Here is a 268,949-nt window from a genome sequence, read left to right as displayed (position 1 = left end):
AGTCAGAGATTCCAACGTGTTCGGTGGGGGTTTCTTAAAGAAAAAAATGAACTACTATCCGAGAAAAAAATCTCCCCCACCTACCAATATACTGGCTTTCGTCACACCTTCCAATATTTGACTGGAAAATAGACCCATGTGTTCTACATGAAAAGCGAACAAAAGTTACCTACACTAAAGAAGCTTCTAAATAACTATGCTCAAGATTGTAGCCTATGGGGCCTGGAGTAATATCCTATTGAACTCAGTGGAACTTACGTACAAGCTAGGCTTCAGCAGTATGTGAACCGAGAACTACTGGAAGTACAAGCTGGGTTTCGAAGAGGCAGAGGAACTAGAGATCAAATCGCCAACATTCGCTGGATCATGGAGAAAGCAAGAGAATTCCAGAAAAATGTCTATTTCTGCTTCATTGACTACACTAAAGCCTTTGATTGTGTGGATCACAACAAACTCTGGCAAATTCTTAAAGAGATGGGAGTACCAGACCACCTTACCTGTCCCCTGAGAAACCTGTATGAGGGTCAGGAAGCAACAGTAAGAACTGCCCATGAAACAACCAATTGGTTCAAAATTGGGAAAGGAGTACGACAAGGCTGTATATTGTCACCCTGCTTATCTAACTTATATGCAGAGTACATCATGAGAAACGCCAGGTTGGATGAATCACAGGTCGGAATTAAGATTGCCAGGAGAATTATCAACAACCTCCGATATGCAGACAATACCACCCTAATGGCAGAAAGTGAAGAGGATCTAAAGAGCCTCTTGTTGAGGGTGAAAGTGGAGAGTGCAAAAGCTGGTTTGAAATTCAACATTAAAAAACTAAGATCATGGCATCTGGCCCCATCACTTCCTGGCATATTGAAGGGGAAGAAATGGAAGCAGTGATAAATTTTATTTTCTTGGGCTCCAAGATCACCGCAGACGGTGACTGTAGCCATGAAATTAAAAGACACTTGCTCCTTGGGAGAAAAGCTATGGCAAACCTAGACAGCATAGTAAGAAGCAGAGACATCACCTTGCCGACAAAGGTTCGTATAATCAAAGCTATGGTTTTCCCAGTAGTAACGTATGGCTGTGAGAGCTGGACAATGAGGAAGGCTGAGCGCCGAGGAATTGGTGCTTTCGAACTGTGGTGCTGGAGAAGACTCTTACGAGTCCCCTGGACTGCAAGGATGTCAAATCAGTCAGTCCTAAAGGAAATCAACCCTGAGTGCTCATTGGAAGGACAGATACTGAAGCTCAAAGCTCAAATGAAGTGAAGAGAAAACTCCCTGGAAAAGACCCTGATGCTGGGAAAGATTGAAGGTAAAAGGAGAAGGGGGCAGCAGAGGATGAGATGGCTAGATAGCATCACCGATGCAATGAATATGAACTTGAGCACGCTCTGGGAGAGAGCGGAGGACGGGAAGGCCTGGCATGCTATGGTCCATGGGGTCACGAAGAGTCGGACACGACTGAACAACAAGCATGATGAGGGTTCAGCTGCGAAATACATTCTCTGAAATATTTCTCTGTTCCAATAGACCGGCATGAAATAGTTCCTTGATACCATGTTCTTCCACTTTCCGTTTGACCTTAATGACATTAACAATATTCGCAACTGACACACCCCAGTAAAAAGGAAGTGTTTTTAGGGGGTCATAGGATATGCTTCCTCATAGCAAGTTAGCCTATTTGTCCATCTAACCCAGTATTGTCTACTACCTGCCACCTGGTTCTTTTAACTGGAGATGCTAAGGATTGAACCTGCATACAAAAGCATGGGTTTTACCACTGAGTTGTGGTCCCTTTCCAAACTGTTGGTCTGCTTTATATAATACATTGGTTCAGTTTTCACATCACAACAACTCAGGGGGTTTTAAAGCCCTGGGTTGCGAAGTGAGCAACAGACAGCTGCTGCTGCCAGATCGCTCCCACTGCAAACAGGAGAGGCCACTGCATCCTTGGGTTATTAAATACTGTGTTTGAACGCTGGGTTGTTGGGAAAGACTCGGTTGTTTAGCCTCTACTGCTTGCATTGGGAGTGATTGGGTGGCAGGAGCTGCTCACCCTGGGTTAAAAAACCTTGGGCTGTGACATGCAAACAAAGCTATTTTCTACATAGGAATAACCTCTCTATAGGAAAAAGCAGGTCCTGCTTTGCACATTGTGGAGGGTGAGAGTTTGTTTTGCCTTCAGTACATGGATCCCAAATTTCACCCACCATGGCCTAGGAAAAAACAGACACAACTCGCTACAGCAGTCATTCTCACATCAACACATGGAACCAATCACCTCTCACAGTACCCCTGCACATGTTCAAGGATGCACGCTGAATACGTGTGGGGTACTGGCCAGTCCTGTTGAGCCTCATTGTTGTCCTGTGGGGACTGAGAGTTTGACCTAAACACACTAAAGTTTAGTCACTAGCTAAACATTCCCTCTGCATCAGCACATTACAGAGAAGAATGGTGGTTGTGAGCAAGTTTGTCCACAGTTACTGATCTTATAATTGAAGAAATCTTGATAAGGTGCTAAAGAAACCTGCTGTTCCCTGGAAAAGAACTTCAAAACATGTCTGCACTTGAGAGACGCTTCCCTTTTCAGACAGCCAGATAGCAACAAGCTCTCCACCCCTCCAAAAAAACTTGCCGAGTGTTGGGAAAAAAAGACAGCCACCATCTCATAAATCGTGACACCACAGCCTTCCTTTCCTCCCCCTGATGTTTGCTAGGTGCTTCTGTAACCAGAAGCCCATAAACACACTCTCCAACCCTCAAATATCCATCCTCTCTGAACATATACTGCTCCTTTCCACAGACTTAATGGAGATCAGTGGCACATCTCAACCGTCCAAAATATTTTTAGAGCAAGGTGGGGAATGATCCCAAAGGGAACTTAGCTTTTGGGAAGAGAAAGGAAACGCCATGATGAGGGTTTGTTGCATTTTCTCAGATGGAAAGAGAAAAAATGCCTCAGCAACACTGTAAACAGAGCCTTGGAGGCCTCTGCCATCTAAGCTAGTGTGAACACAGCTGCTCAGGGGCAACCAAAATCTAATCCTTAGCTATTCATGTGCAGATGAACTTGCTTGCCACAGAGTGCTGGAAAGCCCAAGCAGGACACAAAAGAGGGTATAGAGAGACAAACCCAATGTAAGCAGGTCCTAGAAATACCCCTCCCTTAGCGCCTTAGCCTGGCACACCCACCCATCCTCAGTTTCACAGCTCAAATTTGCAGCTTCCATGGAGGACAAATGTTTCTATTCTTTGTTTAGTTAAGATCTTAATCTTTCATCATTTGCTACAACACAGAATGTTCTTCCTGTACTGTTAAAATGGGATTCCTTACATCACTGCTTGGTCCCCAAGGCACAGGTTTTTCTTCCTGGATTAAAACTAGAGGCACACTTCACTCTTGGGGCGCATCCAGACAAGGCTTTCATTGCACCATCACCCTGCCACACTCACAGAATTTTACAGGGGGTCCAGACAATGTCATCTTCCGCTTGTAAGCCCCTCCCGTGTTTTCCCATCACTTCTTCCATATTTTTCTATCTTTCCACGAAGAGTACTTCCATTACCAAGGGCTCCTAGTGCTACCACTCGGAAGGCATTGTGCTGTGATTATGGCTATCCCTCCTTAACAGTTTTTCTGCAGTAAGGAAAATGATGGAAAAAGCAGTGGGACAACACAGGAAGGATATGATTAGAGGATGACAACCTCTGAATCCCTTGTAAAACTCTGAGAATGAGGCCAGGCAATGGCATGGTAAAAGCCTTGTCTGCTTCCACCCCCACCCTCCAGCTAACTGACATCAACTGCCCTGTGGGAAAGAAAGATGGATGGAGACAGGAGTGGGCAAAGGGAACATCAGATCCGGCTCCAGTTGGACTGCCCCCACCCCCTAAGATGAGAGGGGAAGTAGGACCATTCCACCAGCCCTGCTGACAGTCTACTTAATTTTTTCCTCTTCTTTCCTCATCCCTTTTTCCTTGTGTGTTGCATCTTTTTAGATTGTCTGCCTGCGAGCAGGAACTGATTGACTGTAAGCCACTCTGCAAGCCTTATCTGGGAGCAGGATAAAAATACTTAAATAATAGTCATGAGCACCCAAAAAATCCATTAAGGAAGAAAGGATGGAATATTATTTATTATGCACATTTGTATACCACTTTCCAAATTATCAAAGTGATTAAATAATAGTAATAGTAATAATACAATAAATGACACTAAAGTAATCCATACTCAACAATAAAACTCATAACTATGCTGCCTGGGTCACATCTCAAGAAAAGCCTGCATAAAGAGGTAGGTCCTGAGCAGACGACTAAAGGTCAGAACTGAAGATTCCTGTTTATTATCAATGGGGAGCATGTTACAGATGCTCTACTGCAAGTACTGCTGTGGTGAACCTCAGGACATGCGGCACCCTCAGATGTGCACCTTCTGAGGAGCACAAAGACCCAGCTGGGACATAAAGGGTGAGGGTGGTGCCCTGGTCTCAATTTGTTTAGGGCCTTATATGTTAACAACACCTTAAATGTGACCCAGTAGTTTATTGGCAGCCAGTACAGTTCTTTCAGCAGATGTGTTTTGCTGCTCAAAAGAGGACCCTGTTAGTAGCCCTGCACCTGCGGCTTCCGAACCAGGCCTAAAGGTAACCCCACATAGAGCACATTGCAGTAATCCAGTCCAGGCTACCAGTGTCTGAACCACTGTGGCCAAGCTATTGTGGTCCAGAAAAACCCGGAGCTGGCATGCCAGCCAAAGCCGGTAAAAGGCACTCCTAGTCACCAAGACCACCTGAGTCTCCAAGGACAAGGATGGATCTAGGAGCACCCCCAAACGATGCACCTGTTGCTTTAGACAGAGTGCAACCCCATCCAGAACAGGCAACTGACATATTTCCTGGGCCTGTGACCCACCTACCCACAGTGCTTCCATCTTGCCAGGATTCAGACTCAGCTTATTGGCCCTCATCCAGCCCACCACTGCATCCAAGCATTGGTCCATAGTCTGCACGGCCACACCTGATTCAGATTTTATAGAGAAACAAAGCTGGGTGTCATCCCCATACCAAAGATACCTCATTCCAAATCTTCAGATGATTGCTTCCAATGACCTGGTTCACACTACAGTTTCTATACTATAGAAACTATAGTATCAAACCAAAGCAAAAACCAGCAGCTGTGTAAAGATTTAAAAATACAACGAAAGGTTTAACAACAACAACAACAAAAGAACTAAAACGCTCGGGAGTATAAGAAAGTCTTCTGCTGGCGCTGAAAAGACCACAATGTCGGCACCAGGCAAGCCTCTCTGGGAAGCTCATTACACAACCGGGGTGCCACCAATAAAAAGGCCCTTTCCTTAGCAGCCATCCACATCACCTCATTCAGCAGGGGAACCCATATTGCAGATGGGTAGTTGAAGTGGAGAGACTGCGGCTTGCCTAAATTCACCTAGCACTTCCACAGCAGTGGTGAAATTCAAATGGGGAACTTGCTAGTTGCAGCTTCAGTCACTGGATAACTGTTAACTCTATGAATCAGCCTTCCCTAACCTGCTGGGGCGTGTTTCCACGCTATCAGCTTCACTTTGTTTGTAACTTTGTTGCGATATTTCCCCAATCGCATCTTCTCCTTTTCCTATTTCCACAGCCCTTAAAGACCTGGCTTATCATCGCTGTAGCCTGGGGCTCTGTGCTGTTTCCAGTGAGCTCTAATCAAATTATTTTCTTGATGGCTGGGTGGAGTCTGGGTGGAGTCTGATTACCTCACCAGTGTTCCTGCCTCCTTGGCCATGTTTCCAGGACAATGGAAGGAGAAGCTAATGGAGGAGTACTGGATTTTTAAAAAGGAATCAGCTTTGCTGTTAAGAGAGGCTTCCCCCCTCTCCCTCCCTTTCTCTTTTCCCCTGAAAGTCCAGATGCACCTGAATTTCAGGAGCAAGGCTCACTGAGCACAAGAAGAGTTACTTCTGGATAGACACACATATGTTTGTGCTGGGAAAGGGGGTGGGAGAACACAAAGAGGGAAACCAGCCCCCATTGTAACCCAGAGGACCTCATTGACCACAATGGGAATTACTTCTGAGGAGACACTAATGGGTTTGTTGGGGGGAAGAGAGCAGTAAACACAAAGACAGAAACCAGCCCCCATTAGAACCCACAGGATATATATAACGAAGCCGTGAAGTACTTTCTTCCTAAGGCAATTCATCGGAGCCTCATAATCCTGCTTGGTTGCTTAATTGCACTTAAGGAACTGGGCTTTAAAGTGTGCTATTTCAATTGAGGGGGAATCTCTGTAAATTCTGATGTGGGTATTCAAAGGCAAGCCTCATTCAGTACAATGGGAGTTACTTCTGAGGAGACACTAATGGGTTTGTTGTGGGAAAGAGAGTGGTAAACACAAAGATGAAAACGAACCCCCATTGTAACCTGCAGGATCTCTATAAGGAAGCTGTGAAGTACTTTCTTCCTAAGGCAATTCATCGGAGACACATAATCCCTCTTGGTCGCTTAATCTCACTTAAGGAATTGGGCTTTAAAGTGTGCTATTTCAATTGAGGGGGAATCTCTGTAAGTTCTGATGTGGGCATTCAAAGGCAAGCCTCATCGACCGCAATGGGAGTTACTTCTGATGACACACTAATGGGTTTCTTGTGGGAAAGAGACGGAAACCAGCCCCCATCTTAATGCACAGGATCTCTATATGGAAGGTGTGAAGGAGTTATGTCCTAAGGCAATGGACTGGAGCCTCGAGATCGCGCTTAATCATATTTAAGGAATTGGGCTTTGATATGTGCCTTGTCAACTGAGGGGCTTCTCTGTTATTTCTGTGGTCATTGAGAGGGCAAGCCTCATTCAGCACAAGGGGAGAAAATACTGGGGTCATGGGCTGTGTTCTGGTGCTTATTTTCAATGATGTTTTAAAAGTTGGTCCCTCGGCATCCTGCTCCAAAATGGAGATGAAACTTCTGGAAAACAGGGAGGGAAAGGGTTGGGCCATTGAGGTCAGAGCGACACACCCACAAAGGCTGGACTACATGCCCCATGGGCAGGACTATGATACCGAACCCAGTGCGGTTGTAGAAACAGGTCAGTAATGGAGCCGAAGTAAGCTGGAAAAGTCGGACTATAAGCAGTCTCAGAAGAAGTAGTTTTTCAGCGTTAAAATGCAGGGCTGGTGCTGAATGTCCACGACGTCATGGAAACACAGAGACCTCACCACGCAGCCAGGCTAGAGTAAATCGCTGGTGGAAATAGTGTCCTGGTGCCCTCCAGATATGTTGGACTACAACTCCCATCATTCCCAACCAGGTTGGGGAACACTGCTATTAATTACTGATCTATCCTCCAGGAGGTGTTTGTAGCCTCTTGTATGAATCAACGACTGCATTCTAAAGGCGTGTGGGTGATGAAGCTGCCTCCTGTCTTATTTAAAACACATTGTGGGACTTCAGATCCGCTTTCCAACTACTGGCCAAGTCAATTTTTCTTTGAATTCATATGATGTGGCAGAATCACAGCTCATGGCGCTATGTCTTTGGAAGAGATTTAGATTCATCAGCTGTTGCAGCCCTAACAAAAGCTCATAGACATCATAAACTTTGCACCACAGTTATTTTATTCAGCTCACTGAAGCCCCAAGGAGACGTGACTACAGCAAGCATCAAACCTACATCACCAATATTATCACTGACATTAAATAACATCTTCTAATAACATCTCTGAAAATGCAGTCAGTTTAAACCACAGCCCACTTAGACCTCTATAACAGTGACATATAAATGTACATGGCCCTTGAGGTAGAATTTATTTATAGGAAATGTTTATACCCTACCCTTCTTTGTAAAATCAGTGTGGCTTCCAGTGATGTACATGAAACAGTGAAAACAGATACAGACAGACAGATTGACCACGGTATCCTCCTGGACCGCCTGGAGGGGTTGGGCATTGGAGACACCGTATTGCGGTGGTTCCGGTCCTTCCTCTCCAGCAGGTACCAGAGGGTAGCTCTGGGAGAGGAGGTTTCGGACCCGTGGCCACTTACTTGTGGGGTGCCACAGGGTTCCATCCTCTCCCCGATGCTATTTAACATCTATGTGAAGCCACTGGGGGCTATCGTCAGGAGGTTTGGGGTGCAGTGTCATCAATATGCGGATGATACGCAGCTCTACCTCTCATTCAAATCTTCACCAAGGTTGGCTGTAGAATCCCTGTCCAAATGTCTGGAGACGGTGAGTGGCTGGATGGGGAGGAATAAGCTGAAGCTGAACCCTGACAAGACCGAGGTACTTTTGGTGGGAGACAAGAGGAGGTTGGGGGATGTTGATCTAGTGTTGAATGGGGTACGGCTACCCTTGAAAAACCAGGTCCGCAGCCTGGGAGTCATTTTGGACTCCCAGTTGTCCATGGAGGCTCAGGTGTCAGCTGTGAGCCGGACAGCGCTGTATCAACTCCATCTGATACGGCGGCTGCGCCCCTTCCTTCCTGACCATCTGCTCCCATCAGTAGTACATGCCCTGGTCTCCTCTCATTTAGACTACTGTAATGCGCTCTACGTGGGGTTACCCTTGAAGACGGTTCGGAAACTGCAGCTGGTACAGAACGCGGCGGCTCACCTGATTAAAGGCAGCCGCCGGCGAGATCACATCACTCCAGTGCTGAAGGAGTTGCACTGGTTACCAGTTGTTTTCTGGGCCAAATTCAAGGTGTTGGTTTTGACCTTTAAAACCCTATATGGTTCCGGCCCAGCCTATCTTAAGGAGCGCCTCCAGCAGCACCAGACAGGCCGCTTAACAAGATCAGCCTCGGATGGCCTTCTCTCTGTCCCATCAGCCAGGACAGCTAGACTGGTGGGGACGAGGGAGAGGGCCCTTTCTGTGGTGGCCCCCACTCTGTGGAACTCCCTCCCTAGGGAACTCCGTCATGCCCCCTCTTTAATGAGCTTCCGTCGTGCATTAAAAACGTGGTTGTTCAGGCAGGCATTTGGGGTGGGTTAGGGTATTTTAGAAAATGTTTTTATTGTAGAATTTTATTGTTTTAAACTGTTTTATTGTATGTTGTACATCGCCCAGAGTGGCTGGGTGACCAGCCAGATGGGCGATTAATAAATTTAATAATAATAATAATAATAATAATAATAATAACAGATGAGAGAGAGAGAAAGAGGTGTAAATCAACATAAGAGCAAAGGGATAAGGAGACTGTGGATCCACTATGGATGTAGTCAGTCTTAAGTTAAAATATATAAGAAAGATAGACAGAGTAACTGCTGAGTAATTTCAAAATATATTTAGAGCTAAACGTTTCAGCTTCTGCCCTCATCCCTAGCTGTGATGTTAAATAGATACTAAGAGTGGCAGTTTGGAATGGTGGGAGATAAAAATTCCTATGTAGAAAAAACAGAGGTTTGACTGGCATAAAGTTTATGAATTGTCTTCCAGATTAAGGCCATATGGACTAAGAGTTTGGAGTCTGTAGATCCAGAAGTTTTCCTTTCTGTCAGACATGTTAGTGTCCTTTGTTTGTTCCATTGGAAGTGACGGTAAATCTGAGAGACTATATACAGGTGAGTTAAAACGCCTTGTAACAGGCTGCTCTAGTTTTTTTTTGTAAGAATCACAGATTTGTGGTTATGGAATCTTGTTCTTAGGTCCATTGTAGTTTTTTCTAGTGCTGTACTGAAAATTTCTCCCACATTTTTTTTTACAATTCTCATTCAATTTTGTAGAAAAGACATTGCTTTTGAAAAGAAATTCCAAGGAGGAGAAATTTTAGAGAAATTCTCATGGGTTGGGCTTGGGGTTCTTGGGCTTAAGAATTTACTTATGAGGTGGCTGAGGAGTATGCATGAGTGTCTTGTCTGTCATTGTACAATAATTACTCTGGCAGCTTGCAGCCTCCTCAGCTTCCCACACTTCACTTAAAGCTATCATGAGGAAGACATCGTGAGGCGATTTCTCCCATGGGGCTTTTTCAGTTCAGAGAGTACAGGTGGCCTGGGAGGCTGCAGAGCGATGGAAAAATGTGCAATAGAGAGAGAAAACACAGCACCCTTGGCCACCTCGCAGTGATTAGGTAAGCTCAAACATACCACCAAAAGAAATACAAAATTCTGCCTCAAAAAGTGGAAGCCTCAACATGGTTGGTGCTGTTGCCCGCTACAGAAGCAGTGCAATAAACCAAAAACCCTTAGGAAAAAAGAAAGAAGCTGTGCTACAACCCCTGCCAATGGTGAGCTATGAGAAACTGTTGGAGAATTTCTCCTCCCCTAGGAAAATTCGGTGAAATTGTTTCCCCAATTTCTCTTCCCACAAATAGGCTGGAGAATTTTGAGAGGCCATTTGTGCATAGCTCTAGTTTTTCCTACATACTGCACGTGACAACCTAGCTTTTCCTTCATATTGCATATGACAATACATATGGACTCTACAATGGACCTACAGAGAGGAGAAGGGGTGATGGCTCCGTGGTAGGAGGGCACTTGCTTTCCATGCAAAAGGCCCCCACTTCGATCCCAACCCTCTCCAAGGTTGTTGTTCCTCAATAAACAGCTTCTTGTTGTTGGGGCCTACAAGTGAGTACTCTGTTTCATTTACATTACATAAATGAGAACTTGACACTGAGAAAGACCCCCGTCTGACCCTTTGGAGAGTCAGTAGACAACACTGCACTAAATGGGCCAGTGGTCCAACTTGGTAGAGGCAGCTCCCTATGTTCCTTCCTCCGGGGACAGCCACGTTTCCTTGTTCACATGTCTTCTTCCCAGTTCATATTTAAAACAGTGGGGAGGGGAGGGGTTCCCAGAGATGCAAGAGTGGGCAGGCCTCCCGCACACTTAATAGCTGTGTTGCAGAGGACATTTCAACAGATGTGACTTGTCATGGCCTCTTTTTCATTGGGCCAGCCTAGCCACAGGCCATCTTCATCACATCTCGCTTGGGCTTGAGGTATGTGGTACCCAAACAGCTTCTGGAGGGAAAGTGGTTTGTTGGGGTGCTGGGAGAAAAAGGAGAGGGGACATAGGAGGAGGTTAAACCTGTGCTTCCACCCCACCCTCCCTCGCAACTCCCTGCCTGGCATACAGCCTCCAGGATTACACATAACCTCATCATGCTGGAATGGAACTGTCAGAGCAATTTTTTTTTTTAAAAAAAGGGTTGTCTCCAATGTTAGGCCTACTCAGAGTGGAGCCATAGAAATGAATGGGACTTAAGTTAGACTGATACTGGATACAACCCAATGGCTGTAGTCCAGGAACACTTATGCCATCATAAATGTTGTTTTTGCTGCAACAGAGAAAACAGGGGCATCATTTAGGAGAGGGTGGCCACTTATGCATCACCAAAAAAGAAGACAAGAGGACATAGAGATTTGCAGAACCCTTGAATCTGAGACATAATTTTTTTTTATTATTATTATTAAAGTTATTAATCGCCCATCTGGCTGGCCACCCAGCCACTCTGGGCGATGTACAACATACCAGGCGACCTAGGTGGCTGCTCAGCCTGTGTCCAGGTGCTAAATGCTGATGGGCAACTTCAAAGCCCATGCTCCCCCTTCCAATGGCTTTTTAAATCTTTGAATTGGACTTGGACAGGGCAGCTGTTCAAATAGAGGACTGTCCTCTGTAGAATAGGACACATGGCCACCCTAGCTCAGGGGTGGTTGTCTCTAGGGTTGCCAGTTCACAGGCAGGGATGCAGGGGTGGAATTACCAGGTCTGGCCTGCTTCTGTGCCTTTAACTGCAGTTTAATCTGTAGAAATCAGCAAGTGAAGTTCTTCACAGCATGGAGATATAAGTAGGATCACCATCTGCTAATGGCTGCAAATCAAGCTGCTGTTAAAGGCACAAGGCCTGGAGTGGGGAAAGGGCTGCATCTGAGCATGGAAGCTCTGGCCCTTGAAGGCTGATGCCACAATCAGAGTGCAATCCTACGCATGTTTCCTCAGAAGCGAGTCCCACTGTATTCGGAAGCACATGTTTTGCATGCGGAAAGTTCCACATTCAGTCCCCGGTACCTCCATGTAGCAATACTGTGCTAGACCAATGGTCTATAGGGTGGCCACTTATGGATCACCAAAAAAGAGGAAATATATCACCAAAAAGGAGGACAAGAGAGGACAATGATTTGCATAAAATGTGTGTGCGCTAATTTATATGCACAGGTACAAAATTTAAAATAATTACTAGTATTTCAATTGAAATACATTTCATCTCCCTGTGACTAGCTGACCGGCGTGCCTCCTAGGTCTGCTGTACAGAGGCTAACTTGATGGGTCTCTTCAAGGCCCGTCATCTTCTTTCTGATGGTTCTTTATCTTTAAACTAGACTTAAACTGAACAGTCCTTCAAGCAGAGGAGTGTCCCCTGTACAGTAGGCCACCCGGCCACCCTATGCTCGGGATTGAACCTGGGACTTTCTGCATGCAGAGCAGGTGCTCTACCACTGAGGTACGGCCCTTCCCTTCTAAAACCAAGCTATGGTTTTGCTTCCCTTTATCTTCGACCCTTAAGAGCCAGTCGAAGTAGGGCTAGGGAGACCCAAGTTCAAATGTCAACTGAGCTATAACGGTCACTGATCCACTTTGGGCCACTCTCTCTCAGCTTAACCTACCTCCCAGGGTTGTTGTGAGGACAACGCAGTGTATGCGTGTACACACGTGTGTGTGTAGAACCACATATACCACCATAATCTCCTTGGATGTAGCATGGGACAAACAGTGAATAAATAAAAAGAATCATCTCCACTTCGTCTTTCTGGTTCCGCTCTCTGGCCATTCTTTCTACACAGACTCTCCTACCGTGTATCTTTAAAAAAAATCCAAATCATGTGCTGCTTGCTTGGCCCGCCCTTTTTGAGGGGGTAACAACATGCAAGCAGCAGCAGTGACTCACTGGCTTTTCCTGGCCTCTGCTGAAGAAGTACAAAGTTTGCTCTCTTAAACTTATAGCCAAACTTCCTGACTAAAGTTATTGCTTACACAAGATCCTGACTCACCTAGAGAGAGCACTGGGTCAGGGGGACCTCAGACAGGAAATGTGAGAGGGGAAAAGTCAGGGGAAAGCCTGCAGCCTTCTCCCTGGAAGATTGCTGATGCACGTTACGATTAGTAGGGCAAATATTATGCCAGAGATCTGAGACTGTGTTCTCGCACCCATCCAAATCGGCATCAAATAACAGACAGCTGGGCTTTTGATCTTATGGCATAACATGGCTCCCCACCTATGCCAGTGGAGCCAGGACATTTTGATTAGCAGGGATGATGACATCATTCCCCCCCACACACACACACTTCCTTATTCCCTCTGAGCTCAGCGGCAATCGTCAAGTAGCTGGAGGTAAAATGATTTTTTTCCCAGCGACAATATATTATTGTGAGCTATCCCTGTTTTAAGGCAAAGTGTTTTGGGGTGGCCTGCCTTTGAATGGATAATTAAGACCCTTTTGTTGTTGTTTATTCGCTCAATCGCTTCCGACTCTTCTTGACTTCCTGGACCAGCCCATGCCAGAGCTTCCTGTCGGCCGTTGCCACCCCCGGCTCCCCCAAGGTCCAGTCCATCACCGCCAGAATATCATCCATCCATCTTGCCCTTGGCCGGCCCCTCTTCCTTTTGCCTCCCGCTTTCCCTAGCACCAGCATCTTCTCCAGCGTATCCTGTCTTCTCATTATGTGGCCAAACTACTTCAGTTTTGCCTTTAGCTTTACAGAAACCCTGCTCCTAGCCTGGATGAAAATTGCTAGCACTGTTTGCTTAAATTTGGATCAATACAGCTGCCTGCATTCTTAGACTCTCCTTGCGGGTGTAGGTATGGGGACCGACCATCATGATGAATCAAAAGTGATCGCTACAACATGCTGTGGCTTCAGGCTGTCAATCACTTCCATTGTCTGTAGTCCCTTGGAACAGCTCTTTTAACTACAACCCCCAACGCTTGGTGTCACCTTCACACTTCTATCAAAATTTTGTGCTAGTTCTGTAATGCCATCCTTGAGTTTTGTGCCACCACCCACAATCATGTAACTCATGTACTCAGAGCTGAGTCCTGCTGAACACCCCAAAACCAACATTGTCATATTCACTCGAAAGCAAAGTAGCACAAAACTGTGGCATAGGTTTTGAGTGAATATGAAAAAGTTGGTTTTGGGGGTGCTAACTGGTAACCCCATTTGCATATGTCATTGTGTGGTAGCAGCAGGCAACACCAAAGTCAGGCTTGTTCATACAAAACAGCCCAAAACTAATCACAACATTTTGTTATAGATTTTGAGAGTAATACCACATTTCTGGGTTTGTAGTTAACAGAGTTCCTTGGAAGGATAAGAACATGAGAAGAGCCACGCTGGATCAGACCAAGAGTCTATCTAGTCCAGCACTCTGTTACAGAGTGGCCAATCAGCTGCCTGTTGGATGCTCACAAGTAGGACATGAGTGCAATAGCATCCTCCCGCCCATGTTCCCCCAGCAACTGGTGTACATAGGCATACCACCTCTGATACTTCATCATAATTAGTAGCCATCAATAGCCTTATCCTCCGTGAATGTATGTATGTATGTATGTATGTATTTATTGCATTTATATCCCAACTTGTTTCCTCTTGCAAGGAACCAAAGGTGGCGTACATAATCCTCCTCCTCTCCATTTTATCCTCACAACAACAACCCTATTTATTTATTTATTTATTTTAAATAAAAATAAATAAAAAAAACCCTGTGAGATAGGTTGGGCTGAGAGTCTGTGACTGGCCCAAAGTCACCCAGTGAGCTTCCATGGCTGAGTGAGGACTAGAACCCAGATCTCCCAGCTCCCAGTCCAACACTCTCACCACTACACCACACTGGCTCTAATTGATATCTAATTGCCTTTTAAAACCATCCAAATTGGTGGCCATCGCTACAACTTGTGGTAGCGAATTCCATCGTTTAACTATGCACTGTGTGGAGAACTCCTTCCTTTTCTCTGTCCCGAATCTCCCACCATCAATTTCATGGGATGACCCCAGGTTCCTGTATCATGCAAGAGGGAGAAAAATGTCTCCCTTTCCGCTTTCTCCACACCATGCACACCTCTAACATGTCTCCTCGTGCTTGCCTTTTTTCTCATAAGGGACTCGCTCCATCAGGATGTTGCTTTCTCCCAACCTCTATGGATTCATCTGAAGGTCTGATGTATCAGGTATCTATAAGCAGTATCTCATAGGCTCTCTCTGCGCGATTGGGAACCTGCAAAAGGCAGCGCCAACATGTGTGCAGCTTCACGTGTGTAAGCTCCATTCAGACCTTCAGATAAACACACTGCGGGGTTGCCACAGAGAGGAAGGCCAGGATCTCTTCTCGATCATCCCAGAATGCAGGACACGGAATAATGGGCTCAAGTGACAGGAAGCCAGATTCCGGCTGAACATCAGGAGAAACTTCCTGACTGTTAAAGCAATACGACAATGGAACCAATGACCTAGGGAGGTGATGATGGGCTCTCCCCCACTGGAGCCATTCAAGGAAGCCGGACTCCAGCTGAACATCAGGACAAAATTCCTGACTGTTAGAGCAATACGAGAATGGAACCAATGACCTAGGGAGGTAGTGGGCTCTCCCTCACTGAAGGCATTCAAGAGGAGGCTGGACAGCCATCTGTTGGGGATGCTCTGACTTGGATTCCTGCATTGAGCAGGGTGTTGGACTCGATGGTCTTGTAGGCCCCTTCCAACCCCACTATTCTATGATTCTATAAGGGGTCAGGAGCAAGGACAGGCAGCACAGTCTCAATTCCCTTCTCCATGCATTCAGTTAATGTGTGAAAAGGACTTGTACGATGATGCCTACATTGTGATTTTTCTTCTTCCTGCCCTTAGAATCATAGAATAGTAGGAGTGGTTCCCTTCTCCACTTATGCTGCTTTTCCCATTCTACTCCAGCAGATCCGCTAGTGGAAGATTTCTCTCTGAATGGTGGCTGGTTCACACATGCAAGGTGAGCATTAGTTGACTGCAGCATCGAGTGACATCTTGCATGTGTGAATGAAGCATCTCAGATGCATCAGCACAGATAGCACCAACTCAATCCCATATCTTTTATATTACCACCTGATGCCATCTCAACTTCATTGCTTTTCAAAGGTTCAGTCCACATATCTGGCTGTGAGTCATCAAGTGTGATGCTGATAAATCATCAAGTGACATATATAAATGTCTATTACACCAGTCTATTATGCTGCTTTATTATGCTGGATTAATGTACAATAATTTCAGATACAGGATTTGATGCTGCCAAATTTAGGGTGATTGATATGTTTAGGGTAGCCACTGTTTTTTCTGACAGGGCTCCTATGTCTTAAATGACTGCTAGGATTGCCAATTGTTTTAACTGGCCCCAGTGCTTAAGTCTTGAACAGCAGCATGATTTGCAGGCATTAGCAGATGATAATGCTTGTATCCAGGCCATGAAAATCCACTTGTTGATTTCTGCAAAGCACAACCGGTAAACAGACAATTGTAATGGCTGTACGATGTGTGGCAATACAGCTTTTCCAGGTTTCTAGTCCATCTAGCTGCAGAAATATGCTTGCACATCTATGCGAAGTGCCTGGTGAAATCTCAGAGGTTGGAGTGTGTATGTGTGTGAGAGAACCACGTCCTGTAGACAGGTGGTAGGTTTAAAATGCGCTGCCCCCCCCACTCCCCAAAGCTAGCAGAGGCAAAATAAAATTATCCAAGACCAGCTAATACATACTATTTGCTTGATCTGCATAGCTTGGTCTGGACGACTGATGTCTTTTCATGGCACAAAACTGGGCTTACAATTGGGGGAGCTTGTTTGGGTTCTCCTCCTGCCAAGTGTACACAGCCCTAGCAGCAAAGCAGGGGCCTGGACTTCTGCCCGAAATCGTGACAGCACCACTGAAGAATAGCCCTGCTAGATCAGAACAATCATAGGAAGCTGCCTTATACTGAGTCAGACCTTTGGTCCATTGAGCCCGGTATTGTTGACACTGATTGGCAGTGGCTCTCCAGAGTTTCAGGCAGAGATTTTTCCTACCCTACCTGGAGATTGAACCTGTGACCTTCTGCAACCAAAGCAGGTGCTCTACCACCGAGCCAAGGCCACTCCCCAAAGGTCCATCCACTCCAGCATCCTGTTTCCCACAGTGGCCAGTCAGACAATTCCAAGGAAATTAACTCTGTCCTTAGGTTATCAACAATAGTGGCACCTGTGTTTTTACATTACGACAGGACCAGGCTATTACCAAAGATCATGATCTATCAGCTCTTCCTCTGATACAGCCCAGGGGAATGTCTGCTGATGGAGGCAGTTCTGGGAGGGGAGGAGCCATAATAATAACAAATCATCATTATATTAGTGGTCGCAGCAGTTGTATAATCAGGTCCAAAAATGTAACCACAAAAATACCCTTAAAAGCACTTCCTTCCCTCCTCCAATTTACATCGCAGTCTTGTGCATTTACGTCACAGTCTTGTGCACTCAGAAGCAAGTCCCATTGTGCCTAATGGGGCTTACTGTCCAGTAAGTGCGCACAGGAATGCAGCAGTGGAGGCTGGTGGCTCCAATATCAGTGGGGTGGTAATTCCACTCCGGGTTTCAGTCAGAACCAGTCAGAACTGGTTAAAAGTTAGAGCTGTTGCTCCTTTAGAGTTCTGACTGGTTCTGACTGAAACCCGGAGTGGATTCACCGCCCAACTGACATCAGAGCCTCCAGCCTCTGCTGGATTGCAGCCATAAGCATATCCAAGAACAGGTTCATTTGCATCTGGCTAAGACTCCTGCCCCTCCAAGCCCCGCCCTGCACCATGCTGAAAGGGCACCTCTACATAGACAGCATTGTTCTCCATGGATCACACATGGTGCAGTTGTAGCTTAAGGCAACTGCACTCACACCACTAACCCATTCCTCTGTTTCAGAAAGACCAATTTGCTCATTTTATGAAAAGACGCAGTTTCGCATCGACACCTGTCCCTAGCCAGATTCTTTAAAATGTGAAATGCTTTCTGCTGAAAACCAGCAGGCAAAAGAAGAGGAAGAAGAAAGGGGCCTCTGAAGAGTTCTGCTTGCTGCAAAGGAAGATGGTTTTCACACACTGCTCAAATTCCCCTTGAAGCAGGAAACGACTAGTTTAAAGCAGTCTGATTTATGCAATCTGCCCACATGATGCTAGAGACGCACCGCTTTCTGCATATGTAGTCATTCATGCCACTTAACAGGGACATGGTACACAAGTCACTGCATGCAGCCTAACCTTTGCCTTAGTGCAGTTAATGTTTAAATGAAAGGCACTGTGTGTCAGCAATGCAGCAACAAGGCCTTCTGTGGCCGATTCCATGCTCGCTGCTAGTATACCTGGATCCATAGAAACTTCCTGGAAGCTATAAATACACTGCCTGGCCTCTGTAGAAGAGTTCTGCTGAACTCGAAAGTTTGCATATTGCTAAACCAGCAGCAATTTGTGCAAACAAATATAGGAGAAGAGAGAGAGCCTGCAGGATTGGACCAAGAGATCCAGTCTGGCAAACTGTGCCAAATACTGGCCAGCTGGCTATGAAAGGAAGAGCTCTCTCCAGCTGTTTTCTGCACCACCATCCCGCACCACTACCACAACTGGTATTTGGGGGAGCACTCTTCCTGTAGCCCTGGCTGTTTCATTTCGCAGGGATGCATCTGCCTCTCAGTCCTCTACAAATTTGTTGAATCCCATTTTAAGGCCACCTGGGCTTGTGGCCCATCACTGCATGTGGTGGCAGAAAAGTCCATACATTAAATCTGCATTGCGTGATATAGAAAAACAGGCAGCTGCCTTATACTGAGTCCAACTAGCCCAGTATTGTCGATACTGACTGGTAGCAGCTCTCCAGGGTTTCAGGCAGGACATTTTCCAGCCCTACGTGGAGATGCTGGAGATCAAAGCTGGGGGACCTCCTTCATGCAAAGCAGGTGCTCTCTCCCTGAGTCATGCCGCTCCCTAATGAAATACACACCAATATTGCTGGCCCAGTTTTGTGTTTCCAAGCATTTCCCTTTTATTACTGCTCTAGCTGTGAATAGCTGTCTCCTTTTGCTAGCTTTTGGGGGACCACTCTAGCCCCACAAAATGAAAAACAAATAATGATGTAAGCCAGTCTTCCCCAACCTGGTGCCCTTCAGACGTGTTCGACTGTAACATCCATCATTCCCAACAAGCTGGCTTAAGTTGCACCTTTTCTTAGACACGATCTTCTTTAAGCTGCATCTGAATGAATTGGTAGAGGTGTTCAGCACCGTCCGGTCCAGTTTTATTGGATGAGTTTCAGTTATTGAGGCCTGAGGATGCGGACGAGGTGCTTGGCCAAGTCCGATTGACCACTTGTTTGTTCGACCCTTGCCCTTCATGGCTTATTAAATCAAACAAGGAGAGATTGTTTGGCTGGGTCCAGGAGGTTGTAAATTCCTCCTTAAGAGAGGGAGTGGTGCCGGTCGCTTTAAAAGAGGCGGTAATCAGACCACTCCTGAAAAAGCCTAACCTGGACCCTGAGGATGTTAACAATTATAGGCCAGTGGCCAACATCCCCTTCCTGGGCAAGGTGCTTGAGCGGATGGTTGCAGGACAGCTCCAGGCACTGTTGAATGAAATGGATTATCTAGATCCATTTCAATCGAGCTTCAGGCCTGGTTTTGGAATGGACACTGCCTTGGTCGCCCTGTGGGATGACCTCTGCTGGGAGATGGACAGGGGGAGTGAGACCCCGTTGATTCTCCTGGACCTCTCAGAGGCTTTCGATACCATTGACCATGGTATCCTTCTGGATAGGTTGTCTGGGTTGGGAGTGGGAGGCACTGCGCTGCAGTGGTTCCGCTCCTACTTGGATGGCCAATTCCAGAAGGTGGTGCTGGGGGATTATTGCTCTGTGCCATGGCAATTATGCCATAGGGCTCCACAGGGCTCTATTCTATCCCCTATGCTGTTTAACATCTCCATGAAACCGCTGGGGGAGGTTATCTGGAGGTGTGGGCTGAGGTGCCATCAATATGCAGAAGACACCCAGCTCTACCTCTCTTTCTCATCAAACCCAGGTGAGGCAGTGGCTGTTCTGAATGAGTGCCTGGGCATGGCAATGGACTGGATGAGGGCCAATAAACTGAAACTCAATCCAGACAAGACGGAGGTACTGTTAGTGGTTGGTTCGTCTGCCCGGCTAAGTGATATTCAACCTGTTCTGGAGGGGGTTGCACTCCCCCTGAAGGATCAGGTTCATAGTCTGGGAGTGCTCTTGGATCCAGAACTGTCACTTGAGGCACAGGTGAACTCAGTGGCACGGAGCACTTTTTATCAGCTTAGGCTGGTATACCAACTACGCCCTTATCTGGACAGAGATAGCCTAGCTACAGTTCTCCATGCTCTGATAACTTCTCGTCTAGATTACTGCAATGCGTTATACATGGCGCTGCCTTTGTAAACGGTCGAGAAACTTCAGCTGGTCCAAAATAGGGCAGCAAGATTGTTAACAGGGACTGGCCTGCGAGCTCATATTACGCCAGTACTTTTCCAGCTGCACTGGCTGCCAGTCCATTTCCGGGCCCGATTCAAAGTGCTGGTGTTAACATTCAAAGCCCTTAACGGCTTGGGGCCAGGTTACCTGAAGGATCGCCTCCTCCTACATGTGCCTGCCCGGACCTTAAGGTCATCGTCAGCGGCCCTTCTCCGTGAGCCCCTGCCAAAGGAAGTGAGGCGGGTGGCTACTAGGAGGAGGTCTTTTTCTGCTGTGGCACCCCAGCTGAAAATATATGGGATGAACTCCCTAGTGAGGTTTGCCTAGCACCTACATTGTATTCCTTTCAACGCCAGATGAAGACCTTTTTATTTCCCCATGCATTTTAGCATTTTAGCTTTCTAGACTTTTAGCTTTACTGCTTTAAATCTGCATTTCAAATTCCTGCACTGCTGCCAGGTTTTATTGTGGTTGCATTGTTATATTGTGGTTTTGATGTTCTATATATTTTATATTGTTTTATTGTGTGCTGTTTGGTTTTAATTTTTGTGAACCACCCAGAGAGCTTCGGCTATTGGGTGGTATAGAAATAAATAAATAAATAAATAAATAAATAAATAAATGAGCTCCGAAGCCTGAAGAAGTGTCCTGTGTAACTTGAAAGCTTATGGATTTGGATTTTCAAAGACTAGAGGATCCAAGGACGTGCATCATCTTGCCTGGTCTGCATTTCTAATCATGTTAGAAATTATTAGAAATGACCGGCCACCCAATCAAGGAGAAGACGAGGATGAAACTTTTGAAAAGCAAATAGCCAATGTTTTAAGGAAGCATGATGTAGTAGTAATGGGGGACTTCAATTTCCCCGATATTTGTTGGGAGACAAATTCTGCAAAACATGGCCCCTCCAGGAAATTCCTGACTTGTGTGGCGGATAACTTCCTCCTACAGAAAGTAGAGGAAGGAACTAGAGGATCGGCTATCCTTGACTTGATCCTAACCAACAGAGATGACTTAGTGGATAAAGTAGCAGTTACAGGAACTCTGGGGGAAAGCGACCATGTTGTACTTGAGTTCTTGGTTCTAAGGGAAGCAAAAGCCAAGTGTAGTCAAATGTGTACCCTGGATTTTAGGAAAGCTGATTTTAATAACTCAGAACAATGATCAGTAAGGTCCCATGGCAAGCAACGCTAACGAGAAAAGGAGTCCAAGATGGGTGGGAGCTTTTAAAAAAGGAAATTCTCAAGGCACAATTACAAACCATTCCAACAAGAGGAAAAGGTGGAAGACAACAGAAGAAGCCAATGTGGCTTCACAAAAAGCTTAGAGATGACCTGAAAACAAAAAAGGACACATATAGGAAGTGGAAAGAAGTCCAAGTAACAAAGGAAGAGTACAGGCAGATAGCACAGAATTGCAGGGATGGCGTCAGGAAGGCTAAAGCTGAGAACGAGCTGAGGTTAGCGAGGGATGCTAAAAACAACAAAAAGGCTTTCTTCAGCTACGTGCATAGTAAAAGGCAGAGGAAAGAAATGGTTGTTCAGCTATTAAATAAGGATGGCAAAACGATAACAGATGACAAAGAAAAGGCAGAGGTGCTCAATTTGGCTCAGTCTTCTCCCAAAAGAGGGTCTATGACCCCCCAGGCAAAGGCGAAGTACAGGCTGAAGGGGCAGGATTGCAGCTTGAGATCGATAGGCATATGGTCAAGGAACACCTAATTACTTTGAATGAATTCAAATCTCCACGGCCAGATGAACTGCACCCTAGAGTAATAAAGGAACAAGCAGAAGCTCTCAGAAATGTCTTTGAGCAATCATGGAGGACGGGTGAAGTGTCAGATGACTGGAGGAGGGCTAATGTGGTCCCTATCTTCAAAAAGGGTAAAAAGGAGGAACTACAGACCAGTCAGTCTGGCATGAATCCCTGGGAAAATTCTCGAGCAGATGATAAAGCAATCCCTCTGGAAGCACCTTGAAAATAATGCCGTGATTACTCAAAGCCAACATGGATTTGTCAAGAACAAATCCTGCCAGACGAATCTGATCTCATTTTTTGATCAAGTCACCTCCCTTGTGGACCGTGGGAATGCTGTAGACATCATATACCTCGACTTCAGCAAAGCTTTTGACAAAGTGCCCCATGATATCCTGATGAGCAAACTAGCTCAAAGTGGGCTAGATGAAACAACAATCCAGTGGATCCACAGTTGACTACAGAATCGGACTCAAAGAGTGCTTATCAATGGGATCTTCTCAAACTGGGGAGGGGTAACGAGTGGGGTACCGCAGGGCTCAGTCCTGGGCCCAGTGGTCTTCAACATTTGTATTAATGACTTGGAGGAGGAGGTGCAGGGAATGCATATCAAATTTGCAGATGACACAAAATTGGGAGGGATAGCTAACACTTTGGAAGACAGAAACAAAATTCAAAGTTATCTTGATAGACTGGAGCGCTGGGCAGAAAACAACAGAATGACATTGAATAGGGATAAATGCCAAGTTCTGCATCTAGGAAAAAGAAACCAAATGCACAGTTAGAAGATGGGGGATACATGGCTCAACCACACTACAAGCGAGAAGTATCTTGGAATTGTTGTCGATCACAAGCTGAATATGAGCCAACCATGTGATGTGGCTGCAAAAAAGGCCAATGCTCTTTTGGGCGGCATTAATAGAAGCATAGCTTCCAAATCCTGGCAAGTACTGGTTCCCCTCTACTCAGCACTGGTTAGGCCTCATCTGGAGTACTGTGTCCAGTTCTGGGCACCACACTTTAAGAAGGATGCAGAAAAACTGTAGAGGGTTCAGAGGAGGGCAACAAAGATGATCAGGGGACTGGAAACAAAGCCCTATGAAGAGAGACTGAAAGAACTGGGCATGTTTAGCTTTGAGAAGAGAAGACTGAGGGGAGATAGGATAGCACTCTTCAAGTACTTGAAAGGTTGTCAAAGAGAGGAAGGCCAGGATGTCTTCTCGATCATCCCAGAGTGCAGGACACGGAATAATGGGCTGAAGTTACAGGAAGCCAGGTTCCGGCTGAACATCAGTAAAAACGTCCTGACTGTTAGAGCAATACGACAATGGAACCAGTGACCTAGGGAGGTGGTGGGCTCTCCCACACTGGAGGCGTTCAAGATGAGGCTGAACAGCCATCTGTCAGGGATGCTCTGACTTGGATTCCTGCACTGAGCAGGGGGTTGGACTCGATGGCCTTGTAGGCCCCTTCCAACCCTACTATTCTATTGTTCTATGATTCTATGTTTTGTGGCACTGATGATAGCATAGTCTCCACCCGTGCTTCTGTGTGAATGCAGGAAATTTTAGGAAGACTTCAGAAGCGGGTGATCATCCTTCTTTCAAACTGCGTGGGGCAAAAGACATAGTTCTTCCATGTATATTGCTCTGAGTACTTTGGAGAAGAGATGGATTTTTTAAAAATGCAATCAATTAACATTTTAAACTGCTGGTTTTGACCTTTAAACCCCTTCCTGACTTGGGACCAGGGGGACCTGAAGGATGACCTGTCTCCATACACACCAACCCGAACCTTAAACCTTCTTCTGGGACCTTCTCTGGGCGCCTCTGCTGGGCAAAGTGGGACAGGGGGCTCCTTCACACTGAGCGATTGAGCGATTCCTGCTGTTGAGATTGCTCCTTCACGGAAGTTTGCGGGCCCTTTTCCTGAGGCTGTGACCTTGCAGGTCACAAAAAAATTGTATTTTTTCCCCTCGAATGTGGCACCCTAGGCGACTGCCCAGTTTGCCTGCACAGACAGACCGCCCCTGCTGGGCTGTGGTGGCCAGAGCAGTCCAAGGGAGGTTGGCCGGGGGGGGGGGGGATCCATGGCAGAGGAACCACCAGGGTGCAAAGTGGGAGGGCAGCTATGTACTTTCCCTCCCCTTTTTCTCACCGTTCCTCACCCATTGGTTCGATTTCAGGGGTATCTCTGTGGAACACGGGGCTCTGGGGGATCCAAGCATCTTCCGATCTGCCCCCAGAATGCCTCCTTGCCATCTGTGGAGCACTCCTGGGTGGGACAGCCAGGGCAGTTTGTGCTTTTGGTGCCGGAGGACCTCTGCAGTGGCCCTGCGTCTCTGCCCTTGTGGGGGAGGTCCTGCTGGGCCCGTAAGAGATGTATCTGCACCCTTAAGATATGCATCTTTTTCTTTTTGTTGTAAGCTGCCCTAAGAATATGGTTGTACTGCAGCATATAAATATTTTAAGTAAGAAAATCAATAAATAAAAATGCAAAATTGCTTGCCAGCAGTTGGAAGAAAGCAAGTGACTGAAGACAGTACTGCAGGATTCAAGAACATGTTTATTTATTTATTTATTTATTCATTAATTCATTTCATTTCTATACCGCCCAATAGCCGAAGCTCTCTGGGCGGTTCACAAAAATTAAATCCAAGCAACACACAACAAAACAATTTAAAATATACAGAAGATTAAAACCACAATATAACAATACAACCACAATAAAACATAGACACATTTACATTAATTAAAGTTAATTAATGAGCTTTAAAAACAACAACAAAAAAACCCCGAGATGCACAAGCCTAGGGTTCCTTTAGTATGCATGGCAAATTTCAGGTATCTAGGTTTCATGGTCTTGGCCCTGTTATAGAAGTAGGCTCCTTTCCCACTGCTTTATATGCGAACTGGGAAAGGGACATGTGAACGAAGGATGTCAGTGACTGAGCCTGGAATCTTCTGCCTGCAAAGCACACGCTCTCCGGCTATGCTGGGGCCCTTCACTAAGCTGTTGCCACACAGATTTTACGTAAGAGCAGTTTTAGTTATGCAAATACAGGTTGGAAAGTGCAAAGTGCCCCATCCCTCCAACCAGTAAAACTCTTTGCATCAAGAGATAAATAATTCATATTGCTTCCAGCTATTTGTAAATGGATCTGTTATCTATGATGCACAGGGTAACCGAATAAGTGCATCCTACAGAAAATACTCTCATTTCTCTTGGCAAAAACAATATGTTGTCAGGTCAGCTAATGCAAAGGCAGATGATCATTTCTCCTTTAAAGCCTTGTCTACATTGTAGTTTACAAGCCCTACAAACCTACAGGCATCTCCTTTTTATCTGATTGCTCAAATCACTGCAATATTAAAAGCAATCCTGGTATAGCATGGCTCTACCTTCTAGGGCTAGTCATTCTTTCAGTGGTTATCTCTAGCGTATCCATTGGATTTGTGGGAATCCCAAGCTATCGTTTGAAAAAACAAAAAGGTTCTAGCCCTCAAGGTTATGATAAAATAAAAGTTAGGTCCGTGTCTAAAAAAGCAATCCTATCGTCACTACAAAGCATCCCAGGGGGTGCAGGAAAACGCCTCCAAGGCCTTAGTCCGTGACCTCGGACAGGTTTTGCCAATGTTACAGGCCCCATCCTGGCTCCACCCAGTCACCCTGGAGCTTCTCACAGTGGCTCCCTGTAGAATTTTAGTAGTGGGGGCGGGATATTTATTTATCAATATGGTTCACGGTCATAATATAACCATTAAAATATAACAATAAAAATGCAATGAAATAATTGCTGGTGAGCAATAACAAAGTATAACTCTGCTGGCTGGATCACACTTCAGGGAAAGCATGCATGAAGAGGTGAGTGTTAAGCAGACATCTCAAAATCTAGACTGAAGACGGCTACCTGGTTTCCATGGGTAGCGCCTTCCAGAGGGCAGGTGCTGCAACACAAAAGGCTCTATGGCAGGTACTATACTGAGGCAAACCTCAGGAGCATATGGCACCCTCAGATATGCTCCTCCTGAAGACTGCAAGGACCAAGCAGGGACTAAGGGGTGAGGCGATTCCTAAAGTAACCTGGTCCCAAGTTGTTTAGGGCTTTAGGTCCCAGGGCATAGCCTGAAGGCACATGTAAAGCAGGTGCTCTGCCCTTGAGCCACGACCCCTGCATTAGCACACCCCCAAACCACTCTACATAAGACATCACATGGCAGTGGCGAGGTTGGGAGGAATGCCCGCAACACAGTCCCACATTCCACCACGAACTGTACCTGGAGATGAGACCCAGGGCCTAATCTGAAGGCAGACGACGCAACCACCTTGCTGAAGCTAAGCAGCTGTGGGTCTAGTCAGTGCTTGGAGGGGAGACTACCTGGGAACCACAGGTAGCCACCATGATGGAAGAAAGGTGGGATATAAATGTAATAAATAAATACATTCTGTGTTAATAACGCAATAAAAGACAGAGGAAAGAAATGGTGGTTCAGCTATTAAATTGGAATGGCAAAGTGATAACAGATGACAGTGCAAAGGCAGAAATGCTCAATTCCTACTTTGGCTCAGTCTTCTCCCAAAAGAGGGTCTATGACCCCTCTAGCAAAGGTGAAGTACAGGCTGGAGGGGCAGGATGGAAGCTTGAGATCGATAGGCATATGGTCAAGGAACGCCTCATTACTTTGAATGAGTTTAGATCTCCAGGGCCAGATGAACTGCACCCTAGAGTAACAAAGGAACTGGCAGAAGAACTCTCGGAACCGCTGTCTATTGTCTTTGAGAAATCATGGAGGACGGGTGAACTGCCAGATGACTGGAGGAGGGCTAATGTTGTCCCTATCTTCAAAAAGGGCACAAAGGAGGAACCTGGGAACTACAGACCAGTCAGTCTGCCAGTCAGTGCCCCATGATACCCTGATTAGCAAACTAGCTCAAAGTGGGCAAGATGAAACAACAATCAGGTGGATCCGCAGTTGGCTACAGAATCGGACTCAAAGAGTGCTTATCAATGGGATCTTCTCAAACAAGCGGGGTCCTGCAAGGCTCGGTCCTGGGCCCAGTGTTCTTCAACATTTTTATTAATGACTTGGAGGTGGAGGTGCAGGGAATGTGTATCAAATTTGCAGATGACACAAAATTGGGAGGGATAGCTAATACTCTGGAAGACAGAAACAGAATTCAAAGTGATCTTGATAGACTGGAGCTCTGGGCAGAAAACAACAGAATGACATTTAATAGGGATAAATGCCAAGTTCTGCACCTAGGAAAAAGAAACAAAATGCACAGTTACAAGATGGGGGATACTTGGCCCAACAACACTACAAGTGAGAAGGATCTTGGAATTGTTGTCGATCACAAGCTGAATATGAGCCAACCATGTGATGTGGCTGCAAAAAAGGCCAATGCTCTTTTGGGCGGCATTAATAGAAGCATAGCTTCCAAATCCCGGGAAGTACTAGTTCCCCTCTACTCAGCACTGGTTAGGCCTCATCTTGACTACTGTGTCCAGTTCTGGGCACCACACTTTAAGTAGGATGCAGACAAGCTGGAGAGGGTTCAGAGGAGGACAACAAAGATGATCAGGGGACTGGAAACAAAGCCCTATGAAGAGAGACTGAAAGAACTGGGCATGTTTAGCCTTGAGAAGAGAAGACTGAGATAGGATAGCACTCTTCAAGTACTCGAAAGGTTGTCACAGAGAGGAAGGCCAGGATCTCTTCTCGATCATCCCAGAGTGCAGGACACGGAATAATGGGCTCAAGTGACAGGAAGCCAGATTCTGGCTGAAAATCAGTAAAAACGTCCTGACTGTTAGAGCAATACGACAATGGAATCAATTGCCTAGGGAGGTGGTGGGCTCTCCTACGCTGGAAGCATTCAAGAGGAGGCTGGACAGCCATCTGTCAGGGATGCTCTGACTTGGATTCCTGCATTGAGCAGGGGTTGGACTTGATGGTCTTATAGGCCCCTTCCAACCCTACTATTTTATGATTCTATGCACAGAACATTAAATGTGGCCCAGTAGCTTACTGGCACCCAGTACAGTTCTTTGAGCAGAGGTATAACATACTGCCTAAAAGAGACCCCTGTTAGTAGGCTCACAACTGCATTCTACTAGTTGCAGCTTGCGGACCAGGCCCAAGGGCAGCCCCACACAGAACACATTGCAGTAATCCAGTCTTGAGGTTAACAGTGCCTGAACTACTGTGGGCAAGCTATCACAGGACAGGACCAGAGAGAGCTGGTAAAAGGTACTCCTTGCCACCAAGGTCAGGTGTATCAGGGGCGTGCCTGTAGGACAGCAGGGAGTGGCTGAGGATCTGAGGACCCTCTTAGGGATCCTAAGCCCTCTAAGCTCCTGACCACACCCCCAACACTGAGGGTTGGTTAGATGATCTCTGTGCCTCATCTAGCTGAAATTGGTCTTTTGGGTGGAAAAAATCCTTGCGGAGGGGAAAGGAATCCCTCCAGTGGAGGCTGGTGGCTCTGACGTCAGTGGGATGGTGAATCTGCTCTGGGTTTCAATCAGAACCAGTCAGAACTCTAAAGGAGCTACCCACAGTGTTTCGCAGCTTGGATAGCTCCTTTAGAGTTCTGACTGAAACCCGGAGTGGATTTACCGCCCCACTGACATCGGAGCCGCCAGCCTCCAATGAATCCCACTAATGACTCTGCCCTTCCTTCTGCTCTGTGGCAAGAGTTCAGCTGGGCTTTGAACAGGATGGAGTCTCTGAGATGACAGCACTTTGTTATTAGGGCTTCTCGCCCTTGGGATTGTATTAGAAATACTGCACAGAGCTCAATTCCCCCTCAAATTTCTATTTCTTCCTGAAAAAACCTGGGGGGGATTTCTTTTTCCATGGCTTCAACATTTCCAGGAATGTTGCATTTCTACATCTCACTGGTGTCCTCTTGCTTCTGGGCTGACAGACATCTGGAACGAAGCCTGGTTGAGGAGGCTATGACAGTTCTTTCTTGCCCGTGGTGTACATGCTCATTTCTGTTCGCAGGTTTGGGTAATGGTTCTAAAGCTTGCCAGACCTGTTTGACCAAGAAAGCAAGGCCAGGAGATCAAGCACACAGGCAGCGGTAGCTTTGTCAAGCTTCCTTCAACCCCACTCCCAATTTCCCCAAATATTGTGCATTGCCAGCTGTAACAAGCGTGTGAGGAACGCCAGATCGCTGCAAAATTTTGCTTTCATGAGATGCAGTAAATTAAGGTCACTGCATATAAGCAAACAAAATCCAGCACCAAAATCCAAAATAAAAACCGTGAGCTACACTATATAATTGTAATGCAGACTGCAACTGACAGGAATATACTCTGACATAATGTGGGGTTCACCAGGATTCGAGACTGCAGTAAAATAAGTAAACAATGTCTGGGGCTGTGTGTACAGTTGGCGGATAAGGTGTTTTATAAAGGCTACTTTGACAACATCAGAGTCTGGACCAGGAGTTGCTTTACCCCGGGAGTGCCCAGCCTTTGGATCTGTGTTCATATTTGAGATACTGCTGTGGGCCCACCACAGTCGCATCTATGAATTTTAGCCTGCGTCTTATTCAGCAAAACCGTTTGTTTCGTGTCTATTGGACACCGCAACTTCTTTTCAATAAGGGATTGTCTAACTTGCTAATTGCTGTCAGCGCAATATAGCTAATGCTCATTATAAATATATGTTTTGGCAACGTGCAGTAGTTGCTTCTTTGGGGGAGGAAGTTATTACGCAGATACATTTTGTAGTGGAACAGTCTTTAATACTCACTGACGTACATGCTCTTTTAAATTATTTACCTGCTTCATGGAAATTAAAAAATGGTCAGCATAAATGGATCATCCCTGCCCTTTTGACAGCTAAAAGGCTGATATTATAATATTGGAAGGATAAATACTCACCTCTTATAAGGCAATAGATTGAGGCCCTTACAACGCTGTCAGTATTTGAAAGGGTGGCATACTTCAGTGGATACTTATTTGGATATTTTGTCTGCTTTTGTTAAAGCCTATGTATGATTGCTTGAAAGTTGTATGCATTTCTTACATATTCATTACTATGGATATATACAAAACCATGTACGTATATTTAAAAAAAAACCAGAAACAAATTTAAAAATTGAAATGTTTGTGGATGCCTGTGGGTGCCACGTTGGAGACCCCTCTGTGGGCACCATTAAAGGTGCCCATGACCACCATGCCACCCGGGGGTGCTGCATTGGGGACCCTTGGTTTATCTTACATACTCCAAGTTTGGATCCTTATGGAGGCAAAACAGCACCATCCACACACAAGAGAGAAATACTGTCCCTGGTGTGGCTACAGAGGTGGAAAATGTGGTATGTTTTAAACACCTTCTGAAAACGCACATGTTTAAGCGGGCTTTATCTGGCTTGTAATTAAACGTAATTAATATTGCTGCTGCTGCATTTTATTGTTTTTGTATTGCTTTTATTGTTATTGTAGCTGAAATGGTTTTTCATTGTGTATTTTAAGATGCGATTGTAAGATTGCTATGTGTAAAACTGCTTAGGGAATGTATTATATTAAGAGGTACATAGTATATAAATAAATAAATGGATGGATGGATGGATGGATGGATGTTTGGGGAAACTCCAAGGTTTGTGCAAGTACAAAAAATCTTTAGGAGAAAGAACCGCAGGGTGGGGGACCCCTGTACAACAGCTCAGTTGAGGACTGAGCATGCTCAGTAGGCACAGAATGCTGACAGAATGTTGGAGGGGAAAAACAGGTAGGAGGGGAGGGGATGGAGTCTCCTGGGAAGGGGCATGGCTGGCTCACTGGAATCCTGATCAGGAAGCCTTCCACACTGCAACATTTTGTTGCAGGTCCCACTTAACGACAATCACTGCCTAATTTTGATATTGCTCGGTGCATGACCTTGAGTTGACAGGCGGTCTAACATACACTTTGCACGGATGCATAGAGTCAAGTGTGCTGTAATTGTTAGAGAGTTAAAAATAAGGATTTCACAGATCTGCTGTTTTAATGTAAGAAGCTGCAAAGTGTGAAATCAGCCAGGAAGGTGACCATTACACCAGTGGAGGCTGGTGGCTCCGATGTCAGTGGGGTGGTGAATCCACTCCGGGTTTCAGTCAGAACTCTAAAGGTGCTCTCCAAGGTACGAAGCACCTTGGAGAGCTCCTTTAGAGTTCCGACTGGTTTTGACTGAAACCCAGAGCAGATTCATCATGCCACTGACATCGGAGCCGCCAGCCTCCGCTGCACTACACTACACCATCTTTTTCTATACTGCACTACATAGCACACACGGGCAAATATCAGGCCTGCATGATCGACTTTGGGATTTTGTTTTCTAGTGCCCTGAGGTCCACCAGTCGGAACCAGGCACAAAATAGTGACTTTGAGGTGGTTTGTAGGGTAGCGTGGACGCTTATGAATCACCAAAAAAGAGGCCAGCGATTTGTATAACGTTTCCATATGCTAATGCGTAGGTCTAGATGCGAATTTAGAAATAAGTATTATAATTTAAATAGAAGCACAGTAGATCCCACCATACCGTGGAAGACTGTGGCCAGGTAACCGGCATGTGTGCCTGCCTGTTCGGTCTGCAGCCAAGGTGCTAACAGTTCTGGGGGTTCCTTATCTTTAAACTGGAATTGGCCAGGACTGCTCTTCAAACAGAGGACCGCCTTCTATAAAGAGACACAGGGCCACCCTACGCAGGTTGCAGAACAATGGTTCGGGGAGGGAGCTAACTGCCCACTGCACCATATACGACCATGTACCTGAGATGTGCCTGCATGTACAAGCAGCACATCTCAGTTTCATGGATTCCAACAGTCTAAATTAAGGGGGGGGGGGGTGTCTGGTATTTCTGTTGTTGTTGTTGTTGTTGTTGTTCAGTCGTTCAGTCGTGTCTGACTCTTCGTGACCCCATGAACCATAGCACGCCAGGCCTTCCTGTCCTGTGGTCTCTCCCGGAGCGTGCTCAAGTTCATATTCATTGCATCGGTGATGCTATCTAGCCATCTCATCCTCTGCCGTCCCCTTCTCCTTTTGCCTTCAGTCTTTCCCAGCATCAGGGTCTTTTCCAGAGGGTTTTCTCTTCACATTAGGTGGCCAAAGATTTGAGCTTCAGCTTCACTATCTGTCCTTCCAATGAGCACTCAGGGTTGATTTCCTTTAGGATTGACTGATCTGACCTCCTTGCAGTCCAGGGGACTCGTAAGAGTCTTCTCCAGCACCACCGTTCGAAGGCATCAGTTCTTCGGCGCTCAGCCTTCCTTATAATCCAGCTCTCACAGCCATATGTTACTACTGGGAAAACCATAGCTTTGATTAGACGGACCTTTGTCGGCAAGGTGATGTCTCTGCTTCTTACTGTGCCATAGCTTTCCTCCCAAGGAGCAAGCGTCTTTCTGTTGTACTTATTATTAAACAATAGGGCATCAGAAACAGTGGTGCAGTTCGGTAATTTTGGACCCTGGACTTAATGGTGTTATGCCCTCCCCGCTTTTCATGGTAACGCACATTACTCCCTTACTACAAAATGCAGTAAGCCGGCCGTGCTGCGTTTGGGTGCTGATCTACGAGTGGATCCCATTCGACCATCTGTCACCCTTGCTGCACAGTACAAAGCATGATTGCTTAGGGGGCAGGGGAAGAGATCCACACAGGAAAGAAAGTGGGGAGAACCAGTGGAGGCTGGTGGTTCCAATGTCAGTGGGGCGGTAGATCCACTCTGGGTTTCACCCAGAACCACTCAGAAGTCTAAAGTCTGACTGGTTCTGATTGAAACCCAGAGTGGATTCTCTCTCTCTCTCTCTCTCACACACACACACACTGACATTGGAGCCCCCAGCATCCACTGGGGAGAACGTGAACTGGCTGCTGTTCCCTGCCTTGTTTATGCTTGGAGACAACCCCAGCTTTGTGCCTTATGGACTGTAATATGGAAATGACTTCAGACAGGTGAAAAACAACCCCGAAGTGTAGTGTAGTGGTTCAGAAGCCTTTCTCAATCTGGGCTCCCCAGATGTTGTTGGACAGCAAAGCCCATCATCCCTGTTGACCATGTTGGGTGGGGATGATGGGAACTCTAGCCCCACAACATCTGGGGAGCCCAGGTTGGGAAAGACTGGGTTAAAGTGCTGAACCAGGAATGGAGAGACCCAGGTTCAGCCCACCACTCACTGGATGACCTAGGGCCAGTCACTGTTCCTCTGCCTAGCCCACCTCACAGGGTTGTGGTGAGGATAAAATGAGAGGGGCCATGCAGGCCACCTTGAGCGCTTTGGAGGAAAGGTGGGATGGCAGCATCTTCCTCTTGTTTCAGAGTCGTGAAAGTGGGAAGTGGTGAAAACAAGCTCCTCTCTGTTGCATGGGGAAATAAATAACAAGAGATGGTGTTAACTTAAGCAAAGCCACAGGGTACGCCTCTCTATACGTTGCTACTTGCCTGATGGGCAGAACGTCTGAGGGGCTGTCACACAGAAGATGGAGCAGGCTTGTTCTCTGTCGCTCCAGAGGGCAGGACTAGAACCAAGGGCTGGCAGATTTTAGGCAAACGTTAGGAGAAGCTTCCTACTGGTGAGAGCTGTTTGACCGGGGGGGGGGGGAAGGGGCTGGTTGTTCAGTGGAGCAGTGAATTCAGTCCAGGTTTCAGCCAGAACCAGTCAGCACTCTAAAGAAGCTTCACACCTTGGATAGCTTGTTTAGAGTTCTGACTGGTTCAGACTGAAACCCAGAATGGATACCCTGCCCCACCGACATTGGAGCCACCAGCCTCCACTGGGTTGACCATGGAACGCCTCCTGAAAAGACGACCACGGGAGGTTGTGGGCTCTCCTTTGCTGGAGGTAATCAAGCAGAGGCTGGTTGGCCATCTGTCAGGGACACTGTAGTGGCAAAATTCCTGCACTGAGCAAGGGGATGGACTGGAAGACCTTCAAGATCCCTTCAAACTCTGTCATTCTAGAGTTAAGAGGATACCCTCAGCTGACTTTGGAGACAGGCCTCTGGGGTATATTGGGCGGAAACCTGTAGGTTAAACCTAGACTTTTAAACCAGGGGTGTTGAACCTCTTTCAGCCCAAGGGCCAATTACAGTTTCAGAGAAGCTCTTGGGGGAATCTTCATGGCAACAGGTTTCGTTCACTCTCCACTTCATTGTGGTTTTTACTGAAGTCATATCTGCTCCACCTGGGGACACATGGAGCCTGAAAATCTGGATTATCCCAAAGTTAACCTGGGGCTCTGGGCAGGTCACGTGGCAGTTTGCCACAAATTGTTTGGGTGGCTACGGGGTGGAGTCTCATCCACGTCATCATTTAGAGAGCCTGCGCCCACCCTCCCACTCTTGCCTTGTTGCGCTCTTTCGGCTTTCTCTGGCCAGTGTGTGTGTTAGCGCCCCCTGCCTCCCCAAGCTATGCTTGACTCCCCCCGATTTTTGTTTTTAAATGTCCCTCTAAACCACAATAGCACAATAGTGACAGGACTAAATGCGCAGAACCTTGTTTTCATTTAACTTGGGGTGGTGAAACCATCAAATGGAGTAGTTCCTTCCTGTGGGGCTTTGCCCTGCCTCTGTAGTTCTGTTTGTGCCTTTCAAAGTAATTTAGAAGTGCGCCTAAATCATGATTTTGCTTAGCCGCGACCATGATCAATGGTATTCAGGGTTCCTCTGGCAGTGTGGTGTAATTTCATGATAGCGCTATAGTGAGTATATGTATTCTTGTACAAACATGCTATTTTGAATTATTGCAATGCCATAGATGCACTATAGTGTGTCTCTGCTAAACAATGAAAGGGTTGGCAGTAGATCACTGCAGTAGATCACTTTTGTTGACTATGAGTAGCACTCATAGTCAACAAAAGGGTGGGAAAAGCAGTACTGGGGTACAATCTTAAAAATGATAGAATGATCTCAGTATGAATCCAAGGCAAACCATTCAACATCACAGTAATTCAAGTCTATGCCCCAACCACTGAGGCCGAAGAAGCTGAGGTTGATCGGTTCTATGAAGACCTACAACACCTTCTAGAACTAACACCAAAAAAAGATGTCCTCTTCATCATAGGGGATTGGAATGCTAAAGTAGGAAGTCAAGAAATCACCGGGATAACAGGCAGGCATGGCCTTGGTGTACAAAATGAAGCAGGACAAAAGCTAATAGAGTTTTGCCAAGAGAACATGCTGATCATAGCAACACTCTTTTCCAACAGCACAAGAGGCGACTCTACACATGGACGTCACCAGATGGTCAATATCGAAATCAGATTGATTATGTCCTTTGCAGCCAAAGATGGAGAAGCTCCATACAGTCAGTAAAAACAAGACCTGGAGCTGACTGTGGCTCAGATCATGAGCTGCTTCTTGCAAAATTTCGGCTTAAATTGAAGAACGTCGGGAAAACCACTAAACCGTTCAGGTATGACCTAAATCATATCCCTGATGAATATACAGTGGAGGTGAGGAATAGATTTCAGGGATTAGACCTGATAGACAGAGTGCCTGAGGAACTATGGATGGAGGTCCGTAACATTGTTCAGGAGGCAGCAACGAAATCCATCCCAAAGAAAAAGAAATGCAAGAAAGCCAAGTGGCTGTCTGATGAGGCTTTACAAGTAGCTCACGAAAGAAGGGAAGCGAAAAGCAAGGGAGAAAGGGGAAGATATACCCAACTGAATGCAGAGTTCCAGAGAATAGCAAGGAGAGACAAGAAGGCCTTCTTAAATGAACAATGCAAAGAAATCGAGGAAAACAACAGAATGGGAAAGACTAGAGATCTCTTCAAGAATATTGGAGATCTCAAGGGAACGTTTTGTGCAAAGACGGGCATGATCAAGGACAAAGAAGGCAGGGACCTAACAGAAGCAGATGAGATTAAGAAGAGGTGGCAAGAATACACAGAAGAACTATACAGGAAAGATCTGAATGTCCCTGATAGCCATGATAGTGCGGTCACTGAACTTGAGCCGGACATCCTCGAGAGTGAAGTCAAGTGGGCCTTAGGAAGCATTAGTAACAACAAAGCTAGCGGAGATGACAGTATTCCAGCCGAACTATTTAAAATCCTAAAAGATGATGCTGTTAAAGTGCTGCATTCAATGTGCCAACAAATCTGGAACACTCAACAGTGGCCACAAGACTGGAAAAGGTCAGTTTACATTCCAATTCCAAAGAAGGGCAACGCCAAAGAGTGTTCAAACTACCGCACCATTGCGCTCATTTCACATGCCAGCAAGGTGATGCTCAAAATCCTACAAGCTAGGCTTCAGCAGTATGCGAACCGAGAACTACCGGAAGTACAAGCTGGGTTTCGAAGAGGCAGAGGAACTAGAGATCAAATCGCCAACATTCGCTGCATCATGGAGAAAGCAAGAGAATTCCAGAAAAACGTCTATTTCTGCTTCATTGACTACGCTAAAGCCTTTGATTGTGTGGATCACAACAAACTGTGGCAAATTCTGAAAGAGATGGGAGTACCAGACCACCTTACCTGTCTCCTGAGAAACCTGTACGAGGGTCAAGAAGCAACAGTAAGAACCAGACATGGAACAACCGATTGGTTCAAAATTGGGAAAGGAGTACGACAAGGCTGCATATTGTCACCCTGCTTATTTAACTTATATGCAGAGTACATCATGAGAAATGCCGGGTTGGATGAATCAGAGGTCGGAATTAAGATTGCTGGGAGAATTATCAACAACCTCCGATATGCAGACGATACCACCCTAATGGCAGAAAGCGACGAGGATCTCAAGAGCCTCTTGTTGAGGGTGAAAGAGGAGAGTGCAAAAGCTGGTTTGAAACTCAACATTAAAAAAAACTAAGATCATGGCATCTGGCCCCATCACTTCCTGGCATATAGAAGGGGAAGAAATGGAAGCAGTGACAGATTTTACTTTCTTGGGCTCCAAGATCACCGCAGACGGTGACTGTAGCCATGAAATTAAAAGACGCTTGCTCCTTGGGAGGAAAGCTATGGCAAACCTAGACAGCATAGTAAGAAGCAGAGACATCACCTTGCCGACAAAGGTCCGTCTAAGCAAAGCTATGGTTTTCCCAGAGGATGAGATGGCTAGATAGCATCATGGATGCAATGAATATGAACTTGAGCACGCTCCGGGAGAGAGCGCAGGACAGGAAGGCCTGGCGTGCTATGGTCCATGGGGTCATGAAGAGTCGGACACGACTGAACGACTGAACAAAAAAACAAAAAAAGAAGATGCTCCTGCAAGCCTCACTTACGAACTCTGGGAACTGTATTCAATAAAAGATTTAATTGCAACCAGCCCTGTCTGATGTGCATTTCCCTGGGGGGTCTAGGGAGTGGAGCGGGTGAGATGGCTTCCCCCCTACTACATCAGTAGTAGCTCACATTGCAAATGGGGCTGTTCAGCCATCTAACAGCACCTTTACAATGCGGGAAAGGATTACAATTCCTCCAAAACGATGTCCTTAAAGCGATAAATCACAACCATGATTTCAGGGAAGTTCGTAATCGCAGGAACACAGGCTTGTGTTTGGGAAACAGGTCCTTTTGCTGGGAATGCCCGCCTGACCTCACCAATGTACACAGGAGTATATTACACTAAACTGTTCCCTGCTCCCCCTCCTTGGTCCCCATCTCCAATTTCTCTATGAAGCGGGAAATCGGCGCCATGAGATTACAAAAATGCACAATAGTGAAATAGCATCTTTACGGTCATGAAGCTTGGAGCTTCCAGTAATAAAAAACCTGCTTTCCTCTGTCCAGGATCATGGGAGGGAGGGAGGGAGGGAGGGAGGGAGCATAGGGCTCCCTATCTACCCCAAAAGATCAGGCTGCCCGGGAAGCCAATTTTTCTTCTCAGACCCAGGAAAACCACTAAGCTGCTCCCTCGCGCTCCCGCTCTTCTATGTGGGCCCAAGTACAAATTGCAGCCTCTGCACTACCTTTGGAAGAGGTTTTTGTGCTATGCAGAAGTTCCCTCATCCCAACATAGGGGATACTTCCAGAGCCAGGTATAAAGCACCCATGGGGCGGGCGGAAACGGTTCCCCTTTAATTCACCCAACCATAGAAGTGACGTTGTGATCCTATGTCCCTGTGTAACCAGGAAGTCGAGGTCTTCTGCCTTAGCTCCAGGGTAAGAGGGCTCCCAGGCACGGGGGGGGGGGGGGGGCATACTGGCTGGTGCCAGAAGTACACAAGCTCCTGAGACTGATCTGGGAGAGTGGATGGGTCCACAGTTTGGTGCCCAGCTCCTGTCTGCAGACCATCCACTTATACCAAAGGATCGCTCGGGAGATGCGTACTGCCGGCTACCAGTGGAATGCCCTCCAGTGCCGATCTAAATTTAAGGTGCTGAGGGGAGTCTTCTACCAGACCCTGGAGCTCCATGGTGCGCATCCACCCTGTGCCTTCTTCAGGGGGCTGAGGGAGCTATGACTGCCGGCTGGATGCCTAGGTGGTAAGGAGACACTTGCTGTCCTCAGCAGGCCAGCCCATCCCTCCCATAGCTGTTTGAGGATGTAGCGCATGTAGCATAGCCCTACTCCTCTGTGTGGGAATGGGTCTAGGAAATGGAACTCCTCTCGAGGCCACCCCAAAACTTCGCCACTTGCAGGCACGCAGTCCCACAGAGTTAGCCTGGGTGTCGGTGTGGTGTGCAGTGGGACATTGCTGGCAGCTGTTCTGGCAATGGAGCCAGTGCAAGAGAAGTGAGGACTGATGACTGCCCCCTTTCCTTCCCCAGCTCGCCGTGACCCTGAGTGGGAGGCAGGCAACGAGGGCGGGCCGGAGCCTGCGCTGCTGGCGAGTGCCTTGGTATACCAGCCAGGGGTTCTTTGCGCTGTGACATGTCTCTGGATCACCCGCTTGGGGATGCAGGCAGTGCTGGTTCTCTCCCTTGGGCAACGCCCAACATGTGGTGGACATGGCACTATGTCCCGCCTCCCCACAGCCCAGCCAGAACCTCGCGAGGAGGGCCAAGCGCCACAACAGCCCGTGTTCCAGGCACTGCCGCTGCTGCCTGGCCCGCTGCTGCCACCACCACCACCCGCCCAGGAAGGTCAGGCAGACCGGGGTGATGCAGGAGAGTGCCCTGCGTCGGCCCTCCGGTGACAAGCCTATCCCACCATGGTTGCCAGCACCGGGCTGCTGCAGCAGATCCTGCGGATGGTGCTCCAAATCCGGGTTGGTCGTGAATACCATAGCTGAAGTCGCACTATCCTAGGAAAGCACAGGGCAGCCAAGCACTACCCAGCCTTTCCCCCAGATCCCCTTTTCCCTCGTGACCGCTGTTGCAGACCGGGTAATAGTCCTTGAGGAAGAGCGGGTGCTGGCAAGGCAGCCCCAGGACCCACCGGCGCCTGGAGCAGCATGCCCTGCGGGACCCCCACCCTGAGCTGTATTCCATCCCGCCTCCTACCTATGTAAATGCCCCCACCTTCCTCTCCTCCCCCATCCTTCTACCCATATGTAGCTAGCCCTTCCAGTCTCCCCTACCATACTTGGAAATTACTCCACTTCCCCTTTTAAATAACTGAAGTAAAAATATGTTTTTTTAAGGGGCCGTGGTGGCTTAGTGGTGAAGACGCTGAACTGCAGACCGGAAGGTTGGCAGGACAGCAGTTCGAGACCCGAGTGCCGCGTGACAGAGTGAGCTCCCATCTTCAGTCCCAGCTCCTGCCAACCTAGCAGTTCGAAAGCAAGAAATGGCAAGTAGATAAATAGGTGCCGCTTTGCTGGGAAAGGTAACAGCGTTCCGTGCACCTCGGTGTTCAGTCATGCTGGCCACATGACCACAGAAGCGTCTTCGGACAGCGCTGGCTCTTCGGCTTAGAAACGGGGATGAGCACCGCGCCCTAGAGTCGGACACGACTGGTTGGGGACACCTTTTTTAAAAATATGTTTATTAGACAAGAGATGAGTATTTCCTGATGTGCACGCAGGGACAGGCTGAGTTCTAGAACTGCTGAGAGGGCTGCATCGGTGTGGGTTTATGGGCAGAACTTTGGGGGTTTCTTCACTCAATGCTGTTCCCTCTGGCAGGAAGGAGGGGACTTCTTGCGGGTAGAAGCACGCTGTGATAGCACAGCAGCAGTAGCAGCTGACAGCTGTATGCAGGGCTGGAGATCACCCGCTGCTCAGATGAGAGGAAATGCTTCTTCATCCTCCTCCTCAATGCACAGGTCAGGGGCCACATCCTCTGTGTCAGTGGGAGGCTCACCCTGACCACACTTGCCCCCTCCCTCCCCAGGCTCCCCGACTAGTTTCCCCACCAGTTTCTCAAGCAGGTCCGATTGCCTGCTGATTGCAGCCAGGAGCGCATGTCTGTCCCTCCTGCACTCGGCCTCATCTGCTGCTGCACGCTCAACACTTTGTTCATACACCTGGGTGTCCCGCTCAAATGCATGGAGCAACCTGTTGTTCTCAGAAGTGGCGTGTCACAGCAGCCGATCCAGGTCGTCAGATGCAGGGCGACCTATCCTCCAGTTACAGGCTATTGCCGGGCGTGTGGCAGGGAACAGCGTGGCTTTGTGGTTTGGGATGCCGGGGTCTACAAGAGGCAGAGAAACAGTGCAAACGGTCTACGCAGAAGGGCAGCCTTGGGTTCATGGGCACGCACAGGCCCCTCCCTTGGGGTAGGCACCCTCCCCTGGGCCTCTGGTCTATGCATAAGGGCAGCCTTGGGTTCATGGGCACGCACAGGCCCCTCCCTTGGGGTAGGCACCCTCCCCTGGGCCTCTGGTCTACGCGGAAGGGCAGCCTTGGGTTCATGGGCACGCACAGGCCCCTCCCTTGGGGTAGGCACCCTCCCCTGGGCCTCTGGTCTATGCAGAAGGGCAGCCTTGGGTTCATGGGCACGCACAGGCCCCTCCCTTGGGGTAGGCACCCTCCCCTGGGCCTCTGGTCTACGCGGAAGGGCAGCCTTGGGTTCATGGGCTGCCCTTCAGGCACACACACACATTCACCGGGCCTCAGGTCCATGGGAGCCTACCTGGGCAGCGCTCTCTGTCCGCACTAGACCTCTCCGAAATCCATGGTCTGGCATCACCTGTGGTCTCACCCACATCCGTGGAGGCAAAAGAGGGCATACCATAAAGGCAGGTACCGTTAGGGTGTGTTATTGCCACAGAGGGACATGTGGCTCAGGAAAAGCAGCGCCTTCCAGTACAGCAGATTGTGCAAGCGCAGGTATTGGACGGCATGGGGCTATGGAGGGAATCCACTCACCCTGTGACTGATCTGGCTGGAACTTCCCCTCTACAGAGTCTGCAATTTCTGCACCTATGTGAAGAAATTAGCTGCTGCAGGCTGGGGCAGAGCAGAGTGCGTGCGCACGTGTGTGTGTGTGTGTGGGGGGGACACGGAGAAAAGGTGGGGAGGAGGATTCACCCATCTTTTCATCCACTGGTGACATGTATTCCATCACAGCAATAGTGTGAGTGCCGCGGCTGGAGAGCTCCTCTGATCCTGCCTGGGCAGGCAGAGGTGCTGGAGGAGGAGCAGGCGTCCTGGGAACGGTGATGCTCCTGCTGACCTGCTTCAGTTGGATGGTGGCATCCCCACTGAGGATGCTACAGAGCTCCCTGTATAAGGGGCACATTGCTGCACGATTCCTAGAGCGGGAGGTGTGAATGTCCACCCTTCGATATTCCAGCTGCACTGCTTTGGTCTTTGTCCTGCGCTCCACGGCACTTCAGCTCTGCCCCCTGAGGGCCATTTGGCAGGAAATCTGCGCCTAGGAATCTATGTTCCTGTGGCTGGAGTGAAGCTGCTCCTGGATCTTCTGCTCCCCACATATGTGGAGGAGATCCATGACTTCCTTGTCTTCCAGGATACCCCAAAGCCCTCACTAGCAGACTCGGCTGAAGCCATTGCAAACAGTTCAGGAATAGTACCTCACCGGAAGCCCTGGGGAGAGAAAGGAAGGGCAATAGTCTGAAAGGGAGGGAATAGCCCCAAAGGACCTTGGTGGGAATTTTGCTAGTGTGCAATTGCGATTTAACACCCTAAAGCTTACGTACCAGCACGACCCGACTGCTTATACCTGTGAATGCGCTTTCTTGGTGACCCGCAGTAACTGCTTTCTGAAATCAGCCATCCAGCCACAGCCCTCCCAAGCTCCCCAAAGCACTCTGATGAATTTGTAAAGCCGAAAGCCCACTACAGGTTTTAAATGCGCAGTTGCGGAGTCCTGCAGTAACTACTTCAGGAACTGTGATCTGGCTGTAGGTCCCTTGCCTAGAGTAACACGTGGGACACCGTGAGTCTTCACTCCCTCAAGCCTTAGCCCCTGAAACCCTTTGTATTAGCTTTCTCACTAAATACGCTTCAGCGTTCTCCCACAGTAACGACTTTAGAGCCACCCATTAGTTACCTTTGATAAACTGGAGGCACAGTTTTGATAAACGTTGCGCTTTCACTCCTTATCGATTTAAGGGGATTTTTTTAAAGTTAGAGGCTGCTGGATGGAGCACACCTTTACTTTGTAGGGATGGGCACGAGAGTTTAATGGTAGGCAAGGTGAAGTAAATACCATGAGGTAGCTCAGAACTCCTGAATGGCCAGCTGTGAAGTGGCAGAAACATCAGGGAAGCACAGGGAGGGGAAACATTGGGGAAAGATCCCTTGGCTGGGGTCAGTGGGGTCACAGCCAGGTGAAAGTCACATCCCTGGGCAAAAGGTTATCATGCCGAAGTAAATATGGAGGGTTGGTGCACACCACAACAGAAGTGCAGAGACGCCAAATCAAGGAAAACAATCAGACTTAAAGCAGTCTCAGAAAAACTGGTTTTTCCAGCACAAATCTCCAGGATGGCTGCAGGATTGCCAAGACATCATGTGCCCTGACTAACCTCAAAATGCAGCAAACTCACAGGAAAACCCCCATGGGGACAATGTCTTGGGAACCACATTGCAGTGGGTGGGGCTGAAGGTAAAAGGTGTAAGGCCAAAGGCAAAAGGTGTTAGGCCACAATTCCCCCAAATGGCAGCATATTGTAGCTTAAAGGTCATACTGTTAGTAACTCGGCCTTGGGGGAGGCATATCAGCCATTTGGGATGAGGCAAATATTAGGCAAAAAGGAGACCGCCAAACAATAGGTGGTCAGGGAAATGGGGTGAGGCCAAGGGAAGCGGGCATGGCCATCTGGGAATCCCCATTGTTTATTTATTTATTTGTTTGTTTATTACATTTCTGTAATAAATACAGCTGAAGCTCTCTGGGCAGTTAATTAAAACCATAAAATTCAACACGAGTTACAATATAAAAGTTGAAAACCACAGTACAAAATAAAAATAAAACCCAAACTAAACCCTAGCAGCACTGCAAAGATTTAAAATACAGTAAGGGCACAATCCTATGGCCGCTAGTCAGAGGCTAGATGGCCATAGGATAGGTCGGTTCCCTTCACTGCCTCTCACGCTGCCTTGTAGGCCGTGCGGAACGGCCCCATGCTCTGCACTCGGAAGAGGAGCATGGAGCAGTGAAAATGGGGTGTTCCTGGGGGCATGCCGGGGTGGGGAACTTGGAAATGCCAGTATGACACATCCAACATGTCATCCAGCCGCCACTTCCCCCGCTCTGACTTCCCATGGCTAGACAGCCAAAATCGACTGTCTAGCAGCGAATGCAGGGCAGCTGAAGCACGGTGGGGACGATCCCCTCCATGCTTCTCCTGCCCTGCATTGGATGGGCAGTCGCCTCCGAGTTCAGAGGCAGTCGCCTATCTCAGTCGGATTGCTCCCTAAGAGATTTAACTCAACAGAAATGGAAAGACTAAAATGCCTGGGGAAATAAGAAGGTCTTCACCTGGCGCTGGAAAAAGCACAACATAGGCATCCGGTGAGCCACAGACTTGCTTTAAACCCACATAGGGTGTTGTGCTTCCCACTTCCCTCACCAGTAGGAAAATTCAAGGGCAGAGTTTGCAGGATCAGGTCTCTCATAGGGAGAGGACATTAGACAGTTTCTGGGTTTTCCTAATGCCTTTTCATTTACAAATATACAAGCTGAGCAGGAGGGAGCTGGCGAATACCCTGATTAGGCTGTTCTTTAAAGTGGTATAATTCCCCCCAAAGCACTGTGTAACCTTGCAGCACTGCCGTCTGCCCCATCACCTGCTTTCTGCCGGCTCCCTCCAAAGATAGCGATTTCTCTCTCATGTCTAGCCAGACTCAAAAGTGGAGGGTCGGGGAGGGGGGAGGGTAATAAAACCCTGTTTCCTTCACCCCACATCCAAGGAGGTGAAGGTGCGATAGGAAAAACTGCCTGCTCGGACAAGCCACTGGCCATCAAAGTCCATGATGCCAGCATCTCCATGGCTATCAGACCATGCCAAAGCCTGCAGAGAAGGTCATTTTGCCTATCCAGAAACCATGCTTGCCAATACTATGTAGCCAGTGCGGACGCTAGGCCATTAGTTTAAGGGACTGTAAGCCATATCAGGAGTCAACATGTTGCCAGTAACTGTGCCACATCTCGGGTGCACATCTGGGCCTTATCTATAGCATACTTAGCATAATGGTTAATCCAGGCAGGGTTCAACTCCTGATACACAATGGAGAAACAAGTTTGTTCAGGACTTTTGGCTACTATTTTAATGCATTATTTTAAGACTGATACAAGTAACCTTTTACAGGTGTTTCCCCACATCAGGTTATGATTCATTTTTCCTTCAGTAGTGCCCTATTGTTTTTCCTTGGCAGCAAACAGTTTAATCTAAACTCACTGACTTCCTCTTTTTTTTTGCATCGCTAGGGGAAACAGCCTCCAGCGTACGCTGCTGCAATGGCGTTCGTAGCCTTGTGGAGTAGGTGAGAGAGACCAGCAGGACCTTTTCAAAACAGTTCTTCGTAAAACGGGGGACGTTTCAAATCTTGCCTAGGTGGCCTCTTAGGCCAGCAGTCACCAACTCTTAACCTCAGCCCCACATCTGTTGTATGGGGCTAGTAATACTGACCTACTTTACTGGGTTGTTGTAAGGATGAAGAGCCTCGTGTGGCGCAGAGTGGTAGGCAGCAGTATTGCAACCAAAACTCTCCCCACGACCTGAGTTCGATCCCAGCGGAAGCTGGGCCCCTGGTAGCCGGCTCAGGTCGATTCAGCCCTCCATCCTTCCGAGGTCGGTAAAATGAGCACCCAGCTTGCTGGGGGAGAGGTAGCCACGACTGGGGAAGGCAATGGCAAACCACCCCGCTACAGTCTGCCATGAAAACGCCAGCGCAAGCAGCATCCCTCTAGGGATCAGCAATGACTCGGTGCTCGCACAGGAGGAACCTTTCCTTTTTTCCTGTAAGGATGAATGAAATAAGGTATGTACAGCTCTGCTCTAAAGTGCTATGTGAAGGACACTGTAAGCCAGAGTGGGTGCCTGCGCAGCCCGCCGCAGCAGACCTAGCCCCACCTCCAGTTACCCCCATCAGCAATTCTGCAGAGAAACAGGGCATGTGCGGGGAACCATTCCCTCACCCTCTTTTCCCAGTAGGATTGCTGAGGGGCTGGGGAAGAGGCATTGCATTCCCTGCCCAAGCTATCAGGATTGCTGGGGGCAGTGACTTTAAAGCCTCAGTCTTCCCCACCCCCCTCAGTGATTATATGACTGTGTGTGTGAGTGAGTGAGTGAGTGAGAGTGAATGCATGTCTATGTGAAAGACACTGTGTGTGTATGTGTGTGTGTGTGTGTGCGTGTGAGAGAGAGAGACAGAGAGGCAGAGAATGCCACCTTGATTCCCAGTATTGGGAAAAAGGCAGGATATAAATAAATATAATACTAATACTGTGTGCAACAACTCCAGGGGCTCTTGTCAGTGGGCCCCCACTGGGGTTGGGCTCTCAGCAGGTGCCCAACCATGCCTACCCTTGGTGCGGGCCCTGCCAATTCATCCAGAGAGCACCAGGTTGAGGAAGGCTACTCTACCACTTAGCTGTAGCACCTGGGTAGGAGCTATGGCCCCTGTGTAGGGGTTGTTCCTTTGCCCCATGAAGAGAAGCAAAATAGAGAAGTAAAGTGGAGAGAATCTCATATATACCCTTGTGCAGAATAATAATTAAAGAAAGACAAGCTGTTTTTGCAAAGGCTACTCCTCCCAGGTGTTTCTGCCCAAGAAGTCCAAGAGCATGATGCTCATGGGTGGTGTTGGGAGGGCTCACCTGAGCATGGGCCATGGAACCTTTCTTGAGCGATGCCCTGGATCTTTAGAGCTGCCCCAATTGCCATCATCTGGCTTAATACAAGCTTGTTTCTTCCCTCTGAACTCAATAGCCTTGCAGTCTTATTTCCTTAGCTGACTAATAGGGAGCTTAGCATGAAGGCACCAGCCTTTTAAACTAGAGAGGAGACTGCCACCTTTCCTTCCACTATTGGCTCATTATTTTCATTAAGTTCAGAGTCCAAAATTGCTTAACAGCACCACTGTCATCCTCCTTTCTTGGAGTGTGTCTGACTCTGCAAAGGCCTGCCCAGCCAATTGCTACTGGGGCAATTGCACTTATGCCCTTGGCCATTGTAGGCAGTGAGGCCCTGACAAGAGGAAGAGCAGGCACACGATCACATACCAAATGGAGTGCCGGAGGCCTTCTTCATCTGTTACTTCCTCCAAGCTGGCTCAGGCCCCTTACCCTGGGGGGAAACAGATGTGGGGTTTTCTTGCAAAAAGGGTTTGAATGAGCGGCAGTGTCTGAATTTGGGACAAGGTAATGTATGAGCGCATGGCTTTCCAGCTTGCTTGCCTGAGTATGTCTGGAGCACCTTGGCTCTGCAGTCATCTTTCTGGAGTGCTCCTGCTTTTTGCATGATCCGTGTGGCCAGATTCTGGTGGATGAATGGTCCTTCTCGGCACCAGGAGTTTGCACTAGGTTAGAGAAAGGCAAATAGATATGGGAGGAGGATAAGGGCTCTTTTGTGTTCAGAAGCCGCAATGCCTTGTGGCACCTTGAAGACTCACAAATTTACTGTGGCATAAGATGATTTCATGGACAGCAGCCCACTGTACAGAAAGTTATTTGAAAGATGTTGCTTTTTATTTGACCGGAGAAAACTGGCACTTGCTGAAATGAAGGTGCAGGAGCCCTGATTATCTCTGTTGCATCTGATCCCCATGGACTAGCTGGCTTTTTGCCCACATGTGCTTCTCCTCTTGCTGCCTCCTTTGAATCTTTCTGCCTGAGGCTTTTTTCTGAAATCAAATGCCCTCCTCTCCCCTGTCCATTCATCCCTTATTACAAATAGCGGTGTCCTTAGGAGACAGGTTCCTTCAAACACATGTGTGCGAGCATGTGCATGCATGCGCAAACATACACACATTTTAGAGCCTGAGACAGCTGTCTCACACAGCTGATTTGGGATGTCATGAAAAGCCAGCAAATTATTCATTATTTTATTCATTTATTATTACATGTTCGCATGCTATTATTATTGTATGTTCACATGCATATTATTGTATGCTAGGGAAGGGGAGAGGTGCTTGTAGGATTTCCTGACAGGCTTTGAGTACTACTATCCACTATGACAGGTGGGGGGAGCAGGGGAGGGGCCATTTGCTGCTCTGCTTCAGGTAGTAAAAAGTCTTGGGGCCAGCCCTGGACATGGCTACAAAGACCCTGCATGGCTACAAAGTTTCCTGCATTGAGCAGGGGGTTGGACTTGATGGCCTTGTAGGCCCCTTCCAACCCTATGATTCTATGATTCTACCCGTGGAGTGGGAAAAGGTAGCTGATATGATACAGGAAATTATGTGGGGTATGGAAACAACTGGGGGTACGGAGGGATCTGTGGGTGGGGAAACACGTTCAGGATTACATCAAATTTACTGTGTAATCCTAAACGCATTTAGTCAGAAGTCATATTGAGTTCAATGGGATTTACTCCCCGGTAAGTGTATGCAGGATTGGAATCCTTAGTAAATGTGCTCAGAGCTGCAACTTGCCTTATCCACCCTGAAGATAGTTTCAATATCTGGAACTGGAGAGAAACCTGGGGACTGATAACTTTGGCAATTTAAAAAACAAACAACCAAAAACAAAGGTAACCTTGCTGATCTATGACAAATAAAAGCCCAAAATCCACGGGTTTTTGTCCATATGGGCAATACCTTCATTAAGAATTTTGGTTGGTCCAAATAAAGCTATCCAACTATGCATTTTGGTACTTTAAGGGCGCAGTCCTATGCATGTTTAGACACAGAAAAGGCCTACAACTTCCAGCATTCCTGGGAGTGGGTGGGGAATGCTGGGAGCTGTAGGCCTTTTCTCTGTCTAAACATGCATAGGATTGCGCCCTAATAGTTGCATGAGGAGGAGGTTGCTAGAAACTTAATATTGCAACATTTGGTGTAGATTTTAGGATTTCAAGAAGGTAGAACCCAAGAACTGTACAAAAGAAAGACGTGTCTTAGAATCCCAGACACTACCAAAATAAAGCATTTGAAATAAAATGAGGAGCCACCTTTGGGGGCTGCTCTCTCTGCCTTGTCACCTGGTCCAGGCAACGTCCTTCAGTCCTAAGGTCGCTCTCTGGTGCTGTTGTGCTTGTTGGTGATGGGGGCGGAGGGGGGAGCAAGTGAGGATTTACTCGGAAGTAAGTCCCACTATGTTTAATGGGGGTTACTCCCTAGTAATTGTGTAAGTTTGCAGCCTAGGAGCAGGGGTTATTATAGTCTGCAGTACATTCCCACACTCTCCCTTGCTGGTGTGCCATGTTCCATTTGCAATTAATTGATAAATGTTTAAGGTGCCGTACAGCTCTTTGCTGGTCCCAGGCACTCCATCCTTCCTATCTGAATGTGGGCCTGAAAGACCAAGGAAAAGTGTCGGCGCATGGAGGGTAAGTGTTAAGCAAACACAGTTTGGGACATTGCACATTTCTGTCCTGAAAGCAAGCAAGAGGTTAATTAGCCTGCCTTCTATACAATTTAAATTATAGTAATTCTTTCTAATGATGCACATATATTGGCATATGTAAATTAACACATGCAGATTTGTCCAATTTTCTACCCTATGGCTCTGAGCCCCGGATCTTTTAGCACTGCCCCTGATGGTGCTCTACTCCAGATCTGTCTCCACTGGATGCCAAAGAGGACAAGGCTCCTATGCCTTTAATAAGAGCATAAACCAATGGATTTCACCAGGTGCTGCTTTTGCCCGAGTAAAAAAGCCAGATTCGTTCAATGTCCCTCCTTAATACAAGTATTGACAGCACAACAGGACTCCTCTCCCTGTAGTCACCCAAATCCACAGTGCCTCTTCCAAGCGTTCCAGGCAGAAACTACTTGGGGGATCTCCCTGCACTGGCAATGGAAAAGCCCAAGGTTGCCAGCTTTTTCATGCTGCCCCTGCTGCTGTGCCTTTAACAGCAGCCTGGATCAACGTCGAATAATGCAGGTAAAGCTTTTCCAGGCATGGCTGGGAGACGGGATAAAAACTTTTATCTAATTGTTGCCAATGCTCAGGCCTCTGGTAAATCACAGCTGCAGAGGCAAATTGACAAGTTGGCAACCCAGCGATTGCAACATGTATGTGCCACATGTATGAATTCTGTTACCTTGGAGAATAAATGCTGCAATGGGCAAGTTTTCAGGTGCTAGAAAACCAGTCTTCGTAAGCTGACCCTTGCATTCACACTGCCTTTATTAACTATGTTAAAAAAAAAAATGTAATGTAAACAACAAAATAACTCCAAGGTGTGTATAAAGAGCTGCATTAAAAAAAAGCCTCCTACAGGTGTTGTTGTTGTTCAGTCGTTCAGTCGTGTCCGACTCTTCGTGACCCCATGGACCATAGCACGCCAGGCCTTCCTGTCCTGCGCTCTCTCCCGGAGTGTGCTCAAGTTCATATTCATTGCATCCGTGATGCTATCTAGCCATCTCATCCTCTGCCGTCCCCTTCTCCTTTTGCCTTCAGTCTTTCCCAGCATCAGGGTCTTTTCCAGGGAGTTTTCTCTTCGCATTAGGTGGCCAAAATATTGGAGCTTCAGCTTCAGGATCTGTCCTTCCAATGAGCACTCAGGGTTGATTTCCTTTAGGATGGACTGATTTGACCTCCTTGCAGTCCAGGGGATTCGTAAGAGTCTTCTCCAGCACCACAGTTCGAAAGCATCAATTCTTCGGCGCTCAGCCTTCCTTATAGTCCAGCTCTCACAGCCATACATTACTACTGGGAAAACCATAGCTTTGATTAGACGGACCTTTGTGGGCAAGGTGATGTCTCTGCTTCTTACTATGCTGTCTAGGTTGGTCATAGCTTTCCTCCCAAGGAGCAAGCGTCTTTTAATTTCATGGCTACAGTCACCGTCTGCGGTGATCTTGGAGCCCAAGAAAGTAAAATCTGTCACTGCTTCCATTTCTTCCCCTTCTATATGCCAGGAAGTGATGGGGCCAGATGCCATGATCTTAGTTTTTTTTAATGTTGAGTTTCAAACCAGCTTTTGCACTCTCCTCTTTCACCCTCAACAAGAGGCTCTTGAGATCCTCTTCGCTTTCTGCCATTAGGGTGGTATCGTCTGCATATCGGAGGTTGTTGATAATTCTCCCAGCAATCTTAATTCCGACCTCTGATTCATCCAACCCGGCATTTCTCATGATGTACTCTGCATATAAGTTAAATAAGCAGGGTGACAATATGCAGCCTTGTCGTACTCCTTTCCCAATTTTGAACCAATCGGTTGTTCCATGTCTGGTTCTTACTGTTGCTTCTTGACCCTCGTACAGGTTTCTCAGGAGACAGGTAAGGTGGTCTGGTACTCCCATCACTTTCAGAATTTGCCACAGTTTGTTGTGATCCACACAATCAAAGGCTTTAGCGTAGTCAATGAAGCAGAAATAGACGTTTTTCTGGAATTCTCTTGCTTTCTCCATGATGCAGCGAATGTTGGCGATTTGATCTCTAGTTCCTCTGCCTCTTCGAAACCCAGCTTGTACTTCCGGTAGTTCTCGGTTCGCATACTGCTGAAGCCTAGCTTGTAGGATTTTGAGCATCACCTTGCTGGCATATGAAATGAGCGCAATTGTGTGGTAGTTTGAACACTCTTTGGCGTTGCCCTTCTTTGGAATTGGAATGTAAACTGACCTTTTCCAGTGTTGTGGCCACTGTTGAGTGTTCCAGATTTGTTGGCATATTGAATGCAGCACTTTAACAGCATCATCTTTTAGGATTTTAAATAGCTCGGCTGGAATACTGTCATCTCCGCTAGCTTTGTTGTTACTCATGCTTCCTAAGGCCCACTTGACTTCACTCTCGAGGATGTCCGGCTCAAGTTCAGTGACCGCACTATCATGGCTATCAGGGACATTCAGATCTTTCCTGTATAGTTCTTCTGTGTATTCTTGCCACCTCTTCTTAATCTCATCTGCTTCTGTTAGGTCCCTGCCTTCTTTGTCCTTTATCATGCCCGTCTTTGCACAAAACGTTCCCTTGAGATCTCCAATTTTCTTGAAGAGATTCTAGTCTTTCCCATTCTGTTGTTTTCCTCAATTTCTTTGCATTGTTCATTTAAGAAGGCCTTCTTGTCTCTCCTTGCTATTCTCTGGAACTCTGCATTCAGTTGGGTATATCTTCCCCTTTCTCCCTTGCTTTTCGCTTCCCTTCTTTTGTGAGCTACTTGTAAAGCCTCATCAGACAGCCACTTGGCTTTCTTGCATTTCTTTTTCTTTGGGATGGATTTCGTTGCTGCCTCCTGAACAATGTTACGGACCTCCGTCCATAGTTCCTCAGGCACTCTGTCTATCTGGTCTAATCCCTGAAATCTATTCCTCACCTCCACTGTATATTCATCAGGGATATGATTTAGGTCATACCTGAACGGTTTAGTGGTTTTCCCGACGTTCTTCAATTTAAGCCGAAATTTTGCAAGAAGCAGCTCATGATCTGAGCCACAGTCAGCTCCAGGTCTTGTTTTTACTGACTGTATGGAGCTTCTCCATCTTTGGCTGCAAAGGACATAATCAATCTGATTTCGATATTGACCATCTGGTGACGTCCATGTGTAGAGTCGCCTCTTGTGCTGTTGGAAAAGAGTGTTTGCTATGATCAGCATGTTCTCTTGGCAAAACTCTATTAGCTTTTGTCCTGCTTCATTTTGTACACCAAGGCCATGCCTGCCTGTTATCCCGGTGATTTCTTGACTTCCTACTTTAGCATTCCAATCCCCTATGATGAAGAGGACATCTTTTTTTGGTGTTAGTTCTAGAAGGTGTTGTAGGTCTTCATAGAACCGATCAACCTCAGCTTCTTCGGCCTCAGTGGTTGGGGCATAGACTTGAATTACTGTGATGTTGAATGGTTTGCCTTGGATTCGTACTGAGATCATTCTATCATTTTTAAGATTGTACCCCAGTACTGCTTTTTCCACCCTTTTGTTGACTATGAGTGCTACTCCATTTCTTCTAAGGGATTCTTGCCCACAATAGTAGATATGATGGTCACCTGAATTAAATTCGCCCATGCCTGTCCATTTTAGTTCGCTGATTCCCAAGATGTCGATGTTCAATCTTGCCATCTCATGTTTGACCACCTCCAGCTTACCTTGATTCATTGATCTGACATTCCAGGTTCCTAAACAATATTGTTCTTTACAGCATCGGATTTTCTTTTCACCACCAGACACATCCACAGCTGAGTGTCCTTTCGGCTTTGGCCCAGCCGCTTCATTCTTTCTGGCGCTACTTGGAAATACCCTCTGCTCTTCCCCAGTAGTATATTGGACACCTTCTGACCTGAGGGGCTCATCTTCCGGCGTCATCTCTTTTAGCCTTGTGATACGTTCCATGGGGTTTTCTTGGCAAGAATACTGGAGTGGGTTGCCATTTCCTTCTCCAGTGGACCACATTTTGTCACAACTCTCCGCCATGACCTGTCCGTCTTGGGTGGCCCTGCACGGCATAGCTTATGGCTTCACTGAGTTACGCAAGCCCCTTCGCCACAACAAGGCAGTGATCCATGAAGGGGCCTACAGGTGTATTCACTAGTTATTTTGGAGATAGCATTGCTGTGAATTATGGCTCCTTTCTTAGTGGTTTACTACAGGAAGACCTCATGATAGTATAAAAAAAAACCCTAGGAGCAGCTACGCTTTATTTATAATCATTTTAATGAGTGCTGATGGAAGAGGTTATTTTAGGGTACTCGTGGCCTGGATTTTCTGAATGCCAGCAGTTTCATAAGGCCACATGGAAAAGGAAGGGAAGGGAGGGGAGAAATACCTAGTGGGTTTCAATTCAAATTTTACAATATTAATAGCACCTTTTAAACGTTAACAGACATGATATGGAAATCAATAAGCTGTTTTATTTCACAATTTAAAATAAGGTTAGCTACCAAATACTATCATTTATCCAAGAATCCCAGCATATTTGCACAAGAATCCTTTCAAGAGCAAACAGAAACTCATAGGCATATTTGCAGCTCTGCAGCTTTTAGACCGTTATTCACTTGTGAATACAGAAATGACAGCTCTTTGGGTAATTTTGCCTTATTTTTTCTCTCCCTCCCCCTTAATCATCTTACCAGACACTCTTCTATTTGTGCAGCAAATCCTGCTTCTAACACTGCTTGGGATCCCAGAGTTACATAACCTCAGCAGATGGGGCTCTGAGCAATTTCTTAAATGTCGGTTCATATTACAATCTAAACAGGCTGCAATCATTTATCGGCTCTTTTGCAGTGAGGTGCAATCTTCAGGCCTGTACACAGGTGCGTCATATGTGCTGCTGTAATGTAAATAAATAATTATATTATGTGGCTGTGCAGTTTGAATCAGAATGCAAAACAAATTGCCCTCTTTGCCTTTCTGTGCCCCCATGCGAATGGCAGTATACAGTCCCACTTTTCCCCCCCATAACCAAAGTGACCTTCCCTCCTCCCTCACAGCAGCTGTCCTTGTTTCCAGCATTAAGTAACTGATCATTCCCTCTCCACAGTCTGAATGTTGTGAGTGTTCTGTGACCTTTCTGCAGTTCAGCCAGTCAACTCCCTCCTTCCCCCCACAATACAAACAAATGAACTTAATCAACAGCAAACTCAATCCATCCATTCTTCTCCCTCCCTTTTCACTAGACTTTTAGAGCACAATCCTATCGGGATAGTGGGCCGCCTCCGAACTCAGATGCGGCCTACTATCCAGTGCAGCGTGGGCAGAGCACAGAAGAGATCCTCTCCTCCGCACTCCAGCCCCCCTACATTTTTGGCTAGACAGATGATTTGGGCATTCTGGCTGGGGATATCAGAATGGTACGGGGAGGCTGCACGGTGCATATGAAGCGTCCTAATGACACTTTTGCAGTCCCCGCTCCGCCCCTGGGAACGCCCCCTTTTTGCCTGCTCCCTGTTGCGTTTATGAGCGCAGAGATGGGGAAGAACCGCGCTCCTTATGAGGCAGCAGGGGAGGGGAGCACAGTTTCTGGGAACCAAAAAATCCTATGGCCATCTAGACAGTGTCTAGTAGCCATAGGATTGCTCTCTTAGGGTGCAATCCTATGGGGACAGGCGACCGCCTATCCAATGCAGGGCAGGAAATGCATGGAGGGGATCATTCCCTCTGTGCTTCTCCTGCCCTGCGTTTGTGGCTAGACGATTTTGGCTGTCTAGCTGCAGGAAGGCAGAGCAGGGGAGGAGGCTGCCGGAAGACACACAGGATGTGTCGTACCGGCATTTCCGCCTTCCCCACCCCAGCACACCCCCTGGAACGCCCCATTTTGGCCACTCTGTGCTCCTCTCCTGAGCATGGAGCACAAGGCCATCCTGCGCTGCCTGCGAGGCAGCGTGGAAGGGAGGAAGGTTGGTTCTCCGGGAAGTGACTTCAGAGTGCGGGCTCCAAGGTTGGTTCCCGGAAACCCTCATATCCTATGGCCGTCTAGCGGCCATAGGATTGCTCTCTCCATCAATTAATATTACTCAGGTAGGGTGCAATCCTATGCACTGTTAAATAGGGAAAAGTCCTACAACTCCCAGCATTAATGCTGGGATTTGTAGGACTTTTCTCTTCTAAGCATGCATAGGATTGCACCCAAAATCACTCATTTTTCTCCCCTCCACATTCAATTTTGGCAATATATATATATATATATATATATATTTGTATGGCCCTGTCAGGCCAGGAACAGATCATATCCTCTAGTCATGCTGTCCTGTGTTTTTTTCCCACCAAGCTAGTCATGGGAGAGGGGAAAGGAGAAAGCACGGTACAGCTCTTTAGACCTGCAGGACGCACTTGCAACTTTAGGCATGGGAGAAGTGGCTGTGAAGCCCAGTGCCCCGGCTGCCTGAGGCAAGGCGGGAGAGAGGACCTGCTCGATAGCAGTGCTACATGGTCAGATCTGTGGGTGCACAATGTCACGGCTTTGCTACGCTGGTTTGGGTCTGGTTAGTTTCTGGACGGAAGACCAGCTTAGGAGTCACATATATTTGTTTTGAATTCCATGGGGAAAGATAGGTACGATATAAATACTCCAGTTAAAGATACCAGACAAAGACATCTTTTATTTTCTCAGTGGGCGGGGTGGGGTGGGGGTTGCATTCCAAGTTTTAACTTGTTTTAATGCCAAGTGTTTACTATGATATTGTCTGATCTGTTGTATCACACTATTTATTTGTTTGTTTGTTTGTTTGTTTATTTTAAGTTCGTTTGTGAACCAGGAGCTCTCCAAGGCACAGAGCAGTTAGAGTTCTGACTGGTTCTGAATGAAACCCGGAGCGGATTCACCGCCCCACTGACACTGGAGCCTCCACTGCTGCACTGGCTGCCCGTATGCTGCCAGGCCAGGTTTAAGGTTTTGGGACTTGCTTACAAAGTCCTAAAACTCAGGACCAAGATATCAGATCCCTGCAGGCCTGCTCTGTTGCTGCACTCATCTGGAGATACCTTCCTGGTGGTACCCAAGGTTTGGAGTTTCAGCCAATCAGACTCAGGCCTTTAGTATCACAGCGCCACCCTCTGGAACTCCCTCGAACTACAAATTAGGCAGGCGCCAACCCTCCTGGGTCTCTGGCGCCTGCTGAAAACATAACTTTTAGGACGCAATCCTTTCGGGAGAGGCGGCCGCCTCCAAACTTGGAGGCGACTGCCTATCCAATGTCGGGCAGGAGCAGCACAGAGGGGATCATCCCCTCCTCGCTTCAGCCACTCTGCATTTGCGGCCAGACAGCCCATTTCGGCTGTCTACCTGCTGGAAGTCGGAGTGGGGGACCAGCCACCAGATGACACATAGGAAGCATTGGAAAGGCACGTTTGCCCTCCCCGCCCTGCCCCACCCCCAGGAACACCCCATTTTTGCTGCTCTGCCACGCTCTTGTGAGCTCAGAGCACAGGGCTGATCCACGCTGCCTACGAGGCAGCGCAGGAGGGGGTGGGGGTCGGTTCTCAGGGAGCTGACACCAGCGCGCGGGCTCCGAGGTCAGCTCCTGGGAACCAACCTATCCTATGGCCATCTAGCTGCTGACTAGCAGCCATAGGATTGCACCCTTAATTGTTGTTTGTTTGTTTGTTTGTTTCTATATCTCCCAATAGCCAAAGCTCTCTGGGCGGTTCACAAAAATTATTTATAAAAATATTTATTTGCAACATTTATATTCCATTCCACATCTAAACAGATTCCAGAGTGGTGAACAATATAAGATAAAAAGAATAAAACACCATATTAAAACATATAGAGGATAAAACAGCATATTAAATGTTTTAAAAAACAGAATACCAATAAAAACCATGGCTGGTCAGTCAAGGAAGGCTTGTTGAAATGAAGATATCTTCAGCAGGTGCCAAAAACAACACAACGTTGGTGCCTGCCTGACCTCCAGAGGCAGGGAGTTCCACAGAAAAGGAGCCACCACACTGAAGGCTGTATTCTGGGTGGGCTCCAATCAGGCCATAGGGCCATGGGGAACCACCAGGAGCATCCCATCTTATTACCTTAGTGACCGGGCAGGTTGATGAGTGTTGACCCAACAGGAAGGTAATCTTGTCTTTTGTACATCGTTTAGAAGTTCTATTAATATAAGTGATTCGTAAATATTGTTAAATAAATAAATATTGATTTGAAATAAGCAGCCAAATCTTGGCCCTCTAATGTCACTTAAACAACAACAAAGGTCGGTCTGGACTTTATGTCTTCTCGTTTTTTTGATGGGCTATGGAAGAGAATTAATGTAAAGCACTGTTTTGTTTATGTAATGTGATTCCCACCTTTGATGCTTGCAAATATATCCAAGTTAACATCTTGGCTGGGATCCAAAAGTCCTGCTTGATTTGGAGTAGCTTTCTTCTTTGTGGATGATGTAATTGACTTGACTGTATTCCAAAGTCTTGCACAACTGTGTTAGTTGATGAAAGGAGGCGAACCCTCTGAAACACCGATTTGGCAAGGACCCAATTTTTTAGCTTGGCAGTTGATGGACTACAATTCAAGGAGGCTGTTTACTTTTCGGATGCAAGAAGGAGCAGTTCGACTGGGCGAAGATGACACTTCAGAGGAGGCACTGAGACTGTAAATAGGTCCAACTGACCTGAAGCCAGATACTGTATTCGGCTGTTATGCAAGAGAAATAAAGGGAGCTAACGGGATCTTTCGCTGCCCCTTCCTGCCCTATTGTGACTTGGCTACTCTGAACTTAGTGTTATTTCTAAGGAGGAGGGCATGTCCAAGGCCAGAAAATGACCATGTTAGGTAGAACCCATCTTAGCATTAGGCAACTCACTAGTATTTGAAAAAGAGGGTGGCCACCTCTGAATTGCCAAAAATGAGGAAATGCATCATCGAGAAAGCAGACACCGATTGGCATAAAATTTGCATACGCTTGCTTATTTATTTATTTGTTTATTTATTTATTAAATTTCTTAATCACCCATCTGGCTGGTCACCTGGCCACTCTGGGTGATGTACAACAATACAAAAGTTTTAAAACAATAAAATTCTACATTAAAACATCATATTTCTAAAAATACCCTAACCCACCCCAAATGCCTGCCTGAACAACCACGTTTTTAATGCAAGGTGGAAGCTCATCAAAGAGGGGGCACGGCAGAGTTTCCTAGGGAGGGAGTTCCACAGAGTGGGGGCTGCCACAGAGAAGGCCCTCTCCCTCATCCTCACCAGCCTAGCTGTCTTGGCTGATGGGACAGAGAGAAGGCCATCCAAGGCCGATTGGTGAGCGGCCTGTCTGGTGTTGCTGGAGGTGCTCCTTGAGACCGCATAGGGTTTTAAAGGTCAAAACCAACACCTTGAATTTGGCCTGGAAAACAACTGGTAACCAGTGCAACTCACTGGATGTGATGTGATCATGCCAGCGGCTGCCTTTAATCAGGTGAGCTTCCACCATCTGTACCAGCTGCAGCTTCTGAACCGTCTTCAAGGGTAACCCCACATAGAGCACATTACAGTAGTCTAGACGAGAGGAGACCAGGGCATGTACTACCGATGGGAGCAGATGGTACAGAAGGTAGGGGCACAGCCGCTGATTCAGATGGAGTTGGTATAGCACTGTCTGACTCACAGCTGACACCTGAGCCTCCATGGACAGCTGGGAGTCTAAAATGTCCCCCAGGTTGCGGACCTGGTCTTTCAAGGGTAGCCGTACCCCATTCAACACCAGGTCAACATCCCCCAACCTCCTCTTGTCTCCCACCAAAAGTACCTCAGTCTTGTCAGGGTTCAGCTTCAGCTTATTCCTCCCCATCCAGCCACTCACCGTCTCTAGACATTTGGACAGGGATTCCACGGCCAACCTTGGTGAAGATTTAAACGAGAGGTAGAGCTGTGTGTCATCCACATATTGATGACACCGCACCCCAAACCTCCTGATGATAGCCCCCAGCAGCTTCACATAGATGTTAAATAGCATCAGGGAGAGGATGGAACCCTGTGGCACCCCACAAGTGAGTGGCCACAGGTCCGAGACCTCTTCTCCCAGTGCTACCCTCTGGTACCTGCCGGAGAGGAAGGACCAGAACCACCGTAATACGGTGTCTCCAATGCCCATCCCCTCCAGGTGGTCCAGGAGGATACCGTGGTCAACGGAATCAAAAGCTGCTGAAAGGTCGAGGAGAACAAGGAAGGAGCATTTGCCCCTATCCAAAGCCCTCCTCATATCATCCACCAAGGCAGCCAAGGCCATTTCTGTCCCATGCCCAGGCCTGAAGCCCGATTGAGATGGATCTAGATAATCGGCTTCTTCCAAGTGTGCCTTCAACTGCATTGCCACCACCCGCTCAATCACCTTGCTTAAAAATGGCAGATTCGAAACTGGGAGAAAGTTGTTCAGAACTTGGGGATCCAAGGAGGGCTTTTTAAAGAGCGGTCTTATCACTGCTTCCTTTAGAGCTGATGGCATCACACCATCCTCAAGGGAGGCGTTCACCACTGCCCTGATCCCCTCACGCAGCCTCTCTCTGCAGCTCATAATGAGCCAAGATGGGCAGGGATCAAGTAAGCAGGTGGTCGGCCTTACAGATGAAAGCACCTTGTCCATTTCATCAGAAAGAAGAAGCAGGAACCGATCCCACAAAACTGGTTTGCCACAGACCACCTCTTGCTCACTAACTGTATCCATGGCGCACGGAATAACACTCCTAATCTGATCAATTTTATCCGCAAAGTGCCTTGCCAAAGCCTCACAGGAGGCCTTAGAATGCTCCAGCGGTTCTGGAGCAACTGGACCAACCAGGCTCCGGACTCTTGGAACAGCCTCCTGGGGCAGCACTCTGCAGATGTGATAGAGGCAGCGTAATATTCCTTTTTTGCTGCCTTCACCGCCACATGATAGGCTGAAGATACAGCTCTAGCCTGTGTCTGGTCGTCTTTGGAGCGAGACTTCCACCACCAGCGCTCTAGCTGTCTCACCTCCTGTTTCAGAGCTGGTAATCGCGGATTGAACCATGCTGCAGTCCGAGCCCTGTTCAGGGGGAGAGGGCGTTTCGGAGCCACCCGATCTAATGTCCCAGTGATTGCGGCATTCCAGCCACCCACCAGGGTCTTGACCGAGTGGCCGTTGGCGTGCTCCAGAAAATCGCCAAGCGCATTCAGGAATCCATTTGGATCCATAAGACGCCTGGGGAGGACCATTTTAATGGGTCCCCCACCCATGCGGAGGGGTTGTGGAACTGAGAAGTCCAACGTCACCAGATAGTGTTCTGACTATGATGGGAGTGGTGGTGGATATACCCCCGACTTCCAGATCACGCCCTGCTTCTCCAGAAACAAACACAAGGTCTAGTGCATGAACAGCTACATGGATGGGCCCAGTTGGAATAGGGTGCAGCTCCCAGGAAGCCATGGTCTCCATGAAGTCCCGAGGTGCCCCCGTGAGGAGGGCCTCTGAAGTCCGCCAACACCAATAAGTTAGAGGACTGCACATGCCCATCAGAGACCACCTCAAGCACCTCGGCCAGGGAGTCAGTTGTGCAGCGGGGTGGACGGTACACGAGCAGAATCCCCAGACTGCCCTTCAGGCCCAACCTGCATTCAGCAACCTTGGTCTCCCGGATAGGGGGTCTGGTGAAGACCAGGGACTCCCGGTAGATAACAGCCACTTCCCCTCCCCAATCCCCAGCCCTCAGCTGCTGTGCTTATGAAAATCCAGCTGGACACATGGCCACCAGAGTTGGAGCAGCGGCCTCAGCCCTCCAGGTCTCCGTAATACATGCCAGGTCTGCACCCTCATACCAGATCAAGTGTGGATGCAAATGTAAAATTAATTATTATTTACATAGATCTACAGTGCACCTCACCATAGTGTGGAACACTGTGACTGGTGTGCCTTGCTCAGTCTGTTACTCAGGAGCTTTGAGGCCCAGCTCTCCCTAACGGTCAGGGGAGGTTGGTGGCTCAAATGTCAGTGGAGAGATGAATCGGCTCCGGGTTTCAGTCAGAACTGGCCAGAACTCTAAAGGAGTGAAGCACCTTGGATAGGTCCTTTAATGTTCCACTGCACAAGGCCCGTCCAACCCTATGGCTCTATTGTTCCACTTGAGGATAAACCTTAGCAAAGATGGTGCTTGAATTCAGACAGCTAAGGGTCACCTCCACTAAGTCATTCATTCATTTCATTCCATTTCTGTACCGCCAATAGCCGAAATTCACAAACAATTAATCCCTACAATGCAACCCTGTAAACCCTACAAAAGCTTTAACATGCAAACACTTAAAACAATTTGAAAGAGCTAAAAACAACTAACAATAAACAACAGGGACCTGATAAAACAATGAACATTAAAAAGCCCAAGCATAGGGAGTAGAGGAAAGTCTTAAGCTCGTGCCAAAAAGATGGCAGTGTTGGTGCCAGGTAGACCTCACTGGGGAGAACATTCCACAATCCGGGGGCCACCACCAAGAAAGCAGTGATCAAAGATGGGGCCACCAGACCTTTATATCACTTTGGTTCTGAGCCCAAAGGTGGATGTGAGCACCCTGCATACATGCTTAGAACTTCTCTGTAGAAAATGCAGCATGCCTTTTGCCATGCCAGGGAGCACATCTCATAGCAGCACCTTCTCAAAACAAAACCCAGTATATTATGGTTTCTCCATCTACCACAGCGCCTGGCAATGTTCTTCTTGGCCTCTTATCAAGCACAGTGTTTTTTCTCATCCTTCCTGTTGCCAAGGTCTCACGCTGGCTATCACTTTGTCTCAGCAAAAGTTACAAGCAGCCTTAATATATTCCTGCACCTCAGAGGACTATTTCTCCATGGGCATTTGTGACATCCATGTCATTAGCCTAACTTGCTGCTTTTGGGTTTGCCGAATTCAGTGGTTCCTTGGGCCAAGCAGGCCTTGATTAACAGTGTTTTGTTTTTATTGTTGCATTTTAATAGTTGATTATAGTTGTATCTCTTAGCCATCTGCAGGGGCCCTAGAGCAGGAAGGCAATCTAGAATTTTTAAATGAGTAAGGGCACAATCCTATTGGATGATCAGGGGACTGGAAACAAAGCCCTATGAACAGAGACTGAAAGAACTGGGCATGTTTAGCCTTGATAAGAGAAAACTGAAGGGAGATAGGATAGCGCTCTTCAAGTACCTGAAAGGTTGTCACAGAGAGGAAGGCCAGGATCTCTTCTCGATCATCCCAGAGTGCAGGACACAGAATAATGGGCTCAAGTGACAGGAAGCCAGATTCCAGCTGAACATCCGGAAAAACTTCTTGACTGTTAGAGCAATATGACAAGGGAACCAATGACCTAGGGAGGTGGTAGGCTCTCCCACACTGGAGGCATTCAAGACCTGGCTGGACAGCCATCTGTCAGGGATGATCTGACTTGGATTCCTGCCTTGAGCAGGGGGTTGGACTCGATGGCCTTGCAGCCCCCTTCCAACCCTACTATTCTATGATTCTATGATTTTATGCAGGTTTCAACAGAAAAAAGGTCCTCCAACTCCCAGCATTCCCCAGCCAGAATGGCTGGCTGGGGAATGCTGGGAGTTGTAGAACTTTTTTCTGTTGTAACCTGCATAGGATTGTGCTCTAAATTTACTTTTTGGTTTTTTTAAAATCATGAACGAATACTTATTATATGTTTAGTTCTCCCAGTTCTCTGGAAAGTTTACACAATACTAAAAGCATAAAAAGGACAGCATAACAGCCAAAAACCATAAACAATTGCATGATCAGGTACACAGGAAGCAAAGACAAGTCATAACATATTTCAAGGCTGTGTGTACTCTATTCTCCTCCCCACACCCAAAAATTGTTTTTGCACAAGGTTATCTCAGATTCTGTACCAACAGAAGAATTCTTCAGCCTGCATATATTTTCTTCAGTTTCAACACTGAGATAGGGGCTCTTTCCTAAGTTTCCTTCCATTCATCAGTGGGTGATTTCAGACACTGAAGTCCAGTCCCTGGTCAATAAAAATCACACACACACCCCTCAGTCTTTGCCCACTGACACTTAAATATATTCTGTAAAGAAACGTTTCACAAAAATCATTTTCTTTCCTGTCTAATATGCATGAAATGTGTATCCCGATACAAAATTGAAAGTGTCCTGCTAAATTGAATCTCCCCAAAGCAGAAAACGCATCACCCCAAAAGAGGACAGTAGAGGAGAGCAATTCACATAAAATGTGCTTTTGTTGTTTATTCGTTCAGTCACTTCTGACTCTTCGTGACTTCATGGACCAGCCCACACCAGAGCTTCCTGTCGGCCGTCGCCACCCCCAGCTCCCCCAAGGTCGAGTCCATCACCTCCAGAATATCATCCATCCATCTTGCCCTTGGTCGGCCCCTCTTCCTTTTGCCTTCCACTTTCCCTAGCATCAGCATCTTCTCCAGGGTATCCTGTCTTCTCATTATGTGGCCAAAGTACTTCAGTTTTGCCTTTCATATCATTCCCTCAAGTGAGCAGTCTGGCTTCATTTCCTGGAGTATGGACTGGTTTGATCTTCTTGCAGTCCAAGGCACTCTCAAAACTTTCCTCCAGCACCACAGTTCAAAAGCATCTATCTTCCTTCGCTCAGCCTTCCTTATGGTCCAGCTCTCGCAGCCATAGGTTACTACGGGGAATACCATTGCTTTAACTATGTGGACCTTTGTTGTCAGTGTGATGCCTCTGCTCTTCACTATTTTATCAAGATTTGTCATTGCTGTCCTCCCAAGAAGTAAACATCTTCTGATTTCCTGGCTGCAGTCAGCTTCTGCATTAATCTTTGCACCTGGAAAGATAAAGTCTGTCACTGCCTCCACAATAAAATGTGCATGTGCTAATTTATATGTGTAGATGCAAAACTAGAAATACTCATTGTAATACAGCACATCTCACCTGTGTGACCAGGCGACTTGTGTGCCTTGCTTAGTCAGCTGCCCAGGCATTAACTGTTGACGGGCCACTTCCAGGCCCGGTTCTTCCTTCGGATGGTGCTTTTACTTTATACTGGCCATGGACTGGACAGCACTTCAAATAGAGGACACCTTCAAACAGAGGACAGTCCCGTGGCAGCCCTTCAAATAGAGGAGTGACCGCTGTACAAGAGGACACATGGCCACCAAAGCACATTGAAGGCCGCACGCCAGCAGTGAGGTGTCCCCCCAACATGCACGCACACTTTGGGCTGTGGACTTGTTCGCTATTGGCACGTGGCCCCGATGTGCTTGCCTGAAGCCAGGTTGGGCCTTGGGTGAAAACGGTCCTGCCTTTCCCAGGGACGCTCACGCATTCCTAGTTACACGGGCAGCCATCGAGGGCATGCACCGGCCAGACAGGGGCTGGTGCGTGCCCCACACTCCAGCAGGGGCCCGCTGACGCTATCACCACCTGTTTCTTCACCTGCCTCTCCCTCTGGCCCAGACAACGGAGGTGGTGGGGAGGAGGAGGGGCAGGAGCAGGAGATGCCGCGGCTGGCTTGCTCCCTGGCTCTCTGCCTGCCCAGCAAGCGAGTGGGAGCAAGGATGAGAAAGAGGAGCAGAAGCAGTGAGTGACCATGGTGGTGAGAAGGTGGACTCACTGAGGGAGGGGGCCCAGGGAGGGTGTCTTGCCCAAGGGCCCTCAAGACCCTGGGGCTGGCCCTGGCTGGAGAGCAGGAAGGTGACATTGCAGCACAGCCTCCAAATGCCAGGCCCTGAGGGGCAAACATGGAATAGGACAATTGCCATGATAGTCTGCTTGTGGGCTTCCCAGAGACATCTGGTTGGCCATTGTGGGAAGCAAAAATGCGGACTAGATGGACCGCCATTGGGGCTAATCCAGCAGGGCTCCTTTGATATCCTCAGTAGACTTCAGCTTGCTGTGACAGAGAGACAGAAATATGTTTGTATTATATATAGAAATTGGCTTGACTTAAAAAAAAATTGTATTAACCAAACTGTGGCCATCTTTGGCTTCCAAGGGTGTTGGTACTGCCTACTCAGTCTGTTTTAACCTAAACGGTCCTGACAGTTAGCTTGAAATTGTAGTTTCAACCCACTTAACACCCATTAGAGCTCTTTGCTTTGATCAAGCAGTCCCATCGTTTCTGCTTGGCATGCAAATATTTCCTGGAGACAAACACCAACACTGATAATTGGATTCAAACCAAATTCTTTACACAGCACATCTACAAAGAGGTGAAGGCAAATTACAAATAACCATTTGACTGGTTACATGAGGTGCGCGGAAGACAATCCAGATGACTAGGTAGACAAGGATGCTTTTATAAACTCCTTCACAATCAATATGCTCCAAGATGGCTACTACAGGTATGTATGAGCAGGTAATTTAGAAACAAATGTTGCAAGCTGGTAGTTTTTGTAGACAGAAGCACACTTTTTCAAGGGAAACGTTTCAAAAAATTGAAATCTTTCGGCACTTCGACCTGAACTAGACATTAGCGTGGCATGTACATGTTATATCATCCCTACTGGATCTGATCAAAGGTCTGCCTAATTCACCCTTTCCCAACCTGGTACCCTCCATATGTGCTGGACTACAATTCCCAACATACTCTGCCAGAATGGGTACGGTGGAGAGTTGTAGTCCAACACATATGGGGGGGCGGTGCCAGGTTGGCGTGGCAAAGGGCCATGCTGGCTAGGGGTGATGGGAGTTGTCATCCAACACATCTGGAGGCTGGGGAAGGGTGGCATAAGGGTTCTGCTCTGCAAGTGGTCCAACCCCTGTGCTAGCATTATGAAAGGAATGCAGGGCAGTGGGGAATCCAGGGTTTCCATCATAGCTTCTTGCTCTGCCTTTAATCCTAACTCACAACAGGTATTGTAGAATGTGATAGTGGAAGGGGGGGGGGGATATACCAAAGTTCTACTTCAACATGGGGAAATCAGGGTCTTGCTACCTCTGTGGAGGTCTGAAAAAGGAGGAGTCCAATCTTCTTTCCAAGAGCACTATTGACACATAGCGTTTGTTTCTTTGTTTGTTGGAATGTACATCCCTCCCTTGCATACAGCATCGTCTCTCAAGATTTACTTAAAATGTTCCAAGGACAGTGTTACTTCGTGATGCGCTTCACACCTTGGGGAGCTCCTTTAGAGTTCTGACTGGTTCTGACTAAACCCCAGGGGGGATTCACTGCCCCACTGACAATGGAGCCACCGGCTTCCACTGGCGTTTTAGAGGAGGCCATCTATCCCAACGTGCTGCTTGCTCCAGAAATCCAGAATCAGGGCATCCCCAATGGCAAGGACAGCCTCTGCTTGAAGTTGTGGTTGCATATCGGAACTCGGGTTTCATTTCACAAGCTGCCGCTTCTGCAGCTGTGTTTACTCTCTTGCTGGTTTCTAATAAATAAACGAGAAGTCATTCCGAGGGCTCCTTCACACGGATGTTTTTTGGTGTGATTGTCATTCTTCATTCATGGTATTTCCTGTGCGCGATAGATGACATTGTTGTCCTGCAGCAGCTATCCTGCACCTTCCCCCTGTTTTCCCCATGATAGCGCCCAATCTTGTCTGATCTCGGAAGCTAAGCAGGGTCAGCCCTGGTTAGTACTAGGATGGGAGACTGCCTGGGAATCAGGCTTCCTGCATTGAGCAGGGGGTTGGACTCGATGGTCTTGTAGGCCCCTTCCAACCCTATGATTCTATGATACTTTCTATATTTCTGTATGCAGAAAATGTGGTATTATTTGCAGCTGCACAACACATCTGCCATTACCTACCTGTGTACTGCGGACATTGCGCTTCGACATGCTTTGTGTAGGCAGGTGCTGGACGGTGCGATGTTGACGTCATCTAGCGACGACAATCGGGTGGGAGTGTCATGCTCCTATGCCTCCCTTGACCTCCAGGCCCTTCACTATTCCGCTCCTGGGAACAACACCAGGAACTTCAGAAGTGCAGCATAGTGGCGTTTCACTAACACAGCAGGGCAGAGACTGCTGCTGCTCCACACGCCCACAGTATCGCAACCCCTTTCCACTCAATCCCCTCTCCCAGTGTTTACTCATATGAGAAAAGCGTTACTGCTTGCTTTTACATGGACAATACTGACTTGCACACGTGAGGACGAGGGAGCGGGGACAGCAGACTTCTGAAGATGCAAACTTACTGTGGATTGTATATAGAAGTTGCTGAGGTAGGGATTGGAGGCAGCGGAAGTGAAAAGGGGAGGCAAAGAAGCTGAAATGGAAAAGTTCCTGCCGAGGGTGGGGAGGGGCTACCCCAGAGGGGGTGGACAAGGGCCCACAATGCTGCTAACTTCTGATATCATCCCACCAGGCTCCACCCACCTGTGGAAATGGCAAGTATCGTCATAGAATCATAGAATAGTAGGGTTGGAAGGGGCCTACAAGGCCATCGAGTCCAACCCCCTGCTCAATGCAGGAATCCAAGTCAGAGCATCCCTGACAAATGGCTGTCCAGCCTCGTCTTAAAGGCCTCCAGTGTGGGAGAGCCCACCACCTCCCCAGGTAATTGGTTCCATTGCCGTATTGCTCTGACACTCAGGAAGTTTTTCCTGATGTTCAGTCGGAATCTGGCTTGCTGTAACTTGAGCCCATTATTCCGTGTCCTGCACTCTGGGATGATCAAGAAGAGATCCTGGCCTTCTTCTCTGTGACAACCTTTCGAGTACTTGAAGAGTGCTATCATATCTCCCCTCGGTCTTCTCTTCTCAAGGCTAAACATGCCCAGTTCTTTCAGTCTCTCTTCATAGGGCTTTGTTTCCAGTCCCCTGATCATCTTTGTTGCCCTCCTTTGAACCCTCTCCAGCTTGTCTGCATCCTTCTTAAAGTGTGGTGCCCAGAACTGGACACAGTACTCCAGATGAGGCCTAACCAGTGCTGAGTAGAGGGGAACTAGTACTTCCCGGGATTTGGAAGCGATGCTTCTATGAATGCAGCCCAAAATAGCATTTGCCTTTTTTGCAGCCACATCACATTGTTGGCTCATATTCAGCTTGTGATCGACGACAATTCCAAGATCCTTCTCGCTCATAGTGTGGTTGAGCCACGTATCCCCCATCTTGTAACTGTGCATTTGGTTTCTTTTTCCTAGGTGCAGAACTTGGCATTTGTCCCTATTAAATGCCATTCTGTTGTTTTCTGCCCAGCACTCCAGTCTATCCAGATCACTTTGAATTTTGTTTCTGTCTTCCAAAGTATTAGCTATCCCTCCCAATTTTGTGTCATCTGCAAATTTGATCATGCAGTAAAAGAAAAACCAGCTGTGTAAAGAACTGATTTAAATCCCGCAAAGACTTCAGAAGCCGAAGCCCAGTAAGTTGCAGGATAAGAAGCTTGGTGTGAATCCCTGAGTTCATGAAGTGCATGGACAAAACTTCTGAATGGAAGCCAGCTTGTCCATGGCCACAAACATTTGTCTGTTTGTTTGTAGTGTAATCAGTAGGAAATCAGGTCAATGATGTTATGTGAATGCTGAGCTGATGTTAAGCATCTGACCTCAGAGGATGAGGGGGTGAAAAGATCTTTCCCTCTGTTATGCACACTCAAGATTATTTCATACAGTTGGCTTATGCTATAAATGTTTCTCCTTCTTGTGCTGTCTAGAGAGGAATGGTGTATTTCCTTTAATCTTTCAATCCACCTTTACGTGTGGGATGGTATCTCCCCCTGCCCCAATATATCACAGTAACTGCAAGTACAGAAGTAGGAGTGAAATTCCTCCTCGCTGCCCCCCGTCCCCACCCCAAAGGGTGTGAGATCTGGTCTGTGCCACATAGCAGCTTCAAAATATCAGGGCAGTAAACTGTCTTCTTACCTTTGGCTAATCAGGTTGTGTGATATGAACCTGGGGAATCCTATTACCACGTGAAACATCTGATCTTCCTTGGCTGCCATAATTTGGCATTTTTATGGGATTAAGTCCTAAGAAGCCAGTGGAACATGGCCAGTCGATGCCAGCAGGACCTACCTACCTACCTACCTATCTATGAAATGTATAAACCACCCTTCATCTGCAAGGGATCCCATGTTGGTGTACATAACATCAAAAACAAACAAATCCAATTTTTTTTTAAAAAAAACCCCACATACAGTTACACAATAAAAAGCAAATTAAAGCTGCAACTCTTCAACCAGCCAGCCAAACAAAAATACAACAATCAATTTGGCTTAAAAATACATTAAATTGAAAATTCTAAAAGGTTAAAATGCTCAGGCAAAAAGAAACATTTTAATTTGGTGCCAAAAAGAAAACCAAGTCGGCGCCAATTGTATCTCCTTTGAGGGAGGGCATTCCAAAGTCGGGGTGTCACCACAGAGAAGGCCCTGTTTTGTAAATGCATACTGTGTGCCTCCCACTGATGGTACTCGGAGAAGCACCCACCCACCCCGAAGATATTAGTGTACAGGGAGGATAGTATGGGCAGAGAGATCCTTCAGGTATTTTTGCCCCAAACCATTGAGAGCTTTAAAGGCGATAACCAACACCTTGAATAGGGCTCAGTAGCAGATATAGCGCCAATGTAATTCCTTAAGAAGTGGTGTAACATGGGTCCATCGAGATGAACCAATCAAACTATCTCTTTTTGTCTGGTGGTGTGCATTTCCCCCTCTCCTCCTCCCTCTCTGCCGTCTTGCCTTGAACTGAGGACCTGTAATGCCCTACACGGCTCAGGACCACAGAATCTGATAGAGCATCTCTCCGGAGGTTCAGAGGATGGCAACAAAGGAGAGAGCTTTCTCAGTGGTGGCCCCCAGATTGTGAAACACTCTCCCCGGTGAGGTTCTCCTGACACCAACATTATCTTCTTTTCGGTGCCAGGTTCAGATCTTCATCTATTCCCAGGCACTTGACATCATATGGTAGGGTTTTTAACGGGTTCAGGGATGTCTTACTGCTGATTGTTAAGACTGTTGATATCTTTGTACATAAATACTTTTTTATATTACTATATTGTATTTTTAAGGTTTTAGTCCTGGTAAACCACCCAAAGAGCGGTACAGAAATGTAATAAATGAAATGAAAAATCTTCCCATTCTGCCCAGCAGTGCCTACGCAGCTGTAGGGTCTGTACATAAGAACGTAAGAAGAGCCTTGCTGGATCAGACCAAGGGTCCATCTAGTCCAGCATTCTGTTCATACAGTGGCCAACCAGCTGTCAACAGGAAACCCACAAGCAGGACACGAGTGCAACAGCACCCTCCCACCCATGTTCCCCAGCAACTGGTGTGCATAGGCTTACTGCCTCTGATACTGGAGATAGCATATAGCCATCAGGACTAGAAGCCATGGTATTGCAGCCTTCCAGGGACAGATTCCGTGGTCCATGGACCTCAAGCTTTGACCCTGTGGATGGACAGCCTTACAGTGGGACCCTTTGCTTCTTCCTAGGCAAAGCCTCTGCACTCCCAGGGTCCTGTTATTGACATATCCCACAATTCCCTTCCCTGATATGGCTGGGACTCCCTGTGCCCCCTCGAGATCACCCAGGGCTCTGTTGCTGACATTGGTGAGAACACACCAGTTGTGTCTCTTTATGGCAGTTTTGTGCCTTCCAGCATCTGTAATATTCCTCGATCCTCGGCACTTAATTAAATCTTGCCTCGACAGGGGAAACTGAATACATTCCTCAGATTCCTAGATGGGGTTTTGTAGGCGCTCTGATCAGTCTGCAATATCACAGAAATGCAAAGAAGCCACAGCTGCGAAGATGGAAGGACCCAAGCTCCTGGCTTTGTCTCTGCATGTCCATGTTCCTGCTGGCCTCTTAGCAGGACTGAATGCTTGTCACTGGATTAATTAAGGCTGCAATCCTATACACCTTTACCCAGAAGCAGGGGTGTACTAGAATTTTGTTTCAGTTTGCAAATCATACAAACTTGCCCTGTTTGCAACCCCAAATGTCAGTGCATTTTTTCAAAAAATGTTCACACATTCCCGAGCTTGTGATCATGTGTGAAAAATGTGTATATTTTAACAAACATGCACTTCGAAATGTGCATTTTCATGCTTTAGTTAATGTGGTGGGGGGTGCACACTTTTCCTGTTTGAACAAACCCAAAATACAGGTTGCAAATGAGAGTGGGAAAGAGCTGAACTGAGCTTTGAAGCGAAGTTCGGGGAATTTCAGTGTGTTTGAATATCCCTGGTTCTCCTATCCCTATCTGGAAGTAAATCCCATTGAACCCAATGGGGCTTACTCCTGAGTAGACTTGTAAACAAGTTAGGTAGTGAGTGGAAGGCCAAGATCTCAGTCTCAGCTTAAATTCCTTACATTATTTATTTGGACCAATTTCGCCTTGTTTTCTTACTGAGGTTCAAAGCAACTTATAGTTGACAATGCTTTCTCATAATGCAAATACAATGCTTCCTCTGTAGAAAGGGGGTAGGGAACCACCGGCTGCATGGGCCAAATGCAGACTTCTAGGGCTCTCAGTCTAGAGCTCTAGACTCTTGGGAAGGGCATTCCACAAACAGGGGGCCACTGCAGAGAAGGTTCTCCCTGGCAGCTTCTCTTCATACCCAGAAAAGAGCCTCTGAAAATGACCTTAGCATTTTATATTATTGTTTGAATGGATGGCAGACTCAAAAGTCTCATATAGATTTATTTGCTGGAAAGTACAGTACATACTGATATGATTCAATGCATGTGTATACCAGCCTTTTCCAACCTGGTGTGCTCTATATGTTGGACTACAACTCTGAGCATCCCCCAGCCAGCAAGGCCACTGCTCAGGGATGATGGAAGTTGTAGTCCAACAACATCTGGAGGCCCACGGCTTGCCTGCCCCTGTCTAAGATCAGTCACGCCGATCCAGCTAAGGAGAGAGACTCCATTCTGTGTGCAAATCATAGGCCAGTTCGGGAACTGTGGGTCTAAATCAGATGCATACCATGCGCACACTGGAATGCGCATCTGCATGGTGGCACCATCCGTCCGCACTGCATCACTTTCAACGAGATGCAGATGTGCTGTCCTTCCACCGGCAGGCAAAGGCCTTTTTCTTCCAGCAGGCCTTAGGCACGTAAGCGGGTCTGCCTGGTTGGATGCAGATTTTATTCTGTTGCTGTGGTTGTGTTTTAATGTTTTTGAATGCACTTGTTTTTATTATTGTTTCAACCAAGTTTTATTTCTGATCGTAAGCCCACCTTGAGTGCCATTTTTCCTGGTAGAAAGGCGAGATATAAATCAAATCAGTAAATGCATGAATTTTAAAATGTGCAACAACACACCCGTGCTGGTGCAGATAAGCCAGGCCTAATCCTTCTTTGTAAGTGCAACTACATCTGCATTGGGATGTGACTATATTTAAAGGAGCATTAAACAATTGTGATTTGGGTCCAGCAGAATAGCTAAAGCAGATACGTTTGACGGAGCTGCGCTTGAATGCAGAGCCGGTTGTTACAAACTGATATGACAGAATCATTCACAACAGTGAAGGCTGGTGGCTCCGATGTCAGTGGGGTGGTAAATTCACTCTGGGTTTCCATCAGAAACAGTCAGAACTCTAAAGGAGCTATCCAAGATGCGTAGCAACATTCCAGAGGTGGCTGGTGGCTCCGATGTCAGTGGGGCAGCGAATCTGCTCTGGGTGTCAGTCTGAAACAGTTATTTATTTATTTATTGCATTTATATCCTGCTTTTTTTCCTCTTGCAAGGAACCCAAGGCAGCGAAATGAAATAAATACATACATACATAATCCTCCTCTTCTCCATTTTATCCTCACAACAACAAGCCTGTGAGGTGGGTTGCGCTGTGACTGGCCCAAAGTCACCCCGAGAGCTTCCATGGCTGAGTGGGGATTAGAACCCGGATCTCCCGGCTCCCAGTCCAGCACTCTCACCACTACACCGCACTGGCTCTCCCTGTGTGTTAGAACTCTGCTTTGCACAGTAAATAGTTCCCTTAGAGTTCTGACTGGTTCTGACTGAGACCCAGAGCAGATTCACTGCCCCACTGACATTGGAGCCACCAGCCTCCACTGGTTCACAACCAAAGGCTGTTTCCTACGTGGAGAGTCGGCCTTTCCGGCGCTCCTGTTCAACGCTGGCGAAGGGGGAGCTCAGTCTTTCGAACCTTGTCAACAGCAGCTTCACTCGCCTACCGGGAGCATTTCATCAGAGCTCCGTTGCCAGTGAGGGTCATCTGAGGTGACTCCAGCTAGCAAATACATCTGCACCATTCTGTCCAGCCCTCTTAAAATCTCCTACTAATCAGTATTGAACCGGGGCTTCATTTTTTCCACATGCCTGGGAAATGCTCCTCCTGGTCTTCTTGGGGGGATTTGAGGACAAGCTGCCATTGCTCTATACGCCTGGACAGCTGGGGCTTTTAACTCTTCCCATGAATGCACTCGGCCTGCTAATAACGCCTTCTGGGCAATCCTTACGTAAGTACCAGGACAGTGGCAGACTCTGCATTCTTTTTGAAGGGGGATGAGCGAGATAACTTTAAAAGAACAGAAAAATACATGCATCCTACACACATGCAAAAACCAGCCAGTGGACCCTGTCTGTTCTTCCTAGGCCCTGGACAGCTGCAGATACTGCCTTTATTTAATCAATTAATTAATTTATGGTGCAATCCTATGCATGTTTAGACAAAAAAAAAAGTCCTACAAAAGCCACTTTGTCTTCAGCTCTGCCCATCACCGAAATGCGGGCCCCGAGAACTTCTCTGAAATCGAGTTCGGCCCTCGAGCTGAAAGAGGTTCAACACCCCTGGTTTTGCACAAAAATGTTAAAACAATGTAAAATGCAGAGAGTTTGGCCAACCCAAGTCAGAGCTTAAGTGAGGCTCTGGGTAGCAGGAGACCACAGCCCTAGCAGCACCACCTGTACCTTTTGCTTTCTCCCTGCCCTCTATTGCACAGAAAGATGCTCCGCTCAAGGACATACGTGAAAGTCCTGCTACAGTTCTCATAATACCATCTAACCTTTCTGTAGAGCAAGCTGAAAGCCTCCAGAGCACTTACACCACTGAAATGAAACCCAGTGTGATCCACCTCTTTCATGCCCACAAACCTTCTTTAAAAAAGAAAATTGTCTGCTGATTGATTTGTGATTATTTTTTCTCATTTCTCAGGCCAGATGGTTCCGGGAAGCTGGCATCCATTTAAAAACCAGAAGCACAAAAATAAACCTTGCGATACCTTATCTGGATGGAAAATGCTCTAGCGTATGTAACTTTACAGTTCTTCAGAAACTCTCCTCTATTTCAGGACCCTGATGACGTTGCCCCCTTAGATACTGCAGTGGTCATTTGCGAGTGGGACGGCAACCAGAAATCCTTGCTGCTTGTGGTCTTCTTGCCTTGGTCTTGATTATCATGAGGGCATAAGAATTTTTGTTTTTCAGTTTCTGTTTTAAACCTGGTACTATTTTTTTTAAATCTTTTCTCTGTGGCTAGGTTCTATTTGTTTATTACGTTTATTTTGTGCTGTCATTTTAAAGTTTTACATTGTATTTTATCATATTTTATGACTTTAATTGTTGTGAACTGCCCAGAAAGCTTCAGCTATTTAGCGGTAGAGAAAGGTAATAAATAAAGAAGAACATAAGACAAGCCGCGCTAGCTGGATCAGACCAAAGATCCATCTAGTCCAGCATTCTGTTCCCAGAGCAGCCAACCAGGGGTGCATCTATATGGCGCTGATTTGGTGCATCCTTTCGTTGGAGCTGCGCAGTACCAGTGCTGCAGATCCCCAAATAGCTCGATATATGGGGGTGAGTTACTGCGGAGCTCCACTGTGGGTTCTTTTCAATTTGTGCAGCCCAAGGATGTGGACAAGATCCTTGGAGCAGTGAGAGCCTCCACATGTATGCTGGATCCTTGTCCCTCCTGGCTTATTAAAGAGGCCAGAGGAGGACTGGCTGAGTGGACAACGGGGGTGCTTAATGCTTCTCTGGAGCAAGGCATTGTTCCATTATGCTTAAAAGAGGCAGTTGTGAGACCTCTGTTGAAGAAGCCTTCCCTGAATCCCACCATACTAGATAACTATCATCCAGTCTCTAACGTCCCATTTTTGGGCAAGGTGGTGGCCTCCCAGCTCCAGGGGTCCCTGGATGAAACAGATTATTTTGATCCATTTCAATCTGGTTTCAGGCCTGGGTGTGGGACGGAGACAGCTTTGGTAACCTTGGTGGATGACCTACGCCGGGAACTGGACAGGGGGAGTGTGTCCCTGTTAGTTCTGCTGGACCTCTCAGCGGCGTTCAGTACCATCGACCATGGTATTCTTCTGGGATGCCTCACTGGGATGGAACTTGGAGATACTGTTTTACAGTGGCTCCATTCCTTCCTATGGGGGCGAACTCAGAAGGTGGTGTTGAGGGATGCCTGTTTGACTCCATGGCTGTTAGCTTGTGGGGTCCCTCGGGGTTCTGTTCTGTCCCCCATGTTATTTAATATCTACACGAAACCACTGGGAGAGGTTGTCTGGAGTTTTGGAGTTCAGTGCCACCAATATGCTGATGACGCCCAGCTCTACTACTCCTTTCCTCCAGATTCCAAGGAAGCTGTTTCTGTCCTTAACCAGTGTTTGGCATCAGTAATGGACTGGACGAGGGAGAACAAATTGAAACTTAATCCAGACAAGACAGAGGTGCTCCTGGTCAGTCAAAAGGCAGATCAGGGAATAGGGATTCAGCCTGTGTTGGATGGGGTTGCGCTCCCCCTGAAGACTCAGGTTCGCAGTTTGGGGGTGCTCCTGGATTCAACCCTAAGCCTGGATGCTCAGGTTTCAGGGGTGACCAGGAGTGCTTTTGCACAGTTAAAACTAGTGTGCCAACTGCACCCGTTCCTGAAGATGTTTGATCTGGCCTCGGTGACACATGCCTTAGTTATATCCCGTTTGGATTACTGCAGTGCGCTCAATTACTGCAATGTCCTGCAATGTGCCCAATGCAATGCATAGGGCTGCCTATGAAGAGTGTTCGGAAACTGCAGCTGGTCCAAAGAGCTGCTGCCAGACTGTTGACTGGGGCTGGCTACAGGGAGCATACAACTCCCCTGTTAAAACAGCTTCACTGGCTTCCAGTCTGTTTCCAGGCACAATTCAAATTGCTGGCTATGACCTATAAAGCCCTTTATGGCTCCAGTCCAGGTTATCTGAAAGAGTGTATCCTCCCTTATGAACCTGCCCGTGTCCTGAGGTGTTCTGGGGAGGCCCTTCTCTCAGTTCCACCACTGTCACTGGCACGTTTGGTGGGAACTCAGGAGAGGGCCTTCTCAGTGGCTGCCCCACAGCTATGGAACACCCTTCCCAGGGAGGCTAGGATGGCTCCCTCCTTGATGCATTTCTGGAGGCAGACTAAAACATTCTTGTTCCAGCAGGCCTTTGGGACATAGTTGGAACTTGGGGGTAAGCTGCTAAAATGCTGTTTTAAAATGCTGTTTTAATGTTTTAATATAATTTTAATGATATTGTTTAATTATATTTTAACTTTTGTATATTTTCATATGTTTTAATTGTATATGTTTTAATCTTTGTAAGCTGCGTTGTGTCCCAGTACTGGGGAAAAGGTGGGGTATTAACAACAACAACAACAATAATAATAATTACTCTGCACAGCCACCACACATTGAGGGGCTTGGGGTGGGTGGGAGAGAGAGAAGGGAACTTTGCAGGGGTGACCGCGTGAGGGGTTTCCTTGAAAAGCAAAGGCACATCAGGTTAGGGGATCAGGAGAGCCTACCCTGAGGAGTCGCGTGTGGGCACTGGGGGCAGGGGGCTTCCTGAGAGTCTGTGGGAGGAGAGGTGCTCTCACGGCTGCAGCAGTATTTCCACCACCTTGCAGAACTGAGGGAAGAGACAGGGGGTGGGGGCGGGAAGGAGGGAATCCTCTTTTTCTCCCAAGGCGCCGGCTACACTCTGCGTCGAGTCTGTGGGGAAGGAGACCCGAGTATGTAATAAAGTGTGTGGGACTGGCTGGCTCTAGGGAAGGAGAGAGAAAGCTGTGAGTTCAGCGGAGAAAATCAGCCTAAGAGTAGCTGGTGGCAGCAGCAGCAACTCACTTTGCTTTCTGCATCCTAATAAAACCAATTCCTTCCTTAGTTCTGTAGTGAATTCTCTCTCTTTCTGACCCCCCCCCCCTTTGTCTCTGAAGAGAAAAGCAGTCTCGGGTTGGTGCCTTCTCTTCCCCCCCTCCCGCACCCCTTTCAAAAGGCCCTTTCGTTTTTCTTCGTGGCCCTGTAACTGTGCAGCTGCGAGGAAATAGGAAGGAGCGAGGAGGGGAGGAGTGAGAGGGCATCACACAGGATACCTGTAACACCGCCCACCTCACGTACACCGCAAACTGCGGTGTCAATCCGAGGCAGGGATGTACAGCGCGCAAACCCGCCCTGATCCCGCAGCAGCAGAAAACATCGGAGCAAAACACCTCCTCGGAAAGCCGCATGTTCCGGGAGAAAGCCATGGACGGCTACGAAGTCGCGACTGCGTCATCTATCATGAGGGTCCTCGACTCGCACCCGCCCCGGAGCAAACGCCCGGTATAGATGGGGCCCAGATGCGCTTAGGAACCCCACAAGTAGGGCACAAGCACAGTAGCGTCCTTCCACTCGTGATCCCCCAGCAACTGTTATTGAGAGCTATACTTCCTGTGATAATGCAGATAGCCTACAGACGGTGTGCAGAACTATATTTGGGAGGGGGGATGAATCCCCCCCCCCCGCCCCCAGGCCCTCTTCAGGCCAGATGACTTCAGTGGGTCTGGCCACACCCTCTGACATCACGCCCCTCCTCCCAGCCAATCTGCCTCTCTCCATGCTGGGAGAGGTTCAAAGCTCCTTTCCTCTCCCCGCATGGAGAAAGGGACTCAGCCGGCACTGGGAGCAGCAGCTACTTCTCTTGGCACTGGTGGAATTCCTGCCTTTTCGTGGCATGTGTCATCCCTCCGGGGCACACAGCGCACCATGTGAAGCCGCTCGGGTGGCACTGGGAAGAGCAGTTGCTTGTTCAAGCAATGTCTGAGTCCCCCGCCACCTGCCCCCATCCTGACTGATCTCCAATCTGAGATCCAAGCGAACAGTGGGGATTCCTCCAGGGACCGGGGCGCGGAGGCTAAGCCTGGCCCCCTGGAGGAATCCAAAGAGGCTCCGTGCGCTGGATGCAGAACCTCGGGGGTTCCGCATCCCTGATCAGTGGCCACTGTGACTAGGAGCCATTGATAGCCATCTTCTTCATGAATTTGTCCAGTCCCTTTTAGAGCTGTCCAAGTTGGTGGCATCACTACACCTTGGCTGCCCTTATCTGCACTACTCTCTGGAGGCCATCAGAGAGGGAGCTAGATGAACCTCCCTTGGTTGGCGGTTCCAAAGTCTGGGCACAACTGTCAAGAAGGCCCTATGCTGCGCTCCAAGCAACTGCACGGCCGATGTTGTCCTGGAAGGGAACACTACATTTTAAGTGGAGCCCATCCAGGGTAGGGCAACCAGGATGGCAAGGGGTCTGGAAACCAGGTCTTTTGAGAGGAACGTTAGAAAGAGCTGGGTATGTTTTGCCTGGGGAAGAGAAGATTAAGGGGAGACATGATAGCGGTCTTCAAATATTTACAGGCCTGAGGATGGAGCAGATGTGTTCTCTGTTGCTTCAGATGGGCCAGGCTAGAACCAATGGGTGGAAATTGCAAGAAAGCAGGTTTTGACTAAACCTTAGCAGAAACTAGTTAACAACAAGAGCTATTTGATGGTGGAGCAGACTGCCTCTTCTGCCCTGGAGATATTTAAGCAGAGACTGTAGTTACAAGATTCCTTCGCTGAGCAGAGTGTTGGACAAAATGAGCCCCCTTCCAGCTCTAAAAACCTATCATTCTAATCCTAAATAACAAGCTATTCCCTGAAATAAGGAGCTGATGGCAAGCCTACAAGCAGTAATTCAACAGATGCAGCTTCCCCCATCACTGCCTCTCGGTCGATTAGACGGATGCTGCAATTCAGCTCAGTCATTGCATGAGATGGTCGCATCTAGTCTTTCCGTGAGGACTGGCTCGCTACTTTCTCTGCTCTGCCATTACAGCCCCAATTGAGGACCAAGCAAAGGCATGTTTCTGTTGTTCTGAAGCAGTCCCTGTAATCTAAATGAGCCAGCAAATGAGTCACCAACCCATCCAGCTTTAGAATGGAGCAGCTGGGACAGGAACAACCCGAGACAGCAGATTAACAAGGCCTCGGACGCACGTTTTTTTCCACCTGCAGTGACTTTGAAAAGCAAAAATGCTGGCGCATCAGATTGGACGGATGAGTAAGAGCGCTGGGCCTGAATGCACAGGACGAGATTGGCGCTTTCTTTGGACCCCCCCCCCCCCCCGATAACGAACCCTGATAGAGAAGCACAAGGAATCCAGCAAGTGGCTCCAGAAAATGCACTTTCTCACCCAGCCTTTCTCTGGCTTGTAAATAATTGCAGTTAATCATACGCCGTTCCTCCTTGTATTGTTCTGTACTGTTCTTGTAGTTTGACATTGTTTATAAGCGGGTATTTTAAATGTATTTGTATTGTTATTGTCATTGAAATTGTTTTTAATTGTGTTTGTAATAGCGTATTTAAATGTGATTTTTAATAGTTATATGTGAACCGCTTAGGGCACAATCCTATATGATCCGCCCTGAGTACTCATAAGCCTCTGAACTCTTCATTTAAGCTAGACGGGCGATTTTGCCTGTTTAGTGGAAGCTTCAGGGATGGGGAGGGATTCCTCATATGGCTGATGCCCCAGTCGCCTCCCCAGGAACGGCCCCTTTTCCCATCTCCATGCTCTGTTTCTGAGTGTGGAGACCTAGCCGGCGTGGAGAGAACCACGCTGGCGGGGGGGGGGGGGAGTGCAGTTTTTTGGCTCTGAGGCTGGAGCTCTGTTTCCAACCTCAGAGCCCATAAACTGAACAATTCTATGTGTGTTCCCCCCACCCCCCAGATGCTGTCTGGGGGGCATAGGATTGCTCACTTACAGGTGTTTTTTTTTAATATTAAGCAGTATATAAGTGTTATTAATAAATGAAATGAAATTAAATTAAATTAAACAGATCACAGGACATTTTTAAACTAGATGTCAAGATAATACAGGAAAAGCGGTGTATACGTCACAATTCTGCAGAAGCACCAGATCTTAAATATATAATTCAAAGTCAGGAATTAGTTGCTCATCCCTTTTGGGTTGCCTTCCTGTTGACCGATTCTCATGGAACATACTTGGTTGGAACTGTGTTCGTGGGGAACCAACTGCTTGTATATATCTTTATGTAATAAATGACCCTGTCTTTGTATATCTTTATCTTGTATCTTGCATATCTTTAATAATATCTTGCATATCTTTAATAATAAATGAGCCTGTCTGTCTATCTGACTGCCCATCTGACTATCCACCACTGCCATAGCTCCAAGACCCATGAAAATTAGACACCTGAAGCCTGGCTTGCATGCTGAGGGGACCATAAGGATTTGCACCTCGGGGTTATCTTGCTTTTAAAAAGCATTAATTTGTTTTAATGAATTTCCATGTGTCCATGTGGTTGAAGCCTGCAGGAACACCTTCAGCCACAAGGGGCAGACTTCCCTAGCCAGCACATAGCTTTGCTGTCCACACAGCCGGAAGCTGGGGGAGAGCAATAACCCAGGGGCTGAGTTACTGCTCTGCCCCCCCCCCCGCTGTGGGATAGCCCCCTTCAGGGAATGGAGGGGTTAGCCCCCTCCCTCAGGGGGCTATAGGGGTGCACCATGCCGAGGGGTGTCAGCAGGCACGGCTTCACTCTGGCGGGGCAGGCACAATGTGCCCACCTCTGAGCACTGCATGCATCCCTTGAAGGCGCCACGGCATCAAATGAAGGGCTATTCCAACCTGTGCAAAGCTGTGTCGGTTTGCTAATATATGTATATTTAAACGCACCGAACATGGTATTGAGTGTAAAATCCAGCTTCCTGACACTCCTGGCTTTAGTGTGAAAAAGAGAGGGGGGAGGGAGGACAAAGAGCAAGTCTTTAGCACTTACATTTTATCATGCAGCCCAGGCGTAACTTGTAACCTGATGCTCGCAGATGTGGGGTTTTGTTCCATGGAAAATTGCAGCCAGCTGGGATGATCTCTGGTTTTATCAGAATTCTGACTCCTTTTAAACAACCTTAAATTATTTTAACATGGTGTTTTTATTCTTTATCCTGTCTGCTGTTCGCCGCTCCGAGGTCTTTGGATGTGAAGCAGTATACAAATGCAAATAAAATAAATAAAATAAAAAAGACATCACATACAATCCTGAAAGGTAGGCCATTGTTATTCCCTCCATTTTACAGGGGGTGGGGGTAGGGGAAAGGCTGAGAGATAATTCCATATAGTAGCTCTGGGCTTGGGCTAACATTCAAATGGGGGACTTGCCAGTTAACACTCCTGCTCTTAACCACGACACCATGCCAGCTCGGCCCTGGCATGACATGGTGTTAGGTGTTGGCCATGTGAGTGAGCTTGGGGTGTGTCAACCCAAAGACTAGGAAGCTTTAGGAGAGGATTAATAAACCTCACTGTTGTACTTGGACATTTCTCAGTGTCAGCTGAGACCTAGCAAGAACCACCCAATACTCCCCATGAGAAAAATCCAATTAAGCATTCATTACCTCCTGCCTTTTGTCTATAGATAAACTTAAGGCTGAAATCAAAGTAGGTTTGTAAGTGCTTGTTACAGCCCCCCCAGCTCTGAATACACATGTAGCCTGCTGCAGAGCTCTGTGAAACCTGAAAACTTACACACCACCTTTAATTTCCTTGTTTGCCCTCCTCCGCCTGCACTCATCATTCCATCTCTTTCTGATGTTCAGGTGTGAGTGCTGATTCTTTTATGGCCAAAAGGGCAGAACCTACACACAAGAAGCGGTATTAAGAGGGGCTATAATGTTTGCAGAAGTACAGAAATTGCAGTGGGGGGACCCTAAAGGGCCAAAAGAGCCCAGTGAGGACTGGGCATGCTCAGTGGCTACAAAATGCTGACTGTGTTGGAGGAGGGGGACTGGAGTGAGGGGGGAATGTGATGGAGTGTCCTGGAGGAGGAGAGCATGGCTGACTTACTGGAGCACTAAAGAGCAGCACTCCATAGTGCAGCTTTTTGTTGCAGATCCCACCTGTGTCACTTTAATGCTTGCATGATGTTCAGGAATTTGAGAGGTTTCTGTCACATCTCCATGCTGGAAGAGGCTGCCTCTGTTGGATTTCTGCCTGTCAAGAGACTCTGAAAAGCTGAGTGGCATTTCAAACCTAGAGCAAGCAACCCATCATCCCCAGAATTATGGGGGTCGTAGTCCAACACATCTGGTGGGCACCAGGTTGGGGAAGGTTGCTCTACAGTGCCCATTATCTTAGCATGTGGGTGTATTTTGCAGGATGAAACACCACAGAAACACCAGATATTGTCTTTGTTCTCCCCCCTCCCCCCGCCACGCACCAGTTTGTCTTGTAAATACTTGCAGCCTAGTCATTTTCTGCTCCCAGCAAAGGAAAAAATTATAGGCTTGTCCACGGAAAAAATGCTGCTTCTATTGGGTGCAATCCAGTTTCCTTTTGAGCAAGATGACTTTTGCCACTGACTTTTTGAAAGGGGGCATGAATTGAACCCTTGGTTTGTTTCTTTGTTTAAATAAATTCTAACCTGCTTTTAAATCAAAATTCTCAAGGCAGCTTACACAAATATAGGCAAAAATGACGAGGAAACCAGCTAACCGTCATCCAAATAAAGCAGAATAAAAAGAAAACAGCAGAGCAGCACTAAAATACAACAGCAGCTCAGATCAGTCAAATGCCTGGGTGAATAAAAAGGTGTTTTAGAGGCTACTAACATGTATCAGGCGCTGGACAAGCAGCCTAGGGGAGAAGGTTCCATATCCCAGTTGCCACTTGCTTAACCTTTGGTGGCGGTGGGGTGGCACCCAGAAAAAAGCCTGCATACAAGGCATGGCCAGAGTTGCGTGAATTCTGTGATCCCGCGGTTGCACCATGTAAGCATTGAATCTGATACCGAGTCTGGTATTTCTCATCTTGAGCATCTAACTTTCAAAACCCCCAAAGGGCTTCAGCCTTGTGGTGTGCGTGTGAGTTTGTGTGTGCTTGACAGTCATAGCTCAGTGGTAGAGCACCTGCTTTACGTGCAGAGGGTCACAGGTTCAATCCCCGGCGTTTCCAGGTAGGGCCAGAAAAATCCATGCTTGAAACCCGGGAAAGTCAGTGTCGACATTACTTGGACCGGAGGGACTGCCTCACTAAAGGCAGCTCCCTATGCTGTTTATGTATGAGTGTGTGCATGTATGTGTATGTGTGCACATGTGTGCGGAGTTGTGCCTTGATGAGTGTGCCCTCAGGGTGAATAGCTCGCCCTCCCCCTGTCCTAAGTCATCAAGAGTGTGGGCCTTGCATGGCAAAATCTCAGAATCCAGAGCGTTTTATTTATTTATTTAGTATATTTATTTATATCCCGCCTTTTCCCCCAATACTGGGACTCAAGGCGGCGTTTTCATACAGACTGTTGCTACTTTTAACTCCAGGACACTCAATCCCTTGAGTATTGGGGTTTTTGTGGCCAAGAACTACATATCTCAGCAGGCCTCTGTGATGAGATAGAGGTGACTATCTCCTCTCTGACATCTATGGGCTTCTTCACACTGAGCTTTTATCTGGCTGTCGAGATGACGTCTTTAACCTGCAGGGCGTCTCCTGCACTAAATGACAGTTACTCTGTTTTTTAAATAGATCAGAGATAATGAGCTGTCAAATAACCCTGCTTGTGTTCCCCTTGAGTTCCCTCCCTGAAAAGAGGAAAAGCGGCAAGAAGAAGAGCGAGATCAATGAAACATATGGAAGACTCAGATGAGGAGGGGAAGGAGGGGGAAAAGGAAACACATGTAAAGAAAGGGAGTCCGTTGTGATCCTGCATTTAAAACGGAAGCAGAAAGCCCTGTTTTAAATGCAGCATTTTAGGCTGGTGTAGAAATGCTCTATGTTTAGCTTTGCCCCCAGCAAATGCAATATGGGAGGAAATCCCAGCATACATCAGCACACATCCTGATACCAAATATATTGTCCCTTCCCTCTCTGGGCTTCGGCATAGCTTGATAGCTAATAAAGGTGTTTGATTCATGGACACTGATGGCCAGATGATGCTCCAAGAACCTTGAAATGCAGGTCACGAGGAGGGTTGACGGAAACAGCGTTGCCTGTTTAACATCTTGCCAGGGAGAAGTCTGCTTTTAAAGATGGCTGGAAACGATTGTGAAGAGGGCTCTGACTTGCCAAACAGCTCCTAGCAGAGCCATTGCAGGACATTTTGGTGGCTGAAGACCAACATTCAAGTAACATCCCGGATGGCAGTAAAATGTGACCATAAACACCATAATTAACTATTTACTGTCCTTTAGCTGTACCCAGGGTGGCCACTTACCTTGGGTTGACAGAATAAAGGTATTGCCCCAATATGGATTTTGGATTTTTTGACTTGTGGCCAACACAATTACCCTTGCCTTGTTGTTGTTGTTGTTGCTGTTGTTGTTAAATAATTAACTACTCTGCTATTCTCTCTCTCTGTCTGAAGTAAGAATATAAGAAGAGCCATGCTGAATCAGACCAAAGACCTATCTAATCTAGGGCTCTGTTCACACATTGGCTTTCTTCACACAGAGCTTTTATCCTGCGATGGAGCTGGCTCCTTCACGGACATTTGCGGGCTCTTTACAGGATGCTGTGAACTTTCAGGGTGTCTCCTGCACTAAATGCCCTTTGTTCTTTTTTGAAATAGATCACAGATAATGAGCTATTAAATCACCCCACTGTGTTATGCTTGAGTTCCCTCCGTGAAAAGTGGCAAGAAGAGGAGCGAGATCAATGAAAGATTAGGGATGTTAGAGGATTCCGCCACAGATCCCAGGGAGGCTGAATTCCAGTGAATTTGGCCCCCTGGAATCCATGGCGGAACGGAGCAACCCGCCCCACCACCCCGCAAAAGCCCCGCGAAACAGAGCCTACCTGGCTGCAGCTCCACCAGCAGCGGCGGCAGTGGCAGCTCCGGCGGCTCCAGCCGCTGCTGGGCTGCAGCCGCAAATGGCGGCCACTATGCCGGCCGCCATTTGCGTGCCTGGCAAGCTGTGATAGGCTACATAAGTATCTACATAGCCTATCACGGCTCAGAGCAGGGACGCAAATAGCATAGCAGCCGCCGTTTGTGTCCCCGCTTTTGCCGTGATAGGCTACGTAAATATTTACGTAGCCTATCATGGCTCAGCGAAGGGACGCAAATGGCGGCCGCTACGCCAGCGGCCATTTGCATCTGCAGACCTGCCGTGCGGATGCACCTGGCTGGCGGCTCTGCAGAGTCACCGCAGACAGAGCCGGCCAGGGTAGGATTTCAGGGGGAGGTACGGAGCGCCTCCCCCCCACCGTGAATGTCACCCTTCGAAAAGGTAAGTGATTTTCGTACATCCCTATGAAAGATATGGAAGACATAGGGCAGATCTACATTGTGCCTGTCATCACAATGAATTTTCAAATGAAGCTTCAAATGAAGCTTCGAAGATTCGAATCTTCAAAGATCATGCCTGAATTAGGGGTGGGGGGAATCCTGGAGAAGCCGCAATTCCTCAAAGATAACGCCTTAATAAATAAAAAAAAAAGGCCGAAGGGGGTAAAACTTAGTCTCATTTGAAGGGATACAACAACCCCCTGCTCAGTGCAGGAAGCCTGATTCCCAGGTGGTTGCCCATCCAACTACTGACCAGGGCCGACCCTGCTTAGCTTCCAAGATCAGACAAGCGTGTGCAAATCCAGCCCTTTGCTTGTCATTGAGGAAATAGGGGCTGCTGAGGAAGCTATGCAATCAGTAGCTGGAAGAAGACATGGGGCCGTCGAGAGCTGTGATTGGACAGAAGGGAAATTCAAACACCACCGTATATGGACAGGCAGGGGAGGGGACTACAACCAGATATGGTAGCAAAGGCAGAAAATCAGGGCACATTAAGGGGAAATACCGGGATATCAGGGTATTGAAAGCGGGAGCACGGAAGCGGGAAATTCCGGTTCCAATTTGAAGCGGGTACTGCATAGTGTGAAAGCTGGGTGATGAAACTTCTTTGGAAGTGAAAAAACCCATAAGTGTAGATCGGCCCATAGATACGGGAAGAAGGAGGGGGAAATGGGAAGGGGGAAAGGAAGCTCGTGAAAAAGGGAGACATTGTGATCCCACATTTAAAACGGAAGCAGAAAGCCCAATTTTAAATGCAGGATTTTAGTCTGGTGTAGAGATGCCCATTATCTGTCCTGAATCTCCCACCAGTCAGCTTGATGGGATGACCCCAAGTTCTAGTATTATGAGATTATTATCCATCTTCTCCACACCATGCATAGTTTTGTACAACTCTATCACGTCTCCCCTTACTTGCTGTTTTTCTAAGTCCAAGATGTTGCAACCTTTCCTCATAGGGGAGTTGCTCCGGGTCCTTGATCCTTTTAGGGCGCAGTCCTGTCACAGTCCCCATCAGCTTCTGAACTCAGAGGCTGAGAGGAATCCTATGCAGAGCAGGAGCAGCGCAAGAGGTGATCTTCACCTCTGCTCACCGGCCGTCCTGCATTTCTGCTAAACAGGCAATATCACCCGTCTATCAGTGGAGCCTTGGAGGAGGAGAGAAGGTCCCCTCTCCTTCCCGTCCCCTGGAACACCCCCTTTTCCCCATCCCCGAGTGAGGAGAGATAGCCGGCATGGTTTTCTCTTCTCCTGCCACAAGGGGGCAGGGGCAGGAATTCAGCTTCTTGGCTCCCCGCTCAGAGCCAGCCAGGAAACCAACCTATCCTATGCCCCTCCAGATGCTGTCTGGGGAGCAGGGGCATAGGATTGCTCTCCCCGTTGCCCTTTTCTGACCTTTTCCAACTCTGCAGTATCCCTTTTTTCAGGTGCAGAGACCACAGCAGTACACAGTATTCGGCTTGCTAACACAGAACCGCATTTGCCGTTTTTATGCCCGTTCTCCTAGTTTGGGGAGATCCCTCTGGAGCTCTTTGCAATCCCTTTTAGTTTGAAGCATCCTAAATCATTTGGTGGCATCGGCAAACATGGCCGCCTCACTGCTCACTTGTAATTTCAGCTTTACAGATATGGTTACAATAAGACCGATTGTTCTGGCAAGGGCTGTGCTCTGGTCCTGCTAAGTGCTAAATTGCACAGGCTCTAAGCGCTTCTGACATTGCGCCTAAGCAAACACATCAAGAGAGCTGGAGCTATGGGGCCGTGAGAAATGGCAGGGCCTGCCCGAGACCGTGCGAGAGGGCATTTGCTCTTCACGTGAACCGGCCCAGCAGCGGTGGAATGAAGCCAGGGCTTGCTCGCTTTGGGGAAGTGCTTTGGGGGTGGGGAGGGGAAAGCTCTGCTTTGGGAGCACAGACATTTTTCAGTCATCTTTTAAGAATCTCTTAATCAGCCCCTTTCTGGAGCAGAGGTGAGTAAGTGGCTTAAGAGCTGTTGCTTAAGGGCCAGACACCACATTAGGTAGGGATGTACAGTGTTTTGTGAATTGTCAGGGGTCGTTCGTTCTGTCGTCTGCTTGTGGACAGAATTGGATTTTATTTTATTTTTTTAGGGATGTACAAGAATTTTGTTCCTGTTTGCAAATGTGCATTTGCACAACCCCCCCCCCCCCGTGAAAAAGTGATCTGCAGGTCCGCGGAATCTGTGCGACTTGGAAAAAGCCAGTGCGCTCTGAAATCCATAGCTTGGATTCATAGAAATCTAAACTCATTTGAATCTGTTGAGGATTTCTCCAATATCCCTAACGTTAGATTATTCACACTTTTTAGAAAGGAGGCTTAAATGGGCCACATCTGTTTGGAAGAAAAAGCAGCTGGATTGTGCTCCATATTTGGATTGGGGGCCCACTCCAGTTTCCTGCTGAAAATCACCCCTTCCATTGCTATTCCCCACCACCACAAAATTTTCAGCTGCAAACAATAGTTCAGGGAGGAATTCTCCGTAGGAAGTCAATGTGTGGCCCCACTCCAGATCAGAGCCTGCTTTTAATATTTTTTTTAAAGCACACTTTTATAAAAGTACAAATAACCTAATGAGTAGTCTGAGCACAATGTTATCAAAGGACCCTGTGTCTGATCACCTGTGGCTAAAATGAAATATTCTAAGTGTAAGAATGTTTTTGTGTATGCATGTTATGTATATTGTAGAAGGCTAAAAAGAAGGAAGGGAGAGGAGGGACACATGTGGGCACAACGCTAATTGTCAGTCCAGTAAACTAGATCATTGCATCTCAACTGGAACAGCATCAAGGCTAGGCATGGTCAGGCATGTGCCAAGGACCCAGCAGGGGCCCACTGACAAGAGCCCCCTGGACTTGCTCCTCCTCTTCGCCATTGCAATTTCTTGCTCATCTGCCTCTTGGTCTGGCCCAGACAGTGGTGGTGGCAAGAAGGAGGAGCGGGGGGTGCCACGGCCTGCTTGCACACTGTCTCTCCGCCTGTCAGTCAAGCAAGCCAGTGGGAACCATGATGAGGAAGAGGAGGAGGAATTGCAGCTGGTGACAATGGCGGTGAGAAGGTAGACTCACTGAGGGCAGGGGCACATTGAGGGGGCCTTGCCCAAGGGCCCTCCAAAACCTGGAGCTGGTGCTCTGTCTGCCTGGCCCTTAAATGCACATCACTTGGGCTAGATTGTACCCTTCCTCTGATTTCAGCTGGATTCAACGTGCCAGAGGATGGCTTGTATTTTACTTTCTTTTTAAATGTTACATTTTAGAACCCAAAGGCCTTTTTATTCAAGCATGCCTTTGGCACGTAAGCAGGTCTGTTGGGTTGGATGCTGTCTTTCTTCTGTCTTTGTTGTGTTTTTAATTGTGTTCAAATGTATTTGTTTTATGATTGTTTTAATCAATTTTTATTTATGATCATAAGCCGCCTCGAGTGCCATTTTTCTTGGTAGGAAGGCAGGCTACAAATGAAATTAAATGAAATCAATCCATCAATCATTTTGCTTTGTTTTTCATTTGCATTTTTTAAAACGTTAATTTGCATTGTACGCCATCAACTTTGAGGCTCATTTGTGAGCCAAAAGGCAGGTTATAAATTTGACCTTTGGCATCTGCAGTAATAAAACCAACAAATTAACATTGCCGTGGCCAAAGTATTTCCTTCACGATGCCCACCTGCTACATCGTCAGTTCCGCTGATCTATCTGAGTAAGGAGATGCTGCTACTATCTTTCGCCTCTCGTTCAGCTTTTCATTGTGCTCACCAAGAGCTCAGCGCTTGCAAACAACCAGCAAAACTCTGCTCCAAATAAAGAGCTTATGATATGATACACACACACACACACACACCATGCCGCTGATACGCAGGTCGAAATGCCTGCCAATGGAAAAGCTGGCTTTGATTGCCCTTGGGCCGCCTAAGTCCTTGCCTACCCTCTGGCAGAGATTAATTAAATTCATTCACTGATGTCACAAAGGAAGAGTTCTCTTAAATGCAGGCCAACCAACAGAAAAGGTGTTGGTTTATATATAAAGACACTTGGCCCTGATTCACTCACAGGGTGACTGAGGGGAGATATGATAGCACTCCTCAAGTACTTCAAAGGTTGTCACAGAGGGCATCTCTACACCAGCCTAAAATCCGGCATTTAAAACGGGGCTTTTTAATGCAGGATCACGACTCCCTTTTTCACGTGCTTCCTTTTCCCTCACCCCCTTCCCCCTACTTCTCCCGGTAGCTGAGTCTTCCATTATCTTTCACTGATCTCGCTCCTCTTCTTGCCGCTTTTCCTATTTTCACAGAGGAAACTGAAGCGGAACACACCGGGGTAATTTGATAGCTCATTAGCTGCGATCTATTTAAAAATGGAACAAAGGGCATTTAGTGCAGGAGATGCCCTGGAGGGTCCTGGCACCGTGTGAAGACCCTGCAAACTTCTGTGAAGGAGCAATCTCAATCGCAGAATAAAAGCTCCATGTGAAGGAGCCCAGAGAGGAAGGCCAGGATCTTTTCTCAATCATCCCAGAATGCAGGACATGGAATAATGGGCTCAAGTGACAGGAAGCCAGATTCTGGCTGAACATCAGGACAAACATCCTGACTGTCAGAGCAATATGACAATGGAACCAATGACCTAGGGAGGTGGTGGGCTCTCCCACGCTGGAGGCATTCAAGACGAGGTTGGAGAGCCATCTGTCAGGGATGTTTTGACTTGGAATCCTGCACTGAGCAGGGGGTTGGACTTGATGGTCTCATAGGCCATTTCCAACCCTACTGTTCTATGATTCTACGAATTGTTAGGATTCTTCCACATAATTACTAGGAAGGGGTGAAAATGGGACCAGCATGGTACCTCCACACCACCTGGAAAGCTGAAATGTAGGGCAAATGTTACTCCAGGATACTCGGATTACTACCGAAAGAGACAGGTGTACCTATCTCTCCCTCAAAATGAGGGGACATGAAATGGGCCTCCCGAATAGTTAAATTACATTAATACTTTAGCATTAGTAGTTTAATCTAAGACATTCTGATTGCTTGAAACATGTAAAAATTGAACTTTTTTTACATGTAACAAAACTCTGAATTTAGGCTTCAGCCCTACAGCCCTGGAGGGCCCTTCAGGGGCCTTGGGAGAGATCGGGCCTCCGCCTCGGAGACAGGGGAGGGAGCTCGGAGGAGGAGATCAGGGCTTGGAGCTCCACTCCCTGCACCAGTGGAGCTTTCCACAGTCTTTTCCTCTATGACGCTAGAGAAGGGGGGAAATGGGCGAATTGGAGGCGTGACATGGACAAAGCAGGAGAGGCTCTGGATGTACAGTATCCAAAGCCCTGGCAGCCCTCTACCGTGTCCCCAGCATGGGCGAAACTTTAGGCCAGCCGGAGAGCTGGTCTGAATGTTTCCTCCTATGAGAGAAATAGGGCTTTTTGAGGAAAAACTGGGTGGAAAGTAGGGATGTCAGAGAATTCCACCACGGATCTCGGTGAGGCTGAATGCCGGTGCATTCAGCCCCCTGAAGTCTGTGGCGGAACGGCCTGCTGCCCCTCCGCGGATCTCCCCCGGGACGAGACTTACCTGGGGCGGATGTTCCGGGTGGCGGCGGCTGCGGCGGCGGCAGCGGCTGCGGCGGCTGGTCTTCCGACCGGCTGCCACCGCCACCATTTGCAGTCTGGAGGGTTTTTTTTTTTTACAGAGACGTGATAGGCTACGTAAAGATTTACGTAGCCTATCATGGCCGGGTTAAAAAAAAAATTGCGTACGCAAATGGCGGCGGCTATGGCCGCCGCCATTTGCGTTCCTTATTTTTGGCCGTCTTAGTCTACGTAAATATTTATGTGGACTATTACAGCGAAAATAAAGGGGAACGCAAATAGCGTAGCGGGCGCTATTTGCGTTCCCCTTTATTTTCGCCGTAATAGTCTACGTAAATATTTATGTAGACTAAGACGGCCAAAAATAAGGAACACAAATGGCAGCGGCGGTAGCCGCTGCCATTTGCGTATGCGTTTTTTTGTTTTTGTTTTTACCCAGAGCCCTCCACGGCCGGAAATCCGGCTGCGGACGGCTCTGGCCTGGGCCTGGCCAGCTGCTCCGCGGAGCCGCCGCGGAGCACAGCTGGCCGTTCGAGGATTCCGGGGGGGGAGGAACGGATCGCCTCCCCCCCCGTCGAGGATTCCGGGGGGAGGGACGGAACGCCTCCCCCCCCATAAACATAATCCGTGGAAAGGTAAGTGACTTTTGTACATCCCTAGTGGAAAGGACCGGTGATTGTTACTCCTTCCTCCCTTCTGCCCTGCCAGCAGGAGCCCAGCACCATTTATGAAATGTTGGAGCACTCTGGCCTAGGAGCTCTCTGAAGAAGAAGCGGGATTGCCCTGGTAATGGCAATATTCCATCACAAGAGCAAGCACATTGACACTTGGGTGGAATTCAGCTTACATGCTGCAAATAGAGACCTATGTTCTGGCCACTCTTTGAAATTCCCCCAAGGCGATGGAACTCCAACTGAGTTCCATTGCCTTTGGGGGAATTTCCAACAGTGGCCAGAATGTATGTCTCTATTTGCAGCATGCCGACTGGATTTACTAGTATTTTACGTTGTTGTTGTTGTTGTTGTTGTTGTTGTTGTTGTTGTTGTTGTTGTTGTTAGAATTTCTTAGCTGCCTTTCTCTTTAAAAAGACCCAGTGTGACATAAAACAAAATTATTAAAATATACAAAATACAAAGTAGCTAAAAACAATTTCCATTGAAATACCAAAACATAATAAAGCAACTAAAATATCAGTACAGACCAGAACCAGAATCACTGATGTATAACAAGCCTTCACATGCCTTCAAATGCCTAGGAGTAGGAGAAAGTCTTGACCTGGTGCCAAAAGATGACAATGTTGGCATCAGGCAGGCCTCATTGGGGAGAATGCTCCACAGTCAAGGGGCCACCACTAAAAAGGCCCTCTCCCCTGTTGCCATCCTCTGAACACTGAGGAGGGCGTCAGAAGATGGTTGCAGTGTACAGGTATGTTCATACCAAGGCAGAATAAGGACAAGGAGCTTAATATTACTATCCAAAGTGCTTAATTGCTACAAACATTGAACTGTTATGGTGCAAGGCAAACGTAGGCTTGGTTAGTAAGGGAGAGCCCACTGTTTCCCTGGTTGGACCCAAATGCACTCAAATCTGGGGCAGGACTAAATCAAATGGGCTTAAGTTACAGGGGGGTAGATTTTGGTTGAACATTAGGAGACACTTCTTGATGGTAAGGAGGGTGGCTATTTGTCCTCTTTTTTTTACAGAGGACAGTCCTCTGTTTAAAGGGCTGTTGGAAGACTGTCCTCTATTTTGAAGGCATCCTCTATTTTAAGGGCTGCCATGTCCGGAACGAAGACAAAGAGCCATCCGAAGGAAGAGCGGGGCCTTGAAGTTGCCCATCCACAGCACCTGGACAGCTGACTGAGCAAGGCACACAGGTCATGTGGTCACAGTCTTCCACACTACGGTGAGGTGTGCTGTATCTCTATTTAAGGGTGCAATCCTATGCATGTTTAGATGGGAAAAAAGACTTACAATTCCCAGCATTCCCCAGCAGGATGTTTTTACTTGTAAACATGCATAGGATTGTGGCTTAAATTATAATAACAAGCCAGTTGGTTTGTACTAAATTATAATAACAAGCCAGCCTGCAAACACACTGTGCAGAGAAAAATCAAATCTAATGGAAGGTTTAAGTTAACAAACTGCGTTTATTGAAACATCCAAAGTGTTAAATCTTTTATCTTTACAAAACTTCCTTAAATACAATGTTCTTGTTGTAAACTCCAGGACGGCCACTGTGACGTCCTTGTTTTGGGCCATCAACGACTTGCATCTTGAAGTTGCCAATGAACACACATGACTCCTGTCAACGTAGAGTTGTCCATGGCAGAAGACAGGGGGAGGCAGATGGACCTAAGAAGAGATCCGAGAGTGCTATCAGGCATGACTGGTGAGACCGAAGTCTCACCCAGTCCGTGTGGCAGCTTGAATAGATTGTGAATTGTACGGCCACCCATTTTGCATACAGGCCAGGCCAGGCCAGGCCACAGGCACACACTTCTTGCCTTGGCTGTGCATCCCGACTTTGACTTATAGTGAAAACTGCTGTTATTCGTGGAACCTGAGTGTCAAGAGCTTTCCAATGAAGTGCGCTTCATGAGAATCGGTCAACGGGAAGGCAATAAAAAAGGGATGACCAACTAACTCCTGATTTTGAATATATATATATATATATATATATATATATATATATATATATAATTTCTAAGCTTGCATCTACACATGTAAATCAGTGTATGCCATTTTTATGCAAGTAGGTGTCCTCTGTTGTCCTCTTTTTTTGGCAGTTCACAAGTGGCCCCCCTAATGATAGGAACAGTTTGGCCATGGAGCCAATTAACTAGAGGGGTGGTGGGCTCTCCCTCACTGGAGGACTTCAAGTGGAAGCTGGACAGCCATTTGCCATGGCTGTTTTCACCCTGGCTTTCCTGCCTGGAGCGGGGGCCTGGTCTATATGCCCTCAGGATCCCCTCCGACTCTATGATTCGCGGGGAGAGGATAGCCTCTCCATTGTTAGATGAGAACCACAGCCTCAACTGCAGCTCAGGATTGCGTTACACCTCATGAATGTGCTGTTGCCAGCCAAAAGACATTTCTCAAATGGTTTCCCAACTTGTTTTCATCTGTAGGTTAACGAAAGGCCAGTTGTCCAGCAACATGACAGCCCAGCAGACTTGGCGAAACAGCAGCCTCTTTCCCCATGAATTAATTAATTAATTCATTCATTTCTATACCGCCCAATAGCAGAAGCTGTCTGGGCGGTTCCCAAAAATTAAAACCAAACAGCACATGATCTGCCCCCAGGCCTTGGAGAGAGGGCTTTTTTATTTTGAAAAAATATCCAGGAACAAGTTAAAAGGTAATATCATGGCTTGAAACCTGAAGATCTTTCTGTCCCCCACCCTGCCACACTGCTGCACCATCCGTCCATCCTCTACACAAGAGGTGGGCAGAAGGTAGATCTCTTGATGTTTTGGACTTCAACTCCCAGAAGCCCCTGCCAGCATGGCCAATGGTCAGGAATGCTGGGAGTCCAAAACATCTGGAGATCTCCTTTCTGCCCACCCCCGCTCTACACGAGGCACAGGCAGACTTTCGGGTTGCGGGATCGACTTTGCATTTGATTAGGTCTGCCTACCAGAGGCCAGGTGCAAAACAGGGTGGCCACTGTGTCCTGCTTTACAGAGGACATTCCTCTATCTGACTACATGGATCTCTACTATCTAGTGAATATTATCCTCACAACAACCCTGTGAAGTAGGTTAGGTGGAGAGATAGTGACTGGCCCAAGATCACCCACTAAGCTCTATGGCGGAGTGGGGAGTTGTACCTGGATAAATCTCCCCAGTCTTAGCTGGACACTCAAGCCCCGGGCTGGGCAACGTGTGGCTCTCCAGATGGTTTGGCCTACAATGCCCATTTGCCCTAGCCAGTACAGCCAATGGCGAGGGATGATGGGGGTTGTTGGAGGCAAAAAAGTGTGGAGGACCACAAGCTGCCGACCCCCGCTCCAGCCACTACGCGGCATGGTCCCTGCCCTTTCTGCCTCCCCTGGCCTACGCTGCACCCAACTGCGGAGCTCTGCTGCTGCTCCTACGCACCCCAGGGCATTCACAGAGTTCTTACGTCAGTGGGTTTCCCCATTCACTTCCGTGGAGCAGGCAGCCTTGGAGGCTCTCCAGTCTGTGCAGGTGGAGTGGATCGTTCCCACTGAAGAGAACGATAACACTTGCGGAGCGTGGACCTCGCCGCCACGTCGAACCAAGATGGCAGCCCCCAACGGCTGGGGACCGCTGTGCGAGCCAAGTCTGTTGCCGCATCCCTTCCTCCTTGGACCTACGCTAATCGCTGTAGGTGCAGGTTCATGGACGCCCTCCTCCAGCGCTCCCATTACTGTCAACGTTTCTTACGTGGCAGAATTTCTGGATGGAAAAAATGATGCAGGCCTGAGTATCCTTTTGGTTTGTGCATGCAAGGTGAAATGGAAGTCAACACCAGTGGGTGGGGGAAGAAAAGGGCATGACACACCCACATGCACCGCTGAGTCAGCAGGCAGCCAAAATTGCTGAGTACACTTTAAAGCCTTCGAAAAGCAACAGGTTCAGAAACGAAATCTGGTAAATCGGATGAACGCCTGGCAAAAGTAGCTCTGTGTGCTGAGGGGGGAGGCGAGGGAGGTGCAGAATGCGGGTTGGTTTCGTTGTTTGGATCTGAGAAATATGGGATCTAGCAAGAAGTCCAGTCTCTTGGGTTATTGCAGCCTTCCACAACCTGGCGCCCTCCAGATGTGTTGGACTACAACTCTCATCGTTCCTAAGCGACGGGGTGATGGGAGTTGTAGTCCAACACACCCAGAGGGCGCCGGATTTGGGGAAGGCTGTCTTATTGGGAAGAGAAAGGATTGCATCATCTGCCACTGCCACCACCCCGCGCCCCCTTAAGCCTTCCCGGTTTCCCTCTGATCTTAACTGCAATCCTCCCAGTAGCTGGAGGAGAAATGGATTTTCCCAGCACCAATGTATTACTGTGAGCAACCCTTGTTGTTGCAGTACAAAGTATTTGGCGGCGGCATGGCCTTGAATTGCCCCTGAAGGACCATTCGCTTTACAAAAGAGCTGCTCCTGGTGGAGATGAAACTGCTAGGACTGGTTTGTTGATATGGATCAGCCCAGCGGCCTGCATCGTGGGGCTTTTCTGGGGATGTGGGCTCTGTGGACTGTCAGGATGAGCACGTGCCCTTCAGAAGTTGCCACTACACTGCTGGCAACCCCACGTTCCCCCTGACGCCCAGCTGGGGCGATAGAGATCCCAGCGTCAAGCCATCGGTCTGTAATCTGTAGTGCAACTGAGGGGATGTAAGGTACAGAAACACCGGATGATACTCGGCCGAGAGGGCATACGAGGCCATCGCCGCAAGCAACTGGGGTGTAATTTCTGTTTATGGCCCTTGAAAAAAAGAGAGCACAGATTAAGCAGACAGACTTGATTTGCTTCCATTACTGAAGGTCCGTCCCTTTTCCTTTTCTTTCAGGATGGCACCATCCTTTTCTTTCAGCTTTCACTGTCAGCTGTTTAGCATTCTTAGTGCCGTAGGTTTGTACGCTGCCTGGATCTTGCACTTTGATCTTCAGCAAGTCATCGGGCTTCAAGATTTAGCACTTCTCCCACTGACAGTGTATGCAGGCGGGATCACGCTGTTGCTTCACTGCACACTCCTGTTATTTGTTTTAGTGCAGCACCTAAATAAGTGATGTGATCCCAGCTGACACAAGTCCTGCTGCTATAGCCACAGACTACAGCGTCTACCGCCACTGCAGAACGAGGTGGCAAAACGGCCTACTTCAGAGGACGGGTAGGGGGATCGTATTTTTCAGTGCTCCCCTACATCAAAAACTCCCTGCAAATAGAAAGCCAGCACAGTAAGCAAAGAGCCAGAAACCTTCTTCTTGATGTGTTAGTTTTCTATTTGTGGGGCATTCATTCATTCATTTCCAACATGGAGAGAATTCCAAAGCAATGTCCCCCAGCTGTGACCTATGTAGCGGAAAAAAATTGCGGCAGAGCTGTGCACAAATGGCCTCTCAAAATTCTCCAGCCTATTTGTATTTGTGGGCAGAGAAACTGGGGGGACAATTTCACCAAATTTCTCCTTGTTGTTGTTGAGTCGTTCAGTCGTGTCCGACTCTTCGTGACCCCATGGACCACAGCACGCCAGGCCTTCCTGTCCTGCGTTCTCTCCCGGAGTGTGCGCAAGTCCATATTCATTGCATCCGTGATGCTATCTAGCCATCTCATCCTCTGCCGTCCCCTTCTCCTTTTGCCTTCAGTCTTTCCCAGCATCAGGGTCTTTTCCAGGGAGTTTTCTCTTCGCGTTAGGTGGCCAAAATATTGGAGCTTCAGCTTCAGTATCTGTCCTTCCAAGGAGCACTCAGGGTTGATTTCCTTTAGGATGGACTGATTTGACCTCCTTGCAGTCCAGGGGACTCGTAAGAGTCTTCTCCAGCACCACAGTTTCTCATACATAGGGCTCACTATTATTATTATTATCATCATCATCATCATCATCATCATCATCATCATCATGATCATGATCATTTCTGTACTGCCCCATACCTGAAGCTCTCTGGGTGGTTTACAAAGGTTACAAAGGTCTCACTATTGGCAGGGGTTGTAGTACAGGTTTTTTTCTTTCTTCCTAATGGTTTTTGGTTTATTGCACTGATTCTGTAGGGGGCAACAGCATCAACTGTGGTGAGGCTTCCACTGTTCTGAGGCAGAATTTTGAATTTCTTTTGGTGGTATGTTTGAGCTTACCTAACCCCTGCGAGGTGGCCGAGGGTGCTGTGTGTGTTTTCTCTCTCTCTCTTGCACATCTTTCCGTTGCTCTGCAGCCTCCCAGGCCACCTGCACTTCCTGAACTGAAAGAGCCCCATGGGAGGAATCGACTCACGATGTCTTCCTCATGATGGCTTTAACTGAAGTGTGGGAAGCCGAGGAGGCTACACGCTGCCACGGAGATGACTGTACAACAACAGACGGGACACTCAGGCACACTCCTCAGCCACCTCACAAGTAAGGTAAGCACAAGAACCCCAAGCCCAACCCATCAGAATTTCTCCGAAATTTCTCCTCCTTTGAATTGCTTTTCAAAAACAGTTTCTTTTCTATCAAATTGAATGAGAACGGTAAAAAAAATGTGGGAAGAATTTTCAGCCCAGCGCTAATTTGCAACAGAAGAACCAACTACTTGTGGAGCCTGGTGGCTCCGATGTCAGTGGGGCAGTGAATCCGCTCCGGGTTTCAGTCAGAGCCGGTCAGAACTCTAAAGGAGCTATCCAAGGTGCAAAGCTCCTTTAGAGTTCTGACTGGTTCTGACTGAAACCCGGAGGGAATTCACCACCCCGCTGACATGGGAGCCACCAGCCTTCGCTGCCATCTACCTATGGCTCAATGCCGAATGCCAAAAACATCTAATTTGCACAGGGCTGTGAAAGAGAAGACCAACAGAGTCTCAAATGTCTAGTCTGGGAGACCCCAAATAATTCCTGCAGTTTGCCGGAGGGGACTGACTCAAGAGCGGTCTGTGCCGCCAAAGTCTCCAGAGCACCAGCAGGAAGAGGGAGCCGCCTAGCTTGGGCTGTTGAAAGATCCCCAACCGCAACGCCGCGTGGCCTCCTCTGTTTGCTCATTACTGGAACTGGCATCAGGCAGGTTCTTTGTGCAATCCCAAAGTTGTTGCCACCATGCGGTTATGAGTCACGTAAGCCCTTGTGGCTTATGTGTTGGATTGATACGTTGGATTTGTGCTAGTTTGTACCAGCACTGACTGGTACTGACCTGCATGCCTGACTGAAGATCACCAAATTGGCAACCTTAAAAGAAAAGGGGTGTCTCATTCACATGAGCAATTCATATTCACACTCAATGTCAGTTTTATTGGCCTGCATTTACCTGCTGACATCCAAATCCCCAAAGGCAGGGCTTTCAAGGATGAAACTTGGAGAAGGAGCGAGGGAGCAGGCAACGGGAACATCAGGGCCTGCTCCAGTTGGACTGCCCCTCCTTTTGGAGATGAGAGGGGGAACGGGGCCATCCCACCAGCTCTGCTGACAGTCTACCTAATTCTTTTTTCTCCCATCCCCATTGCCTTTTCCTTGTGTGTGGTGTCTTCTTTAGATTGTAAGCCTGCGGGCTGGGACTGTCTTCTTTGTTCATTGATTGTAAGATGCTCCAGGAGCCTTTTGGGGCTGAGGAGCGAGATAAAAATACAATAAATAAAGAAATAAACAAACCAACAAATTTAGATGCTGCGAAGATTGATCCGTTCAACTGATTTGTTAGTGTTACCCCGCTCGTCTGCTCGGAGAGCACTCAGGGCAGGTTTACAACATCAGAAATTCAAAAATGTGCATATGTGCACAGAATCACCCTTGTCTTATTCTCACAATGCACAATCAAGCTGCAGGTGGGCCCCCAGGGGGACTTCAGTGGCCCCCACTGAGTCCCCTGCCCCCACTGGGTGACCGCCCTCACAGCTGCACCACCGGATTCCCAGGAGAATCGCGCTCCCCGCAGCCTGGCAAGTGCCGCTCTCTGCACACCTTGCTTCCCAGCATCATCTGCAGAGAACTATCTGTAGCAATTGCACACCCGGTTTCTCGGCTTTCTGTAGCAGAATTGCACCCCCTCCAGCCCACCAAATGGTGCACGCCTTGCTTCTCGGCAGAATCGGCAGGAATGCAGCTGCAAATCCACTTCAGGTGCAGCCTCCAGAGGGTTCTAGGGGTGCAATGTGTCCCACCCCCGACCCTCCAAAGTTATCCACGCCTGCTATATCGGCACTAGGGCACCATGAAGCCTGATTCCCAGGAGCATTTGGCTCACCCCTCTTGGAAAGAGGGGGCTGGACCAGGTGGGTGCCTCATCTAAACCGCAGGGCTCTTTATAACCTTCTGAGGAAGGCTCAGCTAACAGGCCGTGACTTGAAGCCTTGCAGAAAGTCCTCTCACCTGGCCAGCCTTACAGCCGAAGGGCTTTGAACCCATCTCCCTGGTCCATGTTTACTGCTCCAGCAACTTCACCACAATCGGCTCTCAGTTGATAGCTCCCTAGTGTTGAGAATCACAACTGAGGGCCTTTTCAGTCATTTCTTCCTAAGATCCTAAGATGCAAAACCTGCATTGAGCAGGGGGTTGGACTCAATGGCCTAGTAGGCCCCTTCCAACCCTACTATTCTATGATTTGCGGAGTCATTATCTCCTGGGGATCTCAGGAAAATCCGCAACGGTTTCAAATGAGTTCAGGTTTCTCTGAATCCAACCCATGGATTCTGCAGTGGACTGTCTTTTTCTAAGTCATTTGGATTGTGCAGACTTCTGGGCCATTTCTTTTTTAACTTTCTGGGAATTGTACACAAATTTAGCCAGCAAATATGTGCATTTTCCCCCATAGACTAAAGCGTGAAAATGCAGATTTGTGGGGGGTTTCCGCATTTTTCAGTCCACCCACACACTTTTGGAGAAATCTCTGCAAATGCGCATTAGTTAATGTGGATTAGCTCATCTGCGCAAGTGTGCATTAGTGCACATGCAAAGTAGTGTGAGTAGAAATTCTCCTACAAAAATCCGATTCCAGCAATGAGTGGATGATGGAACGAAAGACGCCCGACAATCCACGAAACATGTAAAGATTGGATGTAACAAAACTGTCTCCCATAAAAAAACCGAATATTTATTTATTTATTTATTTATTTATTACATTTATCAATCGCCCATCTGGCTGGTCACCCAGCCACTCTGGGCGATGTACAACAATAGAAACAGTTTAAAACAATACAATTCTACATTAAAAACATCATATTTCTAAAAATACCCTAACCCACCCCAAATGCCTGCCTGAACAACCATGTATTTAATGCACGGCGGAAGCTCATTAAAGAGGGGGAATGGCGGAGTTCCCTAGGGAGGGAGTTCCACAGAGTGGGGGCCACCACAGAAAAGGCCCTCTCCCTCGTCCCCACCAGTCTAGCTGTCCTGGCTGATGGGACCGAGAGAAGGCCATCCGAGGCTGATCTTGTTGAGTGGCCTGTCTGGTGTTGCTGGAGGCGCTCCTTAAGATAGGCTGGGCCAGAAACACATAGGGTTTTAAAGGTCAAAACCAACACCTTGAATTTGGCCCGGAAAACAACTGGTAACCAGTGCAACTCCTTTAGCACTGGAGTGATGTGATCTTGCCGGCGGCTGCCTTTAATCAGGTGAGCCGCCACGCTCTGCACCAGCTGCAGCTTCCGAACTGTCTTCAAGGGTAACCCCACATAGAGCGCATTACAGTAGTCTAAACGAGAGGAGACCAGGGCATGTACTACCGATGGGAGCAGATGGCTGGGAAGGAAGGGGCGCAGCCGCCGTGTCAGATGGAGTTGGTACAACGCTGTCCGGCTCACGGCTGACACTTGAGCCTCCATGGACAGCTGGGAGTCTAAAATGACCCCCAGGCTGCGGACCTGGTCTTTCAAGGGTAGCCGTACCCCATTCAACACCAGGTCAACATCCCCCAACTTCCTCTTGTCTCCCACCAAAAGTACCTCGGTCTTGTCAGGGTTCAGCTTCAGCTTATTCCTCCCCATCCAGCCACTCACTGTCTCCAGACATTTGGACAGGGATTCTACAGCCAATCCTGGTGAAGATTTGAACGAGAGGTAGAGCTGTGTGTCATCCACATATTGATGACACCGCACCCCAAACCTCCTGATGATAGCCCCCAGTGGCTCCACATAGATGTTAAATAGCATCGAGGAGAGGCTGGAAACCTGTGGCACCCCACAAGTGAGCGGCCACGGGTCTGAAACCTCCTCTCCCAGTGCTACCCTCTGGTACCTGCCGGAGAGGAAGGACCGGAACCATCGTAATACAGTGTCTCCAATGCCCAACCCCTCCTGGCGGTCCAGGAGGATACCGTGGTCAACGGTATCAAAAGCTGCTGAGAGGTTGAGGTGAACAACAAAGGAGCATTCACCCCTATCCAGAGCTCTCCTCATATCATCCACCAAGGCAACCAAGGCTGTTTCTGTCCCATGACCAAGCCTGAAGCCCAACTGAAATGGATCTAGTTAATCAGCTCTTTCCAAGTGTGCCCTCAACTGCACATGAAGTTGAGGACCTATGAAGTTGAGGACATATGAAGACCTACAACACCTTCTAGAACTAACACCCAAAAAAGACGTCCTCTTCATCATAGGGGATTGGAATGCTAAAGTAGGAAGTCAAGAAATCACCGGGATAACAGGCAGGCATGGCCTTGGTGTACAAAATGAAGCAGGACAAAAGCTAATAGAGTTTTGCCAAGAGAACATGCTGATCATAGCAAACACTCTTTTCCAACAGCACAAAAGTTTAACTGCTGTTAAAGTGCTGCATTCAATATGCCAACAAATCTGGAACACTCAACAGTGGCCACAAGACTGGAAAAGGTCAGTTTACATTCCAATTCCAAAGAAGGGCAACGCCAAAGAGTGTTCAAACTACCGCACAATTGCGCTCATTTCACATGCCAGCAAGGTGATGCTCAAAATCCTACAAGCTAGGCTTCAGCAGTATGCGAACCGAGAAGTACCGGAAGTACAAGCTGGGTTTCGAAGAGGCAGAGGAACTAGAGATCAAATCGCCAACATTCGCTGCATCATGGAGAAAGCAAGAGAATTCCAGAAAAATGTCTATTTCTGCTTCATTGACTACGCTAAAGCCTTTGATTGTGTGGATCACAACAAACTGTGGCAAATTCTGAAAGTGATGGGAGTACCAGACCACCTTACCTGTCTCCTGAGAAACCTGTATGAGGGTCAAGAAGCAACAGTAAGAACCAGAGATGGAACAACCGATTGGTTCAAAATTGGGAAAGGAGTACGACAAGGCTGCATATTGTCACCCTGCTTATTTAACTTATATGCAGAGTACATCATGAGAAATGCCGGGTTGGATGAATCACAGGTCGGAATTAAGATTGCTGGGAGAATTATCAACAACCTCCGATATGCAGACGATACCACCCTAATGGCAGAAAGCGAAGAGGATCTCAAGAGCCTCTTGTTGAGGGTGAAAGAGGAGAGTGCAAAAGCTGGTTTGAAACTCAACATTAAAAAAACTAAGATCATGGCATGTGGCCCCATCACTTCCTGGCATATTGAAGGGGAAGAAATGGAAGCAGTGACAGATTTTACTTTCTTGGGCTCCAAGATCACCGCAGACGGTGACTGTAGCCCTGAAATTAAAAGACGCTTGCTCCTTGGGAGGAAAGCTATGGCCAACCTAGACAGCATAGTAAGAAGCAGAGACATCACCTTGCCGACAAAGGTCCGTCTAATCAAAGCTATGGTTTTCCCAGTAGTAATGTATGGCTGTGAGAGCTGGACTATAAGGAAGGCTGAGTGCCGAAGAATTGATGCTTTCGAACTGTGGTGCTGGAGAAGACTCTTACGAGTCCCCTGGACTGCAAGGAGGTCCAATCAGTCCATCCTAAAGGAAATCAACCCTGAGTGCTCATTGGAAGGACAGATAATGAAGCTGAAGCTCCAATATTTTGGCCACCTAATGCGAAGAGAAAACTCCCTGGAAAAGACCCTGATGCTGGGAAAGACTGAAGGCAAAAGGAGAAGGGGACGGCAGAGGATGAGATGGCTAGATAGCATCACGGATGCAATGAATATGAACTTGAGCACGCTCCGGGAGAGAGCGCAGGACAGGAAGGCCTGGTGTGCTATGGTCCATGGGGTCACGAAGAGTCGGACACGACTGAACGACTGAACAACAACAACAACCTCAACTGCATCGCCACCACCCGCTCAATCACCTTGCTTAAAAATGGCAGATTCGAGACTGGGCGAAAGTTGTTCAGAACTTGGGGATCCAAGGAGGGCTTTTAAAAAAGTGGTGTTATCACTGCTTCCTTTAGAGCTGATGGCATCACTCCCTCCTCAAGGATTCACCACCACCCTGATCCCCTCACGCAGCCTCTCTCTGCAGCTCATAATGAGCCAAGATGGGCAGGGATCAAGTAAGTAGGTGGTCGGCCTTACAGATGAAAGCACCTTGTCCACTTCATCAGAAGGAAGAAGCTAGAACCAATCCCACAAAACCGGCTTGCCACAGACCGCCTCTTGCTCACTAACTGTATCCATGGCACACGGAATAACACTCCTAATCTGATCAATTTTATCTGCAAAGTGCCTTGCCAAGGCCTCACAGGAGGCCTTAGAATGCTCCAGTGGTTCCGGATCCACTGGACCGACCAGGCTCCGGACCACTTGGAACAGCCTCCTGGGACAGCACTCTGCGGACACGATAGAGGCAGCATAATATTCCTTTATCGCTGTCTTCACTGCCACGTGATAGGCTGAAGATACAGCTCTAGCCCGTGTCTGATCGTCTTTGGAGCGAGACTTCCGCCACCGGTGCTCTAGCCGTCTCACCTCCTGTTTCAGAGCTCGTAACCATGGATTGAACCATGCTGCCGAGCTCTGTTCAGGGGGAGAGGGCGTTTCAGAGCCACCCGATCTAACACCCAATGATTGCGGCATTCCGGCATACCAGGGTCTCGACCGAGTGGCCATTGGCGTGCTCCAGAGAATTGCCAAGCACATTTAGGAATCCATTTGGATCCATAAGATGCCTGGGGTGGACCATTTTAATGGGTCCTCCACACCTGCGGAGGGGTTGTGGAACCGAGAAGTCCAATGTCACCAGATAGTGATCTGACCATAACAGAGTGGTGGTGGATATACCCCCGACTTCCAGATCATGCCCCGCTTCTCCAGAAACAAACCCAGGGTCTAGCGCATGACCGGCTACATGGGTGGGCCCAGTTGGAATAGGGTGCAGCTCCCAGGAAGCCATGGTCTCCATGAAGTCCCAAGGTGCCCCCGTGAGGACGGCCTCTGAATGTACATTGAAGTCCCCCGACACCAATAAGTTAGGGGACTGCACACACACATCAGAGACCACTTCAAGCACCTTGGCCAAGGAGTCAGTCGTGCAGTGGGGTGGGCAGTACACGAGCAGAATCCCCGGACTACCCTTTGGGCCCAACCTCCAGTACATGCACTCAGCAACCTTGGTCTCCCGGAGAGGCGGTCTGGTGAAGACCAAGGACTCCTGGTAGATAACAGCCACTCCCCCTCCCCGATCCCCAGCCCTTACTTATCGTTGTTCTGAGTGTATTAAAATCAGCTTTCCTAAAATCCAGGGTACGTGTTTGACTACACTCGGCTTTTGCTTTCCTTAGAACCAAGAACTCAAGTACAACATGGTCGCTTTCCCCCAGTGAGGAATAACTGCTACTTTATCCATTAAGTCATCTCTGTTGGTTAGGATCAAGTCAAGGATAGCCGATCCTCTAGTTCCTACCTCTACTTTCTATAGGAGGAAGTTATCCGCCACACAAGTCAGGAATTTCCTGGAGGGGCCATGTTTTGCAGAATTTGTCTCCCAACAAATATCAGGGAAATTGAAGTCCCCCATTACTACTACATCATGCTTCCTTGAAACATTGGCTGTTTGCTTTTCAAAAGTTTCATCCTTGTCTTCTCCTTGATTGGGTGGGATTGGCATGCATTCAGATGTTTACAATTGTTCACCTTTCTGACTTTGTCACTGGGTTGGAAGTGACCCTAAAGATGAAACGGATTAATGTGTAAGATGTAATGCTATGGAGTGAGCTGCTTATTTTGGCCCATATATAGGGTGACATGCATAAGCAGCTCTTAGCACAACAGGCACTGAGGACAGAAGTGACACATGGTTGAAATAGCCCTCTAATTCAACCGCTAAATGTATTCTAAAGAGGGAGGATTAACTTTCTATCTTATTATACTTATCTAATAGGGGGTGTAAATGTGCCTGTCAGTGTTTTCTTACTTACTTATTTATTTCATTTATATCTTGCCTTTTTCCTCTTGCAAGGAACCAAGGCAGCTTACATTATCTTCCTCCTCTCCATTTTTATCCTCACAACAACAACCCTGTGAGGTAGGTTGGGCTGAGAGTCTATGACTGGCCCAAAGTCACCCAGTGAGGTTCCAAGGCTGAGTGGGGACTAGAACCCAGATCTCCCAGCACCCAGTCCAACACTCTCAACGCTACACCGCACTGGCTCTCCAGATATATCTCTATCAGTCATATATAGAAATAGCTACTTAACCTGCTTAACAATAGCTTTACCTAGCTATTTACCACAAATAATATATGCATTTTTTAACGTCGTTCTTCCATTGATTTTGTAAAACAGCCTTTTGCATTTTCATTGCTCCATGCCAGCAGTCCTCAGCCTTTTCAGACCTGGAACTCGCCATTTAAGCTGGACCTACAATATGGCTCTCAGTGTTAATTTTTTAACTTCTCTTTTGTCTTCTTTGAGAGCAGAGCATCACACACGTGCACACACTGCAGAAAGCCTGCAGAAGCTTCTGTTCCAAGGATGCAACAGTGTCCTTAGAAGAGGTTGGGGAGGGTGAATAAGGGCGTTCTGGTGGGAGGGGGATGGAGAGATGTGGATCCGCAAGCTCTATGAGGTTGCCCCCAGGTGAGTGAATGAGCGAGCTGCTCTAGCTCTAAATAGCAAAACAGAGGTAGGGAGGCTGCAAAACCTCTGCAAAGTAGAGGCTGGTGGCTCCGATGTCAGTGGGGCAGTGAATCTGTTCCGGGTTTCAGTCAGAACCAGTCAGAACTCTAAAGGAGCTGCTTTAGAGTTCTGACTGAAACCCGGAGCGGATTCACCGCCCCACTAATATTGGAGCCACCAGTCTTCATTGCCTCCCCTGCTTCTCTTGCTCTGGCTGGCAGACCATAGGATAGACACAGCATAGGATCGACACTATAGCGATTGTGCTTTTTGTCTTCCTTGGCACCAGGATGTTACTCGGTCTGTTGCCCAGATCCCCGAGCACCCATGGGTGCCAATGGATTTTTGTTTTGTTTTGCGTAGCTTAGCTTAAATGCCATGCAAGGGAGCTAATTTCAAGAGGGATTGCAGCTGGGTAGGGAAGGGTTAACACCCCCACCTCACATGCTGTACACCCCCCCTTCCCTTCAGGTTGGGAAAAGCCGATCTAGATAGATCTAAACAGGATGATAAAGAAAAATGACCGAGAAGCTCAAACAATTAAAAGTGGTTCCCCTTTGTAGGCTGGATTTCAAGGTGGGTTATAGGTCTGGAAACATTAAAAGCCACCGATGAGGAACTGCACCAACAGACACCCAGGCCTCATGCACTTTGGCCCCACTATAATCTCACTCTGTTCCCTTTAAGCTTAGAAAAAACTTTCCACTGGATTGGGATGAGCTGGGGCAGAGTGCAAATTAACTGAAGAATGTATTTTGAGATAATTTGGATGACAAATTAATTAGCTGGCTTTGCCTCCCATGAAATGTAAAGAAATCCTGGTCATTCTTTCTTCATATGCATATATCGCTATAAAACAACATGTGCACATTTTATGCAGCTTTCTTTCCTATGGGCCTGAATCTTTTAGAGAGCAATGCTATACATGTTTAGACAGGGAAAAACATCCTACAACTCCCAGCATACCCAAGCTAGCCATGGTGGCTAGGGAATGCTGGGAGTTGTAGGACTGTCATCTGCCAAAACATGCATAGGATTGCGGGTTCAGTGCCTAGCAGCACCTCTCCTTGGGGCACATCGACACTGCAGACAGACTGGCTTAACAGTAATTTCTTCTTCCTGTTTTAAGGCACTCTGAGAATGGTAGTTCTGGAATTAAAATACCCTCATTCGTTTCTTCATCCCAGCAGCCCCAGGGATAGTCCTAGGTGCAACCAGAAACCTTCCCTGCACCTAGCAGAGTGCAGTTTGAATGTCTGCAGCCACCAGCTCCCACACTCTCTTAAGAACTTGACGCGGTGCAGACTCTGGGGCTTCCACATCATCAGCCAGCTTCCCCTCCCCTCGCCCCCCTTTTTTTGCTTGATGGAGAGTTCTGGAGAGCTCAAAAGTTTGCATGCTGCCCTGTAACCATTGGGTCAGTCTAACAAAAATAGTGCCCTAATAATACGGGGGTTTTTTTCTCAAGGCCAACCCGGCTACCTTTGCTTTTCAAGGGTTTTTGGTGGAAGTTATCCCAGTCAAACTAGTAAAGAACTGGTATTGATTTGAAGTGCAGACATGTTCCTCAACTTCTCTCCCCCTCCCTGCCAGTCTCCTGACTTCTCTTTTAAAAGTAAGCATCATTGCGGTGAGGCTAGTGTAACCGACCTTAGGCTGTATCCCAGTCCGCCAGTGGAAGAACAATGTTCTCTGTTGGTGAACTTCAGTTGGTGGATCTTGGCCCATAGCCAGGTTACAGAAGGTCACACAATGGCATCATAGCCATTGTTTGGAGAGAAAGCTCAATCTAGGTGCTGAGATGTTTTGCAGTACCGTTCCCAGCATTTCTGGCCACTGGCCATGCTGTCTGGAGTTGATAGGGGTTGAAGTCCAAAAGATCTGGGTGCCAGTAGGTTGGGGAAGCTGTTGTAGATAGATCTAAATAGAACAATAAAAGAAAAATGATCCAGATACTAAAACAATTAAAAGTGGTTCCCCTTTGCAGGTTGGGTTTAAAGGTGGGTTATGGCTCTGGAAACATTAAACGCCACCGTTCTGGACCTGCACCAACAGACACGCAGGTCTCCTGTACTTCAGCAATTTTGCCCACATTGTAATCTCACTCTGTTCCCTTTGAGTACAGTAATGGGCCATTCTTTTGATTGTGCATACAAAGAGGAGATGCGGTACACAGCGTTTGTTGTTTTCTGTCCAAGAACAGAATAGTTGAAGAGGGTGGAGGCAGCAAGGAACAAGTTGTGTCAGCAACGTCCTGAGCTTCTTGGCACATGATTTGGGAGCAATTCTGAATTGCAGCAGGTACATAAGACAAAGATAGCACCACTCATTGGAATACATGCACGAGACTGCACAGTCCTGGCTCAGCTGCGACTCATACAGTATATGTGCCTCTTTGAAGAGAAAGGTCACCTGGATCCAGAATCAGCTATATCATTTTTCTCCAAGCATATACTGGCAGGGAATGGCTTTAAGAACGTGCGTACATACGAAGAGTCATGCTGGATCTGACCAAAGACCTAGTTAGTCTGGCATTCTGTTCTCACAGCTGCCAGCCAGCTGCCTGTGGGAAGCCCATAAGCAGGACATGGGTTGAATCACACCCTTCTGCTCATATTCCCCAACAACTGGTATACAGAGGGCTGGTTCACATGATCACTTGCACCCACTGTGGCTTAAGCCAGGGTGGGTTTCAGTGCATGCCGGCTGCCACTGTGAATGTTCCAGCCATGGTGGGCAGTTGCCATAGCTTATCCTGATGTGTGAACCCAGGCAGGGTGGCTTGTTGCCATGGGTAACAAGCCACCCAGAACTCTTGTGCAGCCTATGGGTTCTGGGTGGCTTGTTACCCATGGCAACAAGCCACCCTGCCTGGGTTCACATGTCACAATAAGCCGTGGCAACCGTCCGCCATGGCTTGAATATACACACTGGCAGCTGGCACATGCTGCAATCCGCAATAGCTTATTTAAGCCACAGTGGGTGCCAGCAATCATGTGAACTGGGTCAGGGAATACTCCCTTTGATACTGGAGGTAGCATATCACCATCAGGACTAGCAGCGTTATCCTCCATGGATTTGTGTAATCCTGTTTTAAAGCCATCCATCTTGAGGTAGCAAATGCCACAGTTTAACTGTGTGCAGTGTGAAGATTTGCATGGTCACCATAAAGGCCTAGCGCAGACACAATGCTGGCTCCCTGTAAACCATGATTAACAGACACTCTTTCCCCTCTCCAGAACGAATGAATTTACCCTTCCTGGCATTACCATGGTATGGTGTAACTCAGAGCTGGCTCTCCCATGAGGCAGGGTGAATCCCCCACCTCAGGTGGCAGAGCGGAAGGAGGGGGAAATTCTGTTCTCCCCCCTCCCCACCAAGAGGGCCCCCAGCCTTGAGGTGGCACTGCCCTAGGTGCTCCAGAGAGCCCCCATCTGCTCTTGCGCTGCAGCGGAGCCAACGGGCTTCTCTGGGGTAGCCACCTGCCCTCTGGCTTGCCTGAGGGCGGCAAGCTCTCTGAAGAGCTGCATTGGCCATTAGAAGCAGATGGTGGGGCTCCTGAGAAAGCTGGCCAGGCACAAATGCCGGGCTCTGTGGGGGCCCTTCCTCAGAGCCAAGCATTATAGGAGAGGTGTCCCAGGAGATTGCCTGTGCAGAGCGACAGGTGACACAGATGGCTGGGTGGGGCGACGGGCGACGCGGTGGCAACGGGGGGTGATGCGGCTGCGCATTTGTGCTCTCCCACTTCAGGCGGCGGGAGGGCTTGCGCCGGCCCTGGTGTATCTTACACATATACTGACACAATCCAAAGTTTTCTGGCAAACCCAAGATTGTAACAAATCGATTGAAGTGTGTTTGCAGAGCAACTGTGGGTACCAGGGAACCATGATTTCATGGCGTGAAACTATGGTTAATGCCACAAAGAGCCAGTGTGGTGTAGTGGTTGGAGTGCTGGACGGAGAGCCGGGAGACCCGGGTTCTAGTCCCCACTCAGCCATGGAAGCTCACTGGGTGACGTTGGGCCAGCCACAGACTCTCAGCCCAACCCACCTCACAGGGTTGTTGTTGTGAGGCTAAAATGGAGAGGAGGATTATGTGCGCCACCTTGGGTTCCTCAAAGAGGAAAAAAGGTGGGATATAAATGTAATAAATAATAATAATAATAATAATAATAATAATAATAATAATAATAATAATAATGGGGGAGAGGGGGAATTGCTCTGGAGAGGGGAGGAGGGAGCCCATGTGTTCCAGAAGGTGGCTCTCAATCCACAAACCATGGTTTATGGTAAGCAGGCATTCAGGCATGGTCAGGCACATGCCACGGGCCCACACCTGTGGGGGCCACTGACCAGAGCCCCCAGGACCTGCTGCTCCTCTTCACTGCTGCAACCTGCTTGTTCACTGCCTCTTGCTCTGGCCCAGTAAAGGGCAGGTCCCGCTCACTCGCTGGTGCTCTGTCTGTCAAGCAAGCGAGTGGGAGCAAGGAGGGGACAGAGGAGGAGGAGCAACCAGCTGGTGAAAACAGTGGTGGGAAGGTAGGCTTACTGAGGGAGGGGGCCCGTTGAGGACGCCCTTCGCATTGGCTGCACGGGCTGGTGAGGATGGGAGTGGCAGTCTCACACATCCAGAGGGCACCTGGCTGGGCAGAGCTGCCCTGGGAAATGCCAGCACTGCCCCTGCGACTGGGAGGGGTAACGTTGGGATGCAGAGGAGCTCACGTGGTCCGAGACATCTGGCATGATCTGGGCAGCTGTGCCGTGGCTTCTGAGCCCCCAATGGAATGGCACAAAGGCCCCAGGTCTCTGGAGGGCTTCTGCCTGCCAGGGCAGATGAGGGGTTGGCAGTTTTTCTGCAGTAGCCCCATACCCCATCGGGGGTTATCAGGCCCCATTACTGCAGGTTTTTAGGAAGACCTGGAAGACATACGTGTTTACCCTGGCCTTCTCCCAATTGTCGTATCAGACTGTTCTGGGTGTAGCTGCAATTGTATTGCAGGTTTGGTCTTATGCTGGTGTCCGTTGTTTTTATGAATGTTTCCTGTTTTTGTACCGTATCCATTCTTATTGTATGCATTTTATTGTTGTAAGCTGTGGGGGGAGGGGGCTTCTGCCCTGAAAGGCGGCCTTATAAATATTTTGACTGAATGAATAAATGAATAACTTGGCACCCTCCAGATATTTTGGACTACAACTCCCACAAGCCTCAGCCAGAATGGCCAATATTCAGGGATTATGGGGTGTGTGGTTCAAAACATCTGGAGGGCACCTGCTGTAAACAGTATGGAACTGGATTTCTTGACAGTAGCTTTTTGGTTCATCTGGGGCCTGGTGACCTTACCTGATAATTTAAGAGACGTGCTCACAATGCGTGCAAACATGCTTGTCGTACGATATATGACAGGGAGCAAGAACTTTTAGATTAGTGAAAGCCAAACTTTTTTAAAAAAATGCCATGGGCATAGATGAAAGATTAAAAGATTTAATTCAGACAGCGATAGATAAGCTCACAGCCTGGAAGTGGGGTAAAAACACTGACTCATTATTAACTGCAACGCTTACTCAACGTTTACAGCCCTCTTCTTCCCTCAAAGCACAGGGCGTGTGCGACAGCAGCCAAGCAATCCCCCTTGGTGAGAAGTGATGTTGCAATATTTATGGCAAGGTCCAGTAAGAGCAGCATTTATTGCTGTTTCCTGGCTTGGCAAAAACTCACAAAGAAACTTCACAGATAATTCTTCTAGGCCCATAACAATGGAGTCAGGGTAGCTCACACCTTACTTGGTAGGTGGTGGTTGTAATGGGCCTTCTATGTGAAAGTACTTAGCAGAGATAGCATGCCTGGAGCATGTGAACATGTCTTTCCAGGTGCTCCTAATTCAGCAGCCAACATGGCACATGCTTAAAGACTGAGAGGAAATTTGCACAATGGAGCCGGGGCAGAAGGGGTGGGCAGGAAGAAGCCAGCTCAAATCTTTTTTCCTTTAATCAACCTTCTACCAACAGATGGCTGCTGACCAAGCAGTAACTTACAATGGGTGTGTGAAACCATATAGGAGTCCATTCATGTGCAGTGTAGTTCATAGAAGCAGCAACTGAGGTGATAAAGCAACCTGGGACAGTCCCACTTAGAAGTTTGCAGGTGGTGAGAGGGGAAATTATGACTGAAAGCTTCCTGCCTCTTGAGACAGAGAGAAATTCTAGCCTATTTTCTTGGAAATTCTAGTTGCTTTTGTCCCATGGGGAAGCGTTCAACCTCACAATCCTCCACTTCAGTTCCAGCTCCAGGTTTTTGAGAGCCCTTTGGCAAGATACCCTCAAATGGGACCCTTCTCTCAGTGGCTGGGTTCACAGAACACACTAATCCACACTCAGTGGTTAAGTGTGGGTTGTTGTTGAACCATGGGTTATTGTGTTGTCTGAATGCAGCGTGTTTTCTTCAGGGTGGCTTGTTAACCATGCAGTGTGGCTTATTTTTCTCGAGTTCTTAAGCCACCTTGAGAACCCAGTTTGTTGTTGGGTTGCTCAGGATGGTTAACAAGCCACACTGCATGGCTTGTTAACCACCTTGAATGTGTACGTGTACGCATATTGAAGAAGCCTGCAGCTGTTAATTTCTCTTTCCTTTCTGGAGGACTGGGTGGGGCCCATTCTCCATTCTCTTTGTGTTGTCTTTGGAGCAAGTCCGGTGTGTCCGGCGTGTGGACACACAGTCCGGCGTGTGGCTCCTCCAGAGTTCGTCTCCTGTTGTGCAGGTATCAGTAGAATGCTGTTGTGGAAGCTTCACAGTCAGAAGTGGATTACTTGGAGAGCAAGGCTTAGGGGTGGAGTGCAAGTTGAGCAGGTGAGCTCACCCCCACATTAACCATGCACCAGGGCGTGTTTCATGATGTCAGAAGTGGACTGCTCTCCTCAGAAAGCCACCTGGTTTTCCGGTGCACCCCTATATTAATAGAAAAGGATGGAGCATTTTAAACCTCCTTCTGAGCGAAGCTTTACTGGGAACCTAGGAGAAAGTGGGAACAGGGACTACAAGTATATCTCACAGTTACGAAAGATGAGGAGGAGTCAGAGGACTACAAAATGCTGTGATGCCGCAATGCATAGGAGAAAAGGCTTCAGAGATGTATAACAGCATCCCTAGTATCTATGCAGACCCTGAAAACAAGACACGAGCAGAAGCTCTTACCCCATTCAAAAACTATTGTGAGCCCAGGAGAAACCCAGTTTTTGAACGGTTCCAGCTCTGGCAACTTCCTTACAATGAAGAAGCAGGCATGGACTGTTTTGTGACAGCACTTGGAGAAAAATCCCAGCACCGTGAATCTGGGGCCTCCACAGATCTAACGCTCAGAGACAAAATTGTCTTCAGCATTTCAGATGGCAAGCTCGATGAGAAACTCTCGGAAAACCCTAATTTGACTCTAGAACAAGCAACAGCAATGACTACAGAAAGCAACATCTTTGCATTCAGGACAAGAGAAGAGGCCCCAGAACCTATCAAGAAAATTCCGCTGTTGGACATGCCCCTTTCAATCCTATCATGACACCCCCCCCCCACACACACCTTTTATTTCTAAATTTGCCTGAATACATATAAATTAATATATGGAAATGTAACGCAGTTCACGGTTCTCTTGTGTCCTCTTTTCTTCTTTTTTTAGCGATTCGTAAGTGGTCGCCCTACTTCTCTGTCTGTCTCGCCTGGGGGGACTCGGCCCTGACTGACTCCAGCTACAATTTTGTTAAACTTTGAATGAAACTGGCTGACACTGATATCTTAGTGATTTGGATTAGTTAGGGAAAAGGTTTGTTAATTAAATGTGGAAATTTTTTTTGCTCCTATTTAGGAAAGGAATACTTTTTCATACGTTTGGGGCAATTTGAATTGTGATGTTTTTGTTAGCTTGCTAACGAGCACTTAAAGACACTATGAAATGCATCTGATGTATTTATGACTGTGTTTTTGTTGTGCGTACGTATTGATTTGTTTCCTGTTGCTGTGAGCTGCTTTGGGCATAATTTGGAAGTGCAGCATATAAATAAAATTATGGTGATGAATGAGAAGCCACGGGCTGGGTTAAAGTAAAGACAAGGAGACTTTTCCCCATAGCTGTCCTGCACTGAAGAGTCAGCTGTGCAAATTAGGGTGCAATCCAATGCATGTTTAGACAGAAAAAAGTTCTACAACTCCCAGCATTCCCCAGCCAGCTGTGCCTAAGTGTGCATAGGATTGTGCCTTGAATCCACAAAAAACTGCTAGCCAAGAAAAAAAACAGCAGCCCACATATTTGTGTGTGTATATTCACTGTTACTCACTGTATACTGAGTGACTCACTGTGACCTTAAAGAAAGAAAAGAACTAATGTATGAAATTTCCCTCTGTGGGCATAAGATGAGGCCCTGAGCTGTAAGCTAGGTGCATGGTGAAGAGGTTTTGTGACCAATTCATGGTGTGCCAAATGCTGCATGGATTCACTCAGGTCACTCTTGGCGTGTAATTGAGAAGTGACTTATGGTTGGCTTCGCTTTTCATCCCTTCATGCCAGTGGCAAAATAATTTAAGAGGTGCTATTTTGAGTTTCCTTTTCTTTTTTTTTAATGAGCGCTTGGAGCCCAAATAATGCACTGGTTTTGTAAAGGGAATCGAAGTAAAATCCACTTTGAGGTAAAAGGTGGATACTGTTTTACACATTCTGTTTTTAAAAGGAGCAGTGAAGATGCAAAAATCAACACACCTAAATGAGCCCCAAATTATCTTGACGTTTCACAAAACACAGGAGAAAATTTTTTCCCCCTCATCGTAACACCCAGAGGTAGCAGGTGGATTGATGCTGTTCACTTTCACCCCAATTCGGCAAGGAAGATCCTTTCTCTCTGTGTGTCGCTCACTCGCACACGCGCACACACACAACAGCCATGTGCCCTTTTTTTTTATAGAGGATAGAACCCTATTTGAAGATCTATCAGAGGACTGTCTTCTATTTTGAAAGCATCCTCTCTTTGAAGGGCTGCCCAGTCCAAGTCTTTTAAGACAAAGCATCATCAGAAGGAACTGCTGGGCGTTGACTCTGACGTCAACAGCACCTGGACAGCAGACGGAACAGGCACACAGATCACCTGGTCAGTCTTCCACACTATGGTGAGGTGTGCTGTATTTCTATTTAAATTATAATAATTCTTTCTAATTTTGCATCTACGCATATAAATTAACACATGCAAATTTTATGCAAATCAGTGTCCTCTTCTGCCCCCCTTTTTGGCGATTCATAAGTGGCTACCCTACGCGCGCGCGCGCGCACACACAGACACACCCCTCTGATAGAAGAGCATATCATGATGCTCAACTTTGTCCCTCTTTTACTTGATTGGATGCATCTGATGGAAACGGCGACAGTGCAAATCCATGATGCAAGATGACTGGGGCTGGATGAGTTATCTGCATGGAAAGTGGGGGGGTTGGTTTTTTTTGCTTCTGTCAGTTTGTACAATGAAACACATTTTTAATGGAAGCCCAAAATGTTTCAAAGAGACCCATTTGCCCAGGTGGAGGAAACAATCTCTGATCATGCTAGTGCCACGTGTGATCTATCTCCCTGATATAGTTTCCCTGTTTCCAGAAGGTGCTTTCAGGAAACATTTGGCACAATGGCACTGTATAAACATCGGTTTGGCTCAGAGTTGATTTCATCCTTCCAAAAACTCCCCAGACTTCACTGCAAAGTTTAACTTCCAGCAGCCATCCTGAGCCGAACAAATCCCTCTTTCCTCACCATTCATTTCACGAAGGAGATTCATTGCCTTGCTATAAATATTTGTCCTTGTTGCTTCAGAAATTCCAAGAGACACTCCCTCTGCTTCGGTATTAAATCAGTTGTGCTCCTCTTGTCTGTGATGCATAATATAAGGCTGCCTGCTAGATGTTCCAGCAGAACACGTTGTACAGGCATTCTGAAATGGCAGTTCTTCCTCATCTGGCAGAGAGGCCAGTCAGCACCCCCAGATGTGGCTAGGACTCTAATTCTGGGTCTGTATAAGAAAAGTTTCTAAATTCCTCTTGGTTGATCATGGAAAGAATTCCATCTTCGATGGGGGTTAAGATAGGCTCTTCCTTTAAAAATTCGGGATCAAAGTTACTTACATCCTCTTTTGATTTCTGCCAAATGCAAACACAAAACAAACGTTAGGTGCCTCTGTGCGTTTTCTTTGCTTCCCAATTATTACCCAGCATGAAAGCCACATTGGCTCACACTCAAAAAGCACCTTCTAGGATAGACATTGAATCTTCCAGAAATCGAGTCAGATCCAGACAGGGCAGACACTTCAGGGGGCCTTTGGGTGTGGTGCTGCCAATGGCCCCCCTGCCTTCTCCTCCTCCACCCCCATCCACTGGCCACCTCCACCACCTCCTTCTCCTCACCTGCAGGCTGCAGTCACCTCCTCCTCCATTTACCTGCCTGCCCACCACCAATGCTTCGCCTCCCCTCCCCTCCCCTCCCCTCCCCAAAAGGTTTTCTGATGGGGCAGCACACTTTTGAACGGGAGTGGAGCCAGTGCTCGGCTCTGCAGCTGCCACTCGCCCCCTTAAGCTTATCCCAAATGCAATGCCCAAGGCTGAGGTGTCGGGTCTGGCATCTGGGACAACCTTAAGGGGGCAGGCAGCAGTGGCACAGCCAAGCCACGGCTCCACTTCCGTTCAAAAGTGCTGCTGCCCTGCCAGGAATCCTTTGGGAAGTAAAGGAGGAGGAAGTTGCAGGAAGCAAGGCGGGTGAGCAAGCAGGTTGTGATGGTGAAGAGGAGGAGCACCTCCAGGCGTTCTTGTCAGTGGGCCCCTGCTCGGGTGTGGGCCCTTGGCAGATGCCCAAACATGCCTACCCTTGATGCCAGCCCTGGGAATAAGGAAGCCTCTTATGTCCCCAGAGGGGTCAGGGAGGCCCACCTGATCTGCCGCAGCCTATTGGTGTACAGAGGCTTCCTGGCTGATGTTGCCTGCAGTTCCCTTGTACGTCCAGAGCATGGTGGGGTGCACAAGCTGACTCCCCACCTGGTATCTCTCAGGTCACAGGTTCAATACCCACTTCAGGCTTAAATCCTTTAGTGCAGGCTTCCCCATGCTGGTGCCCTCCAGAAGTGTTGGACTTCAACTCCCATAGTTCCCAGCAGGAGGGAGTTGCAGTCCAACACATCTGGAGGACACCAGGTTGGGGAAGCCTGGTTCACCGTTCTGAGAGCAGGTATCACATTTGCAAACGCACCCACACAGACGCAATCTGGGCTCCGACAAACGACGGAGGCTGCACACGCGCACGCACAAGAAACCGAGGAGGCCGCCTTTTCCTGAGTCAGCCCATCTAGCTCAGCACTGTCTGCACCTGGGGTGGGGAACCTGCAGCCCACCTCCTCTGAGTTTGATGCAGCCCCCAACCAGCTCTGCAAGACAGAGTGGGTCCACTCTCACTCTCCAGACTGCCCCATTGGGAATTGTTTCCTGTTCTTCATCATGAACGTAAGAACGTAAGAAGAGCCCTGCTGGATCAGACCCAGGGTCCATCTAGTGCAGCATTCTGTTCACGCAGTGGCCAACCGGCTGTCAACCAAGAACTCACAAGCAGGACAGGAGTGCAACAGCACCATCCCTCCCATGCTCCCCAGCAACTGGTCTACGTAGGCTCATTGCCTCTGGGACTGGAGGTAGCACATAGCCATCAAGACTAGTAGCCACTGATAGCCTTTTCCTCCAGGAATTTGTCCAACCCCCTTTTAAAGCCATCCAAATTGGTGGCCATCATTACACCCTGTGGTAGTGAATCATGCGTGGATGTGAGAGTGAGGGAAGGCATGGGGTGACACCGAGAAAGAAAAAGCAATGCAATCCTGCAAACTCTGCCCACTTTTGGCTCTGGCTCCGCCCACCATCGGCTGCAGACCCCAACGGACTTTTCTCATGGGTGCACTGACTGGGAGCCACTCCCCACAGTTTCACGCACGAGTTTTTCCCAGCCCTACCTGGAGTTGCCAGGAATTGGACCTGTGACCTATAGCATGCAAGGCAGACAGAGCAGTCTCCTACACACACACACACACACACACACACACACACACACACATTCAAAACACTTACGATTCGAGGCCGGAATGGTGGCTCAATTTGGCGCTGGTTCAGCAAGTCCCAATCCAAGTCCTTAAAATATGGGTGCAGGAGGATAGCATTCTCCCCACCCAAGGCACAACTGCCTAGGCGCATTTTGGGGTTCTTTGTCATGAACTGCAAAAAAAAGGGGGGTTAGCAAGGAAGAAAGTGATGCTCTCAACTATATGTTGTCAGTTCCTGTTAGCATTCACCCAGTGTTTAGATCAGCTTTCCCCAATGTGGGGTGCTCCAGATGTGTTGGACTACAACTCCCAGCAGCCCCCAGCCAGCTGTGCTGGTCTAAAACATGTATAGGTAGTGGTCCCTGAAACCTCTCTGAAGCCAGACAACACAAATGTGGTATTAAAGAATATATATTTATTGCTCAAACAGTCTAAGAGAATAACAAGCTTTCGCTAAGATGAGGCAGATCACAAACATCCCTAAATGCCCACAAGTTACAATCACTAGAAGTATAACGAAAATAATAGGAAGCATATTTTCAACATAGTCAAACCTAAGTTCCTCTCAATCTAAGAGTCAGCATCAACATTTCATATTTACCTAAACAGAAGGCATGGTGGGTGAAGCCAGCCTGAGCACATATGGTGGGTTTCTCATTCTCCCAGGATCTCTCTCCCAAACAAATCAAACCCTGGTCTTTTACCACCCCCATGAAGTCCATGACCTCATCCTTATGGCTCCTTCACACGGAACTTTTATCCTGTGATTGAGATTGCTCCTTAACGGAAGTCTGCGGGACCTTTACATGACACCGTGACCCTCCAGGGCGTCTCCTGGACTAAATGCCCTTTGTTCTGTTTTTAAATAGATTGCAGATAATGAGCTATGAAATTACCCTGTTGTGTTCTGCTTGAGTTCCCTCCGAGAGAAAAGAGGAAAAGCAGCAAGAGGAGGAGTGAGATCAATGAAAGATAATGGAAGACTCAGATACGGGGAGAAGGAGAGGGAAAGGGGAGGGGGAAAGAAAGCACGTGAAAAAGAGACAGAAGCAGAAAGACCCATTTTAAATGCAGGATTTTAGGCTGGTGTAGAGATGCCCTTAGTTTCGGGCCTGGTCCTACCACCATTCTCATTGTTCTCAGTGTACCCAGCAGGCCTGCCATTGACACCACTAACATCTAGACAAAGGTATCCCTGCTAAACTAAGCAGCTTGCTGCTTCCAGCACCTGACCGACCCTCTTGCAGAAGCCCTCCTTCATTTCCAAGAATACATTTCATTACTCATAATTATCTCATAATATACACACATGGGAATAGTCACGTCTACAAAATACAATAATTTTTTATCAGTTCCACAGAGTACAATGCATATTCTGCTACAATGGTAGCCAGCCAGAAGTCTCTGAAAGGTCACAAGCTGGGCCTGAAGATGGTGCCCATCTCTTGTTTGTCCCAGCATTCAATACACAGAGGTAAATTGCCTCTGGACATGGGGCTAAATTAGGTTCACTGAGAGACCAATCCTGCTGTCAATGGGCGAGCATCCCAGGGACCACAGGACAGCTTGGAAAACTCCTCCAAGGCCAGAGACAGCGCTCCAACCTCGGAAGGAGGAGTTGAAGATCTGACCCCAGACCCCTCCCGCTTGCAGCCGGTGTGGAGAGAACTGCACTGGCTGAAGTTGGAAAAGCAACTCCTCCTCTCCGGCAGGCCGAGAGAGGAGGAGACCAGAGGGGCCAGGATATGAGATATGCTGAGCCTCTTCCAGACTCCTTCCCTCCCACTCTGAAGCGCCCTTGCTAGACGGTCTGAAAAGGCCATCTAGTGAAAATCAGCCAAGGCAGAGGATGGGAGGCAAAGATCGCCTCCACCATTCCTCCCGCTCTGCTGGCTTCGGCCCAGCAAGGCATCGGAAACGCTGAAGCCTTAGAGTTTCGAGGCTTCTGAGCAGTGAGGGCACAGTCGATAGGATTGCATCCTTAATCTCATAAACTGATGGCCATCACCTCACCTTGAGTTAGCAAATTCCATTAAGTTTGTTTCAATGCATGCATGCCCACCCACACAGCTCTCCAGAGGTTTGGGATCACAACTCCCATCAACCCTGACCATTGGCCATGCTGGCTGGGGTTGATGGGAGTTGTAGTCCTAAACCATCTGGAGGGCGCCTACTTGGGGAAGGCCACCACAAGGGATGCCCCATTCATTTCAACAAGGGGGATAGCTTTGAGCGGATCCTTTTATCCACTCACCAGAGGGGAGAGCTCCGTGCACCCTTTCAGGTGGATGGAACTGTCCTCTCCACAGAAGGGAATGGGATGATCTGTCTATTTGTGGGAATGTGATGTCTACATCAAAGCACACATCATCGCTTCCAGCACATCTAATGCCTTGGTTTCTACAATGGCAACAATAACCAAGGTCTATAAACATAGCTGCAGGCATAAAGCCTCTTTTATAAAGGTTTCTGCCAGTCAATGTTGTTCCATCACGACATTCTCCTAAAACCACGGCTGAAAGAAATGGAGCCAGAAACTCACACAGTGTCTTTTGTAGCAAAAAAAGAAGTCACCCCACAACACCCTTCCCCAGCCTCGCACCCTCCAGATTTGTTGGCTGGGGATGATGGAAGTTGTAGTCTGACACGTCTAGAGGATGCCAGGTTGGGGAAGGCTACCACAGAAAATTAAGAGTATGAAAAACGGCCACAGAAATGAGAGAAGGTTGCCAAAGACAGCAGCCACGGCACTCAAGGCATTTTATCTGCCACCACCCTATATTGAACCAAGACAGAGTACATCATCTTTGTTCACAGTTTTGCTCAGAAGGACATTTTATTTGTTTATGACATTTTAAGGTCAGTCACCTTTAAAGTGACCAAGGTTAATCATAAAAAGCAATGTACTGGTCCATGAGTAAGAAAATCCAAACTTCCGGATGGTGGTGGTGGGAATCCAAAACCCACAATTAGGCAATACCTTTCTTAGGAAAGGCATTGCACTGGATTTTGAAGTTTAATCATGCATAGTGAAGGGCTTTCCCAGGCATGGTCACATTCAGTTCAGTCCACATGGTGCATACTCACACGAAGCAAAAAATCACTCGGAAGAGTCTAAATCCATGCCATTGGGGGGATCATGACACTAGCCATGTTGCTGAAAGCGTGTGTAACATGGGTGTTCCAGAAGGGGTCACGCGCCATTCTCAGACACCGAGGACTAGGGATGTCAGAGAATTCCGCCACGGACTCCAATGAGGACGGATCCTTCCCTCTGGACCCGTGCACAGCCAGATCCTCCTCGCCAGCCGGCTCCGTAGCGCCAGCAATACAGCCGCCATTGCTGTACCGCTGGCTGAGGTTGAGTGACTCTGGATGCAAATGGCATCCGCTACACCACTTGCGGCCGTAAAGGTCTTGGATTAAGCTAAATGCAGCTGTAAATGGCTGCATTTAGCTTAAACTAAGGGCTTTATGGCCACAAATGGCGTCTGCTACACCACTGCGTCTGGGGTTTTTCACGTGATAGGCTAGCTTATCACTGGTGCTACAGAGCTGGCCAGTGGCTCTGTGGAATTGCCATGGAGCGGAACTGGCCGGCGAGGATTCCAGGGGGAGAGACGGATCGCCTCCCCCCGTGCGGATCCCCCCGCCAGAACGGCAGGTAAGTAATTCATACATCCCTACTGAGGACTCCAGTCATGAAGAAACCAGCATGCCAAACCCACTCTTAGGTTGTCTCAGCAAAAGGCTGCTAAACAGACCAGGCCCCTTTAAGAGAAAAAGGACTTCTTTAGTATGGAGGCCGGGCTAACCAGGCTAAAGAAAGCCAACCCCCTACTTAAGGCTCAGTCACATCCTACTGCTTGTTGGAGCAACATTTGGAAAAGTTTGTCTGGCTTCCGACCCCAGCATCAGCTGGAGTTCTCTCTGGTGCTGTCCCCTTCTTGCAAAACCTGACTTGCCTCAAACCCTAAAAAGACTTGATCTGTAGTGCAAACCTATAATCCAGGCTTCACCAGTGCTCAACAATGCTCAGCCCTCACCATGACAGAAGTAGAAAAGAACACAGCCCTTTACATGGATGATAATCCCCCTTATCCCCAGCCAGCATGTAGTCCAACACATCTGGAAAGCACCATGTTGGTGATGCCTGGCTATACCCTTGTATTTCATGGGGGGGGGATTGAGCCCCTCATTCTTGGAAGGTGAGGAGAACATTGGGTGGCTCTTTTGGTGTCCTGCTTGCAATCAGGATCTGAGTCTGAGAATCCAATAGTTCATCTGGGGCTTCTGGTCTAGATTTCCAGCGTTCATTATGGGGGGGGGGGGAAGTCTCTTGCGCTTTAACTTTGGGAGTGATAAGGAAAATGCACAATCAATGTTTGGGAAGGGGCTACAGTTGTGTGGCAGAGCACAGGTTTTGCATGCTGAAACCTTGTCTGCTACCCTTTGTCTGCTTATTTTCCAACCGCTAACAAATATATAAGGAACAAGAATGTTCTCCCCCTCCCCCCACTTTACATGAATGATAATCAGACCAAATTGCTTACAGCCTCCAATCGAGGGGTAAGGAAGTCTTAATTAGAATAATTGCTCTGTTTAAATAACCATTCCCTCTTTGTTTAAGAGCAAATGCATGTTTGAAATACCCCCCCCCCCACACACACACACATACTTTTCTTTACAGCTAATTCCATTCCTGTTCTTTCAGGCCATTCACTTAATGAGCATCACTACTGGATACCTTCAGTTCTTTATTTACAATAGCAATTAGATTGTAGATTCTTGCTCATTCTTTTCATTGCACTGTTGCTTTTGTTATGGGAAATTTACTGTCTTTTGCTAACTGCAGGGAGGAAAACTATTTCTCTCCCCACCCCCACATCCTTTTTGTGAAAACTTTGCATGGCACTGTGCAACCAATTAATGTTTTGCCAAGGCACATAATCAGACCAGAGTCAGAGAAAAAAATTGTGGTAGTTATGGCCTAAGGATACAATAGTGATAAAATGGCAAAAGCCTAAGTAAAAGTATAAGTATTTCATTTATTTCTCAAATTTATATCCCTGCCCTACAGTGGCCAATAGGTTGAGCAGAAAGCACTGTTTAAAGAAAAGTAAGTAAATATATATATATATATATATATATATACATACACACACACACACACACACACACATACACACACACTATTAGTGCCTCTCCCAACATGAATCTACCCAGACAATACTATCAACATCTGAGGCCTTCCTCTGAATGCCTCCTCTGAGGGAGGCTCAGAAGCTAGCAACAAGGGAGAGAGCCTTCTCAATGGTGGCCCCCCGATTATGGAACAATCTCCCCACTAAAGCCCACCTGGAACCAACACTGTTATATTTTCCTGTGCCAGGCTGACTGTCCTCTACTCCCAGGCATACGATGGGGCATTTATGTCAGCTGTTTGATCAGGTCTAGTATCTTCTTGAAATTGTTTTGCCTGTTTAAATTTTTTTTAATTTTGTATGTTAAAAATTTTACACTATGTTGTATCTGTGGTTTTTAATTTTTGTGAACTGCCAAGAGAGTGTTGGCTATTGGGTGGTATAGAAATGAAATGAAATCAACAATAACAATGAAAATGATAATGATGGTAAAGATAATCAGTATTGGTAATCTAATATGCTTCAACCAAATTTAGTATATTAAGGGTGCAATCTTTTGCATGTTTAGACAGATAAAAATCCTACAACTACCAGCATTCCTGGGAGTTGTAGGACTTTTTTCTGTCTAAAGATGCATGGGATTGCGCCCTAAAAAAGCAGTCTTATTGCTTCCAGATGGTGTCTCCGGCCATAGGATGCTGCAGCTCTCCTCCTCCACAGATATACACAGAGCTATGACTGCAGAGGAAGAGATCCAGTTGTGGCTCTCACCCTCCCAGCCACTACAGAAGGCACGGTGGCCCCTCTTCCAAGGTTGCTGTTGCGACCTCGGAAGAGGACGGGGTGTGCCGATGGGAAGGGAGGGGACATGAACGTGGGTCTGCTGGATCCACAAGCCCCTCCGCTCCCAGGAAGGTAGACAGCCCTGCTACGCCCATCTAGCTCAGAATGCATTTAGGGAGGAACAGGGGCCTAAAACACCTGTGTGGTTCGTCCTGCTTTGGTGGGCAGAGCTTAGGAGAGACAGAGGGCTCTGATCTCAGAGCCCTCTGTCTATCGGGGGTCAGTCCTGTTGGATGGCACTCTTAAGTAACACTCAGTTGCATTTTCATTATATTCCCATGCACATAACTATTTATTACTGTTTTTGTGAAATGTATACTTTTTTTTACATACAGGGTTGGATCCGGATGTAGTTCTGCTTAGAGTCAACCAAGTTAAATCAATGGGACTTAAGTTAGTCATTATGGACCTGTCCCATTGATTTCAGTGGGCCCACTCTACGCATGACTAAATCTGGATCGAACCCTGCGCCCCTGATAAACAGAGGGCTCTGCATTCGGAGCCCTCCGCTTATCCTGTGCCCTGCCAGCAAGAGCCAGGCAGGGCGGGAGGAGGACAGAGTGACTTCACCTTTGTTCCTCCATTTAAAATACAAAATGCAACTAGATGGGCCTCTGAGCCTGTTCAGCTGACTTAGCTTTTGGTGGGAGGGCAGGAGACTGGAGAGGTCATAGGTTACTGCACAACCAGGTCTCTCCCCTCCCCTCCTACAAGCACGTCACCTTTGCTCCCTCTCTGACTTCTCTTATGAGGTCACAGTTGCAACTTCAGAAGATAAGCTTTCTGCAGCAGGTGGGATGGTTAAAATCCATGACTGGATCTCCTCCTCTGCACTCATAGCTCTGTCTATGGACACGCAGCATCGTATAGAGCCCCAGACACTGTCTAGGAGCCACAGGATTGCTCTCTAAGGGTACAATCCTATGCATGTTTAGACAGGAAAAAGACCTACAACTCCCAACATAGCTGGCTGGGGAATGCTTGGAGTTGTAGTCCTTTTTTTCTGCCTACGCATGCATAGGATTGCATCCTAAATGTATTTTTCATTGTTATCATCTGTGTGTGTGTTTTATTATTTTGTTATAAGGCACCTTTGAAGTTTTAGTGAAGGACAGCATTAAAATACTATAATTAATTAACCATTCAAAGCTCTTTGGTTTTTAAAATTTGCCAGACTTGTGGGCTATAGAACAGCACTGATTACAGGATATAGTTCTCTGGTTGCAGAAATCCACATCTCCAGAAATTATATATATGGGCAGGGGAGTGTGTGTATATGACTGTGAGAGAGACAGTAAGGAAGTAAGAAAAATATAGCAGCAGTAGTAGTTCAGGGTGTAAACATTTATGCGTTATCACAAATGTGATATACGTCACAGACCATTGTATAAGATCAATATTAATCACATGCGTGTATCCAGAAGGGCAGATAATATTGTCAAAGGAAACAAAGACAATGGGGTAATTGGGCCAGGGCGTTTCCCTTGTTACACTTCTTGGCTGACTCAAAGGCTGGGAAAAGAATCCAGAAATCAGATGGATTTTCACTGCAAAGATAGGTTTGAAGTGTGTGGGAAACCCTTGGCAAAATTCTTGATGCCAAAATTATATTCCCAGCGGGAGACGCATTATGGCCTTGATCTTCTTAGAATCACAGAATAGTAGGGTTGGAAGGGGCCTACAAGGCCATTCTTCTTCCCCCTTTGCATATAAATGACATGCCAAATTATTTATCTATAGATTTAGATAAATGTACATATTTTGTACCAGTCACTGAATTTTGTTTTTCTGGCTCCAACTAAAGCTGCAATGTTTAAACTGACTAAAGTGATAGTCATAAATTAATTGGCCGATCAGGTGGAGATAACACACCAGCACACAGTGCAATCTATACATGTCAACTTGAAAGTAAGCCCAACTGAGTTCCATGGAACTTACTCCCAGGTAAGTGTGTATAGGGCTGAAGTCTCTACGATCAGGGGTTCCTGAGCACCTTTCTGTCATACAGCCTGCACAGGTGAGCAGCTCCTTCTGCTTTGCACTAGATTTGGATAAAAAGGGATGGAAAATGTGTCTTTTTTTCCTTCAAGCAACATAAAGGGCAGGGCAGAAACATATTGCTGCTGGAAGCACACCACTGCCCATTCTTGCCACGGTAATACGACTCACCATCTCCAGCAGCCTTGGGGGACTCTCCAGGTGTTTTGGACTGCAAATCCCAGGATGCCTGAGCATTGGGCATGCTGGCCGGGGCTTGTAGTCCCAAACCATCTGGAGGGCACCAGCTTGGGGAAGGCTGATCTAGAGTGCTTTTGGTGGTGGTGAGCCGCCATGCCCTCCCCGTGGTGCCTGGCCATTGCAGCCGTGGGACTTTTCAGGTCGTTATGTGGGACTTGTTGCGTTGCAGCTGTGGGAGATTTGTCACGAACGTGGAAGGCAGAGCTGTGTCTTCCTCCCTGCCGTAGGCCTTTTCTTGCATCAGTCGTGCACCCCTGTTCGGAAGAAGCTACGTGGTATTTTCAAGGACAATGCAGGGCCAGCGTCAAGGGTCAGCCGAGTTGGGCACTTGCCACAGGCCCACATCCGGGCAGCATCCTTTCTTATTTTAAAAGGCATTTTATAGTCGGGGGGTGGCTGGCCAGGCATGTCCGAGAGCTCCTGCGACCTGCTCGTTCACCTGCCCCTTGCTCTGGCCCAGACAAGGGTGGTGATGTGGAGGAGGAGGAACAGAGAGTGGCTCTCTGCCTGGCAAGCATGCAGGTGGCAGCAGAAGTGAGGAAAAGAGGCAGGAGCAGGCAGTGGTGCGGCTGGGGTTGGACTCTGGACCGTTGCCCGTTTACTGTCTTGCTTTTGGAGAGCCCCTTTGTTTAACCCAACACTGAGCCTGGTCCGGAACCGGGGTGAACGCCACCCTAAACTGCACTGTCCACACTGCGTCAGCGGCAGATGTGTGCAGCAAACATATGCCTCGTTTTCCACCACTTTCACCGTCATGCTTTCCTCCCCCAAATCCTGGCAACTGTTGTTCGGTGCTGACCAGTGTCTGTTAGCGATCCCTCACACATATCCTGCCTCCCAGCCCCAGCCACATATGACAACGGTTCCCTGGGAAGAGAGAACGATTATTAGCAGATTATACCTGTGGTGTAATTATGTCCTGCGTTTACGAGAATGTACATGCAAAGGCCTGTGAGGTACAGGCAGCACTAAGCTCTGTTATGCTGTGTAAGGTAGTAGGGATGCATGCAGTTATAGCCTCTTCATAGATAGCAATTGAGAGAGCGAGAGCGAGTGTAATGGCCCCAGGAGTGTAACCAAGCCACCTGTAGCGTTATAGGGGCCTAGAGATCCATAATGCCTTGCTTAAGTTCATTATGGGTGCAATTTCCATGCTAGTTAGTAAGCCTCTGATCATGTGAAGATGAGTCAAAGGGCCGATAGCATGGCCTAGCACATTTCATACTAATGAGTGAATCAAGATGTGCCTGGGAAGTGAAGTTTGTTGGTCTTAAAGCTGCAGGTGGCTGTGCTGAGCACCAGGACCTGCTAGTCTATGCCGGGAATGAACGCTATGAGGAGCTTGCTGCTGTTATGCTGCCTCATTGCTCACATGTATGGTATAAAACCCATTGTACCCCATGGCTCTGGGTTCAGAGAAGCTGTCTGATCCAACCATTGGGTATGCCTGTGTGCTGTAAGTTACTCAATAAAGTACTCCTTGTAAGTAAACCTGGATCTGATTTATCACTATCTTGGCACCTCTAAATTAAGAGTTCGAAGCCTATGGCTGGGGCAACACGGTGAGCAAGAGAGCACCTTCTACATGTCTGTGTGTGATATCTGTATTTGTGTGTGTGTGTGTGTGTGTGTGAGAGAGAGAGAGAGAGAGACAGAGAGAGAGAGAGAGAGAGCCCATTAGGTTGAAGTGGTAGATAGGGTGGCAAGAGGATGTACATATGCACGTGCGAACTTTATGCAAATCACTGTCCTCTTTTCTGGCGATGCATTTCCTCTTTTGGGGTGATTCATACTTTAACGGCACAGGCTGGCAGCCTCTTTTGGCTGGATGGCATTTGTGGCAATTCCTAGATTTATGATCCTGGCATTGCCAGCCCAAGTTCTATCAGACATTCAGGGAATCAAGTCAGCAGCAGCCGCTCGCATCACAAGTAGGGATGTCAGAGAATTCCGCCACGGATCTCGGGGAGGCCGAATGCCAGTGCATTCGGCCCCCCGAAATTGGTGGCGGAATGGTCTGCCCCACCGCCCCCCCCCCCCCGGGACAGGACTTACCTTGGGTGGATCTTCCTGGCCGCGGTGGGTCCGGCAGCGGTTCGGTGGCAGCGGCTGCGACGGCCGGTCTTCTGACCAGCTGCCGCCGCCGCCATTTCCAGTTAAAAAACAAACAAACAAAAACCGTGATAGGCTACGTAAAGACTTACGTAGTCTATCACGGCTAGATTTTTAAAAAACACCGTGATAGGCTACATAAATGTTTACGTAGGCTATCACGGCTGATTTAAAAGAAAAAAAACACGCGCGTACGCAAATGGCGGCGCCCATGGGCGCCGCCATTTGCGTTCCTTATTTTCGCCGTCTTAGTCTACGTAAATCTTGATGTAGACTAAGACGTGCCAAAATAAGGAATGCAAATGGCGGCGCTTTTTTTTTTCTTTTAAATCAGCCGTGATAGGCTACATAAACATTTACGTAGCCTATCACGGCTGACTGCAGGGACGCAAACGGCAGCGGCTACGGCTGCCGCCATTTGTGTCCCTGCTAGCCAGCGGCCGGATGTCCGGCTGCTGGCGGAGCCAGCCGGCGACTCTGCAGAATCCCTGCGGAGCGGAGCCGGCCAGCCAGGATTCCGGGGGGGGAGGAACGGAACGCCTCCCCCCCAACCATTAGCATAATCCCCAAAAGGTAAGTGATTTTCATACATCCCTAATCACAAGTGCCCGTTTTCTAGGAAGCCTACATGTTGCCCCCTGTGAGTCAGTGAAAACGCTGCCCTTTTTGGACTCGTTGGCTCCAGCCTGATTTGATCTCCTTCCTGTGCTGCTTCCTGTTAAGAGGAATGTAGTCTAACTGCCCTTAACGAAGTCTGCTGCATATGCAGAACTGCCTTCTGCTGAGGAAAAACCCCTCACTGGTTTCCAAAGGCTGCACTTTTACACGAATTGCTTAAATAGAGTGAAAACAGATAATGAAAGTAAGTGCTCGACAGTGCAGTCCTATACATGTGTCTATTCAGACATAAGCACCACTGAGTTCAGTGAAATTTATGCCCAGCTAAATGTGCATAGGATTGCTGCACAAGGAGTGTAAACTTCAGCAGGGGAGAGGAGATCATTGAGGGAGGAGATGCTAATAAGTGTGCTATAACTATGTGAAAAAACCAATCACCCTGTGTTTAGTGGCTGGAGCTACAGGGGCTAGGTTTTAATAACATATTTTCATTTGCTTTCATCTAATGGTAATGGATTGTTTTAAATTGTTCTTTCAGGCCTCGAGTCTTTGAGATGGGTGGGGTAGGCTAGAGATTTAAATAAACCATTAATTAAAAAATACCACATCACATATCCACAGACCACACCTGAAGAAAACTGATGCCCATTATTTCAGAAAAAAGCTCTGTAGAATAACCACCGGTTATCTCTGGAATTTCATTTCTTTCCTAAATGCTGCACTGATTTTGAACAGGGCATAGGGCCTTCTTTGCAAGGTCCCCAACCTTTCTGGACTGGTAGGCACATTTGACATTTTGAGGCAGAATCATGGGCACTCTCACAAAATGTCTGCCACGGGGGGGCCATGGCTGGTCACAACACACTCACTGTCCAGAAGCCAAACTGGTGAGACTAAGAGAAAAGTAATTTGCCCAAGAACCCAAGTACAATGTAGAGGCAGGGTCTCAGTTCCAAAATGCAAGACCGCTCTCTTTTGCAGCCAAATAAAGATGGTGCTTTGCAGCATGTCAGCTTCCCAGTTTATATCATGATGAAGACGATGATGAAATATCAAATGAAATCAGGAGGCGCAGGGAACCTAACAGGCACCAAGAGCGGTGTCTGCAGGCACACTGGCGCCCAGGGGAAGTCCCAGTGATTATCCTGATGTAGACCAAGCTGCTGTCAGTTAGACATGGGCCAGTTTCCTCTCGCAGGAGGTTTCCTACATTCACTTCCACAGGGTTGGACCTCACTGACTGACTTGAGATATAGGTATCAGAATTACTGGGGTACTTCCACACAACCTAGGGACCTGAACTTGAGTAAAAGAAAATACTTCTGAAATAAGGTTCTTTGCATATCTCTTCAGCCAAAAGGAGGACACAAAGGACGCCCCCAAATTATTACATTACTTCCACACTAGTTGGAAAGTACACTACATTTGGTAATCTGTGCCGTCCGACGGCACAGCTAGGCGTGTTGGCAACTGGACCTGATTTGGGTTCTGCCAATTCCCTACAAAGTGTAGAGTTGGGGATAATTTAAAGCACAACGTGGGTGTGCAGGAGAGGGGAACCAAACTTTCCCCTCACCTACACTCCCCCCGCCCTTAGGAAACAGATGCCATTTTTCTTCCAGCGAGTGTTATTTGAGATCGCAGAACCTAACTGGGAGCAAAGCTGCACAAAACAGTGGTTGGGAAGAGTTCAGCTTCCTCGTTCCACCTGCCCATGCTGTGCTTTAAATCACACCCACCATATTGCATGGCAGTGGGTGTGTCAGCCCTCTTTCATTCTAAGGGACAAATTCCATTTCGGAGAAGCCCTCAGGGGCCACATTCCAGGGGTGGGCGGGGCTGAAGACAAAAGGGGTGGGGCCAAAAGTACCAACATATTTAGCTCAAAGCTCTGACTGCCGGCAACTACGCTTTAAGTGAGGCATTTCAACCTTTTAGAATGGGGGAAACTGCAAAAGCCGGGAAACCGCCAAACAATCAGCAGTCGGGGAAAGAAGAAAGAGGCAGGGCCTTCTGAGGAACCCCAGAGCACCAGATTTGATCCACAGTTGGCCCAGATTTGGCCTGCAGGCCTGAGGTTCCACATCCCATCACTTCTAATTTGGCCCCCAAACACCTTGATTACTAGAGAGGACAGCAGGACAGTAATGCTTCACAGTTAAAACTCAGGATGTGAAATGGCCCTTTATACATTACAGCAGTGGAGTGGGAGCCATGATCCACCACCACATAAGAACCTAAGAAGAGCCATGATGGATCTGAGCAAGGGTCCATCTAGCCCAGTATTATTCATATTGTTCACACACTGGCCAACCAGTTGTCGACCAAGAAATGCACAAGCAGAACATGAGTGCAACAGCACTCTCCTGCCCATGTTCCCCAACAACTGGTGTACATAGACATACCCCCTCTGGAGGTCACACATAGCCATCAAGACTAGTAGCCATTGATAGCTTTATCCTCCAGGAATTTGTCCAACCCCCTTTTAAAGCCATCCAAATTGATGTCCATCACTACATCCTGTGGTAGCGAATTCCATAGTTTAGCTATGCACTGTGTGAAGAGGTCTTTCCTTTTATCTGTCCTGAATTTCCCAGCAATCAGCTTCATAGGATAACCCCGGGTTCTAGTATTTTGAGCGAGGGAGAAAAATGTCTCCCTATCCACATTCTCCACACTACGCATAATTTTGTAGATGTCTATCATGTCTCCCCAACCACATTAATGGAGCCGATCCCAGCTGGGCAATGATTGTGCAGGAAGAACCCATGTGACTGGCCAGATAGCAACAGGGCTTTGAAATTTTGCAACAGCACCATAGGCTAAAGCCACAAAAGGCAGGACTCTTTCCGCTGCTATAACATACACAGGGCCCTGGAGTGTACATCATTACGAGGTGAAACACAGGAAGTGAAAACCATTTATGAGATGGTATGTCTGGGATGCTCTGGGAAGTCTGTTGACCCCTTGAGTGAAATTTGGAGGAAGCTGCAACAGCATTCACAAGTGTATATCGATGTTCGCAAAATTCAAGCTGAATTTACTAATGTATTAAAGAGGAGGAAAATTACTGAAGGATGAGTTAAAGAAAACCCGAAGCCCAAATGCACTGTGTATTTCCCAAGACAATCATGTTCCCACATTTGGCCAAGAGTACATTCCAAAGTTTCTCTTTGAAAAAATAAATACATATACTAGTGCTATTCTAGTTGTCCGCTCCCCCAAGTAGATTGACCTTTTATTATATGGAAATGTTATTTGTTTTGGAAAATCAACAAAAAATTATTCATGAACAACATATTATTGAAGGGGAGTGTTCCCATCAAGAATCCAAAAGACCTTGTTCTGCTTTCCAAACCAATCCCTTGGGTGTACAGGTCAGTGTTGTTTTCTTGCTGAAGCCGCTTCCAAGAAAGTTCCAGGAAGAGAACTGACCTTCCAAGACCTTCCATCCAAAGGAGAATCTTGGGAAAGCAATATGGCTCCTAAGAGGAAATGGATAAACTGCCCAAACAACAACCTCCTTCTTGAACGGGTTTCTAAGGGGGGGGGGAACTGGGAACAGCAGACACAACCTTTCCTGGGGTGCTTCTTTTTTTAATTTGGTAGCAGCATATGTAAACTCTAAACTTCATGGAAACACTGATGGCCAGTAGTGCTACATGGTTTTAAAGTGGCCTAGCTGGTTATTCGTCTTGCTTGGGGCCAAACTAGACATTACTCTAAAGTCTGATGTAATGGTTAGACCCACCTTCTCTGACCTGGTGCCCACTGGATATGTTGGATGACAGCTCTCATAATCCTCCAGTTGTCGCCCAACACATCTGGGGAGCCCCAGGTTGGGGAAACCTGAGTTAGACTGTTGGACTAGGACTGCAGAAACCCCAGTTCAAATCCCAACTTAGCCATGCAAGCTCACTAGGTAACCTGGAGCCAGTCACTCTCTCTCAGTCAAACTACCTCACAAGGTTGTTGTGAGGATAATATAGGGAAAGGAGCGGTGAAGAGAACTATGCACACACCGTTGAGTTCCTTAGAAGAATGGTGGGATATAAGTGAAATAGTTAAAAATAAAATAAATTATCTTCAATAATAAGAACACAAGAAGAGCCTTGCTGGATCAGACCAAGGGTCCATCTAGTCCAGCATTCTGTTGACACAGTGGCCAACCAGCTGCCCACAGGAACCCACAAGAAGGACATGAGAGCAACAGCACCCTCCCACACATGTTCCCCAGCAACTGGTGTACACAGGTGTACTGCCTCTGATACTGGAGGTAGCATATAGCCATCAGGACTAGAAGCCATTGATAGCCTTCTCCTCCAGGAATATTTTTGCTTCACATGCTGACTAAGCCATTTGCATCAAAAGCCATTAATGGAATAGGAATCCAATACATTTTAAGGTGATATGGAAGTGTGTGTGTGGGTGTGTGGGTGTGCAGGAGCAGGGGAAAAATCATATGAATCCACTTTTGGTTTTAATTTATTCTACTCCAACAAGAACCTAGGAAAAGCAGTGCTGGATCAGACCAAGGGTCCATCTAGTCCAGCATTCCAGCTTAGACAGGGAGACATGGCTTTAAATCTACCCTCAACCACAAAGCTTGCTGGGTGATCCTTGGGTTAATTGCTCCCTTTCAGACTCAATGTCCTTTGCAGGGCATAGTGAGGCTAAAATGCCAGGAGACCACATACTCACCCTGCGGTCCTTGAAGGAATAAGAACATTGAACACAAAGAGAGCGCTGCTGGATCAAGCCAAAGGCCTCTCTTATCCTGCGCTTTGTCCAACAGTGGCCAACCAGATGTCCCAGTGGGAAGCCCACAAGAAGGACACGAGCACACTTACGGCACCCTCCTGCTCATGTTCCCCAGCAACTGATATTGAGATACAGTATACGCCCATCATGACTAGTAGCCATTGGTAACTTTATCCTCCATTAATTTGTCTACCTCCCTTTTTAAAGCTGTCCAAGTTGGTAGCTGTCACCACGTTGAGAGGGTGCAAATTCCCTAGGTTAACTATGTGCTCTGCGGAGAAGACTTTCCTTTGGTCTGTCTTGAATCTCCCACCATTCAGCTTCATTGGATGACCCGGGTTCTAGCATTAAGAGGGAGAGCGAGCAGCGGAGGCTGGTGGCCCTGATATCAGTGGGGCGGTGAACCTACTCCAGGTTTCAGTCAGAACCATTCAGATCTCTAAAAGAGCTATCCAAGGTGCCTCCACTGAGAGAGAGAAACATCCCCCTATTCACTTTTTCCACACCATGCATAATTTGATAACCTCTGTCATGTCCCCCCTTACTTGCCTTTTGTCCTGACCTAAAAAGTCCCAAACGTTGTAATCTTTCCTCATAGGGAAGCTGCTCCAGCCCTTTACAAGGTGAGGAAGACGAGTTCGTCTTTTGGGGTCCCTTCCAGCTTCACCAATTTTTCATATCTCTCTTTAACAACATGCATCCAGCCAGAGAAAACTGGTGCAAGCTAGAAATAAACGTGCCAAACCCAAAGGAATACGTACAGCTTTCAGGATTGTCACTGCATCCTCCTGGAGCCAAGTTGGGTAGACAATTTCATCATTGAGAATGGCCTCAAAGAGGTCATCCTCATTTTCGGCCTCAAAGGGGGCATGGCCACAGAGCATCTCATAGAGTAGCACTCCCATTGCCCACCAGTCAACATCAGGACCGTAGAGCATCTCCTGCAAAATCTGCAATGGAATGAAGAGGTCCAAATCAATAATTCTGCCCTCTGAACCCATGCTGGATCAGGTCAACGGTACATCTAGTCCAGCATTCTGTTCACACAGTGGACAACCACTGTGGCTGTCAACGGGAGACCCACAAGCAGGACAGGAGTGCAACAGCACCCTCCTGCCCATGTTCTCCAGCAACTGGTGTACTGCCTCTGATACTGGAGATAGCATAAAGCCATCAGGACTAGTAGCCACTGATAGACTTCTCCAAAGTAGGCCCTTTCAGTCCCTGTCTGTTCTTCACTTGATGACTGCAACATCAAGGGATGACTTGCATGTGTCAAAGAGCATCAGGGCCAGCCCTAGCGGTTTTGCTGCCTGAGGCAAAGAGCAAGATGGTGCCCCATCCCGCCACTCCATGTACAGAAGGAAATCAAACTGGCAATCAAAGTTTACTTCAATACTTGTTGGCTCTCCTGCAGCTGAGGACAACAGGGTAGCTTAGGGGGTGCAGGGCATGCTACGGGGTTACATGTACAGCTTTGTCCTGTAACAACTTGGCACTGCTCCCCCCCCCCCCCGCGGATCTGACACCTGAGGCAGCCACCTCACTCTTCCGAATGGTAGGGCCGGCCCTGAAGAGCATCGCAGATCAAACACCACACCTGGATGTGAGTTTCATATCAGCTCAAGGGCAGGACTCTCCAGTCCCTACAAATGTAGTGTAATCAAGGTCTGGTTTACATTTGCATGACCAACATTTGATGATTGCAGGATCAAGTGATAACTTGCATGCATGAATAAGTCATCACAACTCTTCACAGGCGGAACTTTCATTAGGCTCCTTTTCCAATGAGTACAGTTGACATGTCATCGAATGCTGGGAAATCAAGAGGTGCAGATGCATGTGTGAACGAGCCCCAAGTGACGGAAGTGCAAGTGAAATGTGTGAACTAGCTGGTAGAAGGGCCAGAAAGTAGATTAGGAAATGTCAAATGATAATGTCCTGCACCGTGCCCTGCACAAAAGGGCAGTGCATACGTTTGATATGAATATACACACGTTAGCGTTGTGGAGCAGGTTGGCTATCTGTGCTGCATTGCCACTGAGCATGCCTGTTTCCACATCAGCACAGATGTGGATGTCTTTGAAAGTTGAGCTCGTGATAAGTAAAGTATGGAAATATTTTGCTTCCCTTGAATAATTTATTCTACCACCAAGATCAAGCAGATTGCACAACCCACCTAGCTAATCTATCCCACAGGCTACACCGATCTGATAGGAAATGTGGGCTTTTAAGAGCCACTGAGAGACAACATGGGTGAAATCTTTCCTGTACCTCTGGGGCGATATAGTCGGGTGTTCCACAGAATGTTGCCGTGGTAATCCCATCACGGATCCCTTCTTTGCACATCCCAAAGTCAGCCAGCTTGCAGTGGCCCTCATGATCCAGTAACACGTTATCCAGCTTCAGATCCCTGCGATAATAATCGACATTCATCAGTTTGTGGGTGGCACATTGAGGCACAAAGAGACAAAAAGGAAGTGAGTTAACAAGTCCAGTGCTGATGATACTCTTTTCATGGGGGGAGGGCGTTCACAAGTGATGCTGAAAACATACTCTGGTCTGTAACGAGTCATATGAGTGTTGTCAATATGGCATAAAAGCTGGAAGAGAGCCACTGCGTTACTTGTGTTACAATCACTGCCACAATGGAAGAACAACCAATTTCCCAGAACACAGTCAGAACTGACTGTAATGGTGAGTATAGCAACCCAATCCGGCATGCCTTCAAATTGCCCATGATCCTCTGCGCAAAAACATAAGAAAGAGCCCTGCTGGATCAGGACAAAGGGCCATCTAGCCCAGTAGCCTGCTTCCAACAATGCCTAGCCAGGCACCTCCAGGAAACCAACAAGCTGGGAATGACAATAATAGCCCACCATTGCTGATCCTATTCCCACCACCCATGAAACAGCATTCAGGGGAATACTGCCTCCGAAGCTGGAAAAGTGAGTGTGATAAAAAAGGAAAGTCAATGAAGAGAAAATCATAAATGGAAAGAGGTGAGGAAAACACTGGAGTGGAAAACACAAAATGAGCAGCAGAGCTCGAAAGAGAAAAGAGATGTTGCAGATGAGGGATGAGTAAACTGGAAGGAACGGCAATCAGGTCTAGAAGGAATGAAGGAGTGAACCAATATTTTAACTGTATCAGTGGGACAAAAATAAACATTTGTGTGTAGTATTAAGACCGCCAGATGGAATCACTTCAGCCCTGGCAGGACATGAGATAACTCCTGCCGTTCCAGGGAAGAGCAGTCCAGTCGCAGCTCCCGCTACAAGGCCTAAGGCCTAGAGAGTTGGGGTGTGTGGGTGAATTCTCTCAGCCAGGGGTGGAAGATGATTATCCCCTGATGTTCCAGGTATATAGTGTTATGCCTAGGATGGGTGTGGGGTGGAGACTAAAGATGACCATGCCCAGTGGAGGCTGGTGGCTCTGATGTCAGTGGGGTGGTGAATCCTCTCTGGGTTTCAGTCAGAACTCTAAAGGAGCTATCCAAGGTGCTCTGCAGAGTTCTGACTGAAACCTGGAATGGATTCACCACCCCACTGACATCAGAGCCACCAGCCTCCACTGACCATAAGGCCTTTATGTCCGCTGTTTTACAAATCCAGACCAAAAGTCAACCAAGTTTATCCCCAGATACTTCGCCATTAGAAACTTTAGCATCAAACAAAGATTTAACAGGGTAACCCAGTCCTTCCTTTCCCAACCTGGCGCTCTTTAGATGTGTGGGACTACAACCCCCATTATTCCCAGCCACTAGCCATGTGGGCTGGGGGTAATGGGAGCTGTAGTCCGGCACAGCTGGAGGGCACTAGGTTGGGGAAGGGTGACCTATGGCAAAATAGGCTTCTTCTCCCGCTCCATAAGGTACCAGCTGTGGTGACAATGCAGGCCTTCTTTGCTTTTGTGCTCCTCGTTACCAACTTGTTTCTCCTCCTCTTCTGAAATCAACCCCACTCATTAATTCTCTCCTTTCCCCATCCTTTCTTCAAATCACACTTTCACCTCTTCTTGCTCTGTTCCGGATCTTTTCATTTCTCCTTCTCTGCGAACACATCACAAACGTCTCCCTTTTACCCTTCTTTACCTTTTGGCTTCCCAACTTCACAATGTGCCTTCACTTGACTTGGATTGTTTCTTTCTACTTCACTCCTCCTCTGCTCCCCCCTGCTCTTCTCGGGATCATCCCCCAACCCCCCCTCCATGCCCCCCACACTTCTGTGTCTTCCTCTGCTCAGCTTTGGCATCCTACTTATCTTCAAGATCTCCCCTCCTGCGCTGGAGCCTCTGGGCAACTCTGATTTGAGACTCGCTTATGATGCATCTGAGTCCTGTTGGCCTGCCTGGCATTACCAGTGTCCATTTGGAAAGCGCAAAACTTTATTTGAACAGTCAGAAACACAGTCAGCTGAAAGCTTATGTGTCATTCTTGTCTGTCACCCTAACGACAAGAAACTGCACATCCCACTCCCTAATACACACATGCACACACTTTTCGATCCCTTGTTCAATCAATCTTCAAATACCCTATACATGCTCCGGAAGGCTCTAGTCTTCTTTTATTTTCTTGAAATACTGTAAAAATAAATGCATTATATATATATATATCATAGAATCATAGAATAGTAGGGTTGGAAGGGGCCTACAAGACCATGGAGTTCAACCCCCTGCAGGAATTCAAGTCAGAGCATCCCTGACGGGTGGCTGTCCAGCCTCATCTTGAATGCCTCTAGTGTGGGACAGCCCACCACCTCCCTAGGTCATTGGTTCCACTGTTGTATTGCTCGCTCGCTCGCTCGCTCGCTCGCTCGCTCGCTCTATCTATCTATCTATCTATCTATCTATCTATCTAATTTCTATACTGCCCAATAGCCCAAGCTCCCTGGGTGGTTCACAAAAATTACTGCCTGCTCTAACAGTCAGGACGTTTTTCCTGATGTTCAGCCAGAGTCTGGCTTCCTGTAACTTGAGCCCTTGATTCCGTCTCCCGCACTTTGGGATGATCGAGAAGAGATCCTGGCCTTCCTCTCTGTGACAACCTTTAAAGTACTTGAAGAGTGCTATCCTATCTCCCCTCGGTCTTCTCTTCTCAAGGCTAAGCATGCCCAGTTCTTTCAGTCTCATAGGATCATAGAATCATAGAATAGTAGGGTGGGAAGGGGCCTATAGGACCATCGAGTCCAACCCCCTGCAGGAATCCAAGTCAGAGTATCCCCGACAGGTGGCTGTCCAGCCTCGTCTTGAACACCTCCAGTGTGGGAGAGCCCACTACCTCCCTAGGTCATTGGTTCCATTGTCGTATTGCTCTAACAGTCAGGACGTTTTTCCTGATGTTCAGCCCGAATCCTATGCCTGTTTAGATAGAAAAAAGTCCATCCACTGCCAGCATTCCCCAGCCAGTCATGTAGGACTTTTTTCCTGTCTAAAAAGAATGCCTATGTTGTGCTCTTTCCGGCACCACATGAAGACCTTTTTGTTTTCCCAGGAGTTTAGCATTTCAGAGTCCTAGTCTTTTAGCTTTGCTGTTTTATATCTGATACTGTATTTTAAATCTCTGCATTGCTGCTAGGTTTTATTCTGGTTGCATATTTATACTGTAGTTTTAAGTTTTTATATTGTTTTTATACTGTACTTTGTGGTTTTAATTATTGTGTAACTGCCCAGAGACTATTGAGACTATTTGACTATTGAGCAGTATAGAAATGTAATAAACAAACATGCACAGGACTGTGGCTCTGGATTTAAGCTCTCTCTGCTTACTGACATTTACGCTGTAATCCTATATATAGTTACTTGGGAGCAAGCCCCACGGAACTCAATAGGGCTTACTTCTGAGAAGACATGCATAGCATTGCACCGTACTATGCATCACTGGTAAATGGATATTTTGGTTTTATAGGAGAATTATTTTTCATTATTTTTATTTACAAAATTTAAGAGGGCCCCCAAGGCGCACCAAAATGCCTAGAAGGCTAAAGGAAAATGTTAAATTACTGAGTATTAAGTACTCATTTGGGCTGTGGCAATGACAACTACCAAGTCTGCCACTTTAAAAAAATATTCATCAGGAAATGTCGGAGAGCCCAAGATTTGGAGGTGGGTAGTACCTCTGGTTGGCCTCTGCGGGAGTCTCCCAAACAGTTCGTCTGCAGATTTTGTTTGTAAGTTTACATTCCATTCTTTTTCTCTCACTTTATATTTTCTTTTCTTGTTAACTCTTACGTTTCTTGTCCCCATCCCCTCTTTTCATTGTTTCATTCTATCTCTCAGTTTTCAACCTTCTTGATCCCTTGGTCCTCTCAGGTCTTCTTCTCTTAAAACTCTGTCTTCTTCATCTTTCCTTTTTTCCCTTCATATGTTCAACCTTTCTTTTTCTTCTGCTGTTCTGTTCCCTTGAAGCCTGCTATTGTTTCTCCTATTTTCTTTCCTCCCCCCGTAGATCCTTTAGTTTTATCAAGTGATCATCTTTCCTCCTTCAATTTTTAGGATTCTCAACACCATGTCCTCCCTCCGTGTCTTCTTCTTCCTGCTCATTGTTCTTTTGATCCTTTCCAATCTGGCCTCGGCTGTAACTACTTTCACTTATGTTATACGTTGTTATGTTTTCAACAAAAGAAAAAAAACCCCTGTGGTAAATGCAGGCTCTGTTGTTTGAAGAGTCTACAGCTAGCAGCAGTGAGAGCTCTAACTTCAGTTGCCTAACCTGAGCGGACCCCAGCCATTGGTTCAGTTGAGAGCTGTTATGGAATATTTATGAATATTCCAACTGCTCACATTTTATTTAATTTTTCAAAAATGTATGCAAACAAGGGGTCTAGAGAAGAAAGTAGCCAGCCTTATTAGTAATAAGTGTTATGGCTGAGCAGTGTAAGCATGTATGTGTGTGTGTAAGAGAGATGGAGAAAGAGTGACTGGGTTAAGTAGAGCAGCCTTCTAAGGTTGCTCTTAGATTAAAGGTGCTGGTTTTAAATAAAGCCTTACACAGCTGAGGATAGCAATACCTGAGAACCTACCCAGACATTACAAACAAAATCTGGGGCCTTCCTCTGAGTGTCTCCTCTGATGGAGGCTTCAAAGGTGGCAACAAGGGAGAAGGCCTTCTAAGTGGTGGTCCCCCAACTGTGGAATGGAACGAGCTCCACACTGAGGCCTGCCTGGCATCAACACTGTCATCTTCTTGGCGCCAGGTTAATACTGCCCTCTTCTCCCAGGCCTTTAATGGCATATGATGGGGCACTTATGTCAGCTGTCTTGAACAGATCTGTTCAAGACAAGAATTTACTGAAATTGTTTTTTAGCTATTTAAATTGTTTATATTTTGTATGTTCAGCAATTTTTAGACTATGTTTTATTATAATGTTGCAATGTTGCATAATGCTTTAATGTTGTAGTTTGTATTTTTTTCGGTGTGTGAATTGTTGTGAATTCACGGAACAGAAATTAAATAATAATAATAATTATTATTATTAATTCTGCAACCTGATGGCCTCTGGATGTTTTGGACTACAACTCCCAGCATTCCTGACCATTGGTCATGCTGCCTGGGGCTGATAGGAGTTGAAGTCCAAAACATCTAGAAGCCACCAAGTTGGGGAAGGCTTAAGTAGAGCAATGCAGGGTGGATAGAGTGACGTTTCTGCTTTTCTTTTTTTATCTGCAAATTTTGCAAGCCTCCACTAAAATAAATGTGATACATCATGTCTGGGCATGTCATCCTTGACACTGCACACTAAGAGAGCATTAACATTTAAGAGCCTCAGCTTTTTGTGGTTTGTGGGTGCAGCAGCTACACCAGGAACCATCTCCAAGAGAGAAGGCAGGGCTCAGCTTCCAGATGTCTGCAATAATGTGGTTTGCAGTTTTTCTTGGCCCCGATTTAAATCCATAGAATCACAGAATCATAGAATAGTAGGGTTGAAAGGGGCCTACAAGGCAATCGAGTCCAACCCTCTGCTCAATGCAGGAATCCAGGTCAGAGCATCCCCGACAGATGGCTGACCAGCCTCGTCTTGAACGCCTCGAGTGTGGGAGAGCCCACCACCTCCCTAGGTAATTGGTTCCATTGTCGTATTGCTCTAACAGTCAGGCAGTTTTTCCTGATGTTCAGCCGGAATCTGGCTTCCTGTAACTTGGGCCCATTATTCCGTGTCCTGCACTCTGGGAGGATCGAGAAGAGATCCTGGCCTACCTCTCTGTGACAACCTTTCAAGGACTTGAAGAGCGCTATCATATCTCCCCTCAGTCTTCTCTTCTCAAGACTAAACATGCCCAGTTCTTTCAGTCTCTCATCATAGGGCTTTGTTTCCAGTCCCCTGATCATCTTTGTTGCCCTCCTCTGAACCCTCTCCAGTTTGTCTGCATCCTTCTTCAAGTGCAGTGCCCAGAACTGGACACAGTACTCCAGATGAGGCCTAACCAGTGGTGAGTAGAGGGGAACTAGTACTTCCTGAGATTTGGAAGCTATGCTTCTATTAATGCAGCCCAAAAGAGCATTGGCCTTTTTTGCAGCCACATCACATGGTTGGCTCATCTTCAGCTTGTGATCGACAACAATTCCAAGATCCTTCTCGCTTGTAGTGTTGTTGAGCCACGTATCCCCCATCTTGTAACTGTGCATTTGGTTTCTTTTTCCTAGGTGCAGAACTTGGCATTTATCCCTATTCAATGTCATTATGCTGTTTTCTGCCCAGCGCTCCAGTCTATCAAGATCACTTTGAATTTTGTTTCTGTCTTCCAAAGTATTAGCTATCCCACCCAATTTGGTGTCATCTGCAAATTTTATCAGCATTCCCTGCACCTCCTCCTCCAAGTCATTAATACAAATGTTGAAGAGCACTGGGCCCAGGACTGAGCCCTGCGGTACCCCACTCGTTACCTCTCCCCAGTTTGAGAAGAACCCATTGATAACCACTCTTGAGTCCCATTCTGTAGCCAGCTGTGGAACCACCGGATCGTTGTTTCATCTAGCCCACTTTGAGCTAGTTTGCTCATCAGGATATCATGGGGCACTTTGTCGAAAGCTTTGCTGAAGTCGAGGTATATGATGTCTACAGCATTCCCACGGTCCACAAGGGAGGTGACTTGATCAAAAAATGAGATCAGATTCATCTGGCAGGACTTGTTTTTGACAAATCCATGTTGGCTTCGAGTAATCACTGCATTGTTTTCAAGGTGCTTCCAGATGGATTGCTTTATCATCTGCTCGAGAATTTTCCCAGGGATTGATGTCAGACTGACTGGTCTGTAGTTCCCAGGTTCCTCCTTTTTACCCTTTTTGAAGATAGGGACCACATTAGCCCTCCTCCAGTCATCTGGCACTTCACCCGTCCTCTATGATTGCTCAAAGAGAATACACAGTGGTTCTGAGAGCTTCTGCTCGTTCCTTTATTACTCTAGGGTGCAGTTCATCTGGCCCTGGAGATTTGAACTCATTCAAAGTAATGAGGTGTTCCTTGACCATATGCCTATCGATCTCAAGCTGCAATCCTGCCCCTTCAGCCTGTACTTCGCCTTTGCCAGGGGGGTCATAGACCCTCTTTTGGGAGAAGACTGAGCCAAAGTAGGAATTGAGCACCTCTGCCTTTTCTTTGTCATCTGTTATGGTTTTGCCATCCTGCTTTGAAGAAGGATTAGACACATTTAATGGCAGACTAGTCTAACAAGAGCTACTAACCATAAGAACATGAGGACTCCCTTGCTAGATCAGACTCCAGTCCGTCGAGGTCAATGTTGTGCTCCAGCGATGGCCAGCCACATACCACCAAGTGCTCACAAGCGTTGTTTATGCGCAGCACCTGGGCTTCCGCGGTAGACTGCATTTGTACAGGGAAGCTCCATTGAGGTTGCAACCGTATGCAAGTTTAGATCGAAAAAAGGCCTACAACGCCCAGCATGCCCCAGCCATTGGGGGCGTTGTAGGCCTTTTTCTGTCTAAACCTGGATAAGATTGCACCTTTAGCTATCACAACTAATAGCCATTGATAGAGCTATCCTACCTGTGTCAAATCCTTCTTTTAAAAGCCGTACATTTGTGACCACAATTTTTATTTATTTATCTATATCTATATCTATATAGATATATAATTTCTTTATTTATTAGATTATTAATCCACCCAATAACCAATGTTCTCTGGGTTGATTACAAACAGTTGAAGGACTAAAATGCCATACAAACAGTTAAAAATATCAACTACAATACTAATATTTAGAAGAATAAAATACAATCCAAAACAAATAGCACATGAATAACCCTAAAACAACCCCCCAAAATCTAGAACTAGGTCTTTACAATGCCTGAGAGAAAAGAAAGGTCTTTGCTTGGTGCTGGAAAGATAACAATGTAGACACCAGGTGAACCTCTTTGAGGAGGGCATTCTAAAAGCAGGGTGCCACAACTAAGAAGGCCCTCTCTCTCATAGCCATCTGCATAACTTCCTTTGGCTACAACACCAGAAGGGAGATAAAACACTTGCCTATACCACAAAAACTTGTACAAACAAACACTTCTTTAATCGGTGCCTGAATAACAATGGTATGAGGGGCAGCTGAATCTCTACTGGAAGGGAGATGCAGAGTCAGGGTGTAACCACCAAAAAGGCTCTGCAATGTGTGGTCGCCCCACGGACCATGTTCCTCAAGGGTTCTGCAAGCAAAGACTCCCTGGCTCATCTTCAATCACAGCTTGATTGGTACTGGGTCAGTGGCCCTCCAAATAACCACATCTTCTGGTAGTGAAATGCAGAAGGTAAATCTCAGTTGATAGCAAAATTGGGGGTCCCATGTTTAGCAATGGCATAATGGGTCAGAGAGGTTTTAATTCAAAGTCAACAGTTGAAACAGATTATTCCAAGCCAAATATTTTGAACCGATGGGTGGCCTCTGTGATATTTAGAAAAGGGATTTGGAGCGGAAGCCATCCACGTTATCTTTGGTGTAATGAGCCACTGCAGTTGTTGTTCTGTGTGTTTTCCCATGTCTAAACATGCTCATTTTATATCAAAGAGCCCCACCCTTGCCATCCAACAAGGGTACAAGAAAAGGCAACCAAAAAGACAAAAGGGCTGGTGCAGGTGCAGAGAATGAATGAATAAGAAGAAGGACTTAAGCACTGGGGGGTTTAGTTTAAGGGGAGGGGTGACTAAGGGTGAACAGGACAGAGGTGTATAACATTATGTATCGTGTGAAGGAAGTGGAGAGAAAGAAGTGTTTCTCCCTTGCATATAAAGCTAGAACTTGGGAACACCCAGTGAAATTGATTGGCAGGGGATTTAGGAAAGAGAAAAGAAAGTACTTCATTAGACAATGCACAACTGACATATGGAACGTGCTGCTAAAACTGGGGTGTTGAACCTCTTTCTGCCATATTTCAAGGACCACATTCCAGTGTGTGTGTGTGCGTGTGTGGGAGCTAAAGGCAAAGGGGGCGGGGCCAAAAACACCAACATATTTTATCATAAAGCTCTTCGTGCCAGTAACCAAGCCTTAGGAGAGGCATTTCAACCTTTTAGAATGGAGGCAACTGAACAAAAACTGAAAAACTACCAATCGATCAGTGGTTGGGGAAAAGGGTGGGATTAGAGGAAGGGGGCTTGGCCTTTTCGGGAACCCCAGAGGGCTGGATTTAGACCCCAGGTGGGCCAGGTTTGGACCCCTGCCTTGAGGTTCCCCACACTTCTGCTAAAACATGTGGCGATGGCCTTTGGCCATTTAGGGGAAGGGCCAGAGCTCAGTGGGTAGAACAGCAGCTTTGCATGCAGAAGGTTCCTCGGTTCAATACCCAGCATCTCCAGATGGGGCCAGGAAAGACCCCTGCATGAAACCTTGGATCGCTGCTGCCCATCAGTGCAGACAATACTGTGCTAGATGGACCGAGGACTCCTATACCTGAGAGAGCACCTTCTCCTTTACCAACCTGCCCAGACACTGAGGTCATCAGAGGGCATGTCCCTGGTGGTTCCTCATGGACTCATGGTCTATTAGGAAAAGGGCCTTCAGTGTGGTGGCCCCCTTCCTGCGGAACATCCTGCCTTTGCAGGTCAGGTGTCAGGAGCGCCCTAGCTGCCCCTTGCAGTCCCCACCAATAGCCAACTCAGGACACAGACGACGAGGAATTCTTTCCGAGACTTTATTCCTTTATGACTCTTTCAGATACTAATCACTAGTGACAAAGCAAGGAACAGCACTGGGGAAAGATAGCAGAGTAGCCTAAGCTCCAGGTAAGGCAGTTGGTCCCCGTTTGAAGGAGAACCATGGGAAGACCCTGAACTTATGGGCTAGGGAGAGATCCTCCCTCTTTCCCTTGGGTCCTCAGGACGTGACCATTGTTTGCACGCCAAATGAGCGCTACGCCTCCTTTCTGCGCCCTCCACCTGTCATCGCTCCCTGCGTCTGCGCCGAGCATCCAGCAAGCCCCCTCCAGCGCTCTCTCACTGCCAGGGTCACTATCTATCCCAGGAATGCTGGCAGGAGGAATCTCCTGGAGTGACCAGCCGCAGTTTATTAACTTCAGAATCTGTTTTTTTTTTTAATGTTTTAATATGGTGTTATATTATTTTATCTTATTGTTCACCACTCTGAAATCTTTGATGTGGAGCGGTATATAAATATTGCAAATAAATAAAATAAGAAGCAGATAATATAGGGGGATAGATGGCTTTAAAAGGGGGTTGGACACTAGCCATAATAGCTCAGTGAAGCCTGCAGGATCAGAGGCTTCTAGTCTCTGGATTCTAGTTGCCAGGGTAGGCCTGCTGCTCTCTTGAGGGCATCTGTTGGCTGGACCACTGGACTAAACTGATCCTTTGGTCTAGTGGAGGCTGGTGGCTCTGATGTCGGTGGGGCGGTGCATCCGCTCCAGGTTTCAGTCAGAACCAGACAGAACTCTAAAGGAGCTCTCCAAGGTGCAGAACATGGGGGACCTTGGAGAGCTCCTTTAGAGTTCTGACTGGTTCTGAGTGAAACCCGGAGCAGTTTCACTGCCCCACTGACATGGGAGCCACCAGCTTCCACTGCTTTGGTCTGCTCTAGCAGGGCTCTTCTCATGTTCTTTCAGTGGGCAGGCTGCCCAGGGTGCTGGGCTGTGCGGTGCAATGGGTAGCCACCATCTGCTTTAGACAGCTGTATTTCATTCAGGTGCCTGGAGCACATGCCTTTTGGACAATTTCTAGCATCAGTGCTAGCCGGGAAGCAGCATCAGCTAGCCGGGAAGCAGGGTGGCAGCATAGCCTCTTTGCAAGCCACAGACAAGTCCCGGGGGTTAAATTTGGCCAGATGGGCCCTGCTACTTCCTGTGTTGTCTTCCCATCAATAGAAAGAGGCTCATTTGCTGGGCAATTTGGTTGCTAACTTTGGACACAGTGAACCCTGTAAATTCCACACCACAGGAGAAAATTGCTAAGCTGTCATGAGAAGGATGGCCAGTCTGAGTCATCTGGAGGGGGGGACGGGGGACAAAAAAAAAATTCCAGAAAGGAATAGCTGTTTGGCATTACTGAGAAGAATGTTCATAGCTTAATTCCCCACATCAATTCTGTTTAACAGGGCAACACAGTAAATGCAGCCACCAAGGACAGATTGCTACAAGTATTCCTACATGTTGAAGCAATTTGCACTGGTTGAACCAGAATTATTGTGAATTGTTCGACGTGCGTCATCCAGAACGTAACACGGTATGCAAAATTACACTCACAGCAGAATTAATTTTATATCTGTTTTTGTTGTTGTTGGACCAGGGGAGCAGAACCTTAAGCCAAGGGGCCAAATCTGGCCCTCTGGGAAAGGCCACATGACTATGCCCCTTTCCCAGGACCCACCCTCTTTCTCCCCAGTCGTAGAATAATAGAATAGTAGGGCTGGAAGGGGCCTATAAGACCATCGAGTCCAACCCCCTGCTCAGTGCAGGGAAGTTTGAAAAGGAAAGCATTGAGCAGTTTGGTGCTCAATGCACCAAGCAATCACCGATCCTTTTGTGTTCACTCAGCTTTTGTAGTCCCCCCTCCTCATTCTAAAAGGTTGAAATACCTCTCCTAAGGCTTAGTTACTGGGAGTAAGAACTTTAAGCTAAAATATGGTTTCCTGGTCTTACCCCCTTTGCATTGGGGATTGTCTCATCCTGCCCCTTTTGCCTTCAGGCCCCATCCACCACTGGAATGTAGCCCCTAACAGCTTCTCTGAAATGGAATTTGGCCCTTGGACAGAAAGAAGTCCAATAATTCTGTGTTAGAGGGTTGTAGAGGGGGCAGAGAGAGAGAGAGAGAGAGAGAAATCTGGATCAGGGAGTTCCATCTATTTGGAAACTTGCAAAACAAAAGCAAGGTTTCCAGTTAAGTATTGTAACATAAATTATTACAGCACATAATCTCTTATAACAAGATGTTACAGGTAAGATGTAACATTAAGCCCTCAGTTTAAACGTTTTGAAATAGCAGCAAGATTAGCTTTTAAGCCTCTGCCAATATGCTTCTCAGGTCCTGCTCAAAGGAGTCCTTTTTAAAAGACATTTAGGGAGGAATCTTATGGCCATAGTCAGTGGCTAGACAGCCATGGGATATGCTGGTTTCTGGGAACTGACCTTGAAGCCCGCTCTCCGAGGTTGGTTCCTTGAGAACCCCCCCCTCCCCCGTGCTGCCTAGCAGGCAGCTCAGAATGGCCCATGCTCCATGCTCGGAAGAATAGTGCAGAGTGGAGAAAACTGGGCGTTCCTGGGGGCATTCCCGGGGTGGGGAAGGCGGAAATGCTGGCCCGACACATCCTATGTGTTGTCTGGCAACTGCCTCCCCCACTCTGCCTTCCCGCAGCTAAACAGCTGAAATTGGCTAAAATAAAAATTTAAATATAAATAAAATAAAATGGCTAAAATAACAAAAAAATATAAAAATCAACAATACAACTATATTAAAACCACCAGAAGCAATTTAAGAGGCTGAAATGAAAAGATGTATCTTACGTAGGGATGTACGAAAGTCACTTACCTGGTCCCGCAGCTTGCTTCGTGGTGGGGGGGAGGCGCTTTGGTTCTCCCCCCGAAGTTCAGGCCGGGGAGGGAGACGCCCCACCTCGCCCGGCCGAAATTCAGGCCGGGGAGAAGCGCCCTGCCTCCCCAGCCGCGAAATAAAAAAGTGAATGTAAAACACACACACACACGTGATAGGCTACGTAACGATTTACATAGCCTATCACGGCTAGATTTCCAAAGTCAGCCGTGATAGGCTACGTAACGATTTACGTAGCCTATCACGGCTGACTTTGGAAATCTAGCCGTGATAGGCTACGTAAATCGTTATGTAGCCTATCACGTGTGTGTGTGTGTGTGTGTTTTTACATTCATTTTGTAATGGCAGTGACAAAGCCTGCCCCCGCCGAACCGCCGCCAAACCGCCGCTGGGACCCACCTCCAAGAGGGACATTCGAGGGAGGTAAGTCCCATCCCGGGGGGGGGGGGAGAATTTCACTGCCAATTTCGGGGGATTGGTTTGGTTCTCCCCCCGAAGTTCAGGCCGGGGAGGGAGACGCCCCACCTCGCCCGGCCGAAATTCAGGCCGGGGAGAAGCGCCCTGCCTCCCCAGCCGCGAAATAAAAAAGTGAATGTAAAACACACACACACACGTGATAGGATTCTCCACGAATCCCGAGATTCGTGGAGAAATTCTCCGCCATCCCTAATCTTACGCAATCCTATGCATGTTTAGAGAGAAAAAAATCCTACAACTCCCAGCATGGCTAGTTGGGGTATGCTGGGAGTTGTAGGACTTTTTTCTGTCTAAATATTTGTAGGATTGCACTCTTAATTCCTTTACAAAAAGGCGAGAGAGTGGAGACCAATCTGAAGGGAGAGCATTCCAGGGTTTGGAAGAGATGCAGGAGAAAATACACATTTGTGTGTGTCCAATAAATGGGCCTCTGCAAGCAATGGTATGCTCAGACAATTTTTTTCTGTCAGTTTTAATAATCAGACAGGTTAATAGCAAGACAGACAGTCCCTTAGACAGCCAGGCCCTAAGCCATTTAGGGCACAATCCTATGCATGTTTAGACAGAAACCTACAACTCCCAGCATCCCTCTAGCTAGTCATGCTGGCTGGGGCACAATGGGAATTCTAGGACTTTTATCTGTCTAAACATGCATAGGCCTTTAGAGGTTAAAACCAACACCTTGAACTGAGCCTGGAAAACCATTAGTAACCAATGCAAATCTTTCGGTATTGGAGTAATATGATCTTGATATCGTGCAACAGTTAGCAGCCAAGCTGCTGCATTTGGCACCAATGAAGCTTTTGGACTCTCTTTAGAGGTAGCCCAAGTAGAGCACATTGTTGTTGTTGTTGTTGTTCAGTCGTTCAGTCGTGTCTGACTCTTCGTGACCCCATGGACCATAGCACGCCAGGCCTTCCTGTCCTGCGCTCTCTCCCGGAGCGTGCTCAAGTTCATATTCATTGCATCCGTGATGCTATCTAGCCAGCTCATCCTCTGCCATCCCCTTCTCCTTTTGCATTCAGTCTTTCCCAGCATCAGGGTCTTTTCCAGAGAGTTTTCTCTTCGCATTAGGTGGCCAAAGATTTGAGCTTCAGCTTCAGGATCTGTCCTTCCAATGAGCACTCAGGGTTGATTTCCTTTAGTATGGACTGATTTGACCTCCTTGCAGTCCAGGGGACTCGTAAGAGTCTTCTCCAGCACCACAGTTCGAAAGCATCAGTTCTTCAGCACTCAGCCTTCCTTATAGTCCAGCTCTCACAGCCATACATTACTACTGGGAAAACCATAGCTTTGATTAGACGGACCTTTGTGGGCAAGGTGATGTCTCTGCTTCTTACTATGCTGTCTAGGTTGGCCATAGCTTTCCTCCCAAGGAGCAAGCGTCTTTTAATTTCATGGCTACAGTCACCATCTGCAGTGATCTTGGAGCCCACATTGCAATAGTCTAAACATGATATGACTGAGGCATGAATAACTGTTCCCAAATCAGACTCACTCAAGAAAATTGCAGCTGGCGCACTAAACATAATTGTGCAAACACTCTCCTATTGGTGCTCATCCATTGCTGTGTGCCAAGCGAGAGGACATCCCGGAACATGGCTGGACATTGCAGGAGGGGCGGGCAGAGATGGTCAAGCCATCTTTACGGAAGTTTGTCCACCATTGCTGACCTTGACATTGAGGAACTGCAGGGTTTCCTAGAATGTAGGTTGAAACCCTTTGCCTCAGACCCTTCCATGATCTTTAAAATACAGGATGAGAAGTGGCAAACCCTCATCCAGTATCTCAGAGGGAGTTACACTGCAAAGAAAGAATCTTTCATACAAACTGGGGCACGGAGACATTTCCCAGAACTGCAAGGAAAATACTACTTCACTGAATGTATGACTGCAAATCCTTCCTGGAAGTCAGCAGCATGGGACTGGGTAAATCCCAGGGTGCTCAAATAACCAGCAGCCAAACCTGTGGCGGATTCTTTCATCCCACTGGACGGAGGCACTGGAATTTTTCTAACCTATCCAGTAACATGGAGCCAATTCTCCTCTTAACAGTGTCGCTATTCTGCTCATGCCAAGGAAGGGGAGCAGAAGGAACTTCTATCCCGGAACTCTCCGTGCAAGGTCACACGAATGAGAGAGCAAAAGGACTAGATCGGTGTTTCTCAGACTTTTGATACTTAGGCAAGTTTTCCCCCCTGTATTAAAACTGGAAGTAGCAACACTTATTCATAGATCACTCAAAAAGAAATAGGTGGATTGTCTGTTAGCTCCCAGAACAACGGGCAGCCATCCTCCTAGGAACTGTGGAACAATCCAGTCAACCTTCCTTCCTGCCTGGGCTGGCTCCAGGTTTTTGAGAACCCTTATTTACTTACTTACTTACTTAATTTCATTTATTTATTTCATTTCTATACTGCCCAATAGCTGAAGCTCTCTGGGTGGTTCACAAAAATGAAAACCACGAAGCGCAGCATAAAACAATGTAAAATATGAAAGCTTAAAACCACAATATAACAATACAACTGGAATAAAACCTAGCAGCAATGCAGAGATTTAAAATACAGATTTAAAACACCAGAGCTAAAAGACTAGGAAGCTAAAATACTGGGAGAATAAAAAGGTCTTCACCTGGCACCGGAGGGAGAAGAACGTAGGCGCCAGGCAAACCTCTCTAAGGAGCTCAATGGGCCCCTTACCTCAGGGAGTCCACCTTCTCACCACCATTGTCACCAGCTGCAGTTCCTCCTCCTCTTCCTCATCATGGTTCCCGCTTGCTTGCATGACTGACAGGCAGGGAGACAGTGTGCAAGCCGGCGATGGCCTCTCCTGCTCCTCCTTCTCGCCACCACCATTGCCTGGGCCAGAGTGAGAGAGAGGTGAGCAAGGAGATGGCGATGGCGAAGAGGAGGCGCAAGTCCAGGGGGCTCTTGTCAGTGGGCCCTTGCCGGGGTGTGGGCCCTCGGCAGGTGCCCAACCATGCCTGCCCTTGACATGGGTACTGCTACCTGGGGTGTCTTTCAAGTTCTTCCTAGACAATGGTGAAGCTTCAAGGATTCTCCCACACCTGTCGACTATCGTGTGAACTGTGGCAAGGAATCCTGGCGCATTGTAACTGACTCCTGCAGTTACACTGGCAGAGTGGGGGCAGAATCAATGCTGCACAGTGCTTCTCCTTTGTGCAGGGCACGGAGCTATGCCTTCAAGAGGGCGGCTTAGGTTTCCCAGGCATGCGTCACCACCTTCCATGGCGCCCTAGCATGTCCTGGTGTGCAGTTGGGGAAATCAGTGGGCTGGATGGATTTTTGTCTGATTCAGCAAGCGCCACAACTCAGGAGTACGAGGCACTTCTTGATTCCTAGCCATTCATCACATCGGGCTGCCTGGAGATGTCAGGAACGACTGGAACTGTGCGGGCAGCTGCCCTGTGCGGTGAACCACTGAACTGCAGGTGGCAGCCTTCTTAGAATCATAGAATAGTAGGGTTGGAAGGGGCTAGGTCATTGGTTCCCTAGGTCTCCCTAGGTCATTGGTTCCATTGTCCTATTGCTCTGATAGTCAGGAAGTTTCTCCTGATGTTCTGCCGGAATCTGGCTTCCTGTAACTTGAGCCCATTATTCTGTGTCCTGCACTCTGGCATGATCGAGAAGAGATCCTGGCCTTCCTCTCTGTGACAACCTTGCAAGGACTTGAAGAGCGCTATTAACGCAGCCCAAAAGAGCATTGGCCTTTTTTGCAGCCACATCACATTGTTGGCTCATCTTCAGCTTGTGATGGACAACTATTCCAAGATCTTCTTGCTTGTAGTGTTTTTGAGCCACGTATCCCCCATCTTGTAACTGTGCAGTTTGTTTCTTTTTCTTAGGTGCAGAACTTGGCATTTATCCCTATTCAATTTCATTCTGTTGTTTTCAGCCCAGTGCTCCAGCTTAGTGAAGAACCTTCCAGCGCTGGACTAACTTCGCCCACCCAGCTGGCCCTTGGATTCTTCTGGGCAGGAAGGAGTATAAAGGGCTTCCTGTTCCATCCACTGGAGGCTGGTAGCTCTGATGTCAGTGGGGAGATGCATCCACTCAGGTTTCAGTCAGAACCAGTCAGAGCTCTAAAGGAGTTCTTTAGAGTTCTGACTGAAACCTGGAGCGGATTCACCACCCACTGATATCAGAGCCACCAGCCTCCTGGTTCCGGCTGAGCCTTGGTGGAGCAACGTGGTCTTCTTGACCTCTGGTTTGTTCCTGCATTCTTGGTTCTTCTTTGGTCCTGGCTTGTCCTTCAGTTTGCCCTTTAGTCCTTGGTCCCATGGCATCTGGTTCCCGCCTGCCCTCAGACTGCTGCCCATGGCTCAGCCCTGATAGGATTGGGGGGCAGCAGGAAGACAGGGGCCTTTCCAAAGCAGAAAAACATGGCACTCTGCATTCTGTAGGGAGAAGAGACATTTTCCAGGCTCAATGCTTCAGGAAAATATGTACAGAGGCACACTTATGGGTTTTACTGTTTTAGCTCAATGGAAGAGAGTCTGTGAATTCTGGAAATTTTTCTCCCCCGTGTTCAGGCCAACCTGTAACCTGTAAAAGAGGACAGCATGGAGATCTGAGCATGGAGCAACATAATGTCGCGTTGTGCTGGCTCTTGGGAGCTCAATAAAGAGAAGCTCTTTCTCTTTGTTGCTTGTTTCTTCTTGCCTCCTGTGCAAGTCCAATTATATCTCCTTGATGTGGAAACAAGCTTAAAGAACAGTGTTGTAAGGTGCCACCCTTCACGTGTGCTAAAAAAAGTGACTCACTGACGTTGTGGGCAGCAACTCGGCACAGAGGAGCCCTGAAGAGAGAATCGTGCAAGCGAAAGACTAAGGGAGAGATGGCATCTGGTGACAGCACCAACTTGTGAACAGAGGTGGTGGCCTTATGCCAAGACCACAGGTCCATCAAGCCCAGGACTGTCTACTCTGATGGGCGGTGGCTCTCCACGGTCCCAAGCTGAGGCCCCTCCCAGTACCTGATAGCTGGGGAGGATCGTTTTTAACCAGTGGAGGCTGGTGGCTCCAATGTCGGTGGAGCGGTGAATCTGCTTCCACACCTTGGATAGCTCCCTCAGAGTTCTGACTGGTTCTGACTGAAACCTGGGGCAGATTCACTGCCTCACTGGCATCAGAGCCACCAGCCTCCACTGGAATAAGCCCTGAACTTTTCCAGGCCTTGCCATTAGCTAGTGCCCTGCAGCTTACAAGTATAAACTTTCCTGGTAGTAAGTCTAGAATCACCTTTCCATAAAGCATGTTCACGCACATGCACTCTGGCATACAGATTAATCAGCCCTTCTTACAGTAATTGTAGAATGTCAATAAATCATGAGTTTCTAGAGAACCCAGAGCAGGAAGCTTTTTTGGTCGGGACACATCAGCTCCTGCCACACCACCCTTACTGTGCCAGTGGAGGCTTCCAACACCCATTTCCGTGTCTCTTCTCTGGTCCTGTCTGCCACAGTCATGGTTTCCAGAGAATTTTTGGGAATGCCCAGCCAACCATTTCAACTAAGATGCATGGCTTTTCCAGAAGAAGTGCTAATCCTGACCCCATCTAGACAGCAGTTTTCCAAACTCGCTGAAAATAAGGACAAAAATGTATCTTCTGTGGGAGATTTGGGATTGGATCTGCTGGCTTTAAACAACAAACAAATCTGTAGCCAGGCATGGTTGGGGGGAAGCTGTGAATGTGCTTGCAGAGGTGATGGGGGAGCGGAGGGGGTGCTTAACCCTTTCCCTGGGTTATTCTGTGTGTGTGTGTGTGTGTGTGTGTGTGTGTGTGTGTCCCGACTGCTGTTAGTCCCATGAGGAAAATAAATACAACTATCTTCAAGAGCTTGACTGCCCTCATATTTCATCCAAGGCACTTTATTGGTCTATGACAGCACCGTGGATTATATAAGGGGTTAGAAGGAACTGCCGTTTGGTCCAGCAAGTCCTGGATTGCCAAGCTGAACAACTAGAGAATGTCTTTTCCAGATCTGCTACCTGAAATCTGCAGCCAAAGGTTTTAACTGGTTATTCCAAAGCATTATGCGAGCCTCTGCTTTCCACAGCACTGGACACACCTGTCTCTTCTCTCTGCCCATTCTCTCTCACAGCTTGTTTGTCCCCTTCAGGCTCCACACTCAAGAGTTGTCTTCTTGCTCTCATTCTCCTGGAGCTGGTTTGGGCAACAATCCAGCCCAGCCTCCGGCCTTTTTGCCCAAAATTCGGTGGCACAGCAGCAAAAAAAGGTCACTTTTTACTTGTCTGAAGGAAAACAAGCAGCACTTTGCCATGGAAATTCAGCTGCATGGCAACAAAAAAGGGCCTGTTTTAGAAGAAAAAAAGCCCTTTTTTTGCTGCTGTGCTGCTAAGCCCCCAAATTTGACTGGCAAATTTGGAGACATGGTGGCAGCACTATGAGCCTGGGTGGCTTCTGGGAGGGGGGGAATAGACCCCCAGAAGTTGCCAACCCCTGCTCTAGAGCAACCTTCCCCAGCCTGGTGCCCTCCCGATGTGTTGTACTACAACTCCCACTATCCCCAGCCAGCATACCATTGGCTGGGGTTGATGGGAGCTGTAGTCCAACCTATCCAGAGGGCGCCCGGTTGGGGACGGCTGCTCCAACCATTAAACCTCACTGGCTCCACAGAAGAAGCTGCTTCACGCCACGTCGGACTACTTGTCCATCCAGCCTAGTATCTCCTTCCCCGACTTGCAGCAGCTCTGCAAAGCCAAGAGGTCTTCCCCAGCCCGGCTATCGCAGATCCTTGAACTCGCATCCTTAAATTCAAGACCACGTGCAGGCAAAGGATGTATTCTGCCATGTGACCATGAGCTCCTAGCCCACCCAACCTGCACAGGATCAAGAGTAAAATGAGAAAACCTAGAGTATACTGCCTTAGCTCCGTGGAGGAAGGAGGGGGTATGAACGTGGCAAATACAGAGGTGCTGCCAGACCGGGGGGGGGGGGGGGCTGGGAAAAGTCCCTTCCTGGGGTACTCCACTATCCTGGACAACCCATTTTTTAACATTAAGTAGCAGGGCCGCTCTTTGAGCAGCAGGGCCCAGGCTTCTCCCTCCCTCCCTGCTGCCCCCCTTTTTCTGTTTACTGAGGGGGGGCTGCTTGGCTCCCGTGAGGGGCTGGCCTGGCCCCTGCTCCCCTCCCCTGGCTGGCAAAGCAGATAAGGAGGCAGCAGTCAAATCTCTCCGCCAGAGCTAGAGTGGCAGCTAGCTCAGCCAATCAGGCATCACCGTTCGGGGCTTGCAGCCAGTGAGAGTGCCATGGCGGGAGAGGGCGTGAGCGGGGCTTTGTGAAGACATGATTTAAAGGAAAATGGTGCACAGCCGCAGTCTTGGCTCTCAGTGCAGCCCTTGGCTTGCACACTGTATTCACTGCCGCCGCCACCCGAGTACCACCATCTCTTTGGGGGATTTCTGGGTTGTCCCCAAGCTGTGGGGCCTCTGACCACCACCCTGTGGTCTGTGGATAGCGGCGCCACTGGGCAAGTAGCACACTGAGGTTGGGGGGAAAGAAGACATGAGCCAGAGGAGCAGCAGACAGCAAACAGGAGTCCAAGCAGAAACTTGTGCAGTAAGTTGGAACCTGCAACTAGAGGTGTAAAGGCCCAGGAAAAAACTGGGAAAACTCAGAAAAACAATGTTTTTATCCTGTTTTGTACGAGGACCTTATTTATTTATTTATTTATTTATTACATTTATATCCCGTCTTTTTTCCTCCTTAAAGAACCCAAGGCATGATACATAGTCCTCCTTCTCCATTTTATCCTCACAACAACAACCCTGTGAGGTGGGTTGGGCTGAGAGTTGGTGACTGGCCCAAAGTCACCCCGTGAGCTTCCATGGCCGAGTGGAGACCAGAACCCAGATCTCCTGACTCCCAGTCCAACACTCTAGCCACTACACCACACTGGCTCTCCGTTTTTGTTTTTTTCCGAAAAATTTGGAAAAATTCAACAGTTTTGGATTATGAAATATTTTCTTTTAGAATTTAAGACAAAATATTTATTTATTGTTACCCAGCCTTTACTCCCCCCTCATATGATTTCTAAAAATGATGTAATAAGAACACGTTTATAGAAGGACCAGATATGTAAAATGTCTAGAAATCATAGAATCATAGAATAGCAGGGCTGGAAGGGGCCTATAAGACCATCGAGTCCAACTTCCAGACTTGACGGATGAAAGGGCTGTGTTAAATAATGAAGCCAACAGGGGTATATATTTTTTAACCCTCTCTGTCAGATTCCCAGCATAGTTAGTTCTTTCATTCGATATTAAAATTATGGATCTAAAGTATATTGTAGTGATGGCCATTTATGCAGAGTTTCCCAACACGTGAGTAGAGTCACCATTGTGCATTCTTGACAGAAAATGTGCATTCTTGACAGTTTGCGTTTTGTTCTATAGAGTCCTGTGTTTCTGATGCTGTAGCAGTCATTTGATGTAATCTCATCTATTCAGGCAATAATTACGAATCTACTAACTGGGTTTACTTTTACCAGTTTTAAAATATTATTTTATGAGCAAACTAAGTCTTACATAAAATAACTTTAGGAACAGAAAGGCTGCTTTATGTTTCTAAAGCAGCCCTCCCCAACCTGGTGCCCTCTGGATGTTTTGGACTACAGTACTCAGCATTCCTGACCATTGGCCGTGCTGCCTGAGGCTGCTGGGAGCTGAAGTCCAAAACATCTGGAGGGCATCAGGTTGGGGAAGACTGTCTTAAAGCAACAAAGTTACTTTAGGCCTGTAAAGAGCACTAAAAAATAAGTATTGCTTATTTTTCTATTTTTCAAAAATTTCCAATTTTTCTGACCGCCCCCCCCCCCACTGTTTTTTTTCCCCATGGCTTCAACATTTCTGGAAATTTTACATCTGTGCCTGTAACCCCAAAAGGGGCTTCCAATTGGGCAAAGCTTCTCCACTAAGCTCACTTCACAGCTCCAAAAGATGGGCTGGAAGCAGCCCTTAAAGCAACAGCAGCTGTCCGGACAACGACTATGCCACAACTGAAGCAGCATCCCTCTAGGTGTGAAGTCTGTTGCCCTGAAGCTGCCTCTTGCACAGTCAATGTTCAGAGCCAAGTCTGCTTTGCAAGCTTTCCTGTACGTCACAGCCAGCCACTTCCAAAGTGCGTACGCCCAGACAGGGCCATTCAAGCACTGAACTTGCCCAAACAAGGGAAGGATGAACATCCATTTAAAAAGGCTAAACTGAACAATGCAAGGCTCAGGGATGCCAAGTCCTTGACAGAAGAGAGCCAAGACGGATGAAAGGGCTGTGTCAAAAAAAGAGAAAGAGAGTGGCAATAAAAGATGACAAATGCAAATTGCACAAAAGGTCCAATGACCTTCTTCTGTGCTGATCTGTAATAACCAAGAAAGAAGGAGGTCATGGGACCAGGAAAGCTCGTGGTGCCAAAGGGCAGACCGTACCTCCTCCTGCTGTTCCCCACCCAAGCCATGGTGCTACGTGCCCTCTTTCACCTCAGTCACCAATTCAGACATGCTCAAGCCTGCGTGCAACAGAATCGGGAAACCCCGGCACCTTGGGCAGCCTTCTCGCTCATCCATGGCTGGAAGTGAGCACTGCAAACTTTACAGGAACCTTTTATACACCTTGGAAAAGACACAGCCGGAATTGCATATGTTCTGTCCTTGGGGTTCTCATGAACGACTCAAATATAGCTCTCTCAGCCGAACTGCGATTAGAATTCTGTCTGATGGTACATTCCCACCACAAGCTCATTTCCCAGGATTGATAACATGGGAGGAAAACTGGTGCTCTAGCGGTGTCACTCACTGATCAGTGGTCTACACCTGAGATGGGTGCAAGGTAAGTTCCTCTCAGAACTTTTGCTGGGACATTCCACACAACGTCCATTCAAATGTTGGGTGAAGAGCATCTGCTCTGCTGTCTGGTAGAGTTCCGGCCTTCAGAACGTAAGAAGAGCCGTGCTGGATCAGACCCAGGGTCCATCTAGTGCAGCATTCTGTTCACACAGTGGCCAACCGGCTGTCAACCAAGAACTCACAAGCAGGACAGGAGTGCAACAGCACCGTCCCGCCCATGTTCCCCAGCAACTGGTCTACGTAGGCTCACTGCCTCTGGTACTGGAGGTAGCACATAGCCATCAAGACTAGTAGCCACTAATATCCTTTTCCTCCAGGAATTTGTCCAACCCCCTTTTAAGAACATAAGAAGAGCCCTGCTGGATCAGACCAAGGGTCCATCTAGTCCAGCATTCTGTTTGCACAGCGGCCACCCTGCAAAAGGGTTTCTAAACTGCTTGAGTTTAACACAGTTCCCACACACATTACAATGGCCACATGGGGAATTATCAGTGATTTCTCCACCTATACTGGAGGATACCAAAGGTGGAGGAGCCTTTAAAGTACTGAGGACCAGTACGTTCTCAGTATGGAACCGATGACCTAGGGAGGTGGTGGGCACTCCCACACTGGAGGTATTCAAGATGAGCAGGGGGTTGGACTTGATGGCCTTGTAGGCCCCTTCCAACCCTACTATTCTATGATTCTATGAAATCATGTGAAGTACTAGTTCCCCTCTGCTCAGCACTGTTAGGCCTCATCTTGAGTACTGTGTCCAGTTCTGGGCACCACACTTGAAGAAGGATGCAGACAAGCTGGAGAGGGTTCAGAGAAGGGCAACTAAGATGATCAGGGGACTGGAAACAAAGCCCTATGAGGAGGGACTGAAAGAACTGGGCATGTTTAGCCTTGAGAAGACTGAGGGGAGATAGGATAGCGCTCTTCAAGTACTTGAAAGGTTGTCACAGAGAGGAAGGCCAGGATCTCTTCTCGATCATCCCAGAATGAAGGACACGGAATAATGGGCTCAAGTTACAGGAAGCCAGATTCCAGCTGAACATCAGGAAAAACTTCCTGTCTGTTAGAGCAATGCGACAATGGAACCAATGACCTAGGGAGATAGTGGGCTCTCCCACACCGGAGGCATTCAAGATGAGGCTGGACAGCCATCTGGTGAGGATGCTCTGACTTGGATTCCTGCATTGAGCAGGGGGCTGGACTTAATGGTCTTGTAGGCCCCTTCCAACCCAATATCCTATGATTCTATGATTCTAAGTCTCTCAGGTTGCGGTCACATTTATATGGTTGCCTCTGCAGTGTGGGATTTCTGCCAGAAGATGCCAATATTTGTAGACCACAGAACGGAACATCTGCCAGCTGGGGATATCTTCGGTTCAAGCAGCACAAGGAAGGTCTGCTGTTTGAAGCAGACCCCCCACACGCACCCTGCTACTCACCACCCACAGATTTATGAGGGCTGCAGCAGATTTAATTGCCAGAAAAGGCAGCATTTTGAAAGGGGATGCTGGCATGTCCCCAAGCAGCAGATCAAGACTCGTCTGGTTTCAGCATGAGGATTCTGCCATTGTTCTTTGTGGATGCAAAGCATGGGAGCAAAATGTTGTTATCAAGGGCTTCAATTGATCCTCTCAGTAGTTCTGCGAGGGTCAGCCACAGAGGGAGCAAAGTGATCCCAAGGCCCGGGGGGCTGGACACATACTCGCAGGCAGGGCCGGCCCAAGACATTTTGCTGCCCGAGACAAAGGATACAATGGTGGCCCTCCATCCCACATAGAGAAGTTGACCAGAGTGATCGCTGAATCTTACTTCAACAGTGGTGATGGCACACTCCACTGCACCTGAGGACAGCAACCTAGCTTAAGGGGTGCAGGACAGACTGAGCTGCACTCACAGCTCTCTCCTCCAACACCTCACTGCTGCCCCACTGCATCTGCCGCCTGAGGCAGCCGCTTCACCCTGCCTAATGGTAGGGCCGGTCCTGCTCACAGGCACAGGATCCTGGGTTCAATTCTTGGCAGTTAGATCTCAGGTAGCTGGGCTGAGAAAGGCTTTTGGACCCGAGACCTGCTCCAAAAGGACGAGAGATACATAAAGGCATCTCGCCCCCCTTCTGCCCCTAGAAACATTCTGACTGGCGTGTACAGGCCATTGCAGCACATGGTTTCCCGGGCCATGCCTTCCGCACTTTTGGTTGAAGAGGGGAGTACTTGCTTTATGTTCTGCAGAAGTAGCAGCAATTCACAGCGGAGGGGCAGAACCGCTGGGGATCAAAGCTGATTTCAAGGGGTCTCCTAAGGCAAGGGTGGGCAGACTTCAGGCTGTGAGATCTACTGAATCTTTTTACTAGCACCCTAAGATTCCCAAACCAGAGCATGGTGCAAAAGAGATATATTTAGAACTAAAACATTCGGAGTCCAGGAATTTGTTCTGAGTATCAGAATGGAACGGGGCTCATTGTCCTTCCAGCCTGCCTGGGGTTCCAATCCAACCCACCGGGACTCTCCAGAAGGCTGTTCCCCCTCCCTCTTCCCCTGGCCCCCAGTTTGCAGGTTTCCCCCCATTCTAAAAGGTGGATTTGCTTCTCTTGAGGCTGAGTTGCTGGCAGGAAGAGCTTCAAGCTACAATATGCAGCTATTTTTGATATTTTGGCCACATCCCTTTGGCCCCACCCCATCTTGCCTTTGGCTGCACCAACAACTGGAATGCAGCCCTCAGAAGCTTCTCTGAAACTGAATTCAGCCCCTGAGCTATGGCCACAAGTGAGGCCACAGAACATGCATAGTGCTTACAGCACTGGCTTATTCCATACAAGTCAATGGAGCAAAATAGTGCCTTTGTGGCCACACCCCAGGAGAACCTGGCGAAGAAATCCTGGCCTGGGCTACCTTGTAGGGTTGTTGTGAAAGATAAGTGAGAATGCCATGCATGCTGTCCCGAACTCTATGTCAGAAGTGCTGGATTAAAAACCAATAAACAAAATAGAGGTCCCTTTGCAACTGAGTAAGATTAAAGCTGCAGTCCTATGCATTCAGTGGGACTTATTTCTTAGTCAGGCTGCAATTTTTAATAAATTCATTGGCTAGATCAGTTGATTAATCAACTAAAAAGGCACCCCCAATTAATTAGGCAACACATTTATTAAAAACATTAATTATGCTTAATATAAACATTTATAAACGCTGGAAATGGTAAGCACCACCTTAGAAGGTGGTGAGAGAGAGAGGGGGCGGGGGGAAGGGAGAGATAACTTTAAAAAAATTGCACCGTCTAAAAGCAAAGTATCAGTATCAGAGGTGGTATGCCTATATACACCAGTTGCTGGGGAACATGGGCAGGAGGGTGCTATTGCACTCATTTCCTACTTGTGGGTTTCCTGTGTGCAGCTAGTTGACTAGTGTATGAACAGAACGCTGGATGGATCCTTGGTCTGAACCAGCAGGGCTCTTCTTATGTTCATATTTAGGAGTTGTGAGCAAGGTATTATCTCTAGGAGTTGGTACAGAGTACTCTTCCAACCAGTTTAATTATGGCTGCCTTCTTCTGTATGTTCCTTCCATACTTTGAACATTTTAGGGCACAATCCTATGTATATTTACATGGGAAAATCCTGGGAGTGTGGGATTATTTTCTGTCTAAACATGCATGCATAGGATTGCACCCTTACTTGATGAGCTTTTGTATTTATTATGTTGTATCTTAACGTTCCCCTTCATGGATCACTGCCTTGTTATGGCGAAGGGGCTTGCGTAACTCAGTGAAGCCATAAACTATGCCGTGCAGGGCCACCCAAGATGGACAGGTCATGGCAGAGAGTTCTGACAAAATGTGGTCCACTGGAGAAGGAAATGGCAACCCACTCCAGTATTCTTGCCAAGAAAACCCCATGGAATGTATCACAAGACTAAAAGATATGACGCCGGAAGATGAGCCCCTCAGGTCGGAAGGTGTCCAATATGCTACTGGGGAAGAGCAGAGGGTATTTCCAAGTAGCGCCAGAAAGAGTGAAGCGGCTGGGCCTAAGCCGAGAGGACACTCAGCTGTGGATGTGTTTGGTGGTGAAAAGAAAATCCGATGCTGTAAAGAACAATATTGTTTAGGAACCTGAAATGTCAGATCAATGAATCAAGGTAAGCTGGAGGTGGTCAAACATGAGATGGCAAGATTGAACATCGACATCTTGGGAATCAGCGAACTAAAATGGACAGGCATGGGCGAATTTAATTCAGGTGACCATCATATCTACTATTGTGGGCAAGAATCCCTTAGAAGAAATGGAGTAGCACTCATCGTCAACAAAAGGGTGGGAAAAGCAGTACTGGGGTACAATCTTAAAAATGATAGAATGATCTCAGTACGAATCCAAGGCAAACCATTCAACATCACAGTAATTCAAGTCTATGCCCCAACCACTGAGGCCGAAGAAGCTGAGGTTGATTGGTTCTATGAAGACCTACAACACCTTCTAAAACTAACACCAAAAAAAGATGTCCTCTTCATCATAGGGGATTGGAATGCTAAAGTAGGAAGTCAAGAAATCACCGGAATAACAGGCAGGCATGGCCTTGGTGTACAAAATGAAGCAGGACAAAAGATAATAGAGTTTTGCCAAGAGAACATGCTGATCATAGCAAACATTCTTTTCCAACAGCACAAGAGGCGACTCTACACATGGACATCACCAGATGGTCAATATCGAAATCAGATTGATTATGTCCTTTGCAGCCAAAGATGGAGACGCTCCATACAGTCAGTAAAAACAAGACCTGGAGCTGACTGTGGCTCAGATCATGAGCTGCTTCTTGCAAAATTTCGGCTTAAATTGAAGAACGTCGGGAAAACCACTAAACCGTTCAGGTATGACCTAAGTCATATCCCTGATGAATATACAGTGGAGGTGAGGAATAGATTTCAGGGATTAGACCTGATAGACAGAGTGCCTGAGGAACTATGGACGGAGGTCCGTAACATTGTTCAGGAGGCAGCAACGAAATCCATCCCAAAGAAAAAGAAATGCAAGAAAGCCAAGTGGCTGTCTGATGAGGCTTTACAAGTAGCTGAGGAAAGAAGGGAAGCGAAAAGCAAGGGAGAAAGGGGAAGATATACCCAACTGAATGCAGAGTTCCAGAGAATAGCAAGGAGAGACAAGAAGGCCTTCTTAAATGAACAATGCAAAGAAATGGAGGAAAACAACAGAATGGGAAAGACTAGAGATCTCTTCAAGAAAATTGGAGATCTCAAGGGAACGTTTTGTGCAAAGACGGGCATGATAAAGGACAAAGAAGGCAGGGACCTAACAGAAGCAGATGAGATTAAGAAGAGGTGGCAAGAATACACAGAAGAACTATACAGGAAAGATCTGAATGTCCCTGATAGCCATGATAGTGCGGTCACTGAACTTGAGCCGGACATCCTAGAGAGTGAAGTCAAGTGGGCCTTAGGAAGCATTCCTAACAACAAAGCTAGCGGAGATGACAGTATTCCAGCCGAGCTATTTAAAATCCTAAAAGATGATGCTGTTAAAGTGCTGCATTCAATATGCCAACAAATCTGGAACACTCAACAGTGGCCACAAGACTGGAAAAGGTCAGTTTACATTCCAATTCCAAAGAAGGGCAATGCCAAAGAGTGTTAAAACTACCGCACAATTGCGCTCATTTCACATGCCAGCAAGGTGATGCTCAAAATCCTACAAGCTAGGCTTCAGCAGTATGCGAACCGAGAACTACCGGAAGTACAAGCTGGGTTTCGAAGAGGCAGAGGAACTAGAGATCAAATCGCCAACATTCGCTGCATCATGGAGAAAGCAAGAGAATTCCAGAAAAACGTCTATTTCTGCTTCATTGACTACGCTAAAGCCTTTGATTGTGTGGATCACAACAAACTGTGGCAAATTCTTAAAGTGATGGGAGTACCAGACCACCTTACCTGTCTCCTGAGAAACCTGTACGAGGGTCAAGAAGCAACAGTAAGAACCAGACATGGAACAACCGATTGGTTCAAAATTGGGAAAGGAGTACGACAAGGCTGCATATTGTCACCCTGCTTATTTAACTTATATGCAGAGTACATCATGAGAAATGCCGGGTTGGATGAATCAGAGGTCGGAATTAAGATTGCTGGGAGAATTATCAACAACCTCCGATATGCAGACGATACCACCCTAATGGCAGAAAGCAAAGAGGATCTCAAGAGCCTCTTGTTGAGGGTGAAAGAGGAGAGTGCAAAAGCTGGTTTGAAACTCAACATTAAAAAAACGAAGATCATGGCATCTGGCCCCATCACTTCCTGGCATATAGAAGGGGAAGAAATGGAAGCAGTGACAGATTTTACTTTCTTGGGCTCCAAGATCACCGCAGACGGTGACTGTAGCCATGAAATTAAAAGACGCTTGCTCCTGGGGAGGAAAGCTATGGCCAACCTAGACAGCATAGTAAGAAGCAGAGACATCACCTTGCCGACAAAGGTCCGTCTAATCAAAGCTATGGTTTTCCCAGTAGTAATGTATGGCTGTGAGAGCTGGACTATAAGGAAGGCTGAGCGCCGAAGAATGGATGCTTTCGAACTGTGGTGCTGGAGAAGACTCTTACGAGTCCCCTGGACTGCAAGGAGGTCAAATCAGTCCATCCTAAAGGAAATCAACCCTGAGTGCTCATTGGAAGGACAGATAATGAAGCTGAAGCTCCAATATTTTGGCCACCTAATGCGAAGAGAAAACTCCCTGGAAAAGACCCTGATGCTGGGAAAGACTGAAGGCAAAAGGAGAAGGGGACGGCAGAGGATGAGATGGCTAGATAGCATCACGGATGCAATGAATATGAACTTGAGCACGCTCCGGGAGAGAGCGCAGGACAGGAAGGCCTGGCGTTCTATAGTCCATGGGGTCACGAAGAGTCGGACACGACTGAACGACTGAACAACAACAAATCTTAACGTTTGATTTTGAAAACTGCTTAGAGATTTATTTATTTATTTATTTATTTTTATATATATACAGAATGCTGGACTAGATGGACCCTTGGTCTTATCCAGCATGACTCTTCTTATGTTCTTAAAGTAAGTTTTGTCCTTTTGTTTTTATCATATGCAAATTTATGCAGATTTGGTTAATTAAAACTTATTTGATGAGTCAATTAAGGCTGCAACCTGATACCCACTATCAGATTTCTTAAACCAAGTGGCAGACTTACTTCTTAGGAAACATGCAAAAGAACAGGCTGTGAGGCTGCAGGACCGACCACATTTACGAGAAACTCAGTCCTCTTGAACTCAGTGATGCTTACTTCCAAGTAAACATGCGTCAGGTCAAGCTGCTTACCAGCTCACTGATGCAGAGCAAAACGACAAAACTAAATAGCAGCAAACAGGATCGGAAGGGGGATTACGGTTGTCTATTACACAGAAAGGGTGATTTCATGAATTCAGAGAAAGGGTTTCGTTTTCACCCTTCCCTTCTTGCTTCTCACTAAATATCTTAGGCCTACATCCTCTTTGTCCTTTTCTTCTGCATTAAAAAAACAAGATTATGATGTAAACCACCTTCTAAATGTCAGCAGCTGCAGCTAAAGCATCATCTTTATGATTCTGTCAATAAAAAAACATATCCCTTATAAAATCCTGAAGCCCTAAGATTAATGAGCAGGATTTTGCCAGGTCAAGGAATAAACCGAGCAAGGCAGCTATCGGACGGGAGGAGATAACCATTCAAGGAAATGGGAGCAGGGAGATGTACACCTTGTCAACCCGCACAATGCAAACATGGCACACATTTCAAGGACAAAATGCAGAAACCCTTTTGGTTATTTTAAAGTGTGCTGGGACTTTAAAACCATTTAATTGGTAGATTAATTGACTAGAGGTTTAGTTGAATAAATCGGTACAAGTCTATTGTAGTTGGTGAGAGCAACTTGAATTAACAGTGTGGTAAATTTAGGGCATACAATGGTTTTTTTAAAAGGCGTTTTTGGTTATCCTGCATGACTGCAATAGAGAATGAAAAAGGAGATACTAAAATCAGCCCTCCTTTTCACCTTGAACTGTAAGCCACCTCAAGAATCTGGAGAGGTGGCATATAAATTAATGACTGTGCAGTGCAATTTATACATGTCTACACAGAAGTAAGTTCCACTGAATTCAGTGGTACTTACTCCCAGGTAAGACTGCAATCCCAGACACACTTATGGGAGTAAGTCCCATTGAACTCAATGGCACTTACAAATCGTGGGTCTCCAGGGAAGCTCATTAGGCATCCCTCAGTAAGAGCTAATGTGGTATATTGGCTAGAGTGTTGGACTGGGAGCTGGGAGATCCGGGTTCTAGTCCCCACTTGACCATGAAACTCACTGGGTGGCTTTGGGCCAGCCACTGACTCTTAGCCTAACCCACCTCACAGGGTTGTTGTGAGGATAAAATGGAGAGGAGGAGAATCACATACGCCATCTTGGGTTCCTTGCAAGAAGAAAAATGGCAGGATATAAATGCAATAATACAAGAAGGTCAGTAATGGTGGAAAAGCTTTCCTGAAAACCTAACTAACGCATACTTATAACGCATAATTGTTGTGAGGATAAAATAGAGAGGAGGAGGATAATGTAAGCCACCTTGGGTTCCTTACAAGAGGAAAAAAGGCGGGATATAAATGCAATAAATAAATAAATAAATAAATACCTTCTCCTGCAATGGAAGAACCAGCAGGTGTAGTGGTTGGAGTGTTCAGCTTAGACACAGGAATTCTATTTTTCACATAGGCAATGCACAAATATGAGTCTGGGGCATGGATCTCTGAGGTTCTGTTGGACACAGGGGCGCTATGCCTTCTCCAAAGGTACAAGTGTGTGTGGGGAAACCAAACCAAATCCCTTTCAGCAGCGGTGGGGAACCCCAGGCTTGGGGGCAAAATCTGGCCGTCTCATGTTCCCCAGATACCCACACCTCCTTTCCCCTGATCACCAGTCATGGGGTGGCATCCCAGCTTTTGCGCATTTCTTCCCCCATTCTAAAAGCTTGAAACGCGTCTCCCAAGGCTGAGTCACTGGCTGTTGGAACTTTAAGCTAAAGTATTCTGGTATTTTGGCCTGTCCTTTTGCCTCCGGCCCCATGCAGCACTGGATTAGAACCTCTTAGAAAGAGGTTCTGCACCCCTGCTGACAGGTACTGTCAATCACGATCTTGAATCTCATCCACCTCCTATCTCTGGCTATGCCTCTTCTTTACAACACACACACACACAGATATGAAGTAACACTGGATAATATAGAGAAGTGCCTCTGATCATGTATAAAGTGTTTTCCTCTTGTCATCGAGCAACTAACTGCAGGCTGGAATAGCCTTTAGTTTGATACTGTGGAGCCTTCAGGCAGATTTACACAGCTGTCAGAGTTCGACACATTGTGCCTGCACCATCCGAGTGAAGCCAGGCCCACTGGCACCCCTAGGCATGGCCCCTGCCTTGGTGCACCTCCTGTAGCCCCCTGAAGGAGGGGTCTGTCTAATCTATTCCACTGAGGGGAGGCTGCCCCACAGCCTGGGGGAAGAAGCAGGCATATAACTCTGTCCCTTGGCCTGCTAATCTCCCCTGGCTTCCAGCAGTATGGACTGCAAAGTTATGTACTGGTTAGGGAAGACTGCACCTAGTGGCTGAAGATTTGACTGCAGGCTCCAACCACATGGATACATTTAAATTAATTAAAATTAATTAATGCATTTAAAAAACAAAATAACCCCAAGGTGCATACCCCTAGGGTCCCCCGTGTATGCGTGCCAAGTTTCAGGCGCCCAGGTTTCACGGTCCTGGCTCTGTGGTGCTGATGGGCAGACAGACAGACACACATCCTCTTTTATTATCATAGGCAGGAACTGTAATGTTAATAATTATATAATTAATATGTTGTGTTTGTTACATGCCATACTTAATATAAAACGCAGTTTACAAAATGAGAACATGTCAAGAAGCCAGTAAGCACAACATATCAACGTCTGAAAGCATTATTTCAGCCCAGCATAAAAATGACCCAAATTCAATATTCTACCATCTACTCTAGCAACCGGCAATAATCTGGGGGAAAAAAATCCTCTTATTATGGCCAGTTCCTCTGCAAGATCAGCCTACTAACGATTCTGTTATCGGTTTTCTTTCAAACATTTATAGTGACACTTGGAGCAAGTGTATGTGTCAGTGCACACACTGGAGGGCTCCTAAAAATAAAGAAATTTATTCTGGGAGAATATATTAGACAGAAAGGAAAAGGCCTTGGGTGTTCAGATCTGTGTAGGCAGAGCTCTTTGGAGGCACGGACTGAATGTCAGCGGCTATTGGTCGTGGCTATTTGGAGAAGAATGTGGGTTATGTAAGCCTTTGGCATCTCCTCTCCTTCGGGGCTTGGTATTTATGCGCAAGAGGGGAAGTGAGAAAGAGGCGCAGCTGCACAATCCACAGGAAGGACTTTTTCCCCCTTGCCAGAGGGTCACAGTGTCCACGATGCACAGCCTTTTGCTTCATATTTGCAGGCAAAAAATGTTGGAAAGGGAAAGATATTCGAACTGTTTCCTCTTGTAAAAATAACCCCAAGGTCCGGTTGTTAATGAGGCCATCGCAGTTCCTGCTTGAGCTGCAGAGGAAAGAACAGCGCACCCTCTGACTCTTGAGTCAGGGAAGAGGCGGGGTTGTGCTCGTGTTCCTGAAAGACCCCCATTTGCATGCCTGAGCCCCCAGCCGCTCACCCGCTATTGTGAAGATGCCTGCTGCTGTTGCACGTTGCATTCCTTGATGCAGCAGTCACCTCTCCTGAACTGCTTTTTCTTTCAGCCAGTTACACGAACTAGAAAAGCATCACTGGCCTATAATGATGGCTCATCAAAAGTTCAAAATGAACCTCACCAGTGCAACTGGGATGGTGAAGGGTCTGGAAACTAAATCCTATGAGGAATGCTGGGAAGAGCTCGGTACGTTTAGCCCAGAGGAGGAGTGCTGCAGCTACAGTTGGACCTCAGTGCCAGGGTCAGGGCCCCACAACACAGACTCCCTCCTCCCAGAGAGTAACAGGTGACGGAGACAGCGTCTGGGTTTGGATGATCACAGAGGGAAAAGTAGCCATCCTGGCTTCTCCCCCTGCTCTCATGCGTCATTTACATAATTACCCCGCTGCAGCGCAGATTTGTGTGTCGTCTGAACGCAACACAGTGGGGTTGGCTTTGTACCTGCCCTACAATCCATGACTTGCAGTAGGGGTTGTGGGCAAGTATGATGCCACCCACACTGTGCACCAGGTCCGGATGACACACCAACCCGTGCTATGGTGCAGGTAATTATGTGAATGGTGGGTCCACATGCAGCACACGCAGGGGTGAGGGGAGAAGCCATTATGGCTTCTTTCCCCCCCACGATCCTCTGAACACCCTCAGTGACTGGCTTCAGACAACACAATAACCTATAGTCAAGGGTTGAGCATGGGGTTTTTTTGAACTGTGGGTTGTTGTTGAAACATGGGTTATCGTGTTGTCTGAACCGAGCCACACTAACAAACCATGGTTTGTTAATTGCGAACAACCCAAGAAGAGAAGACACGGTTTGTTGTTGGGTTGTGAACTGTGGATTATTTGTGGTTGACAGACCATGGTTTGTTACTGCAGCTGGGTTCAGACAACACGACAACCCAGGTTTCAACAACAACCCACTTTTCAACCCATATTCAACCCCTGAGTGTGGGATATCATGCTGTGTTAACCCAGCCACTGTCAAATAGGCATGGCAACAGCACCTGGACCAGTCTGGTGATGCCAGGGCCCACTGGGGCTGAAACTGCATCCTTTCTCACTTATCTTTAGAAGCATTTTACAGTTAGGGGGCAGATGGCCAGGCATGTACATGATACTTGTTTTTATGATTTTTACTTGAAAAATGTATTACCCTTTTCTACAACAAAAGGATGCTTATTTCCAAGTAAATGTATTTAGCATCAGGACAGCAGAAGCAAACTCCTATTTTATTTCTGCAGTCATGATGGTGCTGTGGTTTAAGAGAATTTAAAATGCATGTTGTAAAGCATTGAATGGTGACGGGCAGATGGGTAGAAGAGAAATGCTGGGCCTGTTTGTTCATCATGACAACTCACTGGTTTAAAAACCGATGGCTTGTCATGCACAAGCAGACATACTGCCTTCTTCCACTTTTAGCCCACAAGTCATGATCAGCAACTTCGTAAGTTGCTAAGGATGACATCCAAACCCGGACCAATGGGTTGTTTAGGGGCTAAACAACCCAGCAATTAACCCAGTAACAAACCATAGGTTAATTGCTGGGTGGTTTAGCCTCTAAGAGAGCTTCAGCTATTGGGCAGTATAGAAATGAAATAAATAAATAAATAAATAAATAAAATCGGTCCAGGTTCAGATGTCACATTCTGTAATGCATGAAGAAGATGATCGTGGATTGTGCAATAACAGCAGCTTATTCCTGCCTATGCGTGACAACCCACTGGTTTTTAAACCAATGGGTTGTCATTACATGCAAGCCAGATCACTGTCTGCTTCACAACTGAAATAATACACATGGCTATCTAAAGCCCACCACCCCCATCCCCAGAAGATCATTAAGCCCATTAATTAAAAATCCCTAGCTGCGCCACTGTGGAGAAGAGTAGATTAAGGGGAGAGATGATAGCGGTCTGCAAATATCGTGGAGACGATGGAGAAGACTTGTTCTCTCTTGCTCCAGAGGGCACGACTACAACAAAGGGGTGGAAATTGCAAGGAAGCAGATTTCGGCTAAACATCAAGAGAAACTTCCTAATTTTATCAGCTGTTCAACAATGGAACAGACTCTGCCTTGGGAGGTGGTGGGTTCTCCTTCGCTGGAGGTATTTAAGCAGAGGCTGGATATTCATCTGTCAGCCATGCTGTAATTGCATCCTGCATTGCAGCACCTGCACTGAGCAGGGGCTGGACTAGATGACCGCTAAGGCACCTCCCAACTCTATGATTCTAAGCTGCAGAGTATGTGAAAGGGCAAGCAGTGTGCAACATTTATACTTTTGCTGTGTTTTTTAAGGTTTTACTATGTTTTTATTTGTTTGTGATTTGAATTTTTTGTAAACCACCTTGATTGTTTTTTTTCCAGAAAGGCAGTATAGACATTTAAAAAATAAATAATATAATAATAAATCACAGGTGTGCACACTGCAGGTAAGATGCATCTGCAACCAAGAAATTTAACTTCTAGAACCTCAGAGGGAGGGATCTTGAAGCCTGAACAATGGCAATTCTTGAAGCTGGCGCTGGGACAGTTTGGAAAAACAAAACATCCCCACAGTACCTCCAAATGGCAAAACCGGGAGAATTCTTTTCCTGGAGCCAGCTGCAAAAAAATCCAGGATTCACCTGGGTAAATAGGGACAGTGGGAGAGTTGAAAGCGACAAAAAGGCCCCCAAATCCAAGCCTCTAAATGAGGAGGTGGGGCAGTTTCTTGACCGCAAGGCCCAACCACATAAGGGCTCTTTAAGACACCCTCCTTCTCCCTCGCCCCGCCCACAGGTGCGCTGACTGAACATGTAAAACCGGGGATCACACCTGCTAGCTACAGTCCCAGCACAGATGCGCTTGGTGGCTGCATCACCCAATGATCATGAATACTATGTTAGTGTGAAAGGCGTCCTATGATATACACGTAACGCTGAACCGGCTGCCAACAGGCATAGCAACATCAAGGAGGTGTAGTTAGTGAGAGAGATCATGTTCCCCCTCATGGTTTGTTGTAAGCATGGGCGGTTGTGGGGGGAGGCAGTTTCATTTTATTTATTTGTTACCTTTATGTCCTGCCTTTCCTCCAAGGAGCCCAAGGTGCCATACATGATCTGCATCCTCTCCCTTGTATCCTCATGACAACCCTGTGAGGTAGGTTAGGCTGAGAGGGAGTGACTGGCCCAGTCACCCAGTGAGCTTCCTGGCCAACTGGGAAGTAGTCCCTTTTTGATGTTTTGTGCATACAGCGCCTTCCCTCTGAGTTTTCCAACTGGGGAGTCGAACCCAGGTCTCCCAAGTCCCAGTCCAACACTATAACCACTACACCACAGTGGCTCTGAAGGAATGAGTTTGACAGTTTCAGTCCAAGACCTGAAGCTGACAGCACACAGAACATGGGTTCACAACAACCCTGGAAGGTAGGTTAGGCTGAGAGGCATCGATTGGCTCAAAGTCACCCAGTGACCTTCGTGGCAGAGTAGGGACTCAATGGTCTTATAGGCCCCTTCCAACCCTACTATTCTATGATGATTCTAACCACTACACCACACTGGCTCTTGGGCTCCTCTAGGCTGCAATCCTATGCTCCCTTCCCTGGGAGTAAACCCCACTGATATTAGTTTGACTTGCTTCAGAGTAAAGTTATGATTGAATAGGAGTACAACCTCATGAGTGGAGCCTTTGCCCAATTATTACTGTGAACTGCCCAGAAAGCTTCAACTATTGGGAGGTATAGAAATGTCATACATACATACATACATACATAAAAATGATGGGCAGACCTACAATGCAAAGCTGAACTGCAGTACTCATAAAGAGAATCAATATTAAGGCAGGAATTGCTGGGGCAGCTTCTCCCACTAGCTGCATGTATGATGAATAAATACCTCATTGCATTTATAAACCTAGATAATGCAGCGCCACATTCGTAGAAAGTCCAGCTTCCACCCATGTTCTAACTGTGATTTCCGGCCAGCCATGGGAGGGCAGGCAGGCAGAGGCACCTCCCCCGCTGCTCTTCTGGTTTTCAGAAGCTCACACCCTCCATGGATTGTCATCAACACGACAGGGCTGATAAGCAAAACTGTCAACGGGTATCGGCTGTGGGCCAGCTAAAATAAAAACTCTCCTCCACCGCTCTTTCGCCAGAGTGATGCCATTTTGCATCAGTGGGAGACAAGGCTCTGAACCAGCCTTACCCAACCTGGTGCCCTCCAGATGTGTGTTGGACTGCAGCTCCCATCATCCCCAGCCCGCATGGCCAATGGCATACAAAAATGCACAAATTAGGGGAAACCGCATGGGAAAATTCTAAAATATGTACATTAGGGAAAACAGCATACAAAAAGGCATATATTTGGGGGAAATGCTCACAAGAAATGTGTACTCATTTTTGTGCAGACTTTACAAAATACATTTGCAAACTTGTGCAGAAATGGGGCGGAACAGACTTGTGCTTGATATAATGCCGACGCCATAGAAAGCAAAACTGACAGAATTGTCCATCTCTGCTTCCCATCAGACCTATGAAATTCACACCTAGTGTGCCAGACCAGATACACCGAAAGGGGGGTCTACAGATCAATAGCCCCTGATGTTTTACAAAAGACAGTGAAGTCATCCTTTGCAGGGGATGGGAGAAAATCCTCAGGGGGAATATTGCTTCTCATTCTCCAATGCGCCACTTGTACATGTGAAACTCATCCACAGGGTCATCGCAAGGAAGGTGCAACTCCAGTCCTGGAGTCCCTGATTACCCCCAGAGGAAACTGGGAAAAGGAGCAAGATCCTACGTGGGGGGAAAATGAGCTACAACTAAATTATCCGAAGAGAAATCACAAGAAATGCATGCAGGCTTATGGCTGCCAGACTCCCTACAGAATAGGATATCCGGGTCTTCAACAGCTGTGTAGAAGGGACGATTTGGGAGGATGCAGTGTCTCTCAACACACTGCTATGCCACCGGGAAAGTTGCACCTTCCAAACATGTACTTCCAGCGCAGCTGTTAAAAGTCACAAGTGGACTCTGAAAACCCTGCCTATACCTAATCACCCATAAGGGTTTGTGCCCCCATTTTGCCCAAATGAACACAAGACAGTACTTGGCAGAGCCCTTAGAAGTCATGGAAAAAGAGCAATTATCGCACAGCGCTTTTGCTCACCTGTAAATGATGCCTTTCTCATGGAGGAACATGAGGGCTGAGATTATTTCTGCAGCGTAGAATCGGGCTCGGGCTTCGTCAAAACGACGGGATTTCTGGATGTGGAACATCAAGTCGCCTCCGTTCACAAACTCCATGACGAAGAAGAGGCGATCCTAACAGGAGGCAACAGCAGGAGCCATCGTCAACAGAAGCCTGTTAATTATATTTAAATTTTCCCCCAAAGCAGGTTCTTAAAAACCACCCTCGTTAAAATCAGTGGAGGCCGGTGGCTCTGATGTCACTGGGGTGATGAATCAGCTCTGGGTTTCAGTCAGAACCCTAAAGGAGCTATCCAAGGCACCTTGGATAGCTTCTTTACTTGTTCTTACTGAAACCCAGAGCGGATTCGCTGCCCCACTGACTTCAGAGCCGCCAGCTTCCACTGGTTAAAATGAAACAATCACAAAAATAGCAGCAGAGATCTGACCACCACCGTCACCTGCGCTTGCTGACCTCCAGACTGGACTACTGTGGGCCAAGTTGCATGTTACCTTAGCTGCATGATGCTGGCCCACAAGTGCTCCCACGCCCCACCCACACACAAACACAGAAATTGCCAGCTCCCCCTTTCCACAAATCTGGATCAGAACCCGAGTGTAAGGGGTAGGAGGCTTTTTACCCTTTGCCTCCTACTGCAGTGCTGATCCAGACTGGGGCCTCTGCGCCTGTAATTTCCATTGGCCCCAAAGTAACCATTCAATTCAATAGCAGCATGTTTGGCAATGCTAATTGCAGGCATGACGAGGGGAGAAGGGTTAAGCCTCCTACCACCACCACACACACTAGGGTCCAGATCCAGATCAGGGGGCCCATACCATTAATTTGGGGGGGGGGAATCGTGCACTCAAGATCAGAACCATGCAGCTAAGGTAACGTGGGTTGACCCACGTAAGCACTGAAGACAGGCAGGAAACTGCAGCTACTGCAGAATGCAGAGGTCGACCTGTTGTCAGGTGTGGACTGATAGTCACATATATCACCTGTTCCGAACCATCTACACAGTATGCTAGTTCATTTATGGATCTGGTTCTTACCTGGAAAGCCCTAATCCTCACTATCTCGGGGAATGTCGCCTCCCATATCAGTGCCCCCATCCAACTTAAGACCTTCTGAGGAGGACCCGCTCCAAATTCCATTTATGGAGAGGCTAAATTAGCCTCCACCATAAGCAGGGTCTTTTCTGTAGCAGCCCTGATGCTGTGGGACTGTCTTCCAAGAGAAGTTTGTGCAGCCTCCTCTCTGCTGGTCTTTCAAAGGCAGGTAAGAAATGCTTCTCATCGGTTGGCCTTTAAAACCGTCTTCCTGTCTGCCCCATTATTTATTTATTTATTGCTATTGTTGTTTTCCTGTCATTTTTGGTGGTTTTTGAATTTGCTTTATTGTATGATTTTAAGTGGTGTTTCTTATTGCCTCTAAGGATCAGTCAAAAACCATATTCCTTTTTTGCTTGGGGAGAGGGGAACACAGGATTTTGAGGATGCCTTGTAAAATATTTCTGCGGGCTGCTAGAGCTGCTGTTCTGCAGGTTTCAGTTCTCTTCCCCACAGATTAGCAGTAGTTACATCTCGGAGGAGTGTGGTGTGTGCATTTTGTTTATGCATCTAAATGGCCACATAGAACTTAGGCTGCTTTACCCTTGGTCCACCTAGCCCAGTATTGTTGACACTGACTGGCAGGGGCTCTCCAGAGTTTCAAGCAGAGGTTTTTCCAGCCCTACCTGGAGATGCCAGGAATTTGAACCAGGGACCTTCTGCACGCAAAGCAGGTGCTCTACCACTGCGCTACAGACGCGCAAAGAAGTATTAAGGCACCACATATTACTCAGCCTGCCATTTTGCAGGTAGCTCTGTGTGTCTAGCGCTCAAGAGGTCATCCTTGCCAAGAGTTACAAGTAGACACAGTCCAGAAGGGCAGCTTGTCTGTTGCCGCAAAAGCAACAAAAGGTCTTGTGGCATCGTAAGGACTAGCCAATTTTATGATGGCATAAGCTTTCGTGGACTGGGGCCAAGAGTTTCTCTTCGTTCATAGTGCTGGAGGCTGATGGCCTGGCTTCATTTGACAAACATGTTTAAAAACCTCTTTAAACTCTTGGTTTGGGGAGTTGTTGGGTTTGTCTGGGAAAGAGGGGCTGTTGTGCAACAAATGTTGAGCTGTGACTCAGTCATTGTGGAGAAACCAGGCCGTCTGCTCTCGAGCAAGGACGCTGGAGAAATCCGCAACGGAACCAAATGAGTTCGGATTTTCATGAGTCTGACCCGCGGATTCCACAGCGGACCGGCTTTTCTCCTGCCGGGTGGACTCTGCGGACTTGCAGACCAGTTTTCTAACTTTCCCAAATTTTGTGCAAACTTCGTCATAGGAAAATACACAAAATTTTAAAAAACCTGGCCAAAAATGTGCATTTCCCCCATAGGCTAAAGTGTGAAAATGCTCATGGGGGGGGGGGGAATGTGTACATTTTTGCACGTGTGAATATATACAACTGCGCATTTGCGGATATTTGCATTTGTGCAAAATCAGAAACAAAACAAATCCAAATCTATTGATGGGTGGATGACAGAACGAAAGGTGTGGGACAATCTGTGAAACACAGAATGGATTTTATACCATCTGTACATCTCTACTCTCAAGGAAAGCCTTCTGTCCCAGGATGCACTCCATGTGCCAATCCCGAACATTGACCACAGCAGGAAATTGCAAGATGTCCAACCAAACCAGGAAAATGCCCCCTGAACATCCCTAGGCTAGACTCAAGTCACATGACAAGGCCTGATCTGTATAAATGAATTTCTGGGCTGGATCTGTTCTTTGGTCTGATCAATGAAGAGAAAACTCATTCTGCTGCCTTCTGCCCTGTTTCTCTCTTTAACCTTTATCTCCATTGACCTGGCAGGAACTGGGTGTGACATCTGGCCACTGTCCAAGCTCAGTTGCCAAAGACTGCATTGGAGGAGGCGGACTGGGGGGTTGCCTCCAGCTGTGGTCTTGCCTGGGCACATTTTGGACCAGCTCTGCCATTAGGTAGATTGAGATGGCTGCCTAAGGCAGCTGATTTTTGGTGTCATGGAAGGGCAGCAAGCTATTACTTATTTATTATTGTTACATTTTTATTGGCAGGGACAGGAAAAGATACTTGTGAGATTTTGTGCCCCACATAACTTCACCAGCCTTGGGTACTGTGCACCTTGATTTGGGGAAATGGGTACTTGATGCTCCGTTCCCAGGCGGCAAAATATCTTGGCCCAGCCCTGTGGTTTGGCATGAATTCAGATATGATTGTCCAGTTACATCCATCAATCTGAAGACAAGCCAGTATGTCAGGAGGAACTTGAAGACTTGGCTGGCACATGGGCCTGGGGATCAAACTGGAAGTTGTCAAACCAGTCTGCAGCAAATATCATCCACCTGTCTGGCATTCCTGCCAAGCATGTGCTCTGAAGAGCTAGGAAGTCTTCACATTGGAAGGATCCCCAAACCTGGGATTTTGCAGTACCATCAGGATGACATCAAACATGGAAGCTGACTAAAGAGATGCCCTTATTACTTCCTTTTGCAACAGGAATATTACATAGCATATTGGTACCTGAAGATATCTCCAGGGAAGAAATGTAAATGCCAACATCCACACTCAGGCAATATCTTTATTAGGACTGACCAAAATGTTCCCAAATAGTGAGCAACTTTTCAAGTTCTCTAGAGTTCTTCATCAGGCCGGATGTGGTGTCTCATAGCCCCAAGCAAAGGAGGCCGCTGTGCGTATGCAGGATGGAACTTATACTGCAGCTGTCCATTGGTTTATTTAGCCCAGTATTGTTGACTGGCCGTAACTCTCCAGGATTTCAGGGAGAAGGCTGATTCCCAGCAATGCTACCTGAGGTCATTTTAACCAGAGATGTCAGGGACTGAATTTTGGGGCCTTCTGCATGCAAACTCTGTGCTCTATTACTGGGCTGTCATTCACCAGATACACTCCTCTCCTTCCCCCTTCGTACTTCATTCTGGGCTCTACTGAACCACATACAAAGTTCTGACAAATTCATGGAGGACAAGTCTAATAGCTAAGGACAGAAACCTTACACTCACAGGATGTAGAACCTGATCAGGTTTGTAGGGCAATAAACAGCAGGCGATGACTCTCCAGAATAACCTGAGAATTTGGGATGTGCAAATGGGGAAAACTCAAGCCTGCTGAAGTTCTCTGAATTCCATCTCAAAGCGTGTTCGAACCTGAGCCCGTGTCAGATTGTGAGCTTTGTTTTTCTCCTTCCGCATGAAAATCCGTGCGCATTTCCGTGTATACTTTTCCAAATGTACGCATCAATTGTGCACATCTCTGAAATATACACATTCTTCTCCCGCTGATTCAGGCATATTTGTGCACATTTTTCAAAAGTATGCATTTTTTCATGTGCATTCTTCAAAACGCATGCATGCCATTGATCATAATTTTTTGGTCTGCGAATCATAGACCAGTAGGGCTGGAAGGGGCCTACAAGGCCATCGAGTCCAACCCCCTGCTCAATGCAGGAATCCAAGTATAGAATCAATGCGAATCACATTGCAAACTCAGAAATGTACGGACTTTGACTGCAGACTGTGTTCGAGTCTGTGTTTGTTCTGTAAGGTGTAGACTGGATATATTGGGATCAAAAGTGAACTGAAACAAATTTCTCATACCTCCCTACTGACAAGTCTGCTTGTCCAGGGTATCTGCTTGGCAGCTTTGGAGGCAAGAAACTATTGCTGGCTGAAGGCCCAAGCAACTTCTGTGTAACGTCCGAAGCTGCCAAGAGTACTAGATAGAAGAGACCTTTGCTTTGATCTGGCAGCCATGTTGCTTTGTTAGATGTGACCCTGATATGAGCTTGTCACACTGAACATTTCTAAAGCACTGGCACAGCCCAGAAGTAGGCAGACTCTGGGCTTGTGGGACATACTTTGCTTCTTCCTAGAACCCACGTCCACTAATCAGAGCCAGGTGCAAATTAACATAAGAACGTAAGAGCCATGCTGGATCAGACCAAGGGTCCATCTAGCCCAGCATTCTGTTCACACAGTGGCCGACAGTTTCCCAGCTGCCCACAGGAAACTCACAAGCAGGACATAAGTGCAACAGCACCCTCCCACCCACGTTCCCCAGCAACTGGGGAATTTGCCTTTGATACTGGAGGTAGCACATAGGACAAGTAGCCATGGATAGCCTTCTCCTCCAGGAATTTATCTAACCCACTTTTAAAGCCATCCAGATTGGTGGCCATCACTACATCTTGTGGTAATGAATTCCATAGTTTAACTGTGTGAAGTCCTTTATTTTATCTGTCCTGAATCTCCCACCAATCAGCTTCATGAGATGACCCTGGGTTCTAGTATGAGAGAGGGAGAAAAATGTCTCCCTATCCACATTCTCCACACCATGCATAATTTTATACACCTCTATCATGTCTCTCCTTGCTCGCTTTTTTTCCAAGCTAAACAATCCCAGCTGTTGTAACCTTTCCTCACAGGGGAATTGCTCCAGCCCCTTAATCATTTTAGTTGCCCTTTTCTGCACTTTTTCCCAGCTCTACAATATCCATTTTTAGCTGTGGTGTACACAGTATTCTAATTTTGCTGGCACCACAGATGTATATAAGAGCAGTATGATATCAGCAGTTTTACTCTCAATTTTCTAATTATGCTTAACATGGACTTTGCCTTTTTTACAGCAGCTGCACACTGGGTTGACATTTTCATCGAGCTGTCCACCACAACCCCAAGATCTCTTTCCTGGTCAGTCACTGTTAGCTCAGATCCCATCGGGCTCTACTTGAAGTTGGGATTTTTTGCCCCAACATGCATCACTGTACACTTGCTGACATTGAGCCACATTTGCCATTGAGATGCCCGTTCTCCCAGTTTGGAGAGATCCTTTTGGAGCTCTTCACAATCCCTTTTTGTTTTCACCACCCTAAATAATGTGGTGTCATCGGCAAACTTGGCCACTTCACTGCTCACTCCTAATTCCAGATCGTTTATGAAGAAGTTGAGCTTTAATGAGCTTCTGCCACACACTGAAAACTTGGTTGTTCAGGCAGGCATTTGGGGTGGGTTAGGGTATTTTTAGAAATACGATGTTTTAATGTGTAATTTTACTGTTTTAAACTGTTTGTACTGTTGTACATCGCCCAGAGTGGCTGAGTGACCAGCCAGATGGGCAATTAAGAAATTAAATACATTAATAAATAGCACTGGTGAGAACTGCAGTGCAGCCAGATAACTACTGCAGCCTTCCCCAACCTGATGCTCTCGAGATGTGTTGGAATACAACTCCCAGACTCCCCCAGCTAGGAAGAGCCTGACCTACAGTGTATATACACTGTATATACAAATACAAATCTATATTTGAGATATTATAGATCACAAATTTGAACACAAAATTCTCCAAGGGGCCACAAGAGCTGCTGGCAACCAATATATAGAGAGAGAAATGGCAGCCAATATATATTCATATTTTACAGGAGATGAACACTAAGGCTAAGAGATGAATGGTTAGTGCAAGGCTAGCCAGGGCAGGTATTTTTTAAGGACCTACTTTACTTGCGATTGTTAGAGTAGGGGGAGTCAGAGACCCTTGGAGATCTACTGCAAACCACTCAGAGATACCAGCAGAACTTGATCCACCTCTTGCCTGCCCCTAGCATAGCCCACAGGCAAGGTCTCATTTGAATGTCCCCCATTCTCAGATGGCAGATTATCCTGTTCTCAGACACAAACAAAACCCAGAATGGGGGCGCCCAGTGGAGGCTGGTGGCTCCAATGTCAGTGGGACAGTGAATCCACCCCAGGTTTCAGTGAGAACCAGTCAGAACTCTAAAGGAGTTATCCAAGGCGCGAAGCAGTGTGCAAAGAGCTTGGACAGCTCCTTTAGAGTTCTGACTGAAACCCAGAGTGGATTCACACACACCCCACTGACATCGGAGCCACCAGCCTCCACTGGGGGCACCAAAACCAGACTGGATGCAAAAAGAGAATGTGGCCTCCAAGGTGCCAATGAAGAAAGTTTTTAATAAACCCAACGCAGCTTGGAACAAAAAGCTCCTTCTTCAGGGGCGATCTTGCCTGTCCAAATTTTAGGAACAAGCTCAGCCAGATTCCAAGGGTAGCGGCTGCCTCTCTTACCTCGTCAGAGAAACAGCCATTACCTTTGGAATCTAGCTGAGCTTGTTCCTAAAACTTGGATATGTAAGACTGCCCCTGAAGAAGGAGCTCTTTCTTCTGAAACAGGTTGGGTTTATTCAGAACGGGTGCAGAACCCCAAGTGCTGAATCCCATTTTGGAGAAGCTTCCAGGGCTGCAATCCAGTGGTGGGGGGCCGATGGCAAAGGGCTCAGCACCAAGGCAAAAGGGGTGGGAGCAAAAAGACCTAAACTACCACATCTTACTGCCAGAAACTAAGCTTTAAGAGAGGCATTTCAACCTTGCAGAGCGGGGGCAAACTGTGCAAAGGCCAGGAAACCATCAAACGATCGGTGGTTGGGGGGGCAAGGGGGGGCCAGGAAGGGTGTGTGGCCAGACTGGGACCTCCGATTTATTGTGCGCCTCTGATTTAAAAACTTTCTTCATTGGCGCCTTGGAGAATGGGTTGCCCTTTTGCATTCAGTCTTGTTATTGGACATCCCATCCGTCTAACACTACTGCTGCTGCTGTTATTATTGTCTTGCCAGGCCCTTGGGAAAGCGAAGAAGGGAAGCCAGCCAGGAGCTTCTTATCTCATGGCTGGTGCCTGAACGCGGAGAGGGAGGTCAAGTGGCTTGTGATGAGCATGGGTCTTCGTTTATCTACCACCCCTCAAAAACAAATGGGGTGAAGAGAGTGATATATTCTGCTGGCTGAAACGTGATGTGGCCAAGTTATACCCTTGGGCCCACCAGCCCAAAAATACATCACCAGGAGGAAATCGACAGGAGGAAGTATTCCCGTTGCAGGCTCAAGGTTACATATCATCTCAAGGATTTGCATACAACAGCTGTCTGATTATGGTCCTTTCCACAGAAGTGACTTTTTAAAAGGCTGTATCTGTACCACAACTTTTAAAACAACGTCAAACTTGCAGGTGGAGAGGAACATTTCTCCCAGCTGTGCCCTCCTGGGTACTTGGTGCAGCACCAACACCGACTTGAGGGTCGGGGAGGGGGGGTTGCCGTGGTCTATAGGAATTCAATCTCCCTCTCCAGGCTTCCTGCTCATTCGAGTGCAGATCTTGAGTGTTTGTACCTTGTGTTGGGTACCCGGGACAGATTAGGGATTCTGTTGGTGTACCGCCCAACCCGCTGCCCATCAGACTCCCTGCCTGAGCTGACGGAGGTGGTCTCGGACTTGGTGCTGAGGACCCCTAGGATGATGGTCCTGGGGGATCTCAACTTTCATGCCGAGGCCGCTGTATCCGGGGCGGCTCAGGACTTCATGGCCGCCATGACAACCATGGGGCTGTCCCAACATGTTACTGGCCCAACGCATATAAAAGGACACACGCTTGATCTGGTTTTCTCGACTGGGCAGGAGGATGGTGATCTGAAAGTGGAGGAATTAACATCTGTCCCTTTGTCATGGTCAGATCACTTCCTGCTGAGGTTTAGACTTCTGGCGGCCTTTCCCCTCTGCAAGGGTGGGGGACCTATTAAAATGGTCTGCCCCCGGAGATTAATGGATTCTGATGGATTCTAGAGGGCTCTGGGGGATTTTCCTGCTGGTATGGCTGGTGCTCCTGTTGAAACCCAGGTCACTCTGTGGAATGCAGAGATGACTCGGGCGGTTGACACGATCGCGCCCAAGCGCCCTCTCCCTCTGAGCAGAGCCTGGCCAGCTCCTTGGTATACACCTGAGCTGAGGGCAATGAAGCAAGAGGGGAGGGCTAGAACGCAGGTGGAGGAAAACTCGTGCTGAGTCTGACCGAACACAGGTAAGAGCCCACTATCGAGCCTACTCTGTGGCAGTGAGGGTGGCAAAGAGACAGTTCTTTTCCACCAGCATTGCATCTTCTCAGTGTCGTCCAGCAGAGCTTTTCCGAGTGGTTCGCGGCCTGTTACATTCTGGGCCAGGGAGAGAGACGGTGGAACCCTCGGTAGCATGCTGTGACAAGTTTGCACAGCACTTTGAGGATAAAGTCGCTCAGATTCGTCATGAATTGGAAACCACCATTAATGCAGTTCCATTGGTAGAGGCGTTCAGAGCACCGTCTGGTCCAGTTTTATTGGATGAGTTTCAGTTACTGAGGCCTGAGGATGCGGACAAGGTGCTTGGCCAAGTCCGATCGACCACTTGTGTGCTTGATCCTTGCCCTTCATGGCTTATTAAATCAAACAAGGAGGGGTTGTCCGGCTGGGTCAAGGAGGTTGTAAATTCCTCCTTGAGAGAGGGAGTGGTGCCTGCCGCTTTAAAAGAGGCAGTAATTAGACCACTCCTGAAAAAGCCTAACCTGGATCCAGAGGATGTTAACAATTATAGGCCAGTGGCCAACATCCCCTTCCTGGGCAAGGTGCTTGAGCGGGTGGTTGTAGGACAGCTCCAGGCACTCTTGAATGAAACAGATTATCTAGATCCATTTCAATCGGGCTTCAGGCCTGGTTTTGGAACGGAAACTGCCTTGGTCGCTCTGTGGGATGACCTCTGCCAGGAGAGGGACAGGGGGAGTGCGACCCTGTTGATTCTCCTAGACCTCTCAGCGGCTTTCGATACCATCGACCATGGTATCCTTCTGGATAGGTTGTCTGGGTTAGGAGTTGGAGGCACTGCATTACAGTGGTTCCGCTCCTACTTGGATGGCCGATTCCAGAAGGTGGTGCTGGGGGATTACTGCTCTGTACCATGGCAATTGTGCCATGGGGTTCCACAGGGCTCTATTTTATCCCCCATGCTGTTTAACATCTACATGAAACCGCTGGGGGAGGTTATCCGGAGGTGTGGGCTGAGGTGCCATCAATATGCAGATGACACCCAGCTCTACCTCTCTTTTACATCAAAACCAGGTGAGGCAGTGGCTGTTCTGAATGAGTGCCTGGGCACGGTAATGGACTGGATGAGGGCTAATAAACTGAAACTCAATCCAGACAAGACGGAGGTACTGTTAGTGGGTGGTTCGTCTGCCCGGCTAGGTGATATTCAACCTGTTCTGGAGGGGGTTGCACTCCCCCTAAAGGATCACGTTCGTAGTTTGGGGGTGCTCTTGGATCCAGAACTGTCACTTGAGGCACAGGTGAACTCAGTGGCACGGAGCACTTTTTATCAGCTTACGCTGGTATACCAACTACGCCCTTATCTGGACAGAGATAGCCTAGCTTCAGTGATCCATGCTCTGATAAGGATTACTGCAATGCGTTATACATGGGACTGCCTTTGAAAACGGTCCGGAAACTTCAGCTGGTCCAAAATAGGGCAGCAAGATTGTTAACAGGGACTGGCCTGCGAGCTCATATTACGCCAGTACTTTTCCAGCTGCACTGGCTGCCAGTCCATTTCCGGGCCCGATTCATAGTGCTGGTATTAACATTTAAAGCCCTTAACGGCTTGGGGCCAGGTTACCTGAAGGATCGCCTCCTCCCATATGTGCCTGCCCAGACCTTAAGATCATCATTAGCGGCCCTTCTCCATGAGCCCCTGCCAAAGGAAGTAAGGCAGGTGGCTACTAGGAGGAGGGCTTTTTCTGCTGTGGCACCCCAGCTCTGGAATGAGCTCCCTAGTGAGGTTCGCCTGGCACCTACATTGTATTCCTTTCGGCGCCAGGTGAAAACCTTTTTATTTTCCCAGGCATTTTAGTTTTCTAAATTTTTATCTTTGCTGTTTTAAATCTGTATTTTAAACTCCTGCACTGCTGCTAGATTTTATTGTGGTTGTATTGTTATATTGTGGTTTTAATGTTCTATATATTTTAAATTGTTTTATTGTGTGTTTGGTTTTAATTTTTGTGAACCGCCCAGCGAGCTCCGGCTATTGGGCGGTATAGAAATGAAATAAATAAATAAACAAACAAACAAACAAACATTTTAGAGCAGTAGAAGCCACTGCAGAAGTCTTTTTAGGGTACAGTCCTATGCATGTCAAGACAGAAAAAAGTTCTACAACACCCAGCATTCCCCCAGCCAGCCATGGCTGGCTGGGGGATGCTGGGAGCTGTAGGACTTTTTTTCTGTCTAAGCATGCGTAGGTTTGCGCCCTTAACTACATTCAGAAATTGAGCTTTTGGGGAATGGAGGATGATTCCGCAAGTGTACAGAGGGCAATCGCTGTGCACAGCACTGATTGCCTAACTCCTCTGATATCAAGAAACTTCCTGCCCCCAAATCCCTGAAGCAATTTTGCACTTAAAGAATACAAAACCTTTCGATTTTTAAAAATAATGTAATGGATGAATGGGATAATTCATGCATGTTCATGAGGGACCCTTAAAAAAAATAAACCAGACAGCCCATCTGAAGCATGGAAGAGGGGAAAGACCGATGGCTGTCCCAGCATACCATTCGCTGGTACACACGCCTGTCATTTCAGTTGCAAAATCACAAAGAACCCAGCACTCTTTTTTACATATATTACTTCTGTCTTAATCCTGTGTACATTGCAACAGGTTTTACTTCACCAAGGAACTCTGGGAATCTGCCCTTTGTCTATCTGTCCTTTCCTGTGTATTACAGGCCCAAGTGAGGAAACAAATCCTCACCAAACTTCACTGACGTTTTATTTTCCACTATGCCAGCCTTTCCCAACCTAGTGCCCTATAGATGTGTTAGACTACAACTCCCAGCATCCCCCAGCCAGCACATTCACATCCTGAAAGAACCCCAGCATGTTTTTTTAAAAACATTTCTAGGTGTCATGGCTTCCTGTGATGAGTGAGCAGCGTTTTCTTGGCTTGAATAGCTCTTTTCCTCTACATGTAACAGAAGCAAAAAAGTAAACAAAACAAACCTAATAGGCATAGTGGCATAGTGGTTAGAGAGCTGGACTAGAACTGGGGAGATCAAAATTCAAATCCCCACTCAGCCACAAATCTCACTAGGTGACCTCGGGCCAACTGCTCCCTCTCTCTCAGCCTAACCTACCTTACAGGGCTGTTGGGAGGATACAATGATGGAGGCATATATGCCATCATGAGCACCTTGTAGGATGGACAAGCTGAAAAAGTAATAATGTAAATTTGGCAGCATTCACAAATATATGCAATGTTGTTATACAATGTTGCTGGGAGTTGTAGATGTGTGTGATTTAGGGTACAATCCTATGCATGCTTAGACAGATAAAAAGTCCTGCAACTCCCAGCATTTCCCAGGTAGCCATGCCAGCCAAGGAATGCTGGTAGGACTTTTTTCTGTCTAAACATGCATAGATAGGATTGCACCTTTAGACTACTTCATTTTTTTCCTCTTCCCTTCCCATCCCCTTTTCCTTGTGTGTCATGTCTTTTTAGACTGTAAGCCTGCGGATATGAACTGTCTAGCTTTACTGATTGCATATAGGCTGCTCTGGGAGCCTTTTTGGCTGAGGAGTGGGAGGAAAAATACTTTAAATAAAGAAATAAATGATGCAGGTAACAGAATTCAGCCTTCCTGGGTTACCCATTGTGTGGAATTGTGAGTGTGTTCATGCACAGAACATGCAGAGAGTGTGTGCTCTTGCAGGGGCTGGCCGTACTAAGAACTAACAAATAAAAGCTGTAGCCAACAGGAAGCCATGATGTCAAAAGAACCAGCAAGCATGGTGACCTTGCCGAGAAAATCCCATTGCACAATATTCTGGATTAGAATCAAACCAAACAAAAGCCACAGAGCAAAATAGTTACTGTAAATGAGCAAACGAAGAGGAGAAATTAGAAAAATTTATGTGGCTCACAGGGGGCTGGCTGATGTCAAGACATCCATGCCCTTTTTGCCGGTAGGTTGTCGTGGCTTTCTTTTTCTCCTTCTTATTTCCTATTAAGGTAAAATGCAGGGATGCCCTTTCCTATGTCAATATGAGCCAGTGTGGTGGTGAAGTGGATGGAGTGCTGGACATAAGATGGGGTGGGCGGGCTGTGTTCAAATCCTCACTCAGCCACAAAGCTTAGTGCAACAGGGTGGTAAAGGTGTGGCCACCGAGATATTGTTGAACTACAGCTTCCTTCAGCCTCAGCCAGCATAGCCAGGGGCAAGAGATGATGGGAGCTGCAGTTCAACAACATCTGGAGGGTCACATGTTCCCCACCCTTGGCATACAGGGTGGCCTAACCTACTTGAATACAAGGCAGCCTACCCCACCTTCCAGCTTAACCTACACAACTAGGTTGACCTAAGCAGTCTGTGACAGTGTAAAGGTGGCCATTTAACAAGATGGCGTCCTCCCGGGTTCCATTCAGCAAATGAGGACGTCTACCCAGGTTTTCTGCATTCGCTAAGGTGCAAGTGGTTGACTCAATCAGCGCTGACTTTGCTACCAGTGTGTGTTGGGGGCGGTTCCATTACTGCCAGTCGGAGCAGATAATACTGGGCTGCAGGAACCGATGGCCTTGCTTGGTGCAAAGGCAGCTTCCAACGTCCCAGACTTTAGGGAGGCAGCACAGGCAGAAGGTTCTAGTGGGGGTGCCTGCAGGGCTAGAACGTAGTAGTCAAGAGCAGCCTTCGCCACCCTGGCACCCTCCAGATGGGCTGGACTACAACTCCCATCACCCCCAGCCATAAGAACATAAGAAGAGGCATGTTGGATCACACTGAAGACTAGCCTGGCATTCTGTTCCCACAGCGGCCAACCCGCTGCCTGTGGGAAGCCCACAAGTAGGACACGAGTGCAGTACCAAAAAATAAAAAGTTCATATTTTTGGACTTGGAATGAGTGTTTGAGCTAATTTCCCCATCTGAGTCATAGGGTTCATAGAATCATAGGGTTGGAAGGGGCCTACAAGACCATCGAGTCCAACCCCCTGCTCAGTGCAGGAAGCCTGATTCCCAGGCGGTCTCCCATCCAAGTACTAACCAGGGCTGACCCTGCTTAGCTTCCGAGACCAGTCGAGATCAGGGTCATCCAGCCCTTATAGATAGTTCCCATTTAGTAAGGGCACCGAGCAAAGTTCCACATAAGGTGCACCGTACCTCAGGCTAAAGGTCCTCTTAAGACCTGCTTTGGCATGACACGCATGCACACGTGAGTTCAAGCATGCGTGTGTGAAAGAGGAGGGGCAGTAACAATGGTATCTGAACAGTGCCTGGGGAGTTAGGACAGAGCGGGCTTGGTGGTTTGTCCTGGAGCAGCCCACAGCAGTTCCTGGCAGGTCTGGAGATGGAGCCTACCACAAAAGCCATCTATTTACTGAAGGCATACTGCTAAAATAATAATGGTTAATAAAAATGCCGCACCTGTTGACATAGGAAGGTGCCTTATACCGAGACAGAGCCCCTGCTTTGGATGCAAAAGGTCTCCGATCCTTGGCATCTCCAGGCAGGGCTGAAAAAAATCCCACGCCAAACCCTGGACAGCCGTTGCTAGTCAGCGTTGCCAATACTGGGCCAGCTGGACCAACGGTCTGAATCAGTATAAGGCAGCTTCCTGTGTTCCTCTTCAGGGATTTTCCCGGTCCTTCCTGGAGATGCGAGGGTTTGAGCCTCGGGCCTTCTGTGTTCAAGTGATTTTAAATTTGTTATGCATTGCTAGACTCCTTTTCGGGATGTCTTTGAAATTGTGTTCAGAAACGTTTTTTTTAAAAAAAAATGGTTGCCAAGGGTACGCGAAAGAAGACGGCTGGTGAACAGCAGAATCTTATACTTGTCTACAGAGAAGTCACTTTTGCCCGTATATGGTGGCTCTGCGGTCTAGTTAATTGGAAGGTCTACTGGAAGAAGATAATAAATGGTATTAGAGGCAATTAACAGCAACCACTGTACTCCTGGGTGATATTAAAGACCAGATCTCTAGAGGCTCAGTGGCGCTGGTGAGCTATATGTTAATAGCTGCAAGGATTATCCTAGCAAGTTTGACGAACATCATATTTACCATCCCATGCATGGTGGAAAAAGAAGATTTGGGCCTTTATGGTGATGAATAAAATAACAAGCTATAAGCTGTCAAGGGAGGGAAGAATGAATTCCATTCAGACATTCTGTTATAGCTGGAGGTCATTCATTAATTATTGGAATAGGCTTAGGCCAGAAGATTTAGCAACTTGAGATATTTTATATATGTGTTAAGATGAGGAGCTGTAATTGGTATTGTAGTTGGGGTGAATGATTGTACTTGAAAATCAAAATTTGTAAACTGCCCAGAGAGCTTTGGCTATTGGGAAGCATAGAAATTAATTAAATAAATAATTTTAACAATTATATAATAGAGAAGTAAGTCCCATCTAACTGAATGGGGCATGCTCCCAGGTAAATGGGTATAGTATTGCAGCCTAAATTAACCATCCTCTTGAGAGCTGGATTAAAATGGCAAACAATCTAGTACAGAGACCAGGAATGCTGTATATTATATATTATTAAAGGAAAATATGAGATGGTCAATTAGTTTTTGCAACCATTCCCACTTGTCTTAATATTAATTATCCTGAGCAGTGTGGAACTGCATGATATTTTATAAGAGTTTGTTGGCATGTTGTTTTTTAACCTATTTTACTGTGTGAAGTTTTTGTTATAGGGTTGCATATAAAATAATTAAATAATTATATTTCTTTGATCATCTGGTATCTGTATGTGTATCTAATTTTTTTAACTAAAAAAAGATTTAAAATTACAAGTAGAGATCTGTGTCAATGTGATCTTTGGAAGCGCATTACCTGCCTTCTGGGAAGGGAATGAGGGAGACAGCAGTGGGCAAAGGGAAAATCAGTTGGACTGCCTACTCTCCCAGGAAATGAGAGGAGAAGCAAGGCCTTTCAACTAGCCCTCCTGACAGTCTACTTAATTTTTTCCTCTTTCCTCTCCATCCATTTTTCCTAGTGTGTCGTGTCTTTTTAGACTGTTCGCCTGCGAGCAGGGATTGCTTTGTTTACTGACTGACTGTAAGATGCTCCAGTAGCCCCTTTTCACTGAGGCACAGGATAAAAATACTGCATATAAATAAATTAATAAATAGATAACCGATTAAATAATGATTTCATAATTAAATAAGCAACAACAGGTTGTGGGGGCAAAAACAGACATGCCTCTATCCCTCGCTTATCTGGCGATTGGCTTGAAAGTAAGAACAGCAGCCAGATGGGTTATTTTTCCAGTCTTTTGCTGGTAATGCTACGGTTGGTTACGTCAAGCAGAAAATGATGTGTGTGATGTGAAACAAACAACACCAAACCAAAAATTAAAAGGAGGCTTGGAGGAAATCTCCTCATAAAAGAACAGTCTTCTCCGCTTCCTAGGCTTGGCTGGCAGGCAGAACAGAATGAGAAAAATAAAGGGCACCGTGGACCTGGAGATGGTGTGAAATGAGGGAAATCTAGGATGATGGGACATATTGGCCCCTCCGTTTTCCTGCCAAAAAACTGAATAGCTCCCTGAGAAACTGGTACACGTGCTTCACTGAAGGACTTATGAGGAAATATAAAATAAGCAGGGAGAACGCAGCACCCTGTTCTTTGGCAAGACGTCCAACAGAGGAGAAGCTGCCTGCTGAGTTTTCTCAGTTAACCTTTCTTTTCTGGGATTAAAAAGGACCCATGTGACCCACGGCACTTGCCTGTTTCACTTGTAGCTCCTGCCACCTAGTGGTCACTCTCAGTAAAGCCAGGAAAACACAGCCATCCATGTACATGTACATGTACATGTATGTATATATATGAATGAATGAATGAATGAATGAATGAATTAATGAATGAATGAATGTTAGAATGAATGTTAGAAATGGTATCATGGTCAGCCAGTTGGTTTATTTCTACACTCCAGGTTTCCTTCACAGGGCCAGCTCCCGAGCGGCAGACATTTTGCAGAAGTCTCCCCGCCCAGAAGATCTGGGAGCGAGGACTGCTTCATGCACAATATTTCTGATGAAGTGGACAAGTGTCCATGAAAGCTTAGGCAAGAATAGTCTTTCGGGTGCCACAAGACACTGCGATTTCTTACATGGACATAGGACATTGTACGTGCACAATATTATGGGATGAATGCATGCAGGCCTCTTTTGCTGTGTGTACATCACAGGATGCCACAAGCGATAGTGAATGCCTATGATATTATTGCACACAGCAAAATGTATATTCAACACAAGTGTGGGTACGCACAGAGGGCATATGGAATTCCCTACACCAAGTGATGTTATGAAGGACATTTGTCTCGTGTGAAGACACCCTTTACCAGGAGGTGGTGATACAACCAACATCTCAGGATGGAAGTGGACAGATCCAGGCACTGAGGCTCTATGGCCCATGCAGATATAGGTGTGCATGTTCTATGCGCAGGATTCATCTTTGCTCTTCAGCCGATATGTCATGACTTCAACTCCAGTAGGTTGCACTACTGGTGATACCAATGTAAGCCACTGGTATTCCTGCACATGCTCAGTAAAGGGGTGAGATAGGGAGTGGCCACCATTTTAGGCAGTTACCAGAATTGCAGAGCAGAAGAAGCTTGTTTTCTCCGCCCTGTAAGACCCTGAACCTTAAGACAGGTCTGTTTTAAAATGTCCCTGTGTTGCTGGATCCTGATCCATTTTCGATAAGATTGCTGCAGAGCTGGAGGGAACTGAGCAGAGACTATTTTTTCTTCATCGGCCATCAGAAAAAATCAAGCTTCAGAGAGAAGTTTTATTTATATTTTTGTTGTGGATTCAAGCAAAAAGACAGAGCTTTGGGAGGGCTGCGCTCTGTTTTATTGGTTTAGTAATAAGTAAATGGTTATGCATGTAAAATTATTACATGTGCACTATTATTGTTTTAATTAAGATATTAAAATATATGTTAATTGTTCCTTTGCTGTGAGTCCCTTCAGAGACCCTGAAGAAAAGTGTTACGCCAGCATTTTCTTTTCTTCCCACCATCTCTGTCACCAAATTGCCCCATCTCTGTCACCAAATGTCTGCTCTCGCCCACCTTGTCACTCACCAGCCAGGCAGGCCTCGACCCATGGTGCTTTCCTGAGGGGGCAGTAGCGGTGCTTTTGAATGGAGGTGAAACTGAGTGCCAGCTCACCTCCCATTCAGAAGAGCTGGCAGCTGCCAGAGAAACCTGTTGGGGATGCCTGCCATGGTGGGCTTGGCTCCGCTCTGTGTTGGCCCCTGGTTATCTTCCTCACAGAGAGGAAGGCCAGGATCGCTTCTCGATCCTCCCAGAGTGCAGGACATGGAATAATGGGCTCAAGTTACAGGAAGCCAGATTCCGGTTGAATATCAGGAAAAACTTCCTGACTGTTAGAGCAATACGACAATGGAACCAATTACCTAGGGAGGTGGTGGGCTCTCCCACACTCGAGGCATTCAAGACGAGGCTGGACAGCCACCTGTCAGGGATGCTCTGACTTGGATTCCTGCATTGAGCAGGGGGTTGGACTCGATGGCCTTGTAGGCCCCTTCCAACCCTACTATTCTATGATTCTATGATTCTATCTATGATTCGATTACACAAGATTCAATGCCAACCTGACACTGATGTCACAATGGGCATTGCATTTGGAGTACGCTCAGATGGTGGAGGGCTGGAGTGGAGTGGAGTGGAGAGGTCAGAAACATTGCTGTCTGCCAGGGAAATTTGTCTGCACCACAGTGTCAGGAGGGCCTTGGAGCAGACAGGCCCTTCTGAGCTTCTGGTGCCCTGGCAGCTGCCCAACCACGCTGACCCCTGGCGCTGGCCTTGACATTCCTTTTTCACAGATTTGGCAACCAGAAGTCCACAAAGAGAAATAGCTGAAGTGTTTACTATCTAAAATGGCTGTTTTACAAGAAAGGGAAATACATATGTATGTGTGTGTGTATCTATATCTATATACAAACGTAGGAAGGAACTCTGCGTCCATAGTGCTGCTGACGCCGCAATGTATACTTACAGGGGTCTGAAAACAGCAGAAGAGCTGGGTGAGGAATGGATGGTTCCTCGCCAGGGTCAGGATCCGCTTCTCAGTCAGGATGCATTCCACATCGTCATCTTGGAGGATCACGTCTTTCTTCAGCACTTTGATGGCATAGAGATATCCTGTCTCCTTTGTTTTCACCAGCATCACCTGCACGTGCCAGGGGACAGGATTTTTTTTGGGGGGGGGAGGTGAAATGGGGTGAGGACATGTTAGAAGTTTATAAACTTATGCATGGAACGGAGAATTTTTTTTCTCATTGTGCTAGAACTTGGGGGTCATCCAATGAAATGGACTGACAGGAGATTTGGGACAGAAAAAAAGGAAGTGCTTCATCCACAAGGCTTCCTGAACGGGTCTTTGATGGGACTGAAGCAGAGCTGTGGGCCACAAATTGTATCAAGAACCATGAGAGTCAGCGTGGTGTAATGGTTAGAGCACTGGACTGGGACTCGGGAGACCCGGGTTCTAGTCTCCACTCGACCATGAAGCTTGCTGGGAGACTTTGGGCCAGTCCCTGACTCTCAGCCTAACCTACCTCACAGGGTTGTTGCGAGGATAAAAGAGGAGGACCACGTAAGCTGCCTTGGGTTTCTCACAAGAGGAAAAAGGGCAGGATATAAATGTAATTAATAATAATATGCAGGGCAAAGCACGGGCTCTACCGCTAAGCTAGCTAGAGAGGCGGACTGCCCAGCTCAGGGATGGGCCACCCATGTTCGACTGCAACTCCCATCAGCCCTCCCCAGTGGTAAGGGATGATGGGAGTTGCCATGCAGCAACATCTGAAGGGCCACAAGGGCTCACCCCTGGCCTGACCCCTGGCCAAATCCCACCAGGACGTTCTCCCACACAGCCCTTGCTGGAATGAAGGGGAGCTGCTCATTCACTTGGATGGGGTGTGCCCAGAACTTCCCAGTGGGCTGCACCCCATGGTCATTACTGAGAGGAGGGTGCATGTAGATTTTCCATCCCAGGCAACAAAACATCTTGGCCCAACTCCACAAGCTGGTGACGCCATCCCTCAATGGAACCCCACCGGTCTTTGCTTGTCCCGCACCGTGCCGTCGCTGGCTGGATGCCAAAGTAGCTTCAAATGTCCCCAGGAACCCTCACCTTTCCAAAACTACCCTTTCCCAGCACACGGATGAATATTAAATCCTCAATCTTGAGCCTGCTTGCCGAGACTTCAGCCACACTGTTGCCATCCTTCAGGCTGTCTTTTTTCTGGCGCCTCAGTGTTGACCTTGAGACCAGTTTCTGTGAAGGGGAAAGAGAAAGGCAGGTAAGTCAGTCATGAGTTGCTTCTGTCTGAAACACTGACATCCACAGATCTCCGGGGTTGGGGTGGAGGTGGTTCTTCAGTCACGAGGGCCAGAAACTTGCTCTGTCTTGGACTGAAAGCTGGCACAGGAATTTAGCATTGCCAGAGCTACTCAAGGCTTCATAGTTTAGAGCAGGGGTGATGAACCTTTTTCAGCTCTAGGGCAAAATTCCATTTTGGAGAAGCTTTCAGTGGCCGCATTCCAGTGGTGGTTGGGGCCACAGACAAACATTCTCAGGGCTGAAAAATTCACCACTACCCCAATTGCATTATTACCAAGGTACAGTAGGAAGCACGAGCAGCATGTCTACTCTCAAATAAGCAGGACAAGGGTCAGGAGGAAGCAGGCCTGAATCACTCAACACCATTTTCAAATAGCATTTCTACTAAGAAGTAAGCATGAGCATCATGTCTACTCAGAAATAAGCTGGGCAAGCCCCTGCATGACTACTCAGAAGTAAGCAGGACATGGCTCAGAAGGCAGCAGGAAAGAATCACTCAACATCTTCCTCCCCAGCCCCAACCAAAGGGAAAAACTCTTATCTCTGATCAGAAGCTGACCACAGATAAATGCTTTCCCCTGCCAAGCCCTGAGAGAGGGAGCCTTTTTCAGTGATAAGCAGTGGAAGGTGCTTATCTCCAATCAGCTGCTGATTGGAGATAAGAGCTTTTTCCCTCTCTGGCAGAGGGAGCAGAGCTAGTAGGAGAAGCTGCCAGGCTGGATGGCGAACCCCTGTGGGTTAGTAGTTCCCCAACCCTGGTTTAGAGGGTGAGGATGCTCTTTAGAAAGAGAGGGAGAGAGAGAGAAAATTAATGACTGAAGATCTGACCAGTGTGCTTCTCTGCATCACAGTACTGAGTTCTAACTCCTGCAGTGCACGGACAAATGATTTAGTTATACTCTTCACTGATGTGGAGAAAAGAAGGAAATAAAAGGAAAAAAAGACTTACCCCATTTGGAGAAATATTTCCTGGTTGTAGCCCCATACATGCCAATGTCTTGGCCAGTTCCGCTGCATTCACCCCACAGTTGGGTGCTACATTGGCTTCACATCGTATATGTACATTCATTTTACACACTGTAAAAACAGGCAGACAGAATCAAATCCCAGGTCAGAGGAATTCCCGGGACAGAATTTCTGTAAACTGCTTGATGGAGAACAAATTTGAACGCTACATTCATCACCTAAAGCCCTTCCCCTGCTTAAAGTTTTTAAGCACGTCATAGTATATTATGTCTGTGGCTAAACTGTTTTGATATTATGCATAATACTGTACTTCTAAGATTTTTAATCTCTGTAAACCACCCAGGGTGCTTTGGTGATTGGGAGGTATAGGAATGTAATAAATTAAATGAAATAAAATAAATACATGTCAATAGGGGGAACAAAACCTTTTGGTACATTTTCATTTCTCTGTCTCAGGAGCCAACACCTGCACAGGAGCAAAACGAGATTTCCCTCTCATCTGTCAATTATAGCATGGAAATTCATGGGGGAATACTAGGACATCCTTGCCCCACCCCTTCGGATTACAGAATCATATGGCATGAGGGTACCTTGGAGGTCGTCTAGACAACCCCATGCTCAAGGCAGGATCTGCCATCCAGGATGGAACTTGAGCATCCCTGACAGATGGCCATCCAGTGTCCCATAGAATCATAGGGTTGGAAGGGGCCTACAAGACCATCGAGTCCAACCCCCTGCTCAATGCAGGAAGCCTGATTCCCAGGCGGTCTCCCATCCAAATACTAACCAGGGCTGATCCTGCTTAGCTTCCGAGATTAGATGAGATCAGGCACAACCAGCCCTCTGAATACCTTGAGCAAAGGTGAGCATACCACCCCCCGAGGCAGTCTGTTCCATTATCATTGGGACGTTCTTCTAATGTGTTGCTGAAATCTGCTCCCTTGCCATTTTCACCCATTAGTTCTAGTCCTGTTCCTCTGGACCAACAGAGAACAAGTTTGCTCCGTCGTCTGCATGACAGACGACCATATTTTTAAAGACAGCTATCATGTCTCCCCTTAATCTTCTCAGGGCTCTTTCAATTGTTCCTCACAGGACTTGGTTTCTAGACCCTCATCATCTTGGATGCCCTCTTCTGAACATGCTCCAGTTCAATGACACTGCTAATCTACTTACGTACTTAGGGCACAATCCTATGGCCGCTGGTCAGTGGCTAGATGGCCATAGGATACATTGGTTCCAGGAATCGACCTTCCCCCCTTCCTGCACTGCCTTGCAGGCAGCACAGATCAGCCCCACACTGCATGCTCATAAGAGCAGCACAGAGCAGCAAAAGCGGGGCGTTTCTGTGGGCGGGGTGAGGGAACGCACCATTCTGACGCTTCCGATGCATCTGGCCTCCGCCCCCCCCCCCCGCTCCGCCTTCCCACGGCTACCCAGCCAAAATCGACTGTCTAGCCATGAATGCAGGGTGGCTGAAGCGCAGAGGAGAAGATCCCCTCTGCGCTGCTCCTGCCCTGCATCTGATAAGTGGTCGCCTCCGAGTTCAGAGGCGGCCACCTATCCCAACTGGATTGTGCCCTTACTCACTCACTTAGGGCGCAATCTTATGCATGTTTAGACAGTAAAAGTCCTACCATTCCCAGCATTTCCCAACCAGCCATGCTGGCTGGGGAATGCTGGGAGTTGAGGGACTTTTTTCTATCAAATTATGCATAGGGTTGCATTCTCACTTACTTACTCACTTGATGTATTTATACTCCTGCCCTCCCATGAATGCTTGCAGCATAAAAACATTACAGTATCAAAATTTTGTTGTTGTTTAAAGTACAATAAAGGATGGATGACCAGCAAATAAAGAGTAGCTTTTAATGTAGAATTTTATTATTTTAAACAGTTTTCATTATTGTACATCGCCCAGAGTGGCTGGGTGACCAGCCAGATGGGCGATTAATAAATTTAATAAATAAATAAATAAAAATAAAATAGCCTAACAGAGACAGATCATGGATCACTGCCCTCATATCTCATCAGCCCAGTAGGCCAACTGCCTGCCAGAATGAAAATGGCTTCAACCTGGGGCAGAACGCCACGAGAGAAGAAGCCATCCAAACCTCCCAAGGCAGGGAGTTTCACCACTGAGGTGCGACCACAGAAAAGACCCTCTCCTGTGCCCTGGCCAATTCAGCCTCAGCCACCATTGGGATGTGGAGAAGAGTCTCTCTGGTGGAACTTATAGAGTGGGCGGGATGATGCGGAAGGAGACGACCCTTCAGGGACCCTGGATCCAAGCCATTTAGGGCTTTAAAAATATAACAAATTAAACAAATTAAATAAATGAAGGTAATCAGCAGCACTTTGCATTGTGCCTGGAAATGGAACTCTGCATGGCGCCCCGCTGGGGGTGGAGAGGCAGGCAGGCAGGCAAACTGCTCTATAGTAGGTGAATGGGGCCACTAAGGCTCTCACTATAGGAAGTTTGCCCAGGAGCCCCCCAAACCCAGAGCTGGGCCTGGATGCCTTGTCGGAGTGCCTGCTCTTTGCCTTCACGTATGCACTGCTTGTATATTTGTAAGGAAACAGCAACCAAAGATTGCAACAACAGTTTAAGTCCCCAGTGCTCTTGCATCCAAGGAAAACGAAATGCAGGTTGTGCTGGCCCTGAAACTTTCTGCTGCTGGGGGAAGCAGGGAGTGCCAGGGCAGAACTAGACACCTTGGGGGCCCACTCTCAATCCCCAGAGCCACCAGCCCCCCTTTCTTCTTCCTCCTCTTTCTTGTGGTCACTGCCCGTTCATCGGAACAGGCAAGCAAGGACCACGGTGAGGAAACATAGCATCTTCCATTCGCCTTGCGCTCTCTCACTGGGTGGTGTCATGCTTAAAGTGGCCATATATCCTAATTTATGCAAGACAGTCCTCTGTTTGAAGCTGTCCCATCCAAGTCTGCTTTATCGTTTATGTATTTATATAATCCTTTTACAGACTACTTAGCCATCTCTAAAGAACACACCTCGAAGCAGTTGAGAACATATCAATTAAAATACAAAATGTCTACTCTTAAAACATTTGAAATCAGAAAATACAAAACATCTCAGATAAAAACATTTTTTTTAAAATACACCACATCCTCAATCAAAATATTTAAAATCACAGAACTAACATTCCACCACCTGGGCAGCACTATCAGTCAGGGAAGGCCTAGGTGAAAAGTCTGGCCTTTAAGGTTGAAGGTGTACAAAATTATGCATCGTGTGGAGAAAGTGGATAGGGAGACATTTTTCTCCCTCTCTCATAATACTAGAACCCATGGTTTGCATGACCTGGTTTGCATGACCATTTTCAGCCACAGCGGCTTAAATAAGCCACTGTGGTTTGTGGCATGTGCTGGGCTCCCATGGGGGTCCGTTCCATAACCGAACCCTCACTTGTAGGTTGTTGTGTCATCCTAACCTGGCAAGGGTGGATTGTTGGTGTGTTTTAGGGTTGTGGGTGGTTTGTTAACCCTGCCAACAACCCACCTTTGCCCAGTTCAGATGACACGACAACCTACAAGCAGGGGTTGGGTTACAGAACGGTGCCCAGCACGACGCAAACCGCAGTGGCTTATTTAAGCCGCCGTGGCCAAAAATGATTGTGCAAACCCACCAATTATTTTGCTTTCCAGCTTACTTTTGCACTGCAGGCCTTGTCGCATGATGCCCCAAAGCAAGGAACCGCAGTGGTCGCAGAACGTGGGCACTTTGTAATTGTGGATTCTGAACTTGTGTGGGATGTTGATTCCAAACCTCTGCTCAGAAATCTGAGGAGAAAGCAGCAACAGAAGAAAGGCCAGTTATTTGTGGAGGCAGAAATCGATTAAAACACATGCAGAGTATTTCCCTGCCTTTTTTTAAATAAAGCATTAATGGCTTTAAGAGGACCAGAACTCCCACTGATTTTCATAAAGAATGCCAGATTATTTTAAAAACTTCATTCTATATTAATCCTTTATTATTTCTTCATTTGCAGTCTTTTTAGTAAAGATCTTAACTACAAACCTATTAGCTACAGCAGTTAACTGTAATAGTAGATCACTATGTATTGTCCCAGCCGTGGGCGTTGAACTCTTAGGTTAGAAGTGCCAAGATAGTGATAAATCAGACTCAAAGGTTTATTTACAAGGAGTACTTTATTGGGTAACTTACAGCACACAGGCGTACCCAATGGTTGGATCAGACAGCTTCTCTGAACCACGAGCCACTGGGTACAATGGGTCTTATACTCTACAGGTTAGCAATAAGCAGCGTTTCAGCAGCACGTGCCCTAGGGTTCATTCCCAAAAGAGGCTAGAAGTGTTTGATTCTCAAGCGCAGCCACCTGTACACAGACTTCGCTTCCCAGGAACATCAGAGATAAGACATTCTCCTCATTAGTAAGGAATGCGCTGAGAAGGCTATTATCGGCCCTTGACTCATCTGCACATGCTCAGAGGCTTACCAGCATGGGAACTGCCCCAATAATGAACGTAAGCAAGCATTATGGCTCTCTAGGCCCCTCTAACACTACAAATGACTTGGTTATACTCCTGGGGCCAATTCCACCCCTAGATGGTCAAAGGCTGATAACAGTCTGCTCTGCCGCTTGATCACTAGGGGGTTGACATTTACTTATGTGATGTTTGTCATTACTTAAGTGCATACTTTAAATGCGATAGCCATATAAGCAAGCACACAACGTTAAAAAGCTGCCAATGAGAGTCAGAATTATTGCAACCACTCGCTTACACACACACACACACACACACACACACACAGTTCTTTGAAACCAGCCTGAAATCGGTTTGAAGAGGAACTCCTCTTCTAGGTGATGTATTTTCTCACTTTGTTTGTACGTAACAGCCCAGAGGTGGGCTATTACCTCTTCCCCCTGTGCGGGAAGATTAATCTCTCTCTTTCTCTCTCTTTCATTCTGACCTGCCTGTCGTGCAGATCATGTTTTAACTTTTCTACATAAAACTCTCCACTCCATGCACCAGCTTTAACCGTTCACTTGTTTTCTCTGCAAGTTAGGCTATTTGCCTTTGTCTCAGCAGAAACTCACTTACTTAAACTTTTCTGCCTTACACTAGTCCCAGTGACGCACATTTGGGATAGGCTCTTTTTCACCTTCTAGTCACATTTTCTCATCTTAAAGAACTCTTACATTACTGTGGCTACTCCACCCCCAGGTAATAAGCTCCAGGCATAATCAGCTGCTTCCAATTCACCCTGGGGGCAACCACAGCCATGCTTTTCCGGGGGGTCTGGCGCCCCCTCTTTTTCTTTCCTTTTGTCCTCTGCTTTTCCCTTCTCTCTGTCTTTGCCCCTGTAAGCTATTGGGAACCACACTCAGTATCATTTGGAGTTGCAACTGAGAGTAAAGACGTTTGCAAATACCACACAGTATTTAACAAATCATAAAATACTGCTCCTCCAGGCTGCATGGTCAGGGCCCATCAAAATCAAGGGACAGGCATACCCACACATGCAAAGAGTTCTAGGCCGCCATTTTTGCACCAGCAACTCCATGCTGCATGAGTTCTGGCAGAGGGAAGTCCAAAAGTGATAGATCAAACTCAGCCTGCTGTACACTGAGCTGACTACAAGCACAAACACACAATCCACAGCAACAAGAGTTCAAGGCTATGAAAAGCCTCACAATACTGTCCATGGCAAGTCTCTGACAATTCAAAGTTCCAGTCCATGTGCAGCGTGTCTCTCAAAAGCCCAGATGATGATGGATCCAAACAGAGGAGGCTTTGGGCAATGAAGACGGGATGTTTCTAGCAAAGGCTCCTCACCTCTGTATCAGCTTAAGGGGGAAGGTGTGACCCAACACCCCTTCCAGATCTTTTGACAGACAAGGGCCTTTAGCCTTTTAGCAAGGCTTCTGACTAAACAGAGCGGCACGGCTCAGCTCTCTAGCCGTGACGCTTTAACTTGGGCAACCTTTCTCTAAATCTTACTCTGCCTCTGTCAGGTTCTCACCAGACATCTTCTAGCCTCCCTCTCCCTCTCTAGGCTAAACCAGCGGCTAGGGAGTTGGGTGACTCCCCCTGGCTCCGCTCTGGGAACACACAGAGATAAGCTCACACAGACTCTGACCTTCTAAAAACTGAACAGGCATAAACTCTTCTGGGCTCCTTCTAATCAAATCATGGCTATAACATACAAGGCCTTACTACATCGCTGAAGCTGCCTTGACGTTATGTTCGCTCTCATAACACTTAACAACAACAGAACAACAATTGTGCTTTTAGACACTCCTTGAACAAGGATTAAGCTTTGGGGGCTATCAGTCACTAGACAGGCTAGCCGAGGACATGACACCCACACACTCTTCTTCTTCTCCCTTAACCCGGCTCACAGCAAAAAAGTGCCGAACAGGGAGGCGGGGGTCGCTTCATACTTGCGTTCTTTGCGCAGCCATCAATCTTCTTTGGGAGGCGGCGGCGGGGAGATTTGCAGGACTTGAATGTAAAGCTTCACAGTTTGTATTTGTAAATCCCAAATTCGAAACAAGACATGATAAAATACAGGGCAGTCAAATCTTTGCCTTGTCAGAGGCGACAAATAACTCAGGTCAGCTTTTTTCGCTGGAGTCTCAAACAGGAAAACGGTCTTAGTTTACAATTTTAACATCACGGACAGCGTCAGCCAGCTGGCTACACAGATCCCTGTGTATCTGGAGACAGCTACTACGGTATCTTCTTTTCCTTCTCAATCAGGTTGGGTCTCCCAGCTTACACAGTTTGTTTGCAACTTCCAGGAGCATGGTAGTAGCATTTTCTCGATATCTTCAGCGCACACACTCAGGCAGTCCAACACTGGACACCTAAATCAGTGAGATTTCTTCATTGCAGGGAATCCCACGGCAAAAGCTTAATGGTTACACTCTTCAGAAATCATATAGCTGATGGTCAGTAGCTACAGGCTCTATGCAATTCTAGAACAGTTCAAAGTTAAACACGGTTAGCTTGATAGAGATCTTCAATGTGGTCTTTCCACTTCATTCTGCCTTGGGACCGTCCTCTGGCGCACTTCCCACTCTAAGAGGTGACTAGCCCATGCTCTGGGCGCACTGATTCTTCACCTTTATGCCGTTCCATGTCTTCATCTTCTCGGTCTTCATTTTCGGTTTCCGCTTCTTAGGGGTTTCATCCCAATCAGGCGAGGTGATGAGGTTGCGCACCCCGGAATGCTATGGGCAATTCTCCCCCTCCCCGGCGTACCGGGCTAACAACTACTTCTTCGGCTTCACGCTCCCACGCAGGCTGGGCTGTCCTGCAACATTTCTCTAATTCACAGCCTCAGACCTTGCTCTTTTCTCAGCTCGTCCTTGGGCTGTTCTGCTGCTTCCTCTCTCCATTCCAACTCCTTCTGCCCGACAGCTCCTGAAGTCGTCAGCAATAACGGTGCTGGAGGTCCCGCATGCTGCTTCTCTTTAGCTGACCACTTTCCCAGCTGCAGAGATGCTAACGCAGTTTCCAGACCCACTGGGGTGCAGTCCTCTTCGACCTCTGGCCGTGCAACAGGGCCACTCAGGACCGCCAATTGCTTTGCGGCTGGACCCCACAGACCCTCCCGTGGCCAGCCTGGGAGTCGGTTTAACATGCCGACCCCCTGATCCTCCTCCCCTTTGAATATGAACATAGCAGTATTTTTGGCACCCTGCTCGTTGCACCAAATGTGTCACCCCGACCGTGTGCATTGAACTCTTTGGTTAGAAGTGCCAAGGTAGTGATAAATCAGACTCAAGGAGTCTGCTTACAAGGAGACTTTATTGAGTAACTTATAGCCCACAGGCGTGCCCAATGGTTGGATCAGACAGCTTCTCTGAACTGGGGCCATGGGGTCAAATGGGTTTTATGCCATACATGTCAGCAATGAGGCAGCATGACACTAGCAAGCACCCCTAGGGTTCATTCCCAGAATAGGCCAGAAGTGTTTGGTTCACAAGCACAGCCACCTGTAAAAAGACTTCGCTTCCCAGGTACATCAGAGATAAGACATTCTTCTCGTTAGTAAGGAATGAGCTGAGAAGGCTGTTATTGGCCCTTGACTCATCTGCACATGCTCAGAGGCTTTCTAGCACAGGAATTTCACCAATAATGAACTTAAGCGAGCATTATGGATCTCTAGGCCCCTCTAACACTATAAATGACTTGCTTACACTCCTGGGGCCAATACACACTATTATTCCCAAGTTATAGGGAGGGCAGGGAACTGAGGGGCAAACCAGATGTGGTGTTTGTCATTTAATGTTTTTCTTATGTCGTCTACTTTTCCTTTAAGAAATATCTGGCATGGGGAGTTCTCCTCTTGCAAACACCAAACACAGGCTATTTGTTAAAGAAAAACCCACTAAGGGATTTGCCATCCCTTCTCACAGCAGAAATCAAGTCCTGAATTATTAATAACATTTTAATACCTCCCAATAACCAAAGCTATCTGGATGGTTTACAAAAGATTAACACCTTAACACTACAATATACAACATAATATAAACAACATTTACATATAAAACAATTAAAAGCAGTAAATAATAGAAATCCTGGAACAGGATAAAACATCATATGCTGTCAAATGCCTGGCAGTAGAGGAAACTCTTAACCTGGTGCTGAAAGGATGTCAATGTTGGTGCCAGGCAGACCAGTGTTGGTGCCAGGCAGAGTATGCCAAAATTAGGGGCCACCACCAAGAAGGCCTTCTCCCTTATTGCCATCCTCTGGACCCCCCTTGATGGGTAGGTTCATACTGGGAGAGGTGCTCCATCAGGTATTGCCCAAGAGTGGATGAGCCTGGGTGCCCCTGATCTATATCACGGGCACCTGGGCTTCAGCTGTTGGGCTGTATATAAGCCTCAGCTATTGGGTGGTACAGAACTGTAATACATTTTTTAAAAAATCTAAATCCTACTTGCCATCCACCAGCAGTCATGCTTTCAAGTCTCAAACAACTTTACAGAAATCAACATGTTTAGGAAACTTGTGTGGTACAGCCCTACTGGGACTGCTGTGCCACTTCAGAAGGTAGGTGGGAGACTGCTTGATCTCTCACATCTCTCACTCTCACACTGAAACTCTCTGCACACAGAAATCCACTATGTCAGGGAGTCTGACCTAGAACCCTTCTCTCTGATACGTTACCTTTCTACATGCAGGGAGCACTCCTTCCTGTTATCTGCGACCTGAATTCTGAAGAGCTACACATGTGTAAACTAGGGATGGGGATGTGCAGGAGGACCTGGCAAAGATACATCTCCTGAATCTATGCAGCTTCCATGACTTGGCTACACCCTTGGTATACACAAAGCTGATTTGCAAGCATGGAGGGGGAAATACTCCATGGTGCCTTATTTTCCCCTCTGCACATCTCTGTTGCAGGCCAGGGGGATTTGCATAAGTCTCACTGGTGTGGCTTGTCATGTGGTGTGAACCCAGCCAGGGTGGCTTGTTGCTATGGGTAGCAAACCACTCAAACCTCTACAACAGCCCATGGGTTCTAAGTGGCTTGTTACCCATGGCAACAAGCTGCTCTAGCCAAGTGCACACGACACGACAAATTGTGCTGGTGAGGGTAATTATGCAAATCCCCCCCAGGCACGCCACCATTACGCGCGGCAGGGGAAGTAAGCCACCATGGCTTATTTCCCCTCTGTGATCATGCGAACCTGGTCCCATTAGGCCAGTCCGCACGATCACAAGGTGGTTAATAAGCCAAGATGGCTTATTAACCACCCTGCGCCTGCTGGTTGGGTACCGGCCGGATTTACATAATAGCCTCAGCAGCACGGCTTGTTGTGACATCCAAACCTGGTGAGGGTGGGTGATTGGAGTGTTTAACAAACCACCCAGAACCCATGGCCTGCTTTAAGGTTGCTAAAAATGCAATATACAGACTTCTGTAATTCTGACAGATACTGTCCAATTATTCATTCATTCAATTCAGATCCCATCACATGCTCCAAAAAAAAGCCTCAGGGTGGCTTGCAACAATTAAAACAAATCAAAGCCAATGTAACAAAACGGATTGCAACTGAACAATGGGACTTTCTTCTCTATAGACATGTAGTCTATATGCAATCCTATGGGCCTATATCCAGGTAAGTGTATAGAGCAGGGCTGGGCAACTTTTTCAGGTTCCAGGGCCACATCCCCATGTGGGGAAGTGGTAGGGGGAGGCGTGCTGCCACCTGTGGGCAGGGCCAAAGCAAAAGGTGAGCTTGGACATGCCTTCTCTCTCTCTCTCTCCCCCGCTCCCCCCTTCTCTCAGTTTCTTTCTCTCCCATTCATTCATTCATTCATTCATCTTTCCCATTCATTCATTCATTCTCTCATTCACACACACACACACACATCGCAGAGCCACAGTAAACAACCTACAGAACCACAAATATGTAACTGTGACTTTACCTTCATGTCCAACTTGCTAGTACTGTTTTGGCACGTGCACGCTGTAACAATGAGGTGGTGACAACGCTTGTGCACCACACACGTGCAAACTAGAAAACAAAAGAAACACAAATAAAAACACGGAGACAGTTGGCGAGAAGCTTCAGAAACGAAAAAGGAAGAGCAAGATGAGATGTGCCTGAAACAATTTGAAGCTCAACACAGCTATTAGGTAAGACACGTGATCTGACTTGTTTTGGAGAAGTCCAATGGATTTTAACAGGACTTAAAGTTAAACTAGATGTGGTGTGGGTAGGGGTGTTGGAGAAATCCACAACAGATTCAAATGAGTTTGGATTTCTATGAATGCAACTTGTGGATACTGCAATGGACTGACTTTTCCCAAGGCCCACAGATTCCATAGACTTTGCAAACCAGTTTAATAACGTAAGAAGAGCCCTGCTGGATCAGACCAAGGGTCCATCTCATCCAGCATTCTGTTCACACAGTGGCCAACCAGCTATCAACTGGGAACCCACAAGCAGGACATGAGCACAACAGCACCCTCCTGCCCAGGTTCTCCAGCAACTGGTGTACATAGGCTCACTATGGTACTGGAGGTAGGACAGAGCCATCATTCTGTAAGGTTTCTTACCTTACAGAATTGTACACAAATTTAGTCATACAAAAATACAAAAAATATTAAAAACACTGACTGAAAATGTGCATTTTCCACCATAGGCTAAACTGTGAAAATGTGGATTTGGGAGGATTTGCGCAAATGTACCTTTTCAGAAGTGCACATTTGCGTAAGTGTGCACTTTCCAATGCAAATGCAAGTTCATGAAATTCAGAAAAATCCGATTCTGTCAATGAGAGGATGATGGAACGAAAGGTGGCTGACAATCCACAAAACTCAGATGGAAGAGGTTTAACGAAGTCCATACTTCTCTAGATGTGGGAGTCCCATAACTCTCTGCCTTCTGTGGCTAATAACGTGGGGCGGGGGGGGGAGCTGTTATTATCCACAGAAAGGAAAACATACAAACAGGAAGGCACCTATATTGGTAATACCTGATAATGTCTATGTTCCATAAGATCGTCTAATTTCTTTTTAACTTAATCTAAATTAGTGGCTGTCACTGCATCTTATTCCATAAGTTAATTATGCACCCTGTAAAGGGGAGGGGGAGACTAGTAATTACTCCAGGACTATTCAGAATAAATTCATTGTGGATTGCAAGCTATGCCATAAATGACCAAAAAAAAAAGTTGCAAAGACATATTTACTAATATGACCTCGGTCTAAAAACCCGACACATTTATATCAGCACGGGCATGATCCATCGAGAAGTACGCCTGCCCAACTGCCATTCATTTCATCAGGGCTTGCTTGTGTGGTGATAGAAAAAGATCAACTTGTAAACTATCATTTAATTAAAGAGATAAGGCACTGTACCTTGGCACTGGTATCCCTGCTTCCCAAATACTCCCCTGTTGAAGATAAAACAGAGACAAACACATGACTCAGGATCAGATCACAGTCACACAGCTCAAATCAGGTCAGGTTCGTACACGATGATCCAAGAGCAAAATAAAAGCTGAAAGAGAGTGCCAATGCATATGTAAATGCTGAGCTCAGGCAGAGATGCTCTTTCTGTGGTAACCTGGCTGTCCTCAGAGTCAAAGCAGATTCACACAGTCTTCGCTAATCAAACTTTTTCTTTTTTAGGAATCATACATTTTTAAATGTCAGTTGTTTATTAGGTCTCGGTATCTCATTGTAGCTGCTTTTTAGCTGTTTTAAATAGTTTTTCAATTTTATACGTTGAAGTTTTTATATTATGTTTTTATTATGTCGTATTTTGGGGTTGTGGTTTTTGTGAACCATCCAGAGAGGTCTGGCTGTTGGACAGTATAGAAATGAAATACATGAAAGGAAAGTTCATAGGCTTCTCTCAGCAAGAACGGGTCTGTAACATACATTTAAACAGGGCTTGCTGTTTTTATTCTCCCTTGGAGCGATGCTTACCTTTCCCTACCTCCACTCTGCGTCAGACCGATGTACCTATTAGTAGTTCAAAAACTGATTGATTCTCATCTCTCTTTCCCCTCTCCAACCATTTTTCAGGCAGACTGACTAATGGTTTTTTTTTAAGTTTTAACAGTGCAATTACTATTCACATTTACTCAGAAATAAGTTGCACTATGCTCAATGGGCCTGGGAAGTGTGTAGAGGTTTACAGGCTCACAGTGCAATCCCATAAGTAAGATCCATCACATTCAATAGGGCTTCTTTCCTAGTAAATGTGTTTAGGATTGCAGCCTAAGTGTCACTTTTTTTAAAAGGTCAAGCTCCACGAAAACCAGTTCTGCTAGCTTGCATTAGGATTTGGCTGTGCACAGCACTGATTGGCTGGCGCTTGCAATGTCCCAACTCATTCCCCATCCACCTCCACCCCACATCCCTAAAACAGTTCTGCAACTTGATTTTCCTTTTTAAATAAATAAAGCAAGTGATAGATAAATGTCTGCTTATGTAAACATCCATCCATCACATTATTTTTAAAGGGGAGAATTGTGTTGCAAAATTGTTCCAGACACTGGGGAATGGTGGTGGTGGTGCATGTGGGGGGAGTTTTGCACATTGCAGGTGTCAGCCAATCAGCAGTGTGCACAGCCAACCTCTGTGGTAAAGCAGCAGAACCAGTTTTCACAGAGTTCAACTCTGGAGAATATTTATTTATTCATTCATTCATTCATTCATTCATTTCAATTCATTTCTATACCGCCCAATAGCTGAAGCTCTCTGGGCGGTTCACAACAATGAAAATCACAAACTACAACATAAAACAATATAAAATATGAAAGCTTAAAACCACAATATAACAGTACAACCAGAATAAAACCTAACAGCAATGCGCAAATTTAAAATACAGATTTAAAACACCAAAGCTAAAAGACTAGGAAACCAAAATGGTAAAAGCTAAAATGGAGAAGAATAGCTACATCTGTACACAATGCAGCAAACGCATTTCCACAATATCTGGACCACTCAGATTAAGGTACATTTGGATGCACCCCAATAGCTTTTGAACCAAGTTCAAAAACATGTTGGGAATCTTGCACCAAACACATTTCCACATGCACATAGGCAGTGGCTGTCCATGATAAACACTTCAGCCAGTCCCATAAGACCCCAGTTGCTTTGTTGGACTTCACTGAATTTTTTGAGATGAGCACCAATTCCTTACCTGCAAGTGGCTGTGATGACATGGCCTTCAATCGTATAAACCATGGATGGTCAACTGGTGGCCCATATGCCACTTTGGGCCTCCACAGGCCTCTGGCCTACCTCTCTTGCCTTACTCTCTACTGGCTTCAGCCTATTTGTTATTAGCACAGGCCTCTCATGCAAATGCAGATAGTGACTGAGCTCAGTTTCCAGACTCCTTTATGGAGTCTTTTGTTTCTTCCAATATGGTAGTAATGCAGAATTTTGTATTTGAAACAGACAATCATCCCAGAATTTGGCCCAAAAGCAATATGGCATTGGCCCACAGCAGCAGCATAACAGTCTGTTAAAAAAGAACCAGGATTTCTAGGAGGAATCCAGGACAAACTAAAGCAGGGGTGCAAAACTCGGGCCCAGGGGCCAAAATTGGCCTATCAGATGTCCCCAAACCACCCCACTTGGGGTCCTAATTTGGCCCTCTGAGGTTCCCTGGGTAGCTCCACCCCCTTCTCCTGGCCCCACCCCTTTTCCTCTAACCACCAATGGTTTGGTTTCCTGGCTGTTATGCAGTCCCATCCCCAGTCTAAAAGGTTGAAATGCCTCTCCTAAGGCTCAGATACTGGCAGTAAGGGCTTGAAGCCAAAATATTCTGGCAGTTTTTGCCTTCAGTCCCACCCACCACTGGAATGCAGCCCCCGAGGGCTTCTCTGAAACCAAATTCGGCCCTCATGCTGACAGAGATTCGACATCTCTGACCGAAGTAACAGTGGGGCTCCAGCAGCTGGAGAGGCACAGCACAGGCAGTAAGAGGCATATACTACTAACTCTGGAGGATCGGCCCCTGTTGAGCGCTGCTCTCCTTGCCGCCTGCCTCTGCTACTGCCATGCGATGCCTGTTGGTAATGCATAGGGACCACTCATCCTTAGTCGCTGGTTTGCTGCTCAGGGCAGTGCCAGCTCCAGCTTTTTCAGGGCAAGACTGCCTACATGGGCCCCTTCCCTCGGGGCATCCGCGTTCTCACCACCACAGTGAGAACCAGCTGCTCTTGTTCTTCGTCCGCTTTCTCATCTTTGCTCCCACTTGCTTCCTTGACAGGCAGAGAGCCAGGGAGCAAGCAGGCCGTGGCATCTCCCGCTCCTCCTTTTCACCACCTCCGTTGTCTGGGCCAGAGCAAGAGGCAGGTAGACAAGCAGCTTGCAATGGCGAAGAGGAGGAGCAACTCCAGGGGCCTCCGGTCAGTGGGCCCCTGCTGGGGTGTGGGTCCTTGGCACACGCCCGACCGTGCCTACCTTTGAAGCTGGCCCTGGGCAGTAGTCTCTCATGACTCAGCAGGCACCAACTCTGTGTGCTCTAGAGTTCTTATTGCTTCCCAAAAGCACTGCTAAAGAGGACGACAAAAAAGTGCTAATCTGCAAGAAGGGCCTAGCACATCAGGAAGGGTGGCACAGCTTGTGTGCTAAGGATCTGAGAGGAGAAAATATTCTTGTCTCCTTGGGGTCCTTGCTTGAGACCCCGGAGAGCCACTGGCAGTCAGAGAAGGACATTATATCAGCCAGACGTGGTATTAGGCAGCTTCCCAGTGTGGTGTGTTTCGGATTGGTCTGCATGACCATTCAGGGGTCCCTGACAGCCCAGTGCTTCTCACTGCAAAGACACTGACTTGCTTCCCACAATCACCTGGGTTGCAGCATGTGTTGGCATGTGGCGGGCAGCTTTTAAATATTCAAGCCGCAACCGTGCCTTGTTGTGTCATCTGAACTTGGTTGGAGGTGGGTTGTGCAAGAGTTAAATAACCCTTGCATAACCCTAAAACAAGCCATGGTTTATGCGAAGGTTGTTTAACCTTCGCACAACCTGCACCCACCGGGTTCAGACGACACAACCAGCCACAGTCATGGCTTGAATCTTCAAAATGGCCACCTGCATGCACCACAGTCCACTGTGGCTTAAATAAGCCATGGTGACTTATTTGATCAGTGGCTTATTTAATCATGTGAACTGGTCCATTCAGGATCCCTTCCAACTCTGTAACTTCTGATTCTAAGATTTCTGTAAGTAGAGCTATCAGTGCAGGCAGCACCTCTCAAAGACCTGACAATAGACAGCTGATGGCCAGGAACATTCTGCTGAGGTGTTTTAATGAGAGTTGGGATGGGCCAAGAAGGCACAGGCGATGGGCGGAGATGACTCATCTTTTACCTCCCCCCCCCCCCGCCCCTGCTCCCTAAGGAATGTGCTAATTGAATCTGGGGTGAGAACAATAGTAGAAGAAATCTAAATCTGTGTGTGTAACTGTCAGTCTCTGCTGAAGCTGGATCTGAAAAGGAAGCAGAGGACTGATTTTGCTCGTGGCAGGAAGTCCTAGGGCGTTATGGGTTCCCCTGTACATCTGGTGGGAAGCACGGATCTGTTAGAAGGTTAATGCTTAGCCTGTACATATGTGCAAATAAACCTGAACTCTAAGTATGTGCTGGAACCCTGAAATATCTCACCACTCAGACATGTGGTGCATGCACATAACAATATGATCCCCACCCTAAGAAGATGCACATGATATAATCACATATTCTTCCCCTGTTTTACCCTGTCTCACATCCCTCCCTTCCCCTTGTCTCAAATGTAAGATTGTAAGCTCCTCAAGGCAGAAACCTGTCAACCCCACCAGGCCAAATGCGACACAATGCCTTTCATGCAATTGCGTGAATTGCATTTGAAGTGTAAATTGCGGGCTGGGACCCTGGCCTATTGGGAGCCTGGCATGGGTAGCAGGGAGCTTTCGCCCCCCCCATCCCCACACACATTGTGGTCCACTCTGGATCAGGCCCCATGCTCTATGGATTAGGCAAAAACTCCCATTCAGTCCAATGGCAGCTTTTCCCACCAAGCAAATGGCAGGTGCAAAGGACCCAATTTGGATCGTTGATATCATCACCATCCTAAATTGGAGCTTGCTTTTTCAGATTAAAGCCGCGGTTCTCAGGGTGTCGAACTCTACCCTTCATACCACGGTCTACATCAGCCTTCCCCAACCTGGTGCCCTCCAGATGTGTGGGACTGCAGCTGTCATCCACTCCCAATCTACCTATTCAGGCACAACTCATTTGACACTTTCCCTCCCCCAAAAAGTCGGACAAGCCTGTATCTATCTTCCATTGTGTCCTCTCCTTTTGATTTGCAAAGAGAAGCGATTGCATCCAGGATTATGCCCAGCAAAGGGATGGAGTGGAGACAATGGCATGAGGGAAGACTCTCATCCAAGCCCATGTTTAAGCCGTCCTTACCAGATAAATTCCCGGCAGTGCGAGCAGTACGTAGGTTGCCGCAAATAGGTAGCCATAAACTTGTGCCCGTTGACTTGGTGAACCCGCCGACGCATGGCCCGCTGGCGCTTCCGGGTGAAGTTCTTAAAAATTCTGTCCCTCTGGAGAGTTCCTATGTGTGGAAAGAAAGTGGTTTAATTGAAAGAGTAAATGCTTTTCCTTCAACCTCTGCCAGTTCTCTTTTATGTGCAGCTGTTTTCCTTTGATTTTCAGCCACAATGTAGCTCAAAGCAATTCATCTTTAAGCGTCTTCATGCCCTTGATACTCCCTATCACCCCTTCTTTTGCTTTATCATGCTCTCTGCTCATCTACTGCCAATCTTCTGTCTAAACCCAGGATTCTGACCTCTGTGTGCAGGCCTCCCCCATAAAATCTGCTTCCTCTATCTTGGGGTGAGCAACCTCAAGCCAGGGAGCCAAATCTGGCCCTCCTGAGGTTCCAGTCCAGATGGCGATGCCTCCTTCTCTTGGCCTCGCTTCCTTTTCCCCAACCACCAATCATTCGGTAATTTTCCAGCTTTTCTGCAGTTTTCTCCCGTTCTAGAAGGTTGACATGCCTCTCCTAAGATTTAAGGTGCAATCCTATGCATGTTTAGACAGAAAAAAGGCCTACGACTCCCGGCATGCCCCAGCCATGCTGTGCTGGGTGGGGCATGCCAGGAGTTACAGGCCTTTTTTCTGTCTAAACATGCATAGGATTGCACCTTTAAACTAAAATATGATAGTATTTTTGTTATTTTCAGCCCCATCTCTTTTGTCTTTGCCTCTGCCCACCAGTGGAGTATGGTGCCCAAGTGGTTCTCCAAAACTGAATTCAGCTCTTGCACGGAAACAGGTACAACACCCCTGCTGTATTCCTTCTTTTTTTACCTTTCTTATGTCTCATGGCTCCTTTTTTAAATGACAAGCCTCTAGTTTTTATACATATAAAATGCCTAACTTGCTTTGAGAGAAAGAGAGAGAGAGAGAGAAGAGAGAGAGAGAGAGAACTATGAACCAAGAAACCCCCAGTTCAAATCTTGCTTCTGCCATGAACTCACTCAGTGGCCTTGTTCACACCACTCCCTCTCAGCCTCAGCTCTGCTCCCTGCAATGTAGAGATAGTAATACTGACCTGCCTTAAGACTGCTGTTGTGATTATTGTAACAATATATTTTTTTATTTTATTTTTATTTACAACATTTATATACCACTCTACATCCAAAGCAGTTTCCATAGCGGTGAACACAAAAGGCAAAACAGTAAAAAGACAACAAGATCAAAACACCATCATTAATATTATTTTAAAAAACAGAATGCCAATAAAAACCATGGCTGGTCAGTTAAATGACGCTTCCTGGAATAGAGCTGTTTTCAGGAGGCGCTGAAAGCAACAGCGTTGGCACCTGCCTGACCTTCAGGGGCAGGTAGTTCCAAAGAAAAGGGGCCACCACACTGAAGGCTTTTCTCTGGGTGGACTCTAATTGGGCCACAGGTCCACGTGGAACCACCAAGAGCATGCCCTCCGATGACCTCAGTGACTGGGCACATTTGTAAGGGAGAAGGTGCTTTCTCAGGTATCCTGGTCCCAAGTTGTTTAGGGCTTTGTACACTAGTACCAAAACCTTAAATCTGGCCGGTAGCAAATAGGCAGCCAGTGCAGTTCCTTCAACAAAGGGAACTTTGCTGAGGGAACTACATGATATATGTGTGAAGTGCTTTGAACACTCAAAGACGCTATACAAATGCAAAATATTTTATATTCACTATATAAGGGCTCTCACCTGATTAAAGAAACCTTAAGTTTCAAGTCACTTATACAATTCATTTATTACATTTGCATACAAGTAAAAACAACAGGATTCTCGGAATTCAGAAGTACTGCTGCACTGAGTGACAGGTTTTTCAAAACCTGTTATTAATTTCTTCCAGTTCTTCAGGAGGACTATTTTTAAAACCACCCAGTGGGTACTTCCCATTTCCGCACTGATGCATGGTTCCCGTAGGTGCCTTTACATGCGCTTGCATGTCACTCTGTTCCATGACTTGATTTGTAACCCAGTTCTCTTTAAAAGGAAAGAGGAATGTAATGTTTTCAAAACTGCTCAGAAACCCCCCCAGAGGGAAAGGGCCTGGGAGTGAATTTCTCGAGCGCTGAAGAGGAACATAGATTGGCACTTTGCATTTGCTCCTGTTGAAGCTCATGAGAGCAGCTCATGTATCTTTGGAGATGCAGTTGCTGCCTGCAATGGTGCAAACATGAGAGTGCACTGCTGCTCTTACAGTTGCTGCAGCCTATCCCTGGCCAAAGAGGCACAGCCACTTTTACACAGGAACATTGGAAGCCGCCTTATACTGAAAAATACCCTCGGTCCATCTAGCCCAGTATTGTCGGCACTGACTGGCAACAGCGTCTCTCCAGGGTTTCAAGCAGGAATTTGTCCTGCCATACCTGGAGATGCCGGGGATCGAACATGGGACCTTCAGCATGCAAAGCAGGGGCTCTGCCACTGAGCTACTGTCCCGCCACTTCTTATTTATTAGCAAGTACCCATCCTTATGATAGGTGCTGTGTTTGCATGTGTCTCTTTCAGTGGGCGGAGGGTGCTGCGAGGACTGTTTGTGGCTCTGTGGTTGGACACACCAGAGGCACTTTGCACTGCCCCCACAAGATCCCTGACCGCGAAGATGTCTCTGAACGCAGCACGTTACTACTTCCCATTGCCACTGAAGTGAATGGCGCCAAATCACTTATATGAAGAGCAGGCAATGAAGGACAGTATGGGTGGGGAGAGGTTAAGACCCCAGCCGGTGGTGTAGTGGTGAATTCTGAAGTGCGGGCACTCATCATGACAGTTCCCATTTCCACGCCCTCAAGGAGAGTCCAAAAATTCAGGCAGCTGGCTTGATCCATATCGACAAACCAGTTCTAGCAGTTTTCATCTCCATCAGGAGCAGGCCTTTTGTAACACTTTAATTGCCTATTCAAGATCAAACCACCCCAAAACACTCTGCATCACAACAGGGATAGCTCACAGCAATATACTGGGCTTGTTCATGTGACGAAACAGCCCACCATGGGTTATTTAACCCGCAATGAGACTGCGGCATGTGCAGGACGTGTGCGGACGCCGTTTTGAATATGCAACCCCTGAACGGGGGTTAATGTGTCATGCAAACCCGGCAAGCGTGGTTTGTGTGAGAGTTAAACAACCCTCGCGTCACATAACTTATACTCGCCAGTTATGCATGAGACAACAATCTCCAGGCAGTGGTTAGATATGTAATATGGTGCCCGCAGGTACCATGGGTCATCGTGCGTTAAATAACCTATGGCAAGCCATGGCATAGTTTCACTGTCATTGGGAAAATCCATTTCCCACCCCTGCTCCCCAGACTACTATGATGATTGTACCTAAGCTCAGAGGGAACAGGGAAGCCAGAGGGGTGCTGGCAAATGATGTCATCACCCCTGCTAATCCAAGAGTCCTGGCATTTCGACCCTGTGAGTCCTGGCTCCACTGTAACACTGACTCCAGCCATTGAGAGTAAACTCTGCTCCAGAGTGGCCATGTGTCCTAGGACACCCTCTTGAAGATGTCCTCTGTTTGAAGGACTGCCCAGTCCAAGTCCAGTTTAAAGACACAAAGCCATGAAAAAGGAGAGCAGTTATATGGAAATTATATAATGCACTGGGACAGAAGAGGACAAAGGAAGGATCCATGCTGGATGACATCCAAAGGGGCTGGAGGGGTCCCTACTGTTCCATTGATCTTGGCTGCAAACCTAGAAAGAACAAAGAGAAGGCAAAACCCCTAAGTGTAAGAGGCACATCTATTTGCAAGCTGGTTCCCATATTTACTAGCTTGTGAATCTCCTTTCACAGAGGAAACTATTCAGTCTGTAAATTATGAGATCCATCTAAGAGCAAGAGTCAGAATCTTCTGCAGTGAATTCCCTCATTCAGTCATTGTAAATTCTGCTCGCTTATACTATTCATGGAAAAGCTGCTCTCTCCCCATGTTTGTCTAGACTGCTATTGATCTCTTAAATTTACACTTTGAATAGTTTCTCCTAAAGGAAGGGGGAATTCATGAGTTGTGAAATATGGAAATGTGCTTGTAATTAAAATTGGTTGCACCTATTGACAGCTCTCTCTTCGTTGCACTCTTTCTCTCTGCAATCCTAGACAGCCTTATGAGTGGGTGAGGGAGAAGCATGAATTAAGCATTGTCAGGTCTTGTAAGGTGTAGACCAGACCTCCCTAGCCTGGTGCCTCCCAGATGTGCTGGACTTTACATCTGTAGTCCAACACATCTGGAGGGCACCAGGTTCAGACCGTTAGACACAGGAGGTGGAGCTTGGCAGCTAAGAGGTGGTGCCTGGCAGATTAGAGAGTGGGGGCAAGTGGGATACGGTTGGAGGTTAGTGGTGTTTGGCTTGGGCTGAGGAAGGCTCCTGGCTCGTTAGAGGAAGTTTGTGGCAATTCCAGGGAGTTCAGGGATGGAGTGAATGAGAAAACATCGCAAGTCCCCACCATCTTGATTCTGGGCTCTTGAGATCAGACACCTCCCCCTGGCGACCCTAAGATGAAGACTAAACTCCCAATGCTTCAACGTCAAGCCCACCACAGAGCGCACACAACCTTTTTGTGCATACATCAGGAGTTGCCAGAAATCCACAGGCCCAGGAGCCTGCAGGTATATGTGCTGTTGCCAGAGCTGGCGTCAATGGCGGAGAGAACGTCGACTCACTCAGGGAGGTGGCCCATTGAAGGGGTTTTGCCAAAGCACCCTCCAAAAGCTGGGGTGGGCACTTTCTGCTGTCCTGTGTGGTGAGTCACCCCTCAAGGTAGAGCAGGGTGGACAACTGGAGGGCTTCTAGATGTTGCACTGCAACTCCCATGATCCCTCACTATTAGCTATGCTGGCTTTGATGGGAATTGCAGTCCAACAACATCTAGAGGGCCATTCTACCCTGGGGTACAGTGATCCCTGGGCTATGAAGTGTTCCAAGGCTCTGGAATGGTGCCACTCACTCAGGCCAGCTCACTCAGGCCGCTCACTCCTGACCTGGAAGGACTCTAAAGGCTTCCAGGTCAGGCTGCGCCTTTGTTTGAGCAACAGCAGGATCTGCTGTGCCTGGCTGTCACCCAGGAATTGCCTATGGCCAAACATTGCCAGTGCATCCCTAGAGCTGTGTTGAATGTGTGTGTTTCACTAGAACCGTAGAATCATAGGGTTGGAAGGGGCCTACAAGACCATCGAGTCCAACCCCCTGCTCAATGCAGGAATCCAAGTCAGAGCATCCCTGACAGAGGGCTGTCCAGCCTCATCTTGAATGCCTCCAGTGTGGGAGAGCCCACCACCTCCCTAGGTCATTGGTTCCATTGTCGTATTGCTCTAACCGTCAGGAAGTTTCTCCTGATGTTCAGCGGGAATCTGGCTTCCTGTAACTTGAGCCCATTATTCCGTGTCCTGTATTCTGGGAGGATCGAGAAGAGATCCTGGCCTTCCTCTCTGTGACAACATTTCAAGTACTTGAAGAGCGCTATCCTATCTCCCCTCAGTCTTCTCTTCTCAAGGCTAAACATGCCCGGTTCCTTCAGTCTCTCCTCATAGGGCTTTGTTTCCAGTCCCCTGATCATCTTTGTTGCCCTCCTCTGAACCCTCTCCAGCTTGTCTGCATCCTTCTTCAAGTGCGGTGCCCAGAACTGGATGCAGTACTCCAGATGAGGCCTAACCAGTGCTGGGTAGAGGGGAACTAGTACTTCATGGGATTTGGAAGCTATGCTTCTATTAATGCAGCCCCAAAGAGCATTTGCCTTTTTTGCAGCCACATCACATTGTTGGCTCATATGCAGCTTGTGATCGACAACAATTCCAAGACTCTTCTCGCTTGTAGCACTGTTGAGCCACATATCCCCCATCCTGTAACTGTGCATTTTGTTTCTTTTTCCAAGGTGCAGAACTTGGCATTTATCCCTATTAAATTGCATTCTGTTCTTTTCTGCCCAGCGCTCCAGTCTATCAAGATCACTTTGAATTTTGTTTCTCTCTTCCACGGTATTAGCTATCCCACCCAATTTTGTGTCATCTGCAAATTTGATCAGCATCCCTTGCACCTCCTCCTCCAAGTCATTAATAAAAATGTTGAAGAGCACTGGGCCCAGCACTCAAACTTCTCCCCAGTTTGAGAAGATCCCACTAAGTTTTTATGTCCTGTGCCTCACTCATGGGGTTTCTGCAGAAGCACCTTCTCCCTGAGTGTTGCTTCAGATCTTGACCCCTGCCTGGTTTCAAGGACGCACCTTGGAATGGCTCACTTGGACTGACAGCCAGCTCCCCCACCCTCAGGTCCCGGTACCCAACTGCCTGGAGCCAACGCTTGCCTAGGGGCTGACGTTACTCAGCATTTAACACCCAACATCTCTATACACCCTCCCATCCCCCAGAACTGAAAGGCACACAGAAATGTTGGCTTTCAACCAAGAAGCTCGATAACTTGAGAGGCAGCCTGGTGCAGAGATCAGAGTATCGAACTGGGATTCAGGAGACTTGGGTTCAAGTCCTCACTCAGCCATGAAGCTCACTGGTTGACTTTGGGCCTGTCACTGTCTCTCAGCCTAACCTACCCCCCAGGGTTGTTGTGAGGATAAACTGGAGGAGGAGGATCGTGTACACCACCTTGGGCTCTTTGGAGGAAAATGTGACAAATAAATAAATAAAATACTAAACTCCCTGCAACTACTGCAGTGACAAGAGTGGATTTATCTTGTAAAAACAGCACAGCCCATCCTGTGCCCTTACAAAAAGGAGGTGTTTTCCTCATGATTCACCAGCCTTTCTCTCCTGCAACATCCGGATTCTCCCAAAGAAACCCAATTCCTGAAGAGGCCCGGCCCAAACTGGCACAGTTACATACCACAGGCAGATTATCTGCTATTTCTACATGAGACAGGCATCAAGAATGCGATACAGGTTTCTCTGGTTGCAAATTGTTTATATCTTTTCTATCCTCTCTGACACTGACTCCTACATGTGCAGAGGAAGGGAAGTTGAAATATGTCCCCACCAAGTAACTTTTATATTCAGAACAAATGCTTTGGGCAAAACCTATTATTAGGGCAGTGCCATCATACAACTGTGGGTGTGATTTTTCATTTATTTCACACCACACATCCAAACATCTCTTCCATTGATGCTAATGGAAAGATTGGTCCCTGAATGTTTTAAGTGCCTAGCAACATCCTTGTCTACAAGCCCACCTCTTTTTCCAGAACAGCTTCATTGACATGAGCAAGAGAATGACCATCAGAAAGCTCAGAGGAAAGTGTGTGGGGCGGGGGGAACTGTTTTTGCACACACTTCCCCCCTCCTCTCCTCCCCATAGAAAAAGCAATAAGGAAAAGGCTTTCTAAAAAAAAAAAGGTTATGGGCTACTGTGACATCATCAGCCAGTGGGCAAATCCTCTCTCCTCACCCAACTGTCCTATTTGCATGTGTGAAAATTCCAAACTCTAAATGGCAAGCAGAGCTACAATCCCTTTGTAATATCATCACCTATTACACCAATCCCCATCATCTTCTCAGAACTATTTGCATGCCTGTGTCATATATTTTGAGTTACATTCAGAATAACATCAGATCTTTTGTCCCCAAGTTCTGCAAAGTCTCAGATGGCTGCTCCCATTTTTACACTAAGAGTTCTGAATGCAAAGAGTTCTGCAACAGATATGTCACCCATCTGGTCCGTGACCCTTTGACATACCTTAACTCTCAACCCTATCAATTAACATTTGGATTAAAACTAGCCTCCCACTGATGAATCAATGACAGCAGCCAGTGGATTAATCTACAGATCAAAGATTGTATCCATAATTTAACAAAAAGCATAGGGGAATATTGATACTCTTGGACAATCAATGGGAGATGCCTGTATTTACTACGGCATTTCATATAGTTACTATCTCTTGGGGGAATGGGGTGTGTGTGTGCGTGCATTCTCATGCTTGCAGTTGTGTTCATGGGAACCTGTCACCTTATCACAGAATATATGAGAAAGATAGCACTGGAGACTGGAGGCTTCAATGTCAGTGGGACGGTGAATCCATTCCGGGTTTCTCTAAAGGAGAACTCTAAAGGAGTTCTGACTGCTTCTGACTGAAACCCGGAATGGATTCACTGCCCCATGTACATCGGAGCCACCAGCCTCCACAGAAAGACAGACAGACTAACAACAGAGTAATTTCAAAATATATTTAGAGCTAATATATATAAAGTCACCACAGAGACTGAGAAGCCCAAGAAACATCCCTGCACCCCACACCAGTTTCTCCTCTCCATCTCTTTTGCAAGGGTGGGGTTGAGCTGATTAAATTACGGTCCACATTTGCCTTGGTGCTTCCAGATTTCCCCACACAGTTAAGCAAGTTTTGCCTTTGAGCCGATCGTCTCCGCTTCAGGACAGGCCTGGCCCTGTTGCTTGGAAACCAGGATACTGAACTGAAGAAAAGCTCTTCTGGGCCAGGGCAAAGCATCCTGCCAGCCAGTGGTGCAGCTGGGGCTGGACTTTGCGGCCAAACTCCTGAGCCCCAAAGTCCAGGAGGACCCCAAGTGACAGCCCAGAGAGAGGCAGGGGATGAGGGCATCAGAACTCCATTTCATTCCTGTAGTTAGCATTGTGCTAGGATTTAAGTGAGTTTGAAATGCAAAATTGCATATACCCTGGTTTTTTAAAAACAATAAATAAAGAAGGAAGGAAGGAAGGAAGGAAGGAAGGAAGGAAGGAAGGAAGGTTTGGCAAACATTGCTGCTGTTCTTCTAATGTACCAGGAAGAAGAGATATCTTAACTGTGTGCTTCACAGCTGAAGAAATAAAAGCACAATCCTATGCATGTTTAGACAGAAGAAAACCCTACAAACCGCAGAATGCCCCAGCATGCTGGGAGTTGTAGGATTTTTTTCTGTCTAATCTTGCATAGGATTGCACCCTTAGTCTAGGGTCTAAATTACCTAGCTGCATCACTGCTGCCAGCCACAGTCCTCTGGAAGACCCACAACAAAGGCATGATGAGGGCAACAGCCTTTCTCTGGTATTCAGTGGAAGACTGCCTTGAATTGTGGAGGTTCCACTGAGCCATCATGGCTACTAATAGCCACTCACAGACCTATGCTCCATTAATTCGTTTAGGGCACTATCCTATGCATGTTCAGACAAAAAAAATCCCCACTCCATAGTGCTACAGAGTGTTACAAGGGTTCCATTTAGCTAGTTTCCAAGCTAAATACAACCCTTTGGGCTCTCCTTACCAGCTACAGATATCATCCCCCTCCCCGTAAAGTTATTTTAAACATTGGGGGGGGGGCTGCATGCCCACCCCTTGCCAGAACATCACTCTCAAGTTGAATGTGTGTTTTGCTACCTGTTCTGGTGGGATCACCATTTAAACTGTGAGAGGTTCAATATCTATGCCCCTTTTGCAGCAGTGAAGAGCTTTGCCAACAAAAATGAATGAATGGCCTAAATTTTCCATAAACCTGTAACCACAGGTGATAAGTAAATCCTAAAAGCAAGACGATGCAATCCTGGACCCAAGATAAACATTTCAGTCCTTGCTCTTGCTCTCTAAACGTATGATTTAGGATGAGTCTCTCCTCATCCCCTTGTCTGGGCTTTGTCAGCATTTGCCATACACGTCACATGTCCAGACTTCAGACGACGTGTTGGAGAGATTCCTCTGTGCTTCAGAGGCAGGTACAACTGCCTGCAAATATAGCAGAACTAGCCTTGCTGCATGAAATATTCAGGAACAGGTCCTATAAAAATCACATTAGCCACCCCACTGGCTTTCCGGATTTACTCCCTTTGATGTGCTTGGAGAGTTTCAATTTGTCTGCCTTAAACTAAAGATCCGAGTCAATATTTGACAAATGTACATAAAACACTATCTGCTTTGTTAAGTCACAGAGCTGGACTGGGCTTACACAGTGATTAGGAGAAGGTGTTCTGGGAAGGTCTTTTTCAGGTCTCGCTTTAAAGATGAACTGGCTGGTCAGCCTTCCCCAAAATGGTGCCCTCCAGAGGTTTTGGACTTCAACTCGCATCAGCATGGCCAATGGCCAAGAATGCTAAGAGCTGTCGTGCAAAATATCTGGAGGGCTCCAGGCTGGGAAAAGCTGCACTTGATAAATTTAGTGCTTTAGGGCCTCCTTCCCCCACCTGGTGCCCTCCAGATGGGTTGGACTGCAATGTGCATCATTCCCATCCAGCGTCAGTAGGGAAAGATGCAAGATGCAGTCCAACTCATCTGGAGAGTACCAGGTGTGGGGAAGATGCTTTAGGGAGCAATCCTACTGGGATAGGCAGCCGCCTCCTAACTCGGAGGAGACCGCCTATCCAATGCAGGGCAGAAGCGTGGAGGGGATCATCCCCTCCGCACTTCAGCCGCCCTGCATTTGCGGCTAGACAACCGATTTCAGCTGTCTAGCCACAGGAAGTCGGAGCATGGGAAGCTCTGATGTGTGACACACAGGATGTGTCGTACCGGATTTCTGACTTCCCCGCCCCAGAGCGCCCCCAGGAACGCCCCGTTTTCACTGCTCCACACTCCTCTTCCGAGCGTGGAGCACAGGGCTGTTCTGAGCTGCCTGCGAGGCAGTGTGGGATGGGGGGAAGGTTGGTTCTCAGGGAACCAACCTTGGAGCATGGGCTCCGAGGTCGGTTCCTAGGAACTGACCTACCCTATGGCTGTCTAGCCGCTGACTAGCAGCCATAGGATTGTGCCCTTATAGTGTTGGAAGTGTTTTGTCAACTGCCCAGAGAGCTTCAGCTATGGGGCAGTATAGAAATATAATGAAGGAAGGAAGGAAGGAAGGAAGGAAGGCACCTCATGCACATCATCGTCATCATTATTATGCATGCTTCACAGAGTACAAGAGGACAGGCCCCTGCCTCAAGGAACTTACAGTCTAAAATTCGATACAGGGGAAACAAAAGAGGAAGAGGAAGGAAGTGAAGGCAGTATTCATCAGGACAAGGACCTGCAGTTGATTCTGTGACTCGTATTTCAGCCTAGCTGCAGCAGGGCTCATGCTCCTAGTCGCCATGCTGCAGCCTGGATTCAGCAGCCTCCTACATGCTGAGCCATCCACCAGGCTCGCCATAGAGATCTCAAGTTTTAAGCACAAGAGGCCTGGGGGAAGAAGAAAAAGACGGCAAGCCCCAACCCGCTCCTTCTCTCCTTCCATATCTGAATCACAGTTATGCACTGAATTCCTGCAGAGGGAACTGCTGAGCCTGAAAATGACTCATGGTTAATATTCAGTGCACAAAAAACTGTACTAGTTTTGACCAAAAAAATCGTTGTAATGACGTCTCCTCATATTTATTTAAACGTATTAGATCACTGCATTTACAGCAGGGATGAGGAACATGTGGCCTTCCAGACGTTGTTGGAGTACAACTCCCATCATCCCTCACGTTGGCTGTGCTGGCAAGTGCTGATGGGACTTGCAATCCAGCAACATCTGGACGGTGAACACATCTCCCTGGTTTACAGGATCCCCAACCTCCAAGTATTTTCCCCTATACACACACACCCTCCCCACACCAATAAAACCAAAGAGACAATAGGAGGCTCATTTACAAGCACTCCGACAGTGAACGCAGTGAAAAATATGCATCTGCTTGAGAGAATGCATGAACATTCAGTCAATCTTGGCTCCAGGCCTCTGAGGGCCTTTGGGCAAGACATCCTCAATGGGCCCTTCCATCAGTGAGCCTACCTCCTTACCACCATGGTCACCAGCCGCTCCTGCCCCTCTTCTTTCTCATCATTGCTCCCACTTGCTTACTTGGCAGGCAGAGAGCTGGTGAGCAAGCAGGGACTGGGATGCACTGTTCCTCCTTCTCACCATTGTCTGGGCCAGAGTGAGAGGAGGAGCAGGTTCGGGGGCTCTTATTTATTTAGCTATTACATTTCTGTACTGCCCAACAGCAAAGGCTCTCTGGGCAGTTCACAACTGTCAGTGGGCCCCTGCTGGCGCTGGGCCCTCGGCATGTGCCTGACCATGTCTACCTTTGATGCCAGGCCTCCATCTCATACCCAGGTAGGAAAGGACAAATTAACACACGTTGACACTTTCCCTCTGGAAGCACAGTCACAGCTCCTGATATAAAACCTGTCCTGTGACATCATAAAGGCTAACGTGGGTAGGTGGCCCTGTGCCCTACTTTATATAGGACAATTTCAGGGATAGGTAACATGGTGCCTGTTTTGTTATCAGCAGCTAGGATTTTCTTAGCGGCAGCTTGGATTGCTGGAAAATAGGTTTCTGTTGGGGCTGAAAACTGTGGGTTCAAAGGAGCAGTTCAGTGTGTTGGGGTTCAAACCTCACATCTGCCTTGTACTCAGTCTTTGGGGCAGGTTACTTGCCCTTTGCCACGCCTTCCATGGCAGCCATTTTGTGGTGATGCCCACGACAGTATCTCAAATTGCCAAATGTGCCCATGGCCCAAAAAGGTTGCCTATCCCTGAACTATCTGAAGGGTTCTCCAGGCCAAAGATAAAGAGCCATCAACAGGGGCAGCAGAGGCTGGCCTTGAAGCTGGCCATCAGCCGTTCACACCTGGGCAGCAGGTGCAACAGGCACATATGCTGGCCCCACCCCCAACATCCTCACGCATGCCAGCCCCGCCCTCCGAGTCCTCACCTGCCCGGTGCTGAGGGTGGGGGCTGGAGGAGGCTCCTACTCACATGAATATAAATATAAGCCTCCACGGGACCGGGAACTCGGCTTTCTCAGGGTTCCCAACTGCGCAAAGGGTTTGACTTGTGTTCAGGTGTATACAAGTAGAAGCCACCTCTACTCACACACGCGCCACTCAACAAAGGAAGAGCAGGGCTTACAGGGCAGGGAGAGGGATGCTGAGGGCAGTGCTGGGATGAGTAACATCTTCCAGTGGAGCTTGGTGGCTCTGATGTCAGTGGGGCAGTGAATCTGCTCTGGGTTTCAGTCAGAACCAGTCAGAACTCTAAAGGTGCTGTCCAAGGTGCTTCACACACTGCTTCACACCTTGGATAGCTCCTTTAGATTTCTGACTGAACCCAGATCGGACCCACCACCCCACGGACATCAGAGCCACCAGCCTTCACTGGCATTGTGTCTCTTACACACTTTCTTGTATCCTATTCAAGGTGCTGTCCTGAATTTCCCACCATTCACTGGAGGAAGCCCAGGTTCTGGTATTGAGAGACTTTACTCTATCCACTTACTCTACACCATACATCTCTGTCATGTCCCCTATTCCTATAAACCAGGGGTAGGCAACCTGTGGTCCTCAGGCCACATGCGGCCCTTGGCCTAATTTCATGCAGCCCTTGGCCTAATTTCAAATGCCCTCTGCATGCGATCAGTTCAGACCTCTGGCAAGCGAGATTTGTCCCTTTTCTGACAGGCCACTGGGTGGGAAGGAGGAGGGAAAGAAAGAAAAGAGAGTGGCAGAGTGGTGCCCCACCGCACTGGCTTTAGTCTTAACTAAAACTCCCCAAATGTTCTAAACTTTTCTCGTAGGGGAGTTGCTCCAGCCCCTGATCCTCCCCATACGGGATTCCAATTGCAGAGGAACCACTGACAATTAAAGGATTAAGCTCCCACTTTTTCCCTATTGCTTCTCCAGTGGGGTTGGGGAGCCAGGGTACACAGGGTCGAAGCCCCGGAACATTTTGATGAGCAGGGATGCCACTGACATCATCTGCTGCCCCACTCAGACTTCCCTGTTCCCTCTGAGCTTAGCTGGAAATCCTCACAGTACCTGGAGGGAAATGGATTTCCTCAACAACAATATATTGTTTGTTCTTGTAACACCAAGTATTTTGGGTTGGCTTGGTTCTGAATGGACAACTAAGACACATTAGCTTTACTAAAGGTATACATAATACAGAGAGAAAGGGAGAGGAAAAAGGATGGAACAATGCAGCTGCATTTTAGACTCTCCTTGGCAATATGGCTTCAAACTTTATCACCACACCACTGTGCTTTTCCACTCCAAATTTTCCCCCGGCCTTCCCGTCGCCCTGTTTTGAATCCGCTCTTTACAAAAATCAAACACCCAGCATCAGGTCTCTAATATACACTTTGCACCTGCTGTGTAGTTAGGTCTTGTTAAAGGAGATCTTTGCTCCCATCCAACTATACCCTAAAGTCATTCTGACAAAGATGCGAAGACTACACGAACCTTTGGCAATTGTGGCGCTCTTCTGTGGTGCTCTTCTGTTGTGTTCGGCGGCCACAGGAGACTCCTGCTGCCCGCCACTGGCAGCTAACGGCAGGATATGTGAGAGTACTAAAAATAAGACTGTTGGTGAAGTCGGGGGGGATACGGTCCTCCTCTTCCAATATCAGAGGCAATATGCCTATGTGTACCAGTGGCTAGGGAACATGGGTGGGAGGATGCTGTTGCCCTCATGTCCTGCCTGTGGGTTTCCCATGGGCAGCTGCCTGGCCACTGTGTGAACAGAATGTTGGACTAGATGGACTCTTGGTCTGATCCAGCAGGGCTCTTCTTATGTGGTCCACCACTGCTATATGGGAAAGCTGCTTGCAAAAACTGTGCATATTAGGAGAAACGTGTACAAAAATGTTGCAGCCAGACCACCCTCACCATAACTCACAAGGTCTCTCTCTTTGCTTTGGCGGCATCGAAAATTCATGCAAAATTCATTTTTGACAATGCAGTTGACTGTTTGGGGGATGCCTTGTTTTAATGGTCTTTTGTTGTTGTTTATTCGTTAAGTCACTTCCAACTCTTTGTGACTTCATGGACCAGCTTATGCCAGAGCTTCCTGTTGGCCGTTGCCACCCCCAGTTCCCCCAAGGTCGAGTCCGTCACCTCCAGAATATCATCCATCCATCTTGCCCTTGGTCAGCCCCTCTTCCTTTTGCCTTCTACTTTCCCTAGCATCTTTTTTTTTTGGGGGGGGGGGTGTCTTTTAGCTGTTTTAATTTTCAGATCATAATTATCCATTTACATGTGGAAGTCGTATATTTTAAATGATTTTAAATACTATACTGTGAATATATTTTAGTTTTAACCATCTTAGATTTTGACCTCATGTTTTATCTGCCCTAATACGTTTTAGGGCGCAAAGCTGGCTGGGGAATGCTGGGAGTTGTAGGCCTTTTCTCTGTCTAAATATGCATAGGATTGTGCCCTTAGTTGTTTAGTTGTTTTATATATGTGAATGGCCTATGGCCCACTACTAAATAAATGGAATGGCAGCATACAAAAATGCATATGAATTTCCATGTGAACTCCCTAGAAGAAACCTTGGTCTGATCCAGCGCAGCTCTTCTTATATTCTTACCTTCAGTGAAGCTGCCTGAGAGGGTTATTGCTACAAACACTTTTCCTTCTGGTTCCAGGTCCACCTGTAGGAGAAGGAGAATTGGGGGAACACATGGTCAAATGGAGTGTGAACATTTATTTGTTTGTTTGTTTATTTATTTATTTCTATGTAAGCTCTGAAGGGCTCTGGGTGGTTCAGAAAAATTAAAACCACAAAGTAATCATGTCTTGTTCAATACTTCCCCTGTCATTAACATTTCTGTAATCGTCTGCAGGATGAGGATCACAGCGAGTACAGAGAATTAGTCTTGGATCTGAGTTCAGGATTTGAACACTCTATACAGGCTCAGGCTGCAAAACTATGTCCACCGCTTACCTGGGAGCAAGCCACACTGAATGTAATGGGCATTTCTTTTGAGTAGACAGGTATAGGTTTGTGCCGTAACAATCTGTTCCTTGCTTATTTCCAAGTCCAGGCAACCCAAAATGGAAATCGGGTGGTCTACCAAAAAAGGGCCTCTGCCATCTTTTAGGAAAAAATATATTTACTGCATTTATAACCTGCACTTCCTCCAATGGTCTCAGAGTAGTACTCATGGCTCTCTTGTTCTCATTTTAACCTCCCAGGATAGATTAAGTTGTGATTGGCCCAAGGACATGCAGTGAGTGTCATCGCAAAGTAAGGGTTTGAACTCAGGTCTCTCCGCCTCTAACTAACACTCACCCAGCCTTCCTCAGTCTGGTGCCTCCAGTTGGTGTGGACTCCATCTCCCATCAGCCCCAGCAAGCACAGACAATGGTCAGGCATGCTGGGGGTTGTAGTCCAAAACAGCTAGAAAGCACCAGGTTGGAGAAGAATGCTCTAACCACTTCTGTGGAATTTTGAACAGCCACCAGCCTAGTGAAACTAAGCCCATGACCACTGAAGGCTGGTGGCTCCGATGTCAGTGAGGCAGTGAATCCGCTCCAGGTTTCAGTCAGAAACCAGCCAGAAGCACCCTGGAAAGCTCCTTTAGAGTTCTGACTGGTCCTGACTGAAACCTGGAGCAGATTCACCATTCTACTGACACTGGAGCTACCAGCCTTCACTGACTTCAACACTAGTGACGGGTCAGCATCCTCGACTGGACCTGAAGACAGCAGACTAGATTAGGGAAGTCAAGGCAGACCATGTGTCACACACATAGCTTGCTTGCTCTCCAGCCCTCCACATCTGCTGCCTGAGGCAACTGACTCGTTGCGCCTTATGGTCAGCCTGGCCCTGTGCTTGTGAACCTTGGGATTCGAGTAAATAACAAAGAAGACCCAGCAAGCCCAATGTCTGCTCTGCCCTGCGCTGAATAAACCCACTAGCTTATTTTCCACAGGTCTCTACAGAGTCTGCCTTTGTTTTTCGTTATTCTTTGGCCAAAATAGAGGTCAGCAGACCAGGAGGATTTTGGTTTAGCGTTCCTTTTATAGCAGTTCTGCTAAGATCTGCTGAAGTTTAAGTCACCCCATCACACGCCATCTATAAAAAGCTCCCTGTTAATTTCCTTTAAAAATCACTGCCACTAAATGTAAACATGAGTCTCACACCACGTGTAATATTTGCAACAGTTGAACTTATTCTGAAAATAGGGTTCTCTAGAGGGATGACTCAGTGGTTTCCAACAGCCTTCCCTCGTGCCTGAACTTGCAACCAGACCAAAATAAGCAGTTTGTTTTAACAAGACACAATAAAAAAAATAAAAAGAAAGAGCACCCATCACAATCTGCACCATCGGCCTGAAGTTTGGCATGGAAGGAAACGTACAATAGAGCAACTCCAAGGATCCTTAGAGGGGACGTAGCTCAGTGATAGAGCACTGGCTCTGCATACAGAAGGTCTCCGGTGTGATCCCAGCATCTCTAGGCAGGGCAGGAAAAACTCCTGTCTGAAATCCTGGACAGCTGCTGCCAGTCAGTGTCGACATTACTGGGCAAGATGGACCAAGGTCTGACTCAGCAGAAGGCAACTTCCTATGCTGAACCGGTTTAGAAGTACATAACAACGTAAGAAGAGCCCTGCTGAATCAGACCAAGGGTTCATCTAGTCCAGCATCCTGTTCACACAGTGGCCAACCAGCTGCCCATGGGAAACCCACAAGCCAGACAAGAGTGCCACAGCACCCTCCTGCCCATGTTCCCCAGCAACTGGTGAACACAGACAGACTGCCTCTGATATTGGAGGTAGCATATAGCCATCAGGACTAGTAGCCATTGATAGCCTTCTCCGTGAAGTACAATATTCACAGGAGTTGAATATTAAGTTGAATATTAACTTAATATTTATTAAGTTTGATGTCAAACTTAATAAATAAGAATAGCAACCAATTCCCAGTCTACGCACCGATAAGACAATCAATCCACCCTAAACACACAGAGTAGGGAGTGATTCCCATTAAACACAATGGGCTCTAAACTACCAGGAAAACATGCCTAGGATTGTGCTGTGGATTTGCTTTAAGTCCTAGAAAATCAACTCACAGAGGTGCAGATCACAACCATGAGCTTTCAACTCTTCCAGATGTAATACATTTTTCTTCTTTCTTAGATAACGTAAAATAATAACATCCATGAACATATCAAGGACGTAGTGACGTCCCATGTCGTCATCCTGCACACAAGGGGATTGGGGGTTGGACTCGATGGTTTTGTAGGCCCCTTCCAACCCTACTATTCTATGATTCTATGAAGGCAGGATAATGGGGAGGGGGGAGAAAACATACGCCGTGTTCAGACGTCTCGCTAAACCACAATGTAGGGTGACAAGAACGCTATGACACAGAAGCTATGTCACCAATGCGTCCCTTGTGTGCACGAGGTTGTCAGAATACTGTTGCCATACATACTACAGTTGAGTGTTTTGACATGGAGGGACTCAGCTCCCTCCCTCCACTTTTATGTAGACTCCGGGTGTGTGCTTTCATTGAGAAGGGGGGGGGGGAGTTGTGAAGTCCACTGCTTAAAAAGAAGTGTGTCCTTAGTAGTATTTTCTGATACCAAGATTCTAGAAGCCTTTGTAAAGCACTATTCTTTGCCTTTCTATGAACACACCCTAGATGTCTGGTGAAGATTACAGCAGTGCATATATATCCTTAAGCTCTCACCAAACAAACTCTGTCTCTGCATCTTATGCTTTAAAAAAACCCTTAAGCACTTTATGCCCCATTGATTTTAAAGGCAGAGTGAAACTTGGGCTTAATTTTTTCCCCCATTAAAAATGAGCAGGACTTTCCAAGTCCCAAGCCTGGGCTAAACCATGCCCCATTTTGTCATAAGCCACATCCAGGGCTGTGTGTGCGATGCTCTAGATCAGCCTTCCCCAACAGGACAGGCGCCAAAGGTTGGCATGGTTGGGCACCTGCTGAGGGCCCACACCCAGCATGGGCCCGCTAACAAGGGTCCTGGAAATGCTCCTCCTCTCCGTAAGTACAACCTGCTTGTTCACCTGCCTCTTGCTACGGCCCAGAGAACATTGGGGGTGAGAAGAAGGAGAAGCAGATGCCACTGCCTTACTTACTGGCTCTTTGTCTGCGTCTAGCAAGAGGTGTGTCTTGCCCAAGGACCCTCCAAAATCTGGAGCTGGCACAGTTCCCCAACCGGGTGTCCAACAGATGTTGCGGACTACAACTACCAGAATTCCTGACCTTTAGCTGTGCTGGTGAGGGCTGAAAGGAGTTGACATGCAAAACACCTGGGCGCACCAGGTTAAGGAAAGCTGCTCTGGGCCAGGGGTAAGCAATTGGTGCCCTCTGGATATTTTGGATTACAATTCTCATCAGTCCCAGCCAACGTGGCCAAATGGTTAGGGATTGAGAGAGTTGTAGTTCAAAACATCTGGAGGGCACTGGGTTACCTACCCCTGCTCCAGACAAAATTCTGTGCCGAGACAACTCAAATTCTGGTGAATTCTACTATACTCCGTAAAAATTATGTCGATCTCCATAATTTATCTTATTGAGCAGAGTCTAATCTGCTTCTCAGACATGAGGATGGGCAAGGATTCCCATCCCTGGAAACCAGAAAGATTTTTGTTTTCTCTCCCAGACCTTCCCCCAAAGCATATTTTACCCATCACAAGGGCTAGAAACTTGTTTTTGTTTTCTAAAAGCTGAGCTTCTCAGAAATGGAATTCAGCCAGTACCATATGCTGCAGCTATCCCGCATGCTTTCAAAAACTTGACCTTTCCCCCCATGGGAAGATGCACATTCTTCCCATGCCAAGACAGAACAGGCATCCCCCCACTTAGGCAAAACCCAGAGGCAGGGAGGGGAGGAAGGGCGGCTCACTCACTCTTCCTTTCTCAACACTCCTTTTGTATGTCCAGAAGGAACCCGCAGGCACAGTGCTTTTCCCAGCCGGGCTACCGGAGACACTTTAACCAGAGATGCCAAGGAATGAACCCAGGATCTCATCCATGCAAACACTAAAGGCAGCGTAACCTGGAGGCACGGGGGTGAATCGGCAGGCGGAGAAGCGAGTCTGCAAGCAGCTCACTCTGCACCTGAGCCATGAATTGCTCAGACTGAGGTGCCAAGCCAAAGTCAGCAGCTTTAGAGGACCCCAAAGGAACCTTGCCGGCTCCTTGTGCCGGCTGATTGCTGCTGGGCTGGAAAACGCAGTACCACCCTCTAGGCATCTGCTCCAGTGGTGCTATAGCGCAAAGGCAAAATTGTGCCAGCAGGTTTCCTCTACCTATAGCAATGGTGCAAAGCTTCAGGCCCAGGGGTGGAATGCAGCCCCCCAGGGGTCCCCAGAAGGTTCTGCCCCTTTCCCCTGACCCCACCCCCTTTCCCCCATATACCAGTTGTTTGGTGGTTTCCTGGCTTTTCTGCATTTTCCCCCCGTTCTAAAAGGCTGGAATGCCTCTCCCGAGGCTTACTTACCAGGAGTAAGAGCTTTAAGCTACAGTGTGGAGCTATTTTTGGTATTTTGGCCCTTCCCGCCACTGGAATACAGTCCCTGAGAGCTTCTCCAAAATGGAATTAGGACGTCAGGTTGAAGGAAGTTCTGCACCCCTGACCTACAAGCTGCCACAGTGGTGAAAAAACAAAGGCAGTGACGTCCCACTGCCAGAGTGCCAGTTTGAGACCTGCAGCACCTTCTATTACAGCAGAGCTGGCACTCTACCCAGTTGAGCTCCTGACCATTCACACAGGAAGCCGCCCTATACCAGATTATTAGTCCATCTAGTTCAGTGTCATCTGTTCTGACTGGCAGCAGCCTCCAGGGTCTCAGGTGGAGGGGAGGGGCATAGGAGCACACGCTCTGCATGCAGAAATCCCCAGCTTCAATCCTAGGCACCTCCAGTTAAAAGGATCTGATCGCGAGTGATGGGAAAGGCCTCTGCAGCAATACCGAAGAGCTGCTTCAAACCAGCCTCCCCCAAGCAGGCACCCTCTAGATGTGTCAGACTACAACTCCCATCCCCAGCCAGCACATGCCTGGGGTAATGGGAGTTGTAGTCTGACACATCTGGAGGGTGCCCAGTTGAGAAAGGTTGCTGCAGTCAATACTAGGCCAGATGGACAGTCTGATCTAGTGTATGGCAACTTCCTATGTTCACACCACCTGCTCCATAGGAACATCGGAAGCAGCTCTAGATAAGAGTCAGACCGTCCATCTAGCCCAGTACTGTTGATACTAATTAGCAGCGGCTTTCCAGGGATACAGGCAGGAGTTTTTCTAGCCCTACCTGGAGATGCCGGGATTGAACCCCAGACCTTCTGCATGCAAAGCAGGGGCTCTGCCACTGAGCTACGGCCCCTTCATGCTGCCATTATTCCTTCATCTCCTACATGTACCACTTGAAATCCAAAGGGGACACAAGTTGCAAGACCAGACTGAGGGGAGATATGATAGCGCTCTTCAAGTACCTAAAAGGTTGTCACAGAGAGGAAAGCCAGGATCTCTTCTCAATCATCCCAGAGTGCAGGACACGGAATAATGGGCTCAAGTTACAGGAAGCCAGTTTCCGGCTGAATGTCAGGACAAATTCCCTGACTGTTAGAGCAATACGACAATGGAACCAATGATCTAGGGAGGTGGTGGGCTCTCCCACACTGGAGGCATTGAAGATGAGGCTGGACAGCCATCTGTCAGGGATGCTTTGACTTAGATTCCTGCATTGAGCAGGGGGTTGGACTCGATGGTATTATTGCCCCTTCCAACCCTACTATTCTATGATTCTATGACTTAAATCACAAATCTCACACATATAACATAAACTGACTATGAATTAGTCATCAGTGGCAGCGGGTTCCAAATACACACACACACCTCTTCCACAGAGATGAGGACAACCCTCTGTCACCCATACAAGGCACACACTAATGTGGAAGAGCAGGTACAGCCGGTTGATACGAGAAAATTGAGCTTGGCATTTTTCCATTAAAAAAACACACATGCACAACTTCACTGCTGTGGATGAGAAGAAGAAGAGAAATGCTGGAGGCTAAACTTCAAATTCTTATGGCATCCTTTACATTTTCTCTCTAGGTCAAGAGAGAGAAAGAGAAGCTCCTAGAATACAAGGTTAGTAACACTCAGAGGGAAAGGCCATACCATAGGCACTGGGAGTTGCAGCATTTAATATGTGAGGACAATTTCCAGGCCATGTTTAGACATACACACCTTGGTTTTTAAGGTGTCCTATGGGATTGCTGCCCGTTAGTTGGAAGCCTCCATAAATTTATTTTTCAAATGTATAAGCTGCACCTTCATCCCAAAAAGTATTTCAGGGCAGTGTACATAAAACAACTTAAACGATGTGCCCGATCTCATCAGATCTCAGAAGCTAAGTAGGGTCAGCCCTGGTTAGTACTTGGATGGGAGACTGCCTGGGAATCAGGCTTCCTGCACCAAGCAGGGGGTTGGGCTTGATGGTCTTGTAGGCCCCTTCCAACCCTATGATTCTATGATTCTAACACTACACTGTGCAATACAATAAAGACAAACTAAAAGCTAAGCCATAAAAAGTAAAATCAAGAGGCATAAGCATAACACTATTTCAGCCTGCAAAAAAAGATACAAACTTGAATTTCAAAATGTAAGAATTTTGAGAGTTTGCCTGAAAAAGCCTGTGCAAACAAAAAGGTGTTCCCTGGTGCCAAAATGAGTACAGCCTTGGCACCAGGCATTATCTCCGGTGGGAGGGCATTCCAAAGTCAGGGTGCCACCACAGAGAAGGCCCTGTCTTTTATACATGTACTTTTATGGAGGGGGTACAGAGAAGGGCCTCTTCTGATGCTTTTGCATGAACAAGTTGATATTGGAGGAGGTACTCCTCTTTAGCTTATTATTATGCTGAGATATGCACAAGACGTGTGTCCAAGTGTTCAGTCCTTGCACTGCATCTTCTCTCATTCCTTCTTGGTGAGTCACAAGTCAGCATCTCCTAGGTTAATTAACCATAGTTTTCTGTTATGTCCAAACCCGGAAACTATGTGTGGGCAGGGAGCGACAGCAAGATTTTGGAGGACAGATCTGTAGGTGCCCCACACAGCCTGCCTCGTGCCTGCTGCCCTCAAGTGCAGTAAAGGCAGCGAGCACTGAAGTAAGATTCAACTGCCATTTTGTACTTCACCTTAGGCAGCAAAACATTTTGGGCTGGCCCTAGTGAGAAGATTTGTATTTCTAGCTAAATTATAGCAATCATTTTTAAATGCGCATCTGTACAGATAAATAAGCATATATACATTTTATGCAAATTTTATGCAAATCTAAAACTCCCTGGAAAAGACCCTGATGCTGGGAAAGACTGAAGGCAAAAGGAGAAGGGGACGGCAGAGGATGAGATGGCTAGATAGCATCATGGATGCAATGAATATGAACTTGAGCACGCTCCGGGAGAGAGCGCAGGACAGGAAGGCCTGGCGTGCTATGGTCCATGGGGTCACGAAGAGTCGGACACGACTGAACGACTGAACAACAACAAAAATGTCCTCTTTGGCCCTCGTTCAATTTTTGGCAATGCATAAAGTGACTACCAGAGGGATAACGGTGGTTGGCCTCTGTAGGTAGTGAATGAAAGCTGTGGAAGAGCAATCCCTGAGGATGTTCAGTCTTCTCCACCCTTCAGATGTGCTGGACTACAACTACCATAATCCCTATGGTTATGCTGGCTGGGAATAATGGGAGTGGTAGCCCAACACCTCTGCAGGGTGCCAGGATGGGGGAGGCTGTTCTACACGTTCCCCTGGAGAACTCTCTGATGGGTTGTCTGCCATGTTTACTAGCGTGTGCATTTGGATCTTCCAGACAGAAGACAAACATATCCCGAGCCTTTCTGTAGCAAAAAACTTTACATCCATTTCACACCAGTTCACTGCCATGATTTCTGCCAAGGAATCCTAGGAAGTGAAGAGCAGAGCATTTCGTGTGAGCGAACTCTGGCCCTCATCAATTCCCAGCATTCCCTGGAGCAATAGGATGGCTGCTGAACTGGTTTTGAATCGGTAATACAGATGTGCCCTGAAAAACATGAAAAAGCCCCTGAGCCAAAACAGATCGCAGGATGACCATCAGTGCTGGCTCCAGGTTTTCAGGGCCCCTGGGCAAGACACCCTCCCTGGGCCCCCTCCGTCAAGGAGTCTACCTTCTCACCGCCCTTGTCACTAGCTGCTGTTTCTCCTCCTCCTCTTTCTCATTATTGCTTCCATTTGCTTGCTTGGCAGGGAGAGGGCCAGGGAGCAAGCAGGCTGTGGCATCTCCTGCTCCTCCTTCTCACCACCACCGTTGCCTGGGCCTCAGCAAGAGGCAGGTGAACAAGCAGGGTGCAATGGCAAAGAGGAGGAGCAAGTCCAGGGCCTCTTGTCACTGGGCCCCTACCGGAGTGTGGGCCCTCGGCAAGCACCTGACCATGGCTACCCTTGACACCAGACCTGATGCCTGTCACGAACAAGGTGTTGACCAGCTTGCCTCAGTGGGGGTGTTGCTAAAGCAGCAAACTGCAGGACTTCAGGGTTTTAAGGCTGGAAAATCAGAGACATCGGAGTGCCTAGCTGCTTAACATATGCTGGTTTTCCAGCCCTGGCACAATGAAGCTGCTTTTTCTCCCCCTTCTTCTTTTGTTTTGACTCAAGCTGTTACTCAAGAAAGTCCGCCCTCAGCTTCTTGCGGGGAGTTTCGCCCTGCCATGACATCTGTAGCGTTCACATAAAATGCCTGCACCTCTTGGTAAACCTGTTTGATCGGCCCCTTGAAACCTATTCAAATGGAACAGGAGGACAAGACTCTTCAAAGCTCTTTATCGCGGGGTCTCATCCAGCAGCTGCTGACTTTAGTGATAATACTAGATACTGATGTATTCTGTATGCCTGTTCAAACATACCTGGAGGCCCTATGCATGAGGAACCAATTTCCACACCCCATGCCCCTCTAAAAAAGGGCTTAACCCCATATTCCTTTCCCCAACAAAAATGAAGCTATACCAACAACACTTGCTCAAATTAGTTAAATGCCTCTCCAGTCAAACAGATATACAGTCAGGGCCAGAAATATTGGAACAAGGATAACTGTTTCGGCAGTTGGCCTCTGTACACCACCACATTGAAGTTGAAAGGAAACACACCGAGATGGGAGTGAAGTCAGGACTATCAGCTGTAATTCAAGGGGGTTGACAAAAGTGGGGCACTAACCATTCAGGAAGTACAGCCAGTGGCAGGCACACACACCCATCGTTGGTGGCTCATAAGTAATGGAACAAACGAACATGATCTCAAACTTAAGGGTCGTCTTTAATACCTGGATGAAAATCCTTTGCAGTCAATGACTGCCTGAAGTGCGGAAGCCATGGACATGACCAAATGCTGAGTTTCCTCCCTCGAGATGCTTTGCCAGGCCTTTACTGCAGCTGCCTTCGGCTGCTGCTTGTTTGTGGGTCTTTCTTCCTTCAGTCTTATCTTCAGTAAGTGAAAAGCATGCTCTATTAGGTTAAGATCAGGTGACTGACTTGGCCATTGAAGAACATCCCACTTCTTTGCCTTGAGAAACTCTTGGGTAGCTTTTGCTGTATGTTTGGGGTCATTATCCTTCTGCAATATGAAGCGGCGTCCCATCAGTTTGGCAGCATTCGGCTGAATCTGAGCAGAAAGTATAGCCCTATACACTTCAGAATTCGTCCTGCTGCTTTTATCAGCAGTCAGGTCATCAATAAACACCAGTGACCTGATTCCATCAGCAGCCATACATGCCCATGCCATAACACTGCCTCCACCATGTTTGACAGATGATGTGGTATGTTTTGGATCATGAGCTGTTCCTTTCTTTCTCCATACTTTTCTCTTCCCATCATTCTGGTACAAGTTAATCTTGGTTTCATCTGTCCAAAGAATCTTATTCCAGAACGGGGCAGGCTTTTTTAGGTGTTTGCTGGCAAAGGCTAATCTGGCCTTTCTGTTCTTGAGCGTTACCAGTGGTTTGCACTTTGTTGTGAAGCCTCTGTATTTACATTCATAAAGCCGTCTCTTGACTGTAGATGTTGACAATGACATGCCTACCTCCGCAAGAGTATTCTTGACCTGGCTAGATGTTGTGAGAGTTCCTCTTCACCCTGAGCAGAATTCTGCAGTCATCCACTGTAGTTGTCTTCCATGGTCTTCCAGGCCTTTTGCTGTTGCTGAGCTTGCCAGTTAATTCCTTCTTTTTCAGGAAGTTCCAGACTGTTGTGTTGGGCACTCCCACTGTTTTTGCTATCTCTCCGATGGGTTTATTTTGTTTCCTCAGCCTAATGATGGCCTCCTTCACCCGCATGGACACCTCTTTGGACCTCATGTTGGGAGTTCCAGTGAACAGCTACCAAATGCAAATGTAACACTCAGAACCACCTCCAGGCCTTTTATCTGCTTGATTGGTCATGGGGTACCCGGGAAACAGGCCACACCTGGCCATGCAGCTGCTTGTCAGCTGTTGTTCCATTACTTATAAGTCACCAACGATGGGTGTGTGTGTATGCCACTGGCTGTCCTTCCTGAATGGTTAGTGCCCCACTTTTGTCAACCCCCTTGAATTACAGCTGAAAGTCCTGACTTCATTCCCATCTGGGTGTGTTTCCTTTCAACTTCAATGAGGTGGTGTACAGAGGCCAACTGCCAAAACAGTTATCCTTGTTCCAATATTTCTGGCCCTGACTGTATCTGTATGAATAAAACTGGCACATCAAGTAGAAGAATTCTAGCCTAGCCTTCTCCTCCATACAAAAATTAAAAATATCCCCGTGCCTAGAAAACTAGCATGTCATGGAGCTGGCTGAGCTACAACCCTTCTTCCTGAAATGCTAGCTTTCTACGTGCAGATCATTTTTACTGCATGGAGAAGCATCCAGTCATGGGAGCCTTCCCATGAAGTGGCACAGCCAAGACACAGGTGCCAATGAAAGTGCCTAGCACTTTCAGAAATTCCTCCACCTTTCCCCAGCTGTGTAAAAATGCCGGTGTGCATACATCAACTACAAGCAACCCTCCCTTGCTATCACCTCATCGTGTGCACTGCAATCTCAGCTGTACCCCAGATGCATTTCATACTGCAGTGAGATAGCTGTGTAATTGCATGGGTGTGGGCCACATCCAGCCCTATTGGTCCGGTTTGCTAACACTTGTTTTTAATACATCTCACAAAGAAGAAGTGGGGGGCAGGGAGAACGTGCTTGGTCAGATACTCCAGCCTTCCCCAACTTGGTGCCCTCCAGATGTGGACTACAGCTCCCATAATCCCCAGCCAATACGGTCTGGGGGCTGCTGGGCAGTCATACTCCAACATGTTTAGAAGGTGCCATGTTAGGGACGGTGGAGATATTCAGCTTGTGTCACTTGGGTGGATATATATGGTGGGTCATGAAAACTTTTAAAGAGCTATCTGCACATTGCATAGAGTGAGCTGAGACAGTGAGCGAGGAACTAGACACAATGACAAAATCAGAAACTCTGCATCCAGTTTCCACCCTCCTGTGTGTAACGCCATGTTCCTGAAGTGCATGATGTGATGTCATCACGTTGTGTATTTCCCCATGCCTTACCCACAGAGGCCAATAATGTCTGTGGAAGGGGGCTAAGCGGGGAAACCCATGAGTTGATGATATTGTTGTATTCAGCCACACTTAATGAGCTGTTCACTCTCCCCTTAGGTACAGCCCAGACTCCCCCTAGACTCCGTAGGACCAAGAGGAAGGGTGGATATAGTTTGGCAGGACGGCAAGGAAGGAAGCAAGGAACTTGATCTAAGTATCACAGGGCCTGAGAACCATCTGAGATGGGAGTAGAAATTGGGCAGGACCACCATACAGCCTTCACCAAGTGGCTTCCCTGATTGTACAAGCAACTGACTATCATGAGTGCTGGCTCTGAGATTTAGGGTCCCTTAGGCACAGCTTCCCTCAGTTCAGCCCCCTTAACTGGGAAGGGGAGAGACATGTAAATGGATCGTTCTCTTAATCTGCATCTGAATTTCTTGAATACTCTAAGCAGAATGGAAATGATGACACATTTAGGATGGTGGCCCCTCTGCTTGTCTTGAGGCCCTGTCAAATGCCCAAACTTGCCACTCTCTGGAGCCAGCCCTGGGTCCCATTGTATATTGCAGGGTGTCAAAGTGACGCAGTTTACTCAGTGCACGCAGAGTCAGCAACCTGTGCATGCATGAAGACATGCTACGTTCTTCAGATGTGTAAAGGGTCCAGGTACGCAAAATGCGGCAAGTCTCCTTCCTTCCTTCCTTCCTTTCTTTTTGCATTCACAGACCATAGGCACATACACAAAGTGAACTTGATCCTCCATCCTTCCTTGGTCGCTATACAGCAGGGGTGGGGAACCTTAGGCCCGGGGCCAACTCCGACCATCCTGTGGTCCAGATCCAGCCCTTTGGAGCTCTCCAGAAGGTCGCGCCCCTTCCCTGCCCTTTGCCTTTCCACCCAACCCCGGATATTTGGTGGTTTCTTGGCTTTTGTTTTTTGTTGTGTGGGGTTTTTTTTTAGATTTTAGCTGTTCTTCATTTCATTTCCATTACAATACATGTACATTATCTATCCATACAAATTTGTTCAACAAATGCACAATAAACTGTACAACAATTTACAAATTATCCATGCTATTAACAATGATAATTGTTAATTATGATTAACAATGATAAGATGTACATATTTTATTCTTAAGAACAAATATATGTATAAAGCTTTTGACAGCGTTAATTGGAATTTTTTTTAAAATGCAGTGAAATATAGATTTGGCCCCAAATTTTCCAGTGCCATTGGTGCCATATTTCCTGGCTTTTGTGCAGTTTTCCCCCATTCTAAAAGGAGGCAATGCTCTCACAAGGCTTAGCTCCTGGCAGAAAGAGCTTTGAGATATAATATGCTGGCATTTATTGTATTTTTGGCCTCACCCCATTTGCCTTCAGCTTCGCCCATCACTGGAATGCAGCCCCTGAGTGCTTCTCTGCAATTAATTCAGCCCTCAGGCTGAAAAAGGTTCACTGCCCTGTTCCCCTACAGCAGTGGCAGCCTGCAACATACTGTCTGTCCCTTCCCCCAAGGAACACGGCTAATCATGCCCCTAAGTGTTTATACCTGTAGGGTATATTATGCCTTCCCCAACCTGTTGCACTCCAGATATTGTGGACTACAACTCCCACGATTCCCAGCCATTGACCAAGCTGGCTGGGGCTGATGGGCATTGAAGTCCAAAACATCTGGAAGTCCCCAGATTGGGGAAAGCTGCAGTAGGTTAGAACACAACATGGAAGGTTCTTGGGGAGCAGAGATTGTTCAGCCAGGTCAACAGCATGGCAGCATGGATCACGTGCTCTGCTTCGCTTGCCCTCAAATGGGTGCCATCTTCCAAGCAGGCCTTTTCCCTAGAAGCCCCACTCCCCTCCAGTTATACAGATGCATGAACTTGATTGAGAACATGCACAATTTTTTACACTTCTCTAGAAAAGCACGTTTGGTAATGCTCCCCAGAGCAGTTCACCTGGTGCCCATTTCATTATCTTTGCAGCACCAGGCAAAGAGCTTTGGATTCTCTCAGCCTTTTAATCCTCTTGGATTTCTGCTTGTATGTTGTGTAGTTTTATCTCTGTGCTATTTTAAGATTATTATTTTTTGTGGTGCCTGATTTAGTTTCTGCTGATTTTAACTGATTGTTGTTTTTAATTGCTTACCTTTAATTGGTTGTTTTATGGGTCGATTGGATTTATATAGATTTTATTTGTGTTGCATGTCACCCTGAGAACTATCGGGCAACTAATAACTCTTAGAAGTAAAAAAAAATCAGGTTCAATCCTTTAGAGCTGGGAAGATGCAGGTTGAATCCTGGGAGCCGAGCCCTTCGTATTTCCCCCTCAAGAGATGCTAAAACACACTTTGGCTAGATGCTGTTATTGAGCTATAGAAAGAGGAGAACAAATTGGCTCTTTCAATTTAAAGAAGTGGGAAATCTGTTTTTAGCATCCCTTGTGAAGAAAACAATCATTGTGTGAACAGTACAAAATGTTTTCCAGTTCATATTGTATCTAGCCTAGATTTTGCAACTTCGAAAATTCCCCAGGCGCATCTAAATATTCCAACCTGTTGCAGAGACGTGCCTTTCTTCCTGGTTATCCGAAGTTACTACTCTATTTGGCACAGTCCTCATTCAGCTGAACAGAAGCTGGCAGAAGAAGGAGGTGATTGCTATTCCATCTTTTTAATTTCCGATGGACATGAATACAAGCAGGTGGAATGCAGGAAGTCTATTATATAAAGTTCCCATACAGAAACCATTGACAAACATAAGGCAAAGTAATACTGGGTGTTTCCCGTCCATCATGAGATTTTGTGAAACGGAGCATTCAGATCTCCGGAATGCTAACTCATTTCAATTCTTTCCTTTTTGTAATGTATTTATATATATTTTTCCCAATACTACAAAGAATATAATGTCATCCTGTATTACAATATTCTGTATTTCAGAATATTCAGAAGACATGCTAGTTCACCAGTGTCATTCCATGATCCATGATCATAAACACATACACACTTTAGTCCAACCAGGGGCCCTATGGCTGCATGTGACTGTCAGCCTCATTTCAAAACCCCCTTCAGACCTCTGGCAAAAGCGACCCATCCCTCCCCTGGCGGACCACTGGGTGGGAAGGAAGAGGGGGAAAGAAAACAGAGTGGCAGGAAGAGAGAGAAAAAAGGGTTTCAGGTAGAGAAAGGGAGTTGCCCTCCCCCTTTTGCCTCTGCCCCCGCCCAAGGCTGGCTTTGGCCCCACCCACCACCAACGCAGCCCCCGACAGATTAACCAAGTGGAAATGCAGCCCTCGACAGAAGGCCGCCCACCCCTGTCCTAGACCACCAGAAGAAAGGTGCAGCGGGGGGGGGGGAGTCATTGCAAAGTTACTTCACTGTGCCTGAATGTAACACTCTCTGCATACGTCATTGCCTTTTGCCACAGAAGCATACTTATTTAAAACAGGCAAATAAGGGTGCAGTCCTATGCATGTTTAGACAGAGAAAAGGCCTACAACTCCCAGCTACTTATTTCTGTTTCTTATTTATTTTCAGTAAGAAGCATGCTTATTTAAAACAGGCAAATGTATACAAACATGGCTTAAATTGCTTAATTTCAGATTGTCATGATTCATATTCTTTCTTTTATTTTGCGAACGCAGTATATACACACACAGAGCTGGGGACAAATTGCATCGAGATGGCATGGGCAATGGTTATGAGCAAGAAATCCCCAGTTCAGATTTCAGTTCAGCTGTGAGCTGGCAGAGTAACCTTGCAAAAGGCTCATTACCTCAGACTACCTACACCTACACACACACACACACACCCCTTTAATATAAAGGCAATAACTGGTCTGCCTGACAGAGTCATTATAACGATTCCCGAGATAATGCATGTGAAATGCTCCAAGCACTTAGTGAAAAGGCTATATTAATATTAGACATTTTCTAAGGCATTTTTTTAAATAAGGCAAGCTTGAAAACATGAGTTGGGCCATCTGTCAAGAAGGGAAAGCCTTGATGAAATCACTCTCCAGATGAACTCTGGGGCAACAGCTGCCCTGGTGAAGCCATAGGATGGCCATCTATGTTTGAGAGGATGCTCTGTGCAAACGGCCTCCTCCCCTGTGACTTTGGGCCAAGACAGCCTATAAATCTGTATCTAGCAGCTATGTCCCTTTGTTTTCAGTTTCATTTTTACTCTAGAGTAGGCTAGGGCAGCCACTTACACATCGCCAAAAAAGTGGTCAAAAGAGGGCACCAATTTGCATATGCTAACTTATGCATATAGGGGCACCTTTTCAAATAGTAACTGTCGTTTAAATAGAAACACAAGACATGGCAGAGAACACTGACTCAGTGACCCGTGTGCTCGCTCAGTCTGCTGTCCAGCTGCCTGCTGCTGATGGGCTCCCACAGCTTCCCCCCCTTATGGCTCTTTGATGTTAAACCAGCCTTGGACTGGTCAGCTCATCAAGCAGAGGACTTCAAATAAGGGACTCTCCTTGGTCAGCTCTTCAAAATAAAGGGCTGTCCTCTGTCAAGCAGGACACTTGGCCTCCTAGTAGGCCCAGGAGGCCAGATCCAGACTGGGACCCTAATGTGGGGGTGGGGTTTTTAAAGAACCGGATCAGGGCCCCTGTGCCTACTCTAGAGTAAACAAGAACAGAGCATGTAGCTGCTTGACCCAGAGACAGAACAGGAATGGCTACTTCCTGGATTCTCAGGGCTCTTCCAAGCAGTGGAGGCTGGTGGCTCCGATGTCAGTGAAGCGGTGAATCCACTCTGGGTTTCAATCAGAGCCAGTCAGAACTCTAAAGGAGCTATTCAAGCTGTGATATGTCAGTGGGGCGGTGAATCTGCTCAGGGTTTCAATCTGAGCCAGTCAGAACTCTAAAGGAGCTATCCAAGGTGCTCTGCACCTTGGATAGCCTCCTTTAGAGTTCTGACTGAAACCCTGAGCAGATTCACCGCCCCACTGACATCAGAGCCACCAGCCTCCAAGACAGCTTCCATGGCCAGGAAGTGCATTCAAACACACAAACGCAGTTTCTTCCGGAATGGCCAGCTCTACAATAAAGTCAGAGCTCTCTAGAAGTATGGGCTTCACAGCGGTGGATTGTGCACGTTCAGGCACAGCTGGGCCATGACATACAAAAACCAGAGGAATATGCACTGTTATGTCAAGTGCAATTGAATTCCCTGATCAAAACTCCCTTGGTTGGGTTTTCTTCAGAAAAAAGAGCCCTGGAGACACATGAAGGTGTCTGAATGATTTACTTCGAGGTAGGGCAAAAATGGAGGCAAAGTAGCTGGTACTCCTACAGGCCAACAGATCTACGGCTCCACATCAAACCCCCAGAGAAAGGCCCTGTCCCTGCTAAGGGAGGGGAAAGGAACGCAGTGTCCTGGCAAATGACACAGCTGGCTAGAACCCTGAACAGGAACACCTCACACTGCAAGTTTTTGTTGCCAATCCCACTTGCCCCACCTGGCTCTGGGTTTTTAGGAGCCCTTGGGCAGGACACTCTCAATGGGACCCCTCCCTCAAGGAGTCTCCCTTCTCACTGCCATTGTCACCAGCCCCTCCTGCTCCTTGGTACCACTTGCCTGCTTGACAGGCAGAGAGCCAGTGAGGAAGGGGCTGGAGCATCTCCCCCATGAGACGGTTACAACAGCGGGGCTTGTTTAGCTTGGAGGGTGAAACACGATGAGGGTGAGGGGAGACACGATAGAGGTGTACAAAATCATGCATGGTGTGGAGAATGTGGAGAGGGAGACTTTTTTCTCCCTCTCTCAAAATACTAGAACCCAGTGGGGTCATCCCATGAAGCTGATTCGTGGGCGATTCAAGACAGAAAAAAGAGAGGACTTCTTCACACATAAGAACGTAAGAAGAGCCCTGCTGGATCAGACCCAGGGTCCATCTAGTCCAGCATTCTGGTCCCACGGCGGCCAACCAGCTGTCAACCAGGAACCCACAAGCAAGGCATGAGCGCAACAGCACCCCACCCACCCATGTTCCCCAGCAACTGGTGTGCGTAGGTCACTGCCTCTGGTACTGGAGGTAGCACATAGCCATCAAGACTAGTAGCCATTGATAGCCTTTTCCTCCAGGAATTTGTCCAACCCCCTTTTAAAGCCATCCAAATTGCCCTCCACACATTCCTCCAGGAATTTGTCCAACTCCCTTTTAAGAACGTAAGAACAGCCCTGCTGGATCAGACCAAGGGTCCATCTAGTCCAGCATTCTGGTCCCATGGCGGCCAACCAGCTGTCAACCAGGAACCCACAAGCAAGACATGAGTGCAACAGCATACCACCCACCCATGTTCCCCAGCAACTGGTGTGCGTAGGTCACTGCCTCTGGTACTGGAGATAGCACATAGCCATCGAGACTAGTAGCCATAGATAGCTTTTTCCTCCAGGAATTTGTCCAACCCCCTCTTAAAGCCATCCACACAGTGCATATTAGTGATGTAGTGATGGCCACCAATTTGGATGAACCCTCGGCCTGATCCAGCAGGGCTCTTCTTATGTCCGTGTGTTCTTAAGTAGGCAGTAGAATCTGCTGCTGTTCCGCCTCCTCCTCACCACCGTTGCCTGGGCCAGAGTGAGAGGCAGGAGAACAAGCAGGTTGCCATGGTAATGAGGAGCCAGTCCAGGGGGGTCTTGTCGGTGGGCCCCTGCTGGGGTGCGGGCCCTTGACAGGTGCTCAACTATTCCTACCCTTGATGCTGGCCCTCTACCCCACCTTTCCAATGAAAAAAAAGCTCAAGGCAGAGGACCTCACCATATTAACACACAGCAAGCCATGCCGTTAATAAATACAATTATTTATCCCAGGCCTATGGGCACTGGATTTTACACACATCAGCTGTGTTTGAACACTGCACCCCCTGTGTAGATGTCCAGAGTTGTCCAAGGTGGGACAGACACACCAACAGAGGAGCCATGCTCTCACTCCACTCCAGGTGCATGGGTTGGATCGGGGAGAAATATTGTCAACCCGGCCCCCGGAAGACTTGCAATCAAGGGTCAGGCTGTCACCACATCCTTCCACTGACACATTCTAACTCACCCACACATTTATGTGCAATGCATGGCTGGCTGAGGGATGCTGGGAGTTGTAGTTCAAAACATCCAGAGTGCACCACGTTTGGGAAAGCTGCTGTAGGCGCTGCTGGTTGTCAAAGGAAGTTTTATACCACCTCCATTCAGTGGAGGCACCAATGTCAGTGGGGCAGTGAATCAGCTCTGGGTTTCAGTGAGAATGCTAACGCCAACAGCTTCACACCTTGGATATCTCCTTTAGAGTTCTGACTGAATTCTGGAGTGGATTCACCGCCCTCCCCTGACATAGAGCCATCAGCCTCCACTGCCTCCATTATAAATAGCCCTGCAAGAAACAGTGCAAATGAGCTAATGATCGACCGGAAAATTTAAACGTTGAGAGGTGGAAAGAATTCAGAAGCTTGCATGTCTCGAAAACACCCACACGTCTCCGTGGTGTGGCTTTATCAGCAGGCCACAGGGGCGCCTCGCGCATGGAACCTAGTTCCTGTGGAAACAGTTGCTGAATACCTCGAGAAGCGAAACGCAGAGCTTCTGAAGCAGGTTTGGGGTAACTTAGGCTGCCCCAATGCAGCGTCCTCCCAATGTGTTGGACTACCCAATGTGTGGGCTGGCTGGGGATGAGGGAATTTGCAGTCCGACACGTCCAGAGGACGCCAGGTTGGGGAAGCCTGGAGTAAACTAAGCAGAACAGATTCCCTTGGAATGAATTTATTCTAAAGTTTATACCGTGGCTTCTACTCCTCTGGGGCTTATCTTTGCTTAATGCATTTCTTAGCCGCCTTTCAAGACTGTGGCCTTCCCAAGGCAGGAAGAGTTTAGGGGCTATTTGTGGCTTATTTTTAAAAATGTTTAACCTTTATGAATGCTTCCTCTCACAGTGGGTCTGGCTGTGCTTAATAGGGCTGTGCACCATTTTGGCCCAAAGCCCAAGTTCCAGGTGCTTTGGGCCACTTCGGGTCACTTCTGAGGTGAGGTGGAGGGTGCACAAAGCCACACAAAATGGATAGGGTTGCTCCAAAGCGCTTCAGTAGCACTTTGGAGCAATCCAGAAGCCCACCCGCCCTGCTGCCACCCAGTGCCTTACCTGGGCCCTCGGGACTTGTGCCGGCGGCCATCTTCCTGTTCCAGGGAGTCGCCATTTTTTAAAATGGTGCAAATGGCGCAGGATCTATTTCCGGAAGTACAGAGAGTCACCATTTTAAAAATGTCAACTCCCTGGAACAGGAAGACGACTGCCAGCGGGCATCACGAGGGCCCAGGTAAATAATTGGGGGGTTCCCCAGTGTTGCAGGCATGGGCCCGAAGCGGGATTTGGCCATCCAAATCCCGCTTCAGCTCTGGAGGCCGAAGCAGGTCAGGGGGCCCCCAAATCAGCCCGAAGCAAATCGGGCCCGCCACAGAAATCCCAAAATGGCCTCCGAGGCAGCTTGGCGGGGTCACCGCAGAAGAGCTGCAAACAGAGGGAGCCCTAGCCTAGCTGCCAGCAATTGGCACCCTAGTCGAACCATGCAATTGGCACCCCCAAACCCCAAGGGCAGATCTAGCTGAAGTTGTTGGTAAACGGGGAAACATTTTGCCCGTTCTCCATTTAATGAAGAGGCAACCTCCCACCCCCACCCCCATCTTCAGAATTCTTTTGCTTCAGGAAGCAGAAATATTATCATTTATAATAAAACACATCCAAAATGTTTCTTTCTTTTTCTTTAAGAAGGGTCCCGGCTGCATCGTCAGGGCGTCACAACCAACAAGGAGCCGCCAGCCCCCGAGGGCAAAGGAAGCGGCTGCTCCCAGGGGAGCCTCTCGCTCCCTGCTTCCAACTGGAGGATATCCCACGTCACCTGAGGAGGGAGCGGGTCTCCAAAGTGGGCAGGCAGGTGGCCTGACTTAGCCCCACCATCCCTAGTCAGTCCCTCGTTCACCTCCACAGCCTCGGTCATATTCCCTCTGTGCACACATGGGAACTGAAATAATGAATCTTCGTTATTTTACTTGTGTTTGTTTCCCTCAAATTTGGCTCTCCGCTTAACCTGGCACCCGGGGAGACTGCCTAGTTTGCCTATAGGGACGGGCCACCCTGGCTGCAAGTGAAACCTATTCAGCAACATGTTCTGTCTGGATGTTTATTCTTTCTGTTTAAAAAAATAAAATCTGTATATCCCACCTTACCGTCTAGCAAGATCCACGCGGCAGCTTGGCAACATAGTAAGAAACGAAATGAAGCAGCAATAAAACATGAATATAAACGCTAAAGTGATAGAGAGAACGAACAGAGTGATGGCATGGTGCAGCCTTCCCCAACCTGGTACCCTCCGTATGTGGACAGAAATCCCAGCATACGCAGCTGCTCATACTGGGTGCTGACGCTGCACCTGTTTCCTCTTCCTCCTGCCCCCATTTGCCACCCCTGTCTCTGGTGGAGGGGTTTGGGGTGGAGGCTGGCCTGCTGGGCCTTGGGGGCTTGCTCCCCAAAATCCACCGCTACCAGAGCCACTGTTTTTCTCTTGATTTATAGTCCAGAGAATTATTTAAGCACTATACCATCTGTGACATACCCTTAGGTCTTGTGGATGTGAGCCCCTGTTCTGTGCACTGTCAGCTTTAGGTCTTGAGGACTGCACTGCACATTGACAAAATCTTTCCCTGGGGGCCAGTGTGGGGTAGTGGTTAGAGTGGTGCACTAGGACTTGAGAGACCCGGGTTCTAGTCCCCACTCGGCCATGACACTCACTGGGTGGCTTTGGGCCACTCACTCTCTCTCGACATAACCCACCTCACAGGGTTGTTGTGAGGATAAATTAATGGTGGTGGAGGAGAAACATATACACTGCCTTGAGCTCCTCCTTCGAGCTTCTGCACCTTGAATGGGTCAACAGTTCTGACTGGTTCTGACTAAAAGCCGGAGCAGATTCACTGCCACACTGACATTGGAGGCACCAGCCTGCACTGCCCCAGACCTTTGCTGGGTAAACAGCTGTCATTGAGCTTTTTTAGTCCAGCTACCTTGCACCAGCCACGTACTCGGGACACATGCAGCCCGTGACAGTTTACCCCCTCCCTGACAGAATGTGGCCCTCAGCAACAAAAAGGTCCCTTAACCTCGCCCTATACATTCAGCTTCATTAAATTGCAAAGGATTAAGGAGCGGTTTTGGAGTTCGTTAACAATAAATCAGAAAAAGAATGCATTCTATTGTCAAGGCCTCCAGGAAAGTGGTGGAGAAACTCATGTGCAAACGAACAAGCAAAGAAAGAAAGAAAGAAATAAGCCAGTGTGAATACATTCACCAGTGGAATGGTCTTTAATGAATTAGCAGGAACAGGTAGGAGGCTTTTGGTGAGTCTCATGCCAGAAGGTGGCTAAGGATGCAATCCTGCGCATGTTTAGACAGAAGAAAGTCCTACAACTCAAAGCATTCCCAGCCAGCAATGCTGGCTGGGGAATGCTGGGAGTTATAGGACTTTCTTCTGTCTAAACATGCATCGAATTGTGCCCTAAGTCAGCTGTTACAGACTTTTAACCCAACAAATTCCTATTTTCAGGGCTTGGTTCTCGCAAACAATCACAAAGGAGATGATGGAAAATGTTGTGGCTGGACCTACAATGGCCATGTGTAGAGGACAGTCCTCTATTTGAAGGGCTGCCAGAGAATAGACCTCTACTTTGAAGGTGTCCTCTATTTGAAGGGCTGCCAGAGGACAGTCCTCTACTTTGAAATTCAAAGGCAATTCCTAAGTGGCCACCCTAGCTGGACTGTGTCACTTCAGATTAACTGTGCCAGGAGGGTCTGCATATACTGGAGAAGCATATGGTGATGGCCACCAATTGGGACGGCTTTAAAAGGGGTTAGACAAATTCCTGGAGGAGAAGGCTACCAATGGCTACTAGTCCTGATGGCTATGTGCAGGATGCCTATGTACACCAGTTGCTGTGGAACACGGGTGGGAGGGTGCTGTTGCACTCATCTTGACAGGAGACCACAAGCGACAGCTGGTTGGCCACTATGTGAACAGAATGCTGGACTAGATGGACCCTTGGTCTGATCCAGCAGGGCCCTTCTTATGTTCTTATATAAGGGGGATGGCTTGGTTGGAACAGACAAATAGGAGAGAGCAGATGGAAATGCAGAAAGGGAGGGCCCTGGCAAATACTGTGCTGCTGCTGCTGCTCCCACTAGGAAGAAGCAGATTAAAGAGCCATTCACAACTGATGATGAGCTTCTTTGATGAGCTTCTGCCAAGCTTTAAAAACCTGGCTGTTCAGGCGGGCATTTAAAGTGGGTTAGGGTTTTCTAGAGCAGTGTTGTTTTGTTATGTTGTTTTGTTCAGTTGATTATGTAAATTTGTTATTAGTACTGTATGCCGCCTAGAGTGGCTGGGTAGCCGGCCAGATGGGCGGCTAATAAAACTAATAAATAAACAAATAAACTGCACCACAACACTGCAGGGGATAAAGCAGCAGAGAAGCATAAGGGAAGAGGACTTCTGACTGAGGCTGGGGACTAGGTGAGAAGCCCCTGGCGACCAATTTGAGGCCCCAGTCATCCGCTGAGCTCCACTGTCTGGCACATGCACTAAACAAGAAGACTGTTTTATTCCCAGAACCAGGGCAGGCAATGCCCAAAGGCCTTTATCATGGACGCCGGAACAGCCAGCATGCAGGCAGAGCTATGTGGCTAATCTTCCCTGCTCTGTCCCCTCCCAACTGCTAGGGAAGATTAGACACAAGAGAAAGAACAATTGCACCCAGGGCAAGCCCAGGTTGTTCACAGACCAATTCAGAAGAGTAAACAAAGCATAGGAGATCAACTATAAGGAGAGGATTTTCTCACCATCGCTACTCAAGTTCAGAGATCCGAAACCCCTATTGAAGATATGCAACTCAGCCAAAACTTACTTTGCTCTGCACCTGCTACGCATAAAAAGCTTTGCCCCCAAAATGTCAAAACAGCTGTACTTTTAACATGCCCCTCAGGCACCAAGGCAAGACACTGCAAGGTAATTATTACAGAATGGTGTCTGCTTCCGTATTGTCTCGTTGTTGTTGTTGTTTTATAAAGAAAGCAAGAACTCCTATTGCTTAAATGCTTGAGAGACTTATTAAGTTCTTGTGGTTCTGCAGTGTGCAATTTCCAGTGGGTTGTGTCTGGAAGGCAATGGGTGTCTAGGGCCAAGCCATTCCCAGGAAGATGCAGAGCCAGGCTCCTGCACTCCTACTTTGTCTTGTAGTTATCGTTACGCAACAAGCTTTGGGGGAAGCTCTCAAATGAGCAGTGGTGTGCAACATTAGAACTATCTGCTCCTCCAAGGAGCCCACTCTGTATGAGTTACTGACCTGGGTGGGCCTACATATTGCAATACCTGACCCTGTAGGAACCCACACATATTCTACGATCAATATCTCAGGCCCTCCGCCGAGTACCTCTTCTGAGGGAGGTTCAAAGGAGCGCAACAAGGGAGGGCCTTTTTGGTGGTGGCCCCTCGAGTGTGTAATCTTTCCACAACAAGGACCACCCAGCCCCAACATTATCATCTTTTCAGTACCAGGTTTATTTATTTTTATTTATTTATTAAATGTATTAATCGCCTATCTGGCTGGTCACCCAGCCACTCTGGGCGATGTACAATAATAAAAACAGTTTAAAACAATAAAAATCTACATTAAAAACTGAACGAAGGTTAAGACTTTCCTCTATTTGCAGGCATTTGATGGCATATGATGGGCTCTTTGATGCAGCCGTTGAATTGTTTATGGTTGTCACTGAAATTTTTTTTAGTTGTTTTATGGGGTCTTGGTATTCTTCTAATAATTGTTCTTAGCGCTTTTTAAATTGTTGTAAAAAAAATTGTATGTTTTAATTCTGTTGCAAGCTTCCTTAAGGGCGCAATCCTATACATGCTTGGACAGAAAAGGTCCTACAACTCCCAGCATTCCCCCAGCTGGCTGGGGAATGCTAGGAGTTGTAGGACTTTTTTTCTGTCTAAACACGCACAGGATTGCATCTGTAGCCTCTTTTTCTTTTCTTCTCTTTTTAGAAAGGTGCCTAGGAAATTTAGATGACGATGGAAGGAGGCAACCCAAAGCATGCCTTATACTGAGTCAGATCATTGATCCATCTAGCTTACTATTCTCTACTCTGACTGGCTGCAAATCTCCAGAGTTTCAGGCTGGAGTTCTTCCCAGCCCTCCCTGGAGATGCTGGGGATCAAACCAGGGACCTTTTGCCTGCAGAGCATGTGCTCTACCACTGAGCTACGGCCCTTCCCAGAGGCTCATACAGCGATGCAATAGACAACTCCTCCAATGGCAGATGCTTCTAAAGCCACTCTGCATCTGGAGTGAATGGACAATCCAACCATACCCACCGGTGAGAAGAGAGCAAAATGACCTGCCCCCAACCAAGCCTGACTAGAGGGAGGCGAGGCCGGAACAGCACAAGCACACAGAAATGTAATGGGCAGCCTATTCTGTGGACTGGTAACTTCGGCTTATAGGAGACTTTCATTTTTTAGTTTGTTTAGTTCTCATAGCACAGTAGACGTCTTCCTGTAATACCTCAACTGGGGAACCCAGCAGACTGCTTTCCCTTATATACACCCAGCCACTGTCTTTTTAGATGTAGTCAAGCACTCTCTACATATTTAATTAATTAATGGCTAATCGTAGGCACGCATCCCTCAGCCATACCTTGGTAGGAGTGAGATGGGTTTGGTAGTGAGTCCCAAAACTGGAAGGGGTTCAGAGGAGGGCAATGAAGATGATCAGGGGACTGGAAACAAAGCCCTATGAGGACAGACTGAAAGAACTGGGCATGTTTAGCCTTGAGAAGAGAAGACTGAGGGGAGATATGACAGCTCTCTTCAAGTCCTTGAAAGGTTGCCACAGAGAGGAAGGCCAAGATCTCTTCTCGATCATCCCAGAGTGCAGGACATGGAATAATGGACTCAAGTGACAGGAAGCCAGATTCTGACTCGACATCTGGAAAAACTTCCTGTTAGAGGAATATGAGAATGGAACCAATGACCTAGGGAGGTGGTGGGCTCTCCCACACTGGCGGCATTCAAGATGAGGCTGGACAGCCACTTGTCAGGGATGCTTTAACTTGGATTCCTGTAGGGTGTTGGACTCGATGGTATTATAGGCCCCTTCCAACCCTACTATTCTATGATTCTATGATTCCCACCCCGAGCTCCCAGCCCTGTAGGAGATTGTTTGGCGCCTACAGCTGGATCATTGCACCCTTGGGAGTTGTGTGATAGGACATTGAAGGGAAAATGCAAACCAATTAAGAAAAATGGGTCCAGATCATGTAGTTTCAGGTCCATCAAAATGCAGAGGTCTGTGATGCATATTTTAATCCAGAAAGGCCATAATGCTTTGATAACTCTGGGGTGGGGAATAGCTGCATACATTAACACCATATCGTGCTAAGCACTGCAAAGAGCTCAAAACCGATGACAGTTTTAGGTGCCAGTGGGTGAGGGTGTCTCAAACTGGAGCTCTTAGCGCTCAGGGTCCAACACCACTCCGCCTGCGCCAACAGCACTCTGGTTCCACAGTAAGCCTGGCACACAGAGCTCTGTGGCTCAAGGAGGCCAACTGGCTGCTGTACCAGCCTGCCTAAGTCCTCAGTCAGCTGACACTCTGGAGCCAATCCTTGTACACCAGGCCCTATAAAAGCCTAGCATCAGAGCTTGATCCCCAGTCTGAACAACTTGTCTTTGGTGAGAGGATCCTGTCTGAGCCCCTTTGGATCTTGACCTCTGCCTGGTTTTGACACTTACAAAGGCTTAACCCTTTGTAATCCCTGCACAGAAATCTTACAACATATGGAAAATGTGAAAGCAGTCACTTTTCTGGTTGTATGTGGTAAGCAAAAATCACCTGCAGGTGACCAGGAAGAGAAGGGTTTGTAAATTTGATGAGAGTTGGTGCTTCTTTTTCTTTTCATTTTTCAAATCATCAGTATACTACAAGTGACTACATAGGAATTGTGTGGGCAGGTGAGCAAGTAAAAAAAACACACCTTGCTGGCTTGTAAACTTTGTAGACTTCTTTGAAATGCTGATGATCTATGTTCACATCTAGGCTACGTGGCTGTTACATAAATGTTAGAAAGTGATCTTCCACTGAACCCAATCTGTGCAGTACACCTGCATGATGTATGTTAATTACATTTCTATACTGCCCAATAGCCGAAACTTTCTGTGTGGTTCACAACAATGCAATTGGAACTGGTGTGTTAGGGTTCCACATGTTATATTAAATACATAGCATGCAAATTTCTCTTTTACTCAAAAGTAATCATGGGGGCCTCATCCAATTGGAACCACAGAGTGTGAGGAGGGAAGATTTAATCATTCCCTTCCACAGCCATGCACGCCCCACCACACAAAATTACAGTTCTGAGTACAGTTAGGGATGTACAGATTTTGTAAAATCTGTTCCATCTGCGTTGTGTGGTTGCCAGGTACCTTTCGTTCCATCGGCTGCTCATTGGCAGAATTGGATTTTTTCCAATTTCCTGAACTTGCGTTTTTGCGCACTTGTGCAAATTTGCACTTGCACAAACTCACAGTTGCTAAACTGCACAAATCCCGCCCTCCCCATGTGCATTTTCATGCTTTAGCCTATGGGGAAAATGTGCACATTGGGCCGGTGTTTTTTTTATTTTATGTATTTTTCTACAACTAAATGTGTCTAAAATTCCAGAAACTAGTCTACAGAATCCATGAGATTCGGGAAAAGCTGGTCTGCTATGGAATCTGCAGGTTGGATTCTTAGAGGGAAGGGGTGGTCCCTGCCATCCTTAAGGAGGCAGTAGTGCGACCACTCCTGAAGAAACCCACTCTGGACCCAATGGTATTAGACAACTAATGCCCAGTCGCAAATACCCCTTTCCTAGGGAAGGTATATTGGGTGACTATTCCTCAGCAATGCACTCTATGTGGGGCTGCCCTTGAGACTGGCCCAGAAGCTGGGGCCAGTGCAGAATGCAGCAGCTCAGCTGTTGTCGGGAGGTGCCCCTTTTCAGCATGTAACTCCTTTGCTGAGGGGACTGCACCGGCTAGTGCTAGTGTACAAAGCCCTAAACAACTTGGGACCAGGATACCTAAGAGAGTACCTTCTTCTTTACCAACCTACCCAGTCACTGAGGTCATCAGAGGGCTTGCTCCTAGTGGTTCCACATGGACTTATGGCCTGGCAGAAGTCCACCAGGTAGAGAGCCTTCAGCGTAGTGGCCCCTTCCTGTGGAACTCCCTGCCTTTGGAGGTCAGGCAGGCGCCAATGTTGTGTTGCTTTCGGTGCCCCCTGAAGACGTTGTTATTTCAAGAGGCCTTCCCTGTGTGACCAGCTGCGGTTTATTATGCTCAGAATTTGTTCTTTTAAAATGTTTTGCTTTAATTATGGGGTTTTATTCTTTTACCTTGTTGTTCATCGCTCCAAAATCTTTGATGTGGATGAAAAATAAATATTGTAAATAAATAAAAATAAATAAATCCAAACTCATTTTATTCTGTTGTGGATTTCTCAAACATCCCTAGTAACAGTGGTAGTAAAATAGCATCCACTGACCTTAATGGGACCTTTTTTTGTAAAAAGGTCCCAATAATGCTATACTGTTGGGAGTGATTTTCAGAGGGGTCATGGCTGGGGACGGAAGGATTATCTCCTCCTCGTGCACTGCAGGATCAGGGGCCCCATGCTTACTTTTGAATAAAATGGGGATGTGGAACCTCCAGCCCGAAGAGGTTCTGTATCTACCCTGCAGAGCCTCTTTGGCTTTTTCCAGGGGCAGGGCTTGGCCTCCAAATCCCACCCCTTGGAGGAATTTGCCCTGGAGGAACTCCTGTTGTTATCTCCAATCACAGGTTGGAGATAACGGTGGGGATGTGTGCAGTGGGGGACTCGAATGGTGGCTGCCCAGCACCATCAGAGTCCTTTTGCACGATGCCCCCAAGGGAACGGTGCATGCTGTGCAAAGCCAGGAACCTGGCTGGTGTCAGGAGGAACAGCTGCTCTTTCCAGCACCAGCCAAGTCTCTTTTTCCATACTGGGAGTTGGGCAAAACAGTCGGGGGAGGAGGGCAAGCTGGGTGACATCATCTGACCCACGGAGGGCCTGGGGCAGGGCAATTCAGCCACCCTACCCTATAACTGTTCTGTACTCCTGAAATAAGAGGATCTCAGCAGCAGTGGAAAAGGCTTCATCCTGAGGCCATGAAAAGCAGCTGCCAGTCCCAGTTGACAATACTAGATGGCCAATGGTACCACTCAGCATATGGTGGACAGAAGAAATTGTCAACATCTGTACAAGGAAGCCGCAGCAAGATTTGGCCCAGAAGCAGTGAAAGCAGGTAAGAGGAAGAGAATTCTCTCCAAAACTGGCCTCATGGAACCATCAGACCAATTTGATAGAAAACATTACACTTTTATACCACCCAGAATGCTTTGGCTATGGGGTGGAATAGAAATGTAATGAATGAATGGACATGTACACACACAAACATTTCCACAAATCCCAACTGAATGATTTGTTTCTGGTGCAAAGACCTTCATGTGTTCCCAATTAACTGTCTTCTTAGGGCATTCACATGAGCCTCCTTACACAATGAAAGCACACCCGAGGGGATCACGGTGTCATACCAGCTAGCTGTATTTCCAACACATGCAAGTGCCACACCAGCCACATATTCTGCAGTTGTGTGAAGGAAACCTACACATCTGCCAATGCAAATGCGTAGGACTTTTCCACGTGAAGGGGAATTTTGGGCCCAAGGGCAGAGGGGTAAGGGTTATACTACCACAAAACTGGCAGAATAAAAATATTGGAAAGACTATCAGGAACAATACTGCTGAACTCAACTGCAAGACTATAGCAGGAGTAGGTCACTTGTAGCCCTCCAGATGTTTTGGCCTACAACTCCCATCCTCCTTCACCATTGGCTATGCTGGCTAGGGCTGATGGAAGTTACAGGCCAAAAGATCTGGAGGGCCACTCCTGTTCTAGTTGTTCACCCCTGGACAATACAATATGGCATTAGGCCTCTCCTAACCTCTGACTTGCGTGCATAACCCGAACATATAGCTCTCTGTGGAATGTGGCTCTCTCCATGGGTCATGTGTGGGCAACCCTATTTGTCAAGCTGGAACAAATACATTCAAAGAAGCCCCACCCATTCCCAAACATGTTACATAATGGACGGAAAGGCTCTGAGGTAAGCCAAGAGGCTGCTAGCTTGTTTGATTTTGTCTAATACCCCCTGTACAGACAGCCATCAGAAGATGACAAGATTGCTCATGATGAAACTTCAAATGTCACAGTAAACCACAGACTCTTCTCCAGTGATGGAGCGACAGTGCTGGTGAAGAGGGTGCAGGGAGACCACAAGCCCCACACAAATCTATCCAGAAACAACTCAGCAAGAAATTTGTTCCCATCCAGCCCGCAGGCCAGCTATAAAAACCCTTATCCAAAAGAGAACACCATTTATCAACACTCAGTTTTTCTAATCCTTGTCAAACGGGTTAAAATTTGGCATCGCATTTTATCCTCACAGTAACCCTGTGAGGCTGGTTATGCCAAGAACACCTATGGGGAGGGACCGGGCAGGCTTAATGGTCATGTGCCCTAGTTTACAAGGACAGTCCTTTATTTGAAGCCCTGTCAAAGGACAGGCCTCTGTTTGAAAATGTTCTCTCTTTGTAGAGCTGTCCAGTCCAAAGCCTGTTTGACGAGAAAGACCCATAAGGAGGGAGAGAGGGAGGGAGGCCCTGAAGTTGCCCATCCACAGTTAGCATCTGGCCAGCAGACTGAGCAGCAGGTCACCTGTCCAGTCTTCTCCACTACGGTCATATGGATTGCATTGCTATTTAGGTAATATCAATTATTTCTAAATTGACATCTATACTTCTAACGTAGCATATGCAGATGTTATGCCAATCTATGCCCTCTTTTTGGCAGTGCCTGAGGCCAGCCTACATCTTTGCACCTTGTGTAGCTCCTTCAGAGTTCCGACTGGTTCTGACTGAAACCCGAAGCGGATTCACCACCCCACTGGCTGTGGCACCACTGGGATCATGACCAGAAACGGCTCCTGCAGTGGCGTGGATGCAACCAGGAATCTGAATTACAAAAGTGCCAAGCCTCTTGGACAGCTTGTGGGGGGTGGGGATGCAGGAAGGACACCCATGTGGTTTTAGCTAACTAAAGCAAATCCTCTCATGCGATTTTTACCATGTGGTTACTGTCAGTGCCTCCTCCCCGAAAAGAACATGCTGGGTAGGGACTTCATGCAAAACAAATGACCTACCCCTGTTATTAGTTGACTTTCTGGGCTGTGGGAGAACTCACTCACTACCAGGCCAATGTATGAACTACCCCACCACCTTTTTTTTTTAGCACCAGCCAGATACAACAGCCAGGCAACATTCATGAGAGAAAGTAAGAAGGTTAGAGACTCGGACTCCATCCCTGATCAAGCAAGACTGGGCTCTCAGCTTGTGCATGGCCAATTCCCCTCAAACCTCTCTGTGCAAACATGCGCAGGAGATGGCTCCTTTCCCACACATACTCATGGGATCATTTCCCAAAAATCTGCCCAGGAAAAGTTGATTTGGGGGTAGAGAGGAACCAACAGGGTACAATAAATACTATCTACAGCAGCCTTTGCCCTCCCAAGGTCTTGGACTACAACTCCCATCTTCCCCAGCCAGAATGGTCCTGCTGGGTGGGGAAGATGGGGGTTGTAGTCCAACACATCTCAAAGGCGCCTGGGGAAGGCTGACTTAATAAATAACCCTACCTCCTCCACACTTTACATCAAAATCAGCCTTTATTCTGTCCCGCTGCCTCTGAGCAAAATGGTTCTCCATTTAAGTGGTTTGTGTTCGAAAGCTGTCATTTATGGCTCACTCTCTTCTTAAGCTGCAGGACCCGTAACAACCTATCTTTTACCCCTAAAGGCTCAGAGTCTGTAAGTATGAACAAAAGCATTGCCTGGCTAGATGAAACAGAAGCGGAGCCATGCTGGATCAGACAAAAGGCCTCTCTAGTCCAGCATTCTGTTAACATACTGGCCAACCACCTGCCTGTGGGAAGCCCACAACAGGGCATGAATACAACAGCAGCCTCCCACTCATGTTTCCCAGCAACTGGTATATAGAGGCATATTGCTTCTGATGCTGGAGGTAGCATATAGCTATCCTGATTAGTAGCCATTGATAACTTTATCCTCCATGAATTTGTCCAATCCCCTCGTAAAGCCATCTAGGTTGGTGACCATCATTACATCTTGTGGCATCGCATTCCATAGTTTAACTGTGTGCCATGTGAATAACACACTAACTTTGGGTTATATCCAATGACAGTCCTACTTAGAGTATACTCATTTAAATGAATGGGACTTAGGTAATGCTGGACGCAAGCCTTTGTTGACATCCACAGCGGTTCTATTTAGTTTCACAGTGAATAGCCTTTGACAAATCTATCTTACAGTAATGTGTCTAAGGGTGCAATCCTATACATGTTTAGACAGGAAAAAGTCCAACTCCCAGCATTCCTCAGCCAGGGCTGGCTGGGGAATGATGGGAGTTGTTGGACTTTTTCCTGTCTAACATGCTTAGGATTGCGCCCTAAACCTTTCTTTTTAAAGCTGGGTAAGCTTGCAAACATCACATCTAATGGCATCAGTTAACTGTGTCTAATGTGAAGGAGCACTTCCTGAACTCACTACCAACCAGCTTCACGGGGTGAACCCCCCGCCCCCCTGCAAAGTTGCAGTGCAATGCGTTCACACCTTTTCGAAGTGTAGAAGGAGGCTCCCTCACATTAATCTCAGCAGCAAAATGTAGTTTGCTCATTCCACTCTGTATTAAAACTACTTCAGTCTGTTCTCAGACTTCTGTCCATTCCAAAAGCTATAAAATCATAAAACTCTTATGACAACAGGCTTACAGTTGTATCAGAAAGGCTTTGGAAAATAAGATGGTCTTCAGCAAGTGCTGAAAGAACAATTAGGCAGGCACCAGGGCCTAGATGGACCTCTCTGGAGAAAACGTTCCATAACTGCAACACCACCACAAGAAGGGCCTCTCTCTGGTTGCCACCGGCTTTGCCTCAGATGGTGGCCAGGGGCCGGGATTTATTTCTTGACCGCCTTTCAGAGCAGAAGCCCTCCCAAGGCTTACAGCAATGAAATACATAAAAATGCATTGAATAATGGAGTGTGAAGGGTGCAGCATGTGAAACAGGTCTTTTATCAAGCAATTCTACCCAGGATGAACTTAAGAACATAAGAATTATAAAATAGTAGGGTTGGAAGGGGCCTACAAGACCATCAAGTCCAACCCCCTGCTCAAGGCAGGAATCCAAGTCACAGCATACCTGACAGGTGGCTGTCCAGCCTCATCTTGAATGTCTCCAGTGTGGGAGGGTGCACTACCTCCCTGGGTCATTGGTTCCATTGTTGTATTGCCCTAACAGTCAGGACGTTTTTCCTGATGTTCAGCCGGAATCTGGCTTCCTGTAACTTGAGCCCATTATTCTGTGTCCTGCACTCTGGGATGATCAAGAAGAGATCCTGGCCTTCCTCTCTGTGACAGCCTTTCAAGTATCATAGAATAGTATAGCATCATAGAATACTAGGGTTGGAAGGGGCCTACAAGGCCATCAAGTCCATCTAATATGATAGTGGTCTTCAAGTACTTGAAGACCCCTATCATATCTCCCCTCAGTCTTCTCTTCTCATGTCTAAACATGCCCAGTTCTTTCAGTCTCTCCTCATAGGGCTTTGTTTCCAATCCCCTGATCATCCTTGCTGCCCTCCTCTGAATGCTCTTCAGCTTGTCTGCACCCTTCTTCAAGTGCACTGCCCAGAACTGGACACAGTACTCCAGATGAGGCCTAACCAGTGGTGAGTAGAGGGGAACTAGTACTTCCCGGGATTTGGAAGCAATGCTTCTATGAATGCAGCCCCAAAGAGCATTGGCCTTTTTTGCAGCCACATCACATTGTTGGCTCATATTCAGCTTGTGATCGACAACAATTCCAAGACCCTTCTCGCTTGTAGTGTTGTTGAGCCACGTATCCCCCATCTTGTAACTGTGCATTTGGTTTCTTTTTCCTAGGTGCAGAAAAGAGAGCCATAGTTCATCGGACCAAGGTCTATCTAATCTAGCGTTCTGTTGCACACAGTGGCCAACCAGCTGCCCACAGGAAACCCACAAGCAGAACATGAGTGCAGCAGCACCCTCATGACAGAATGCACCCCCAGTATATTAATAGTTAATCATCTACTGCTTCCCATATATAAAAATAAATAAATCGCTAAGTAGTTTACAAAATGAAAAGTTAAGATACTACATAAAAAGTACAGACGTTTGTCCATTAAGGGTGCAATCCTATGCATGTTTAGACAGAAAAAAGTCTGACAGCAATGCTGGCTGGGCAATGCTGGGAGTTGTAGGACTTCTTTCTATCTACACATGCATAGGATCATGATGTATGGATACAATTTTTGTTGTTCTGGTTGTCTTTTAATGTTTTAATATTTTTACAATTTTAATATTGATGATTTAATTATATTTTTAACTTTTGTACAGTTGTATTTATATTTCTATTTATAGGTTTTAATTGTAGCCGTTTTAACGTTGTAAGGCCGCCTTGAGTCCCAGTATTAGGGAAAAGGTGGGATATAAATAAATAAATAAATAAATAAATAAAATTGTGCCCTAAAATGTTCAAAATATGTAAGGAAAATGCATATTAAACTGGTTGGAAAAGCACTCTCTACCAGCTCCTGAAGAGAATACCTTGCTTACCACTCCTAGATAAGAACAGAAGAACAGCCATGCTGGATCAGACCAAGGGTCTATCTTGTCCAGCATTCTGTTCATACAATAGCCCATTGGAAACCCATGAGTGCAGCAGCACCCTCCTTCGCATGTTCCCCAGCCACTGGCGTACAGAGGCAGACTGCCTCTGATACTGGAGGTCGCATACAATCATCAAGACTAGTAGCCATTGATAGCCTTCTCCTCTCAAAGCCATCCGAATTGCTGTCCATCACTACATCTTGAGGAAGTGAATTCCATATGTGCTGGATGTAGTCACACTGTATGGCCCAGGTGGGAGAAGAACTGGGCATCGTGAATGGGCCTAGAGGTCACATACAGTGGGAGGGATAGAGCATGTGAATCCGGAGACCCATTCGGAATGGGCAAACCATTACATCTGAACTGGGTGAAAGGCAGTGTGGTTCAAGCTATGTTCTGGGAGGAATGCTGAAGTTACTCATCTGATTATCAAGGTGTTCCTCCAAGAGCATATAAAAATGGTGGACAAACAGGGCCACAGCCATTGGGGGAGTGGGGGCTGTGTGGGCTTTGCGCCCTCAGGGCATTCTCAGATCCCTTCATGGAGGGTTCAGCTGTCATTAAGGGCATCAGCGGGGAGCATGCGACACCATCTTGACTTCCACAGAAGGCAGGGGGGATATAAAATGTAATAAATGAAACTGCAAAGAAGTATGAGACAGCCATACAACACGGTCTCTCAGCAATTCATAAAGTGCTCCCAAATGAGAAAGGGTTCTGTGGCCAGTGGAACTGGATGTTATGTAGGAAAAGGATGCAAAAATGAAGAAGGTAGCCTTGAAGTTACCATGGGAGAGTGGGGTTGAAGGGGAAAGACTCATCAATAAATTAAACACGGGTAGGGTGTACATTTAGAATGAACCCGATTTGAATGGCAGAAACAAATCCCTTCCAGTCTGGTTGTGATGGGGTAACAGGGAACTTCTTCCTTTAATGCAAGGATGGGGGACATTTTTTCTGTCAAGGGCCATATTCCCTCAGGGGCAATCTGTCAGGGGCAACATGCCAGTGGAAAGCCAGAAGTGGTTGGAGACACCCCTTCTCTCTCTCTCTCTCTCTCTCTCTCACACACACACACCTTCTTTCTCTCTCTCTTTCTCTTTCCCTCTCACCCTCTCCATCCCACTGAGTAGGCTCAGGTCTGAACTGTCTGGCCCAGTTTCAAAAGCTCTCTGCAAGCAAATGCCACAGGCTGCCCATCCCATGTTTCAGTGTGTGTGTCAGCTTCACACATTCAACATTCTAGCAATCAGATCAGCCTTCCCCAGCCTGGAGATGTGTGGGACAGCAAGTCCCATAATTCCCAGCAGGCTGGACCAGGAGAGGGATTCTGTACCTTTAATGCTTTTGTAGGAGGACTTTCCACAGGTGCATCGTGGTGCACCTCTGCATGACAAACTGCACCTGCTCCATCCCCTTTTCTATGCAACAGTTAAAAGATACAGGAGGGATCTTCTCTGCCTTTGCAGCTCGGCTCCCTGCTCAACAGAGATTATCAGCACCATTTCTTCTGTTCCCTCTGGCCAACACATTTGAAACTACAAGGTTTCAGTTGCTATGATTCCTCCTGGGAAATTTCCAGCCTCTTTTCTACATCTCCGACTGGGAAGAATCAATAGGCATGCATCTTACTCCAGCATTTCTTGTCCATGTGTCGATTACTGCAAGCTACAAACACACTCCCAAACCTTCTTATTAGACAAGTCAAGATAGCGGTTTAAAAAATGCCACCCTGCCTCACAAATATCCCAAGCTTCTGAACTGCACAGGAGTCTTCATCAGCCCCCCACCACAAAAAACCTAATTAGCTCATTCTTCACTGCACGGAGGGCAAGTTAACAATTCCAAAAGGCTTGAGCAACTTCAGTTGTTTTTATTTAAAAGGAGGAGGAAGCTGTAAATTCTGCTTAGAAGCCATGAGGTATATCTATTTTAGTTTGCTTCATGGCAGATGCAGCTTTTCAGCTCAAACTGCACAACCTTAAGCTCCTGGCTCTGAAGAAATAAATACTGGGGAAGAAAAATACTTTTTGGTATTTGGGGCATCAGCCCCACCTAGGGTAGTTAAAAATGTTGAATACCAGATGCTGTGGGTAAAGACAAAAGGTCCCCCTTTGAAACTGATACAGTAAAGTAGGGTCCGGGATCCAACAAAGTATTCCTCACAACACAGAATTAATTTGTGGCAGAATTAACTTTTTGGACTTCCATTCCTATCAGCCCCAGCCTGCATGGCCAAAGGTCCAGAAAGCTAGGATTTGTAGTTCAAAACATCTGGAGGGCAGCAGGTTGGAGAAGGCTGACTTCTGGAATTTAGCACCACAAGATGTGGTGATATCTTGTGACAGTAAAGTAAATCTCCCTGTGTGGCGGTATATTGACTTTACTTAAATAAATAATGTACTTTATTTAAAGTAAATCACCCGCTTCTCAGCCAGAAAATCTCTCAGAGTGGTTTACAATCAGTAAAACAAGGTAGTCCCTACCCACAAGTGTTCAGTAAAAAAAAGACACCACACTCAAGGAAAGGGAGAGGGGGAGAGAAGAGGGAAAAAGCCATTAGCTTAGATGGCGGGGGGGGGGGGGCAGACACATTCCTGGTGGGCATGGCCTCCCAGCCCTTATAGTTAAGGCAAGGTGCCTCCAAACAGCACAAGCTGTAGGACAAACAGTGGCCGGCCATCACCTTTGTACCACACTTGAGCTTCCCCAAGACATCTGGCTGGCCACGGATGGATACAGCTGGCTGGGTTAGATGTACCTTTCGTTGGGTCCAACAACGTCATTCTTTCATTTTATTTTTAATTTCCCCAGATGTCAGCATCAAACCTCGAGACGCTCTGATGAAAAACCACGATCCAATGCCCAAACCATTCGATGCCCATTGCCGGCATTCGCGCATGCATGCGCGCGTGCACATTACCCACCGGCACAGCTGCGAGTTCCACAGGAGAGGTCTCAGCTACTCACCCAGCCTTCGAAGCTGTCGGAGGACCCAGGGCCGTGGAGCAGGTCGTGGAAGCGCACGGTGCAGTTGGCCACGAAGTCATCGTAGCCGATGGGGGTGCCGTGGAAGACGGCCAACTCCACTTGGCACCCATTGGTGACAACAGTGGAGAACTCCTCGTTGTACGTGGGCTTGTTGGTCTTCTGCTTGGTGCTGGTCTGGCCCACGCGCACCTGGTCCACGCTCACTGTGATGTAGGGGTCCAGCAGCTGGTGGCCTTTCTTGAAGAGCGAGTGCCGGAGCGACCAGCGGGTGGGCTGGAGCCCCACCGCTTCACCAACGCGCACCTTCATGTACCCGTCGAACTTCATGGCGCCGGACATAGCGGGCGCCCCAGCCGGGCAAGAAGAGGGGCGCCTCCTCCCTCAGGGACCGGGAAGCCAAAGTTGTTGCGTCCGGCCGGCTCTGCGGTGGCTTGGAGCCCAGCTGTCTTCAGGCGACAGGGCAACCGGTGGCCCCGGGGCTCCGGGCCATGCTGTCGAGTGCCCCAATCCGGATCCAAGCGCCCTTCTTCCTTCCCTTCCCTTCCCTTCCCTTCCCAGGGGACGGAGGACGCAAGCGGGGCGGCTGCGGCGGCTTCACTTCACGCCGGCTCCTCGGAGAGCCGGGGGGATCATGGAAACGCAACGGGAAAGCGAGGCGCAGCGAGAGAGGGGCACGGCAGCCCCGCGGAGCGCCGCGTCTCCGGCCGAGCGGCCCCCCCGCGCTTCTGGCGGCACATGAGCGACCGAAACGCTTCGCGGCTCCCACGCGGCGTCGGGTTCCTCCCCCCGCACCTCTCGCTCCCGCTCTGCTCTCCGGTCCAGGAAGGAGCCGCAGCCAAGACGACACCGCCTTCAGCGCGTGAAGCTCGCCCGGGCAACAGCCGCCAACCCACACACGGGCCACGGGCTCCCGTTCAGCAAGAGAGAAGATTAAGAACGCGCCCCCGCCGAGCCTTCCTCTTCCCTCCCTCCCTTCCTTCTTCGCTTCCTCGCTTCTCTGTGCTTAAGAGGAGCTTCCAGTCCCGAGGAGGGAGAGAGAGGCAGAGAGAGAAGTGGTTGCTAAGCCAGGGAAACACCTGAGGGAGGTGACGAGCCCAGGCCGGGAGAGGCGGAGCCGCCCGGCCCGGCCCTGCCGGGCTTGCCCTGTGCGCGAGGCGGGAGCGCGCCAGCTCCGCGCGGAGTTTGCTCGTCGGAACTGGGCGGCTCGCGCCTCCTGGCCGAACCCAAGCCGGGAGGCTGACGCGACGCGCGAGCGGTTCACGCGTTGCCACTCCGCCTCCTCCTCGGCCCCCGGCTCTCTTCGCGGGGAGGCGCCTCCGAGCCCGTCTCCGTCCCTCCCCATTCCAGCCCTCCCGAAAGGCGGGCCTCCGAAGCTCCAATGTTAATCTCGACGGGCCACGGCCCTCTCCGGGGAGCCGCAGCCGGAAAACCCGCTTCTTCGCAGCCCCGGCTCCAGCCCAAGCCAGCGAACATCTTTGTCGGAGGACAGGGCCGGGCGGAACAGGGCGGGCTGCCCAGGTCGCCTCCGATCTCGTCTGATCTCGCACGCTAAGCGGGGTCAGCCCTGGTCACCGCTTGGGTGGGGCGCTGCCTGGGAACCAGGCTTCCTGCACTGAACAGGGGGTTGG

At 47.5% G+C, this 268,949-nt stretch overlaps 1 protein-coding gene across 2 annotated transcripts; it reads right to left on the bottom strand.

Annotated features, from left to right (window-relative positions):
* Positions 1 to 112,165: 112,165 nt before the first annotated feature.
* PRKCH (protein kinase C eta) lies at positions 112,166 to 268,655 on the bottom strand. Of its 2 annotated transcripts, XR_014788084.1 has the most exons (15): positions 267,301 to 268,604; positions 229,391 to 229,454; positions 214,006 to 214,156; positions 208,948 to 208,982; positions 207,510 to 207,598; positions 200,747 to 200,876; positions 197,060 to 197,187; positions 195,901 to 196,044; positions 194,761 to 194,934; positions 175,760 to 175,914; positions 136,786 to 136,924; positions 135,273 to 135,461; positions 118,824 to 118,967; positions 116,476 to 116,858; positions 112,166 to 113,645 (listed from the first exon to the last, which is right to left on the bottom strand). XR_014788084.1 is itself a non-coding variant. In XM_084836590.1 (14 exons), the coding sequence occupies exons 1-14, from the start codon at positions 267,658 to 267,660 to the stop codon at positions 116,712 to 116,714; spliced, it is 2,049 nt and encodes a 682-aa protein (XP_084692716.1). In that variant the 5' UTR covers positions 267,661 to 268,655; the 3' UTR covers positions 114,279 to 116,711. The 2 variants fall into 2 exon arrangements, 1 of the variants encoding a protein (XP_084692716.1); XM_084836590.1 differs by lacking the exon at positions 112,166 to 113,645 and having other exon boundaries at positions 114,279 to 116,858; positions 267,301 to 268,655.
* Between the last annotated feature and the right edge of the window lie 294 nt (positions 268,656 to 268,949).

This window comes from Heloderma suspectum, chromosome 1, assembly GCF_057233095.1.
Source record: "Heloderma suspectum isolate Gila_16-S chromosome 1, 16-S_ref, whole genome shotgun sequence".
NCBI classification, from domain to species: domain Eukaryota; kingdom Metazoa; phylum Chordata; class Lepidosauria; order Squamata; family Helodermatidae; genus Heloderma; species Heloderma suspectum.
This window is presented reverse-complemented; position numbering and strand designations above follow the sequence as displayed.

What these genes read in the sequence shown, in the direction of transcription:
- PRKCH (XM_084836590.1), bottom strand. Translation starts at nt 267,660, where the DNA reads ATGTCCGGCGCCATGAAGTTCGACGGGTACATGAAGGTGCGCGTTGGT. An exon ending in GAAATATTTCTCCAAATGGG is followed by an intron (nt 196,045 to 197,059) that starts GTAAGTCTTTTT and finishes TCCCCTTCACAG; the next exon opens with AAACTGGTCTCAAGGTCAAC. An exon ending in CAGTGACAATCCTGAAAGCT is followed by an intron (nt 118,968 to 135,272) that starts GTACGTATTCCT and finishes TTTTTTTTGCAG; the next exon opens with TTCATGACAAAGAACCCCAA.